At 44.8% G+C, this 249,658-nt stretch overlaps 3 protein-coding genes, 1 long non-coding RNA gene and 1 pseudogene across 5 annotated transcripts; 2 read left to right on the forward strand and 3 right to left on the reverse strand.

Moving 5' to 3' along the window:
- Positions 1-41,516: 41,516 nt before the first annotated feature.
- On the reverse strand, positions 41,517-125,541 carry WDR59 (WD repeat domain 59). Its single transcript, XM_028092901.2, has 26 exons — positions 125,406-125,541; positions 110,753-110,802; positions 105,761-105,896; positions 101,115-101,200; positions 99,950-100,030; positions 97,105-97,142; positions 93,543-93,631; positions 90,541-90,657; positions 86,104-86,181; positions 84,157-84,313; positions 80,440-80,519; positions 78,989-79,121; positions 78,728-78,852; positions 76,609-76,773; positions 74,133-74,228; positions 73,844-74,000; positions 73,297-73,366; positions 68,281-68,434; positions 58,957-59,090; positions 57,526-57,607; positions 54,745-54,857; positions 51,192-51,342; positions 51,038-51,110; positions 49,008-49,134; positions 48,487-48,629; positions 41,517-42,264 (listed from the first exon to the last, which is right to left on the reverse strand). The coding sequence occupies exons 1-26, from the start codon at positions 125,457-125,459 to the stop codon at positions 42,029-42,031; spliced, it is 2,925 nt and encodes a 974-aa protein (XP_027948702.1). The 5' UTR covers positions 125,460-125,541; the 3' UTR covers positions 41,517-42,028.
- On the forward strand, positions 51,610-52,723 carry LOC114200796 (L-lactate dehydrogenase A chain pseudogene; annotated as a pseudogene).
- Positions 125,542-133,405: 7,864 nt separating the features above from the next.
- Positions 133,406-228,520, forward strand: ZNRF1 (zinc and ring finger 1). Of its 2 annotated transcripts, XM_028093084.2 has the most exons (5): positions 133,416-134,433; positions 215,036-215,131; positions 224,895-225,000; positions 226,226-226,317; positions 227,539-228,520. In XM_028093084.2, exons 1-4 carry the CDS (start codon positions 134,010-134,012, stop codon positions 226,281-226,283), a joined length of 684 nt encoding a protein of 227 aa, XP_027948885.1. In that variant the 5' UTR covers positions 133,416-134,009; the 3' UTR covers positions 226,284-226,317; positions 227,539-228,520. The 2 variants fall into 2 exon arrangements, with proteins under 2 accessions (XP_027948892.1, XP_027948885.1); XM_028093091.2 differs by lacking the exons at positions 224,895-225,000; positions 226,226-226,317; positions 227,539-228,520 and adding an exon at positions 220,977-224,695 and having other exon boundaries at positions 133,406-134,433.
- On the reverse strand, positions 183,054-189,219 carry LOC114200835 (uncharacterized). Its single transcript, XR_003607533.2, has 3 exons — positions 188,935-189,219; positions 187,037-187,351; positions 183,054-185,059 (listed from the first exon to the last, which is right to left on the reverse strand). It is a non-coding gene; the product is annotated as an uncharacterized LOC114200835 (long non-coding RNA).
- Positions 228,521-230,674: 2,154 nt separating the features above from the next.
- LOC114199080 (D-lactate dehydrogenase, mitochondrial) lies at positions 230,675-235,889 on the reverse strand. The gene is made up of 11 exons (XM_028090850.2): positions 235,814-235,889; positions 234,958-235,070; positions 234,587-234,728; positions 234,237-234,378; positions 233,952-234,111; positions 233,488-233,687; positions 233,265-233,393; positions 233,036-233,163; positions 232,398-232,488; positions 232,177-232,288; positions 230,675-232,102 (listed from the first exon to the last, which is right to left on the reverse strand). Exons 1-11 carry the CDS (start codon positions 235,886-235,888, stop codon positions 231,937-231,939), a joined length of 1,458 nt encoding a protein of 485 aa, XP_027946651.1. The 5' UTR covers position 235,889; the 3' UTR covers positions 230,675-231,936.
- Positions 235,890-249,658: the final 13,769 nt, after the last annotated feature.

The raw sequence follows: 249,658 nt of genomic DNA on the forward strand, positions 1-249,658 counted from the left end.
GAAAGAAAGAAAGAAAGAAAGAAAGAAAGAAAGAAAGAAAGAAAGAAAGACCCTAGCACATAAACAAAGCCCCTTGGCAAAGACTTGTTGGTTCCAGGCATTTAAGGAAATTTCTGTCCCATCATTAGTTGACACTAAGCAAACCACAGTTCAGTGGCCAAGATAATCAAGGAATACAGACTTTAGAGAATTCCTTCAATAAGGTCCCTAAACAAAAAGCAATAACAACAAATAGCAACAACAAAAAACCCTGGTGGGAGAGTGTAGAGGGAACTGATTTCCAGATTTACCAGATTATATTACTTAAAATGTCCAGTTTTTTTATTAAAAGTTGTGGGACATTCAAAGAAACAAGGAAGTACAGACAGTCCCCAGCTTGCAATGGTTCGACTTATCATTTTTTTACTTTATGATGATGCCAAAGTGATATGCATTCAGTAGAAACTATACTTTGAATTCTGAATTTTGATTTTTTCCTGGGCTAGCAATATGTGGTACAATACCCTCTGGTAATGCTGGATAGTGGCAGCTCTCAGTCAGCCGTGTGATAATGATACACTTACAACCATTCTGTACCCATATAATCATTTTATTTTTCACTTTCAGTACAGTATTCAATGAATTACATGAGCTATTCAATACTTTGTTATAAAGTAGGTTTTGTGTTAGAAGACTTTGCCCAACTGTAGGCAAATATAAGTGTTCTAAGCACATTTAAAGTCGGCTAGGCTAAGCTATGAGGTTAGGTGTATTAAATCCATTTTTAACTTATGATATTTTCAACATACAATGGGTTTGTCAGGGCACAACCCCGTTGTAAGTCAAGAAAGGTCTATATAACCATGCACAGGAAAAAAGCAATCAATAGAAACTGCTCTTAAAGAAGCCCAGACATTAGACAGACTTTAAATCAGCTACTTTCAGACGCCTGGGTGGCTCAGCTGTTGGGCGTCTGCCTTCGGCTCAGGTCATGATCCCAAGGTCCTGGGATCGAGTCCCACATCAGGCTCCTTGCTCAGTGAGGAGCCTGCTTCTCCCTCTCCCTCTGCTGCTCCCCTTGCTTGTGCTCTCTCTCTCTCTCTCTCTCTCTCTGACAAATAAATAAATAAAAATCTTTTTAAAAAAATAAATAAATCAGCTACTTTCAATATGTTCAAGGAGCTGACTGAAACATTTATAAAGAACTAAAGAAAAGTTTGAGAATAATGTTTCACCAAACAGAAAATATTAAGACATGAAATTTATTTCAAAAAGAACCAAATACAAATTTTAGAGTTGAAAAGCACAATAACTGAAATAAAAAATTTACTAGAGGAGGTCAACAATATATTTGATCAGGCATAACAAAGACTCTGAGAACTTGAAGAGAGGTCAACTGAGATTATCCAGTCTGAGGAAGAGAAAGAAAAATGAATGGGCAAAAGTAAACAGAGCCTTAGAGACCTCTGGAATATCATTAAGTGTGCCAACATATGTACAATAGGACTCCCAGAAGGAGAGGAGAGAAAGGAGCAAAAACAATATTTGAAGAATAATGGCTGAAAACTCCCCAAATTCAATTTAACAAATTAATCTGCATATCCAGGAAGCTCAACAAACTCCACAGAGAATAAATAGAAAAAGGGCCACACCAAGACACACCATAATCAAACTTTGAAAGACAAAGAGAGAATCTCAAAAGCAGCAAAAGAGAATTGACCCATCACATTCAAGGGAGCCTCAATAAGATGAATAGCTAATATCTCATTAAAACCATGGAGGCCAGAAGCAATACAACACATTCAGAGTGCTAAAAGAGAAAAAAAGTGTCAATCTTCTATATTGGCAAAACTATCCTGCAAAAATGAAGGAGAAATTAAGATATCCTCAGATAAATCAAAAACTGAGAGAATTCATTAGTAGCAAACTTGCCCTGCAAGACATACCAGACAGAGTCCTTGAGGCTGAAATAAAATGATACTAGATAGTAACCTGATCCCACGTGAAGAAATAAAGTAAAGGCAAGTTTATAAGTAAACAGAAAAGACAGTATTCATGTATTTTTGTTTGTAAGTCTTTTTATTCTCCTGTCTGGTCTGAAAGACAACTGCATCAAGCAATAATTATAAATCTGTATCAATGTCACTTAATTAATAAAGATGTAATCTGTATGACAATAAGAGCACAAAGGAGGGAGGGAAGAGAATGAAGCTATATAGGAGTAAAGATTTTGTTTATTACTGAGATCAAGTTGTATTAGTCAGAACTAGATTCTGACATGGTAAGAGGTTCATTGGGCAACCAGCAAAACAAAAACTCAAAAAGAAATGACAAAGGAATGAAAATGACACAGTAGGAAATATATCTTTACTACAAAGACAGTAAGAGAGGTGTTGGAAGAAAAGCAAGCAGAAGTGCAGCATGAGAAGATAAAATTGGATGTAGGAGGGACCCTAATAGTTTTGCAAAGACTGGTAAGCCACGACTGGGAGTTTGGAGTCTATTCAAAGGGCAGAGGTACAGGATTCCGATGTCTCTGTCTCTCCCTTTCTCTCTCTCTCTCTCTCTCTCTCTTTCTGTCTCTCTCTGGTAAATAAAATGAACAGCAGGCAAAGTCTTGAGTGTACTTCCTATTTCATGGGGACCCATGACTGATACAAGGGTAAATAATGTATAGAACCAAACTAAGAAACTAAGATGGTTTAGACCATCAGATAATTAATCATTCAAGGAAAGAACAACTTTGAAAGCACAAAAATAATGCATAATTAACTGTTTTGATGCATTGCTACCGAGGTGAACATTTTTCTATTTTGTGTGAAGTCAAATGTCAACTTGGACACCCTCTGGAGTATTGTAGTGCTGATTAATGAGGCTTAATTTTATTAACTACTTCTTGGTGGCAGCCCGAACAAAATCCTTTCAAAGCCTTTCCTAATGTCTTGGTATGACTCACAAAAGGTGAAGCCATAATATTCCTTGCTCTTCATCAAAGTTGGCAGGAAACGAAACAGGGCAAATTCTTGCAAGTATGTCACCATGTGAGCTGAGTAACAGGAAACCTGGAGGGGTCAAGGTTACTGTGTTTGAAAACCAGTTGTTGAAGAGACTCATAGTGGATCTTATAGGAAGTTTCAGAGAAAATTGAAGGCTTGCACCCCAGATTTAAGCAGAGGGATTTTTCCTTTCTTCTTCTTCTCCTTCTCCTCCTCCTTTTTTTTAAGGAGGCTCCACCCCAGAATGGAGCCCAACGTGGGGCCTTGAACTCACAATCCTGAGGTCAAGACCTGATCTGAGATCAAGAGTTGGACACTTAACTAACTAAGCCACCCAGGCACCCAGATTTTTCCTTTCTAACTGCACTTTTAAGAATGGATACTTCATGTCCCATGCCTTGTCTTTGTCAGAGCTCCTACATTACAATAACATCAGGCAAATTAAAATAAGGCTTTAAATGGGAAACTATTCCCCCCACCCCTACCTTCCACAATTCTTAAAACATACTCATTCTTATCCTATTTCCTCCTTTTGTCCATCCATCTATAAGGTACATTGATGGCTTACAAGATTTCATTCATTCATTCAATGAACATTTACTGATGCACCAACCCTGCCCTTTGGGTATGCAAAGATGACTGTGTTAGTTATGACTCTTGGTTGTAGGTAGCAGAAACAAACAAGAATATTCTGGAAGAAACAGATGGGAAGCAGGGGAAATGGGCTTGGAAAATGGACAGGAGAAGGAGCAGCTATGGAGAACCAATAAGCAGGAGGACAACCACCATTTTTTAGCAGAAACCACTTGGTTGGAATGCTACCCACTGCCACTACAGGTCACTGCTGGATGCCACCATCACCATGAGCAAGGCCTGCTCATCTCACTGTCATCTGTGTCATTAGCTCAATATTCTAGATGGGAGAAGCGATTGGCCAAGCCAGGTGCCATGTCCACGCCTTGGTGGCTGGAGACAAAGAGCGTTTCTTGTCCTTTTATGCTTCCATAGTGGGAGGTAAACTATACACTGGCAGGGGAAGGAGGGAGCTCAAAAATTGGGAAGGGCCTTGGTAGCTAAAAACAACTACACATTTCAAAAAAGGAAGGCACTGACTTTGCTCATAAGACATTCCAAGTCTGGTAGGAAAGACAGACAGCAAATAGAGCAAACCCAACATAGAACACGAAACCAGAGACATGATCAGAAAAGAGCACAGTGCCAAAGTTCTGCGCACAAACTTGCAGTCAGTTGAGTTGGGGTTAGATCTTGGTTCCACTAGATGTAAGCTGTGTGACCTTGAACAGTCATCTAGCCTCTAGTTGCCTCCTGACTTGTAAGGAGAGATGAATAATAGTAATCCCTTCAGAAGATGGTTACAGGATAAAGTATACAAAGTGGTCGGCATAGTGCGTGGTCACAGTAACACCCCAGTAAATGTTAGCAATGAGTGTTATTACAGAGGGCCATGGGAGCCCCAGCAGAATTGGCCAGAAAGTTCATTGTTCACATGCACAAAACTGAGACCTACAAGCTCTATCCACTCAACATCTTTCCAGAAAAGAGAATCATTCTAACTTTGCCTTTGGAAGCAGGTGACTCTGCCTAAAGCAGGGACATAAACTACCAGCTTATCTTCCTATCTTTTCCCCAGTTCCTCATTTAATTCATAGAAAAATGGGCGGAGATAGGTCAAAAGACTTGCTTCATATTCACAGAAGGTTGAGCAACTTCAAGAACAAAGTTGGGAGCCCCCACCCTAGCAGGAAGCTGTGCAGAAAGAGGTTTTGAGAATCGTGATGTTGGGAGAGGAACTGGAATTATATGCCCATACCCAAGCAGGGATGTCCAGAGAGGCCAGGTGAAGTTTTTTAAAAACATTATCCACCTTTCCTGCCTCTCTGTCGTCCTACCATTATTGAATATTCTGGGATTATTTAAGAGAAGAGTGTTTCTCTTTGTGGTTCCACTGCCTTATCTTATGATCTCTGCCAAACCAGACAATCATTTCATTTCTTTCATCCTCCGAAGCTGCCCTGTCCACTAGAATTTTCCACAATGATGGAGACGTTCTCTATCTGCACTGTCCAACATGGTAGCCACTGGTTATTAAGTCTATTAAGAGTCTTTGAAATATGGCTAGCTTGACTAAGAAACTGAATTTTTATTTTAATTAGTTTAAATTTAAATAACTATGTGTAGCTAATGGTTACTATGTGGGACGGTTAATTTTATGTCAACTTGTCTGAGTTAAAGGATGCTCAGATGGCTGGCCAAACATTATTTCTGGCTGTCTGTGAGTAGGTTTCTGGAAGTAATTAGCACTTGGATCGTACACTGAGTCAAGAAGATCACCCTTACCAACGTGGGTGAGCATCATCTAAACTGTTGAGGGCCCAAATATAACAAGAAGGTGGAGGAACAGTGAATCAGAGCACAGTCTTTTAAGATTTTGGAGCAAGACCCTTCCATTTTCTACACATAACCACTCTGCTTTTGAGAAACAGCTTTTGGCCTCCTACGGGGCCCTAGTAGAAGCTGAATACTTGACAATGGGCCATTAAGTTACCATGCAACCTGAGCTGCCTGTGAACTGGAAGTGTTCTATGCCACACCAAGCCATAAAGGTAGGTGTGCCTGGCAACACTCCAACATCAAATGGAAGTGGTATATTTGTGATCAGGCTGGAGCAGGTTCTGAAGGCCCAGGAAAGCTACATGATTGAGTGGTCCAAATACCCACGGTCCCTACTCCTGCTACGCTGCCTTCTCTCCCCCAGGCTGCACCTATGGCTTTATAGGGAGTTCCCTATAATTAGTTGACAGAGAAAAGACTCAGGCCTGGTTTCCAGACCGTTCTGTAAGATACACAGGCACTGCCCCAAAATGGACAGCTGCAACCAACCCTACAGCCTCTCTCTGGGACACCCCTGAAAGGTAATGTTAGGGGAAATCCTCTCAATGGGTAGGACGTCGGGCAGAGTACCTGGTTATGCACTTCGCTTGGAAGGAGAAATGGCCATACATGCAGTCATGTACCAGTTCATGGTCTGTAGCCATGCATGGTCAGGGACTTGGAAGGAACATGATTGGAAAGTTAGAGACAAAGAAATTAATGTAGAGAGAGGTATGTGGATAGACCTCCCTGAACGGGCAAAAAATGTGAAGATATTTGTGTCTCATGTGAATGCTCACCAAAGAGTGACCTCAGCAGAGGAGGATTTTAATAATCAAGTGGACAGAATGACTTGTTCTTTGGAGACCACTCAGCTTCCTTCCCAACGCACTCTTGTCATCGCCCCATGGGCTCACGAACAAAGTGTCTGTGGTGGCAGGGATGGAGGTTATGCATGTGTTCAGCAACATGGGCTTCTACTCAACAAGGCTGACCTGGTTACAGCCACCACTGAGTGCCCAATCAGCCAGCAGCAGCAGAGACCAACACTGGCCCTTGATATGGAACCCTTCTCGGGGGTGTTCCACCAGCTGCCTGGTGGCAGGTCCCTTCCACTGAACCTCCACCATCATGGAAGGGGCAATGTTTTGTCTTTCCTGCAATAGACACTTACTCTGGATACAGACTTGCCTTCCCTGCATGCAATGCTTCTGCCAAAACTACCATCCGTGGACTTACAGAAGGTCCTATGCCCTTCCATGGTATTCCACATGGCATCACTTCTGATCAAGAAACTCACTTCACAGCAAAGAAGTACAGCCAGGGCCCATGCTTATTGGTCTTAGAATGTTCCCCACCGTCCTGAAGCAGCTGGCTTGCCAGAACAGCAAGGTGGTACTATGCTGTTGAGCTATAGCAAGGTTCTCCAGAGTCTATAGATGCTCCGAGTCTGTGTCCAATAGATGGTTCTTCTATCTGGTAGCCTGGACCCACTGGTCCAGGAATCAAGAGGTGGAGATAGGAGTGGCACCAGTCACTATTACCCCTAGTGACCCACTAGCAACATTTTTGCTTCCTGTCCCCACACCTTTATACTCTGCTAGCCTAGAGGTCTGTTCCAGAGGGAGGAATGCTTCTACCAGGAGACGTAACAATGACTCCACTGAACCGGAAGTCAAGCCTGCCACCCAGCCACTTTGGGCTCCTCATGAATCGACAGGCAAAGAAGGAAGTTGCAGCAAACTGGGTAGCTATTCAATAATGAAGATAAGAAGGAGAATGTCTGGAATACAAGAAATTCATGGGGGTGTCGTTTAGTATTACCATGCCTTGTGATTAAGGTCAAAGGAAAATGACCACCATCCAGTCCAGGAAGGACTCCTAGTGGCCCAGACCCCTCAGAAATGAAGGTTTGAATATCTCCAAGTAAAGAACCATGATCAGTTGAAGCACTTGCTGAAGACAAAAGGAATATAGAATGAGTAGTAGAAGAAGGTAAGTAATTATAAGTACCAGCCATGACCATGTGACCAGCTACAGAAACAAAGACTGCAATTAGCATGAGTATTTCCTCGTTTTGTGATGAAAATGTCTGTGTGTATATGCGCACATATTAGGCAAATATTTTAAAATATATTTCATGCATATTATATAATACATATTCTATACATATACCTTATATAGAGAAATATAGGTGTAGGTACAGACATTTGATATAGATCTCTCCATCCTATTGGTTCTGTTTCTCTGGAGAACCCTGACTAATACAAGAACCAAGATTCACAAGCTAGGGCTCCCCCCCCAAAAAAAACTTAAAAAGGACAATGTATGGCTTCAGTAATGGGAGAACAGGTTCTAATCTAACACATTCTGATGATAATACCAATAACAGCTAACATTTATGATGTGGAGACACTGTTCTAAGCATTTTATGTAACTCTTTTATTTTTATTTTTATTTTTTTATTTTTTTAAAGATTTATTTATTTGAGAGAGAGAGAATGAGAGACAGAGAGCACGAGAGGGAAGAGGGTCAGAGGGAGAAGCAGACTCCCTGCTGAGCAGGGAGCCCGATGCGGGACTCGATCCCGGGACTCCAGGATCATGACCTGAGCCGAAGGCAGTCGCTTAACCAACTGAGCCACCCAGGCGCCCTATGTGACTCTTTTTTAATAATAGCTTCATTCACATACCATACAACTGACCCGTTTAAAGTATACATACAATTCAGTGGTTTTTAGTATGTTCACAGAGTTGTGCAACTATCACCACAACCAATTGTAGAACATCTTAATCACCCCAAAAGGAAACCCTGTGCCCATCAGTAGTCCCTTCTCATTTTCCCCCAAGTCCTCCAGCCCCTGGAAACCCTTAATCTACTGTTGTCTCTATATTTGCCTATTCTGGACATTATATAACTCATTCTAATCTTCACAACCACCTTATGAAGTGGGTACTGTGACTGTTCCCCTTTTCTGCATCAGGAAAGAGAGCCATGGCTCACACAGGCAGACAGTGGTAGAGCTGGGGTTTGAACCCAGTTTCTCTCCGTGGTCCATAGGACATCACCCAGGTCTCATCAGCAGGATCTGCCCTTTTGAGCTATGTTTGAGCAAACCACTCCCTGCATCCCAGGGAGCTTGAAGGTAACGCCCCATGTAAATCCCATAAACCACAGAAAGATAACAGCTAACACACTTGAAGTGGACACTACCAGCTAAGCACTATAGTCCAAAATAACCCCGTGAAGGAGAAGACCTCAGTTCCCCAAGAGGGTTGCTTCTGTCTTCCTTCCTAACAGATGTCGCTGTATCAAGAGCAGCCTACAGAAAAATCAAAATGCATCCCCGATTTCACCGTCAAACTTACAGTGCGAATTGGGGAGGGACAGATGTCCAGCTTGAGTCTAAATTTTGTTCACCACTGAGATTCACCATGTCAGGCCCATCTTGGAAGCATCTGGGGAAGAGAAGGGCTAGCAGCCAGAACACCAGGTAGCTGTGTGCAGGCTGGGCTGAGAAATTTATGGGGAAGGCTACCTCTCAGGTTGAAGGGGAAGAACCACAGGCTTACCTAAAAACAAAGCCTTAGTCACACAAGTCAATCATTCCTAGGACTGCAAACTACCTTGTCTTCAAACGTGCCCCTGGCCCGATCTCAAGACCCACGCCTGTATCCTAGGGCAGGGAATTATTCATCTGGTTGATTTATTTTTTAAGATTTTATTTATTTAGGGCGCCTGGGTGGCTCAGTTTGTTGGGCGACTGCCTTCGGCTCAGGTCATGATCCTGGAGTCCTGGGATCGAGTCCCGCATCGGGCTCCCCGCTCAGCGGGGAGTCTGCTTCTCCCTCTGACCCTCTTCCCTCTCGTGCTCTCTGTCTCTCATTCTCTCTTTCTCAAATAAAATCTTGAAAAAAAAAGATTTTATTTATTTATTCGAGAAAGAGAAAGCCAGAGACAGAACAAAAGCAGAGGGGGAAGGGCAGAGGGGGATGGAGAAGCAGACTCCCCACTGAGCAGGGGTCCTGGGATCATGACCTGACCTGAAGGCAGACACTTAACCGACTGAGCCACCCAGGCGCCCCATCTGGTTGATTTAAGCAGGACTATGTGCAACAGTGTGCTACCAGCCTTGCTTGAGGCTCTCTCGGAAAGCAGGAAGAGAGAAAGTGAGCACTCACACCTCTACGTTGCCTCAGGCCAGGAGTATCTCTAGGATTCAGGTGCATCACTAGGACTCTGCAGGGAGCTGGTGAGAACAGTATTAGGACCGCTCCTTTTCCCAACGACAGCTGTTAAGTGGAGGACCGGGGGACTGATGAATGGAAATGTGGTTGCCTGCGCCCAACTCCAGAGTCCATCAAGTAGATACCTTGCCGGGGGCAACGGGACAGCCTACAATGTGTGTGCGCCTGTGCACGGAGATGAGCTGCCCCTGGAAGCCCTTAGCAATGCTTAGCGCCAAGAACCAGTGGATTTGGGTTTATTACTGCTAATATGACCCCTTGAAACGCAGTGTCCAGCCTCTGATTAGGTTTTAAGAAGCACAAAACTGATCCTAAACAGCCTTCCTACTTTCATTTCCTCTTCCTCTGGAAAAATGTTTAGACTTCCCTTTACATTTTATTTGTTCAGCCAACATCTGTTAAAGCGCTTACCACATGCCTGGGGTTATGCCAGGCCTGAAGACGTGCAGGTGAATAAAAGTGGCCCTTGTCCTGGAGGATCTTACGGTCTAGGGAGAAAAGCAGAAGCAAAATGGGCGGGACCAAGCTGGGAGGCGGGAGAGCACAGGGAGCATTGAGTGGGACGCACCTCGTCTGGGGGGAGGTGGGAAAGCCCACATCCCCCAGGGTGTCTCCTCTTTTGACTTCGGAATGACAGTTTTCCCCCTAGAAACTCTTCACTTAAGAGCTCAAAAAACCCCCTCCATGGCCCAAGTCTATTGCTACATTTTTACGGTCACCATCTGTAACCTTCTGCATTCTATTTGAATAAAAATGGAAAGACTATACATTATCCTCCTTAGGGTTACTCATAAATACCACATTTGACCACCTTTGCCCATTTCACCCACCTCCCAAAAGTTTGTACAGTTTGAAGGTGATTAAAAGGTACAAACGTCCAGTTACAAGTCTTGGGGATGTAATGTACGGCCTGGTGACTATAGTTAACAACACTGTGTTGTATATTTGAAAGTTGCTAAAAGACTAGATCTTAAAAGTTTTCATCCTAAGAAAAAAAATGTAAGTGTGTGGGTGATGCGTGTTCACTGAACTGATTGTGGTGATCATTTCACAATATATACATATGTCAAATCATTTTGTGTGCACCTGAAACAAACAGTGTCATTTGTCAGTTCTATCTCAATTCTAAAAACTGAAAAAAGGGGAAAATACATTATTAGTATTTACTTTTCCATTAAACAAGAGTGAGCGTTGCTTACAAAACTTGGTAGTAGAGTCATGCGATGGATATAAAGCAAACAAATATTTACCCCTTAGAATAAATCAGAGAGAAGGAGAGACATAGTTAAGGACCAGTTTCCTAATAACAATGTTTATTCTATTAATAATGCCATATTAATAATTAACTTGTTAATTACCTACCATTAGTCATTACACTACTATCAATAACTATGTTGTTAGTTATCAACAATAAATAATAGATGGACCCTCCTAGAACCTAGATATTCATTAGCGGCTCAAACATTCAACCAACCTTCATTTCATAGGATCTTTAGGACTTGAGCAGTTCAAGAGAAGAAGGCATTATTCTACACTCTTTTTCTAATTACTCTTTTTGAAAAGCATTTCTAGCTAGAACTAGTAGTCTAACAAATCGGTGACCCATGTTACCTCTTACAGGTGCTGTGTGGAGAAGTAATAGTCCAGGATTTGTCCTTAATTGCCTTTGGTTATTAAGATACCATTTGTTTTATGGCTTCTCATAGTAGGTTTATTATTATTAATTTCTTGTTTTTCATAGATTTATTTAAACCTTCTTGTGTTTAGGTCAAGTATTGACTTAAAAAGCTCTAGAGGGCACCATCAAGGGTGAGAGAGAATCACTGAGAAATTACTCTACTCTCAGGAAAGTAATTCTTGAGTAATAGTGTAGTCATTTTCCAAGGTGGCAAGAATCACTTTCACCTCATCAACACCAAGTGCATGTCTGCATGGTGAGTGACCCTGGCACAGTTGTAGCTTTTGAAAGTTTTTCTAGGGGCGCCTGGTGGCTCAGTTGGCTAAGCATCTGCCTTTGGCTCAGGTCATGGTCCTAGGATCAAGCCCTGCTTTGGGCTCTGCTTAGCAGGCAGTCTGCTTCTCCCTCTGCCTCTGCCTCCCCTCCCGCTCATGCTCTCTCTCTCTCTCTCAAAATAAATAAATAAATAAAATCTTAGGCGGGGGGAAAGAAATTTTTCTATGTCTCACACATCCTTGGTCATTAATTTCTTTAAGAGTTGGCCAGGCTGCCGTCAAACAAAACATTCACCTTGTGGGGTTCAGGACTCTTGCTCTCTTCTCTCTGGTTTAATGACCTCGTCCTGTATTTTCTGGGCCAAGGGAAGAACCTCCAACAGTGCTTTTTATTTATTTGTTTGTTTGTTTATTTTTGTTTGTTTTGCTTAACACTATATAAATGTATTATCTTATAGTTCTGGAGGTCAAAAGTCCCACAGAGGTCTTTGGGGCTAAAAATCAATGTTTTGGCAGTGCTGTATTTATTCTGGAGACTCTAGGGGAGAATCTGTGTCCTTGCCTTTTCTGGAGGCCACCCACATTTCTTGGCTGTGGCCCCTCCTTCCATCTTCAAAGCACACCACTCCAACATCTGACTGCAACCTCATGTCTTTTCTCTGCCTCTGACCCTCCTGCCCCCCTCCTATGAGGACTCTTGTGATAACATTAGGCCCACCTGGTAAATCCAGGATACTCTCCCCATTTCAAGATGCTTCAGATTAATTTCATAACACCTGCAAAGTCTCTTTTACCATGAGCTAGAGGCTGAACATTTGTGTCCCCCAAAACTCATATGTTGAAATCTAATTCCCAGTGTGATGGTATTAGGAGGTGGGGGCCTTTGGGAGGTGATTAAGTTACGAGGGTAGAGCCACCACGAATGGGTTTCGTGCCTTTATAGAAGTCCCCGAGAGCCCCCTCAGTCCTTCCACCATAGGAGGACACAGCCAGAAGACAGTCGTCTGTGAACCAGGAAGCAAACTCTCACCAGACCCTGAATCTGCCAGCACCTTGATCTTGGACTTCCCAGCCTCCAGAACTGTGAGAAATACATATCTGTTGTTTATAGGCCCCCCAGTCTATGGAATGTTACAGCAGCCCAAACAGACTAAGGTGCCGTGGAAGAGGCACATTCACAGGTTTGGGAATTAGGATGGGCACGTGTTTGGGGACCATTATTCAGGCTGCCACAGTGAGGTTTTTAAGCTGTGAGCTGCCTATAATCCTGCTTTTACAAATGAATCAAAAATGGAATTTGGGGCGCCTGGGTGGCTCAGTCGTTAATTGTCTGCCTTCGGCTCAGGTCGTGATCCCAGGGTCCTGGTCCTGGGATCGAGCCCCACATCGGGCTCCCTGCTCAGCAGGAAGCCTGCTTCTCCCTCTGCCCCTCCCCCTGCTTGTGCTCTCTCTCTCTCTCTCTCTCTTTCTCTCTCTGACAAACAAATAAAATCTTAAAAAAAAAAAAAGATTGGAAATGTGTTGCTTAACAGTAAAGGGAATAATACAGGTTACTTTAAATAATATCTTTCCCTGAAAGCCCCAAGGTCCATCTCAACAAATCAGCGGATGCCGGTATTTTATACAACTGAGCGAACAATGACATTAAAGATATTTCTGTGTTCAAGGAAAACAGATGGCACAATTTGTTGCGCCATTTTATTTTTTGCCTGTGAGCTCATTCTTTTTCAATGATCTCTCACCCAGAGGTATGAGGAAATGGAAGAGCAGAAGGTAAAAAGCTCAAGGGTACAGGGCATCCACCTGAAGTAACAAGAAGAACACCCGAGAACAGAATCCAGGTCCCGTCCCGCCTACTCCTGACCTACTAATCATTGGTAAGTCGTCCTAAGCAATAGCCCTGGCTTTTCAACTGAAAACTTGTCATGAGAGACACTTGCTTCATTTCTCCACGGCTGTGTCTTTACCTGAAAAATATCAGTAAGAATGAGAAACTTGAGCAGGGGACACTCTTCACGTTTTATTTGGAGTTCTAAGTTCAACTGGTCTACGAACCGCTGCGGAATGGGGTTGACGAGGGAGATGCAGAAACAGAGCACAACGTACAGAATCCAGCGAGTTCCTAACAGGCAGAACATTAGCTGCAGCCCAGGCTGGGGCTGGGGAAGGGTCGCCAGATTCCATCTATTTAGAAAGCAAAGACTGATACCAATGAAATGTCAAAGATGAACAGAATGTCTGATGCCCTGGGTGGAGACATTGTATAATTAACTCCAGTTCAAAGATGTGGGCTTGAGAGCCAGGTGGAAAAAAGCCTGAACGGGTGCTTGTGTGGCCTGGTGGACCCAGTTCCCCAGTTCTGGCTGCCCTTCTTGGCCAGTTGCCCTGAACCAGTCTCGGGGGGCCCTAGCAAGCTTGAGAAGCTTCCAAAGCTCTCCATAAGGGGACGAGTTTGCAATCCTAGAAAGGCATAAATAATAAACCTACACATGACGAGGAAATGAAGTTTTGATTTAAATTGTCCATCCTGGGGCGCCTGGGTGGCTCAGTTGTTAAGCGTCTGCCTCCGGCTCAGGTCACGGTCCCGGGGTCCTGGGATCGAGCCCCGCATCGGGCTCCCTGCTCCGCGGGAAGCCTGCTTCTCCCTCTCCCGCTCCCCCTGCTTGTGTTCCTGCTCTCGCTGTGTCTCTCTCTGTCAAATAAATAAATAAAATCTTTAAAATAAATAAATAGTCCATCCTTGTGTGAAAAGTTGTATACATTGTACTTCTTTTTATAGGCTTTATTCAGTTTTCAATGGTTTGAAACATTTCAAACAGTCTGATATACTAGAGAATTTAACATGTAACTTTAATTATAATCCTAAGGAAGATTTAACTAAGTGTGCAGTCAACATTTAAAATGCTGAAGAGTTTTCTAAATGTATAAGTTTGATTTTTAAAATACAGAAGTGTTTTAGGATTTTTGTCTTGGGGCACCTGGGTGGCTCAGTCGGTTAAGCATCCAAGTCTCAAATTTGGCTCAGGTCATGATCTCAGGGTTCTGGGATCAAGCTCCACGTCAGGCCTCCTGCTCAGTGGGGAGTCTGCTTGTCTCTCTTTCCCTCGGCCCCTCCCCCCTCAAATAAATAAATAAATCTTTAAAAAATATTTTTATATTACTAAATGTATTTTTTAATTTATTGGATAAAAGTTATCCAAATCCCTTTCAAAACTGTATTATTAGATTTGTAAGGCTTTTTTCTTAGGTGCCTACAAAATTCAGACTTAAGGAAAGGAAAGACCTTAACCTTCCTACATAAACCATACAGGAGAATAAGTTTTTTATGAAGAATACCAGCCAATGAATTCAGAAGGAATGATAGGCTTGGAAAGGTATCTTTCTGCATACTTTAATAAAGCAATGATTCTGGGCAATGACCATCACCTGCCAAAATCAGCAGTGTAAAGCTGAGGAGTTATGTTAACAACAGATACATCTGGCAAAACCTGAATCCATGGATCCTTCTTCACATCACAAAAAGAGAAACAACCAGTTATTATTTATCTCCTGATGGAAGAACACAACACGGTATTGAATGTATTCTTGCCAAAAAACCAAACCTGAATGTGATCAAATCTCTAGATTATGGTTGCCAAATTTAGCAAATAAAAATACAAGATGACCAAATATTGCAAGGAGCATTCTTAAACTAAAAAAAATTCACTGTTAAGTTGAAATTCAAATTTCACTCAGAGTCCTGTATTTTCTCCAGAAACCCTGCTCTAAGTCTACCTACCAGTTCACAGGAAATACATAGGCATGCAATCAGCAAAATGTAGAATGTAGAAAATTCTACTAGACAAACGTCCTTCAACAAATAAATTGCAAAGAAACAACAGGGTTTTTTTTTCTAATTGGAAGAGAAAAATGATTTGTTCCTTGACAGGTAAATTGCAAGAATGGAAAAGAGTGGAGACCTATAGATCCTTTAGATTCAAAGAGACTAAAAGGCATAGCAATGAATTTAATACATGGATTCTGGATACTGACTTGAATAAACATTTGTGGCACAACTTAGGGAACTTGAATGCTAACTGAATACTTGGGAATTATTACTACAAGTTTTAAGTGTCAGGGTGCCTGGCTGGTTCAGTCAGTAGAGCATGTGACTCTTGATCTCGGTAGGGGAGAGGGGGTGGTCGTGAGTTTGAGCCCCATGTTGGGCATTTACTTAAAAAAAAAAGTTTTAAGTGTCATGGCTGTGCTTCACAGAATATTGGCCTCCTGATGATACACACTGAAGTGTCATGCATGAAATGATATGCTGTCCCAGATTTGCTTCAAAACAATCCTGGGACAACATGGGATGGGAAAGGGGCTGGGCTAGAGATGAAATGAGATGAGCAGGTGCTGACAGGTGTTGAAGCTGGGTGGGAAATGTGTGAGGGTTCTTTATACCGTATGCTCTTTGTATACATTTGGAATTTTTAAAAAAGTTTTTTAAAGGGGTGTTTAAGGAAAACTAAAGCTTAAACGTATAACTTAAACAGAATATTAAGATGCAATCAAGTATAAATGAGCATGCCTTCATAATAACTGAAAGGAATGATGCAGGGGCGCCTGGGTGGCTCAGTAGCTAAGCGTCTGCCTTCAGGTCAGGTCATGATCCCGGGGTCCTGGGATCGAGCCCCGCATCGGGCTCCCTGCTCCGCGGGAAGCCTGCTTCTCCCTCTCCCACTCCCCCTGCTTGTGTTCCCTCTCTCGCTGTGTCTCTCCTTGTCAAAGAAATAAAATCTTTAAAAAAAAAAAGAAAAAGAAAGGCATGACACATTTAAAGTATAGCTTTAGTGAAAATAAATATGCTACCGTTTCCCCATCTGTTTACAGACTCCTTGAACCCACCCAGAGACTCCTCTGGATCCCTGAGGGTCCATCCATCTCAGATTAGGAACTCTGAAGTTAGCATAACAACAACAACAACAAAACGGTTTTGGAGGTTCCCAGGAGTGGAACTGAAATGTAGGCGGGGAAGGTCGGCATAAAGATGGGGGACCACATGGAAGAAACATTTTGGAAACAAAAATGTATGCCTCACACTCTTTAATTCCACAATGGCTTGAAAATACACCTGAAGGGAGAAACCTCAATATGCAATTAGCACTTAGAAAACCTGAAAGTAGTTAGAGAACTGTTGGTGCACTATCACACCTGGTTAGAACAATTTAGCAACTATTTACCAACCATTTCCCACAGTATTTAAGTTATGATACCGTAACTTCTGTATGATACCATAATGATGGATACATGTCATTATACATTTGTCCAAACACATAGAGTGCAGGACGCAAGAGTGGCCCTAAGGTAAAGCACGGGCTTTGGGTGATGAGTCTCAGTGTAGGTCCATCAATTGTAACCAATGAGCCACTGTGGTGGGGAAGGTTGATAATGGGGAGGCTGTGCATATGTAGGCGCCGGAGGTATGTGGGAACCGTCGGTACTTTCCATTCAACTCTGCTGTGAACCTAAAAACTAAAAATAAAGCCTTTTTTTTTTTTTTTTTAAGTCTGGTATCGGGATGCCTGGGTGGCTCAGTCGGTGGAGCATCCAACCGTTGGTTTTGGCTCAGGTCATGACGTCAGGGTCATGGGATCGAGCCCTGTGTCGCGCTCTTCACTCTGCGTGGCATCTGCGTGGGATTCTCCCTCTCCCTCTGCCCCTCCCCCTGCTCTCACTCAAGCGTTCTCTCTCTCTCTCTCTCTCTCTCAAAAGAAAAAAAAAGTGAGGTATCACTGCCTATCTTGGTCTGCCTGCCACTTCGGGTACCCACACTGATCTGTTTAACATGTGTATTTCCAGAATGTTCTAGGTTTTGTTTTGTTTTTTTAAGATTTTATTCATTTGAGATAGCACAAGCAGGGGGAGGGGCAGAGGGAGAAGGAGAAGCAGACTCCCTGCTGAGCAGGAGCCCGACGTGGGGCTCCATCCCAGGACCTGGGATCATGACCTGAGCCGAAGGCAGATGCTGAACCCACTGAGCCACGCAGGCGCCCCCAGAATGTTTTCTACATGGACACATACATGCCCCACAGAAAATGCAGAGCATATCATATTGTGTGTTGTTGTTCACTTGTCCTGAGCAACTTTCTTGCCATCATCTGACAGTTATATGACCCCTGATTAAGGTGAGGAAATCAAGATACCGACGGATAAACATTGTGAAAACACTCTTGTATAATTTGTTAAAAACAAACATAAAACGACTCCTTCAGGCTAACAAAAAAAACACCAAGAAGCTAAGGATTTGGGTTAGTAGATAAGAACTTGCTGTGTTGGGGCACCTGGGTGGCTCAGTGGTTAAGCATCTGCCTTCGGCTCAGGTCATGATCCCAGGGCTCTGGGATCGAGCCCCGCGTCGGGCTCCCTGCTCAGCGGGAAGCCTGCTTCTCCCTCTCCCTCTCCCCCTGCTTGTGTTCCCTCTCTCGCTGTGTCTCTCTCTGTCAAATAAATAAATAAAATTAAAAAACAAAAAGGACTTGCTGTGTTACTGACAGTGGCGTGAGCCTGAGGCAGGAAAGCAGCCCCCCGCCCCCCACACTGTCCCCCCGCTGGCCACCCTCTCAGCTAGGTTCTGCTGTCCTCCTGCTGAGCATCCACAGCGGACAGGGCCACTCTGGGACCAGGACGGAGCCAGACAGAACCCGGACCGCCGGGGCCTCATGCCCGATCACAGGTACAACCTGAATACCATTAAGCCACGAAGTACCAACCACCCCCTCCCCCAGCCAAGGTGAGCGGCCCCTGCTGCGGCTTTGCCAGTACCAGGGGCGGCCTCTCTCTGCTCTCCCCTTCCTGTAACCTTTATTTAATGTACCCAATCATAGAACGAGCCTTGCTTCCCACGGGAACGTAACATCCAACTCAGAGCAAACCTTCGCTCCCATGGCCCCACATGGAATCACCTCCCACAAGTGCAGATCCTGTAATAAGGCCCCACCCTCTCACGGAGCGAACCAGGGGGCCCTGGGGAGTGCTGGGCCTCTCTCCGTGGAGGAAGCCAGCCAGCTTGGTTACCGACGGGTGTTCCTGGTGATCCTAGCCTCGCAAGCTTTTTTTTTTTCCTTGAAAACTTTAAAAACTGCCCTCAAAAACTCATAGATCCCCTCTCATTAACCATTGTTTCCCACAGTGGCTTTAGTGATCTGATCTCCTTCCCAATATCCATCTCCCGTGTCTCTGGGTAACCACCACTACTCTCCTTCTTTTGGGAAACCGCCCCCACTCAGCCTACCTGTTCAACTCCTTGGCTTCCAAGGGCCCCAGAGACTCAGGTCCTCAAAGAGGCTGGTGTAGACCTCCTCTCCTGCGGGTCCCACGGAGCCACCGGGACCACCCTGCAGGGTCCTCCCAGCTGACTGCCAAGCACCTTCCCCGGGGCTGGGCGGGCCCAGGGCCTCACTTTACCCAGCCCCAAGGACCCACAGCTGCTCTGTGGCGGAGGGGCAGATGACCTGGAGTTGGAAATGATTCTTATTCCATGTTTATTTTTTTCCCTTAATCCACATTTAAATGTGTGTGCAGGTTTTTGTTTGTTTGATAAAGTTGGAATTCTAACATTATAAATAAAAGTTCTTCACTGTATCTTTTTTTCCTAATATAGCACCCTTGGCTCCAAATAGCTCCTAATTTCTTGAATTCAAATGTCTTGGAACAGACCTCAGCTCATCTATTTGAGGTAAAATCTCTCTTTTTTAACTCTTTCTATTCAACTTTTGAGACTATTTTAGAAGAGTCCCTGGGGTGCTTGGGTGGCTCAGGCGGTTAAGCACAGGACTCTTGATCTTGGCTCAGGCCTTCATCTCAGGGTTGTGAGTTCAAGCCCTGCATTGGGCTCCGTGCTGAGTGATGAGCCTACTTATATTTGTATTTATTTTTTTTGCAAGAGAGACAGCGAGCAGGAGCTGGGGGGGGGGGTGCAGAGCGAGAAGCACGCTTCCCACCGAGCAGAAGCCCGATGTGGGACTCGATCCCAGGACCCCGGGATCACGACCTGAGCCGAAGGAAGACGCTTAACTGACTGAGCCACCCAGGCGCCCCCGGAGCCTATTTATAAATAAATAGTGAGGAGTCACATTTTCTTGGCGCCATTGTTATTCCGAGGACTATGTAATATACACAATGACAGCACTTTTTAGGGAAGGACTTTTAAAATATGCTTTTGTCACTACCTATTAATAACTAAGCTATTAACCTTAAGGTAATGATGACAGTCTACTTCCTTGAGACCAGAGTGATACTGTGTTTGAAATGGGAAACACACCCATAAATTTTATTTAGTGAAAAATCTGTTCAATAGAACCTTTAAAGCACAAGCACATATTCTTTGGCTATGGGCTTTTTCGGCCCGTATAAACGTGTTGCCTCAGGTACAGCTGTCCCATTTAAAACAAAATTGAGGGACTCAAGTGCTTTGCACCTAGCTGTCTCCAGCACACAAAAATCTTCTCAGTCAGGCACTGAGCAGCCAGCAAAAACTTCTTTTTCTATTTAAAAAAAGTTGCTTGTTTGTTGGTTTTGGGCAAGGAAGACTAATAATATTTAACTAGTTTTTTTTTTATTTTTTACATGAAAGAGTCAAAGCAACATAGTAAAAAAAAAAAACAACAGTTCTAAAGGTTAAAAATAAAACATAAACATCTTTTTTCACCCCAAACCCTTCCAGACCTCTTCTCCAGAAAACATTCCTATGACTAGCATATGCTTCCATTTATAGATGTATACGTATATATTATTCTTTAAAAAAGCAGAAATAGGACCACAGCTTATGCACAGTTTGGGTGTCCTTTGACTTAACATATATGGCAGCACATGTAATCCGTGTCCATGTTTTTCCAATGGTGCATAATATTCCATCGTATGGACATAGCACAGTTTATTCAGGCCCCTCTTGGTGATCATTTAGGTTGTTTCATTTTTTTCTGCTAGACTAAACAATGTGAAGGTCAACATTTTCATACTAACATATTTTTTAAAGATTTTATTTGACAGCGAGAGAGGGAACACAAGCAGGGGGAGTGGGAGAGGGAGAAGCAGACTCCCCGCTGAGCAGGGTGCCCAACATGGGGCTCGGTCCCAGGACCCCGAGATCATGACCTGAGCCGAAGGCAGACGCTTCACCAACTGAGCCACCCAGGTGCCCCCTAATCCGTTTTATTTTAGAGGAGTTTTAGATTTATAGGAAAATTGCAAAGATGGTACACAGTCCCCATATGTCCCACACTCAGTTTCCCTCTTCGTCAACACTTGACATTAGTTGTCCCTTCCTGTCATTTTTCTCTTCCAGGCTCCTATTCAGGATCCCACATTACATTTAGCTGGTCATGCCTCCTTTAGTTCTGCTTGGCTGTGATCATTCTTCAGACTTTCCTTGTTTTTGATGACCTTGACAGTTTTGAGTACTGGCCAGGTGTTTCATAGAATGTCCCTCAGGTGGGATTTGTCTGATGTTTTTCTCATGATTAGGCTGGGCTTATGGATTAGAGGGGGGAAGACCCCAGAGGTAAAGTGCCCTGTTCATCACACCGTATCAACTATTATATCATACTGTCAACATGACTAATTACTATTGCTTTTGACCTTCACCACCTGGCTGAGTGAAATACATTTATAAACTTCCTGTGTTGACATAAGCAAGGTTATGGTGATGAGTTGAGTCTTGAGGGTTTCCAAAGTAAATTGTGGTGGCAAGGCTGAGTATTAGGGGACATGAGACCTCTAATTCTCTAGGAGACTGCCAAGGGAGTGGAGAGAACTGTATGCCAGAGTACAATGAACTTTGAGGCAATATTGGAAATGTATAAATACGTTGTTCAGAATAACCCCAGTGGGGTAAGTACAGTAGTCTTCCCTTAGTGGCAGGGGATATGTTCTAAGACCCCCAGCAGATGCCTGAAACCACAGATAGAAACAAACCCTATATACTGTATTATGTTTTACCCCATGCACACATACCTATGATAAAGTGTAATTTATAAATGAGACAAAGTTAAGAGATTAACAATAACTAATAAAGAACACTTATAACAATACACTGTAATAAAAGTTACATGAATATGGTCTCTCTCAAAATACCTTCACTGTACTGAACTACCCCCTGCGCCCCCCGTGAGGATGTGAGATGATAAAGTGCCTACGTGATGACTTGAAGTGAGGCGATTGGTGTGGGTGTTGACCTTCAGGCTACTGTTGACCTTCTGACCATACATCAGAAGGAGGATCATCTGCTCCTGGATCAGGGCTGACTGTGGGTAGTTTCACAGAAGTGAACTGCAGATAAGGGGGACTATTGTACTGTTACGTACAGTTTGCAGAGGAGGAAACTGAGGCACCATGCTAAGGACACCAGCGAGCTGAGATGCGGTCCACGAGGTCTGGGCACAGGGTCCAGGCTCCTACCACTGTGTACACCGCCTCACCAATGGTATCATTAGCCTTAACTTGCATTTCTCGGACTATTAGACCAGATAACTTGCCTTTGGTTTATTAGCTAAGGGAAGTCTTTTCAAGACCTCCTTTGTTGCTAGTGCCAGCCGCTGGGATCACCCCAGGGTATAATTTCGGCATGACCTTGGGCTAGGGTTGCCAGATTTAGCAAATAAAAATACAAGATACCCGCTTAAATTTGAACTTCAGATGAACCACAAATAAGCATGTTCCAACTGAAATTCAAATTTGCCTGGGCATCCTGTACCTTACCTGGCAGCCTACCCTCTGGCTACAAGGGCCCCCAGGCCTGATTTCTCTGAAGTTGAATGAGAAGTATCACTACTCTGCGAAACTTTTCAGCCATTCTCCCACGTCAGCAAATTTCTCACTCAGCGTGTCCCTCCCTGGGGCTAGACCTACTGCCAGGTGTCTCTCTCCCCCCCACAGCTCCCCAGGGAGCATGCAATTCCTCTCACCTTATTAGACGGGAAAATTAAGCTTTATTTTTTTGTATCTTTTCTTTAATGGCGCTAGAGGCAGCCCACCTCTCATACCCAAAGAGGCACATCAAGGTTATTTCGCTATACATGAGTAATCTGACTACTTTATGTTATACCCCTAATATGTGAAAGCCATTACAACCGATTGTCTTCATTTGGTCCTGCTATAGTTCCAGGGAGTTGAATTCTATTTCCGTGTAACCTGTTTCCATCAATCCTCCTTTTGACTTCTGGAACTACAAGAAAAATCTGTCAGCCATTGGACGTCAGTGTCTCATGCCTTCTCTTCATCTTCTCTTTACAGGTCAAAATTTTCCAACTTTTATAATAATTCCTCATTTTATATAGTTTCCAAACTCTTCCCCGCCTTGCTTATTCTTTGAACTCTGTTCCTCTAAAAATGCCCAGGAATTGAACAGAATGATCCACAAGCGGGCATAAAGAGAACTGTTACCTCTCTCTCTCCATCCAAACAATTAAGGCTGAGATTTTGTTGACTTCTGGCCATAAATGCACCTTGGTTGGCGCATACTGAACATGTAGTTAGGTAAAATCTCTAGGCCTTTTTTTTTTAGATTTTATTTTTTTATTTGAGAGAGAGATAACAAGTGGGGGGAGGGACAGAGGGAGAGAGAGAGAGAGAGAGGCAGAGAAGCAGAACCCTTAGATCTTGATTTGATGCAATTATCCCACATCCAAATTACACATCTCAACTCTGTGTCATGGGCCAGTCTTAAACAAATACATTTTCCCATAGGCCATACATCAGAGATTGCTGCTCATTCTTCCTGTTAAAGCAATGACACCCGACTTCAGCTTTACGTGATGATTTTATTTTCTCCTTACTTCAGGTTCTGCCTTTCTGACTCACTTCCAGAATTGATACTGGTAGAATCCTCCAAACCACCTCGCCCACCACCTGTATTTTAACTAGGTTTCTCATTTAAAAATGCGATTTAAAATCAGTCTTAAAAGATCAGATTTTAGGGACACCTGGGTGGCTCAGTGGGTTAAACGTCTGCCTTCAGCTCAGGTCATGATCCCAGGGTCCTGGGATTGAGCCCCACTTCGCTTCTCCCTCCGCCCGCCGCTCCCCCTGCTTGTGTTCTCTCTCTTTCTGACAAATAAATAAATAAAATCTTAAAAAAAAATCTCAGATTTTAGCAGCGTGTGAGAAACGTTCATACTCAAGAAGGTGTGGGACAGGATTTCAAATGGCTTTTCTTTTCTGATGGTATACGTTTGTTCAATCACTGGATCAATGAAACTAGGGTGAATCACAGGTGAGGCAGATCTTCCATTTCGCCAAGTAGAGAAACAGGTTCAGACAAGTCTGGATTAACCTTTATCCTCAACCTCATTTCAGACTGAGGAATTGATGAGGGATTCTCCAAACGAGGTCTCTGCTGCCCCCTGGTGGTAATAATTTCTCAGCCTCAAAGATGTAAATGTTCCGGAAGTTCTGGGCTCTAAAAATTACACCTTGAGCTCCTTTCCGCCATCTCTGCTTCAGATTTTCCAACTCTATCAGAGCCTTTTGTGGAGAAAACAAGAAACAGTATACCTTCTATTTCTACTGCACAAACGTTTACACTCTGTTGTATCATATGTGTCCAAAATCTTCACAGAAGGAAAAAAAAGTTTTGATTCCTTTAAGGTTACAGATTGACCCAAGCCTTTTAAAGCCAACAAAAACACTAGTTACTGGGATGCTTTCCAAATGGGAAAGAAAAATCACTTATGTTGGGTTTTCTTTTTCTTTCTTTCTTTTCTTTTTTCTTTTTCTTTCTTTTTCTTCTTTTTCTTTTTCTCTTTTTCTTTCTTTCTTTCTTTCTTTCTTTCTTTCTTTCTTTCTTTCTTTCTTTCTTTCTTTTTTTCTTTCTTTCTTCTTTCTTTCTTTTTCTTTTTAAATGTCTTTTTTTCCATTTCTGATTTCCAGTAGGAAAAGAACGAACATAGTATTGCCAGGTGCTCTAAATTAAGAAAGTAACAGGAGAAAGTAATGTCTGGCCTGGCCCTGGCCTTTAAGCCAGAGTCCCTCCCAGTCTGGGCCAGGGTGTCCATGCTAGCAAACTTTCAACCTTCTGAAAGCAGGGGTGGCAGGGGGGGGGGGGGTGAGAGACAGTGCCTTCCTGAATGGCAATCCAGAGCCCTGAAAGCCAAGAGCTCAATGACAAAACAAAGGTCATTTTTAACCTAATCATTTTCTCTTCCTTTTTATGACATCCAGACTTAATGTAGCAAAATAAAGGTAGGAAGGAAAGATTGTTTTCAGATCTAGGCTACCGTAAGAAGTATTTTTATGACAGAAGAAATGTACTTTTCTCACCGTTTTTCTGTTAGCCCAATCTGAAAGAGTTTATCCCTGGGCCTTACCCATACACGGACAGGTAGTCTCCCCAGGTGGTGGCAGCTGGGGATTTCTGAAGTCTGGTTTGGGAGGGCATAACCAGTCTCCCAGGATGAGTTGTATATTTTCAAAGTGATAGCAGATGCTACATGTGTCATCTACTTCTGGGAGGTTTTTTTTTTTTAAAGATGTTTTTATTTATTTGACAGAGAGAGAGAGCACAAGTAGGCAGAGTGGCAGGCAGAGGCAGAGGGAGAAGCAGGCTCTCCGCTGAGCAGGGAGCCCGATGCGGGGCTCAATCCCAGGACCCCAGGATCATGACCTGAGCTGATGGCAGCTGCTTAACCGACTGAGCCACCCAGATGCCCCTACTTCTAGGAGTTTTAACTACCTTTTGGACCACAGGTGTGGCTGGAAAATAATTACAACCACCATAAGGGAACAGAGTCAAAGGACTAAAACTGGAATGAGACACTAGAACCTAAGATGGGGGAAGGAATTGATTTTTTCCTCCCCTACGTCGGGGAGGACAGAACAAGCCCACAAGCCCCTGTGCGATTGGTTACAAGACCCACTGATCATGGAGCACCTGGGTGGCTCAGTCGTTAAGCATCTGCCTTGGGCTCAGGTCATGATTCCAGTGTCCTGGGATCGAGCCCCGCATCACGGCGGGAAGCCTGCTTCTCCCTCTCCCACTCCCTCTGCTTGTGTTCCTTCTCTCGCTGTGTCTTTCTCTGTCAAATAAATCAATAAAATCTTAAAAAAAAATCCACTGATCATTACTCAAGAAAGTCTTCAGTTAGGTCCAGAGCAGGTCTAGCATGTCCCAGATGATGCCCAAAGTTCATACTTGCTTCTCAGAAACCAACTGTGGTGAATCACAGTGTCTTGTTTTTTTTTTTTTTTAACAAACTTTGAGATAATTATAGATTCACATGCAGTTTTAAGAAATAATACAAAAAGGGGCGCCTGGGTGCCTCAGTTGGTTGGGCGACTGCCTTCGGCTCAGGTCATGATCCTGGAGTCCCGGGATCGAGTCCCACATCAGGCTCCCTGCTCAGCAGGGAGTCTGCTTCTCCCTCTGACCCTCTTCCTTCTCGTGCTCTCTATCTCTCATTCTCTCTCTCTCAAATAAATAAATAAAATCTTTAAAAAAAAAAAAGAAATAATACAAAGACACTCTGTACCTTTTGTCCAGTTTCCTCCAAAGGCAACATCCTGCAAGACTTCAGTAGACTATCATACCCAGGATGTTTCCCCCCCTTTTTTATAGCTTTATTGAGCTGTAATTAATATTTTAAAAATTGCACACTTTTAATGTATACATTTTGATGATTTTGGATATATGTATAAACTTGTGATACCATCACCACAATCAAGGTAATAAACACATCCACATCTCCAAAAGTCTTGTCACACCCAGGATATTGATTATTCACATTTCTCCAGTTTCACCTATTTGTGTGTAACTGTGCAATTTTATCACACGTGTAGGGGTGTATGTGCCACAATCAATATGCACAACCGTTCCATCATCACAAGGATTCTTGTGCTGCCCCTGGACAACCATACTTCCCACCTGCCCCTCCCCCATCACCTGACAACCAGTAATCTTTTCTCCAGCCTGATAATGTTGTCATTTCAAGAGAGGTATGTAATGAGAATCATACTACTTTGACCTTTTGGGATTGGCTTTTTTTTTACTCAGCATAATTCCCATAAGAGTCATCCAGGTGGTTATGTGTATCTCTGGCTCATTCCTTGTTATTGCTAAGTAGTGTTCATGGTACAGATGGGCTATCATTCACCATTCACTTGCTGCGGGACATCTGGGCCAACTCCATTTGGGGGCTGTCACAAATCTTAGCCATTTTAGTATGATTTTCTCTGTTTTTTTTTTTTTAAGATTTTATTTTTAGGTAATCTCTACCACCCAAATGGGGCTTGAACTCACAACCCCGAGATCAAGAGTCACATGCTCCACCGACTGAGCCATCCAGGCGCCCTGGTTTCCTGTTTCTCATGTCTCACCTTCCTGTGGTTACTTGAACATTTTTAGAAGCTCATCTCGATTTATGTATATATTTTTTTCTCCCTTCAAATTTTTCCATTGTGACCAAATATACAAAATATAAAATTTATTATTTTAGCCATTTTTAAGTGTTATAGTTCAGTGGCATTAAGTATATTTATACTGTTGTGCAGCCATCACCCCCGTCCATCTCTATAAATCTTTTCATCTTAGAAATTGGAAACTCTATATTCATTAAGTAATAACTCCTGCCCGTAGCTGCAGGCAACCACCATTCCACTCTCTGTTGATGATTTTGACCACTCTAAATACCTTATGTAAGTGGAATCATACAGTCTTATGACTGGCTCATTTCACTTAGCATAACGTCCTTCAGGTTCACGCATTTCGTAGCATATTGCAGAATTGCTTCCTTTTTTAAGGCTGAATAATATTCCCTCGTATAAACATACCACATTTCACTTACCCACCCAACGGATGATGAACACTCGGGTTCTTGCTTCTAGCTATTGTGACTAATGCCACTACAAACATGGGTGTGACTAGTGCCGCTACAAACATGGGTGTGACTAGTGCCGCTACAAACATGGGTGTGATTAATGCCGCTACAAACATGGGTGTACAAATACTTCTTTGGGACTCTGCTTTCAATTCTTTTAGGTTCATACCCAGAAGTAGAATTGCCATTAGTTCCACATAGAGCTGTGTGGTAGTCCTATTTTTAACTTTTTGAGGAACCACCATACTGTTTTCCACAGCAACTGTACCATTTTACATTTACAGTGTTTCTGAGTGTATCGCACTATATAGTTCTCTTAGTGGTGGTTCTGGGTATTACAACATGCATGGGACAGCACAGCCTACTTTACCCCTTTGGGTGAAGTGTGGAAACCTTCCTTCCATTTAGGTACCTTTACTTCCCCACTTTTAAATATCATTGTCTTGAGTACCAAATGATGTTATAATTTTTGTTGTGATCGTGAAACATGATTTATATAACTCCTGAGGGTAATTATTGCATGGCCCCGTATTTCTGCTCTTGCCACGGTTCCTTCCCCCTTTCTGATGCTCCAACATCCCTTCTTCTAACATTCATTTCTGGTTGAAAACTTCCTTTGGCTATTCTTTTAAAGTATGTCCATAATTGCAAATTCTTTTTATTTCCCCTTCATCCTGCAGGAGAGTTTTTTTTTTTCTTTTTAAAAATTTTTATTAACATATAATGTATTATTTGTTTCAGGGGTACAGGTCTGTGATTCCTCAGTCTTACACAATTCACAGCGCTCCCCATAGCACCGTACCCTCCCCAGTGTCCGTCACCCAGCCCCCCCATCCCTCCCACCCCCCACCATTCCAGCAACCCTGTTTGTTTCCTGAGATTAAGAGTCTCTTATGGTTTGTCTCCCTCTCTGGTTTCATCTTGTTTCTTTTTTCCTCTCTTCCCCTATGATCCTCTGCCTTGTGTCTTAAATTCCATGTATCAGTGAGATCATATGATAATTGGCTTTCTCTGACTTATTTTGCTTAGCATAACACCCTCTAGTTCCATCCACGTCGTTGCAAATGGCAAGATTTCATTTTTTGATGGCTGCATAATATTCCATTGTATATATATATGCCACATCTTCTTTATCCATTCATCTGTTGATGGACATCTAGGCTCTTTCCATAGTTTGGCTATTATGGACATTGCTGCTATGAACATTGGGGTGCACGTGCCCCTTTGGATCAGTTTATTGTATCTTTGAGGTAAATACCCAGTAGTGCAATTGCTGGGTCGTAGGGTAGCTCTATTTTCAACTTTTTGAGGAACCTCCATACTGTTTTCCAGAATGGCTGCAACAGCTTGCATTCCCACCAACAGTATAGGAGGGTTCCCCTTTCTCCGCATCCTTGTCAACATCTGTCGTTTCCTGACTTGTTAATTTTAGCCATTCCTGCAGGATAGTTTTGCCGGATATGTAATTCTGGGTCAACACTTCTTCTCTTTCAGCTCTTGGAAAATGTCCACTTCTTCCAAGCCTCCAGAGTATCAGATGAGAACTTTGTTGTCACTTGAATTGGTGTTCTCTTGGAGATAATGTGTGGTTTCTTTCTGGTGCTTTCAAGATTTTTTCTTTGTTCTTTGTTTTCAGAAGTTTAATTATGATGTGTCTTGACATGGATTTCTTTGGGCTTATCCTGTTTTGATAAATTAATAAATTAAAATTTTTTAGACAAATAAACCCCAAGTAGTTGAATAGTAGGTTTATGTTTTTCACTAAATTTGGAAACTTTCTGGCCATTATTTCTTTGAATGCTCTTTCTTGAAAACTTCCAGGCCCCTTCTGGGGTTCTGATGGTCCAAATGTATCTGTTATTGTCCCTAAGATTCTGATCTTTTTTTTTCCAGTCAACTTTTCTCTGTTCAGGTTGGGTAAATTCTATCCTCAAATTCATTAATCTCTGTCATCCCCATTCTACTCTTGACTTCATCCAGCAAGTTTTAAAAGTTTGCTATTGTATTTTCAGTTCTATAATTTCCATTTATTTTTTATAACTTCTATTTCTTTGCTGAGACTTTTCCATATTTTTGTTTCAAGAGAATTTGTAATTAGTTGTGGAAGCTTTTTTATGATGGCTGCTTTAAAATCCTTGTCAACAGGGCACGTGGGCGGCTCAGTAGGTTAAGTGTCTGCTCAGATCATGATCCCAGGGCTCTGGGGTCGAGTCCCGCATTGGGCTCCTTATCAGTGGGGAGCCTGCTTTTCCCTCTCTCCTTCTGCTGCTCCCCCTGCTTGTACTCTCTGACAAATAAGTAAAATCTTAAAAAAAAAAAAAATCCTTGACAAGAGATTCTAACATCTATTCATTGCAGTGTTGCATCAGTCAATTATCTTTCCTATTCAAGTTTGTCAGCCTGGTTCTTGGTGTGACAGGTGATTTTCTATTGTATCCTGAACATTTTGGCTATTATGTTAGGAGGTGCTGGGTCCTATTTAAATCTTATATTTTAGCAAGCAGTCACCTTGTTCAGGTTTAATGTTTATAAGTGGGCCTGGCCTACTTTGCTGGACTGCAGTTCCAATGACAATTTAATTTTCAGAGCCTTTGTGATGTTATTTTGGGATGCTTAATTTATCTGGAGCCACTGGGGCTCCTCTGGTCCCTGCTGGTGCTGTCTGAGGGGGCCAAAGGAGTTTTCCAGGCCGGCTGCCTGATCCCTCCGGGTGTGTGGGAATAAAGAGGCTTCCTGAGCCAGGCGCTATGATGAGATTCCCCTTGCCAGTGTCTCTAGCCACTTGGTGTCTCGGTGTAAGTTTGCTCACTGGTCACCAGATGTCTTTCAGTGGGGAAGAGGGTCTCAGACCCAGATGGGAGGGAGAGCATCTCCCCAGTTGCTAGACATAAACGGGACTGCCTCGCTGCTTGATGTCAGCAAGTTCCCAACCAATCTTTCGCTGGGGCTGCCTGGCTCACCTGGCCTTGGTGGAGCTCTTGTTTCACCTGGGCTGCCTTCTACTGCTAGGCTGGGTGTTGGAAAATGCTGGGTGCAGGTTGCTTTCTTCAGCTGCGGGGGGAGGGTTGTAAAATGTCCTCCTTCTATGTTGTTCCTCCAGCCCTGGCTTCCCTATCAAGTCACCTTTCTTTTTCCACCTTGCAGAGTTCTCTGTTTGTCACCTGTATTGTTTCCAGAGTTGACAGTTGAACTTTGCAGGAAGAGGCAAGTATACCCTGTCCTGTCCAGACCAGAAGTCCTGGTGTACTACTGTACCCATTTTGGTATTTCCTAGGTAGTACTGCTGCAAATGAAAAGTTCTTCTTTTACATCTATTACTGGAGGATGTCATAAAGTATTGTCAAGTGAGAAAGGCTAACTGCAGTGTAAAGCATATAATACAACCACATTATTCTACAAACAAAAAATACCTTCTAGTATTTGTTTGCACATTTGAATGTGAGAAAAGCGTGTAAGGATAAGCATAAGGCTGTTAACACTGGTTGCTGGGGAGGCAGGAGGAAGATTATTAACTTTGTTTCCATGTATTCTTTCACCGATTGCAGTGAAAACTTTGTTTTTGAAGAAATTAAAATAATTTTCAAAAATCAATTCTGAAGACTGGAAACAACACAAATATCCTTCAGTAGGTGAAGAGTTAAACACACTGTGATCCATCCATACCATGGAATATAAATTTAGCAATAAAAAGGGACAAGCAACTTGGCTGGATCTCAAGGGAATTACAATGAATGAAAAAAGCCAGTCTCAAAAGATTATACACTGTATGATTCCATTTATGGAACGTTCTTGAAACTACACAATCCCAGATATGGGAAACAAATTGGTGGTTGCCAGGAGCTTAGGAGGTGGTGTGTGTGGTGGTGGTGGTGGGGTGATGGTCACTATCGCGGGGCACCATGAGGGACCACTACTCTATATGTTGACTGTGGTGGTGGCAGATACATGAATCTACATGTGATAAAACCGCAGAGAACTAAACACACACACACACGAGTGCATCTAAAACTTGTGAATAAGGCTGATGGATAGCACCAAAGTCAACTTCCTGGTTGTGATATTTATTACAATTACACAAGATGTTGCCATAAGGAGAAACTGGGTGAAGAATATGCCAGCTCACTTTGTATTATTTCTTACAACTGTTTGTGAATCTACAATGACCTAAAAATAAAAAGATTAAAAGAATAAATTCTGAAAAACCTCATGGTTACCAGAGGGGAAGTGGGTGGGGAGATGGGTGAAACACAGGAAGGGGATTACGAGGTACAAACTTCCAGTTATAAAATAAATAAGTCACAAAGGTGAAAAGTAATAGCACAGGGAATACAGTCTATGATATAGTAATAACATTGTATGGTGACAGATGGTAACTACACTTAACCATGTAAGTACTGAATAATGTATAGAATTGTCAGATCACTATGTTGTACATCTGAAACTAATATAACATTGCATGTCAACTAACTTCAATAATAAATAAAAATAAATAAAATTTAAAAACAAAAAACTAAAAAAAACAAAGTCATGAAATGTAAAAAAAAAAAGAAGAAGAAGAAATTCTGGCACAATAATAGTGGTACAGAGGGGCGTCTGGGTGGCTCAGTCGTTAAGCGTCTGCCTTCGGCTCAGGTCATGGTCCCAGGGTCCTGGGATCGAGCCCCGCATCGGGCTCCCTGCTCCGCGGGAAGCCTGCTTCTCCCTCCCCCACTTCCCCTGCTTGTGTTCCCTCTCTCGCTCTCTCTCTCTGTCAAATAAATAATCTTAAAAAAAAAAAAAAGATAGTGGTACAGAGAAGTATCAGCCCCCTGTGCTTGTTCTTAGTGAAACCGCTCTCTCTGGGAAGCATTACTGAGGCTGACCATACCTATTTCCCAAAGAGAAGGTTTTTCATATCTTTTTGCCTTAGTGTCAGTATTCCCATTGTCGCCGTCCTAATTAAGGCACAGAAATAGACTTCTAACCAGTGTCCCTTTCCACCATCTCTTCACCTCTAATTTGCACAAGGTCAAATTAAAACCTGACCTGTCACTCTCACACTTAACTCTCCTTGATGGCTCCCCATTGTCTACAGCAGTTATTTCTCAAGTAAGATCCTCAAATCATGGGTGCTCCCAGTTGGTCTGCAGGTCAAGCCCTCGAAGGGAAAAAGATAATTTGGTGTGTATATATGTTTCCTCAAATTTGACATATAATGTTAACTACAATTTTAATAAACATCTCATTTCTTAATTAGTATGTTCTTGATATCCTCAAAGACTGCACATGTGCATATAAAGACTGTGTTGGCCATTTCATCTTGTCTATCAAATAAGTATGTTATCTATTAAATTTACATTTTCACTATTACTAGTATGTAGCATATCTCCAATTTGCAAAAATGGATCAACGGCTTAGAAAGATTAACTGAAAAATAAAAACAGTGATAAGAGTGGACTGATTAACTTTCTTACACCACACACAAAAAGTAAACTAAAAATGGATTACAGACCTAAAGGTAGGACAAGAAACTATAAAACTCCTAGAAGAAAACATTGGCAATAATTTGATATTGGCTGTCACAACATTTTTCTAGATATGTCTCCTAAGGCAAGGTAAACAAAGACAAAAATAAACTATTGGGACTACATCAAATAAAAAGCTTTTGCACAGCAAAGGAAATTCTCAACAAAATGAAAAGGTAACCTATGAAATGGGAGAAGATATCTGCAAATGATGTATCTGATAAGGGGTTAATATCCAAAATATATAAAGACATATAAAACTCAACACCAAAAAACCCCCAAATAATCCAAATTAAAAGGGGCAGAATACCTGAATAGACATTTTTCTAAAGGAGACATACAGATGGCCAGCAGACACATGAAAAGATGCTCAACATCACTAGTCATCAGAGAAATACAAATCAAAACTACAATGAGATATCCCCTTACACCTGTTAGAATGACTAGAATCAAAAAGACAAGAAATAACAAGCGTTGGTGAGGGTGTGGAGGAAAAGGAATCCTCATGCACTGTTGGTGGGAATGTAAATTGGTACAGCCACTGTGGAAAATAGTACAGAGGTTCCCCAAAAATATTAAAAATAGAAATACCATATGATTCAGTAATTCCACTACTCAGTATTTACCCAAAGAAAACAAAAATGCTAACTTGAAAAGATACATGTTTATGCAGCATTATTTACAATAGCCAAGACATGGAAGATTTATTATATACAATACCAAGGGTCCACCCATAGATGAATGGATAAAGAAGATGTGATAAATACCATATGATATAAGGAGTTTTGAAAACAAAACATAAGAATAAAAAAAAAAAGCAGAAACAGACCCATAAATACAGAGAACATGTTGATTGTTGTTAGAAGTGGAGGGGTGGAGACTTGGGCAAAATGGGTGAAGGGGAGTGGGAGGTACAGGGCTTTCAGTTACGGCATGAGTAAGCCATGGAGATAAAAGGCGCAGGCTTGGGAATATAGTCACTGGTACTGTGATAGCCTGTAGGATGACAGCAGCTACACTGGTGCTGAGCATAGATAGCATAACGTACAGAGCTGTCGAATCACTATGTTGTACACTTGAAACTAATGTAATGGGGGCGCCTGGGTGGCTCAGTCGTTAAGCCTCTGCCTTCGGCTCAGGTCATGGTCCCAGGGTCCTGGGATCGAGCCCCTCATCGGGCTCCCTGCTCCGCCGGAAGCCTGCTTCTCCCTCTCCCACTCCCCCTGCTTGTGTTTCCTCTCTAGCTGTCTCTCTCTGTCAAATAAATAAATAAAAATCTTAAAAAAAAAAAAGAAACTAATGTAATGTTTGTCAACTATACTTCAATTTTTATTTTTTTCTAAGAGTTCAAGTCTACTCCACTTTCTTTTTTATTCAACACTTCCATACATCACCTGGTGCTCATCATGACAAGTGCACTCCTTAATCCCCATCACCTATTTAACTCATCCCCAGTCCACCTCCCCTCTGGTAACCATCAGATTGTTCTCTATAGTTAAGGGTCTGTTTCTTGATGTGCCTCTCTCTTTCGTTTTTTTTCCCCTTTGCTTGTTGGTTTTGTTTCTTAAATTCCACATATGAATGAGATCATATGGCTTTTGTCTTTCTCTCCCTGATTTATTTTGCTTATCATAATACTCTCTAGCTCTATCCATGTCATTACAAATGGCAAGATTTCATTCTTTTCTTTCGCTAATATTCCATTAAATATATATACCAGATCTTTTTATCCATTCATCAATCAATGGATACTTGGGCTGTTTCCATAATTTGGCTATTGTAGATAATGCTGCTATAAACATTGGGATGCATGTATCCCTCTGAATAAGTACTTTTGTATTCTTTGGGTAAATACCTAGTAGTACAATTGCTGGATTGTAGGGTAGTTCTATATTTAATGTTTTGAGGAACCTCCATACTGTTTTCACGTGGCTGCGCCAGTTTGCATTCCCACCAACAGTGCAAGAGGGTTCCTCTTTCTCCACATTCTTGACACCTGTTGATTCTTCTGTTGTCAATTTCAGCCATTCTGACAGATGTAAGGTGATATCTCATTGTAGTTTTGATTTGCATTTCCCTGATGGTAAGAGGTGTTGAGCATCTTTTCATGTCTGTTGGCCAACTGTATGTCTTCTTTGGAAAAATGTCTATTCATGCCTTCTGTCCATTTTTAATTGGATTATTCACTTTTGGGGTGTTGAGTTTTTTGTTTTTTTTAGTAGACTCCATGTTGGGCACAGAGTCCAATGAGGGGCTTAAACTCACAACCGTGAAATTAGGACTGAGTGGAGATCAAGATTTGGACGCTTAACCGACTGAGCCACCCAGGTGCCCGTGGGGAGTGAGTTTTATAAGCTCTTTATATACTTTGGATACTAACTCTTTATCAGATAAGTCATTTGCAAATATCTTCTCCCATTCTATAGGCTGTCTTTTAGTTTTGTTGATGGTTTTGTTCACTGTACAGAAGCTTTTAATTTTGAGGTAATCTCAATAGTTTATTTTTGCTTTTGTTTCCCTGGCCTCAGGGGACATATCTAGAAAGAAGTTGCGATGGCCGATGTCAAAGAAGTTACTGCCTGTGTTTTCTTCTAGTTTCAGGTCTCACATTTAGGTCTTTAATCCATTTTGAATTTATATTTGTGTATGGTGTGAGAAAGTGGTCCAGGGGCGCCTGGGTGGCTCAGTCTGTTAAGCATCTGCCTTCGGCTCAGGTCATGATCTCACGGTCCTGCGATAGAGCCCTGCGTTGGGCTCCCTGCTCAGCGGTGAGTCTGTTTCTCCTTCTCCCTCTACTCCTCCCCCGCACTTGTGCTTCTCTCTCTCTGTCTCAAATAAACAAATAAATACAATCTTAAAAAAAAAAAAGAAAGAGGGCACCTGGGTGGCTCAGTCAGTTAAACATGTGCTTTCGGCTCAGGTCATGATCTCAGGGTACTGGGATCGAGCCTCACAGGGGGCTCCCTGCTCAGTGGAGAGTCTGCTTCTTCCCCTGCCTCCCACTCCCCCTGCTTGTGTTCTCTCTCCGTCTCTCTCTCTCTCCCAAATAAAAATCTTTAAAAAAGGAAAAAAGAAAGTGGTCCAATTTTCCCACACCCTTTGTTGAAGACTATCTTTCTCCCATTGGATATTCTTTCCTGCTTTGTAGAAGATTAATTGACCATATCACTGTGGGCTCGTTTCCAGATTTTCTATTCTGTTCCATTGATCTATGTGTCAGTTTTTGCGCCAGTACCATACTGTCTTGATTACTACAGATTTGTGATGTAACCTGAAGGAATTGTGATGCCTCCAGCTTTGCTTTTCTTTTTCAAGACTGCTTTGGCTATTCAGGGTCTTTTGTGGTTCCATACAAGTTTTAGGATTGTTTGTTCTAGCTCTGTGAAGAATGCTATTGGTATTTTGATAGGGATTGCATTAAATGTGTAGATGGCTTTGAGTAGTATAGACATTTTAACAATATTTGTTTTTCTAATCCATACCTGTCCATTTCTTTGCATCATCTTGAATTTCTTTTTTTCTTTTTTTTTCTTTTTTTGATGTCCCATCTATTTGTTACTCTTTAAAAATCTTATTTTTGACTGGACTCAGACTTAGAGGTAGAAGCTCTCAGAGAGGACAGCCTCTGTCTCTTGGCAATCTATTCCTAGAATTTTTCTTTGGCCTCCTTCATTCTCTTGGCCAAACGGTTAGCATATTCTGCAGCCTCTTCCTTATTTTTCTTAGTGCACTGTTCCTTCAAAGCAATATGCTGATGTTTGTGTGGGAGGACACGCAGAGTCACAGGATGCTGAATCTTGGGCTCTCTGATTCTAGGTTTCTCACCTTCTTTGTTCAGGGGCTTTCTCATAACATACTGGTGAACATCATCTTCTTTAGAAAGACTGAAAGTTTGAGGATTCTGCTGGCTCTCCTGGGCCCCAGGCAACAAGGCACAGTAGTTATCAGTGAGTCCAGGAGTACCCTTCTCCCCTTTTTTCTACAATGACCAAGTTGAGAACACTGAGATTGGCATCCACAATGCAACCCCAAACAGATTTGCCCTTTCTCCAGTCCTTGCTCTGTAGCAGGAAGGCTCCTTAATCAGCAGCAGGCAGACTCAGCCATGGGTCGCGACACCCCGTTTCATGGGGAATCCTTGTTTGTCACTGCCACCATTGATTTGGACCACGTAACCCTTCCATTCTTCACCCAGAGCATCAGCAGCAACTTCTGTGGCCATACACTACTCATAAAACGTATGAAGTTTGCGTTCATCATCCACTTCAATGAGTTTCTCACAGCCAGAAGCTGGGAAAGAGATGTTCAGCTTCACCCTGAAGCAGCCTACCACCTCTGAGGTGCCACGAGAAAGAGTATCTTGAATTTCTTTCATCAGTATTTTATTGTCTTCAGAGTACAGGTATTTCACCTCGTTGATTAGGTATATTCCCAAGTATCTTTTTGTTTTTGGTGTAATTGTAAATGGGATCGATTCCTTAATTTCTCTTTCTGCTGCTTCATTGCTGGTGTATAGAAATGCAACAGATTTCTATATGTTGGTTTTGTATCCTGAGACTACTGAATTCGTTTATCAGTTCTAGCAGTTTTTTTGGTGGAGTCTTTAGGGTTTCTACATACAGTATCATGTCATCTGCGAATAGTGAAAATTTTACTTCTTGATTTGGATGCCTTTTATTTTTGTTGTCTGATTGCTGTCGCTAGGACTTCTAGTACTATGTTGAATAAAAGTGGTGAGAGTGGACATCCCTGTCTTTTCCTGACCATAGAGGAGAAGCTCTTGGTTTCCCCCCATTTAGGATATTAATTGTGGGTTTTTCATATATGGCCTTTACCTGTTTATAATTTTGAGGTATGATCCCTCAAAATTAACTTTGAGGGTTTTTATCATGAATGGATGTTGTACTTTGTCAAATGCTTTTTCTGCATCCCCTGAAATGATCACATGGTTCTTATCCTTTATTAGTGTGGTATGTCACATTGATTTGCAAATACTAAACCACCCTTGCAAGCCATGAATAAATCTCACTTGATCGTGGTGAGTGATTTTTTAAATGTATTGTTGGATTTGGTTTGCTAGTATTTTATTGAGAATTTTTGCATCTATATTCATCAGGGATATTGGCCTGTAGTTCTCTTTTTTAGTGGTGTCTTTATCTAGTTTTGGGATCAGGATAATGCTGTCCTCATTGAATGAATTTGGAAATTTTTCTTCCTTTTCTATTTTTTGGAATACTTTAAAGAGTAGGTATTAACTCTTCTTTAAATGTTTGGTAGAATTTGCCTGTGAAGCTACTTGGTCCTGGACTTTTGTTTGCTGGAGTTTTTTGATTACCCGTTCAATTTCTTTGCTAGTTATCAGTCTTTTCTTTTTCTTCCTGTTTCAGTTTTGGTAATTTATATGTTTCTAGGAATTTACCCATTTCTTCTTGGTTGTCCAGTTTGTTGGCATACAGCTTTTCATATTTTCTTCTAATTGTACTTCTGTGGTATTTGTTGTTATTTCTCCCTTCTAGTTTTGATTTTATTTGGGTCCTTTCTCTTTTCTTTTTGGTAAATCTGGCTAGAGGTTTATCAATTTTATTAACTTTTTTCTTTTTTTTAAGATTTTATTTGACAGAGAGAGACAGCGAGAGAGGGAACACAAGCAGGGGGAGTGGGAAAGGGAGAAGCAGGCTTCCCGCTGAGCAGGGAGCCCGATGCAGGGCTCGATCCCAGGACCCTGAGATCATGACCTGAGCCACCCAGGCGCCCCTTTTTTATTAATTTTTTCAAAGAACCAGCTCCTGGTTTCATTGATCCGTTTTGTGTGTGTGTGTGTGTGTGTTTTAGTTTCTATATCATTTCTGCTCTAATCTATTTCCTTCCTTCTGCTGGCTTTAGGCCTTGTTTTAGGTTGTTTTCCAGCTTGTTTAGTTGTAAGGTTAGGTTGTTCATTTAAGATTTTTCTTGCTCCTTGAGATAGACCTGTATTGCTATATATTTCCCTCTTAGGACCACTTTTGCTGCATCCCAAAGGTTTTGGACAAGTGTGTTTTCGTTTTCATGTGTTTTCATGTATTTTTTAAATTTCTTCTTTTATTTCCTGGTGGACCTATCCATTGTTTAGTAGCATCTTATTTAACCTCCATGTATTTTTGGTCTTTGCAGATTTTTTTCTTGTGGTTGACTTCTAGTTTCATAGCTCTGTGGTCAAAAAAGATGCATGGTATGACTTCAATCTTCTTGTATTTCTTGAGGCCTGTTTTGTGGCCTCATATGTGATCTATTCTGGAGAATGTTCCATGTGCACTTGAAAAGAATGTGCATTCTGTTGTTTCAGGATGAAATGTTCTAAATATATCTGTTAAGTCCATCTGGTCCAGTGTGTTCTTCTAAGCCATTGTTTCCTTGTTATTTTCTGTTTAGGTCACCTGTCCTCATTGATATAACAGGGGTGTTAAAGTCCACTACTATTATTGTATTATCATCATAGATTAGTTCCTTTATGTTTGTTATTACTGTTTTATGTATGAGTGCTCCCATGTTGGGTGTATACATATCTATAATTATTATACCTTCTTGTTGATTGTCCCCTTTATTATTATATAGTGCCTTTTTTTTTTAAGATTTTATTTATTTATTTGACAGAGAGATAGAGAGCACAGATAGTCAGAGTGGCAGGCAGAGGAGAAGCAGGCTCCCTGCTGAGCAGAGAGCCCGATGCAGGGCTCGATCTTAGGGCACTCGGATCACGACCTGAGCTGAAGGCAGCCACTTAACCGACTGAGCCACCCAGGCACCCTATGCCTTTTTTTTTTTTTTTGAGATTTATTTATTTGAGAGAAGGGAGGAGGGGGAGGGGGAGAGGGAGATGGAAAGAGAGAATCCCAAGTGGACTCCATGCTCAGCATGGAGCCCGATGCAGGGCTCGACCCTGAGATCATGATCTGAGCCAAAATCAAGAGTCAGTCGCTCAGGGCGCCTGGGTGGCTCAGGTGGTTAAGCGACTGCCTTCGGCTCAGGTCATGATCCTGGAGTCCCGGGACCGAGTCCCGCATCGGGCTCCCCGCTCAGCAGGGAGTCTGCCTCTCCCTCTGACCTCCTTCCCTCTCATGCTACCATTCTCTCTCTCTCAATAAAAAAAAAAAAAAAGTCAGTCGCTCAACCAACTGAGCCACCCAGATGTTCCATATAGTGCCCTTCTTTGTCTCTTGTTACAATCTTTATTTTAAAGTCTAGTTTGTCCAATGTAAGTATTGCTACTTCTTTCTTTTGACATTCATTTGCATGACAAATGTTTCTCCATTCCCTTTCAGTCTGCAGGTGTCTTTAGGTCTAAAATGAGTCACTTGTAGGTAATGGATGGGTCTTGACCCCACAATCCTCAGTAAGAAATGAATTTATATTGTGATCCATTATACATGTATGCGAATGTGTGCATATACACTCATAAACAGGTTACACAAAATGATATTCACCACTCTATTTCATTTCTTTAATGCTGGTTTTTATATACTAAATTGATTTCACAATCCATTACTGGGTCCTGACCTGTAGTTTAAAACAGTGATATATAACACATTTTGAGACATGTACTTATATTTCCTAAGTTAATCAATTTGGAATTATGAAATTCTAAGTAACAAACACATATTCTAGTAGAAATATCAAAAAGATTTCTCGTTCTTGGCACATACAGTATGTGAAGAGTTGAAAATCATTCTGAAGAATAAAACAGGTGGACATCTGAGTCACAGCCACTTGGAATGCAGATAAACAAAAAATGGAAAGTCTGTGAGGGAGCCCAAATGAAGACTGGAAGGAACTTACCAGAACTCAACCAACCTGCGCAGTAGCAATGGGAGACTCGAATATCAACGCTGTGAAGCCATCTCATGTTCCTTTTGCTAAATGAAATGATTAAGAGACTCCTAGGGTTGGGGCGCCTGGGGGGTGCAGCCAGTTGAACATCCAACTCTTGGTTTTGGCTCAGGTCATGATCTCAGGGTCATGGGATCGAGCCCCATATAAGGCTCTGCACTCAGCGCAGAGTCTGCTTAAGATTCTCTCTCCCTCTTCCTCCTCCCCACCCACCCTGCCCCACGCTCTCTTAAGATAAATAAATCTAAAAAAAAAAAAAAAAAAAGACTCCTGGAGTTGGAAAGAAACTTAAAATATCAAATTCTATTTTCTCCCATCAGATGACAAGAGTAAATCAGCATTTCCTTTGAAAATCTGAGCAGTGGGCGCCTGGGTGGCTCAGTTGGTTAAGCGACTGCCTTCGGCTCAAGTCATGATCCCGGAGTCCTGGGATCGAGTCCCACATCGGGCTCCCGGCTCAGTGGGGAGCCTGCTTCTCCCTCCGACTCTCTCCCCTCTCCTGCTGTTTCTCTCTCGCTCGCTCTCTCATAAATAAATAAATAAAATCTTTAAAAAAAAAGAAAAAGAAAATCTAAGCAGTGACTCTGGTCCTATCCCAAAGAGTTAACTTCAAAGAGGATAAAAACAATTTCACTGTAACACTGTTCAACCTTCTCTTTTTTTTTTTCAAACAATTACCTGACTTTTATTAGCCAAGGGAGAGCAGCTTGAAGAGAAATAACAAACATAAGATACATCTTTAGAGTCCTTAAGTACATCATGTATTTATAATTTAAATATTATTTTTAAAAGGCCACTATCCATCAGTTCATTTAAATGTACCAACTTATATCACAGACCTACTTATCAACTAAGTTAATGTCCATTGTCCTTCGGCTCAGGAGACTGTCCTTTGTATCTGACCTTGGTCTGAAATGGCATCAGAAAGGATGCTAGTCAGTGGTTTAAGGTTAACACCTTGAAGGTAAACACGGCTCTAGAGGCAGGTGCCTTTCTTCAAGAAGATTTCCACCTGGCTACGTGGCTCTGCACATCTGCCCTCCTCCTTCCTGGTGACATCCACGCCATCAAGAGCCAAACAGAAGAGAAGCAAAAGCTCATGGACAGCTGGTGCAGTGGCAGTCTTTGAGAGGAACATGCTCCAGTCTATTCAAGAATGGCTTTCTGGAGCCTCCCTCCTGGTGGAGACCTTGTCATCCAACATTTATGGAATCCCGTGGGATTTGCGACAACTCCCATGGTCTGTGAGTTCAGAATGTGCTTTCAAGCAGGCAGTGACATCCACAACCGGTGGGACACACCTCCTGGGTCCGAAACCACTCCATCATGTGGCTGGTGTGCCCACCATGCCCGCAGGTCAGGCAGAAATTGGACGATCCACGTACGGCCACGTGGCAGATGGCACACTGGAACGTGAAGCCTTTGCAGATGGCACACTGCGCGCCACGGACCTCGTTCCGGCAGTGGCTACAGTACACACCAAACTCTGCAGGCGGTTGGAGGGGGCCAAACAAGACACAGGGAGCGTTAGTTCTGCAAAAGGAACCTGGGCATGGTGAGAATGAGGTCTTCATCTTAGGAGTCTGCAGGGATTCTATTACCACAATGATTCTCTCTCTCTCTCTTTTTTTTTTTTTAAGACAGCAGAAGCCCTTCTTCCACAATCTCACTACGTCTTACAAAGACACTGCTGTCACTGCAGGCTGGGTGCAGGGGGACAGGGCAGGAGGCGCCTGGCTGTTGGGAGGCCTGGGGTGAAAAGCCCAGGTGATGGCTACGCCTCACCCCCTCCTAGGCCAATGGCTGCAGGGGCCTGGCTCATAGAGGTGGCCACCAACTGTCTGTTGACAGAACTGAAGGACTCGGCGACACCCAGCAAAGCTGATCAGTGTCACAGTGTCTTCCCTACCTGTACACCAGTGACCAAGTGGCACAAGATGCACCAGGTCAGGACCCCGTGGTCAGGAGCTGGTCCCCAGCTCCCCGGAAGAGACGCCGAGGGCTAACCCTACACCCGCACGCACATGCTGGTGCACCTCAGGCACGACCCTGAGTCCGGGCAGCCTGTGTCGATCCCCCGTCTCCCTTGCCCAGCTTCCAGCATGCCGCTGCAGGAACAAACCCTGCCGTGGCTGCACGCTCTCCTCTGACGGTGCCGTCGGCACCTGGCCCTGCCTGCAGCCCACCGCCTCTGCTGGCCTCTGGGGCAAAGGCTGCTTCGGTCTGGAGCCCCGAGGAGCAGTGGGGCAGGAGGGGCTGACCCGTGCCCCATTACTGCCTGAAGACCGCCACCTCTCACCCTGAGGAAATGCCACCTGGCTTCGCCATCCCTGCGTCTTCTCTGCCTTCACCTGGGGCACTCTGGAAACACTCCCCCAACCCCTGTCCCCTCAGGACTTCTGTTCTTCGTTCTCACTCTTCTCTTGACCCCAGTTCTTGGCACCATCCGTGGTGCCTTCAAACCCCACCCCCCAACCCTCTGCACACCTGGCCTTGCCCATCATGTACTGCCTTCACCTTTCTGGCGACAGTCTCCCGAGGCCAGCCTGAGTGACATGGACCAACATTATCATTACTTTTTTGCGAGTCTCCCCAACTCTCCCTCCACGGAACTAACCCGCAGAACCTCCAGGCCGGATGAACGCTATCAGGTGCCTACTCCACATCTGCCCCCAGCACTCCTGGGGGAAGGCGCCCCGGCAAGATGCACTTCTCACTAAATACACGACAACCAGCCAACAGCTCCCAGGGCTGCAGAGCGGCTGCTCCGCCATTTTCCCGATGGCGCTTCTTGCTTCCACCACAGCCCACGCACTCCTGCACACCCCTGCTCCCCTCTCTCACCTGCTGGCCCCCCTCTTCCCTGAGAAAAGAGAAGCCTCCATCTCCAGCCACGAAACCTTCAGATTTCCCTACTTGCTCCTCTTCTCCTTCCACCTCTTAGAACAGAGGAAGGCTCCTTTCCTGTACCTGAGCCAGTTCCTCTGCCTGAGGACAAATGGCAGTCACAAATGTACCAATGAAGACTTTTAAAATACATGGTTAAGTAAGGAAAAATTTTATGACAGTCCTAGTTTAGGTAAATCCTGTGACAAATTAAATTGGTTTGATAATGTTGGTGAAAAATAGCCATGTCTTGTCCCTTTATGCACAACTTTTTATGTTAGGTAATGTTTATGGTTTATGTTCTCATGAAAAGCTTAATTAGTTTAAATTTCTTAAATTTCCTTTACTGGTTTTATTGGTTGGACAAGATTCAACCTTTAAAATTATGACAATGTAAAAACTGTACATTCAATAAATTGAATTATGTCTTCAAAAAGGTGTTGTTCTTTGACATTTGAGATAACTGTAAAATGTTAACCTAATTATTCTCCAGATCTGGGTAAAATTATTAAAACATCCTCTCCCTTAAAAACTCAATACGCCATTAGGAACTGTGTTTCTCCATACCATGTCAGCTTAAATGTAATCCCTAAAATCGTTATTAACTTTAAGATCTTGAACTAATATTTCATTTAGTTAATTAATGAATCATTTGAGGGGATGTGGCCAATTTCTAGGTGGATATAAATTCACAAAGATAGGGAATACAAAAACACTAAGTCACTAAGTGTAATTTTAATATTTCTCTCTTGCCTCTTATTGTTCTATATAATGGAATGGCCATTAGTTGAGAAGGACAGGCACACATCTGGGCCACGCTGGTGTACAGAATAACTTTCGCCACATGTGGCGATACAAAAGGATGTAGAGTTTGTGTGAAATCACAAGCTGTCAAGGTGTCTTTTATAGGAACACTGACAAACCTGGGGAATCTCAGGGAAGGAAGCATATGCCCACAGGTATAGGCTTTGCAGGTGAAACCTGGCAGAGGCGAAATGAATCATTCCTGGTTCCCAGTGGACAAACTAATAAGGACAATAAAAAATACGTCTAGCACATAAATGATCAAATTACGATTCCTAAGGCTTTATGAAACCCCCAGGCAGAAGCCAGCTCCAAAGGCTTAGCGCCATATGGTCCTACATAAAAAAGAGCTGTCTGTATTAATTACCATCAGTTACACAAATGTAAATAAAACCAGCCAAATAAATAAGACTTTAAATAAACGGAAGCAGAAAATTGCTTGACTACCTCCTCAAAATAAATGAAGCCTCGAGCCCTTTCTATAAATCTAACCCCTTAAATGAACACAATTTATCCCTAAAATTTGCTGCTGATATGGGATGACCCTTGCAGATGTGATGAGTCTGAGAGGAAACTGCTGATTTTCCAGCAATTTGGAGACTAACTGTAGCTGTGGTAACCCTGGAGTAGTTTTCTCTCAGTATCTGCTGTTTGCTAGATGTGAGAAGTCCACTTCTTCCAAAGTAATAAATAATGAAGATGAAAATACATAATGCTTTTGTCTGAGTCTATCTTTCATAATCCCTCCCCTTTGAAATCCTACAATACTGTTTGTGACGGTATTAGCTCTCACTATTCATTCTTCAGGACCATTTAAGTCTCCATGAGTTCCTGTTTTACTTCTCTGATTGGATTATAGACTTTTTGACACCACCCCCCAAACCACACCTTGTGTTTCCCTGTATGGCCAAGAGAACTTGGCAGGATGCTTATAATAATAGATGTCAGTAAGAGCGCAATGTATCAGTTACCTATCTCTGTGATTCGTATATTTTCCTGAAAACTAATTCTAAATCACAAGTTGCTCCAGGCCTTCATTACTCTCTCTGATACACTTTCATGCACTTAGATGCTCTGAAAAACACATTGCCCAAATAACATTTTGCACCTTTGCATTTCCTGAAGTACATACACCAAAATAATCCATATTAAAACAATCCTTGTTACTTGATATCTCAATCTCTGTATTACTCTGGTTTATTTAAGATTTTAAGTAATCTCTACACCTAACATGAGGCTCGAACTCACAACCCTAAGATCCAGAGTCACATGCCCCACCAACTGAGCCAGCCAGGCACCTTGTTTGGGTTTTTTAATTAAACCTACATACGTACAACTTAAAAGAGTCAAATAATGTTATATGTCTGATTAACAAAATCAGCATTCCCTTCCACTCCCTTCGCCCATCACTCCCAGGAGGAAATCCTTCCAACTCAAACTTAACTTTTTGTTTCTACCTTCTATCTCCAAACACCCCTGTACAAAGCTAATTCTTAATTTCCACATTTAAGCATTATCTCAACTTTCCCGTGGAAGCTTCTTTCACTCCCCAATTCGCCTTAGCCACACACATACCCCATCCCTCATCTTCCCCACACAGTTCCACTATTACTTGGTTAGATCAGCGTTCTGTTTTCCCATCATCTATCCAGGTGAACATTATTCAAGCCAAGCCATGTACCATGACCACTTTTCCTTTCTCGCATGCTTAGATTTTCTTAGTAACCGTCTTGTTTTTGTTTGCTTAGTTTATCATAATTCACTTGCAAACCCTCTCTCAAATATCTGAGTCTCTATAAATATACTGGACACTGAAATCCACTAGCTATTTTTCTAACTTTCTCTTCTTGGAGACAGTGCTCTTGAAGCTCCAACCTGGATGGGTCTGTCTCTCGGTCTGCCATGTGGATCTCCCTTTACCATCATCCCGACTCCCTGCCTTCCTGGATAGGCTGAAGGTTTACTTTTACACGTGACTAATCATTTGGGGGCAGGATTCTAAGTTAGAAATCATTTTCTGGAGACTTCCGAAGGCACTGCTACATTGTCCTCTCCTTTCTAGTATCTGGTTCACCGCTCCGGAGAAGTGTGGTGCTGCCCATATTCCTTATCCTCTGCATGAGACCTGTTCTCTCTCTCTGGAAGCTCCCAGGGTACTCTCTTTATCCCGGGTCTTTCTTCACTCACTACACTAGGTGCTTCGTGGGCCCTTTCAAGCTAGAAAGCTGTTTGCCTTCTCTGGAGAACGAAAATTCCAGATTTTCTGTTGTGATAGAGGCAGGCTCATAACCTGCTCTGCAAACTAGGATCAGGGACCTGGGGACCCTAAAAAAGCCATCAAACAATACTCCTGTGTTTAGTCTCACCTTCGTGCCACTTCCAGAGGTGCCATGCATCACTAAATCCTGAGCCATCAGGGGTGGTCGGGGGAGGGGAGGGGGCTGGAGAGGGGTGGGGGTTCTGTCATGTGTGGTACTGTGCGGTACTGTTTTTCTGCCTGTCAGTTTAGGCCCTGTAAAATCAGCTACTACTACGCTATCTGCCTCCCTGGTCCCAAATGCTACCAACAACATGATTCTCTTCGCACGATTATGCCTTTTCAGGAAAGCTCTGGATAGACGCTTTGGGGAGGGGGGGCTCTGGGAGAGAGAGGAAATCAATGTGTGTTCAGACTACCCTCTCTGGTGGTCTTCGACATCACCCTTTAAAACTCTTCTCTTAGCTCCTTTCAGATCACACTCTCGCTTTTCCCCAGAACTCACTGGTGTCCCCTTCTGAGTCTGCAGGTACTTGCTTCCCTCAAGGCCCGGAGTGGGTGGGCTCCTGCTCTCCCTGTACTCTTCCTTCCCACCCCAGGGCCCAGGTCAATGTACCCATTCTCACAGCTCCAGTACCACCTACATGCTAAAGATTCTCAAAATTGCTAGTTCTTGCCCCAGGCCACCCTTTGAGCTCCAGATTCACATCTGGCCGCCTACATGACTTCACGGTCTGGCAGCTCATACACATCTCCAGCTATCCGAAACAGACCTCTTAATTTTCTTCCAGCCTCTTCTATCTTAGAATATGGCACCACCACCTACCTAGCTACCCAAGCTGGAAACCCAGGAATCATCTAAGCTCTGTCCCTTCCCCTCAATCCCACATCCAATTTGTTATCATTATATGTGGAGTCAACCTCTAAGAAGTATTTTGAATCTACCCCCTCTCTCTACCTCCACTGACATCACCTGAGACTAGGCCGCTGATCTCCCTCTGACTACCCTAACAGTCTTCAAACTTCTACCGCACTGTCCTCCAAACCTTTCTTCATATAACAGCCAGTGATTCTCTTAAAATAGAAACCAGAGCATGTCACTTATCTCTTAATACCCTTTGAAGCTTACCACTGGACTCAGAATACAATCCCAATTCTGAACCATGACTTGCAAGTTCCTAATTATCCTACAGTCTAATTTGGTACCCCTTCTTTTTGCTCACTGTGTTCTAGCCACTGGCCTTCCTTCACTAGTTTAATGTGTGCTGCCCTCTGCACAGATGGCTTCTCCTCCCTCTACCTCAGCCCCTCAGAAAGGCCCTCCCCGTACACAGCCAGACATCACCTGCAATTCTCCCTTCCTGCTCTCCCTGCGCCAACATCGTTTTTGTTTGCTCATAAACACTGATCACAACCTATAGTTACTTAATTTTTCTCCCCCACTAGTCTGTGAGTTCCATGAGGGGAAGGAATGTGCTAGCACTGTGCCTCACAGGAGCTCGGTATGTCTCAGCTGAATATATGAATTTGAAATCCTTCAAATCAGTATCTGAGTACAGTATATAAAACTACTTCCACTTAGAAATGTACTCTCGTCATGAAATACAAGGGTTTTCGGAAGGGGAAAGCAGACTCAAAATGCTTCAGAAATTTCCGCCTCTAAGTGAGAAGCTAAAAGACTTCACTCCAAGTCTTACATTCAGGGACAAATTAAATTATAGGACCTTTCAGATAGTGACAGGAAAAGAAGTTCGTACTCACCAATCCCTTTATGAGGATCCGGAGGAGAGGAGGCAAACTTCAGCACCTCAGCTCGTTTCTCTCTCAGACCCCAGCGGTAGAGGATTTCTCCATAGCATTTCTTAAAGTCATCAAATTGCTGGGTATTGGCGGGGTCCAGAAGCCTGGATAAAACTCAAAAGATTGCCTGTCAGTTCCTTTAAGAAAAAACAAGCTCAGGGGGCGCCTGGGTGGCTCAGTCGTTAGGCGTCTGCCTTCGGCTCAGGTCAGGATCCCAGGGTCCTGGGATCGAGCCCCGCATCGGGCTCCCTGTTCCGTGGGAAGCCTGCTTCTCCCTCTCCCACTCCCCCTGCTCGTGTTCCCTCTCTCGCTGTGTCTCTCTCTGTCAAATAAATAAAATCTTAAAAAAAAAAAAAAAAAGAAAAAGAAAAAACAAGCTCAATACCAAATGAACATAACATAGCTTTCTTACAGCAAGAGTCTTGATTTTGGGAAATCTAAGCATTATGAAAATTGCAGCTCTCACCGGGGAAGGTTGTTACCTTTTATTTTTATCATGCTGATCACGTTCTCGCTCACGGGGATCACTGTAGGTAAGACTCCCAAAGCGGATTTCTTCTGGAGAAGACTCTCCCCAAGGTGAGGAGACATGTTCTGCCTCTCTTCCCGCTGAAGCAAATCAAATGGGAAGGGAAGAGGGAAATTAGACAAGGTTTGGAAAGTGTCTGAAAACTCTCATAATGCAGAGTGTGCTCAATTTAGTCACTGGAAGAAAAATAAGCTAAGCTGCAGATGCTGAGAAATATAACTAAGCAGAACTCTTTCCTAGCCTTACCTTTTTATTTAGATATTTACTGTTAAGGTAACCTGATAACTAAGTAGACACACAATGATTAAGCCGCAAATTATGGTACAGTGATATAAAATATTAAATAAAGCAGTCGTTATTGATAAAGACTTTTTTTTTTAAGATTTTCATTTATTTATTGAGAGAGAGAGAGAAAGGTAGAGAGAGAGCATGAGAGGGAAGAAGGTCAGAGGGAGAAGCAGACTCCCCGCTGAGCAGGGAGCCCGATGTGGGACTCGATCCCGGGACTCCAGGATGATGACCTGAGCCGAAGGCAGTCGCGCAACCAACTGAGCCACCCAGGCGCCCTGATAAAGACTTTTTAAATGACGTGAGAAAACGTTCATGATAAAATTAAAAACAGAACACAAAATCATATATATAGAATGACCTTTCACACACACACACACAGATTGGGAAAAATGTTTTGGAATATTAAGAGACATTATTTCTAGGTGGAGGTTCAGTGATTATTTTCTTCTATAATGCTTTTTGTAACACTGGGCATGTATTACTTTTTTTAAGATTTATTTATTTGAGAGAGAGAGAGAATATACATGTGCACACACACACACATGCAGGGCAGAGGGGCAGAGAGAGGGAGAGAATCTCAGACTCCCTGCTAAGTGTGGAACCCCATGCAGGGCTCAATCTCACAACCCTGACATCATGACCTGAGCTAAAACGAAGAGTTGGACACTTAACCAACTGGGGCCACCCAGGTGCCCCCATGTAATTACTTTTATAACCTCTCAATTAAAGGAACAAGATTTCTGTCTTTCCTACCCTATTTCCCTAAATGGGTTTTCCAGGAAAGAGAAACTTCATTTTGTTGAAACATTTTAAAATTTCAAAACATTGTAAAGTTTCATAGTTTTAAAACTATTTTGAATATAATAAAATGAATTTTCCTGACTTCTTGTGCAAACAGTACTGTTAAAATGTTTTTCTGCATGACACAGAATCATTGTTGGCAAGACAGTGATATTCCCTCAGAAAATTATTTGACACTGTACTTACTGGCCACAAACTTCTGTTTTTGGTTTGGGTCTTCTTTTTTTTCTTAATACTTTGTAACTCTTCCTGTCAAACTACCGTAACCACGACTTCTTTGCCTGCCCTGCCTCTAACAGGCGTCACCTCCTACTTCAAAGTCCCTATATGTGTAGCTTCTATTCTGTAGATTGGAAAACTAAATCACCAAGCTCACTCAAGTTCTATATAAGATAAAAATAAAAGGAAAAAAAAAAGAAAATTAAGATGATTTTTAAAAAGAAATTTCAAAAATCCGGACACAAATACACTTATTTGTTAAATAGACCTTTACGGCCAGCTGGAGAAATCTTTATTTCTCCACATTGAAAGGAAGTATGTGGGAAGCAACAGCTAACAAGAAGTGGCAGATGACTGGGGTGGGGCAGGGGGCATGTGAGGGAGAAAGAATGAGGGTTGGGTTTACCGGGTAAACACTAAAGTCCCACTGTCAGTCTCTCAAGGTTACGAGTTGAAAAGCCACCCAGCCAGGCACAAAGACATACCAGAAACTGGCCTGTTCAAGTCCAGGCCTTGCTAACTACAGCATCCCCACCATATTAAATTTGGAGAGAAATGAGAAGCAAGGAAAATATAGAGTGCATCTATTAACTGAAGCTGACACAGTAACAATTCACAGACAGTTTTTAAAGTACCAGAAATCCAGCGTGGCCAAGTCAGCACCATACCAACCTATGTTCCAGCCACCAGTGTTGAGCCCTGGGTCTGACATGCTTGAGCAGGAGCCCGAGGAAGTAAAGCTGGGCTGCAGGACAAACAGGAGCAGAGTCAGAACACGCTTCCCTTTAGGAGGAGTCAAACACAACACACAAGGCCGCAGGCTTACATATCGGCTGTGGGACACCACAAGGTTAGAGGACCGGCCAGGAAAGGGTCCGAAGGGGTTTGGTACTCCCTGAGGCCGTGACTGGGCTTCAAACACGCTGCAGAGCATGGCCAATGTCTGGACATCCCGGAGTCGGCAGTAGTGAGCCAACCTGGAGGAAAAGATGAGAGAAAAAAAGTCAAGAGAAGAGATAGAAGAAGGCTAACTGTCACAGTTGTGGTGGGTTGCTGACAAAGGGATAGAAGGGAGGTTTCTTAATTCTGCTTCACAAAATCGTCAGGAACCAGGGCTTTCTATAGACCTAGCAGACTGTACTTTGAGTATGGCTAAATTTGTTTTGGAGGAGTGTCGGAGCCGCTGCCGCCAAGTCCAGATTCAACCTCGCGTGCCGCTGACACCCGCCCGCCCGACATGCACTCCCAATTCCTTTTGGTTCTAAGTCCAAAATGGCAACTCTCAAAGATCAGCTGATTCAGAATCTTCTTAAGGAAGAACATACCCCCCAGAATAAGATCACAGTTGTTGGGGTTGGTGCTGTTGGCATGGCTTGTGCCATCAGTATCTTAATGAAGGACTTGGCAGATGAACTTGCTCTTGTTGATGTCATGGAAGACAAACTGAAGGGAGAGATGATGGATCTCCAGCACGGCAGCCTTTTCCTTAGAACACCAAAAATTGTCTCTGGCAAAGACTATAACGTGACTGCCAACTCCAAGCTGGTTATTATCACAGCTGGGGCACGTCAGCATGAGGGAGAAAGCCGTCTTAATTTGGTCCAGAGTAACGTGAACATCTTTAAGTTCATCATTCCTAATATCGTAAAATATAGCCCAAACTGCAAGTTGCTTGTCGTTTCCAATCCAGTGGATATCTTGACCTATGTGGCTTGGAAGATAAGTGGCTTTCCCGAAAACCGTGTTATTGGAAGTGGTTGCAATCTGGATTCAGCCTGGTTCCGTTACCTAATGGGGGAAAGACTGGGAGTTCACCCATTAAGCTGTCACGGGTGGGTCCTTGGGGAGCATGGAGACTCCAGTGTGCCTGTATGGAGTGCAGTGAATGTTGCTGGTGTCTCTCAGAAGAATCTGCACCCTGACTTAGGCACTGATGCAGATAAGGAATAGTGGAAAGAGGTTCACAAACAGGTGGTTGACAGTGTCTATGAGGTGATCAAACTGAAAGGCTACACCTCCTGGGCCATTGGACTGTCTGTGGCAGATCTGGCCGAAAGTATAATGAAGAATCTTAGGCGGGTGCGTCCAATTTCCACCATGATTAAGGGTCTCTATGGAATTAAAGATGATGTCTTCCTTAGTGTCCCTCGCATCTTGGGACAGAATGGAATTTCAGATGTTGTGAAGGTGACTCTGACTTCTGAGGAGGAGGCCCGTTTGAAGAAGAGTGCAGATACACTTTGGGGGATCCAAAAGGAGCTGCAGTTTTAAAGTTTTCTAATGTACCACTTCACTGTCTAGACTATAGCAGGATTTTAGTTGGAGGTTGTGTATATTGTCCTTATCTGATCTGTTACTCAAGTAATATTAAAATGGCCTAAGAAAAAACATCAGTTTCCTAAAGTTCCAAATAGGAATGGTTCACCAAACCCTGCAGCTGTATCCTGGTACTGGATGATACCTGTCTTTGTAGCCCTAAATTGGTTAACATAAGTTAGCCCCACCGTCTCAGAGGCTCCACTGCCAGAGCTGCGGTTGCTCTGCATACCAGATGTGTGTTTACTGTGTGTTCTGTCACTTCGGGTTCCTTCCCCCAAAACCCGACATGCCTAGTCCATCTTTTCCAGTCAGTCACGTTCTGGGATGCAATGTATAAATTCAATATTGCGTGTATTGTGCATAACTGTCCTAAAGGATCTTACTTTGTGTACCATGTATGTCAGAATATAGTGTACATGGCCATATAACGTAAAAAGACAATGCATGGGCGCCTGGGTGGCTCAGATGGTTAAGCGTCTGCCTTCGGCTCAGGTCATGATCCCGGGGTCCTGGGATCGAGTCCCGCATCGGGCTCCCTGCTCCTTGGGAGCCTGCTTCTCCCTCTGCCTCTCTCTCTCTCTCTCTCTCTGTCTCTCATGAATAAATAAATAAAATCTTTAAAAAAAAAAAAAAGACAATGCAGCCAACTAAGTGTCATACCAACTAAAATACCAAATAAATTTTGAACGGTGACTCTTAAAAAAAAAAAATTTGTTTTGGAAAAGAATGTATCCAAGTATTACAAATGAGCTGGATAACCCATCTGAAAGCTTCTAGTTGGCATCCAGGCATGGCTCAGACTTGAGTGTGGCTTCTCCAAGAACTAAGTGGACTAAACTAACATCTGAATGAGGCCATGCATGTGCTCTTGGTCTCCCCAACTCCAAGAAGGATCACTCTTCTCTCGTAACCTAATGCTACATGAAGGTGCTCAGAACACTGTACCACCACCATGGTATGGAGAGCTGGCAAAAGACACGAAGGTGGAATTATGAATATGAACTATTAAATAAGAATAACAAGGAATATTTTTAGCTCTTAGGTACTCACATCCTCTTTGCTCCTTTTAGGACCACTATGCTAGGATGTGAGGTAGGGATCAGAACGATTTGGTCTTTGTGATGGAATGATACTGATACTTTCCTACCGAGCAATGTATGGTATTTCTTTTTTTTTATTTTATTTTATTTATTTATTTGAGAGAGAGAATGAAAGAGAGAGAGAGAGCATGAGAGGGGGGAGGGTCAGAGGGAGAAGCAGACTCCCTGCTCAGCAGGGAGCCCGATGCAGGACTCAATCCCGGGACTCCAGGATCACCTGAGCCAAAGGCAGTGGCTTAACCAACTGAGCCACCCAGGCGCCCCAATGTATGGTATTTCTTAAAGTGTTTTCATACCATCATACTTGAGCCTTATGTGATGTGGCTAGAACCACCATTATCATCCCTGCGTCACCACGAGGCGACTGAAGCTTCAGCACAGGTCCCACGTCCAGCCTCAACAAGTAAGTCAAGCAATCCTCCACCTGAAGGAATTAGAGCTTTTCTGTCTCTCTGTCAGGCTCTGAGCCTCACGGTTATGAAGGTTCAAGTGGTAAACCATTTTCACATTGTATTTCCAGCTTGCCACATTAAAGTGCAATAAATCCAACACAAATTCAATATTTCCATAAACTGCCAAACGGTAAAAACATTATCGCCCTTGGAAAACATGTAAGTCAACACGGAATTAGAGAGTCTGCTCTTGGGGGCAAAATTCTATAGCACCCAAGAAATTTAGCATTTCAAGAGTTCAAACTCCTGTGTTCAGACTGGTGTGACATGGGCTAAAGCATAAGTCTCTAAAGGACACATGAGTCTCAAATCCTTGTTGTAAATGACTAATATTGTCTACTTCCTTCTGCTATAAGAAGTTAGTTCTGCACAGAAATTATCATAGCACTAATGGGAAAGATCTCACTTTTTCCCATTCCTCATATCCCTTCAATGAACATACTGCAAGTGTTTACAGACCTAAAATTTACATCACTCATTTTCCTCACTTTTAGCTCTCAAAACCTACAGGGACTCCAGCAGCTGTCGCCCAAATGGATGTCGAGCCCAGGGTGTTTCCAAATCTGGGTCAGACTTGGGACCAAGGCAAAGATCTGTAGCGACTGTAGCCAGCGACCAAACCTGGAACAGATCGAAGAGAAACACTTGAAGTCAGACTGGTGCGGAAAGGACCAGGAAGCATGAAAGAACCCCACCTTCCTCCACATATAGCCTACAGCCTTGCTGCTCTGAGGACAACAAAAACTGGGAACATCAGGTCTCCTTCCAGACATACCGAATCAAAATTTGCATTTTAACAAGATTCTCTGGGGACTGTAATGCTCAAGAAACACTAGTCTTAAAAACTTTTATTAAGCAAATTTCAAAGAAATGACACCACGCATTAACCCCAAAGGGTTGTCTCAAGTGACTTCTTCTGTTGCTTCATTAGTGAACAGGCAGGGAGAGGGGGGAAAAAAGCATCTCCTATCACATTTCAGATCTGTCCTTTGCCCAAATAAAGGGAAACTTTGTTGCTTTCACTACAAAAGTTGCAGTATACTCTCAAAGCTAAAGAAAAATAGGCCAGGTCAAAACAGACTTTTTGTTGACATCAAGTCTGAGGAATATCTCCAAACTTGAAATCCTGCAGGGCTTGGGGTCATCAAGCAGAAACCAATATCCATTAGGTGTCTATTAACTCCAAGATTCAGCACATGCTAATATTAAGTACATCATGCCGTCAACAGAACCTCCTTCCCTCCACACTTTTAAAAATGGAATACTATTGGGAAATCTTTCTTAGTAGCAATATATCACTGTATGCCCACTAACTGGAAAATACTATCCTAGACTCTGTGAGAAACTTGAAAAGAAGAAAATACGGACTTTAATCGAGGAGTCTATAATCTAAAAAAAAAGAATAAGCAAAAATACTGAAAAATGGGTAGGGAAACACGTCAGATATGTAAAAAATCAATTAAATTAGGTGGCACCAATATACTCAGGCACCCAAGTACTGATTAAGACAAAATACATGAGGTTTACTTTTATCTCTATAACCAATGACCCACCTGAACAGTTGATGAGAGAAGTTAATGTCTCTCTGGGATAGGACAGGATGTTTACTATTCGGGCTGAAAATTTAGGCATGTTCCTTCCTCACTTTTTTAAAAAAGATTTATTTTAGAGAGAAAGAGGGAGAGAACATGGGAGGGGCAAAGGGAGAAGGGGAGAGAATCTCAAGCAGACCCCCCTGCTGAGTGTGGAGCTTGGTGTGGGGCTCAATCTCACGACCTTCAGATCATGACCTGAGCCAAAACCAAGAGTCTTCGTAGGCTTAAAGGACTGAGCCACCCAGGCACCCTGTTACTTCCTCACTCTTAATATACATTTCCTAAAGGGCTTTGACAGGAATAGTTGACACTTGGGTTTATTTCTGCAACTCTCTACAAAACAATAGACATAGCATCATCAACATGTGCATAAAAAAGAACAAAAAAAAAAACATTCTTCAAGCATTTGCACCAATGCCATTTCCGTCTCTTTACAAGTACCATGCCACAAATGATGACAATAATTACAGGAACAGAGTGGCGAGTGTCCCATACATTGGATATTTGCCATCTAGCAGATATGGGTATGGGAGTTTTACATATATGACCTTATTCTTTCTCATTGGTACTAGAATCAGGACTATTTCATAGTTGAGGAAATTGAGGTTCAGAAAGATTAAGTGCTGGCCAGGATCACACAATATATATATTTTTTAAGTAGCATGGAGCCCAACATAGGGCTTAAAAATCATGACCCTGAGATCAAGACCTGAGCTGAGATCAAAAGTTGGATGCTTAACCAACTGAGCCAGCCAGGCGCCCCTTAAAGATTTTATTTTTAAATAATCTTTACACCCAGCATGAGGCTTGTACTTACAACCCCAAGATCAAGAGTTGCATGTTCTACTGACTAAGTCAGCCAGGCAACTCCCCCGCAATTTTTTTTTTCTTTAATTTTAAGTAAACTCTACACCACACATGGGACCTGAAGTCACAACCCTGAGATCAAGAGTCACATGCCCTACTGACTAAGCCAACCCCTTGAAACAAAGAATTTTTTTTTTAAGATTTATTTATTTGAGAAGTAGAGAGAGAGCACCAGCAGGAGAGGCAGAGGAGGGGGAGAAGAGAATCCAAAGCAGACTCCGTGTTGAACTTGGAGCCTAACACAGGGCTTGATCTCATGACCCTGAGATCACAACCTGAGCTGAAACCAAGAGTCAGACACCCAACTGACTGTGCCACCCAGGCCCCCGAAACAAAGCATTTTTAAACAAAGCATTTTTAAAAGTATAAAAACCCCAGCAAAACAGAATTGAGAGTGCAAATGGCAAAGGCACAGATATCCACATTTATGTGTGTAACAATCACCATGATACCAGAGTAGAAATGTAATAAAAAATTCTCAGTACATGCTTTAGCATCTTCTCAACTAAGCTCTAATAAGAAGACCCAAAGCAGGAGGGTGCCTGGCTGGCTCAGTTGGAAGAACATACAACTCTTTGTATCGGGGTCATGAGTTCAAGCCCCACATTGGGGGTAGAGATTACTTAAATAAATAAATATTCTTTAAAAAAGAGAGAACCCAAAGGATTTAGAAAGCTGCTCTAGCCCTGCAGTTTGGCAAAGAAAATGGGATAGGAATTGCAAAATAGGAAGCACGCCCTGAAAGGTCACTAAACCAAAATTATGAAGTGAAAACAATCGGCTCAAAAAGAAAACTTCAGATGGCCATCAGGAGGGATGCACAATACCTGGACAAGGTCCTTCCTTCCAACAAGCAAGGCAGAAGTGGCATTCTTCTGGCATGTTTCTTGAATATCATTCATATTCAATCTGAAATGTAAAAAGAATTAATAAGAAGTTTCTTTCTAGTCTAACCTCCTAAATCAGTGACCCCTGGTTTAACAGACAAACTAAAAACTGCCTCTTTAGTTGTCATCCAAAATGCTTTATCCATGTTGGCCTTAGGCTTTATTCTTGCTACGTAATATGGAGAAAAAGCTTCCCCGCAGCTCAGGCTGTGGGTTCGCGCCTGGGGAAGGTGAAATTGTTCACCTCTCTGAAGTCAGGACAGGAAGGCAACCCCAAATGTCAATTTGGCAACTGGTTTTTCTGTGGATTTCCCCAGGCTTAACGGTTGAATAAAAAGGAATTCAAATATGTGCAACACTGTGGTTTCTAACACAAAGAGTGGTGTGCTGTGTATGTATTACAAAATAAACACTTTTTGTTATGTGTTCCAGTTCAAGAAGAAGGCCAGCCTCTGTATGCCTGTCACTCTTCTCCCAACTCCCTACAACCAAAGTGGCTCTGCTTTTAACTATTTTACAAATAGGTATGGAAAGCAGAATTCTGAGGCCCCCTCCCACCACACATCTAATATAATCCCCTCCCTTCAATTATGGGTGATACCAGTGAATACTGATGGGCTATCACACCCAAGATTAGGTTATTAATCAGTCTGCTGTGAATGTGTCAAAAGGGAGATTATTTTAGGTGGGCCTGACCTAATCAGGTGAGAACTTAGAAAGAAAGTGAAGCATCAGAGAGAAACTCCTGCTGGTCTTGAAGATGAAAATCAACGAGTTCTATGTCTTCAAGGAATTAAATTCTGCTAACAACCTGAATGAGCTTGGAAGAGGACTCTGAGCACTGGATAAGACCACTACCTGGCTACCTCTACAATTTCAGCCTGGTGAGACCTGAGCAAGGACCCAGCTAAGCCATGCCTGGCCCTTGACCCATGGAAACCGAGATAGATAATAAATGTATGTTATTTTAAGCTGCTAAGTTTGTGGTACCTTGTTATGCAGCAATAGAAAGCTCATATGCTGGTCTCCTCCTAAAACTTCTTCTGAAGAAAGGGTTCCAATACTTATTTTTTTTTAGGGAGAGAGAGAAAGAGACACACAGAGAGTGAGTGTGCACAGGGTGGGGGTGCAGGGAGAGGGAGACAAAATCTCAAGGAGGCTCCACACCCAGCACGGAGCCCGACACAGGGCTTGAACTCACGACCCTGAGATCATGACCTGAGCCAAAATCAAGAGCCAATCGCTTAACCGACAGAGCCACCCAGGCTCCCCAAAAGGGTTCCAATACTTTAATATTTTTAAAGTACTTTTAAAAAAAGAAACAAAACCACATGCATTATGATGACTGTGTGATAAGTATGGCAGACTTACATGTACAGTTCTCCCAGTGATTTGTGAACAGGAAGAAGGCATGCAGTGTCCTGGATGATAACTTTCCCAGCAGCCTTGATTGGTCGATTCCCAGAGTCCGATCCTTCACGCTTGCTTTTCCATCTCCTGGATTTCTGGGGGAGATGACGAGATATAACTAATGGGGACTTTGATGAGTGGAAACCTACAGTCGCAGAGCACATCAGAGTTGGGTCATTGGTTATTTGCAGAGACTTTGCATTACATCATGCCCACAATTAAATGAATCAGCATCTGTAGAAAATAAAAGGATGGCAAAGGGCATTGAGCTCTTGGTTCCAAAATCCTAACAGGAAAATATGCACCTACTGCAGTGCTACAGACATTGTACAGGTGCCCAAAAATAGATACCTTGAATCTAGAATTAAAAAAAAAAAAAAAAAAAGAAAAGAAAGAAGAGCAGGTAAATAAGTTAGTAAAGACCACAAAAATGTGGGAGAAGAGCAACTTTTAAGGTTGGGATCAGCCTTAGGTTCAAAGTTCTTGCCTGAAACTAATCAAAGGTTTTTTTTCTTCTCAGACAGCTTTAATAGGATTTGTTGAAAATTTAATTCAGACACAGCAGTGTGGGCTCTGCAAACCTTAATCTGTGGCAGGCAGACCAAGAAACTTAGCAGCTCAAGGAGAATTACCCGGTTTTTCCTAGCAGACTTGAATTACTTCTCAAAGTGATCATTTTAGAATGTCAGAAATACTTGAGCAGAGGGACCTGGGTAACGGACACGGAAGATCATGAGCAACTGTCCTATTTCCCCAGAGCCTCCCCTACAAAGGAGCCTGTGTGTGGGAAATGAGAGATGTCCCGGAAAGGGAGAATTATCAGCATAGCCCCATCTGGTATCTTCAAAATGACAACCAGCTGAGGGAACAATATTCTATTTTATTTTATTGCTGGAAGTTAAAAAGGGGGCCACCAAAGTGATTCAACTCAGGGGGGAGGTGACATACTTATTAACATAGTTGCTAGGGAAGGGACCTGCAATCTGGAGTCAGAAAACCAAGGTATGCTGGTCTTATTACCACCTGTGCTGGTTCAGTGTGACCCTGGGTGAGCTCCTTATTTGCTATGAACTTAGTCTCATGTCATCCTCTTTGCTCACCGATAACTATGCCTCAGGATGAGCTCCTTTCCAATCTTGCAAGTCTAATAAGGCCACAATGAAAAGGTGAGAGTGCAGACTGAAAATGTACAATTAAAACAAATCTGTAGTGATTATAAATGCATTATAAGCCCTCAGGAGTTCAGATTAGATCATTACTTATATTACTCACAAATAATTCATTTTCCGCTAGTGATTTTTCTACACCCTTCCATTCATTAGTCATGGTCTATAGTTAGTCGCTTCTGACCAGTGATGTCCCATCTAATCCCCAAAGGTGTCCACGGCATGGAACTTCCTATGGGCTCAGTAAGGGTTATGGAACCTACTAGATCCAGGACACCTGGACTCGGTTCGTGGCAGATGAAGTTTAGCTGAGGTCTCTGAACTGTTTATCATAATTTGTAAATACATGTGCTACATTATCAATTTGGAACTTTGACCCAGTGGATCTTAGGCAGCAATTGAGTTACTTTGTGCTCTTTATTCATACACATCATTACTATCAATACAAGAGAAGCCCTGTCTACTACTGTCTGGCAGCCCTTCGATTCTTGATTTGTGCTGGCTAGTTTCTAAAGAATTATGTACACACTCACAAAAATACTAGCCTTTTAGCCACAAATATCCTGATGAGGATGCAAGTAAGGGGAAAATGGGCTAAAGAGCAAACAGCCTGTCAGAATGGACTGGAGCCAGGCGGTGTTAACCAGCACAGGACAGATGTTGTCCATGTGCGTGAAATAATTTGACGTGACTGGTTGTGGCTAGGGTAATTTTGTGGGCATCTACCAGGCAGTGACTGGAACAGCACAGTGTGGTGAATTGGAACAGGGAGGGTGTTAAGTACACAAACTTTTTCATCCAGGTTTCCAGGAGTTTAAAAATTCCAGGAAACAACACCCGTAGGTCCTACATAATTGAATATCTCAAATGAGATTTGGGGTACTGGATTTAAAAAGTAAGAAAGAAACAAAAGGAAAAGATCCGACACTAAAAAAATTCCACCTGGAATGGAATATGATCCATCTCATTGGTTTTCTGTGTCGGGTGGAAGGCTTCTAAAACACTGTTCCAGGCAGACACTCTGGCTTGTTGTTACAAGAGAAAATGAGCAGTGTTTGAACAACTGGGCACTTCACTACAGCTCCATGTAACTAAAAGGTGGAAATAAATGGAGGCCTCATGAGGGATGGGGTCTACTAGCTTTCAGACCACACTGAAAACCACCACAATGTCCATCTTTTTAAGCAAACTTAATGAAAGCAAAATATTAAGGCCCGTGTGCCAAAAGTGGTCCCTTTGCATACAGACTAGCTCATTTAAAAATGTTTTTCCTAGCAGACATGAATTATTTCTGAAAGTGATCATTTTAGAATGTCAAAAATACTTGAGCAGAAGGATCTGGGTAATGGACATGGAAGATCATGAGCAACTGTCCTATTTCCCCACAGCCTCACCTTCAAATGGCCACAGATGGTCTTATATGTGGGAATTGAAAGATGTCTCGGACACAAGTCCAAGCGTATAAATGTATGACTTAGGATTTACAGATTTGCCTGTTATTATGAACAACAGGAGCTCCCGCTCGGGGCCGTTTCCTCTCTGCGAGCGTGGGCACTACCTCGGCTCTGAAAGAGGGGCTGCTGCTTCCATTTCACAAATGAGAATGTGAGTCTTACTTGAGGCCACACTCCTAAGAGCTGAGATTTGAACACAGGCTGTCAGGCTGCTAAGCCCGTCCTTATTAACCTGCTTTCGAGTGCATGATTTTGGATTAAAAAGAAAAAAAAAAGCCCTAAGACTAAGCTATCTGTTACTATGTAAACAGTTTGGCCCATTTTTAAATGGATCCATTTCTGCATATGAGGAGATCAACATCTGATGGTATCAGGCCTGTCTGACACCCGTCTCTACAACTGCTCTCATTTCACTTCTCTGCCAAGTATCCCGAGCACATCCGGAGCAGCGTGCGGAATACCAGCAGAGACAAGAGGCAGCCATGGCTACTGGCTTCATGTGGGGCTCACCGGGCTCACACCCAGACACTGTATTTCAGGCCAGGCTCAAGAGCCTGACCCTCACACTGTGTTTCATCCCCTTTCTGGGTGTGGGAGGGGTAGGCACATTCAGAGGGAAGAGAATGGAGTCCAAAGAGATGCCTTAGGACTCTTTCCTCTGCCCGTCTGTGGTCCTTGGTTACAGAGATGGGGAGAAACAAACCCGTGGGAGTCATCAATAGGTACTTAATGAAAATGTCCAAGACAGTGGACTTGGACAATTTTCTGTAATCATCCTTCACTGAATTATGGAAATCACAGCCTGGATTTCCTGGGACTTGCTTGGCAACTTCTTGAGACAGCAGGCTTCTAGGTGGTTTCGCCGATCCGTTCTGATGTATAGGCAATGTGTGGTAGAAACTCACTAAGCTGCCTCTGAGCTTGTAACAGGAGGTTTGCCACCACTGGATCACCCTAACCACAGCTGCCACCAAGCCTCAAACTATAAAAGCAATTATGGGACAGCACTGTGCATTCATTTAATCCAGCAAGGAATAACTGCAAAACATTATCAAAAATCTATAAGGGGTCATAGAAGAGTTTTGTTTTTTCTATTTAGTGGTTGGTGGTTTTTAAATACGAAGTACCTCCCCTTCAGGCTAGAGGGGTCTCCCAGTACTCCAGTCTCGTGACTAATTATTCTGGGGATGCAAATATAACAAGGCTGCCTAAATAAACACATGCTCAATCCCCAATCAGATGTCAGGGCCTTAGGTCCTTGCTGCTCCCGAATGAGCAAAGATAACTTTTCTACAGCAAAAAGGGTTCATGTGCCATCCACACTTCCCCACGACTTCTTTTTCCCTTACATCTTGCTGGTGATCTGAGGACTCTCTCATCTGTGCAACTGTCAGGTGACAGAACAGCGACACACCAGGCTGAGGCGTGGCTGAACGTTCCCGGTGAGGGGAGGGCACTCTGGCCTAAAAGCCCCCGAAACCTCCTGCATTGCTCCAGTCCCACTCTGACGGGCTTCAATGTGGGTGCTTTTCTGTGCAGTAGGATCAGTCCCTCTGGGAGGCAAAGGGCTCTGTGTTTCTCTTAGGTCTTCTCAATGCCCCATCATAGGAAATGCCCCTTCCCCACAGATTTCGTAAGCAGGGATTGAGGGAAGAGAGACAAAACGAGACAGACAATTATCACATGATGAGCACCGGGATGCTCCTCTGAACATACCAAGAAGGCGTTCATGGAATCATAGGAAGGAGGACAGGGAGGAAAGGGCTGGGGGGGAGGGGGAGGCATTGGTGCGAATAGCACTGAAAGACAACCAATATAGCCAGCTTGCGACTGTACCACCAGTGTTACTGCTACAATCGGAGGCAACATCAATGCCAATAAATGGGTTAAATGTAAAAACAGCCCAAGAATAAGCCACCAACTGCTTCGCAGCAACCCCACCAACAATGCAAAATCAGCAGAGTGGGCAGTGAGTCAACATGAGTTCCTATTTCAATAGCAGCAGGAGCAGAGACTTCTGGAAATCAGTGGAAATCCAGCAGTCGGGTTGGCTGGGACAGGCTTTTTGAGGAAAGGCAGCCACGTTGGCTCTGCCCGCAAGTTGTCAGCAGCAGTGGTACGTGCTAATCAGGGCTCCTGATTTCAACTGGGTTCGATATGAAAAGGCTATAAGACTATTCCCCGAAAAATTTTTTACACTGAATAAAATTTACAAAAAAGCCACAAGGCTGCCTTGCACAGCCCAAGGCCACCTTGGCACTACTGAAACATGAAGGGGGTGGGAGAGGAAGACAGAAGAGGGGGGGTGGCCAACAGGAATGAGGAAGAGAGAAAGAAAAGCAAGAGAGGATGTCCACAGCAGAGGTTTCATTGCAATGCAAAATACTGATGGCAAGGAAAAAATTGTTCCAGAAAGTTCCTGAACGATTAAAAACTAGCTTATGCATCATGCCAACGAAGCAGGTGAGCACTTCCCTCTTTGAACTAGACCAAGACGATAAAAACAGAGAGACAAAATGGTGGAAGCCTCTTATATCTTCCTCTGCTTCACCCCATGCCAAAGGTAGGCTTTTGAAAGCTCCAGGAAATTATACAAATACTCCAAATGAAATCAGGTGAGCTAAAGGCTTACAGTTGGGGTTCTTTCCAAGAAACCCAGTGTTTGGCTTCATTTTCAAAGAAGCCCATTCACAATCCTTAACGGTCTCAGTATTCACCCATTTGAAACTGGATGAAACAAGGAGGAAGTCCTTGCCTGACTCCCAAGAGTGAAAAATTTATTGTGCTGGTCCTGAAAACCAGCCAGCCTGTCACTCAGGTTCCTCAAAGCCAGGCAGGTGGCATTTTATTCTTGGGCCTTTGGGCAGACAGGATTAGTCAAGGAGAGCATTTGCACAGCGCACAGTACCGGGAAGTCGTTAATTGCTTGTATGGACCAACGTCGCCGGGCAGAGCGAGGAGACATCTGTGCGTGAAAACGTTACACCCAGGAGGAGGGAAGAAAAACACCAAGAAAATTAAAAGGGAAAAATATAGAATAAAATGAAAGCTTCCCACACATCTGATGGATTAAAAGGTACCACAATTTACTGCAAAATCGGGTTTGAACGACTAAAAATCTAAACCTCAGCACAGCAATATTTGGATTCCCTCACCTCCCTCCCGACCCATTGCTCTCCCAACCCAGCTTCAGTGTCATCGTTCTTCAGTTTGAAACACATCTCAAGATATAAGGAGGCCGAGGTCAATGTCGGTGTACTCTACGGAGGATCGCAGGGCAAGTTGAGAAATGGGTGGAGGGTCTCCCCTCCCCATCAAGAGCACATCTATGTGCGAGAAGATTCTCATTCCTAAAAAGGAAAAAGTTCTTTGGTAGACTTGACACCCAACTGTTTCTGGTCTGTGGTTTGGTGGGCACTGGGGAAAGTGGAAGCCTTGACCTCAGGGCTGCAGGGCTATTTTCAGAGTGATGGGTAAGCAAGCGTGCATGAGAAATGGAGGGAACGAGGGAGCAAGGCTGAAGAGCTGCCCTCCTGAGGGCACTGGCTAACAACATGAGCATCAGTGTGAAACTGGGGCCGAAAAGCATTGTTTATGGAAATCAGAAATTATTCTATTAACTTCAAGACCGCCTCAGTTATTTACATTAGAGCTATTTTAGTGACATAAACTGAAGCACGGGAACAAAATTTTAGAAATGTTTATAGGCCAAGGCCTAATGTTTATCACAAGTTCTGGGTCTTCTGATTTGCCCTAGGAATAAACAGTATTTTGTCAACTATTATGAGTTGGTCCAGTTACCAAATGAACGCTAGCATCTCTCCTGCTTTCTAACTTCCTATGAAATTTGATAGTTGGTTTTTATTGTTGTTGTTTTTTTAGGTCTCTCACATTTTTAAGTATTTAGCAACGAACCTTGGAATTCCATCTGGAGAACATTTGGGTGAATATAATAATATGACCTAAGTAGGGCAAGTTAAAAATACATAAAAACAAGAGAAACAAACGGTAAAATCCCCACTGGTTCCATAAAGCGTCTTATAATCTCCAAAACACTCTATAATTCCTTCACTGCTATACTTTAACGCAGTTATATTCTTTTCCTTGACTCTTACTCATTTAACGATCTCAAGGGTAGAGATCTGAAAGAGAATAAAAATATGTAGGGGAAAAACTGGGGCTGAAAATAAAGACTTAAGCACAGAGAAATGTGGCAATCTGGAATCATTTTAAGAACAAAAGTAATAAAAGTGGTATTATTTGATATGTCAAACTAGATACCTAAGGATAAGAAAATACTCCTTGAGGGATAAAACTGTATCGACCTCTAGGAGGAAGGAAGATGGCCTCTATACGATACCATGGCCCCATTTCATTTCCCTGACTCCCCCACCCCCGCCCTGTGCCTCAAGTAATGGGATGGACATGAACAAGGTTCAAGGAGAGATGAATTTATTTCAGATTCATCACAAAATGACTCACTTGTTTAACTTCTTATGAGGCTGAACCACATGAAACTTTCTGAGATTAAAAATGGTCAAGTATGAGGGCGCCTGGGTAGCTCAGATAGTTAGGCAACTGCCTTTGGGTCAGGTCATGATCCCAGGGTCCTGGGATCGAGCCCCGCATCGGGCTCCCTGCTCGGTGGGAAGCCTGCTTCTCCCTCTCCCACTCCCCCTGCTTGTGTTCCTGCTCTCGCTGTCTCTGTCTCTGTCAAATAAATAAATAAAATCTTTAATAAATAAATAAATAAATAAATAAATAAATAAAGTATCAGTAATTTCATAGGATTTCACCTAATAACTACGACATGTCACCCACTGAGATGTGCTTTCCTCCCGAGAGCTTCCACGGTTCTTAGAATGTTCTATTTCTTGGCCTGTGTGACTGTGAATTGACTGAATTATATACTTATGATTTGTGAACTTTTCTGTACGTATATTACACAGAAATACAAACGTTTCATATAAAATTACAAGTGTCTGCCCCCATTTTATATGGCCAGTCTCTGAAATAAAACTTAAAGATCACTTAATATATGAGGTCATCTTAAGGGACTATAATAGCCTGTTTTCTGTGGAGAAGCTGTATATTGGGAGTCATCCCAAAGTGAGGTATCACATCCTTCCCCTCCTCCCCAGCGGATCCTGTCTGATAAAAGGTCATTATCTATGTGCCTTTGGTCCCTCTTTATGATTATGGTGTTTATGGTAAAAGAAGCCAGACCATGAAAAACATGTACGTAAGTAAGGCTTTACAAATGCTTTTGCATTAGGAGAGGTCCCATCGTGGAACTGGGGTTATTTTGCCTAGGCATGGCCTTTCTGCACTGTCAGAGTCAAAATGCTAGTCCACCTATTTTCCCAATCCAAACCCAAGCAGGAGTAACACATGACATGACTCAGAGGGGGATTCAGAACTGTCTCTGACTAAAAGATCTCCTCAGCCTGGCCCTGATGCTAAAGAAAATTCCCCCATTTACCCAACCATGAATTTGTTTGACTATTATGCCAATAAAATGCCTACTAGCTTGCTTAGAGGGGAAGAACACCTAAAAATTTGGAATGTAAAGGACTTGGGAAGATAACAGGGCCCCGAGGGGCACAATTCTGTCAGAGAGGTGAAGAAGAGGACCGCAGAACGGCAACAGTCACTGTCCCCATTCAACGGAGTGGTTCTGTCCAAGGCTGATCCTGTCTCAAGCATCAGTTCCTGCTGCTCGTTTCAGTCACATACCAACTCTAAAACTACACAAAGTCAGAGGTGTCCAACTACCAGTGTGAACCAAGGCTAGAGACTACATTGCAATCGGAGTGCAGACACCTCTAACACTTGCTGGAAATTGGGTTTTTATTTAAAATAACTCAATTTTTTAAAAAACACATTTCAGTGATAGTCAATCCACCATTTCTCAATTAGTTGGGGACAGCAACAAAGAATTCCTAAGGACTGAGGTGGTTAATAGCTTGGTGGTAGCTGTGTTTAAGACATCACGTCAGTCCAAAGGCAGTTTAAACCAGCCTCTCAATCGGACAACACAGAAAGAGTTCTTAGAAGCACTCCTACGCTCTGCCAACATTCTCCATGGTGTCGTCACCAAAGGCTTCTGACAGCTTGATATAGTAGGTCAGGGATGAGGCGCTGCCGGAGAGCCCAGGAGCCCAGGACAGGCTCTGGTGACTTTCCCGTAAGCTCTTCCGTTCAGCTGGGCACTTCGGTGCGGATTTAGTAAGAGCGTAAGACCCCTCCGAGATCAACTAAAACTTCTCACCGCTATGACGTTCTAAACACATTGAGACCCCAAGTCTTCAGAAGCACCCCTTAACTTGGTGACAAACATCAGAACACCAAGGAAGATCTGCAGCTAAATTATCCTACCTGAAACAGTGGGAATCTCCTTAACAAGTCAGGGGAACAAGGATAGGGTTAAGTGGGGAGTGACAAGTACGGACCGTAAGAACCAACCCATCCCTCCACACACACCATTCACAGTAGTTAAAACCAACTGGAAGGAACAAAGCAAAGGTCCTTCTTGAACAAACTAATTTTGAAAGTTAAAGACTACAGGGGGATTACTAACCCAGCTGCTTTGCATAGCGGGCAGGGAGACAAAGAACAAAAATCCAGAAGGAATAAGAATCGAAGGCCATGGCTCTGCTGCTTACCCGCTCCTTATAGTAGAAGGAGCTGATGGAGACTTGCTCCTTCTCACTGCGAGTGGGGCTCCCGCTGTATAAACGAAGGTTCCCAGGGGCCTCCGTGCGGATCTTCATGGGCGCAATCAAGCCAGTATGATAAGCAGACAAGGCTGACAGAGACCTGTGGTTGAAAACGCAGAATTATCCATACTGGCTATAGTCTTTTCATATTTCTTTTTTTTTTTTTAAGATTTTATTTATTTATCAGAGAGAGAGACAGAGGCAGGCAGAGGGAGAAGCAGGCTCCTTGCTTAGCAAGGAGCCTGATGTGGGACTCGATCCCAGGACCCTGGGATCATGACCTGAGCCAAAGGCAGACGCTTAACCGACTGAGCCACCCAGGCGTCCCAGTCTTTCCATATTTCCAAGTAGTGTCACTCTTAAGCACGTGATGAAACCAAGAGAAAAGATGGGGAAAATGGGGGGAAAAAAGGAAACAAAAAACAAAATGAACTTATAAAACAGAATGCTTTGCTTTGCTTTGTCTGCAAAAGCAGAGAATACTTCTGACTGTATACATAGAAAATTCAAAGGAATCTGCAAACTAGTAGAGCTAATAAGTGAATTTAAATAGGAGACCAATCTATAAAAATCTACTTATTTCTATATATTAGAAACAAACGTTTGGAAATAAACATTTAAAAAATTTCATTTATAATAGCATCAAATACCTAGAAACAAATTTAAAATGTGCATTGAAAATACAAAATACAAAATATTGCTGAGAAATTAAAGAAGACTCAAAACAATAGATATATACCATGTTAGGGGATTGGAAGATTCCATATTATTGTCAAAGTGTCCGTTTTCTCCAAACTGATCTACAGAGTCAACACATTTCCAACCAAAATATGAATAGGCTTTTTTTTCTTTGTAGAAACCAATAAGCCATTTCATATTTTTACAGGAATGCAAAAGACCTAGAGCAGCCAACATAATCCTGAAGAATAATAAAGTTGGAGGACACACCCTAGCAGATTTGAAGACCTACTATATAAAAGCTACATTAAGAGGATAGTGTTGGCATACAGAGAAACCAATAGATGAAAGGGGAAAAAAAAAACCAGACTCCAGAAACAGACCCACAAACATAGGGTCAACTGATTTTCAACAATGTATCAATGCAATTTTTTTAAAAGATTTTATTTATTTACTTATTTGAGAGAAAGAGAGCATAAGTGAGGGGAGGGACAGAGGGAGAGGGAGAAGCAGACTCCCCACTAAACAGGGAACCCAACCCAGGGCTTGATCCGAGTACCCCGGGATCATGACCTGAGCCAAAGGCAGACGCTTAACAGACTGAACCATCAGCGTCCCAATGCAATTTTTTTTAAATCAATGCAAATTCAATGAGAAAAGTCAAATTTTTTCCATAAATGGTGCTGGAACAATTATGTATCTCTACTGAAAAAAGTGAGCTTAGGCCCCTATTTCACATCATACACAAAAATTAATTTGAGATTGACTACAGGCCTTAAATAAGGAGTCTAAAACCATAAATTTTTAAAAGAAAATGGAAGAATATTTTTGTGACCTTAGGTAGGCTAAGATTGTTTTTCTACAACACAAAGACACTAACCATTAAATTTTTAAAGTGACAGGTTGGACTTCATCAAAATTAAAAACTTCTGTTTATCAAAAATCATTAGGGAAGGAGAAAGACAAGCAACAGATTAAGAGAAAATCGATACATACTTCAAGCAAAGGATTTACAACCAGAATAAAAAACAACCACAAATAAATAATAAGGAACACAGTCCTAAAGAAATGGGCAAAATACTTGAACAGGCATATCACAAAAGAAGATACCCAAATGGTCAACGAGCACACAAAAGCTGCCCAACATCACTAGTCATCACCAGGATGAGATACCACATACCCACCACAATGGCTGAAGTTGAAAAGACTGAAAACACCAAATTTTGGAGAGAATGTGGAGCAACCAGAACTCTGAAACATTGCTGGTAAGATGGCACAACCACTGGGGACAGATTTTTTGGCAATGCTAAAAACAAAAATCATACATACACCTAACCTAGGACCCAAGGATTCTAGTCCTTGGGTAGAGAAATTAATATACATGGAAAAAAAAAAAAGACCTGAATGTATAGATCTACTAATAATAGCCCGAAACTGGAAATAATCCAAATATTCCTGAAGAGGAGAATGATAAAACAAACTGTATTATTTCATACAGTGGAACCACTGACATATACAACTATATGGATCCATTTCAAAAACATTAAGTTGGGGGCGCCTGGGTGGCCCAGTCGGTTAAGCATCTGCATTTGGCTCAGATCATGATCTCAGGGTCCTGGGATCCAGCCCCATGCCAGGATCCTTGTTCAGCGGGAAGCCTGCTTCTCCCTCTCCCTCTCCATCTGCCCCACCCCCCACTCATTCTCTCTTTCTCAAATAAAATCCCAAAACCAAAACATTAAGTTGAACAAAATACGTAAGACATAAAATAGCACACACTGCATGATGTTCTATTTAGATGAAGCTCAAGCACAGGCAAAACTAAAACTACAATGATGGAAGTCACAAGACTGGTTTACTCTGGGTGAAAGGACAGGGAACCCTTGCTCTGTATCTTGGTCTGGGTGCTGGTCATCAAGGTATACATTTCAAATTCGTGTACTGTAAATTATACCTCAATAAAATGCTGTTCTGATCCAAAGCCCAGATACACATATTCTTGTTTCCCTTTGAGAGTAGGCGATTGTTTTTTAGTACAATCTTTCAAATAAAGAACCCAAAGTAGCATATGGGGTCTCTGACACTTAACTCCCTAGTCCTGTTGGCCAAGGTCTCATCTGCCTAGGTTACTGCAGAGATTGACAGACTCTCAGGACAGCAGTTCAATCTCCTTTCTTTCCTGTAAATATGCTGATTATATTACATCCAGCACACCCAGGTGTTTGCAGTGGGAAGGCTTCCGTGTTATCCTGGCTGCCCCACCGCAGAACCAGAAGTCTATCATATATAACTGATAACATTTAAGCTTAAAAAACCAGTGGTATAGGGGAGGTTGTGCATGTGTGGGTTCAGAGATGTATACTAGAACTCTCTGGACTTTCCACTCAATTTTGCTATATGCTTAAAACTGTTCTAAAACATAAAATTGATTAATGAAGAAAAAAACCCTTTACTATATGACCCAGCAATTCCACTCCTACATATATACCTGAGAGAAATGAAAATCTAGGCCCTCACAAAAACTTACAAATGCTCATAGCAGCATCATTCATAATAGCCAAAAAGAGGAAATAACCCAAACATCTACTGACTGATGAATAAATAAAGAAAATGTGGCATATACATATGATAGAATATTATCTGGCAATTAAAAGAAAGGAAGTTCTGACACATGCTACATGTATGAGCATTGAAAACATTACACTAAGCGAAGAAGCCAGTCACAAAGGACCACATAACTATATGATTCTATTTATACAAAATGCCCAGAATAGGCGAATTTATGCGCAGCCATCACTATAGTCAGTTCTAGAACATTTTTAATGACCCCCCAAAGAAACTGCATCCCCCAGCTGTCAACACTCCCAAGTCCCCCATTCCTCCAGGGCTGGGTAAACACTATCTACCTTCTGTCTGTATCTGTGAATATACAACAAGCCACTGAATTATTTTAAATGGGTCAACTATATACTATGTGACTTATATCTCAATAAAACAGTAAAAACATAAAAAAAACAAAAACAAGAACAAAAAATACAACCAGTAGTAGTAATAGGAAACACAGAGCAATGTGCCAGGCATGGTTCTAAATGCTTCTCAGGGATTAACACATTTAATCTTCCCAGCAGCTGAAGGAGGTAGGTGCCACTATCATCCCCAAGTTATTGTTGAGGAAACTCAAGCACAGTTTAGTAACTTGCCTACAGTCACAGAACAGCAGGACCAAGATGGGGACCCCGTGGCTTGGCTCCAAAGTCCATATTCCCATTTGTTACTTTAGATTGCCTCTTAAAAACAGAACAAAACAAATAAACCAAAAACCCACACACAGAAAAATAATGGAGACCAGACAGAAAGCATATTAAATTGCTAACAGTGACTCGCCAAGGAAAAGGAAAGCTTTCAAATTTTATTTTTTTAAAGACCTTTTTTCTTTTTTTTTAAGATTTTATTTATTTATTTGACAGAGAGAGACACAGAGAGAGAGGGAACACAAGCAGGGGGAGCGGGAGAGGGAGAAGCAGGCTTCCCGCAGAGCAGGGAGCCCAACGCAGGGCTCGATCCCAGGACCCTGGGATCATCACCTGAGCCGAAGGCAGACGCTTAACAACTGAGCCACCCAGGTGCCCCAGCTTTCAAATTTTAATTTAAAACTTCCATATTGTGAGTTTTTCCAACCACTTAACGTCATTTTTAAAAATTTAACATGTTTTGGTAATGTTAGAAGTGGTGTATCAGAGTTGTGGACCTGTAGATGATCTTTTTTGTTACTTTTTTATTTTTATTTAATGTTCAAATAATACTTTAGCAATAGGGGAAAAGCACATTAAAAAAGAATTTGCCTTGTTTTGACAACAGCTTTTATCAAAGTACTTCTGGTGGTTTGGTAGTAACCAGATCTCCCAAATCTCAGCTTAGTGGCAATTTCGTGAACCTAATCTTTCATGAATAAATCTTAGAGTGGGGGGTGCCTGTGTGGCTCAGTCGTTCAGCGTCTGCCTTCAGCTCAGGTCATGATCCCGGGGTTCTGGGATCGAGCCCCACGTCGGGCTCCCTGCTCAGAGGGAAGCCTGCTTCTCCCTCTCCCAACTCCCCCTGCTTGTGTTCCCTCTCTCGCTGTCTCTCTCTGTGTCAAATAAATAAAATCTTAAAAAAAAAAAATCTTAGTGTATTTACTGAAGAACTAAAACCACTTGTCCAAAGACAAACTCAGTGCTCATTCCCAGATGTCTGCCCACTTATGGCCCCATGAATGCAGCTGCCATCTGCATCTCCCAAGCTCACCTCGGAGTAGGTTCTGTCGGAGACACTGCTCGATGCATCGTCATCGGCCTTGTGAAATACACCAGAAACCCTGACAAAGGAGACACACATGTGCACATCAGGGTCAATGAGCTGCACGTGGGAAATCCTAAGGAGGCCCTGGTCATTCTTGACTGTGGCCATATGTAACAAGGACAAAGGTCAGAATCTCTAGGATCCAGGAGGGATGGGATGTGTGTGGTGTGGAAAAAATCTTCTCGGGTACTTTATATTTCTTTGCTAGGCGACCCGTCCTGTGTTGAGAATCAGGGATCTGAATTAGACTCAAATTCATGCTCACCAGAATGAAAAAAATTAAAACTGTAATTTTGTTGAACATTCCTAGGATATGTACACAGAAGCCGATTCAGCATCAGACCACTTAACACTACAGCAGTCTTTTGAGTTCCCAGGAAACAAAAACAAATGAAAATTTCCTGATTTTTCTGAGATTTCTTTACAGACTACAGGACATTCTGGGCTTCTTGCTCTCAAAATCTAGAATCAGAGAACCAAAAAAGAGACCAACCTGCTCCACAGAACCTGGCCCCCGAGGTCCTAGGGAAGGGAATATTGGCATCCTGGTATGACCCATAGGCAGTGGTCACTCGGGCAAACGTTGGTAAGGGCGGAGTAACAGAGTTTGGGAGTGCAAAGGGGTTGCTGGAAGTGCTGTCTTCTTGGTTCTGAAATTTAAAAGTTAACAGACTAAAAACCAGAAGCTGTCTTAAAGCTGACTTACAAAATAAGGATACATTAGTTTGGGGAGGAAGAAACGAAAGAAAACATCAAAGCATAGGTTGGTACAAGAATCCCACCACGAAAGACTCAAGGCAGGAGACGAGCTGGCGCAGGCAGGGCTCCAAACAACTCTGGTTTCGTTTCACTTTTTGCAGGGAAGTGTCTTTCAGGATCTAGAAAAGGCACAAAACACAGTCAAGAATAGCAACATTCCTTCTCCTGATTCACTTTTCTTCTTCAAAGCCGTGGGAAGTCGTGAAGATGCAGGGAGACTGGAGCTGTGTCAGGCTTCGGCATCCTACTTTCCACCTGGCTCTAGAGGCTCACAAGAGCACATTCGAGAAGCCCTCTCCTTAGCCAGGGCAGGCACACAAAGCCTAAGAGAACACATTTCTTTCTGGTGAATTCTACTCCTTTCCTCTCCTAGCTGAACCCCTACCCTCTCATGAAAATTTCAGTATCCTAGAAGTAATACCCAATACAAGCCAGGGGGAACAGATTTCACTTCGGTGGAAATTACAATGTATCTTTTTTTCTTTTTGCTTCTTTAAAAATATAAATCCTAACATTTTAAGGCACATGCTATAGACATAAACTGACATACACATACTGAAGACAGGTGTGTAAACTGGGCCTGCGTGGTCCAATATGGAAGTCATTACCCACATGCAGCTACACAGCAGGTGAAGTGAGGTAGTCTGAATTCAGATGTGTTGGGGCACCTGGGTGGCTCAGTCGGGTAAGCGTCTGCCTTCAGCTGGAGTCACGATCTCGAGGGTGCTGGGACTAAGCCCAGCTTCAGGCTACCTGCTCAGCAGGGAGTCTGCCTCTTCCTCTCCCTCTGCCCCACTCCCCTATTTGCTCTCTCTCAAATAAATAAAATCTTTAAAAAAAAAAAAAGAAAGAAAAGGAAAGGGCCAGCCTCAGTTGTTAGGTGTGTGCTGAATTGAAATGTGCTGTAAGTGTAAAATTCATACCGAGTGTTGAAGGCTTAGTACGAAAAAGAGAATGCAAGCTCTCGCAATAATTTTTATATGGACTACATGCTGAGATGAGAATACTTTGCATATACTTAAGTAAAAATATTACTGAAATTAATTTACCTGCTACTTTCAATTTTTTTTTTTTTTAGTGTGGCTACTAGAAAATTTTAAATTACGTGTAGCCTGCGTTATATTTTTATCAGGCAGCACTGAATTGACCTTTAAAGATACTTCCTAATCCTATCATTTTTTTAATCCTATCATTTTAATAACAATAGGAACATCTTTTTTGTATGTGCAAATAAGACAATGAAATATTCAAATTCCAAGTACAGAAAAACAAAAAAACACTCCCAAATATAGAGAACAGTTGGTCACCAGAGGGCAGGCGGGTGGGGGATGGGTGAAACAGGTGATGGGGATTAAGGAGTCCGCTTGTCATGATGAGCACCAGGTGATGTACAGAATTGCTGAATCACTATTATTGTACACCTGAAACTAATTTAATATAACACTACATATTATACTTGGATGAAAAATAAAAATTTCCAAGCACAAAATGCACCTATACTACAAAATCAGAGCAGCATTTGAGAGATCCTTACACCACTTGAAAATTTTCTTGGTTACGTATCTTCCCCCAGAAAGATGGGTCAAGTGTGTATGATACAAACTAGGCAAAGGGTGTGTAGCATTTGGGTCATCTTGGTTTGTCAGGACATTTCAGTTACTTCACTCATGACGCTGCTCAAACTGAAAAAGGTGTATCATGCCCAGCTTGTGGGGCTTTTTTAATGGGAGATTCTGCCTGATTAGCTCTGATTAGAACTGCCAAAGCAAGTTTCTGAGGCTGCAGGAGCAAGGACCAGATGCCAGGCTAGTCCACCTCCATTCAGGCACCGCCATCCCTTCAGATACCTCACCTGGGCAGCCAGCCAGCCTCACCTGAGGATGACACCACCTCCTTTCTTGGAATGGATTTTTTTTTTTATTGCCTTACATTTTGTTTCTGTTTGTAAGTAGGCTCCATGCCCAGCATGGGGCCCAAAGCAGGACTTGAACTCACGACCCTGAAATCAAGACCTGAACTGAGATCAAGAATTGGATGCGCAACTGAGCCACTCAGGTGCCCCTTGTTTTCCGATGATAAAATATCTTTTAGCTTCAGAATACATCTTGCGTACTGTTTCCAGATAAATGAAAATGTACTGCAGGGTTCTTAACCAGGGATTAATGCATAACTTTAAGGACATCTATGAGCAGGTTATATATAAGTATAGAACTACAACTATATTTCTAAATTATGTACATTTGTGCAAATTTCTCTGGGGAAGGGTCCACTGTTTTCACTGGATGTTCAAAGGGGGTCCATGATCCAAAAAGGTTAAGAACCACTGCTCTGATGTTTTCCATACACAATGAAGTTAACGCCGAAGCACAGACACACAATGACTTTCAAATCTTATCTACTGGAGTTTTCATTCAACTTTACCACTCAACTTAGATGCTGATGCCTGTGAACAGACGTTTCCTCTTACACTAAGGAGAATGTGTGAACACAGACCCCCACCTTCAGCAGCTTCGCTTTCATCGTGGATGTGATGGTTGTGGGGTTGATAAACTGGAAGGAAGGGGCAGCGTTGTTGGGGTACTGCGCGGGGAACTTCACCAGCATCTTGACACGGTGGCCACTGCAGTGCACGGACACCGTGCAGCTCCTATCCGCCGCGTCCATCTGCAGATGACAAAGGGACAACTGCTTGGGAGATGAACCATCGGGCATTTCCGGATGCAAATGAATTTAAACAAGTTAACTGCAAGCTCTAGGTTCCCGGGACCTGGGCAAAGGGAGACTCTCCAGAGACAAATGAATCTGGAAGATTTAGACAACCCGTGTTTAAGACAGATTTTTAATTTTAGCACTGATTTAATAAGTTCAAAGTATTGTGACTTAAAAAAGCTTCAGCCTGAAGCTGTGAGGTAGAACCGAAACTTGTTACATTTATTTTGAGATGAGAAAATAAAGCAGGAAGAAACTGAAATACCGGACTCGAGTTAAAAAGCACTCCTGGGAAAATCCGTGGAGACAGAAGGTGGATTAGTGGGTGCCAGGGGCGGGGGCTTGGGAAATGGGATGTGACTGCTAATAGGATTTTTAAAGAATGATGAAATGATGAAAATGCTCTGGAATTAGGGGTGATGGTGGCACAGCTCTGTGACTATACTATGAACCACCAAATTGTACACTTTAGAAGGGTAAATTTTATGGTACATGAATTTTATCTCAATACTTTTAAAAAAGCACTCCTGGAAAAGGAATCAAGATCTCCTTCTTAAACTAGAATCACTTGGCTATCCACACTGTTCTCAACTGTTCTCAACAAAGGGTTATGATCTGAATTGATACAGGTAACCAATTAATCAAAGAATCCTTTCTCTCTCTATTTCTTGGGCTGCCAACCAGAGAAGGCAGCTGGAGTAGAGCGAAAAAAGGCACACACGTGGGAAATCTGGAGACAGATTCAAATAGTACCTCTTCTACCAAACAGCCGCTGACTTCAGACAAGTCATTACGTCTCTTAGTGTCTGTTTCCTCTTTTGTAAAGTAGGGAGAAAAGCATGTATTGCAGAGTTGTTTTAAACGCCAAAGGAAGGGCGCCTGGGTGGCTCAGTCGTTAAGCGTCTGCCTTTGGCTCGGGTCGTGGTCCCAGGGTCCTGGGATCTAGCCCCTCATCGGGCTCCCTGCTCCGCGGGAGGCCTGCTTCTCCCTCTCCTGCTCCCCCTGCTTGTGTTCCCTATCTTGCTGTCTCTCTGTCAAACAAATAAATAAAATCTTAAATAAAAAATTAAAAAAATAAATAAACGCCAATCCTCACCCACTCAGATGGCTCAATTGGTTTAAGCATCTGATTCTTGATTTCAGCTCAGGTCATGAGCTCAGGGTTGTGAGATGGGAGCCCTGCGTTGGGTTACGTGTTGGGCGTGGAGGCTGCTTGGGATTCTCTCTGTCCCTCTGCCCCCCTCCTCCCAAAAAGGCCAAAGGAGATAATTATGCACATGCACATATCCATACCTACTGTTAGTTGAATGTGGGCAAAAAAGAAATCAAACTTCAAAACTCCTTCACAGACTCAATTTTCTGAAGCAAAACATTTCAATACCTCCCCAAAAGGAAGAGAGTAAACCTTTCCATGTGTTAAATGAACAAAGAGGTTTGGTGACCTTCTTACTATGAATCTAAGTCATTAAGGAAATGATCAGCTTTAAAGGCAGACAGTACAGCAGAGTCCAAAGAACCTGGTGGGGGTGGTGGTCAGGAGGTTTGGCTTCCAAATTCAGCTCTACCACTAACTATACCAGTAACCTGCCAAATCACTAAGTCTTCCTGGCTCTAAGTAACTTCACACATGGTAAAATGAGGCGTTGGAGCAGCTAAGAGGATTTCAAGACACATGAGCATCGGTTTATTCCTTGGTTCATCTTACGAGAAAACACTATGGTAAGACTATAATTTGCATTTGTAAAACATCTATTTCTCTAGAAAACCTAGAAAATAAAACAGCAAGCAGAGAGATTCACTTGTTGGTGCAGCAAAGCTCTTTGCTAGCTGAGACCAGAGCTGAAAGAGTCCCCTCGCCCCCCGACTGCCATCCGCAAGCAGGGGAACGAGGCCGTAAACGAGTGAGCACCTCCACATTGACGTTCCGGATCTGCACGTTGATCAGCGAGAACTCTTGCTGCAGAGTCTGAGGCAGCCCTGGCTGCTCCGATTTATTCTCTTCCAGGACACTGCTCGGGGGGTCTTCCTTTAAGACTAGCAGGAGAGAGAGGTTCTTCAGTTGTTGGAAAACGCTTTTGAAAATGGGTCCGAGAGCCGTTCTACGGTATCTGCTGTAACTCTGAGATGCACAGAGGGGCACTTCCCCTGAAACACCTGTTTGACCGATTACCTTCTTCCTCCCCGTGGCTCAAGCTGTGCTGGTGATCTATATCTTGCGTGTGAAGGGTCTTCTCTGGTTCCGGCAGAAGAGAAATGCTCTCAATGAACTCATCGACACCATCTAATATGTCGTTTGCACAAAGCTGCAACAAAGGGTAGAAGATCTAGGTCTACAGATGTCAGTGGAAATGATCATCATGTCTGGTTAGGGTTCTGACTTAAAAATGGGAATCACAAAGGCTAAAGATGTCGGCCAAAAACCGATACAATCAGAATAGGTTTTACCCTCCACCAAATCTCCCTGATGAAATACACAGGAGAACAGACTTTTAGCTACCCTGGAAATTTTTCATCCTGTTCATAGTTTGTGCAAGCCTCAGAAAACATTACTTTAAATTCCAAACCTTTATGGAGTTGCTCAGCTAACCCAAGACCAAAAATGAACAAATGGTACTTTCTGGAAAAAATATATTTGAAAGGCAGTAAGGTGATGATACTTAAACAAAATGCTCAAGCGTGACTTTGTACTGAGCAGTGTTGCAAAATTTTTTTTAAGACAGATTGATTGATTGATTGATTGATTTTTAAGTTATTTCTACACCCAACGTGGGGCTCGTGAATCTCAGGATCATGGGACTGAGGCCCACATTGGGCTCTCTACTCAGCCATGAGTTTGCTTGTCCCTCTCCTTCCCCCTCTGCTCTTCCCCAGCCCCCACCCCTGATCTCTCTAATTAATTAATTAATTGAAAAAGTATTAAAAAGAGAGAGAGTTGCATGCTCTTGTTCCCAGGTTTTGGCACCAAAAAAAAAAAAGAAGGAGCTGCATGCTCTACCAACTGAGCCAGCCAGGCACCCTGCAGGGTTGAAAATTTTACGCAGCATTTTCTATCTATCCTCTACAGAGCACTGTGGGGGAGGCAGCACAAGGAGGCACAGTTCCGGCCGTTACGGAATGTCGCCATGGAATGGAAGAACCATGTTGAGGCAGAGCACAGCAAGGGCCACGGCAGTTCATACCAGGTACCAACCACTGCGGTTCGTATAAGAAACAGGTATCATTTATGGGGCAAAAACTGAAAAGGGCTTCATAGGACAGGTGCCGCTGATGGATGTAAAGGGCTCTGGACACTGCAGGCCCTAAGGTTAGACATCCTAGTTCATTTAGAAGAAGAGAAAGAAATGAAGCCCACGGGCCATTTGCTCAGTCGGCTACCCACACTCTCACACCGGGACATGAGAAAAGGCAGTCAGAGGCTTTTCACACTTAAGAAGTACCCAACACGGGCTCCTGAAGATCGCAAAGCCTCCGTGTGGCCTACACAAGCCACTCAGCCAACCAGCAAGTATTAGTAAAGGTCTCTCACGTATCCTCTAACTCCCACAAGTACTAAACCTTGTCTTTTTTTTAAGTTTCTAGCGTACCCAGTTACATTCCTCCACAACAGCACTGAATACATACCCTCTGCATCTGGGAATCCACTCGCCACATTCTCAAGGTCTGATCCCGTGACCACGTAACCAGCTGGTAGTCCTTGGACCCTAGAAATCACCAAATAATAATCCTGGAATTTTTTAAGATTTTATTTATTTGACAGAGAGAGACACAGCGAGAGAGGGAATATAGCAGGGGGAGTGGGAGAGGGAGAAGCAGGCTTCCTGTGGAGCAGGGAGCCCGATGCGGGCTTCGATCCCAGGACTCTGGGATCATGACCTGAGCTGAAGGCAGACGCTTAACGACTGAGCCACCCAGGCGCCCCTGGAATTTTTTTTTTTTTAATTCACCATTAGTATTGCTACAGGTTGCAGTGGGGTGAGATTCCTTTATCCATCCATTCAACAAATACTTGTTGACCATCTCCTAGACATCAGGCACTGCTCTAGGTACTAGGACAAGCATGAATACTACAGTCTCTGTCCTTATACATCTCACAATCCAGTGGTGGCAACAGACAAATAGATAAATACATAATAAAATGTCTGGTAGTGACAGTGTTATTAAACAAAAAAAAAAAAAAGAAAAGTAAGAAAACATAACACCCAGGATTAGAGAACTGATGGCGGAGCTATTTTTAGAGAGGCCTCCCTGAGGAAGTCACATTTGAACAGAAACTTAAATGAAGTGAAGTAATATCTGGCAGCTCAGCAGGTGAAGAGGGATGCTGGGATTTAACATCACATTGAACTTTCGCCTCCACAAATGTTCCTCCTTTTATATGCTCCAGAGGAGCTGAGCATGAATATGACTTCTGTGAAACGAATTGCTTTAAATGCATAACGGCACCGTGCTGTTTAAAAGAATTTTTTGGTAAAGAGATGCATCTCTTTATAAAATGGATAATCAATCGGGGCACCTGGGTGGCTCAGTCGTTAAGCGTCTGCCTTCGGCTCAGGTCATGATCCCAGGGTCCTGGGATCCAGCCCCGCATCGGGCTCCCTGCTCGGTGGGGGGCCTGCTTCTCCCTCTCCCACTCCCCCTGCTTGTGTTCCTGCTCTTGCTGTGTCTCTGTCGAATAAATAAATAAATAAAATCTTTAAAAAAAAAAAGGATAATCAATCTTGAGTGTTCTTAATTGACTGAGTTATATTTCCATATATCAGGTCTGGTCAGAGGGAAAGTATTCTAAAATCGTTGAGGGAGCTTTATGAAAGGATCAGGGCATTTCTGAGTAATTAGGTCATATCGAGAATCTCCTTTATGGCCATCCTTAGAGAGCAAAGAATTTAAAAGAGTTTAGAATTGAATTTCATCCAATTCCTTCATTTTACAGATGGGAAAATGGAGGCAGCAGAGAACATGTGTCCAAGCTAAAAGGGTGGGTGGGTGAGGGGCAGAAGTTCTTTCCCTGTGTCACTGCCCTCAGCTGGGCCTTCGCTCCTCAGCGTGCTGCTGTATTCTTGCGTGTGCCGGAGAGGACGCAAGTCTTCTGAACGGCTGCCTGCCAGGAGTCCCCTGGACCCTGTACAGACTCATGTTCACATCAGCAATCGTCTGCATTCACATCTGGCTTCTTTTCATGTCCCTGACTGTGGAGAAGAGTTATCCCTAATTCCATTCTAATCCCAACCCCTCCACCAGTGCCTTCACCCCCATTCCAAGGGCCCTTGCTTTCCCACATACCGCCTCTCTTGCACCCTCTCCTTGCCCTCAGACAGAGAGGGCAGCAGCTCTAAGATCAACTTAGTCTGCTCCTTGCCTGTGAAGCCGACTTCATTCACAAAACCAGTTCCTGCTGCCTCTGTTCATGTTGCCTTACAATCCGGCTTCTATCCTCAATCTGCTTCTGGAACTCGTCTCTTAATGATCACATTGGTTCCTATTTGTACCACCAAGTGCCTTCTTCTTACTCTGCACCTTGCTCCTTCAGCAACATCTGAAACCAGTGACTGGAGCTTCCTTCACGAAGCATCCCCTTCCCTTGGCCACGACATCCCAATTCTCTTGCTAGCACTCTAAGAGCTCCTGCACCGCAGTGAAAACCCAAGTCGAAGCTTGAGGTAATCCAGTAAAAACTGACTAAGCAGCCATGGAAGTAAAATAAAATGGAGCAGCAGTGGTTGAAAAAGAAGTAAAATACAAGAATATGTGCAGGAGGATTACATTTACAAAAAGTCCAACAAGCGAGCTGAAACTATTTCGAGGAATGCATAAACGGTGGCAAAACTATAAAAATAACAACAGAAATCACTCTCATAAATATTAGGACAGGTTTCCTTCTGGGGAAGGGAAAGGACTGTGATCTGGGGCTCAAGTAATTTTCCCTTTCTAGTCTGTGGTGGTAGTTACATAGATTTTTCACTTCAAAATTTGTAAGATTGTACAGGTTTTATGCAATTTTCTGGACAGATGATACACTTTACAATAAAAAGAATTTGAAGAAACACCTGTAACTTGCACTCAAAATCTCACTACTGACTAGATGGCCCCCATGTACACAATTCAGCCTGCCAGCTCACAGATGACACAGATAACTGAAAATGGGTTGCTAAAAACTTTGTTTCAAGCCAAAACTACAGGCCAACCTCTCCCTGCCAGACTATGAGGAAACGACTTCATCTGTTTACGATGGCAAAATGCAAGAAAGGAAGTTGAAAGTCAAAGTCATGCATGCAAATTGATGGGATAAAGACCAAGCAGCCTCATGTTCCTAGAAGCAGGGATACTCGGGAAATAAAGATGAGAAAATTAAGAGGATGATCCAAAGAGTCCCTTCAAAAACTATCCTGGAAGAGAGGCTTGCGAAGGTCACAAATAAACCGGAATAAGATGAGTGCTATAATCCCAGGTCTACCCGAAACCTTTCCTGGGACCCTAGACGGGTCACACCACTCCACTGCCTGGCTTGCCTTCCATAATATGGAAAGACCAAGAAATATACTTCCTTTAGAGATCGTGACAATAAGATCTCAGGAAAAGAGAGGCTGCAACTAAGTTTGCACAGTGAGCTGGTGGAGCAGCCAAGGCTGAGGGCTTCTGACTCCATTACACTTGACCCTGCATTAGTGAGGGCTGGCTAGCTGAAGCTGCAACAACAAACAATCCCCAAATCTCAGAGGCTTAAAGCAAGGACATCTTGCTCATGGGCACAGCTCCAGCTGGAGTTTTGCCAGTTGTGGTGGCAGAAGCAAAGAGAGCGTGTAATTGTACAACGGCTGCTGATGCTTCAACCCAGAAGAGATCGTATCACTCTGTTCATGTCTCATGACCAAAGCAAGACATGCGGTCAAACCCATCTTCAAGGAGGTGGGAGGTAAAAGACCACTATGCATTGGGAAGGGAACTAGGCATACGTGGTGGTGGGTGGTGCTAATGATGACCTCAGGTCTCCTTCCTCCCCAGAGTGGCAAGGAGCAAACGCCAGGCTTCTGAGGATTGTGACCCCAGAGTTTTTCAGCCCTAGGGATGATCCAACAGCAAGTCTATCCATCTCTTACAGATCTCTTCCACGCAGGTGAGAGATGATACTGAACCTAAGAGAAGAAGCGGGAGCTTGGGAGAGAAGCCACAGCCACACACCCCTTTACCCATCTACAGTGGGTAGGTGGCGGTCCCCCTGACTCCCATTCCTTAAGCCCAGACCTGAGGGGTCTGCGTCCTCCACGCTGGACCACATGGCCAACCCTACTGGAGCTTCTGTGGAACAGGGCTCAGAAGGAAATCAGGCTCCCACTCACTCACCCTCCTTCTGTTTCCTCCACTGGAACTCCAGCACCACATCATCGTGCCCCACAAACGTGTGGACTGGGGTGTTCAAGTCAAAGACGTTCCACAAGAGGAGACTATTTTCCCTCCGCAGCTGGGGGACCATCACAGTCACCAGTCCATTGCTGAAAGGCTATGGCAGGAAAGGGAAAAGCAGGTGGTTATTCCAGGGAGAGTCAGCTGAATCTTGAATTACCAAAGTTGGAATGCTTTCCTAACTAACATAAATGAGATGATGGAAGGCCCCAACCCATCTGGGGAAATGTATTCCAAATACCATAAGTTAACCATCACGTCTACTTTTCTTTTGCATTTATTCCCTTTTTCTGTGCATGGAAGGGACCAAAGCGAGTAAAAAATAAAGCTAAGCCAAATACTTGGAGAACTTTAAATTCTAAAATAAGCAAATGGCTTTGAACAGAACACACTGTTTCACATCCAGAACGAGTATGCAAGACACACTGGGGAAAACCCCAGAGCAGCGAGCAGAGTTCTTGCCATGTGGAAATGCACCAGAAGCACAGCATCCACACAAAGCATCGCCTTCCCACGGCCCCCAAAACTACAGCTATTCAGAGGGAAACCCTCCAGTTTCAGGATTGACACGTTTTACTTATCGACACCTAATCTGCTACGTAGCTAAGGGGGCCCATTTGGTAGATAAGCAGACTCTGTTCTGGAAGGAATAAACCACAGTCACCTAAAAGCACATTTATCTTCACTTTCCCTCCTGGAAGCACTCCTGGACATCGCTGTTTATTTTTTAAAGTGAACATATTAATCCAGGGAAGTATTCTAATTCATAAGAACAATGGCTGATTTCTTGACAAGCACTCCCAGATGCAAAAGCCATTTAATACCTAAATTATCTTCTATGTTCCACAGCGCCTCAGGGTGACAGCCTAATGCATAAAGGCAGCTTTATTCATCCCTGTACTCCCTTTCAAGCTGACACTGAAGAAAATATATTATCTCTGATCAAAAGCTATCAATGTGACAATGGGAAAATTGCTGAAAGACTAATAGCCTATCCCCTATATCTGTAGCATTTTATGGTTTCTAAAGCACTTTCACATACCACTTTTCAAAAGGAAAGACATAATTGTGCGTGTGCTAAATGCCACCGAATTGCGTACTTTAAAATGGTAAATTTTATCACAATAATAAAAAGGAAGTCCTGGTAAAAATTATATTCATATGCTACAGAGGAGGAAAGTATTGTTCAAGAGCATCCAGCAGCTTGCCCAAGGCCACACAAATATTAAATGGCTCACTGCAAATATGGAAACAATCTAAGTGCCCATCAATGGATGAACAGATAAAGAAGATGTATCTTACACCACACACACCACACACACACACACACACACACACACACACAATGGAATATTATTCAGCCACAAGAAAGAAGGAAATCCCGTCATGTGCCACAACATGGGTGAGGTTGAAGGCATTATGCTAAGTGAAATAAGCGTACATCTTGAACTTACACAATGTTACACGTCAATTACATCTCAGTAAATCTTGAGAAAAAATTCAAAGGCACGGATGGACCCAAAACCCAGGTCTTCTGAATCTAAAGCCAGATTTCTTTCCACCACCATCTACTGACCGCAAGCCCCACAACCCTCTGGCACCACCTCTACCCCTTCCCTGCCATTTGCGACCACCTGCATGCGCCTGGGCCTCCCAGTCTATGGTGAGCAACTCTCCCACAGATTCTTCCCCAACATTCCAAGGGCCAAGTTTTTAAATACATACCAGGTTTATGCCGTCATGTCATGACCGCCTTTGCCCCACCCCTCAGCCAAGACAAAAAGAGAAAACTGCCTCACAAAGAAAATAAGAGAAAAGGGCCCTTGGCCCCCATGTCTGGAACACTAAGGTGAAGCTCCCCAGCAGGAGGTGGTGTGTCCCACTCACAGTGTATCTGGCCTTCCAGACAGGCACCTGGCAAGGGAGAATACTGAGGTATTTCCGAGGCTGGCGGTAATCCCAGAACTGGAAGAAAGAAAACAGGATAATTTGTGAAATAAATACCATGAAAAAACTGCAATTGAAATAAGCGCAGCCTGCGGTCCCTTCACTCTCTGTCCTCAGTGTGTTCCCGGTAGCCCTCCTAGCTAGGGGAGAGGGGCAGACACACAAAACCTTTCCCATATATCAACATTACAGGAGAATTTCCCAACATCACCAGGACCAGCCCTCGGGGCAGATCAGCGTCAGCTCATTAAATGGGCCTGCAGGTGAAAGGTCAGACTGACAAGCTTTCACCCTGTGTCACTTTTACATCATGCAGGGCAAAGTAACGACTAAAGACAGCCTACGTGCTGACTACTTATTGCATTCCAGACAGAGTTGAGAGCTTTAGGTTTTTTTATCCCATTTAATCTTTGCGACAACCAAATAATGGGTGTCATTCAGTTCTTTCTCAAATGTAGAAGCTAAATTACTAAACAATCTAACTTGCCCAAGGTCACACAGGAAAGAGGTGGCCGTTTGGACACCAACGCACTCATGTACACACTCACCCGCTCCGCCACTGACCATGCGGAACGTGAGGCTCCAGAATGCCCAGAGTGAGCCCAACACACTCTGCCTTAGAGACGCCTGTGCTTTCAAGGAAGAGACACAACTATACTTAGAGCCTGAGCATTTGTCATGAAGCAGAAAATGGTAGAACACCAAAGGCAGGAGGCCCAAAACTGAAACTCTGAACTATTCCAGTATTAAGAAATTATTTTCAAAAAATAGATGACAGTTTGGCAGTTTCTTAAGAAGTTAAACATGCATACATCATTGACTCAGTGATTCCCAACTCCTATTTGTCCCGGAAAACTGGAAAGTTCCATTCACAGGAAAATCTATATGTGAATGTTTATAGCAGTTCTATTCACAATCATCAAAAAGTGCTAACAGCCCAATCAATGTTCTTCAACGGGTCAACACATAATAAACTGTAGCATATTCATACAGTGGATTACTATTCGCCAACTAAAAGTACATCATCTATCGATTCTTAAAACACCTTGGATGAATCTTGAAGGTGCTATCCTGAGTGAAAGAAGCCAACTCAGAAAGTTACATCCTGCATCGTTCCATTTAAATGACCTTCTCGGGGCACCTGGGTGGCTCAGACGGTTAAGCGTCTGCCTTCAGCTCAGGTCATGATTCCAGGATCGAGGCCCACATTGGGCTCCTTGCTCAGCGGGGAGCCTGCTTCTCCCTCTCCCTCTGCCTGCCGCTCCCCCTGCTTGTACTAATAAAAAAAATTTTTTTAATCTCAAGAAAAAAAATAAATGACCTGCTCAAAACTACAGTGATGGAGAACACATTAGTGGCTGCTAAAAGTTGGGGGTTGGAGGAGGGTGTGACTATAAAGGGATCACATGAGGTAATTCTTGTTTCTTCTGACAACTCTCTTTTTGCCAAATTCAGACTCCATATTCAAAATAATAAAATTGTTAAGATGTGTTTTCTTTTTTTTTTTTAAGGTTTTATTTATTTGACAGAGAGAGAGACAGTGAGAGAGGGAACACAAGCAGGGGGAGTGGGAGAGGGAGAAGCAGGCTTCCCGCTGAGCAGGGAGCCCGACGTGGGGCTCGATCCCAGGACCCTGGGGTCATGACCTGAGCCGAAGGCAGACGTCTAACGACTGAGCCACCCAGGCGCCCCTAAGATGTGTTTTCCATCTAAACTGCTTCTGGGTTTCCCCTGATGGCTACAGGGAAAACTATAACTTGCTCCCTCAACTTACAAAAGAAGGGAAACTAGAAATCATGAGGTCGGCTTGGCACTCTCCAGACTTTTAATTAGATCAACACTTTGTGAATGTCTTCCTGTTATCAAGTCTACCAATGTGAAAAACAAGCAAATAAAAAAGTTCAACCTCCCTAAGTTAATCACATACAAGCAAACTATTAGTACTATGAATATATTTCAGCAATTGGGTCCTTTTCATGCTTATTTACAGACTGTCACGATAACTGTTAACAAAATCGATCCTTTAAAAAAAAAAAGATTTGTTTCCAGATTTAAATGCGCTCGATTGGTGAGCATTATACCATATAATTATAACATATAATTATGGGACAAGTTAGAGGACCCTGGGGATTTGAGCAAGTCCTCACTCACTTCATAACATGATCTTATTCTCAAGGCAACAACTGCCAGTCTTATGAAATGATTATATGCTGCATGTGAATGACTTCAGTCTGCTTCAACCTGACAGACTGGTCACCGTAAGAACGAGAACAGCCATGCCGTCCTCTCGTCCATAGGTGATTTCTGCTTTTCTCTTCCCTGCCAAAAGGCCCTTGCTACAAGCTACAGATCAGAAAGGAAGGCTTCTGAAGAAATACCAGAGGAGCAAGGCAAGAAAGAACCAGGTTCTTGAACAGCCTCGTGGGTACAGGACTCTCGGGAAGGCTGACCTTGACCCACAGGCAGACACACATGTCAGGATGGACCAAGGAACTGTGTCTGAATCTCCAGGACTCTTCATCTAGAAGAAGGCAGTGTTGTAAAATTGACTGCTTAACCCAAGATCAGGGGGGAAAAAATCATTAAACTGATATGAATTCATCTCATTGTGGTTAATGGTCTACTTTTAATAGCCATATAAGAAAAATCCTTTTCTTTCTTCTCGATCTAGCTCTAACCCTCAATTCAACAGTTTCACAGTTTAATAATTTATAAACTCAGGTGAAACATTCATTCAATGGTATCTTGTTCCAGCGTACCCCTTCAATTCAGAAAATAAAAATATAACAAAAATGTATTACTACAAATTATAAGCTAACCTATCATCAGGTAAACTTAAGAAAATGATTATGTAGGAAAAAATGACATATTGATCCTGATCTACAAATAACTAAAAATGATGGGTGAATATTATGCAAAGCGCCTCTAAAACTGCTTCACTTTTTACAATTATGCTATTTATATACATTCAATAAAAACTGTCTTCCTTCCACCAGGATATAGTGAAATAAATTAAATAACCATGTCAGAAGTCTCGGGGCGCCTGGGTGGCTCAGTCATTAAGTGTCTGCCTTCGGCTCAGGTCATGATCCCAGGGTCCTGGGATCGAGCCCCTCATTGGGCTCCCTGCTCAGCAGGAAGCCTGCTTCTCCCTCTCCCACTCCTCCTGCTTGTGTTCCCTCTCTCGCTGTTTCTATCAAATAAATCAAAAAAATCTTACAAAAAAAATTTTTTTAAAGTCTCATTTAATTCATAAGCTCAGCCTACAAGTAAGGAACAAGGACTGAGTCTCACATGTGGAAACTGGTCTGTTGCTTCAATACCCATGGAATCCAGCCTCACAGGTGGTAGAGATGTCACTGAAGAGCGACAAACTTGAGGAAAGAGGAGGAGGGGAACTGGATGGTTTCTGGGTTCTGAACTTGGATGACAAGGTGACAAAAACCCAAACCCAAAACAGACCAAAAAACCCCACTCTGGCACATAAAAGTAAATGACAACCCTAAGGGATTTACAAACCTCAAGACAGAAGTTAACTTTTTAGGCCTTAGTGTTATGATTCTAATTTTGCTCACCATACCAAAAAATGACATCGTCCATGTGCCCATGTAAACAAAGCATTACGTTAATGATGCTGAATCACACAATTGCTAAGCAAACTTCTGTGGTCAAATTTCTGTCCTTTCAGACAGGGACCTGACCACAAGGAGGGCCTGTGGAACGAGGCTGGCCCTGTGCCCTGCATCCTTCTACAGGCACCACATCCCAGAGTCAGGACAGGAAAAACAAACAACAAGAAATGCTGTGCTCTGAGATAAACCAAAAATAATAGGGTCACGGAAACAACATAAACCCTGGAGCATTTCCTGTAAGTTAGAGAGAATCTCTAGTAAAACAACTCTATCCCTGACTGTAGCAATGCTGACTGACGATGTCCTAACTTTTGCAGATATGATAATGATCTGAGAAAATTGCTGGGTTTCCAGCCCAGGGAGACTAATCATAAACTTGGTAACCTTTACAATTTTGTGGGCTTTTTTCCTTTACTGATATATCTGGTTTGGGTTGGTGGTGTTTTTTTTCGTGAAATCTCACTTCCTGGCAACTTCTTGGCAAATAAACTTCTCCTTTCTAAATGGTTTAGTCTCTGACTTCCCTTCACGAAGGGAAAGAAATCGCTCTGAGCAAATCCCAGGAGCCCCATCAGAGACATGCGACTCCATCGTCCCTACTGGCCCACGCAGCCCCGCCTGCTTGCCCAGCCCCCTACAGCACACACACTGTGCTTAGTGCGGCTTTCCTTCCCAACAAAGTGCTGCTACACAATCTGATGCCTCCCACACGCAGCTCCCCCAACTGTCCCTGGGGGTCACTCACCTTGACAGAGTTGTCCTGACTGGAGGTAGCAAGAACGTGCTCAATGTCTGGGTGCCAGTCCAGGCCGTGGATTTTGGAGAGGTGGGCTGCGAGATACTCCACTGCCGTGCTGGGTTTCTACAACAGGATGGGCACTGAGCGTTGTCAAGTTAGAAAGAATTCCCTGAGTGTCTACCACAGAACAGTCTGCTGGGGGCTGGATGGGGACACAAACACACTACCAGATCCTGTCTCTATCCTTAAGAAACTCCACTTTGTTTTGTTTAAAAAAACAAAAGGGAGAAAGACTTCGCCAACCCTCCTTCACGCATGCTCTGTATTCGGGCCCGTGAGCCTGATTTCGTCCCGCTCCAGCCCCAGGCATGGCTTTAATGAAGGATACAGGATAGTGGGTGCTCCTTCCCTGAGCAGTGCATCTGCAATCCCTGCTCCCCTTCCTCACTATCACCCAAGAAGAGGGGCTGTGACATTTGAACAGCCCTCACCTCGAGACTGGACGTAAAACCACCAATCTTAAAGTAATCGAGTCCCAAGACCCCCAAGAGAATGAACACACATCACAGATCACAGAAGATAACTATACACGACTAATAAGCTTATATAAAACAAGCAAACTTGGGAGGAAACCGCAGAAATATACATTAAAGTCAGATTTTATTAAGCTATCAAATTAGAAGATACTTGTAAACAATACTCAATGCTGGCAAGGCTACATTTGTCACTGCTGGTGTTTATACAAAATAGTACATTTTGGCAAAAAACTTTGACAATTTTTATCAAGCAACTTAAATTTTCCCTTAAGAGAATGTTCCAATTTTACAAAAAGCTAGAAAACTAGAAATAACACAAACAGTAAATGGGGAATAATTAAATTTTAGAGTCAATTATAGTACAGCTATCTGACATAATATGATATAGCCACTAAATGTTAGACTTAGGGATTATAGCACAGGGAAAATGCTATTGAATGGAAAAAGTATGCATGACCATATACGTGATAGGATAAACCACGTTTTTTAAAAAGTACAAGAAAAGAAAACACCAAAATGTTAGCATTTGTCTCTGGGTAATGGGCCTATAAACATTTTTTATTTTCTCTTCTACATTCTCTACAAAGAGCATCTAACTACTTCTATAATCAGCGTTGCTCTACAGGGTTAAGATCAGTCTTCAGAACCAGCCTTCCTGAGTTCAAATCCCAACAACAAAGCAAGCCTCAGTTTACTCATCTGTAGAATGGGGATAAATATAGTACTTACTTTAAAGACTAGTTATAAAGAGAGTTCTTAGAACAATACCTGTGCATAATAAACGTGTAGTAAATGTTACTACTATTCATCACTGGGGTGTTTGAATGAAATCCAACATTGCCACCAATACCATATTTTTTTAAGCCTCTGATGCTTGGGGTCATCAGTGCTACTTTGACTCTGGAAAGTGCCAGAGGAGTAAAAATATGACCTACAAGTTTTACAATCCATCTAAGCAAAAGCTGTGAGTATTAAGAGCGCAAAAAAAAAAAAAAAAAGTTAAAACCCTTTAAGCAAAACAGATAAAACTGCTGAGGGAAGTCAGGATTCTCAGTGGACCAACTGGAAGACTAGGGAGGAATAGTTTGGCCGTCTCTTTCCGCAAGATAAGGAACACCACTGGTTTTCCAATACTAGTTTGGAAGACAAGTACTGACAGGATTTATGGCTAAGTACCAAATGGTTTATTTTTGCCTATGGCCTGAAAACAGTCTAAAGCAAGTCTGTATGCACGACGAACTGACCAAATATTTTATTTAAACCATTTACTATATTTAAATGCTATGCTAGTGATGAAAGGAACAAACCCCATCGCCACTTTAAGAAATCAAGAGAGGGGAGAATGGCTGTTACGAGACAGGACTAAGGGACAGAGACAAATACTAAGACATAGAAGACGTACCTGTCTAACCCCCGCTCACAAAATCACCTTCTCACCCAAGAGCCACGTAAGGCAGAGGGCTTCAGCCAGCACATGCCTCCCCAGCAAAATGTGGCACCCAATCCAGCGGACTCCCCATCCCTGCTTCATTTCCTTCTCCTCTGCCTCAATGTCTGACCAACTCCCTGCCACAGGGAAGGGATGGGGCTGCCAGAAGCTGTGCTGAGAGGTGACAGCACCCAGGCTGATAGTTTCAGGAAAACTAAAAGTGGGTACTTCCCACAGAAGCTGAGGAGCTCTAGCCTCCAGTTTCAAAAGCAGGAAGCAGTATGACACCCCAGATCTTACAAAGTCGACTGCCAGTCGGGTATGGGGCATGGGGGTATGGGGGAGCCTTTGCCTGTATCAATGTTCTCACTGATGCCAACAAACCAAACTCTCAAAAGACTCTCCGTGGCGGTGGCAGCCCAGGACGCTGCACCTCTTCCATGCCCATCAGTTACACGGATTGTGAAGGAAGAATATATGCTCTGCAGGCTCTTGTGAGGCTGATGGGACAGCTGGCTGTCGAAGGGAGGATTTGAGCACCCTAAGTACTTTGCCTCGGTGATTTATACCAGAAATACCCAGGATGGAATATGTCCTAGAAAAACCAGTTGGTGCTCTGCAATCTGGGGCAGGGATAAGAAGCCTGCTGACCGTTCTAGAATAGTATCTGGTCCCCGGGCTTGACCTCCTCAATGACATACTCACTATCATTATCTTCGTTTTGAAGATAAGGTAACTGAGGCTTGGAGAAGTGTAGTGGCTCAGCTGATATCATAATTAGGAGGCAGTAAAGTGGGGCTCTAACTTAGGTCAGGCCCAGTTCATTTTCTTAACCACTGATCATAATATTCTCTATCTTCCTTCAACATCAATTTGATCAGGAAGCAAATGTCTTCTGGTACTGTGATCTTAAAAGGGCAATTTGCCGCAGCACACGGGGCACCCTGGCCTCTCAAGATGAGTGCTGCTACTCACAGCATCCTCCTCACACCCCCTGGGAGGGACTAAAGACCAACTGGGGTGGGAGAGAAGAGACTACTCACCCGTTTGTCCCATATTCGCACATCCCCGTCATGACTGGTGGCAAGGCAATTAGCATTTTTTTTATTCCATTTGACCTGTGAGGCACCGGCTGCAAAGAAAAATGAGGGGAAGAAAGTGGCTGCCCTCAACCCCCCTGGGACCAGAGTAGAGCACATCCAGGGCGGCTGGGTAATGAGTTCCAGCTGAAAGTGAACAGAACCCTTCAAGTTTCTATGACTGCACCAGCTCCACCGTTAAAGAGAAAATGAGGCCAAAAAATAAAATGAATTAGCACATCAGAACAGGATCGGAGTCAGCTAATTGAGGAAATAGTCTCACTTAGGAAAAAACTCTACAGGTTACCTCCACACAGAATCAGCAGGGAAACATGGTTTCTCACGAGCAGCAGCTCAACATGGCTCTGTAGTTGGTAACTAACTACCCATCACATAGCCTGGCTCTTCATCATCCCCAGCGACCAGCCTGGCGCTCCCACTCAGAAGAGCCTCAGCTCAATGCCTGCTCCTTCCCACTTACTTTCTTACCTATTTAGGAGGGCAACCTTGGAGAAAGAAAGGTTCCTGAACCTCCGCTGAAGAATAAGCCCCCGCGTTGCCCAATTCTGCCCTCAGAAGGATCTGTGCACCATTTCCCTCCTGCACTCTCTCCTCCCAACAGTGGCTGCACATGGCCACTGGCCCTGTATTAAGTCAGGAAACGGGAACATGCCCCGCACTGTGAACTGAGTCCTTTCCCCACTCTGCCAACACAAAGAGATAACAACAGTAATGAGGGAGCTATGTGAGAGGAGGCATAGCATGAGATGCCAGAGGGGCTGAGACCTGTGGAAATCTAGGACATATCAGCACTTCTAGCTGACTCTTAAAAATAACCAAGTTATGGCTCTCCTTCCCATCTCTTCTCATCCTTGCTCAGACCACACATATTTCTCCCTTTGGGTGGGTGTTTGTCACTGGGGACATCGTCGTGGATCCAGGGCTATGGAAGGCAACATGATCCAAGAAGTCTAGAGTGGGCTTGACACAGCAAGGGCTCAGAATCTAACAGGAAATGGAGTTAAGACCCAGAAGTTACCCTTGCTTGGTTTTGGTGAGGGTATTTGTTTGTTTGTTGTGTTTTTTTGCTTAAGACACAGGGCATCTTAAGTCACCTAGGAACGAACGGTGGAGATCCCTAAAGGAGGAAGCCAGTGTAGGAGAGCCAGTTTGTTTGCAAGAAAGGGTATCAGCTAGAGGAGAAAATGAGTAGGAAGAGCCTGCCCCATTTCCTCAAGACAGATTACTCAAAGACTTCCAAAAGAAATACACTGTCCCCAGTGTGGGGACTCATCAGACCATGAAGCCTTCCAAAGGGAAGGGAACCCCCTAATTCAATCTACTAGGATCGTGACAACGGAGTCAAACAGAGTTCCCAGACCTTTGGTATTCTCAGACAGAGAATACTCTGGAGTACACACAGGTTCTTACTTCTTCCTACCCCAAAGGCATAAACAACACCATAAACTACTGGCCAAGGTTGCACCTTCAGGGAATGGTAGATCGAGCAGCTTACCAAATCCACAGCCTCTCATTTGCCTCTTTTCTCCCAGGGCAGCTGTGCTACCACTGAGAAATCTCACTGAGGTGCAAAAAAGAAGTCTCCCACCTCTCTTCTTTAGAGGACTTACAACAGAAGAGAAAGTAATCAGAGCAAGTGGGCTGAAAAAAAGAACTGTCTTTCTTTTTATAGCTCCTCTACAACCAGCCTAACTTAGAAACCTCTAAGTAGAAGCAACAGAATCCCAGGGAGGTAACTGAGGCATTTACAGACCATTTGTATTTCATTCAGTTGGATGTCCTCTGCAACCATGTCTGTGGGCCATCATGTGTCTCAAGTCCTAAGTGCCTAAAAGCTGAGGTGGCGGGAGTAAGGCAGGCGGCGGGGGGCAGAGCAACAGATTTATTTAAGCATTTAGCACACAGGCACAGGTGCCTGATCCCCACTGCCATTTAACAAACATTTACAGAGCATCTCCTCGGGTCAGACAGGTGGTCTGACGTTGATCTACAGCACTGAACAAAACAGACATGGTCCCTAACTGCCCAGAACAGATAATCCACCTGCTTAATACAGTCATGATGCTCCATGTCTTTAAATGATGAGGCATGGAGATGTGAGAGAGAAAAGAAGAATCATGTAATCATTTTGGAGCAAACACCAAATGTGAATTCAAATGTACCAAAAAGATGCAAAGCAGCAGGATTTAAGAGACAGATAATGTACATTTTTAACAAGGATGCCAAAATACAACATAGACGGGCACCTGTGTGGCTCAGTCGGTTAAGCCACCAACTCTGGGTTTCGGCTCAGTTCATGATCTTGGAATCGTGAGATCGAGCCCAGAGTTGGATGTGCTCAGTGCAGTCTGCTTGGATTCTCCGCCTCTCCCCCTGCTTCCCCCGACTCTTTCGCTCTCTTTGCAAAAATAAATAAATAAATCTTCAAAACACAATACTGATGACTGGGCTTCATCACTGTAAGATATACCAGTTCTATGCCCAAATTCTACTCTCCATAAATATCCCATAACAGCCCCAAAGCAGAATTCCAAAAACAGTCAATTCCAACTGAGCAATGAAAACAGAGGGGCCAGAAAGTAATTTCAAAGTTTCAGTACATCCACATTAAATGACAATATGGGGACACAACTGGCATAATCTAGATTATGGGGAAACCACAGGACAAACAACCTGGTTTCTTCAATAAATAAACCTCAGGAAAAGAAAAATAAACCAAAAAAGGAGAGGGAGAAGAAACCTACCAACTGTAAAAGATGAGAAATATATCAACCACTTATAAGCATGTTTTTTATTTGGATTTTGACTTAAATAATTTGTAAAACAGCAACAACTGAGATTGGGGAAATTTGAATACCGCTTAAATATTGATATTAAAGAGCCACTGTTAACATTTTTAGGTCCGTTTATGGTATCATGATCATGTTTTCTTACAGGATTCTTCTCTTCTATAAGTATCACTTACTGAAATATTTGTTAAGGAAATGATATTGACACTCAGGACACACTTCAAAATAATTCCTTTTTGTTTTTTTAAGTAGGCTTCATGCCCAACGTGAGGCTTGAACTCACGACCCTGAGTTCAAGACCTGAGCTGAGATTAAGAGTCAGACGCTTAATCAACTGAGCCACCCAGGCGCCCCTTCAAAATCATTCCAAAAGAGATGGGAGTTGGGGGTGGGAAAGTGGGTAGAGGTAAAGATGAAATAAATAAGACTGGCTGGATGGTGACAGTTGTTGAAGCTGGATCGTGAACATAAAGCAATTTCATCTTCTTCTACTTTCATACACGTTTGAAATTTTCCACAATAAAAAGTTTAAAAACAAACCATTTTGGCTCCTGTCCTTGAATCCTAAAATCAGTTCCTGACCATGCTTAGCACTCCTGACTCTTAACTTCTGAGACCTAAAATCCCACCCAGCCGAGCCAGGGACTGGGGCAGGGGCAGTCCCTGTGAGGGAAGGGATGGAAGGAAGGAACTGAGCCAAGGGGGGGAACACTCACCTACAGCGGACAGTGCAACTGTGGGCTTCCTTGTGTCTCTGGAATAGAAAAGTCAGAGATCAAATGCCCAATCCGTATGCCACCACCCACGTGGGACTTTCTACCCTCTGCACACAGTTCTCCACTCCCCTTTCAGTGGGTGCTTAGAGTTCAGAGGGAACGTGAGGGCCTTAAAAACAAGGGTAAAGAGAGGCCTATCTCCCTTCAGGGACAAACCTTCTCAGCTCCTTCAAATGAGGCTGAGGCTGAATTTCAAATCACACAGTTGGAGCCACAGAAAGCAAACTACATGATTCGGCATGGCCTCCATGACCCCGATGCAGGGGTGGAGGAAGCCAAAAGAATCCCTTCCTGGTGCCATTTCTCCTGGTGGCAACGAAGTGACTGTCATGGAGGCTTAACTCTGCAAGGACCTTCCCAGCAGCACTTCAGAGCTGAAGTAAAAAGCTAGTCGCTAAGAGGGGGAAGCAGCCTAAGGGTCCATCGACAGATGAATGGATAAACAAAATGTGGTCTATACATACAAGGGAATATTATTCAGCCTGGAGATGGAAGGAAATCCTGTCGCATATGGTACAACATGGATGGACCTTGAGGACATTACATTAAGTGAGATAAGTCGGTCACAAAAAGAAATACTGCATTATTTCCCTTCCACTTGTATGAAGTTATCTCAAGTAGTCAAATCCACAGAAACAGAAAGTGGGAAGGTGTGCAATGAGTAGTTTTAGCTTTGTAAGATGAGAAAGTTCTGGGGATCTGTTGGGCAACAATGTGAATATATTTTACTGAACTGTACACTTAAAAATGGTGAAGATAGGGGCTCCTGAGGGGCTCCATCGGTTGAGCGACCGACTCTTGATTTCGGCTCAGGTCACAATCTCAGGGTCATGATACAGAACCCTTCGTCGGGCTCTGAGCTGCGTGTGGAGCCTGCTTGAGATTTTCTCTCTCTCTCCCTTTTCCCCTCCCCCGATCTCTAAATAAGTAAATAAGTAAATATATAAAATCTTTTAAAAAAAACGGTGAAGATGGTAAATTTTATGTTTTGGGGTTTTTTTGTTAAAAACAAAACCCTACTCCTGGATAGAACGGGAGACTCTCAGAGAGACTCCTGGGTTCACTACAAGGCTGGAGGGCAACTTCTCCACGAAATGGTAACGTGACAGAACTGGGCATCCACCCAGAGCTAGGAGGACCGGATGGCCAATCTGTGGCTCAGGCTTACTATGCAGAAAATCTGAAAAGGAATCATCTGTTCAGTGTCCCTTAATCCTTAAATTATGAAAACAATTATTTCACATCAATGAGGAATACTCTAACCTTGCCTCGTAGCTCCCTGGAGTTTTGTGGGGGGTTTTTTGTTGTTGTTTGTTTGTTTGTTTTAAAGATTTTATTTATTTATTTGTCAGAGAGAGAGAGAACACAAGTAGGGGGAGCGGCAGGCAGAGGGAGAAGCAGGCTCCTTGCTGAGCAAGGAGCCCAGTATGGGACTATATCCCAGGACCCTGGGATCATTACCAGAGCCAAAGGCAGACTCTTAACCAACTGAGCCACCCAGTCGTCCCCCTGGGGTTTTGCTTATTTAAGAGCAGCCCCCTTCCATTTCCCCCAGATTTTGGGCCCCTTCCCCGCTTGGCGCTGCCATCAGATGACTCACCACTGAAGCACTAACGTGAGCGGGATGCAGGTGAAGTCAGCTGCGCACACCCTGACTCGCGGTCTCCCTTTCCCTGGTCTGCCCACCTCTCTGAGTAAATCATCCCAGAGCCACTGCCATTTGGGAGCAGAGCAGTCTGCTGAGGGGAGGAGGGGTCCCATCTGGGGGACTCTATGGACTATACCCCCTGGTTAGTCCTCTCGAATTGTTACAGCAAAGGGAATTTGCTCTACGAAGGGACAAGGGAACAGATGTTCATTAAGAACTTATGACAGGCCGGGCCGTGGGCTGGGTGCTCCTTCACTCGTCACTTCCACGAAGAGTAACCCTGAGAGGTGGCTCTCAGTGGCACTTATAGGCAGGGCATGGAAGCCTCACCAAGAGCAAAGCAGATGGGCCTTAGAGCACTCAGTGTCTGCTGTAGCAGATGTGTGTCTGTACCCATCAACCCCCCCACTGTCACCTGTCACTTCAGTCAAACTTCCGCCTGACTGGGGCTCCAGGGTGGCTCAGTCGGTTGGGTGTCTGCCTTCGGCTCAGGTCATGATCCCGGGGTCCTGGGATCGAGTCCCGCATCAGGCTCCCTGCTAGGTGGGGAGCCTGCTTCTCCCTCTGCCTCTGCCTCTCTCTCTCTCTCTCTCTCTCCCTCTCTGACTCTCATGAATAAATAAATAAAACATTTAAAAAAAAAAAAACAAAAAAACTTCTGCCTGACTTCCAAACGCCAGCACCTCTGTTCCTCTGCCAGAGGGATTGCCCTGCTTGCTGAGGCCTGCTTTGCACACCTCTGTGACGGGCCTAAGGTGCCAGGGAAGGGAGGCCCCAGGGGGCAGGCTTCAACCAATGACTGACAGAGGATGGCACCCCCACGCCCTTAGCCCTTGAGGGTGGGACACCTCTGAGGAGGGAGTTCTGCACTAGCACCTAGCAGTCCCCAGTAGGTGTAAGCACCCCCTGTTCACAGTGGCACCTACGGCGGATAACACGCCCCCGCCTGTAGCCTTCCCAGGCCTGTCTCTCTTTGCCACATCCCCACCAGCACTTCTGTCACCTCCTAAACAATGTGCTTGTCATGGTCACGTATCCTCATCTCAGGGTCTACATCCAGGGGAAACCAAACTAAGACCCCTGATCTCTAAAACAAAGGTCCAGGTTGTGGTGGTTTGGCCTTTTCATTGTTCTTACTTGATATCCCAAATGTAGATGTAGGTGTCCACGGAGCTGGTAACCAGGAGATCTGGCTCAAATACGGCCCAGTCCAAGTCACTGGAAACATGAGAAATAAACAGAAAAACAACGAAGAGAAAAAATTCAGAGTTCAGAGTCCAGGTCCAAAGCACCAGCAGATTTAGTTTCCAGTGGCTTCAGAGAAGTCACCATTCATGGGCCTCCTTAACATGACTTAGGGCGGCAATCTCCAAACTTCTTTGGGAATGAACATGACTTAACTAAGCTTTAAAGGAAACTTTCAGGTCCTTCCCCCTGTCATCACCAGCTATACTGTCACCTGCTCCCAAAAAAGAAATGGAAGATTTCAACTTCAAACACACACACACAGCAAAAACACGAAGTAATTTTTGACTTATCATTCTCTAAATCAGATTCAACCACAGGTACCTTGAGTAAAACCAACATCTCTTAAAGCAGTGGCAACCTGCCACATTGCCATGTAGCTTTCAAGAAGGGCAAGTCCTCCCTACCCAGGTCCTCCCTCCTAGAAAGGCAGTTCCTGCACAATTAACACAGGCAGGGGGTCTAGCCTTTCCCAGCACTTCCTGGGTCAGCTTCCCCACTCCTGCATTCCCTGCTTGCTACTTCCCAGGAGGAGTATTCCCCAGCCAGAAATAGTCACCTAAGGACAGGATGGATCAAGGGACACTCCAGAGGCCAAGGCCACAGGCAGGAGGTGACCGTGCAGCTGGATAATGGACTCTGCTGCAGGAGCTCTGTGTGGTGCCCCACAGCTGCCAGAGAAAGAGCAAAGGGCTGCATCCCACTGTCGGTACTCCTAGGCACTGGTGATTGTGAGCGAAGCGGTTCTACTGGCAGAACTGTGTCTCCCTCCCACAGCAAAGATCGGCTCTAATCCTTCAGTCCAGACTAGGCTGTACCTGCCTAAGTGTCTCCTGGGATCACGGTTAGTGGTTACACGAATGCTGGTTCCTAAATCCTGGTTGCTCTTCGCTGTGAGGGCCATCACTACCATGAACGCGAAGGACCCAGCAGCCACCCGCGGCCAACGCAACACAGAGGGTCAAGCCATGGAAGGAGGATGGTGTCTTCGCTTCAGTTCCCACGGGGACACTGACAAAGTGAGACGGGCCAGGAGCTGGGGAGGGCTAGTGCCTACCTGATGACACGAGTGTGGCCTTGTAAGGTTGTGCCAACTTCCCCGCTGCCATCTTTCCACTTATAAAGGTCGACCCGCTGGTTACTCTGAAAAGAAACAAGGGAAAGAAGGCAGCCAGGAGCACATGAGAACACGTGCTCTCACTGCAATCTGCCTAGGGCTGAGAAGAGGAAGCCATGGAGAAACCAACGTGCATGGCAGAGATCCTACACACTGACTTCCTTACCAAGCCATTAGACATGAGTACACTTAGCATGTGAGCCAATCCCAGTTCAGTACCCAGGACCTTAAAGGGCAGTGCTGTCTTCAAAGTGAACCCACCCTGGGGCGCCTGGGGGGCTCAGTCGTTAAGCATTTGCCTTCAGCTCAGGTCATGATCCCAGGGTCCGGGGATCGAGCCCCGCATCAGGCTCCCTCCTCCGCGGGAGGCCTGCTTCTCCCTCTCCTGCTCCCCCTGCTTGTGTTCCTGCTCTCACTGTGTCTCTCTCTGTCAAATAAATAAATAAAATCTTTAAAAAACAAAAAAACCAAAGTGAACCCACCCTGAACAGGTACAGACAGTTACACTGAAGCTACAGATGCACTACCGAGCACATGAGTGATGGGTTATGGAGATGTCCCCTGGCCGATAGAAGGACCACCTCCCAACGCAGAAGGTCACACACCCATCTCTCCAGCTGCTATCACACTAGATGTTTTTAGCTCACCTTTCCCACCTATCAAATGCCTGGAGTCCTTCTACCATGCTTTATTTATTTTTTTTTAAAGATTTTATTTATTTATTTGAGAGAGAGAATGAGAGATAGAGAGCACGAGAGGGAAGAGGGTCAGAGGGAGAAGCAGACTCCCTGCTGAGCAGGGAGCCCGATGTGGGACTTGTTCCCGGGACTCCAGGATCATGACCTGAGCCGAAGGCAGTCGCTTAACCAACTGAGCCACCCAGGCGCCCTCTACCACACTTTAAAAACACATATGCACAAGAAAGAAAACAGAACTAACACCAAAGGGGTGTCCTAGGAGGCAAAATTATACAAGATTCCTTGAAATATGCCTATACTAAATTTCTTAAAGGCTTAAGTAAAAAGACACAGGAAAAACCGGCCAGAAGAAACCACACTACAATAGGGAGAGGAGGAAAGAAAAAACTACATTTCACTAAAAGAAACAACAAGCCAGCAAAATATTTAAATATCATAAGCTTATGAAAAACACCAAAAGTGAATAAAAATTATAATCATCTAATTACTAAAAGGTATCGAATAATTTCTGAACTGATACATAAGATGCAAGTACATTAATATCTATATATTACCAGAAATGCCAGTTTCCAATTCTAAACAGGTAAGGTTCCTGGTCGAAAGGTTAGGATTGAAAACAGTTTCCAATGGGAACAGGAATGAAAAGTGAAGTCCCCTCATCTTACAATATGATCCCCTGCCATTTCCAGAGGCTCTGCTAGTGCTAGTTATGTACTAGGAATCTTAAGAGCCCTGCCCCCTGCTCTTTCACACCACACTGCACACTGGCTGTCATCACCCACATTACAGGGGAGGCAACTGAGACTTGGAGAGTTGGGAGAGCACTAGAAATAAAAGAGTGAGTGTCAAAACTAGGACTTGACCTCAGATGTGCCTAACTCCAAAACTCTTTCTCCTGAATAAGGTTGCCTTCCAACGAAGAGCAATAAAAAAAAAATAATAATAAATTGAACTTCACCAAAATCAAAACTTTTATGAATCAAAGGACATTATCAATAAAGTGAAAAGACAACCTATAGAAGGGGAGACATATTTGAAAAATCATATCTCTGGGGTGCCTGGGTGGCTCAGTGGGATAAGCGGTTTTGGCTCAGGTCATGATCTCGGGGTCATGAGATAGAGCCCCGCGTTGGGCTCTGTGCTCAGCAGGGAGTTTGCTTGTTCCTCTCCCTCTCTAAAGTAAATAAATAAAACCTTTAAAAAAATCATATCTTTGACAAAAGTCTAGTATCAAGAAATATAGAGAACTCTGACAACTCGGCAGCAAAAAGACATACAACCCAATTCCAAAATGAGCAATGGACTTGAAGAGACATTTCTCTAAAAAAGGTCCACAAGTGGCCAATGGGCACATGAAAAGATGCTCAACGTCATTAGTCATTAGCGACATGCAAATCAAAACCATAGTGAAATACCATTTTATACTCACTAGGATGGCTGTAATTTAAAAATTAAAGAAAAAAGGGGTGCCTGGGTGGCTCAGTCAGTTGAGCATCTGCCTTGGGTTCGGGTCATGATCTCGGAGTCCTGGGATCGGCCCCTGTGTCGGGCTCCCCGCTCAGCAGGGAGTCTGTTTCTCCCTCTCCCTCTGCTCCTTCCCCTTGCTTGTGTTCTCTTGCACGCCCTCTCTCTCTCAAATAAATAAGTAAAATATTTTTAAAAATAAAAATTAAAGAAAAAAAACCCCAGAAAACAACAATTCTGGTGAGGATGTAGCGAAATCGGAACCTTTGTCCATTGCTGGAAGGATTATAAAACCACTCAGCTACTGTAGAAAACAGTCTGATTGTTCCTCAAAAAGTGAAACACAGACTTAAGCATATGACCCTGCAATTTCACTCCTAAGTATATACCCAAAAGAAGTGAAAACAAGTACTCAAAGAAGTACACGTACACGTATGTTCATTTCTGCCTTATTCACAACAGGCAGCCCAAATGTTCACCAGTGAATGAACCGTTGAACAAAATGTGTTACAGCCATACAATGGAAGAGTATTCGGCCATAAAAAGGAGTAAGGCACTGATTCATGCTACAACAGAGATAAAGAAGGCAGAGACAAAAGGCATGTAGTGTATGGTTCCAATTATAGGAAATATCCAGAATAGATAAATCCACAGAGACAGAGCACAGACTGGTGGTTGCCAAGGGCTGTGGGGAGGGAGAATTCAGAGAAACTGCTGATTGATAAGGGGTTTCAATTTGGAGTGATGGAAACGTTTGGGAACTAGAGAGGGGCATGTTGTATAACATTGTGAATGTAGTAAGTGACATTAAATTGTCCACTTTAAAATGAATGTCAAAAAAGAAAAAGAAAAAATAAAATAAAACAATTGTCCAAAAAAAAAAGGGTTATCTCACCACTTATAAACAAATGTAGTGTTAATCCACTCGGGCCAAGTACTGACTGGTCAGCCTAAAGCAGTGGTTTCTAATCAGGGGCGATTTTGCTTCCCACGGACATTTAACAACATCTAGAGGCATCTTTGGTTGTCATGAATACGGGGAGGGCAAGGAGGAGACGGGGACTTGGAGACAGAGGCCAGGGATGCTGCTTGATCTCTCACAATGCACAGGACAGCCCCTGCCAGAAAGAATTATCTGGCCTGAGATGTCACTAATGCCGAGGCTGAGGACCCCGGGACCAAATGTCAAATGATCAGGGGCTGAGGGTGAGAGGGAGAGAAAGTCCTAGAGGTATAAGCCAACAAAAAGAGCATTGTTCCTAACACACAGGAAAAGGTTGGGAATGGGAAAGCTGGAGACTGGCCCTCCCTTCCCCTTCGGAACAGTCCCCTAAAGCAGCTCCACCTCAGACGTCTCTGGTGAGAGTCAGACAGTCGGATTCTATTTTGGAAATGATGGGGAAGAGCAGCTTTTTGTTCCTTCTGAAGCTGACAACGTTACTCTTCTTTCTTTTTCCTCAGATGCTTTCCTCTCTCAGACTGTCATTTCTGGTAAGAACAGACCCAGACAGCGCCGTGAATGGTTGCATCTCCTGGATGATAAGACGGGTTCCTTTAAATACCGTCCTCCCGGCCCAGTGCAAAAGGAGCCAAAGGCGTAGATTTCTAATTGTTCTAGGAGAATAGGATGTGAATAGAGAATCTGGAGAAAGATCCCAGAGATGATCTAGCCCAGATCCTTTTTCAGGCATGAATCCCTTGGAAAACCTAATAAAACGTATGCATCTTCTCCCTGGAAAAATTCACATATACACAGGAACATAAAATCTCAGGGGGTGGGCGCCTGGGTGGCTCAGTCGTTAGGCGTCTGCCTTCGGCTCAGGTCATGGTCTCAGGGTCCTGGGATCGAGTCCCACATCGGGCTCCCTGCTCCGTGGGAAGCCTGCTTCTCCCTCTCCCACTCCCCCTGCTTGTGTTCCTGCTCTCGCTGTCTCTGTCAAATAAATAAATAAAATCTTTAAAAAAAAAAAAAAAAATCTCAGGGGGTTAGCTGATCTAATGAATCCCAATCAAGACAGAATCCCTTCCTTTGAGTGGAAGGGTGTGTGCAGTCCTCTGATCCCTCTGAAAGCGATGAACGTCAGAGTCACTAGCCAGTTACCTTCCTGCCAGTGAAAACAGGTTCCTATCACACACAGAAATGGAGGCATCTACTCATTTCCCTTTCAAAATGTGGAGCCACAGAAGCACAACATCTGACACCACGGGTGCCAGCAAATCTGCTCAAACCTAGAAACACACACATGCACGCATGTGTATATATATATGTCAGTAATTTGCCTCCATCTTCCTTCTAGAACCATTCATACTTCTTCTCTGCCTGAGAAGTGATGGTTACATTCTCTTCTCTACATAGAACATAGACCTACTGGCCCCAGCTCACACTTTTAAAAGCCTTTTCCTATACTGCTTAAATGAGCTCACCGAAGCTGCAAAATAGTGTGCGAAGCTGTCGTGAGGGTTCCACTGCACAGCTCCAATGTCCCATTTGCTCTGGCGAGAGATCTTTCGGTGACCTTCGAAAGGGGCATCTAGATTAACGATGTATAAGAATCGGCGGCTAGGAAAACAACATCAACATTATAACGATGTAACAGCATTAGCACTAAGACAGAAAAGTACATTTGGAATTACATATGGTTTGCAAACAGCGCTCAAAAAAACCCCGGATGTGTACAATGTTCATCTACTCGGAAAGGCATACAACCGAAAAGAGGGAGCCACATCCCTGTGCGAGCCTGTCTCTAGACATGGCCTTCCCCCCGGATCCTTGGAAGTCTGATATCTGCCCACCAGATTCAGCGCCAAGCCTCTCTGGTGCTTCCCAATCGCCCCACTAGGGTTGGTCCCTGGGTCCGCGCTACTCCCACCGCGCGGTTTGCTTGGTGAGGGTAGCATTTATCTCTGTAGTACAACTACTGATGGTAAGGCTTCGGTCCTGAGCCAACTGGGTGGAGTAGGGACCGTGTCTCCAATCTCTGCAGGTCTCTCCTCACCAGGCACAGTGCTCTGCATTCAGTAAACGTGCGCTACACACATCACTCATCTCTCAGTCAACTATCCTGGAGAAAATCTCAAATTCCCTTGCAAGTTGACGACCTGGTGAAAGCAACTAAATTAAGTCTGTTGGGAAGGAAATAGTAACCAGTAAAGTAATAGTGAAATTAACATATTAAGCGCTGAGAATGTTCAAGGTGCCAATCAATATAAAGGCTCTGAAAACAGGAGTGTCCTGTATTCACCTATCTTCCCTCTGCTTTAAGGGAAAAATCCTTGGTGTGTGAATCAACATCTCAGCAGCCATTAGCTGTTGTTAGAGAACACGCCAAGCCCCTGGGTATCACTGAGGATAGGTGGGCTCAATGATGAAGAAAAAGATTCATCGTCCCTGCTCAGAGGAGATAGGAAATGCAAGTTAAAATGGCACGTCACACTCTAGCAGAAACCCGACAAGAGAGGGTTAGGGGGGAAGCAGGAAAACACAGGCAAGACACAAATTCACAGAACTTCCGGAACTTCTGGTGCAGAACAAAGATCTAGAATCTCTGACACCCTCTGAAGGAATCACCTGATCCTGTAGCAGGGAGGCTGGCATCTTTCCATTAGCACCAACAACAGGAAAAAAGGTCAAGAGCTATCCATGTGGGACGCGAGTCAAGAGGGAAGGTCAGAGGCATGACAGAGCAAAGGGAGAGCCACAGAAAGCAAGTACTTCAGGATAAATACGTCTGATCGAACATACATGTGTATCTTCATTCCACCATGAAGACCCACGAAAGAAAGAGTAAAAACATAAAACCGAGAAACCCACAAAGACAAAGAGAGAGGAAGTGAAGAGCGCAAGGACAAATAGTAACTGATGGAAAGAAAGCAGACACCCACGTGCCTGCAAAGGGGACGTGAATGAGAGGGAAGCTGATGCACGCTGCAGAACCCAAGCCGGCCCAGGAGCTGGAGGCTTCGGCCTACAGAGAGGCTGGAGAAGCAAACGTAGAACAGAACAAGCACGGTTTGAAAGAGCACTAAGGAGAGTGGTTTATGCACACCCCAGAGAGCCGGGTGACCCCCTCTTCTTCACCCGGGGGGGACGTGCTTTAGAGAAACTACTTGAGGGGAGCCCCAGACCTGGGACGACAGGCACAGCAGCGTGTGAGGATGAGGGGATGTACTTAAAACAGGGCACTGAGGTGGGGTGTGAGGCCCCCCGGCCTCCTCCCTACTCAGTACTCACAACACCGAGCTTTCGTCTTGAGACAACGACAAGTGACAAGACGATTCTTCTCAGGGGAAAATGACCGGCCCAAGAAAAAAACAAAGGCAACAAGTTAACAACACAGAACCCAGGAGATGACGACATCTGGGTGCCCGCCAAAAAAAGGGGTCTGGTCCCCACCCGATCTCCCTCTGACAAACCCCACTGCCACACACGTAAACTGATCACTCTGACAGTAACAGAGAGCCAGTGAGTATCAGTCACCAGAGGCAACATGGGAGACAAGCACCAACACGGTCGAAGGAAAAGAGGAAGTAAGCAGTGCACAGGAAAGAGGAAGCCTGGAACGAACACTGCCAGAGACGGAGAAGAAGACACGGTCAAGAACAGAGAACAAGAGAGAGCTCGTGGAAATGAAAAGCATAACTGAAATAAAGAAATCTGATCGAAGAGTGGGAAGTTAAAGCTGAAGGAAACTCCCAGAATGCAAAACAAAAAGGACCAAAAGAAAATTCACATAGGATATCCAAGTCGGACTAGGAGCAGCTCCAGAAAGAATGAGAGCGGGAAGTAGAGGGGCGGAAATTACCAAAGACGCAGTGCAGGGAAACTTCTCCAAACTGGAAGACACGGACTTCCAGAATGAAAGGGCCTTCCAACAGTGCTAAAAACTACTCTGGATCTTAATCTGAATGGGGATCACATGGGCGTATATATTTGTAAATTTACTTGAGCAGTTCACTTAAGTACATACTTTATATATTTTCAAGTTCAATGTAAGAATACGAAATGGTGAACCTTTAAGATTATGTTGAAAAGTAAGATATATGTATCTAAGAGCACACCAAAACAGGAATGCTTGCCTCACTTCCAGCGAAGTGATCCCATTCCCTCCTAGGATGCTACAAGTAACAACAGCCACATCAGTGAATACAGAAAAGTCTAACATTTGAGACACAGTTATCCCTTAGCACCTCTGTATTTTATGGTTGTTAATATAGCCACATGATGCCAAATATATGTTATGTTTCTATCTGTTTAGATAAAACAAGGAACGATGTATAAAAAAGAGGGGCTCTCCAAGTGCCCAGCACAATGAATGAAAAACAGACATACACCAAGGCAATCACAGGAAAAATTTCACACACCTGGAGGTAAAAGTAACACTGGAGACAAAGATAAAATTTGAAAGCTTCCAAAGACAAAAAATAGGTCACATACAAAGTCCAGAATCAGAATGGTATAGGACCTTTCAAAATTACTCTGAGAAAAGAACCCCAAATACTGACTCAGCCCAAAACTGTTATATAACGATATTGGAAGGAGGGGGAGGTCATGTAAGGGACACACAGAGGAAAATAATAGTGCTAAATCCTCATCTATTTTAAGAAGTCAATTTGTTATGGGGCGCCTGGGTGGCTCAGTTGTTAAGCGTCTGCCTTCAGCTCAGGTCATGGTCCCAGGGTCCTGGGATCGAGCCCCGCATCGGGCTCCCTGCTCAGTGGGAAGCCTGCTTCTCCCTCTCCCACTCCTCCTGCTTGTGTTCCTGCTCTTGCTGTCTCTCTCTGTCAAATAAATAAATAAAATCTTAAAAAAAAAGAAGTCAATTTGTTATATCTATGATCTATGATATATATCTATGATGGATAAATCAAGATACCGAGTATATGTATACTATTTGGAAAAATGGACGCAACCCCAAAGAAAAAGCTAAAAGAGTCTCAGTTGTTTCTAGTGAGTGGGATCAGAGATAAGGAAAAGGTGAGGTAGGATTCTGCTGTCTGACAATATAATCCTTGTAATGCTATACTGACTTTTTCAATTATATATATGTACTTCCTTGATTTTAAAAAACCAGGTTTAAAAACTGAGTAGTTAATGGGGCGCCTGGGTGGCTCAGTTGGTTAAGCGACTGCCTTTGGCTCAGGTCATGATCCTGGAGTCCCGGGGTCGAGTCCCGCATCGGGCTCCCTGCTTGGCAGGGAGTCTGCATCTCCCTCTGACCCAACCCCCTCTCATGCTCTCTCTCTCTCTCTCTCTCTCTCTCATTCTCTCAAATAAATAAATAAAATTTAAAAAAAAAGATTTTAAAAAAAACTGAGTAGTTAATAAATAATATATCCCCAAAACCACTGACTTGCACACTTTAAATGGGTAAACTGCATGATCTGTGAATTTTATCTCAATAAAGCTGTTTTTTTTTTCCTGAGTGCAGAGGCGGCAGTAAAGAGACATACCAATTGTTCCTCAGCTATGCATCCAGTATGACAAAAGAAAATGGTAATGGTAACTGTCTCTGGGGAGGGGGTCAAAAGGAAGAAGGAAAACTTACTTCTCACTGCATAGCCTTTTGAATTATTTAAACGTTTGCTACATTTTTTAAGGTAAATTAAAATATGATTTCAAAATAAAACAATGAAATAGAAGATAATTCATTAATTCATAAGTGGGTTCAGGGGCACCTGGCTGGCTCAGTTAGTAGAGTGTGTGACTCTTGATCTCCGGGTTGAGTTCGAGCCCCACGTTGGGTGGAGAGACTAGTTAAAAAAAAACTGATAAATGGGTTCATAAACAACTAAGTTAATGAAAATACAGCAAACTTAGAGAGGTCGTGAATATGAAAGGGGAGGGGAGATTCTGGCCATTATGTGGCAGCACACTGGTACCATGGCGCAGTGATGAGCAAATGTTGGGATGGTGCTTAGTTGCCAGAATCTTAAAAATGCTGGGCCAGACGACACCACAGAAATTATGTAGCTCGATTTCTCCATAACGAAATCAAATTCCTTCACAAGAAAACTGAAGTCCAGGGAGGCCGAGTGGATAAGTGTCCCAGGACTCACAGTAAATGGCAATGCCAAACTAGGACCCAGATGCCGTCGATCGTGGTAACTACCTGTGAGACCACAGCAGACAGCATCCTTCTACAGAGTCCGGGTGATACACAGAAAACTGCAATTCCAAGACCAAAGTACCAGTCACTAAAATTTCAAAGGAATTTTACTGCTTACATATTAGGGCAGAGACAAAAATAAATGGCAAACAATCCCTCTAAGTACCCCCCGAGGTCACTAGGAGAGCAGAACAAAGCCCTATGACCACAATCCTTAAAGAGAAAGAGTATTTTCCAACTTCCCAGAAACCTCCTGATTTGTAGTTTCTTCCCAGAAATCGCAGCAGGGTAATGCTGCAAGCTCACTTACCCGGAAAGCACAGCATGCTGCCCGAGACGGTCCACAGACATTGCAGTTGCCTGAGAGAGAGAACACATGTTCAGTTTTGCCCGCAAAGCCAGGTTAGGTTGGAGAAGACACGCACGTAGTCACCTCGGGGTCTTCCTCTTCCTATGGCCCAGGTAAGTCCCCAGCTGGCAGGTAGGATCCACTGCTTACAGGGGACGCTTTTATCCCCTTCTAATCCTCGCCCACATCTCACACTCACCTGCCACAATAGGGTGGTTGCTATCTGTTCCCCGATACCAGGATTACCCACAAGCAAGCTGGCATATTCTAAATTGAGAAGACATAATCTAAGACCCTTAGAGAATCTAACTTACCTCAGAGCTAACAGAGCTACTAAGAGCCCCTTCAAAGCAAAACTTAACCTAGGACATCACACATGCACACACACACACACACACACACGTATGCACACACACCATCCCACACCACCCCACCCCCATGCCTTTCCAAAGGCCATGGCTCCTCCTCCAAGCCAAATGGCAAGTGGTAATATTCAAACACCACCCGTGTTGAATCTATGGTCATAGTCTTGTTACTGAGATGCTCAGCTCCCATTTAATCTGAGATTTCTAGCACATTCTAATGATTTCCATTTCCCAGGTCCCCCAGTTCCTAGGGAGCACCATCTTTTCAGGATCCAATGTCCAAATCCCAAAAGACCAGAATGAATCAAAAGAATCTGCATTCAGCTGAAACATGAGGCTGACTTTAATCATGGCAGTTATAGCCCTAAATTCTCTTATTTGGACAAGTCCAAATCCTGCTGCATTCTCAGGACATTACTGCACACTCTCATACATCCTCAGAAATATGTCACAGGTAATATCGGGGACGAGAAGCCAGAGCACTCTCACTGGTGGCTAAAAAGTGATTGTTATGCATCCTTCATTGCTCTAGAGTTGTGAGCAGAGAAAAACCCAGCTGGAAAGGCAGGCAGTGACATGAGATGCAATTTCCACACTCTTCTGAACCATTTAGAGACAAAGGTATGAAAGAAGGCAAGATGGTACCTCCAACGAGAGGTAGTACGATCTTTCTAGAGGGTATGCGGTAGACAGAATCCAGAGACGGCTCCAGTATTCTGGGATTTAGCAGACGTGATTAAGGACACAGATCAGCTGACCTTAAGATAAAGAGACCTGAAACAACCCAAATGATCATGAACAGGTGAATGGCTAAACAAAACGTGGTATACACATACAATGGCCCACATACTATGGGATGGATGAACCTGGAAAATATTATGCTAAATGAAACAAGCCAGGCACAAAAGAACAAATATTGCATGATTCCATTTACATGAGGTTGCTCAGATAGATAAATTCATAAAACCAGAAAGAATAGAGGAGGCAGGGGGCAGGGAGTGGAGAATGGGGAGTTACCGTTTAATGAGTACAGAGTTTCTGTTTGAATTTTTTTTTTTAAAGATTTTATTTATTTGACAGAAAGACAGAGAGCACAAGCAGGGAGGGCAGCAGGGGGGAGAGGGAGAAGCAGCAGGGAGCCAGATGCAGGACTCAGTCCCAGGACCCCGGGATCATTACCTGAGCCAAAGGCAGACGCTTAATGACTGAGCCACCTAGGCGCCCCCAGAGTTTGTTTGAGATGATGAAAAGTTCTTGAGGGTTGTGGGGAGAGAGAGAAACCCAATCCCATCAGCCCTTTAAATCTAGGTCTAGAGGTCACAGACAGAGGCAGTCAGAGATTCTAAGGGTGAGGCATTTAATGTGAGGAAGATTTGCTAGCTGTGGAGAAGGTGGGACCACACAGCAAGGCCCTGAAAGTGACACCTAAATAAACACCAGCAAGAAAACAGGGACCTAGGGGCACCTGCGTGGCTCAGTCAGTCGGGTGTCTGACTCTTGATTTCAGCTCAAGTCAAGATCTCACAGTTGTGGGATCCATGCTGAGTGTGCCTCTGCCCTCCCCACCCACCCCCCCACCCCCACTCTTGGGTGCTCTCTTTCCCTCCCTCAAATAAATAAAATAAATCTTAAAAAAAAAAAAAAAGAGGGGCACCTGGGTGGCTCAGTCAAGTATCTGCCTTCAGCTCAGGTCATGGTCCCAGGGTCCTGGGATCGAGTCCCACATCGGGCTCCCTGCTCAGCGGGAAGCCTGCTTCTCCCTCTCCCACTCCCCTGCTTGTGTTCCTTCCCTTACTATCTCTGTCAAGAAAAAAGAAAAGAAAAGAAAAAAGAAAAGAAAAGAAAAGAAAGAAAAGAAGAGAAAGAGAAAGAAAGAGAGAAAGAAAGAAGAAGAAAAAGAGAAAAAGAAAAAGAAAAAGAAAGAAAAGAGAAGGAAGGAAAAGAAAGAAAGAAAGAAAGAGAAAGAAAGAAAGAAAAAGAAAGAAAGAAAGAAAGAAAGAAAGAAAGAAAGAAAGAAAGAAAGAAAGAAAGAAAGAAAGAAAAGGGATGGGGCACTCATCTGGCTCAGTGGAAAGAGCATGCAACTCTCGATCTTGGGGTCATGAGTTTGAGCCCGATGTTGAGTGTAGAGATTACAAAAAAACCAAATAAATAAATTTAAAAATAATAAAAGACATCAATCCTATTTTAAATAAACAATTTTTTTAAAAGGGGCGCCTGGCTCTGACTCAGTTAGTTGGTAAAGCATGTGACTCTTGATCTTGGGGGTCATGAGATAAAGCCCCATGCTGGGAGTACAGCTTACTTAAAAAAATGAAAGAGGGGCGCCTGGGTGGCTCAGTCGTTAAGCATCTGCTTTTGGCTCAGGTCATGGTCCCAAGGTCCTGGGATCGAGCCCCGCATCGGGCTCCCTGCTCTGTGGGAAGCCTCCTTCTCCCTCTCCCTCTCCCCCTGCTTGCGTTCCCTCTCTCGCTGTGTCTCCCTCTGTCAAATAAATAAATAAAATCTTAAAAAAGAAAGAAAGGAGGGGGAAAGGAAGGAAGAAAGAGAAAGAAAACAGGGACGGGCCTCAGTCCTATAACCCCCAGGAACTAAATTCTGCCAACAACCTGAATGAGCCTCTTAGTAGATTCTTCCTTAGGCAACTGAGCCTCCAGATGACAACCCAGACAACTGACACCTGGATTTCAGCTTAGGAGACTCTCAACAGAGAAAGGAGCTGAGCAATGCCTGGACTTCTGACCCACAGAACTGTGAGCTAATAAATGGGTATTGTTTAAAGCCGCTAAGTTTGTGGTACAGTGATAACAGAGAGTGGCCTGGTAATAACAATGATGATAATAAAAGTCAAGGCTATGACTCAAAAATTCCACCTCCAGAATCCATCAAAATGCAGAAAAACTTTTATACAGAGAGTTGCTTATTTCATTTTATCTACAAGTAAATGATGCGTATTTATATAACAATATTCTCAGTGTTTAAAAACCACACAGAAAAATCCCAGGAGCCAAAACTGCAAATAGAGTATCATAACTCACCATATCACCTTATCAGAGGAAGTTATTTTTAAAAAGTAAGACACAAAAGCCCACCTAACAGGGCCCCTGGGTGGTTCAGTCGTTAAGCGACTGCCTTCGGCTCAGGTCATGATCCCGGGATCCTGGGATCGAGCCCCGCCTCAGGCTCCCTGCTCGGCAGGAAGCCTGCTTCTCCCTCTCCCACTCCCCCTGCTTGTGTTCCTGCTCTCACTATCTCTCTCTGTCAGATAAATAAATAAAATCTTTAAAAAAAAAAAAAAAGGCCACCTAACAGATGTGTTCCTACTCCTATCCCAGAAAAAAGGGGTCAACATCATGTTCGTAGCACATTTAAGGAGGGTCATGTTCGGCTGTCCCAAAAGGAAAATGGAGAGGAAGAGAAGGGCACCTAACCAGAGTAAAGCTGGTGCTCCAGGGCGGAGGGACAGGAGTACCCCCTGGAGGCTTCCCCACCTTAGGGCACCAGGCAGGGAGCAGCTGAGAGATGCTAAGTCTGGGAGTCAGGGGGTTAAGAACCGTGGGAGCCACATGATCCCACTGCAGGAGAGGGAGCAGAGCCCCAGTGATGGCTGAGAGAGAGGATTCCCCTGCTTGCTGGCTCATGCTACTTCAGTGGCTCCCACAGCCCACAGGGTGAAGGACAACACCCTTAGCATGAGCGTAAAGATCACTTAGACGTCTCTTCGGCTCACTGCCAAAGCCCGACTCGCGTCTCTCACCTTCCAACCCCATCCCAACACCCCCGCCATGATGAATTCTTTATTATGAATTCCCTCTAGCCCTCCAAATTCAAGCAAGCACCACCCTCTCACCTCTGGACCCCCACACCCGCTGCTTCCTCTGCCTGGATAACACTTCTCTTCCTTCTTCACCTAACCAATTAATTCCCTCTTGTCCTTCAGGATTCAGTGCAGGCTCATCCCAGAAAGTTATTCTGACCCATCCCTCTTGTACACACCCAGTGCATCACCTGTGCTTCCCTTGTGCTTCCATAGTACTCAAGGCTTATCTTTACATAGTACTTGGGATACTTTATAATAATCCTCTATTTACTGACACATCTCCTCCATTTGACTGCAATTGCTCACAAGTAAAAATCAACTCACTAGTACAATGCCTGGCACAGTGCACGGTATGTACCGGATAAATGCGAGCTACCAGACACAATATAGGTCTTAAAAGTTTAAGCTGCACAAAAACTTGTACAGAAACGTTCATGGCAGCATGAGTCCTAACAGCCAAAAAGCAGAAACCACCCAAATGTCCAACAACTGATGAATGGATAAACAAAATGTGATATATCCCTACAATGAAATATTAGTCGACCACAACAAAGACTGAACTTCTGCTACATACTACAATATGGACAAACCCTAAGAAGAACCAAGTGAGGGGCTCCTAGGTGGCTCAGTCGGTTGAGTGCCAGACTCTTGATTTTGGCTCAGGGCATGATCTCAGGGTCATGAGATGGAGCCCTTCTCAGGCTCCACGCTCAGCAGGGAGTCTGCTTGAGATTCTCTCTCCCTCTCCCTTTGGCCCTCCCCCTACTCCCTTGCGCACGTGCTCTCTCTCAAAAAAAAAAAAACTAAAAGAAGTTAATCACAAAGACCACATACTATGTGATTCCATTTCTATGAAACATCTTAATAGGCAAATCAATAGAGAAGAAAGCAGAACAGTGATTGCTTAAGGCTGGGGTAGTTGGAGGACTGGGGGCTGATGGTTAAAGGGTACAAGATTTCTTCTTGGGGTGAGGAAAATGCTCTAAAAATGATGGTGGTACTGGTTTCACTCTGTGAGTACAGTGAAACCCACTGAATCGTGTACACTTCAAGCAATTATACAATGTGTCAACTATATCTCAATAAAACTGCTACCAATAAAAGGCTTATGCTATAACATTTTCATCTTTTAGACAATGACAGGTATGATACTTTACAATGGTCAGGTGACAATGAATTTGGAGATGGATTGCATTACCAATCCATTTCGGATTTACAGTTAAATTTTGGTACAAACACAATGATTCTCTCAGAAGATTTATCTCTCTGGGAAAAATCTGTAACATATAGCTTCATTAAGACTATCTTTCTACCCTGATTCAATGCAGAAGAAAGCCCCTCTATAGAGACCAATGCTATCTGCAGAACAAAATCTCGATTTGAAGGGACTAGGAAAGAAATCAACTCTTCTCTTTCAACCCCAGCTGAATTAGAAAGAGCTGTTCAAAAATATGAAAACACTTTGCCCGTTCATCCTTCCACATGATGCAAAATGGGAAACATCCAAACAACACAAGTGAGAGCTAGGTCAGGTCCCCCAAATCAGTTTGTCACATGCCTGAGCAACAACTGTAATGGAACTATCAGATTTCATAGAATAAAATCACAAACTAAAACCGATGGACATAAAAAGGATCACAGCATTTCAAATGACAAGATCCAGTCTCTTTAAATCAGAGACAGACACTGCTGCTGAGGCTGCTTTTAAACCATCCCCATATAATACCTTCTAGAGGTTTGTATCCGAGGTTGTGTTCACAGACTCAGCACAATGGGTGCTTTCTGGGAAGTCTCATTCTATTTTTTTTTTTAAAGATTTTATTTACTTATTTGACAGAGAGAGAAAGCACAAGCAGGGACAGGGGCAGAGGGAGAAGGAAAAGCAGGCTCCCTGCTGAGGACCCTGGGATCATGACCTGAGCCAAAGGCAGATGCCTAACCAACTGAGCCATCCAGGCACCCCGGGAAGTCTCCCTCTTTAAAATGAGAACATCCTTGCGTTCTTGCAAGCTGAAATGGCACACACTGGGTATGACTAGGAAAATCACCTAACCTTTCTGAGTCCCAGGTTCCTCATCTGTAAAATAAGAAAGTGGATGAGCTATCTTCCAAAGGTCCTTTCGGCTCCATAAGACTATTTTGTCAGACTATGTGTTGCTTCCTACACAAGTTTTCTAATATAATCATAATCATTAACATGTATCAAGTACTTAACATATGCTGGTCACTGTGCTGAGTGCTCGGTGTTGACTACCTCATATAATCGTCACAGTTAACTGTCAGGTAGTGTGCAGAAGAGTACAGCAGGCATGAGACTGCTCACCTCAGAAAGGCCTGCTTGCAAGGCGGGTTCTTGGCTGGTGTCTGGGAACTTGGGATTTGGAAGGTTCCCACCATTCCCTAACTGGTAAGAATGGCTCACTGTACCTACACTGTGTGTACAACGTGGTTTATGCTGAGCTCCTGCTGCCCTTCTGGGGTGTGGAGTTGTGGTTCATGCTAGCCACAGGGCGCTTACGTGACCAACCCCAAATAAAAACCTTGAGCACTGAGACTAATGAGCTTCCCTGGTCACATTTCCTATGTATTGCTATAATTCGATGCTGGAGGAATTAAGCATGTCCTGAGTGACTCCACAGTAAAAGGTCTCTTGTACCTAGTTTCCTCCAGACTTTACTCCATGTGCTTTTGCACTCTGAATTTGCTTTGTGTCCTTTCACTGCAATAAATCATAACTGCAAATACAACTGTGAATCCTCCTAGTGAAACTAGACATAGTGTGGGGAATCCTGGACACAGGTAGATACTATTATTCTTGTTTCATGGATAAAGAAACTGAGGCTTAAAAGGAACTAACTTGCCCAAGATCACATGGCAGAGAGATGACGTAACCTGGCATCCTGTTTGTCTGGTTTGGATTCATTTCCTAGACTACCCAGGTGTAACCTCATGCGGCAGAGGGGGAAGGGAGAAGAGCCCAGGAAAGGGCACTAATCCCACTCAGGAATGCTCCACACTTATGGCCCAATCATTTCCTAAAGGCCCTACCTCCTACTACCATAACCTGGGGTTAGACTTCAACATATGAATTGTGGGTGAGGCCACAAATATTCAGACCATCATCCTGCCATCTCCAGTGCCTGGCATACAGTAGACTCTCAAGAAGTAATTGCTGAAAGGATGGGAAATTTGAATGTCTGATAACCCCAAGTGTTGATGAGGATATGACTCAAAAGGAATTTTTTAAGCTCGCTGCTAGGAATATAAAATCTGAACCACTTTGGAAAACAATCTGATATTTGCTGATGAGGCTGAAGAATATGCACAATCCATGGCCCAGCAATTCTACGCCAAATAAATACCGTATTTATATATGATGGTCTACAGTAAAAATTGGAAACAACCCAAATGTTTAATGACAGAGGGATAAATCGACTGTGGCACATTCATACAATGGAACACTACTTCACAGAAAAATTAGTAAACCACAGGCATGGTAGTCAACATGGATGAGCTTCAAAAATATAGTAGGACCAAAAAAAAAAAAAACCAAGATTCACAAAATTCATACCATATGATTTCATCTATAGAATCATCACAAACAATCAAAACAGAACAAAATATTGTTTACAATTACATATATGTGTGCTAAAACTACAGAGAAAAACAAATAAATAATTAATCCAGAAATGATTAATCACTGCCTCTAAAGGGTCTGAAGAGAGGGATATGTTCTGGAAAAGGTATCCAGAGGGTAAATTTGACTACAATGGTCTACTACGTAAGCTATGTGGAGGGTACATTTTATTAATGTTCTTCACATGGTACCCATAGCACTCACATGTGTGATAAATTCCTAATAAAATAATTTTTAAGCCAAAAAATTTTAAAATGTCATTAGAAAAATGCCTCATAGGTGCGGCTGGGTGGCTCAGTTAAGCATTGACTCTTGATCTCAGCTCAGGTCTTGATCTCAGGGTCATGAGTTCAAGCCCCGAGTTGGGCTCCACGCTGGGCATGGAGCCTACTTAAAAAAAAAAAAAAAAAAAAGTGCCTGGCTCTTGGTTTCAGCTCAGGTCATGATCTCAGGGTCCTAAAATCGATCCCCACTTTGGGCTCCCCGCTCAGTACAGAGTCTGCTTAAGACTCTCTCTCCCTTCCCCTCTGCCCCTCCCCCCCGACTCTCTCTCTAAAATAAATAAATAGGGGCGCCTGGGTGGCTTAGTCGGTTAAGCGTCTGCCTTCGGCTCAGGTCATGATCTCAGGGTCCTGGGATCGAGTCCCACATCGGGCTCCCTGCTCAGGGGGAGCCTGCTTCTCCCTCTCCCACTGCCTGCCGCTCCCCCTGCTTGTGTTCTCTGACAAATAAATAAATAAAATCTTAAAAAAATAAACAAAATAAATAAACCTTAAAAAAAAAAAAGAATGCCTGATAAAGACCATGCCACAGGGGCACCTGGCTGGCTCAGTTGGTGGAGCATGGGACTCTTGATCTCGGGGTTGTGAGTTCAAGCCCCACATTCAGTGTAGAGATTACTTAAAAATAAAATCTTAAGGGGCACCTGAGTGGCTCAGTCAGTTGAGCTTCCAACTCTCGATTTCAGCTTAGGTCACAATGTTGGGGTTGTGAGATCAAAACCAGTGTCAGGCTCTGTGCTCAGTGCAAAGTCTGCTTAAGATTCTCTCTCTGCCTCTCCCCGCTCCCTGCTTGAGCACACACACGTGCACCCTCTCTAAATAAAATCTTTAAAAAATATAAATAAATAAATAGATAAATAGATAAATAAATAAATAAATAAATATCTTAGGAGGAAAAAAAAACAGAAGGGGTGCCTGGATGGCTCAGTTGGTGGAGCGTCTGCCTTCAGCTCTGGTCATAACCTGGGATGGAGCCCCGCATCGGGCCCCCTGCTCAGCGGGAAGCCTGCTTCTCCCTCTCCCTCTGCCGCTCCCCCTGCTTGTGCTCTCTCCCTCTCTCAAATAAATAAATAAAATCTTTTATAAAAAAAACCCTAACTTATCCCTCCTTTGATGAAAATGCTTCAGTGACTTCCTGTTGCCTGTAGAATATAAATTCCTTATTTTGGACTGTTTTATGTGCTGGTCTCGGCCTACTTCTCACATCACATCTTACACCTACTGTCCCCTCCATGACTGTTTATTTTCATCTTTCTCCAGCTGCTCCACTTTGAGCTCCCTGAGGGTAGACATTTTGCCTTGTTGACTCCTGCTGTCTCCCTGGTGCCTAGAATAGTGCTTCGTATGTGGTAGCACTCAACAAATATTTGAATGAAAAAATATTTAAAAAATCAATCATGTTGATTAACAGTATTAAAAGGAATTAGGAAAAAATTTTTAGGTTTTCAAAAAAATTTTAGAATAATTTTAGACTTACAGAAACACTGGGACGACAGTACAGAGGGTTACCATATACCCTACACCCAGTTGCCCCTATTAAAAACATCTTACACTAGTATGGTACATTTTCTACAATTAACGAAACAAAATTGATATTATTAACCCAAATCCATACTTTACTCAGATTCCCTTTGTTTTTACCTCATGTCCTTGTTCTGTTCTGGGATTCTATTCAAGATACCACATTACATGTAGTCATCACGTCTCCTCAGGCTCCTTGGCTGTGACAGTTTCTCAGACTGTCTTTGATGACTTTGACAACCTTGAGGAGTACTAGTCAGGTATTTTGTAGAATGTCCCTCAGTTGGGATTTGTCTGATGTCTTTCTCATGAATATACTGGGATTATGGGTTTTGGGGAGGAAGACCCCAGAGCTAAGGTGTCATTCTCATCCCATCGCATCAAGGCTGCTTACTGTGAACATGACATATCACTGTTGATGTTGACCTGGCTGAGGTAGTGCTCGTCAGGTTTCTCCACTGTAAACTTCACTCTTTTTGCCTTCTGTCTAAACTGCAGTCTTTGGAAAATAGTCAGTATATGCAGCCCAGACTTAAAAGAGTAGGGACTGCTTCCTTCCTCCCTTCCTTCACTTCTTTCTTTTTCTTCAATTAGTTGCTTCTATCAGTATGAATTCTTATTTATTTTATACTTCGGATTATAATCCAGTAGTACTTTATTATTTTTACTTTGTTTCTCAAATTGTCCCAGCCTTCACCATTGGGAGCTCTTCAGGGGGTTCATGTGTTCTTGTGACATACTCCCAACACTGTTTTCATTTGTTTGTTTATCTTTTATTTTTTAATTATTTTGTATTATTTTAAAAAAGATTTTATTTATTTGAGAGAGAGAGCGAGATAACAAGAGAGAGCACAAGCAGGGAGGAGAAGGAGAAGCAGACTCTCTGTTGAGCAGAGAGTCCTATGTGGGGCTCCATCCCAGGACCCTGAGATCATGACCTGAGCAGCAGGCAGCCGCTTAACCGACTGAGCCACCCAGACGCCCTATATATCTTTTAAATATACAGTACTCCCTTATTTTCTGGCACTACAAGATGCTTAACTCTTATCATGTATATTTCCTGCTGTAGTCCCCAAATTAGCCATTTCTCTAAGGATCCCTGGTTTCTTTTATCGGAGAATGACATGAGAAACCAAGATCTGGTGTTAGATGTGCTCACTGCTCTTGGGGTGTTATTGCCTCTAGGTACTCTCATCTGACAAAACAGGCAATGTATGTGTGTACTAATCCATGTGTATACATATATCTGTAAATATTTCCATATGTAATCATCTCTATCTATATTAAGCTGAATATGAGTTCATACTTAACATCTTCTACTCTAATCCATTATCACAAGTGACACTGGCTCCACCCTTTGCTTATTGGTAACCTCCCATTCTTACTGTGAGAAACGGGGTCCCCCTGCCATCCTCCATCCATTTACTTACTTGTTCATTCCAAAAGACACGTACAGTGGTTTCAGAATTGTTAACCTGAGCACAGTGCTTATGTATAGTTCTTATCCCCGTCAGTGTTACAGACTCCACTAAGGTTTTCATCATTTTTTTAAAAAAGATTTTAAGATCCCAGGACCCTGGGATCATGACCCGAACTGAAGTCAGATGCTTAACTGACTGAGCCACCCAGACACCCCTAGGTCTTAAAGTTAGGTTTTAAAAAAATCAACTTGATATTTTATCACAGCTTTAATCATAATCGCCAAAAAGTGGTAGCAACCTGAATATCCACAAACAGGTGATTGGATACAGGCTGTGGTCTCTCCATACACTGGAATACTATTGGTGGGCAATAAAAAAGACCATACTAACTGATGCTCATCAACATGGGTGAATCTCAAAGGCACTGGGTTAAGCGTGACAGGCCAGGCCCAAAGGGTTCTATACCGTACATTCCTTGTCTTACAGAAATCACCGCAGCAGCTGCCAAAGGAAGTGCTATACGTTAACTGTGGTGCTGGTTACAGGACTATATACATTGGCAAAACTCAAAAAATTGTCCACGTAAAAGGGGGAATTTTATTGTACATTAATTATACTTCAATAAACCTGGTTAAAAAAAAAAAACTGCTCTGGCTCTGGGGAGGATGAATTGGAAGGCAGCATAAAGCTAGGGTGCAGGGAGAGTGGTCCCCAAGTAGGGCCAGCTACTTTGGAATACTGAGTTTGAGACATCCCACAGATGCCAAAGCAGAGACATTAAGCAAACTGCTGCTATGAGTTCAAATTCCTGTCTTCATCACAATCACCTTCTGAACTGTTTCTGCTCTTCCCGTTGGTTTAGAGACTTGTGAACTGCACATTCTGCCATCTTACCTCTTTGCCAGGGGAAACGATTTCAACTCCAATGCACTTTCTAATAGCACAGCCACTTGATAAAGTGGCTATTTAAATGGCAATTAATTCAATTTTAATTAAGTTAAAAATGCAATTTCTCAGTTGCACTAGCCCCATTTCAAGTGTCCAATGGCCACAGTTCCATCATCACAGGAAATTCTATTGGAGAGTATTGCTCTAGAAAGTTATCTCTAGGGGCGCCTGGGTGGCTCAGTCGTTAAGCGTCTGCCTTTGGCTCCGGTCGTGGTCCTGGGGTCCTGGAATCAAGCCCAGCATCAGGCTCCCTGCTCCACGGGGAGCCTGCTTCTCCCTCTTCCACTCCCCCTGCTTGTGTTCCCTCTCTAGCTGTGTGTCTGTCAAATAAATGGATAAAATCTTTAAAAAAAAAAGAAAAGAAAAGAAAAGAAAGTTATCTCTAAGTTTTCTTAACACTCATCAATTTCAGGGATCACTTCAGAGTAGTTGCCAAGCACCACAGGTTCTTTGCTATTAATCAGTGACAATAACATCTCAAGGCATGGTTTTATAAAAGTGAATGACGCTTGTAGAAACTGTAGAAAAAAATTTCACCTTTCAGGCTGGGCTTTTTCTCTGAAAACCAAAATGCTTTGATTTTTTAAAAAATGATTTTTAGAAGAGGCAGGGGGTTTTGAAAAGTTTACTGTTCTGTCCTCCCTTTTCAGAAAGACAATATGAAGAGTTTTGATTTTTTCTTTCTACTTGAATAAAGTTAATAAAGGGGGTCTAGATCCCTTCCAGTTACCACCAGAAACCACCACAAAACCATGCTAATTCAAACTAAGTCTTACCCTTCCAACTGAATAGAAAAATCAGAAAGAAAAATAGAAACCCCCACAAGGCAGTTAAATTACCCAATTTACTTTGTTCTCTTCCTATGACCACTGCTGTTCAGGTTTAATTATTTGATATTGCTTCATACATCCTAATATATGTGTCAGCACCCTCTCTGCAGGTGTCTTCAATTACAGCTCTATACAGAGACTACCTGGGTTTCTCTGAGAATTAAAGCATTTGCAGATTAGTAGCTTCCAAATTAATAGGCTCAGAGGTAACTATACATGACTCTGTTCCCAGTCCCCAGTGAAAGCAATTAACACGAAGGGTAACAGGAATGTGGCGCTTTTTCCCTAGGAGTCTGGCGCCTCCCATGGGACAGCAGGCCTCCCAGAGACACCGTGCTGACAGTGCAAAGTGCCTTAGAATTCTTTAATCCGAATGTTGCTGCTCAAATTCTCCATGGGGGCTATGTATCAGAGGGAACCACAGAGCAAATCGGTGGGTGGCTCCTCCACTCATTAATCTTTATGGCAAAAAAAGGGATGGAGTTTTAGAAAGAAGAAACCACATCACCCCTTGTTGTAATCCAGATTTGCCTTCAGTACAAATCACCTGAGTACTGATACAGTGTGCAGTGTTCTTCCAGCAAGGGCTCAGTAAATTCCTGTTGCATAAATCCATGGATGGAAGCCTGGCACACAGAAGGTAGTCAATAAATATTTGTTGGAATGAATGGAGAGAATCACCCAAGACACTGTCCTAGGTGATGGGGAAGGGCAAATGGGGTATTTATTATGGAATTACTGTATGACAGATTGCTACAATATGAAGCAAAGTACTGCAAAGAACCCAACAAGAGCCCTGGGGCCAGATGCCTGCATTCAAATCCCAATTCGGCCACATAATGGGAGACCTTGGCCAAGTCACTTGAGATCAGCCAAACAGGGATCATCTCCCCTGTTTGGAAAAAAGGGATAACACCGACTTATCTTGGTTCTTTCATGAATTAGAAAAGGTAAATATAGATAAATCACTTAGCATAAGGGCTAGCATTAGGAAGGCACGAAATACAAAAATGGTTAAAAAAAAAATCCCTAGTAAACGCTAAAGTAACTTGAGGCTAACCACGTGTCTGTCACTGTACCACATATCCTCAATATATCATAAAATTCTCACGCCAGCCCTATGAGGCAGGCACGACTCTCACCTTCACACAGGTGAGAAAGCTGATGCGCTCAGAGGAGATGGCAGGCTAGGGCTGAACCCGGATTTCGAACCAGGGATTCGAACCTGGGCAATACGTGCAGCGCACACTCCTATTCCCTATATGGTATTTTCCACTATTCTAGCATCAGCAACCACCTAAAAGCTTAGCTGCCGAAACAGGTACTTTATAGTTAGTTCTGTGTTTCTTTTAATCGAAGTCCTGTGAGGGAAGGTTACCTCCACGCAGCTGAGGCTCAGAGAAGTTCTGCGACTTATCCAAAGTCACTAAGCCTCGAGCACCCAGCCTCGCAGAGCAAACCCTCTCGCTCACCACCCAGGTGTCGGGAAGCCTCTCCTCAACACTAACTCGCGCGCAGTCTCTGCGCTTCGGTGTCCGAAGGCAGACCCTACTCCCCGGACCCCTGCGGGGAACCCCCAAATCCCGTCCGTGCCCGCCCCAACCGCCTCCAACGGTCATCAAGGCTCCCCTCGCCCTCTCGGGTCTGACAGCTCCGGGTCACCCCCTTACCCCTCTTCCCCAGCCCGGGCTGGAGGGTCGCTCCGCCACCCCCGAGACAGACCCGGCAGCGTGGGGGAGGGGAACGGATGAGGGCGCATGCCCAGAGGACTCCATTTGGCCCCCGGCTCACCTGGGAGTCGCGGAACTCCACCACCACGTTCTCGCTGCTCCATCGCGCCGCCATCTCCTGCACCCGACCGCCCCCGCCCCAGGACTGCGCGTTTCCACCCCCCTAAACCCACATTCCCGGGCTCAGTGAGCCCCACGCAGCCCGCGAGTAAGCCCTGCCACGCCCCGTCCCCCTCTTCCGCCAGACCTCAAGCCATTGGCTGACCCAAACACAGGCTCCGCCCTCTCTCCCGGCTCCTCCAATTGCCGCACCGCACCTACCCAAAAACAGGCACGCCCCCTCCACTTCCGTCACTCAGCCTGAGTGACCCACACTCCCCGCTGCTTTGCAGGCACACGCCCCGTGCCGCAAGCTCTAGCGGGAGTCGTAGTCCGAGGGTGAGCAGCCGGTGGGTAACTCGCAGAGAGCTCGCGAGTGCGGGTTTGGCGAAGGGAGGCTATGTAGTAACATGTATGTAGTATATAGTAACAAGTATGTAGTAGTATGTAGTATGTAGTAACAAGCTGAACGTCGGAAGCGGATGTGAGAATCCAGCGGTTTTCTATGAAGCCAGACATTGAAGAGATTTGCCACTCTTCCCACTACAGTTTTTTCATTTTAGGAAACATAGGTATTTTTTACTTACAAAATGTATTATTAATATTAATGTGCATTAATATTCAAGTGAAATCATGAAAAAATATTTTTTAAATTTTCAGTTTTAATTTCTACTAGTTATGTGGTGCATGGGTGGCTCAGTGGGTTAAACATGGAACTCTTGATCTCAGCTCAGGTCTTGATCTCAGGGTCCTTAGTTCAAGCCTCGAGTTGGACTCCATACTGGGCATGGAGCCTACTTAAAAAAAAAAATAGGGGCGCCTAGGTGGCTCACTCAGTTAAGTGTCTGCCTTAGGCTCAGGTCATGATCCCAGGCTCCTGGGATGGAGCCCCGAATGGGACTGCCTGCTCAGTGGGGAGCCTGCTTCTCCCTCTCCTGCTCCCCCTGTTTGTGCTCTCTCTCTCTCTGTCAAATAAATAAAATATTTAAAAGATAATAAATAAAAAATAATAATAAATAATAATCCCTAATAGTTACTTACTATCAGGAGATACAGCCCACATAAAAGTTTGGTGGGGAGGGTCCTTAACAATATTTAAGAGCATAAAGAGATCCTGAGATCAAGTAGTTTGAGAACCACTGTGCTAACAATGTGGTGAGTGGTGAGTTCTCTTCTGTCCCACCCTTTCAAATCTTAGCTTACCTAGCTTAGCTTCAATTTCTTTATGAAAAGGAGAAATGACCTACTTTGTTAATTTGTTTCTTGTAAGGAGTTAAGCACAGGGCCATGAATGTAGTCAATACTCTTGTTCTTGTTAATATTTCCACTATTTCTATGTACAGGTCCTTGAGTAAATAGAGATGAGAAAGATTACCTTCCCTCCCGGAGTCTTGCATGGAATGGGGAAAAAAGGCATATCAACAAATTAGGGTGACCAACTTGCTCAGGAAACCCTTCCGTCCAGACAAAGTGGGACAATTGGTCACAGTACAAGTTTACACTTGGGAGAATGAATTGGGTTTTATAAAAGACTGGCAAGCAATGTGCGGGGAAAGGACAGCCTAAATAAGAAACCCGATGTGGCATCCTGAACAAGGTGACATTTAAGATTTTCAGTATAACATTAGCATTTTCATAGAATACGCTATCAGAAAAAGCATTTCAGCACTGAAAGTGAACAAAGACCCTTAAGGGTGAAGAGGGGGGATGAGTTCCAAAGATAAAGCAGTTCTCCAAAAAACAGTCACAGACCTGTGCTGCTTCCTTTTCCTTCGGAATACACATCACAATTTGTAATTCAATATCTGTTTGTTTAAATAGTTTCAAGCTTTGGGAGGAGAAGGACCAGATCTGTTTTTTTCAGCCTTGCATGGTGACTACACATCAAGGCACTCCCCATTTGTCCAATTAATGAATGCGAAAAGCATATAGAGTCAGGTCCTCAGAGTACTGTCCAGGGAAAAAGGATGCCTTCTGTGAAACCAAAAGTAATTTCTAAAACCATTCAAGGTCTTCACTTGTAACTCTTTAAACTCACAAGGGGATACAGAACCACAACACGTTATCCTCAAAACCCTTCACCTATTAGTTATTCTCACACACTGCAGCCCTTTAAAAACTCCTCCAGCCCTGGCCTTCACCCTCCTGTAGTGGCCTTTCTTCTTACCTCCCAGTTTCCTCCCAGTTCTCTATCACAAAAGGCCAAAGGCTGCTCTGGAAAGAAGGGCCTCAAGCTCACTGGGCCAGGAAGGGGAAAAACTGCAAGCCAGGTTCAAGACCAGAAAGAAGGAAAGATAAAGAATACTTTCTACGCACATTCACACTGTCACATGGGAATAAATGAATCCATTCGTCTAACATGCCATATTCTTATTTGTTTATTTGCCTACAGCCTTGGATGTAGTAGGTGCTCAATAAATATCTGCTAAGTGACCAGCAAATAATCAGGTATGACTATAACTTAGGGTATATGACAGGATGTAGCAAGAAGTACGCTAAAAAAGCTGGAAAGGGCTAGTGAGGAAGGCCCCTGCTTAGGCATTTGAGTTTTATTTTGGAGATAGAGATAGAGAAACAGGTATTTCAAAGCTCTCCGTCTATATATAGCTTGGTAATCTGTTTCCCACTGGAACTGGTAGGATTGCCCTCGCCTGAGCATTTCTGCAACCCTCCCCCCACTCCCACCTCTTTACTTCGTATTTGTCTAGTTCTCAAAATCTGCTTGTCATGGTTCGTAGGCACAGAAAGTACTTTGGGTTTCAAGTCCTTGGTGCTCTCTGTTCTTTCAATGTTTTCCCTCTTAGATGTGAAAAAGGCCCCAGTAGAATTTTTGAGAGAAGGAGCATGAGCACCTTTCATACTGCCCCCGGGGTCCCTTCCTTTTCTATCTCCCACCCACACTGTCATCACAAAAGAGTGGGGACTCTGGAGCTAAATCTAGAGCTCTCTGGCTCCTTCTCAATTGCTGTGTGCCTCCGAGACCCACAGATGCATGTCCTGTCTCAATCAGAGACTGGGGACTGTTGGGGGTCCCCTGTCAAGTAGATCTCAACTTGCTGACCAGACTACAGGGCTCTGATCACCAAAGCAAGCTCTTTCCAGAAGGTCACTTGCCAGCCACACCACAGGAAAGCAGGGGACGTGCATGGTCAACCCAGAAATCCAGGGCTTTGGCTGGCTGTTATCAGCAGCTACTCTTGCAAGTTTAAACTCAGATCCTTTATCTTTCTAGGCCTTCGCTTCCTCTTCTGCAGAATGTGGAGTTAGCCGACCCCTCAGTCTCTTTACATCTGGGAATCTTGGAATCCTGCCCTGAGCCCCACTAGTAATTTTCCTCTCCATCAATCAACAAATATTTGTGGACGTGCACACATGCTCGTGCTCCTCGCTTTGTGCATTCGGTTGCTCATTGCCCTGGTTTCTCTAAGTTTTCTCTTTTCAAGCAAAATAACACAAATGTAAAGTGCTCTGAGAAATCTGGGGGGAATTTTCTTACTGGGAGACACTTATCCACACCCAGAGGCAGTGCTGGGGCTCCCTCCAAAGCCGTGGCTTGGGGAGACAGAGAGGAAGGAGGCCACAGGTTTCCCAAGGCTTCTCAGAAGCAGGCCCCAGCTAGCTGTTTCCCTCATTTTCCGAACCTTTCAGGAACCTCCCAGACTCTACATTCTCCCAGAGATGTTGGAAACTGGGGCTGTGCAGCATTGTTATGCACTGGCATTTGTATGCTTTGGCAACACCAAATTTATCAGTCCTTTCTCCTGTCAGTTCTGGTAGGTGGGTCAGTGGTTTATTAACCCTGTTTCACAGCTGAAGAACAGCCAGGAAGCAACTCTACCCAGGGTCAGTGAGAGCAGAAAGATAAAAAATAGTAAAACAGAGTCCTAAATCTATCGGGGGCCCTTTCTGCCTCTGATCGTCTTGCATCGAGAGCATCCAAAACACCTCCCCTGACCCATTAACTTTGAACCAGGAATCCACAGGAGAAACTTGCAGCAAAGCCCACACTGGACTCTCAATGCAACAAATGACAAAATGAAACTAATCGGAGGCTGCAGGTCTCTGTGGATGCCTGTTGCTATGCCATGAGTCACTCTCCCTAAGATGTAAAGGGTAGAGTCAAGCTACTGAATGAAGAACTTTCCCTGCTCTGTATTTTAATATTGTAATTTCAAAGGAAATTTGTTCTTTAATAAGCGTACAAGGAGATAACAATGGCACTGCCTGAGAAAGGCTGCCCCTCAGAGTCCCACAGGGCACCTAAACCTACCGTCATCACACTGCGGAGAGTCAAGGCTTCACCCACAGTTCAGGTTCTCAGGTGTTCCGTGGTGCCAGGTGGGAAAGAGGCTGGCCTCTCAATATCAGTAGATGGAAATATAAACCTTAAAGGCAAATTCTTAAGGTACGAAAAGAAATAGAGCTGTTAAGTGGATCTACTCTTTTTCACCCCATTGACGAGCATTCAGAGAAAATGAACTTGTCATCCAAAGATTCCTTGATGAGCATGTTCACTGGAAAGCTTAGAAGTCCGGCTCTGCCCCTACTGGCCAGGTGACTTTAATGCCCGTGTGTAGACTATCTCTCTGTCTTTCTCAATTTACATGGCTTCAACACTAAAATACAAAAAAGTACATGATGAAACAAAATCTTTGTCTGCATCCTGTCTCTCCACCGCTCAGTTCCCACTGCCCACCCCTTAGGGGAACTACATCATATTGTTTCATGTTTCTATCCAGTATCCTTATGAATCTAGAAGCTGAGAAAAATATAGGTCTTTATTTGAGGAGGGAGCAAGTTTCTTAATTTTTCAAGTCTTGACATCTTCAGTGCTCCTTAGTCACTGGACATTCTTATTTGTACTGATAATGATGTTGATAAATCTTCCCAGAGCTCTGTATCCCATCGGGATATGGTCCGTGCTCCCTACTGTGGCTCCTAGGACCCTCACGTTTGCCCCTGAGGACTGGCTTCATCTTCAGTTCCCACATCCTATCAGCTTCACTGCAGCTTTCAGTTCCCTGAAGATGCCGTGTTCTCTAGGCCTTCAAACGTGCTAGGAACATGCTTGGAACATGCTTGTCTTCCTGAAGCACATTTCTCCCCCTGCAACCCCATTCCCAGCCTCGTCACCAGCTCATCTTTTAGGCCTTGGCTTTGGATCACTGTTGGTGCCTGTCTCCTTCCATCAGCACCATAATCTTTCCCTCTCATGGCACTTCATCATTCACTCATTTATTCATATGGAGGGCTAACTACACGCCAGGCACTGTTCTAGGCCTATCTGTCGCAGGGTATTGTCACTGTTTACTTCAGTACTCTGTATGGCACTGCACTGTCATTCACATACCATCAAATTCACCCTTTTAAGTGTGTAATCCAGCAGTATTTAGTGTAGTCGCAAGGTTGTGCAAACATCACCATTCTTCTTTTTTTAAAAAAAGATTTTATTTATTTGAGAGAGAGAGAGGGAGAGAGCACGAGTGTGAGGAGGGACAGAGGGAGAGGCAGACTCCCCACTGAGCATGGAGCCAGGCAATGTGGGGCTCAATCCCAAGACCCTGGGACCAAGACCCCAGCCAAAGGCAGACACTCAGATGCTCAACTGCTCAACCGGCTGAGCCACCCAGGCGCCCCTCCTTTTTTTTTTTTTTAAGTAGGCTCCACCCCCAGCATGGAGCCCAACTTGGGGCTTGAACTCACAACCCTGAGATCAAGACCTGAGCTGAGATCAAGAGTCAGACGTTTAACTCACTGAACCACCCAGGTGCCCCAAACATCACCATTATTTAATACAGAACATTTTCATCATTCTAAAAGGAAACTAACCCGTTAGCAGGCATTTTCCATTCTCGCCTCTCCGTTGGCTCCAACAAACATTACCCTTTCTGTCTTGGTGGATTTGACTATTCTGGAAATTTCATATAAGTGGAATCAGACAGTATATGGTCTTTTGTGATTAGTTTCTTCTACTTAGTGTGATGTTTTCAAGGTTCATCCATGCTGTAACACATATCAGCACTTTATTTATTTTTGTGGCTGAATAATAGTCCACTGTATAGATACACCACATTTGCTTTATCCATTCATCAGACAATAGACAGTTGGGTTGCTTCCACTTTTTAGCTATTACGAATAATGCCACTATGAACATTCACATATACGTTTTTCTGTGCATATATGTTTTCATGTCTTTTGGAAATAGACCTAGGAGTGGAATTGCTGGGTCATACAATAACTCTGTTTAATCTTTCTGAGGAATCACCAGACTGTTTTCCAAAGCAGCTGTGCCATTTTCCATTCCCACCAGCAAGGTATGAGGGTTCCAATGTCTGCACATATCACCAACACTCGCATTTGTCCCCTCTGATTATAGCCATCCTAGTGGGTATGAAGTGGTTCTTCTGAAGCTTTGTGAGAACCCAGACTCCATCTGTCTTGCTCACCACTGAATCCCAGAACCCAGTACAGTGCCTGGCACTTACTAGACATTCATATTTTGTTCGATGTGCTAAAAAAGTGTTGAATGGATAGGTAAATCAAAAGCTACTTAGATGGTTACAATAATCCTTACTGATTGTGTATTGTCTCCCCAGTACAGATCTGTCAAGGGATCTAGTATCCTTTTTCCTGCGCAGCACCATACCACCCCTCTTCTATTACCATACTCTTTCTTCAGGGAGAAAAGTGGGTTAAATTTAAGCTTTCTTATTTTCCTTCAGACCACTTATTTGGATCTTAGGTGTGCACACATTCCTTATTTAGGCACTTACAGATAATTTCTTGGGTATTGGAACATTTTGTTTTTCCCTATGTTCATTTCTCAAGGAGAATTCTCTACTTCCTTCTGCAGGGCTTTCTGCCCTCCCCTCAGCACTCCATGCTTGCAAATAAATAGCCTTCCTCCTGTTTCTTTCCAAGCTGCCCACACTTCGACAGTCAATACCTGTAACAGATCAGCTCTTCTTTTTGGGGGGTGGTTCTTTTAATATCTCTCTACACCCTGTTTTGACTCCTTGATGTGGAAGTATATGGGGACATTTAGAGCAAGGAAGTCAGAGCAGGGACTGGGTGATGCTCATAGCCAGCACCCAGCACTTGAAAAATCGTTGTTGAATGAATGAATGGATGGATGGATGGATGTGAATATGTGAGAGAGACATATTGCAAAATGCAGACTCGGCGGACAAATACTGAGTACCCACTGTGTCCCACTATGGTGCATGTTGGAATAAAAGGTAAACAAAACCAGGGACTCACCTTGGACTAGGGAGTTTCTAAAATCACCAGTTCTGGCTGTGTCTTTGTCTTCTCACTTTCTATCCTACACCTAATGATTTTCAGGATCGCATTTTAGCTAAGGAACCCACCCACGGCTTAAGCCTCAAATAGGAAGTTCCGATCTACTCTTGGCAAAATCCCGAGTCACAAGTGCCCCAGTGCCCTGTGTACCCCCAAAGAGTTAAAAATCCCCGCAATGCTAGGCTTCCTGATCTTAGGGGCTCCTGGTCGGGAAACCTCCGCAAGAATGGACGACAGCACGTCCACCAGAGGGTGCTGTGGGGGCAAATTTGCGCAGGGAGGGAGGCTTGACCAGTGACCCTTAGAGCCAGGTAGGCGTCTCGAGTAATTTTCATTCTTCTTTGCGTTTCCTTCCCAGCCCCTTGAACCGTCGCCGCCCCTTCTCCCATAGGGGGTTCCCCCTCAATAATTAGCCATTTTCGGGGCCTTTAAAAATAGTGCTTGCTTTGAAAAGACGCCTGGCTTCTGTTCCTGACGCCCCGTGGCTCGGGCCACTCAGGTCACAGGCCGGTCGCGCTGGGTGGGTGGGTGGGGACCTCCCGGGCGTCAGCGGCCCGGCGCCGCAGGGGCCGCGAAGGGGTTAACCCGGCGGGGGGGAGGGGAGGGGGCGCGGGCCGCGCCTGCGCTCTGCCGCCCTCCATTGTCTCCACGGCGGCGAGGAGCGCCGGCGAGCGCAGCCCGGGACCGAGCGGGGCGGAGCGGCTGGCGGGGCCGGCGGCTGCTGGAGCGAGAGCGCGACGCGACCGCGGCTTCCCGAGCTCCGCCTGGCCGCCCAGCGCCGCAGCCCGCCCGAGGCCTGGAGGGGTCCGGGCCGGCGTCCATGGTTGCGGCGTCCTGAGGCGGGGGACGCGCCCGGTGCCCCCAGCCCTCCTCCGCCTCCTGTCCGGCGGGCGGCCTCCTCCGGCGCCTCCCTGCGCCCGCCCGCCGCCTCCCTCCCTCCTTCCCTGCGGCTCCCCCGGCTTTCGGGAGCCCGGGGGCGGCCTGTGGCGCGCCGAGCCCGCGCCGGACTGCGCCTCTTTGGACCTTGAGGGGAAACATGCGTTTGGCTTGGATCGTTTTAAATTCTTAGTTTGGGATCCCCGCCCGCCTGGCTCTTCCGCCCCGCGGGTTTTCTTTTCTTTTTTCTTTTTTTTCCCTTTTTTTTCCTCCGGGTCTCCTTTTTGACTCCCTCCCCATTTATGCTCGCCCAACCCTCCCCCCGCTGCTGAGAAGTGGGGGAGGGTCTCGGCCTCCAGGTTCCCGCCCCACCGGGGCCCGGGCGAGCATGGGGGGCAAGCAGAGCACGGCGGCCCGCTCCCGGGGCCCCTTTCCGGGGGTCTCCACCGATGACAGCGCCGTGCCCCCGCCGGGAGGGGCCCCCCACTTTGGGCACTACCGGGCGGGCGGCGGGGCCATGGGGCTTCGTAGCCGCTCGGTCAGCTCGGTGGCGGGCATGGGCATGGACCCCAGCACGGCCGGGGGGGTGCCCTTTGGCCTCTACACCCCCGCCTCCCGGGGGACCGGCGACTCGGAGAGGGCGCCAGGCGGCGGAGGGTCTGCGTCCGACTCCACCTATGCCCATGGCAATGGTTACCAGGAGACCGGCGGCGGTCACCATAGAGACGGGATGCTGTACCTGGGCTCCCGAGCCTCGCTGGCGGATGCTCTACCTCTGCACATCGCACCCAGGTGGTTCAGCTCGCACAGTGGTGAGTCCGCGGGCGGTGGAGGCCTCGGAGGGTGGAGTGCAAGGGAGGGCGCGCCGGGGCGCCCCAAACCTTCGCGCGCTTGCGAAGATTTGGATGTGGAGTGCGCGACCTGGATCTGTCTGCCTTCCCTTTGGTTCCTGGGGATGAATGGGCTATCTCCCCTTTAGAAAAGAGGCTTCCTGCGAGGCTGCGGAGCCGGGCGTTTTAGGACTTCAGGCGTCGGTTCACTTGTGGATGAGCAGAGTGAAACCTGCCCATTGAAGTCCCATTTATCGGCATCACCGTCCTCAGAGAGGAGGTCTTGTCTGGCTTATAGCAAGTCGGCCTCGATGCTTCCTTTCTGCCACTGCAGCATTGTGCCTACCTCACCGTTAACAGAGAGAGAGGGATCCACTTTGACCAAGCGGTGTCTCCCAAACAAAGAGTGTGAAAAGAAAGAAAATTGGGGGCAAGTGTTGTTTGGATTAGGGCTCTCACTCTTGCTGGGAGAAAGGGATGCCCAATTTTGCCACCCTGCTGGAGCTGTGTTTGAATTGTTTAAAATGGAGCAGCCGGAAGCCTGCTGCTGCCATAGACAGGTATGGCCTGCCCAATGGAGGGCCTAGCAGGGAGCCTCCCTGTCTGAGGCTTTGCAGGACCAGGGCTCTGGTGGCGGGTGCTGCATTCAGTAGGCTTGGCTGCATGACTGTCACCATCCCTCCATCTTTTTTCTTCCCCTCCATGCTAAGTGCTAGGTCTGCCTGGTAATCTCTATCTTTTTGTAATGGGAGGTGGGACTTTACTGCCTGGCTGTTGTTGGTGCATTACCTGGGAAGAGGAAGATTCAAAAAATCTGGATGAATTCATTTTGTGAACTTCTGGTGACAGGCCAGCAAAAAGGATTTCCCAGGCCCTGACTGGCAGGGCAGAAAAGGCACACTGGCAGGAGCTTCTGGAGGAAAACAGGTCTGTCTGCTCAGCTAATTTGAGAAGCCAGGTTAGGCTTCTAGAAAATTGGTCAGAAGGGGTGTGGGGCCGCTATTTGCTAATTGGCAGGTCGGAGTGAAGAAGTTAATGTATTCAGACTGCTTTGGGAGAGTTAAGAAAATCTAGATATTGTGTAGAAAGAAAGATTGCCTTATGGAGGGTGTATCTATTGGATCACGGTTCTAGCTATTGTGAAATAGGGTAGACTTTTTGAATCTTTTTTTTTTTTAATTTCTGGAAATAGTCTGGCTTTTGTTTCAATTCTATAAATTTAATTTGTGAAATATTTTTTGAGAGGGAAATAGTGACTAATTTAGGGTAACACTTGAAAGTGGCTTTTGAATTGCTGAAATGGTATTTTAATTCCTGGACAGACCTCTAGATATCATCGGAGCTTCCTTGAACTGCATGTCTCTGCCCTGAATAAGATGCAAGGTGTGACTGCTTTGGGCACTTTTAGACATTTGATCATTTTTAGACATCCTGAAATTAATAATTTTGCTTATAAAATTTGGTCCAGAAAGAGTAAGCTGTATTTGTGAGATGACTGTGATTAACTTTTTAAAAGAACTGTCATTAGTATCTGATTTTAAACTGAAAAGCAGTATAAGAAGCTTCTTCTAAAATCACAGAATTTTGTGTGTTGCAAAACACATATAATCTTATGGACACTTGTCCGGGGAAGGAGTTCCTGTTTTGCTAAAATTTATGTCTCTTACTAGAAACTTCTTTTTCCTTATTCTACCTGGTACCAGGTTCCATGTTGGAGTTATGAACTTACAGTTGGATTCCAAAATTTTAGACTCCTCAGCTGTGAAACTTCAGTTTAATTTTTTTTCATCCAGCTGTGGTGAGGGTAGGAAGAGCCATGGAACCATGAGAATACATGAAAAGTGGGGGCATAGTAATCCCTCTGGGATTAATATGAAAGTGTGTGTGAAGCTGCTCCTAATATTTTGGGTAATACATTCTTTTTCCAAATTATATATATGTATATATTTTTTTAAAGTAATCTTTATACCCAACATGGGCTTCGACTCACGATCCCAAGATCAAGAGTCTCATGCTGTACTGGACCGAGCCAGCCAGGCCCCCTGGGTAATACATTCTTTATAGGACCATCCTGCCCTTTTCTAAGACTTCTAAGCGTACCTGGCCCTGCCCACTACATGCCTCCACAGAATTTCCAAATGCTCTTGGTGCAGGAGTGGGACACCATCCCAACTGACAGCCACTGCTCTAGGGATTCATTCTTTTATTCAAATAAAGTAATTAGTTTTTCCTTTGCAGTTCATTTAAGATGAACCTTCGTATTTCCACTCTTCTGCACTGGTGGTTCTGTCTCACTTTCCGGAACAGGCCACAGGATCTTCCTTCCAGGACATCCCTTTCCTCTCTTGTTTACTGCTGTAAGAAGAGAAACTTGTTTCTATTTTGGAGCCTTTGAGTAAGGTCCAAGCAGTTTTTGCTCCTGTGTCGTAAGAGTAAAGGATAAGGGCTTCGGTGCACAATTGACTAGATGCCTAGAAGTTGATGTGATGCTGCTGCTTGTGTTTTTAAGGTGCTTTTGGAACTCTTCATGGGCACCGATGACAGTTGTCAGTGAAGGAAGCCGGGGAGTTCAGTGTGCAGGAAGCTTCCTCAGAGGGAGGCAGCTGATGTTGTGTCTGGAGGTAGAATACTGGGGTCTCAGACCCTTCTCAGAGTAGCTGTGACCTTGGGGAAGACACATCACCTCTCTTGAGCCTCGTCTTTGTTATTTTTAAAATAGATGTGGTAGTCTTTGGCAGCCGGCCTGGAAAGGTTGTTCCCCAAATCCCATGAGGATACATAGCCGTCACATTTGTCTTCTCGCAGTTCCTACACTTCCCCGGGTTGTGACCCTTGCACGCCCTGGTCCCTATAATTGGAATGTTTTCCCTTCCATTCTGCATATGGATAGCTCTTTCTGATCCCTCATGACTCAAACTTAAATTTCTCTGTAGAGACCACTCTTAAAATTTGCCTCTCTCCTGTTAATCTTTCCAGCCGCTCACCTGTTACCCTAACAGCACTTCACACACTTGATCAGTATCTTATTTATCCGTTCGCCTTCACTATTTAGTTTGACTCAATTTTAAGGTCCACGAGGGTAGGACTGTGCCTCTTGCTTACTATTGTATCCCTTGCACTGTGTGTGCCTGGCACAGATATTTGTCGAGGGAATGAATCTGAGTGCCCCATGTCCATCCTCTCATTTAACTGTCACTATACCTCTGTGAAGTAGATGGTTTCATCCCCATTTTAGAGATGAGGAAGCGGAGATGTAGGGCGAGGTAAGGAGCCGACACAAGGTCAGATAGCAAAGAGGTAGCAGAGCTGGGATTGGAATGTAGGTCTGCAGGGGTCAAAACCCGGCCCCTAAGCATTACACTGCACTGCCTCTCATCCCGAAACACAAGGAAGCTGGCTGGTGTCCTGGAAATCATGCTGGCTGGTGAGCCAGAGGGCTAGGCTCATCTGCTGCTTGGGCTACCAAATCACTGCCTGACTTGTGACCTTGGGCACGTGAATCATGTAGCCTCCCAGGCACTGTTTCTCTCACCTGTGAGATGGAGATAATGCCTGTCCTGCTTACCTTTCAGAGTAATCATGAGACCGAGACCGAGCTAGCTAGTGTTTACAAAAGCCGAATGGCATACATAAGGAAAGGGGTGTTTCTGTAGGGGCACTTCTACAGTTCTCTGCTCTCTTTCCTCTCTGCAGAATTTGCTAGGCAGGGAGATTGAGAACTGTGTGAACTGTTTCCCCAAAATGGAAGCTAGTGCTCTCTACAGAAACCTGACCTACATTGACAGGCCATTGATAATAATGAATGTCACCGAGAAGATCTCCTTTATAGGATGAGAGTTAGTGCCCCTTCCTTTCCACATTAAAATGTCAATTTTGCTATAAGGTGTTTAACCTCCAAATGGTCTTCTGGGTGGTGTTCTGGAGGTCTGGTCATTCTTTTGTAGTAGCCCTGTTTATCTCAGAACATGGATTTCTAGGCCACCTGGGTGGCTCAGATGGTTAAACATCTGCCTTTGGCTCAGGTCATGATCCCAGGGTCCTGGGATCGAGTCCTGCATTGGGCTCCCAGCTCCGCGGGGAGTCAGCTTCTTCTCCCTCTGCCCCTCCCCCTCCTCTTGCGCATGCGTGTGCGCGCTCTTATGCTCTGTCAAATAAATAAAATCTTAAAAAAAAACACATGGATTTCTAGATGTGGGAGTGAAAACAGAGCATTCACCATGTTGGAAGGAAGAGTTTGTCTGTTTTCTGGGTCCTGCTATAAAATGTCTGGTCATTGAGGGTTTCACTCCAGCTTCTTAGTCACGTGTACGTATATACATGTGCATATTCAGAAAAATCTAAACTGTTTTTTGTTGTCACCAAGTCATCAACTGGGACTGATAAAAGGTAACTTTTGATAAGTCTTTGAACAAACTAGCAGGATATCTCCTGGATTCTATTTGCTGCCATTCTAGGGTTCTGAAGTGATTTAATTGTCTCTTCTTAAATAATTAAACAGAGCTGCCGACTCCATTGGAGTGGATCAGAAAGCCTCTTTGTGCCTCACCATAGGTGTGCTAGAGGTAATGATCCCTTACCTGGTTTCTGGGGAAGGAAAAGAATTCTGTGGTCTTCAGAGAGCATGATGGGTCTCCTGCCCTGCAAAAGTTCTATTCTTAATGAAAATTTTTCTGTAAAGCAGAGTTTATAGTTCTCTATTACCATGAGGACTTATTTTCACAAAATAAAATTTTGAAAAGGTCCCTTGAGAAGCTGATAATTCCTTGAAGGTCACAGTTCACTCTTCCTCACTGGGGTTTGAAAGGTGTTGGAAGAAACAGTCGTTTGGCTCTTAAAGTGTTTGTTTTATGGGATGTGTGCATTTTGCTATTAAGTAAAGACACACCCCAAACATGTCACAAGGAATACTCTTGAGCCAGGCCACTCTGCACCGAAGAAATGCAACTCTGGTTCCTTTTGGGATAAGGAACATGCTTTGTATTTTACAAATGTATTGATATTCAACACAAGCTTCTTGGACACTAATATTTTAGTAAATCCAATTATAAAACTAAACATCAATTTTGACAGTTTCAAAATTGAGAAAACTTCAGAAAAGTCGTCGTAACATAAACGGACTAGTCTTGCTCCTGCTAACCCTTAAATAGGGGTACTTCTAGTGACAGTGGCTACTAAGGCTGTTAGTACCAGAATCTTGGAGTTAGCTCAAAACCTAAACCCTAATCCCAGTCTTCTAGCATGGTGGATGAGTATAAAATACCATCTGTTTCTTTTCTAAACTTTGTCATGGCCTAGTCTGTATCAGATAGTCCTTATTGATTATTGTGGGTATAAGCTTGAGTATGAGAAGGCACTTCATACAGACCCAGCAGTTTTCACTTCTGAATCTTATTTTCTCATAAGGACAGAGGTCTATCCTGGAATGCAACACTTGGGTTCCTGGTTTTGATATTTGAGGGGTGAGTTGTGGGTGTGAACGAATAACCGGAAAACCAACAACCTCAAGTGTGGAGCAAATGAAGAGCCAAGTTTAATCTTAAAGCAGCAGCTAGGGATAGCTTCTAGACCAGTGAGACTGTTTACCCCGAAATCTCCCTGGAGTTGTTAGAATTGTGAGTACAACCTTCCTCTGCTGGAAGTAAAGAGGAAGGGGGAATTCACTGGGTCCCTATAAACACCAAGTTAAAGGAGGCATGGTAAGAATTTATAGTGCACTCTTTGGATCTGTAACAAGAAGGAGGCAGAAACAAACAGAGCTCTCTTGATTCCTGTGAATGGTTCAAGGGGTTTTCAAACTTGACTGCCCAGTATTCTCTGGGGGGCTTGTTAACAATGCAGATGACTGGACCTCACTCCCAGAATTCAGTAGAGCTAAGGAGACACCTAAGAATCTGAACTTGTAACAAATGATTCTGAAAATTCTCATCCAGGGGCGCCTGGGTGGCTCAGTCGTTAAGTGTCTGCCTTCGGCTCAGGTCGTGATCCCAGGGTCCTGGGATCGAGCCCCACATCGGGCTCCCTGCTCAGCGGGAAGCCTGCTTCTCCCTCTCCCACTGCCCCTGCTTGTGTTCCCTCTCTCGCTGTCTCTCTCTCTCTGTCAAATAAATAAATAAAATCTTTAAAAAAAATAAATAAATAAATAAATAAAAAAAGAAAATTCTCATCCAAAACAAAGAAAGAACTCTGAATGCTTTTTTGGTACACTCATTAGCATTATTTTCAATATTACTAAATGAATCAAGTATCCCGTAAGCAGGATCCATACAGATCTTCCTTTCAGCTGCTCCAGAGGGTAGATTCACCCAGCAAGAGCATTGGTCATGGTTTGATGTTTTTCTTTTACATGGAACTAAGCATTTTTCTCCCAGAGGTAGGCCTGAGCCCATCTGCCTTGGTCCTGAGAATTGAAGTTGCTCAGAACAGAAGGTAATTGTGGTGGTGTCCCCTTCCCTTCTGTGCTTGCCTTCCCCCTGATTTTTCTTCTAAGGCACGGCTGCCTTTGGCTGCTTGTGCTACAGAAGGGTTTGCTGAGCTAGATCCTCTTTCATGTGTCCTCAGCCAGCAGCTAGACAAGATCCTACAATGAATCCAGACTTTAAATGAACAAAATACCTATCTTTTCTTTTCTCCTACAGACCCAAAAGTGGGAGACTTTTTAATTGTGTGTATGGAGCTTTGTTGAGCTAAGACATTCATTTATTCAACTGGTATTTATTGAGTGCTTCCAGTATACTAGGACCTGTGTTAGGTGCTGGGAATGTATATTTATTATAAGGGTGGTTAACATTACTTTGTTCTTTCTAAGAGTCTTTGCTTCCTTACTCCTTAAGAGAGAGTCTGAATGTTGCAGCTTAAGGGGAGATTTTTACCTTCTTCATCAGTTGTTCTGTTGAATAAACAAATTCAGGGTTTGGTCCATGAGGCTGTTACACGGATGGTGTTTGCTCCCTACTCTTCACTGTCACTCTTCGTTCTTTCCTAAACCCTGTGTCTCTGGGCTGGAGCAGGTGATCTTTTCTTTGTGGCTCCAGCCAAGTGCCTTTTAGGAAATTCCTCGTATATCCTAATACAAGTGGTCCTCTATCTTCTCAGTGAGACTATCAAAAGGAAAAACTGTTTTGCAAACTCTTTGTGTGTATCTTTGGCTTTGGTATCTTTGTCATCCCTAGAGCCACTTTTCTTTCTGGTCATTGAACACTGTTTTCTAGAAGCATGATCCACCACTTTAGTTATCTTGTCTCTGTAAAATTTATCCCAAGCCACAAATATCCATAAGGAAATATGAGGAACAGTTTTTCCCCTTAGCCTTGTATGTCTCTGAGCTCCACAATGTTGACACTTAGTGCTATTTTAAGTGATTTTTAAAGCTTTGTTTATGATAGCCAACATTGGTGACTGAAATGTCTTCCTCACCTTCCCCGAAAAATTATTAAATGTGTATTATATTCGAGTATTTTTTTTTGCTAAAAGTAATGGGTTTAAAAGAATGCTCCAAGCTCAGAGACTTAATGTGGGCCTTGGCTATAAGATGATACCTTAATTTTTGGAGAAACCTCACCTTTTATTTAGGAGTATGTAGTCATCTTGATCTTAGTGAATTAGATTTGTCATAGCTTGGCTCTAGCTTTCTCATTGGTAGTACCCTTTAGCCCTCTAAAAAGTATAATTAAATAAGCCATGCTTCACAAGGAGTTGTTCTGAAATTGGTCAGCTTTCATACAGTATCTCTTAAGGTCAAAACTGATTTGTTAGCATGTGGGAGAAACTTAAATCTGGAGTCACCCAGATGATCTGGGACAGAGCGGGGAGAACCCAAGACCCTAGACCCCAGACCCCAGCCATTTTGGTCATTTTGCCCATATTTCTCAACTCTTTGGAGATGTTTTCATTTGATTCCTCTCCAGTAACTTTTTTTTTTTTCCTGCTAAGAGGGTGCTTTTCCTTAGGGAGAGCCATGAGAATTCTTTTATCCTGATGCCTGCCTGAGTACTCTGGGAATCCTACAAGGCCTTGAGGGGGTCCTTGGGATTACAGCCCAAACCAATGAAGTACTTGCCGACGATAAATACAAATCAGCTTTCGGTGATATTGTTCTGTTCTACTTAGACCATTTACACTTTTAATGCCCTGTAAATTATAATGCTATCTAAGTCAGCTTTTCAGAGAAACTTACAACACTGCTCATTACTGTAACAGGCATCACCAGATACCCCATGTACACCATATATTATTAGATTTCCTCAGTCCTGGTCAGATGTGGCTGAAATAGTCATACCATTGCAGCCAGTTGCCCTGGAGAACTATGGCGAGTCTAATACCTCTGCGGAGGGCTGGCAGAGACACACTTGACGAGCCCAGTCTTGTTAGCTGTATTTAATTCATCTATTCCCTCAGCCTAGAGGCCAAGTGCAACATAAAAGGATAGTGAATCTAAGCATCTCCAGTATTTTGAGGCATAGGAATCGCCTATGAAGTGGCAGACCTTTGAGAAATAGTATTATGAGCTGTTCTGTTTTTGCTGTGGCTTTGGAAAACCTTTGGATTCTTCTACTGAAAATTTGTTTGAAAAAAAAAAATCTTTTTAATGAAACAGTGAGTCACAAAGCAGCCACTCCTTCTCATAATAGCATTTCTCACCAGGGGAATTTTTGGTAGCTGTTGGGGGAGGGATTTGAGTAGGTTGTGGATGATAAATCCCTGGGTGGAACATAACCAGAGGCTGCCATATCAGAGCTCTGGTGTTTTCCATGCTGACAGTGAGCCCTGAATTCAAAGTGCAGGACAGCAGAATAGAATGGGGGAGGCCTGTGCTCAGTGAATTGCCACAGTAGCATGACCAATGAGATTGGAGTTGAACATCCAAACTCGGTTCATTAAAACACCATTGTAGTGTAAAAGGTTCGTGAAACTGAGGCCTTGGGTCAGAGGGCCTGAGGCCTTTTACGTGAAGAGTGTCCCATTTCTGGATTAAGGGATGGCTGTAGACCTAACGATGACAATGTAAGAGTCAGGAGTGTGCCTCCTTTTTCCATATTGTGAAATGGTGGCCTGGTGCTTGGCACTGACTGTAGGACTACTTTATAAGGAGACAATTCATACAAGGTCATCTGTGCTCTGAAGACTTTGGGTCTTGATAAAGCCTTTATAGGGGCGCCTGGATGGCTCAGTCTTTAATTGTCTGCCTTCAGCTCAGGTCATGATCCCAGGGTCCTGGGATCGAGCCCCGCATCGGGCTCTCTGCTCAGCGGGAGGCCTGCTTCTCCCCCTCTCACTCCCCCTGCTTGTGTTCCCTCTCTCGCTGTGTCTCTCTCTGTCAAATAAATAAAATCTTAATAAATAAATAAATAAAAATAAAGCCTTTACAGTGACACCCAAAGAGAACACATTACCCAGTCAGCCTCTGTAGGATGGTGAAAAGGAAATGCTAGAGATAGTAAGAGTTTAGAACAGAACAGGATTATGCTATCAGCATCCAAAATGCTGTCCTCAACCTCTCTGCCCACCTAAACCTGAGTTTTAACTGTTCCCAACTTCAGTGACCTACAGCTCTTCAGTTCTTGTGTCTGAACCACTGTCTTATGTAAGCTACAGACAGAGGAAAGTCTGAAAGGTTATTACAACCATGTTAAGATCTGCTTTCCTTTGGAAGGTGGTAGCTGTCTCCACTCTGTTTTCCTGGCTTTGTACTTTTCTTCAAAGTCTCTTACCAGTTCCAAGGCCCCAGAGCTCAATAAAGAGGAACAGGAAGTCAGCAGTTAATGCCTAAGAGCCAGCAATAACTAATAGAGAAAAAGGCACAAACAAGGGACTCAGAGGGGGATTTCTGGGCCTGAAAGCTCTCAGGCCTGTGGGATTATAGATCCATCCTTTAGGGGTGACTTTGACCAGGCCTTCAAACAAGGAGAGAGCAAGAGGAACCTCTACTCTAGAGGACTTTTTCTTGGGTTATATGGTGGAAGCTCAACATTTTTAATTGATGGCATAATTACAAAGTATCTTTTGCCTAAGGAAATCAAGACACTGAAGGAAAAAGTGATGGTCACTTTTTTTATTAAGATTTTTTTATTTGGGGGCGCCTGGGTGGCTCAGTTGGTTAAGCAACTGCCTTCAGCTCAGGTCATGATCCCGGGGTCCTGGGATCAAGCCCCGCATCGGGCTCCCTGCTCAGCTGGAAGCCTGCTTCTCCCTCTCCCACTCCACCTGCTTGTGTTCCCTCTCGTGCTCTCTCTCCCTCTGTCAATTAAATAAATAAAATCTTTAAAAAAAAAAAAAGATTTTTTTATTTGTCAGAGGGAGAGAGAGAGAGAGCACAGGCAGGGGGAGTGGCAGCCAGAGGGAGATGCAGGCTGTCCAGCTGAGAAAAGAGCCTGACACAGGACTCGATCCCAGAACTCTGGGATCATGACCTGAGCCGAAGGCAGATGCTTAACCCACTGAGCCATCCAGGTGTCCCTTTTTATTAAGTTTTTAATTTTAATTCTAGTATAGTTAATATACAGTGTTACATTAGTTTCAGATGTACAACATAGTGATTGAACAATTCTTTATATCATCCAGTGCTCATCAGGATAAGTGTACATTGAATTCCCAGCACCTATTTCCCCATCCCCCCAACCACCTCCCCTCTGGCAACCATCAGTTTGTTCTCTATAGTTAAGTCTGTTCCTTGGTTTGTTTCTCCCTTATTTTTTTCCTTTGCTCATTTGTTTTGTGTCTTAAATTGCACATATGAATGGAATCGTGTGGTATTTGTCTCTCTCTGACTTATTTTGCTTAGCATTATACTCTCTAGTGCCATCCATGATGTTGCAAATGGCAAGATTTCATTCTTTTTGTATGGCTGAGTAATATTCCATTGTATGTATATACCACATCTTCTTTATCCATTCATCTGTTGATGGACACTTGGGCTGCTTCCATTGTTTGGCTATTGTAGGTAATGCTGCAGTAAAAATAGGGGTGCATGTATCCCTTTACAAATTAGTGTTTTTGTACTTTTTGGGTAAATACCCACTAGTGCAATTACTGGCTTGTAGGATAGTTCTATTTTTAACTTTTCTTTTTAAGTTCTGCTTATTTAAGTGATCTGTACACCCCAAGTGGGGCTCCAACTCAGGACCCTGAGAATCAAGTGTTGCATGCTCTTCCGACTGAGCCAGCCAGGTGCCCCTCTGTGTGCTTATTTTTATGCCAGTACCACACTGTTTTGATTACTACAGCTTTGTACCATAACTTGAAGTCTGAAATTATGATGCCTCCGGTTTTTTCTTTTTCAAGATTGCTTTAGCTATTGGGGTCTTTTGATGGTTCCATACAAATTTTAGGGTTGTTTGTACTAGCTCTGTGAAAAATGCTGTTGGTATTTTGATGGGCACTGCATTAAATGTGTAGATTGCTTTTGGTACTATAGACATTTTAACAATATTTGTTCTTCCAACCCATGAGCATGGAATGTCTTTCCATTTCTTATCGTCATCTTGAATTTCTTTCATCATTGTTTTATAGTTTTCAGAGACAAGTCTTTCACCTCTTTGGTTAAGTTTATTCCTAGATATTTTATTGTTTTTGGTGCAATTTAAATGGAATTGTTTTCTTAATTTCACTTTCTGCTGCTTCATTATTAATGTATAGGAATGCAACAGATTTCTGTACACTGATTTTTGTATCCTGCGACTTTACTAAATTCAGTTACCAGTTCTGGTAGTTTGTCGGTGGAGTCTTTTGGGTTTTCTATATATAGTATCATGTCATCTGCAAATAGTTGAAGTTTTATTTCTTCCTTACCAATTTGAATGCCTTTTATTTCCTTTGATTGTCTAATTGCTGTGGCTAGGACTTCCAGTATTATGTTGGATAAAAGAGGTGAGAGTGGACATCCTTGTCTTGTTCCTGAGCTTAGGGGACAGCTCTCAGGTTTTTTCCCCATTCAGTATGATATTAACTGTGGGTTTTTTCATATATAAGGCCTTTATTATGTTGAGGTATGTGAGACCTACTTTGTTGATGGTTTTTATTACAAATGGATGTTGTACTTTGTCAAATCGTTTTTCTGCAAGGCAATGATCACTTTCATAAAATAGCAAGAATTATTCCCATACCCCTCTTTTCCTTGAGGGTCCTCAGGGTACATCTTGTCATAAGATCCAGGCTGGAGCCTGACCCTTCCTTCTCCTGTCTGTTTACTTATATTAGATGAACTCTAAAGTTTCAGTCCTGTGATTGCAAAATGGAAAAGTCACAGGAGTTTATACTATCTCAATTTTGGTTTCGCTTGCACATTTTAGGAGATCAGATACTGGTGTGACTGAATAGGAGCTCTGGTCTCTTGGAATCTTTTCTAAAATTTTAGGCATTCAAAAGAGATAATGTATTTACCTACCAAACAGATTAATAAATAAACCATTACAGATGTAATTGCATAAATCTCACCCAGTTCCCATATTTTTTCTTTCCTCCCCAAAGGTAACCACTGCCTGACTCTCCTGTTGATCATCCTCTATATAGTCATACTTTTATTGCATGTTTCTATCTAAAATATTAATTTGATTCATATAAACTTTATCATAATAACTATCCTTTTATATGTGTGTGTGTGTGTCCCCAAATGGATTTGAGATCTGTAAATCCATCGTAGTACTTGTTGCTTCTGTTGACACATTCATTTTCACTGTTGTACTCACTTGCATGACTGACTGTACCACAAATATCACCATTTCTTGATCCATTCTCTTACAGTGGGTATTAAAGTTATTTTCCGTTGCTTTGAGAATTTTTTCTATGTTTCTTTACATACTTGAGTGAGAGTTTTTTAGGGTACATCCTTAGTCGTGAAATAGCTGGGTCATAGATATATGTATCTTCAGCTTTTAATGAGATATTGCCCAGTGACTCTTCATTATGCTTGTGCCATTACATTCCCAAAATAGCATATTTTCACTTCCTCCATGCCCCTGCCAAAACTTGATATCATCATACTTTAATTTTTGGCAAGCTCTGGTGGGTATGAAATGGTATACCACTGTAATTTTGTTATTTATGTATTTGATAGTATGTGTTTACATATAATTAATATTTTAATATCATATATTTAAACTAAATGTTTCTATGAAATGTTTGTTCATGTCTTTTACCCATGTTTATGTTGGATAGTTTATCCTTTCCTGACTAGTTTGTATGAATTTGTATTTTTGTTTTGTTTCCCGACAATAATTATTTGTTGTCATATGTAATGCAGATGTATTTCTCCCAGTGTGTGGCTTATCTCTTTATTCTTTTTGTGATTTGTTACAGTTAATTCAGTTGTGTAATTGAATATTCCAGTGTTTTTCCTATACCATATGCATTTTGTATCTTAAGAAAGATTTTCTTTCCCTGAGGTCATAAAGATCTTATATTTTCTTCTAAAAGTTTTTTAACTTTTGCTTTTCATATTTAAGTCCTTAATCCCTGGAGAATTAAATTGTTTCAATGGGGTAGGATAAGGATATATTTTTCTTTTCTGTATGAATACTAGCTCTCCCAGCAGCAAGTGAAGAATGGTGAAGTCCTTTCCTGCTGATTTGCAAAGCCACCTCTGTCATACATCAAGTTTCCTTCCAGGCCTGTATTTGTTCCTGGGCTTTTTGTTCTGTTCCATTGGTCAATTTGTCTATCCTTGTGCTAACACTTTCTTAATTACTGTAGTTTTGTCTTGCTGTGTGGAAGGGCAAATCCTTTCATCTTGTTTTTCTTTTTCAAAGCTGTGTTGTCTAAGTGAAGCTTTCTAGGGGACAAATAAGGGAATCAGGATAGAATAATCAAAATGAAGTACAAAGTACTAGGAACCGCTCTGTTTATAGCTGGTATTCTTAATGACAGGACATCTGGCAAACTGACCCTAATGGGCAGTTTCAAATTTTTTCCCTTATTATGTTGTACAAACAATAACGTTTCCCTATGTCTTTGTATTGCAAACAGCAGAATAAACAGTTCTTTCTGTATGTTACAGACAACAACAATAAAAACAAAAACCGGTTAGCTATTTTTGGCACTTTCTGCTCCCAGAATCAGCTTTGTCATCTTCTATGGGGGAGAAACTGTTAACGATATTTATTGGAATTACATTGAGTTTATCAATTGCCATCTTTATAAATTTGAGTCTACCTATGAACCTGATGGGAATGGTTTTACAGATATAATAGAATTTTTAAATATTTTTTAAAGCCTTGAAATAATTGCAGATTTACAGAAAAGTTGCAAAATTTGCACAAATACTGCATTTGCATCACCCAGAATCCTCAGTTGTTACTAGGAAGACATAAATAATTGAATGTCCATATAGTTCTTGATTCTGTAAAGTTGCTTAAGATGTTAATAAATGAAACTTCTCAAGTCTGAGGAATCTACATTGACCTGCTTCTGGGAATGGGAAAACCACATGATCTTAAAAGTGACAGGGTGTCTGAAGAGGTGGCTAGATCTAATGCTGAGATCCATTTTCATCAGAGGTGGTCTATATCCTTACCATGAACCTTTGCTCCCAAGTTGTGTCCTCTGATCCCATCTGTTGAAATAGGGGCTTGTTGCCCAGAGTTCAGGTCAAGTCTGCCTCAGTATGACCTGAGACTATTTCCTGGAGGCTTGACTCAGCTCAGCCAGAGGTGCCTTCATGGGAGAAGTGGGACATCCCCTCTTGGGAGAGGCAGTGTAGGGTACCGGTTAAGGTTGCAGGCTTGGAGCCAGACTGCCGTAGGTTTGAATTCCATTGTAGCTGATTTTTAGTTTTGGAATCTTGGGCAAGTGATTTACCCTTGCACCGTAATTTCTTTAATTCTAAAGTAAGGCTAATAATAATTGTATCTATCATGTGAGACTATTTTATAAATTAAACTAATTTATAGGCATAACCACACCATTCAAAACAGTGCCCAGCAGATAATAAGTGATCTGTAAATGTAACCTCATGTTATTACTTAATGGTTTTGGATAAAGCTTTATAATTTTTTAAAGATCTTGAATCCCTTTTGTTAGACTCATCGCTAGGTACCTTGTTTTTGGGTTATTGCTGTAAATAGTTTTAAATTTTTCTTATAATCATTTCACATTTCTTGTATATTCAGCAAATTTGCAGAACTTAGCGAGAAGGAGAGAGAATGAGAATGAGTATAATAGTTATAATGGGAAATGTCTACAGAGAAAATCCAAGAGAATCACATCTGCAAATAATGACTCTTTAGTTCCTTCTTTTCTAATCTTCTTCTGTGTCACTTCTCTTTCTTTTAAGATTGCAGGCTAGTTCCTCCAGTAAAAAGTTTATTTGAATCGGTAATCATGGGCATCTTTGTTTTCCTCCTATTAAAGCTAGTGCTTCTTGCATCGGAACCATTGTCGGTTTTTGGTCAATTTCCTTTATTCCCTTCTATTCTTAATTTGTTAAGTATCAAAAGTGGCTATTTTATCAGATTTTTCCCTTGCATTTATTCAGATGGTCTTTCTCCCTTGATTTGTTAATGATTACATTAATAGATTTTATAATGTTTAACTATCCTTATATTCTTGAAGTAAACCCTACTTGGTTGTGATACATATATTTTTATACATTGCTAGATTTAATATATGAATATTCTACTTGGGATTTCTGCATATGTTACGAGATTTCACTCATTATTTTATTTTCTTGCTGTTATGGTTAATGTAGACTTTTTTTTTTTTTAAGATTTTATTTATTTGTCAGAGAGAGAGAGCGAGAGAGAGAGTGAGCGCACAGGCAGGGGGAGCAGCAAGCAGAGGGAGAAGCAAACTCCCCACTGAGCAGGGAACCTGACCTGGGACTCAATCCCAGAATGCAGGGATTGTGACCTGAGCCGGTGGCAGAAGCTTAACCAGCTGAGCCACCCAGGTGTCCCAAAGGTTAATGTAGACTTTTAAAAGGAGTTTAGGAATATGTATATGTTAATTCTTTTCTAGAAGAATTTGTATAAAGGCCTATTAGAGTTCTGGCTGCAAACAGATGGCACACTCAGGTAATGGAATCAAATTTAATTGAAGAGACAGTTTACAAAGGTATGGGCAGGATTAAAGGCACTAACAGTGGATGAGTGAAGCATCTGGAGATTGGCCACAGTGGCAATCTTAGCACTCCTGGATCTGAAGCACGAGGGGTCGGGAATTGTTATCAAACCTGGTGAGAACTCTGGCCCTGGGAAAGTTGTTGCATGTAAAATTCTCCTATAAAACTGTCTGGACCTAGCGCTTTTTTTTTTTTCCATGAGTAAGTTTTTATTTAATATGATTCAAGTTTTTCAATATTATTGGTATATCCAGGTTTTCTATTCTTGTGTCAGTTTTGATAAGGCTTATATGTCTTACAATCTCTGTCTATCCCTGTATTATGACACTCTTTCCATTCCTTATTATTATATGTGTATGTTTTTTCTTTATTCTTTTTTTTAATATTTACATCATTTTTTTTTTACGGTTTTATTTATTTATTTGACAGACAAAGAGAGAGTGTACAAGTAGGCAGAGAGGCAGGCAGGGAGGCAGGCAGAGGGAGAGGGAGAAGCAGGCTCTCCACCAAGCAGGGAACCCGACGTGGGGCTCGATCCCAGGACTCTGGGATCATGACCTGAGCCGAAGGCAGCCGTTTAACTGACCGAGCCACCGAGGCGCCCCTGTTTTTTCTTTATTCTTGATTAGTTTTGCCAGAGCTCTGTTTTATTAATTTATTTTCAAGAGACCAGCTTTTGATTTTATTGATTACCCTTTACCCCCCACTATTTTGTTGCTTTCTGCTCTTTATTAGAGAAAAACAGAGAGAGAGAGCATGTACAAGCAGAGGGAAGGGCAGAAGGAGAGGAAGAGAGAATCTCAAGTAGACTCCCCATTGAGTGTGGAGCCTGATGCTGGATCTCATGATGCCGAGATCACGACCTGAGCCAAAAGAGTGGGAGGCTTAACTGACTGAGCCACGCAGGCACCCTGCTTTCTGCTTTTAACTGTATTTTATCTTTTCTTCTACTTCCCTTGGGTTTACACTGTGTTTCTCTAACCTCTTGAATTATCATCATACTCCATCTGAGTTAAATTTCTGTCTTCCAAAGGTAGGCTTTAAAATTTTTTTCAGTGAATCTCTTAATGGTAAACTCTTTTTTTGCTTGCCTTTAAGTGTTTTTATTTTGTCATAACCATTGAATGATAATATGGCTTGATATAAAAATCTGTGTTGGCAGTTATTATTTTTTAGCAATTGAATGATATTCTGTTTTATTATCTTCCATCTTCTAATATTGTAACTGAGAAGTCGGCTTCTCCACTCTTAATCCGTTTTTTCCCCTCTTAGCTCCTTTTTTATCCTCTCTTTGTTCATGGTGTTATGCAAATTTACTGTCATGTTGGTTTATTTATCCTGCTTGCTATTAGTCTTTGAATCTGAGATTTCATGCACCTGAGAAATTTTCAGCCATTTATCCCTTCAAATTTGGCTTTTCTTTTATTTTCTTCCATCTTTCCTTTTGGAAATCCTAGATGTTATATATTGGACTTTCTTATTCTATCCTTCATGTTTCTGAAACTGTTTCATATTTCCCACCTCTTTAGCACTCTGGGTAATTTCTTACCTACATCTTTCAGTGCACTAGTTATTTCTTCACCTGCTTTTTAACCCATCCACTGATTTTTCTATTTCATTGAACTGCATTTTAAATTCCTTGGAATAAGTTGGTGGATTGGTTACTTATTGCCTTCCACTGCATAAAAACAAGCAAAAAAATGAATAAATCACTTTATTTCCATGGTTCTGGTTTTCCTCCTTTGGAAAGTAGGTGGGGCTGGCTAGTTGCTTTTTGTTCCTGTCCTCAAAAATTCCATGAAGCCATATCACTGGCTTTATACCCTTGAGCAAACAAGCACTAGGAGCAGGGAGGCAGGAAGCAGGAAGCCCTTCTTCATTTTGGTTCCTACTCCTAAAGGAAGAGCAACTCCGGAGTCCTATAGGGAAAACTTTTAGCACTGTACCTCTTTGGGGTGGAGGGGGCTGGCTCACAGCTGTGACAAGGATCCATGTCTATGGCAATAGGAAGCTTAACTCTTCCTCTGTACTCAGGATAAACTTTTAGAGCTTTCCATTTTCTCAGGAGGCTGAATTTATTCTCTTTCTTCTTCTAGACAGCACTATCCAATTACAGTAGCCACTAACCACATGTGGCTATTTAAATTATAATTAATTAAAATTTAAAATTTAGTTTCTGACTCACACTAGCCACATTTCAAGTTCTCACTAGCCACAAGTTGCTAGTGACTTCTATAATTGGACAGCACAGATATAGAACATTTCCGTCATTGCAGAAAGCTCTATCGGGCAGGATTCTTCCGAACTCTTCCATAGTATTCTTAACAGTAGATAGAGAATTGGTAAACATGAAGTTTCAGAAAAGAGATCAAGTGAACTTGTTGATACCCAGAATCTAGAAGGCTCTCTTTAGAGTTACCACTATTCTGCACCATCTACATGGAGGAAGAATCCAGAGAGGGTATTACATTCTAAGAATGATTTATGGAATGAAATGGTATACTGAAGCCTACTTGTCTTTTTTTTTTCATTTAGTACCTTTATTTTATTTTTTTAATTAACACGTAAAGTATTATTTGTTTCAGGGGTACAGGTCTGTGATTCATCACTCTTACACAATTCACAGTGCTCACCATAGCACATACCCTCCGCAGTGTCCATCACCGAGCCACCCCATCCCTCCCACCCCCCTCCACTCCAGCAACCTTCAGTTTGTTTCCTGAAATTAAGAGTCTCTTATGGTTTGTCTCCCTCTCTGGTTTCATCTTGTTTCATTTTTTCCTCTCTTCCCCTATGATCCTCTGCCTTGTTTCTTAAATTCCACGTATCAGTGAGATCATATGATAATTGTCTTTCTCTGATTGACTTATTTCGCTCAGCATAATACCCTCTAGTTCCATCCACGTCGTTGCAAATGGCAAGATTTCTTTTTTTTGATCCAAAGCCTACTTGTCTTACCTGTAACTTGATGCCATGGGAGGAGGGGAAGCCAGGAAAGTAGGAAGGTGAACGAACCCCTGATGTTTAATCAACTTTGGGAACATGGAGAAAAATTACTGCATGGGTATACTGATGTTATGCAATTGTGATTAAGCTGAGAATAGGGAAGATGACCTTGTGAGGTAACTAGAGAAAACCAGCCCAAGTTCTTATTATTTGAAAATTGACTCAGGCTGGAAATTCCTTGTAATGAAGTCATCTTTTTCCACCCCCTTAAACTGGCATCTCATTCTCCTTTGAGTTGCTATAGAACAGTTAAAGATTCTCAAGAAAAGAAAAGAGATACTTTTGTTCTCCCCTCAACCACATACACACAAACACCCACACTTTCTTCAAATATAGCCATGTTTCACAGTGATTGGACTCCAGATAGACCAAGAATAAGAGCAGTGTAAGTCACACCAGCCCTGGCCTCAGCAGGCTATACAGTGAAGAACCACCGACCCCAACTTTGCTCATCGCCCATGGCAGACAGTGCTAAAACTTAACCTCACTCTTTATTATGGAACTCTGTGTGGACTCAGAATCCTTCTCAACACAGTGCTCTAGGTTCCCAAACCATATTAACTAGTTGGAGTTGACAGGTGAGACTAAACCTGTTTACTGCCCTTTACTAGGGACTGAGGCTTGGAATTTGCTGTTCAGAGATCAGCAAATTGTTCTTGTTGATTTCAGAGTATAGTACCAATTATAAGCCAAATGAAGTAGTTGGGCTGCCTGGCTGGCTTAGTGGGTAGAGCATGCAAAATAAGGTCGAGAGTTCAAGCCCCGTGTTGGGCCTGGAGCCTACTTAAAAAAAAAAAAAAAAAAGTCTGTCTTGAGTATTTATGGCCCAATCTAAGAATGGATACCAAAATAAAAGTTGTTAGTGAAAATGGATGGTAATTTTAGGGGTGAAGGTAAAGGGAATTCATAATGGAAAGGGGTTCAATACTTGGTTCACTCTGTGATTTTTGTAGGGTTGACAAAAGTAAGTTGGAGTTGACTTTCTGGAAGAAACTTATCTGAAAGAAAAAGATGGTTTGTAAGATGACGGCGAGGGATTTTAGGAGGAATTCAGAGACAGCATTTGTAAAAGGAGAAGGAAGTTCTAAAAGAAAAAAATGTACTACAGCAGGTGAAAGAGTAGGAACGGATTAACGTATAGGTAATAGGCACTCTGCAGAAACAACAAAGGTTAGCAGACGTTTGTGATTTCTAAACCAGTGGAGGGTTTTTTGTTTTTGTTTTTTAAGCAAATCTGGAAGCATAGGTTCTTCCTGTTTTTTCTTTTTCCCCCTGATCACAAAAATAATCAGAATATTCATTGTAAAGATTTCAAGCATTAATGTAGAAAGTAAAAGTTTCACTTGATTCCTCTGGTTGTATCCCAGACTTCTGCTCTTGTGGATGAAAGGCTCTGTATAAGACAGTAGAAACCGTGTTACCATTTCACAACTTGTCTTTTCTGTTTAATGTCTTCTTCACTGTTCCAGGCCATCCCACGTGCATGTGTGGATTTTCTTTTGTTTTGTTTTTGTTTCTGTTGTATGTTCCGGAAACTTGTACAGGGCAGTGGAACCTATTCACAGCAAACCCCTCCCCTTGTTCTGTCGTCATTGTGCCTGTTTGGGTGAAATCACAGTGTAACCGGTTGTTGTCCGAGAAGTTTGCCAAGAAATGGCTTTTGCCCCTTTACTTCATTGCTAGACAGACCATATCTTCTGTTTGGTCAAAATGTCTCTGTAAGTTGTTATAAGAATACCACAAGGAGAGATCACAAAGCCCCTCCTATAAATTTAATTCGTTCTCATAGAGCAATTAAATTATAAACTAGAAAGAGCTTGGAGCACGGCCCCAACTGCAGAGGATGTTTGGTAAATAAATCACACCAGGCCATAGGATTCAGAGGAGCCCTCGTTCTCCTCCAGTCTTCAATTCTGAAGCGATCTGAATATGTCTCACTTGTTGCCAGAGGTCGCTGCTTCTTTCCATTTTTCTTTCTGATGAGATGATTGCTCCTGCCAGTAGCTAGACTTAGAGCATGAGAAATTTGTCTCTTGGACCTACAGTATCAGCTACTCTAAAAGAAAACACTGGGCGGGGGATGGGAGTGGAGACATTTCAAGCCAGGCCTGTAAGAGGCAGCTAGTCAGGGCTCTGCACTTAGCCGGTGTTTTTGCTTCCTTGTGGTGTTGCAAACAGAAACTGTCCAACAGGCAGAGTGCTGGTGGGGTCTGCAACCATCTACCGGGACCTAGCAGCTGTCTGGGATTATATCCCACAGAGGAGTCTCACATGGGCCCAATTCCCACAGCCCCACGGTCTGAGTAGGTGTCAGGTGACAGTCAGGCAAGGGTCTGTTTCTCCTCCCTCCTCCAGTGACCTGTGGAGCAAAAAAAAGTACCCTTTCCCAAGGTGTCTTATTAAAGATGTTGCTATTCCATGTGACCGTCCAGTTGTGTGGGCAGGAAGTAAAGGTGCTGGCACAGAACCTGGAAATTGAGTTTAGGATGAAGTGAAACTGCTCAACAGCAAGGTTTGATGTTTATAGAGTTCCTATCCTATGAGCTTACAGCCCTTTTGGATGGCACGTGCCATTTCTCCCATGCCCCCCGGAAAGTGGGGAAACTGGAGCAGAGTGGGAAAAGTACTTGGAAAAATTCTGGAATGACTTGTGCCTCAGCCAGCCTTGATACTTGAGTCTCTGAACTCTTCCCTGCAGAGACTGTTGCTTTTATAACAGTCTGTTTTTGTTGGTTATTGCATCTTTTAAAAAATAAGAAACATGCACAATCGCAGCAAATAGTAATGCTGTTACTAATAGACGTTTATTTATTGCTTACAAAGTGCCACGCACAGTTGTAAGTGCTTCTCATATATGCTTTCAATCCTCATCCCGTGAGTGGTTACTATTAACCCCATTTTACAGATAACTGAGCCCCAGTGATTAGGGAGTTTGCCCAGGGTCACACAACTAGGGAGTGATGTGGCTGTAATTAATAGCACCTCCTATTGTTACTAGATGCCATCAATTTGGCTCTCACAAATTAAATGGTGGGAGTCTTCCTCAGCCCTGTGTCCTTCCTACCACTTAGGAGCCTACAGGTTCTTTGTAGTTTCGTAAAATGGTGGGGAAATCAATAAAACGCATTGCCTTATCCCATCAACTCTAAGAGTTGCCACTCATGAGTGCGTTTTTTCTGCTCCTTATCATAACATCAACCCTCTCAACAGTCTGACTCCAGCAGGACCTGTGGTCCTCCTTTCTGCCTGTCCCTCATGCCCTCACGCTCTTTCTTTCTTAAATAACTTGCATTCCAAGGTCAGTCATTATCGACACTGCCTCATGTAACCCGCTGTCAGTCCCCTTCCCCTGTTTTGCTTTGCCACACTTAACTTGGCTAAACCACAACTCTCGTTAGATCCAAGTCTCTGCCTACTCTGTGGGTGTACTTCCCGAGGAGACACCGAGCATGTTCGCTGACCTCACTCTTAATTCACGATCACTCACCTCCAGCAGGCCTTTAATGCTGCCAGGGGATCCTGCTGTATTTCCAGGCCACTCATTCTCCCACCGTCCTAGAGGACTAGTCTGTACCTTCCCCTCTCTTCTCAAAATCCGTTTCTCAGCCTTTGCTGATGCCTTACTTCTTACTTCATCAAGGAAACATGTTACTGGCACTTACCACCACATCTGTCCACCTATTTGTATCTCTGCTGTTTTCCCCTTTCCTCTAACTTGTACGTCTGAGCTGTGCGGGCCCCTGGGAAGGGCCAGGGCGTCCACTTGTGCGCTAGATTTCATTCCTACTTGCTGAGTCAGGAGCATAGTTCTAGGCTTCCTCCTCTCTGTCTCCTAAATGTTGCTTCTCTGGAGTGGCACGTCCGTCAGCCCACAAACTGCTCATGTTTCTTCCATCTTGAGAACAGTAACACATTCTCTTAGTTCTCTACTTCTCCAGATACTACCCCGTTTCTTTACTTCCTTTTATAGAAAATTCCTTAAGAATTCTCTTTTCTTGATTTTCTGACTCTTCTCCTTCCAGTCTCTTCGAACCCACTCCAATCAGGTATTTGCCCACACTACCGAAGCGGAACTCCTCTTATCAAGGTCACTAAGGACCTTCGTGTTGCTAAATCCGGTAATTGCTTCTCACTTCTCAATTTGGGAAAGCCAGCTGCATTTGGTCTCCTTGAAACACTATATTCACTTGCTTCCAGGATACCACCTTGCCCTAGTTTTCTTCCCACCTCTCATTGCTCTTAACTCCTTTGCTCTCATCCCTTTGCCTCTAATGTTGGAAGGCAATGGAAGCTTAGTCCTTGGACTACTTCTCATTCTTTTCTGTATCACAACCTTGGTGAAGTCTTCGAGGCTGGTGGTTTTAAGTACCACGTGTATGCCGATGTCTCCAAAATTTACTCTCCTGCTCAAACAGCTTCCTAGGCCTTTTTTAATTTAACTGCTTTATTGAAATATATTTCACATGCCATCCCATTTAAAATGTACAGTTCAGTGATTTGTTAGTGTATTAAGAGGATTGTGCAACGATCACCACAATCAATTTTAGAACATTTTCATTACCCCAAAAAGAAACCCCGTAACCATTATAGATAACTCTGTTTCCCTCAATCTGCCCCAGCCCAGGCAACTGCTAATCTACTTTCTATCTGTTTGTGTGTTCTAGACATCTCGTAGAAGTGGAATCATACAAAATGTGGCTTTTTCCATCTGATTTCTTTCACTTGGCATAATATTTTCAAGATTCATCCATATTAGAGCATGTATCAGTACCCCATTCCTTTTTATGGCTGAATAGCATACCATTGTATGGGTGTACCCCATTTTGGCTATGTGGTCATCAGTTGATGGACATTTGGGTCATTTCCACTTTTTGCCGATTAAGAACAACACTGCTATGGACATTCATGTACAAATTTTCGTGTGAACTTATGTTTTCACTTCACCTGAACACATACCTGGAACTGCTGGGTCATATGGTTAACTATGTTTGATATTTTTTTAGAAACTCCAGGCTCTTTTTCAAAGAAACTGCAGCATTTTGCATTTCCACTCACAGTGTATGAGGGTTTGGATTTCTCCACATCCTCACCAATATTTGCTATTGTCTTTGATAATAGCCATCCTAGTGGTTGTGAAGCAGTATCTCATTATGGTTCTAATTTGCATTTCCCTAAGGATGTTGGGCATCTTTTCATGTGTTTGTTGGCCGTTCATATATCTTTGGAGAAATAACTATTCAAATCCTTTGCCAATGTTCTAACTGGATTGTCTTTTTGCTGTTGAATTGTAAAATTTCTTTATATATTTTGGATACTAATCCTTTATCAGATACATGATTTGCAACATTCTGTTTTCTTCTCGTTTTCTTGAAATTGCTTTGAGGGACAGAAGTTTTTAATTTTGATGAAGGCCCATTTGTTTATTTCTTTTGTTACTTGTGCTCCTGGTGGCATAGTTAAGAAATTATTGCCAATTCAAGGTCACAAAGATTTACCCGTGTTTACTTACATGAATTTTATAGTTTTAGTTCTTATGCTTGGGTCTTTGATCCATTTTGCTTTAATTTTAGTATTATAATGCGAGGTAAGTGTCCAACTTTATTCTTTTGCAAGGGGATATCTACCCTTGTCTCAGCACCATTTATTGCAAACACTATTCTTTCTCAATTGAATGGTCTTTTTTTTTTTTTTAAGATTTATTTATTTATTTGACAGAGAGAAACACAGCGAGAGAGGGAACACAAGCAGGGGGAGTGGGAGAAGGAGAAGCAGGCTTCCTGCTGAGCAGGGAGCCCGATGTGGGGCTTGATCCCAGGACCCCAGGATCATGACTTGAGCCGAAGGCAGACGCTTAACGACTGAGCCACCCAGGCGCCCCACTCAATTGAATGGTCTTGTCACCCTTGTTGACAATCAGTTGACCCACAGATATTTGGGGTTCTGTACTATATTCTGTTCCCTTGGTCTTTGTGTTTATCCTTATGCCAGTATTACTTCTGGATTATTGTGGCTTTGCAGTAAATTTTAAAATCAGGAAATATGAGCCCTCCAACTTTGTTCTTTTTTAAGATTGTTTTGGCTGTTTGATGTTGCTTACAATTTCATTTGAATTTTAGGATCATCTTACTCATTTTTGCGAAAAAGGCAATTGGGATTTTGAAGGGGATTGCACTGAATCTCTAGATCAATTTGAGGAGTATTGCCATCTTACCAATATTAGGTCCTCCGGTGCATGAATATGGGATGTCTTTCCATTCATTTAGATATTCCTTAATTTCTTTCAGGCATGTTTTGTAGTTTTCAGGGTACAAGTCTTGCACTTCCTTTCAAAGTTCATTTGCCCTCTGTAGTTGTTCTAGCACCAAATGTTGAAGAGATTATCCTTTCCCCTACTGTATTACCATGGAACCTTTATAGAAACTCTATTGACCATGTATGTGTGGGTCTATATTTGGACTCTATTCTGTCCTGCTCTGTATGTCTGTCCTTAAGCCAGAATCATATTCTTGCTTATTGTGGTATTAAAGTAAGTCTTAAAATCAAGTATTCTAAATCCTCTACCTTATTCTTTTTAATTTTTTAGGGTATTCTCAATCCTTTGAATTTCCATACACATTTTATTTTTTTTTTAAGACTTTATTTATTTATTTGACAGAGAGAGAGAGAGTGAGCGCAAGTAGGGGGAACGCCAGACAGAGGGAGAGGGAGAAGCCGGCTGATGCGGGGCTCGATCCCAGGACCCCGGGATCATGACCTGAGCCGAAGGCAGACGCTTAACGACTGGGCCACCCAGGTGCCCCATCCGTATACATTTTAGAATGAGCTTATAAATTTCTAGGAAAAAAAAGCCTTGCAGGAATTTTGATTTGGATTGAATGAAATTTATGAATAAATTTGAGGAGAATTAACATTTTAATATTACAAATTCCAATCCATAAAAGCAGTATATCTCTACATTTATTTAAGGGATCTCAGCAATGTTTTGTAGTGTTAGAATAAAGGTCTTGCATACGTTTCTTAAACATTTATCTTTAAGTATTTCATGTTTGTTTAAAAATGTTTTTAATTGTGATAAACTACACATAACATAAAATTTACCACCTTAACCACTTTTAAGTGTACCATTCAGTGGTAGTAAGTACCGAATATTCATATTGTTGTGTGACCTCTAGAATCTCCAGAACTTTTCAATCTGGCAAAATTGAAACTCTTTACCCATTCATTAAACAACTCCCCTCTTCTCCCTCACCCAGCCCTTGGCAACCACTATTCTACTTCCTGTTTCTATGAGTTTGACTACTCTTACCTTACTTACCTCATATAAGTAAAATCATACAGTATTTGTCGTTTTGCAACTGGCTTACTTCACTTAGCATAATATCCTCAAGGCTCATCCATTTTGTAGCAGGTGCCAGTTGTTTTTCCTTTTTAAGGCTGATTAATATCCCATTGCATGTATATATCACATTTTGTTTACCCACTCATCCATGGATGGACATTTGGGGAGCTTCCATCTTTTGGCTACTGTGAGTAATGCTGCTGTGAACATGAGTGTGCAAACATCTCTTCAAGGCCTTTCTTTCAGTTCTTTTGTTTATATACCCAGAAGTGGTATTGCTGGATCATATGGTCATTCTGTTTTTAATTTTTTTGAGGAACTGCCATCCTGTTGTCCACAGTGGCTGCTCCAGTTTACATTCCTGCCCGCAGGGCACTCGGGTTCCCTTCTCCCCACATCCCCACCAGCTTTGGTTATCTCTTGTCTTTTGGACAGTAGACATCCTAACAGGTGTGAGGGGATATCTCATTATGGTTTTGATTTGTATTTCCCTAATGATTAGTGATGTTGAGCATCTTTTCATGTGCTTGTTGGCTGTTTGTACATTTTCTTTGGAGAAATGTCTATTCAAGTCCTTTGTCTATTTTTAAGTTGGGTTACTTGTTTTTTTGTTGTTGAGTTATAGAAGTTCTTTATATGTTCTGGTTATTAACCCCTTATCAGGAGGTGCCTGGGTGGTTCAGTCAGTTAAGCGTCTGCCTTCAGCTCAGGTCATGATCTCGGGGTCCTGGGATTGAGTCCCTCATCAGGCTCACTGCTCAGCGGGGAGTCTGCTTCTCCCTCTGCCTCTGCAGCTCCCCCTGCTTGTGCTATCTCTCTTGCTCGCTCGCTCGCTCATTCACTCTCTCTCTCAAATAAATAAATAAAATCTAAAAAAAAATACCTTATCAGATATATGCCTTGCAAATATTTATTCCCATTCTCTAGGTTGCTTTTTCACTCTGTTGTAGCCTTTATGCACAGAAGTTTTTAATCTGCATGTGGTCCAACTTATCTCTTTTTACTTTTGTTGCCTATGCTTTTGGTATATCTTGATGGTATTTTTTAAAACTTTATTTTCCTATAGCTTGTTGCTAGTCTATATAAATACAATTGATTTTTGTATATTGATCTTGTATCCTGTGACCTTGCTAAATTAACTTACTGGTTTTAGCAGCTTTTGTAGTCCATAGAACTTTCTATACACATAATTACATTATCTGTGAATCAAGACAGCTTTACTTCTTTTCAAATCTGTATGCTTTACTTAATTGTACTGGCTAGGATCTCCAATACAGTGTTGATTACAAGTAATGACACAGATATCCTTGGCTTGTGCCCAGTCTTAGGGGGGAGTGTTCAGTTTTCTGTTACTAAGTACATGTTTCATAGTTTCCTTCTATTTCTAGTTTGCTGAGAGTCATTATTATTATTATTATTTTTTAAAGATTTTATTTATTTATTTGACAGAAAGAGAGAGAGCGAGAGCAGGAACACAAGCAGGGGAAGCGGGAGAGGGAGAAGTGGGCTTCCTGCCGAGCAGGGACCCCTATGTGGGACTCAATCTCAGGGCCCTGGGACCATGACCTGAGCCGAAGGCAGACGCTTAACCACTGAGCCACCCAGGCGCCCAGAGAGTCATTATAATCAATGGTGTTGAATTTTGTCAAATGCTTGTTACATATCTATTGAGATGATGATAGAATTTGCTTTCTTTATCTATTAATATTGATGAAAAACAATTTATTTCTGTTCAAATTTATTTCAATTTGTTAAAATTTTAAGGATTTTGGCTTTTAAGTTTATGCGTATTTTTTTCCATGCACTGTTTTTGTCTTGTTTTTGTATCAGTAATGTTGGCCTCATGCAACAAGTTGGGAAGTGCTTCTTTTATATTTTCTAGAACATGTTGTAGAGTATTTCTCTTTCTTAAATGTTTAATAGAGTTCACCAGTAAAGCCTTCTGAGCCTGGAGTTTTCTTAGTAGGTATAGAGGTATTCGGGTTATTTATTTCTTATCAAGTAAGCTTTAGTAATTTGTCTTTTTAATGTAATTTGTCCGTTTCATCTAAGTTGTTGAATTTAGCAATAATTTATTATCTTTATGCTTATTATTATTAGCAAAAAGTTGTTTGCTCTGTTGTTGTTTTCATTTTAACAACCATAGGGATGTTTAGGGGATGACTCATCTTCCTCTCCCAACATTGGTAATTTGTGTCTTCTCTTTTTTCTCATTAGTCTGGCTAGAGATTTATCAATTTTATTAATTGTTTCAGTGAACCAGGTTTTGGTTTCATTGATTCAATTAACCTGTTTTTTTTCTGTCTTCCATTTTGTTGACCTCTGCTTTTGATTTCATCTTTCTTTCAGTATAATTTGCTCTTCTTTTTTTAGCTCTTAAAGATTGAAGTTTAGATAATTGATTTTAGACCTTTCTTTTCTCACATAAGCATGTAAATCTGTAGATTTCCCTGTAAACACTGTTTTATTTACCTTTTTTTATATTATGTATTCCGTAAATGTTGCTACATTGTAGTTGTATTTTCATTCATTTCAATGTATTTTCTAATTTTTTTTCTATGACTCATAGGTTATTAGAAGTGTCTCATTTAGGGGCGCCTGGGTGGCTCAGTCATTAATCGTCTGCCTTGGGCTCAGGTCATGATCCCAGGGTCCTGGAATCGGGCCCTGCATCGGGCTCCCTGCTCGGTGGGAAGCCTGCTTCTCCCTCTCCCACTCCCCCTGCTTGTGTTCCGTCTCTCGCTGTGTCTCTCTGTGAAATAAATAAATAAAATCTTTTTTAAAAAATGTCTTATTTAATTGCAAATATTTGAGGGTTTTCCAGGTATCTTTCTGTTGTGATTAGAAAACATGCTTTGTATGACTTGAATCCTCTTAAGTTTTTAATAAGTTTTTATTTTAATTCCAGTATTGTTAACATACAGTGGTACATTAGTTTCAGGTGTACAATACAGTGATTTAACAATTCTATACATTACTCAGTACTCGTCACAGTAAGTGTACTCTTAGTCTCCATCACCTGTTGCCCCCATCTCCCCACCACCTCCTCTTTGGTAACCATGAGTCTGTTTTCTATAGTTAAGAGTATGTTTCTTAGTTTGTCTCTCTTTTTTTCCCTTTGCTTGTTTGTTTTGTTTCTTAAATTCCACATATGAATAAAATCATGTGGTATTTGTCTTTCTCTGACTTATTTTGCTTAGCATTATATTCTCTAACTCCATCCATGTCATTGCAAATGAATCCTCTTAAATTTTTCAAGATTTGTTTTTTGGCTCAGAATGTGTTCCAGTTTGTTGATGTTCCACATGAATTTGAGAAGAAAGTATTTTCTGCTGCTTTTGGGTGGATTTTCTATCAGTGTCAGGTCAATTTGGTTAATAGTGCTTTTCAAGTTGTCTGGGATTATGCTGATTTTCTTTCTTTTTTAAAAAAGATTTATTTTGGGCGCCTGGGTGGCTCAGTTGGTTAAGCGAGTGCCTTCAGCTCAGCTCGTGATCCTGGAGTCCCGGGATCGAGTCCTGCATCGGGCTCCCTGCTCAGCGGGGAGTCTGTTTCTCCCTCTGACCCTCTTCCCTCTTGTGCTCTCTATCTCTCATTCTCTCTCTCAAATAAATAAATAAAATCTTTAAAAAAAATAAAAAAGATTTATTTTTATTTGAGAGTGTGTGCTTGCATGTGAGCTGGAGGAGGAACAGAGGGAGAGGGAGAGAGAGAATCTCAAGCCGACTTCCCTCTGAGTGGAGAGTCCTGTTGTGTGGCTCGTTGTAGGGCTCAGCCCAGATCCCTGGGATCACGACCTGAGCTGAAACCAAAAGTCTACCACCTAACCCACTGAGCCACCCAGGCGCCCCATACTGCTTTTCTGTCTACTTGTTTTATCAGTCACAGAGAAAAGTGTTAAAATCTTCAGCAATAATCATAGCCAGTCCAGCTTTCTTTTGATTAGTGTTTGCATGATTATCTTTTTCAATCTTTTTACTTTTAACCTATTTGTATCTTCCTTTTTGAAGTGGATTTCTTAGAAAAAGCATATAATTTTGTGTTGCTTTTGTTTATCCAGACTATCTTTGCCTTTTAACTGAAATGTTTGCATTTAATGCAGTCATCAGTATGATTGGGTTTAAGTTGACCAACTTGCTTATTTGTTTTCTGTCTTTCTCTTTGCTCTTTGTTTCTTTTTTTTTTCCTCCTTTCCTGACTTCATTTGGACTAAGAGAATTTTTTATTATTCCATTTTATCTCCACTATGGGCTTATTAGCTTTTTACCTCTTTGGCTTGTTTTATTAGTGGTTGCTCTGGGTTTTATAATATACATCTTTAACTTACCACCGCATACCTTTGATTAGTGTTTTATCACTTCATGTACAGGGTGAGAACTTTGCAGCAGTGTTCTGTTTTTTGCCTGCCCCAGAAAATCTCTAAGTCCTTTACCAGTGCCGCATGTTCAGCCCCTGTACCTGAGAGGAGAGTGAATGAGTAGGTCCTAAATGATAATTTCAGATTTCACAGTTCATTTAGCATACATAAGATATTGAGCAAATCATGTAAAGTTGAGACCTGAAAAGCAAATGTAGTCTCTCTTTTTTTTTTTTTTTTTGGTTCTGTGATTGGATAGCTGCCCTTACCAGTTCAATGCCAGTTAAAGATGGAGATTCTGCCTACTATCTTATGTAAGAATCAAGAAGGGTTCCATTGAGAACCATCAGTCTCCTAAATCCTAGCAGAGCTAAGCTCCTCTACCTGCCAACATCCTTCTGAATGCTAAGACTGTTTGCCCTGTTTCAACCAAGGCCTTCCTCTCTCTCTCAAGCAATAGACTCAAGGACTTGTTAATTCCCAATGCTGTAGTTCGCTAGCCAGCTCTCAGTTGTGAGTTGAGATCATTAAGACTTGCATAGCTGCTTTGGGCTAGAGCTCATCTCTGCAGTTCTCCTTTTAAGGATCCATCTCTAGACAAGCACGGCTTGTTCTCTGGCAGCTAAGTTATCTGCTCTCTCATCCAAAGAACTTTGGACAACCTGTCCAGAAATGTAGAAGCAGCTTCATTCATTTTCTTTCTCAGATGTTGAGGTTTTAAACACTTAAAAGCAATAGTAATACCTGTATGGTACTTGGGAGGTGTAAGGTTTGTCCGGTGTACCTGGATGGTATATGTTCATGTGTACAGACATATGTTTAATTCCCTTGGGCACTATTTAACTGAGCCAATGTGATTTAGTTTCTTTATTGCATTTACTTAGAGTACATTCAAGAAAATCCTAGGGCTATGCAACACTTTATAGGTTCAGTTGCATTGATTTGGGAGACAAGAGAAAAGGGAGACATGAACTTGACATTTCTTGAGTGTTTGTTCAGGACCAGGCCTCCCATCTTACAGATGGAAAATGACAGAGCCAGAATTTGAATCTGCCTGACTCCAGCATCATCTTTTGCAGCCTTTGTCATGGGTGGTATTTTAAATGTGGTTATGTTTAAACTTCTTTCCTATTATAAAATTGACACAAGGTTCTGGGCTGTAGAGAGAAGGGCAGAATGGATGATCCTGTTGAAATCCACATCTTCAGGATCTCTCCTTCCTCCTGTTTCAGCAAACTCTTAAGAGTGGAACCACATTGATAGGTTGGTGTGTAATGGTGGAGCCATATTTCATTTGGCCTTTAGAAAGGATATAAAATATTCATGTAACTTGCTTTTTTAATATAAAATTTGGAAAGCAATGAAACCTTTTGCTGGCAGACATGGAAAACTTCTGTGATAAGGAAGCAGATCAGGTCTGGCTTGTGAATATTTATATTCTTCCCCACCCCCACCCCCAGCTAGATTCAGGCTCCTCCTACCCCTGAGGTATAGAGATGAAGTCCATACCTGTAAACTACAATCTACATATCATTTACCTAGAAGAATGTGAATGTTCTAGAGCAGGCTTGAAACCTCTTTTTGTTGTCTGTTGTTAAGTAACAAAACCAACTCCCAAACTTAAGGCTTAAGACCACAGCCATTTTATATTTGCTCACAATTCTGTGACTCGGGAATTCAGGCAGGGCTCAGCCGGGCGGTTCTTCTCTGCGTGGCACAGCAGGGGCCTCTTGTGAGGTTGTAGAGTCGAGAGAACGACAGGAGGTAGAACATCTAAGATGGTTTCATTCACACATGTCTGGCACCTTGGTGGGCATGTCTAGGAGGCAAGGACCTCTCCTCCCCTTGGCTAACTTGGATTTTCTTACATGGTAGCTGGGTTCCAAGAGGGAGCACTCCAAGCGGTGAAGGCAGAGATGCAGTTCAGTCAGGGCCGGGCCTCAGACATCGCCTCCTCCCCATCCTGTGGGCCCAAACAAGAATCTGGGCTAGTCCTGTGATAATGAGAGGGGTGGAGAGGGGTGATTGAGGAGGAGCCTGCGAGTTGGCTGGACAGTATCATCGTGACTATCTTTAGGAACACAATCTAGGAGAGAATCCCGTCCCTGGAGTGCTGGGGCCCTATCCCAGGCCAATTCAGTTAGAATCTGATGAAACAGTGAGGTGCTATTAGAGAAGTCCTGCGTGTGTACTCCTCCAAGCACGTTTCACATTGAGGTCCTCCGTCTGGCTCTTTCTGGCTCATGCAACATGGCATTGCAGTGAGTGAGACTACTCCTACTCCTTTGAGCCATACTGATAAGAGAAATTGAAAATAATTTAAGTGCTGTTACATTTTTTTTCTAGGACACAGTCCTACTTCTATAAAAATTTCCCTCGTCTGTTCCCGCATACACTGATGTCGAGTACTATTGTTTTTATAATAGTTGGAAAGTATGGTGAATTCCTGGTAAGAGCGAGGTCTTCTGTGTCTGTGACTTCTGTGATAGCACAGCATTAGACTCCAGGAGGTTTGTAGGAAACTGTAGGATTGAACCATTGGCACCGCTGCTACTGAGTGTTATTAGTGCCTGTCGGAATTGTGCTCTTATAGATCAAACAACTACACATCCCTGTTAAGAATTCAGAAAAACATGTGATCTTGCACTTGCACAGATTTAAAATTAGATTCAACTTGAAAAATGACCTAAACATTTTTAAAGGAGAAAACATTTTTTTAAATGTGGAAGCATATTTAGAATACCTTGAATAAATACAATTTACTTCTGTGCAAATGACTTCATTTTAGAAAGGCCTAAGGCAGAACCCTTCTGACTTTGAACCATTTAAAATATAGGACGTCTTTGGGGTGCCTGGGTGGCTCAGTCGGTTGGGCCTCTGACTCTTGAATTCGGCTCAGGTCATGATCTCAGGGTTGTGAGATCAAGCCCCACCCATCAAGCCCCGTGGTGTTAAGCTCTGTGCTCGGCGTGAAGCCTGCTTGGGATTCTCTCTCCACCTCAGCCTTACCCCGCCCCACCTTGCCCACATGCCCCCCTCAATTAATAAACAAACACACAAATATATAAACTACAGGACATTTTCTTTGTCACTTTCAACACAGAAACACACAGATTTTACACAAGAGTGTTGTAGCTCGGGGCGCCTGGGTGGCTCAGTTGTTAAGCATCTCCCTTTGGCTCAGGTCATAATCCCAGGGTCCTGGGCCCAAGCCCCGCATCCAGCTCCCTCCTCGGTGGGGAGCCTGCTTCTCCCTCTCCACCCACCCCCCCGCACCCCCCTTATGTTCCCTCTCTTTCAAATAAATAAAATCTTAAAAAAATATTGTTGTAGCTCATGGAGTACTAAACCATGAGATTAATCAGTCGTAAGATTCTGTCCTGTAAGAGGTATAGATTCCCAGGTCTGATGTAATCTCTGGGGGGACTTTGGAAGCTGTATTTTTTCTGTGTGTTTTGGAGCTTTTTAGAAATGCAGATTAATGAGCCCCACCCTAGACCTATCTGGGGTGGAGGGATATCTGAGGGGTCTGTGTTTCCAAGTGATTTTTACACATGCTAAAGTTGGAGAACCACTCTTGCAGAGAAATCCATTTCTCCACCCCTTGCCTGAAAGTTCTATTTCTACTAGAAGGTATCCCAAAAGATTTTCCCAGTGTAGGAACCTGCAGTTAGGGACCCTCAAGATAATACAGGTGGTTGGTTGGTGGTGGTTTTTTAAATTGACTTGTAGTTTACATACCATAAAATTCATCTCTTGTAAGTGTACAATTCAGTGATTTTTTAGTAAACATACAGAGTTGTATAACTATCACTGAAATCCAATTTTGTAACACTTCCATCTCCCCCAGAAGTTCCATTATATCTGTTTGTGGTCAGTCCCTGCTCCCACCTCCAGTCCCAAATAGCCACTTATTCTGCCATCTCTAGATTTATGTTTTCTGGAGATTTCTTATAAATGAAATAATATGTAGTCGTTTGCATTTGCCTTCCTTCACTAGTTTCATCCACATTGAACATGTTCCTTTTATTGCTAACTAGTATTCTGTTGTACGAATTTACCACGTTTTGTCTATCCATTCACCAGGCACTAAGACATTTGGATTGTTTTTAGTTTGAGGCGGTTATGAATGATGCTGCTGTGAACATTCACGTACAGGTTTTTGTGTGGTCGTTTATTTCCATCTGGTAGGCCTATGTTTAACCTTTTAAGAAACTGAAAAATGTTTTCATAGTGGCTGTACATTTCAGCAGTTAGTGAGGGTTCCAGTTTTGTCACATCCTCCCAACACCTGGTACTGTCAGTCTTATGAATTATAGGCAATCTAGCAGGTATGTAGTGATATCCATTTGTGGTTTTAGTTTGTATTTCCCTAATAAGTGATGATGTTGAGCTTCTTTTCATGTGTTCGTTAGCAATTCATTTATCTTCTTTGGTGAAATGTCTTCAAATCTTTGCTTGATTATTTTTTATTGGGTTGTTTGTTGTCTTATTATTGAGTTATAAGAGTTCCTTATGTATTCTGGATTCAAGTCTTTTTTTTTTTAAGATTTTATTTATTTATTTGACAGAGAGAGACATGCGAGAGAGGGAACACAAGCACGGGGAGGGGGAGAGGGAGAAGCAAGCTCCCTGCTGAGCAGGGACCCCAATGCGGGGCTCGATCTCAGGACGCTGGGATCATGACCTGAGCCGAAGGCAGACGCTCAACGACTGAGCCACCCAGGCGCCCCTGGATTCAAGTCTTTTCTCAGATATGTGACTTGCAAATATTCTCTCCCAATGTGTGGTTTGTCTTTTCATTTTCTTAAATGGTTGTCTTTTGAAGAGAAAGCATTTTTAATTTTGATTAAGTTTGTTTTTTCTTAATCATGCTTTTAGTATCATATATTTAAAAACCTATGCCTTGTCCAAGGTCACAAAAATTTTCTCCTATATATATATTTTTAATATTTTATTTATTTATTTGTTTATTTATTTGACAGAGAGAGAGAGACAGCAAGAGAGGGAACACAAGCGAGGGGAGTGGGAGAGGGAGAAGCAGGCTTCCCACTGATCAGGGAGCCAGACATGCTCGATTCCAGGACCCTGGGATCTTGACCTGAGCTGAAGGCAGATGCTTAACGACTGAGCCACCCAGGCGCCCCTCTCCTATATTTTTATCTACAAGTTTCATAATTTTAGGCTTTATATATGTCTGTGTTCCATTTTGAGTTAATTTTTGGGTATGGTGTGAGGTAGGGGTGTAAGTTCTTTTTTTTTTCTTTTCTTTTCTTTTTTATTTTAACATCAGTACAAGAAATTGTCTTGACACCATTTGTTGAAAAGACCATCCTTTCCCCACTGAATTCCCTTGGCAAAACCAAGTGGCCATAAACGTAAAGGATTATTTCTGGACTTGGTTCTGTTCCATTGACTTATATGTCTATCACTATCTTGGTTACTTAGAGTTTTACAGTAAGTTTTGAAATCTGGTAGTATGTTTTCCAGCTTTGTTATTTTTCAAAATTGTTTCGGCCATAGCAGACCATTTGTATTTCCATCTAAATTTTAGGATCAACTTGTCAATCTCTACAAAATGGTTATCCCTTTTTAAACCTTGATAGTTTTCATTCAGGAGTCTGAGACTTCTCAGAGAGTAGCTGAAGCTGACTCACTGCTCTTTGAGAGGTTATAATAAACGGTTCCTGAGAGACACTTGCTGTCATGGCATTTCTCCAGGTTAGGCAGGTTACGTTTAACAGCTAGTGGAACACAGGCCAAGGCCAACTCCAGAGCAGCAGTGATAGGGTTACCGGGGGTGGGCGTGGGGTGACGGGGGGCGCCCTTCCCCTCGGAGTCTCACCAATAGTTGGCACTCCATAAATACATAATAGGAGCGAGAGAGCATCTGCAGTAAAAAAACAAGTTGAGGATGAAGCATTTATCTTCTCTCTTCTGCTTGAGCCTTCCTTATTTGAAAGCCATCTTGATACCAGTAAGTTTTGAAGCAGCCTGGCCAAGCATGGCTCCCTTTCCATTGAGTTACAGGCAGAGTCTTGGCTGATTGCTTTTATCAGATTTTTTTCACGTGTTCTTGCCTAAGCCTGTAACACATTATCACTCAAACCAGACATGCTTTTATCTTTTCAGAAGCTTGCAAGAGGAAGCTCTGGTGCTTTCCTTCCTCAGTTATACTTAGAGGAACATTTTGTCTCTTTCTTGCAAAGGTTGGCTGTTCATCTTTTAACATTTTAAATGGGCATTTCTTTTGAACAGCCTGCCTTCCAAAAACTGTATAGTTCTTCCTTCTACTTCACCAGGCCTTTTGTGCCAGAATCACTGAAACCCACCTAATATTTATTGTTTGATATATTCAGGCTGTCATTTTAGGTCCTAATAGATATGGAGAATGGATAAACCCTGGTTCTTGCCCTCATGGAGCTTATAGTCTGGTCAAAGAGTGTGTAGTGTAAGGAGGCAGCAATATCAGAGATTGGGAAGATCTCAGGGTTTTCCAAGGAACCTGCTGTGAACTAGGAGCTAGGTACCTTTGCTTCATATTTTAGGACCTACTCATTCACTCTCCTCTCAGGTACAGGGGCTGAACATGCGGCACTGGTAAAGGACTTAGAGATTTTCTGTTGCTTCATATTTTAAAACCATGATCTTGTCTTTCAGAATTTAATTCTTGGAAATCTCTTGTGGGGGCGCCTGGGTGGCTCAGTTGGTTAAGCGTCTGCCTTCTGCTCAGATAATGATCCTGGAGTCCTTGGATTGAGCCCCACCTCGGTCTCCCTGCTCATCAGGAAGCCTGCTTCTCCCTCTTCCCCTCCCCCTGCTTGTGTTCCTGCTCTCTCTGTCCAATAAATAAATAAAATCTTTAAAAAAAAAAAAGGAACTTTCTTGTGGTGGTTTAGTCTGGTTGACTATAGAACAGATAGCATGCTTGACTTCCAGACCTCCTTGTCCTGCTGACTCACTTTGCTATCTCTGATTTTACAAGGCTCTAGGATAGATTTTTAATTATTGTTGTTTGATGGGCATTCTGTTTTCCCTTGGAAAAAGGGCTGTGTATTTAACAAATGAACCATGAGTGACATGCTTATAAAAGGAGTAACAATATTTTTAGCACCTCATCTGTTATTTAATATATTATTAAAAGTGGGATTCTTTTCTCTAACATTGCTTAATACTTCTACCAGGAAAAGGAGGTGGCAGAGGATTTGAAATAGTGACACCGTTAGCTGCCTCCCCTGTCCCTTTCTGTACTGTGGGAAGCCCTGTTTAGCAGAATCTCCAGGCAGGTGTCCTGGTTGGATCTATGGGCGGTGCTTATCTGGTGGTCTCATGGGTCCGGTTTAGGGACCTGTTTTTTGAGCCCTTGGTGTGAGAGTTTGTTTTTAATCTAACCCACACCCATGCAGACCACGTTCCCCATGCCAGTACCAAAATAACCCTGGCCAGGACTCAAGAAAAACCTGGTAAGTGACCTAAAATTAAATGGATGAACTCTTCCTGCCCTTTGCATTACATTTTTTGTTGTTGCTGTTGTTAGGTATTCTTGACTTTTTTGCCCCTCGGAAAAGTCTGGGGAGTAGAAGTTTGAGTCATTATCCTAAGCGTAGAGATTAGGGAAGGAAGGTTACTGCTAATAAGCAAAGGTGGGGTCAGTGCAAATTTTACTGGATCTAAGGTTTTCTTTTGAACCTAGCAATAAAGATTCCATGACATTATCAGTCACTGGTTTTGTCTGAGAGAGCCCTATTATGGCCTTGACTTTGAACGTGAACCATATTGCACCTGGTGTCTGTAAGCCTGCTTTGCTCTTTTACCCTCAGCCGAGTCTTCTTGATGAGCCCAGGTGTAGAGTGTGGTATATTGACCCCTGGCACCTTTCAGATTATAGGAGATCATACAAGCCTTGAAAAGGGCTTGATTTTTACCCTGACTTAAAAATAAGCATCTTGGATATTCAGACACTTTCTTTGCTAGTTTTACCTTCCTGCCAGGATACTGGTAGTTATAGGAGTGAGTTTACTGCCTTCTGAAAAGGCATGCAGTGTTGTGGGACTTTTTAAAACATCATGAGCCCTTTAGAATTTAATGTTTGCATTTATCTAGATCTCAGAGTTTTTTATTTTTACCACAAAAATTAAACATTTCAAGTATACAGGAGAGTATAAAAATAATGTGGCAGGGGCACCTGGGTGGCTCAGTTGGTTAAGCAACTGCCTTCGGCTCAGGTCATGATCCTGGAGTCCCGAGATCAAGTCCCACATCGGGCTTCCTGCTCAGCGGGGAGTCTGCTTCTCCCTCTGACCCTCTTCCCTCTCGTGCTTTCTATCTCTCATTCTCTCTCTCTTTCAAATAAATAAATAAAATCTTTTAAAAAAATTTAAAAAATAATGTGGCAAACATCTGTGTGCCTATCACCAAGATGAAATGTTTATATTTTTTTTAATCATTTCTGTGTATCTGTACTTGTACCACTTACATGAATCCCCATGATTTTGTGTGTTTTAAAAATGAATAGACTAATGTATCTTTGTAACTTGCTTTTTTGTCCTTTTTAATTCAGAGTTAGGTTTTGTGATGTATCCATATAGATCCAGCCCATTTATCTTTTTTTTTAAGATTTTATTTATTTATTTGACAGAGATAGACACAGCGAGAGAGGGAACACAAGCAGGGGGAGTGGGAGAGGGAGAAGCAGTCTCCCCGCCAACAGGGAGCCCGATGTGGGGCTCGATCCAAGGACCCCGGGATCATGACCTGAGCCAAAGGCAGAAGACGCCTAACGACTGAGCCACCCAGGCGCCCCAAGCCCATTTGTCTTAACTGCTGTTTAGTGTTCCCTTGATATGTGGATAAATATATTTCAACTTATTTGTATATATGCACAGTGAGGGACAGTTAATTAATGCACCTAATTTTCTAATTGTTTTCTAATTGTTGTTGGTATGTAGGGAGGGGTGCCATTGGTTTTTTGTTTGTGCAGGTCTCTGTCTAGCAACTTTACTGAACTTATATTCGTTCTGGCCATTTTTCCTGGCAGATCCTCCTGCCTCTCCTAATACATACCACACTTGTGTTTCTTCCTTTCTAGTCCTTATATCTCTCCTCTCTTTTTCTTATTGTGCTAGTTTGCTAGAGCTGCCCTAACAAGGTACCATAGACTGAGTGACTTAAACAACAGAAATTTATTTACTCACAGTTCTACAGGCTGGAAGTCCAAGATCATAATCTCAGCAGGGTTGATTTCTTCTGAACCTCCCTCTGGGGCTTGTAGATGGCCATCTCCCGTGTTCTCACGTGGTCATCCTCTGTGTGTGTCCTAATCTCCAGTTCTTCATTAGGATATGGTCATAGTGGATTAGGGCCTGCTGTAGTGACCTCATTTAACCCTAATGATTTAACAGCCCTGTCTCCAAATACAGTCACATTCTGGGTTACTGGGGATAAAGACTTCAAGGTAGGAATTTTGAGGGGACAGTTCAGCCCATAACACTATGCTGGCTCAGCCGCCTGATACACCCCTGAATTCAAGTAGTGATGGTGGGCATCCTTGATTTGTTTCTGACTACAGAGGGAATTTAAAGAGAATGTTCTTAAAGTTTCATTGCTGAAAGGGACTGTCGCTGTGGGTTTGTGGATACCTTTCACGGGGTTAAAGAAATTCCTTTCTGTATCTTGTTTGCTCTCAGGAATGGATGTTGGAGACTTTCCAACCCCATGAGGGCTCCCTTTGCAAGTTAGAGTCAGAAAACATAAATACCTGGCCTTCCTTACAGCACGGTTTGGAGACATGACCTGGGATCCATCCAAAGGCTAATATGGATAGAGAAGCTTGAGGCGGTGGAAGCAGCACACTGACAGAGTCCAGTTCTAGCAGATAAATGGCGTGGCGGGGGGTGGACGTGAAGGTGGTGGTTTCCTCAAGTGGCCCCCTCTTAGGAGGAAGGCTCCTTATCAGTCCAGTTCTGTGGTGTGGTGTTTGGCTTTGTCACTAGAAGCTTAGCTTCCAGTTCTGGTACTCTGCTACCATCCTTTTAATTAACTTTTGTTCCTCCTGATCACCATGGTCATTTTTTGCTGGTTGCTATGAGGAACGTTTTATGGCCCAGTTGTCCTGCCTTCCACTCCCTGTGAGTATGCTCTCTGGTCCTTTCCTAGGTTTTTGAGTTGGACACTCTAACTTATGATTTCCCGTTGTGTTTATTTTCTAGTATATGCCTTTTTCACATCTTTATTGAGATATATTTACATACAATTCACCCTTTCAAGGTGCACTGTTCAGTGGTTGTTAGTATATTCAGAGTTGCGTAACCATCACCAGCATCAATTTTAGAACATTCTCATTACCCCAAAAAGAAACTCCACGCTCTCTAGACATCTCCCATTTTTCCCCAAGTCTCCTGGTGCTGGGCAGTGTACTTCCTATTTGTATAGATTTGCCTCTCAAGTGTGTGCATTTTAAATCGCCCTTAGGTTCTGCTTTGTTGTGTCCCACAAACTATTTTTAATCATAAAGGAATTATTTTTTATCCCCTTTTATTGTTTCTTTCTAAAGATCACTTTGATACTAACTTAAGAGGCTTTATGCTTGTTAAGTTTAATACTCAGGATTCATGGCTACTGAATATAGAATGAAAATATTACTCTTAGATCTTTTGGTGAAGCAGTTACATTTCCTTAGATGATCCAATACAAATGCATACTATTATCCGCTCTGTTTTAAGTAGTATGAAATCTAGATTCTCTGAAAGAGATGAACTAATTCTGCTTCGAATGAGCTCCCGGGGGCTTTCTCTAAGTCACTTGGATTGGAATCCGAGTATATCATTAAGTGCTTCCAGTGTTTTCATCCTTCTTTTTTTAACCCCCACCCTCATTACCATATTTAATTGCCTTGACACAAACACAGGTTTTTCTCTTTATAGTGTACAAGATATTTTCTTTCTTTTCTTCATTTTCTTTGAAAAATTTCAACCCTACAGAAAACTTGAAGGCATAGGACAATGAACACCTGTATCCCCCTCACCTAGATTTGACCACTTAACATTTTGCCATATTTGAATTTCTCTTCCCTCTGTGTCTCTCGTATTTATATTTTTTATGTACCATTTAAAGGTAAGTCATAGACAACATGACATTTACTCCTAAATAGGAGCTAATTAATATATCTAATGTTAACGTCCTTACTCAAGTTTCCGTTTGTCCCCAAAAGGTCCTTTTTCTTGTCTGCCTTTTCTTCCCTCCTTCCCTCCCTCGCTTCCTTCCTTCCATAGTATCTTACTCTTTGGAATTTTGAATCCGTCTTTATGTCTTTAATTTTCCAATATACTTAATTTTACAGGGCCAGTCAGACTGGACTATTTTCAGATTCCTGCCCACTCCTGTGTTTTGTAATTTTTAACATCAGCTCATCGTAAGCAGGGTGCAGGAGGTGCAGGACCGTGGTCACAGGTCTCAGGGGAGACTTTCCTGTGTTCTCTGTGTGGATAGACCAGCCTTTCTCCAGTCGCACTTTCTCTTCGGTTCTCTCTCAGTTTCTGGGCCTTGGGGATTTCCAGTCCTTCTTTTGTTCTCTAGTTGTCTAAGGTACTTGCAGCAGTAGGGTTTTCTGGTTATGTAGGCCGTCCTATTACTGTAACTGGAAGTTCCCCTGACTTTCATTTTCAGAATTGAGACTTGGCACTTCAAAGAATTTTTAAGGCTCAGGTTTACTCTTCTGCAGACTTTCAGCAAGTGTCCAAAGTGGTCGTCTTTCTCCCGGTCTAACAAGTCCAGGAATCTTAGCTCCCAGGTTATTAACCCGGATTACAAAGATCTTGCAAATTCTTCTTATTTTTTAAATGACAAGGGGGGGTTGGAGAAGGGATGGGGCACGGGAACGTGGTAGGGAGGGTGGTGAAGTTGTGGAGCTGATGGGTTGTGAAAACCACAAGGGCCTTGTTTCTGCTTAATCTTTCAGTCCTTAAGGGTGTCAGTAAATCAGCATTTGAATGTTCTGACGACGGTTTGCTTTTCAGCGTGATCAAGCCTCAGCAAAGTTACTATGTTTTATAAGATGAAAAGAATCGTGGTTCTCTCCCCTGCTGAGGTTGTAGTTTGAAGGATTTAAGACTTTTTAACATTTTCTTTTTTTAGACAGGATCTTATTTTCAACAACAGATGGAAACAGCTGTGTCTAAAGCATGTTCCCTCCTGTGTCTCGTGAAATTTACCAGCAAATGATGGTTTAGGAGCTCTCAAAGCTGAGAGAACCCCATTTTGACAAACCCAGCCTTGGGTAAGGTGGGTGTGAAGCACTCAGTTTAAAAAAAAATAAAAATAAAAAAAACTTCTCTATAATTTTCAGTTTGCAAATTTGCAGCTACCCCATGTAACTATAGAAAACATCTGGGTTTTTTTTCCTCCTTGCGGCCCACTTGACCTAAATTATCTATTGATCTCCTAATATTTCATGTGATGCCAAGATTCCTATCCCAAGGAGGAAGGGAGGAGGTCTTAGGTCACAAATGGCTCAGAAATATTAATTAACCTTTTTAGTAATTGATTAACTGTCCTCTGGTTTTGGAATTAGAAGATAAAGTTTTCTGTGATTGAGAAACCTCTTTGGACGTTGGTTTTCCTTCTCACAGTAAGTGGTTAGAGGATATTAGGTAGCTCTTAACTAGGGAAATGTTGCAGAATTGTCTGAACTTTTGTTTAACTTTCTACTTTGAAATAATTACAGATTCTCAGGAAGTTGTTAAAATAATACCGAGTGGTCCCTTGTACCTTTATGCACTTTTCCCCAGTGGTACATCTTCCATAATTGATGGTATAATATCAAAATGAGGAAATCGACGTTGGTACCCATGGTACAGTCCACAGACCTCACTCATGTCACCAGTGGGACAGGCACCCATTTGTGTGTTGTGTAGTTTGTGCAGCTTTATCACGTGTGTGGGTCGGAGTGTCCACCACCACGGTGAAGAGACAGAGTGCCCCATCGCAGCAGAGAGCCCTAGTGCTTTCCTTCTTAGTCACACGCCTCCCCTTCCCCCCATTCCTATCCCCTGGCAACCCGGATCTGTCCTCCGTCTCCATAATTTCATTGTTTTGTTTATGCTGTATAAATGGAATCATATGTATGTAACCTTCAGGATTAGCTTTTTTCACTTAGTGTAATTCCCTTTCTGTGTCGTTGTGCATATCAATAGCTTGTTGGTTTTTGTTTGGGGGTTAAGTGTATTCCATGGTATGGACAGACCATAGTTTATTTAAGCCACCTGAGGAACTTTACTTTAGCCCTACTACCACTGGCCCCTTCAGATATATTCTTTTGCTCTGCTTGTTTTGTCATCGCATGCCTACTCACCTATCTACTCTTCTGTCCATCTGTAAGTCTGATGGTTCTGACACATTCCAGAGTTAATTGCAGACATCCATATACTTCCTTCTAAATGTTTCGACATGCATACCATTAACTGGTATTCAATACTTGTTTATAGTTTATCTTGATATAAAATTTACATCTAATGAAAGGCACACGTTTTAAGTATATGTTCACTGAGTTTTGACAAGGGCATATACAAGCACAGCTCAGACACCTGTCAAGGTAGAAAAATTACATCATCCTACCAACCTCAGACTGTGGGTCAGCAGACTTACATCCTAAACATGAGTTATTTGTAAAAGGTCTCTAATTGTGATAAGACTGATTCTAACACATCCCATCTAAAGAGCCCCTGGTGATTTGATAGACCTCCTTCAGGCCAGAAGACTGGCTTAAAGTAAGGGTAGGTCTTCTGATCTCAGAGGTGAGTGACATTCTTACTCAGGCAAAGCTGCCTCCCTCCTCAAGCAAACAGGTGTGCCAGAGACAGGAAAATGAGAGAATTGTGCAACAGACCCCCATGTGACCACCACCTAAACTCTACAATCAACATTTCCCTATGTTTGCTTTATCAGAAATTGTTCATCAGTTCCGTCTGTCACCAACCCATCTTACTGTTTTGATGTGTTTCACCGAATCTCTGCATGATCTCTGTGATTCCGCTCCCTTGCAGCATGAGCTTAGAGAATTAAAACAGAGCTGGTAACCCATGTGAAAATAAGGAGAATCTGAGCCTGCAGATGTGAGAAGCATTTTCGCTTGCTGCCATTGGGGATATGACGTGTGTATTCCCGAGGCTAGCTAGACATCCCGTGACTTGGCTCCATGAGGCGTCGGTAACTGGAAGAAAAGGAGGAACCTCCCGAGGAAATGGACTCTTTCTTAAAGTCGTGGCTAGGTAGGCCGCCTGCCTTCCTGAAGCCCTATTTATAGATCCCAGAGGAAATCTAGGGGATTTTATCTCACTTCCCACCCTACCTTATAAAATTAGTTCAGGTGGGTGGTTAGAATACTAATGTTAAACACCAATTATCTAAATATACACGTAAGGTGGGAACAGAGGGTCAGAAAAGGCTTATATTCTCCAACTTGCGGACTCCAGCCGACAAGATCAAAACTACAGTGCCCAGTGTCTGCAGCGATCAAAGGCTACTTGTGAGCCCAGAGATTTTCTTCTCTTTGCATCTGTAATTCCCGTCATGGGTGTGTCTCCTGCTGCAAAACACGATTTGCGTATTAAATAGCCAAATTTGACTCATCTAAATAGTTCTCCTCATAAGCTCAGATTATGTCTTTGCAGTTTGTGGTTTGGTATGGCATGTCACATTGTCGAGAAAATCTAGACTTTAGGAAAGAACCTATAGGGTATTTCTGGTCGGTCTGGGGCTCCTGGGCTCCCTATTTAGGCTCCCTTTGCTGTAGGGGCCATTGGCTTGTTTGGCTCATGCTGGTGGCTCAGATTCTTCTGTTATATTCCCTTTGGTGGTCAGCATTTTCCCAAGCTCAGGTCAAAACTTGGCTTCTCGTTGAATTAACTGTGTGTCTCTTCCTTAGGTTTATAGGCTTGCTTCCATTTTAAATTATTTCTTCCCTCCTTGTTGACAGTTCACTTTGTATTCCCCCTGGCTCCCCAGCAAGGCCCCCTTAGTTTCTTCTGGTTTTGTGGTTCCCGTGGAAATGGCAGAAGCCCACGTGGAAAATAATCCACCTGCTGTGTGTGTTTTTGAACAGCATGACATCTTTACGCTTTTTGTGTTCTAGAGCCCCTAGCTGTTCTGCCTACCTTGCTGACCTCTTACAGTCCAAGGACAAGCTAGGCACAGACTCATGGTCTCAGATCCTGGGCAGAATTCCCCATCAGGCCCAGGTGAAAGGGAAGAGTGGCGGGGATGGGGGGATGGGGGGAGACCAGGGATGGGAACAGCCATGAAGGAGATCACTGTGGGCTTCTTGGGCCACATGTTGGGTTTTCAGTCTTGACTTTGGTCTCTGAGTCAGGCATGTCTAATTAAGGGCCTAGAATCATTGCTTTTTACTTTAAGAAGTGATTTAATAACTTGGGCGCCTGGGTGGCTCAGTTGGTTAAGTGACTGCCTTCGGCTCAGGTCATGATCCTGGAGTCCCGGGATCGAGTCCCACATCGGGCTCCCTGCCCAGCAAAGGAGCCTTCTTCTCCCTCTGACCCTCCCCCCCCTCATGTGCTCTCTCTCTCTCTCATTCTCTCTCTCAAATAAATAAAATAAATCTTTAAAAAAAAAGAAGTGATTTAATAACTTAACAATCAGTGATACTAGTGCTCTGTGTGTCCCTGACCACCTCATCCTTCTAAGTGCTTTGATGGCATTACCGTATCACTTTGTGATTTCTCTCCTGAGACCAGTTCCACCGGGGCATTGGCCTTACCTATTCATGTGGAGCATCACCTCTCCTAGAGCGTGAGACCTGCTCCCTGGTGATGGTGCCTTGGCTTTCACTGGCCCCATCAGTTGGACGATCTCAACCTCTCCTTGTCTCTCACACCTGGCCTTTCATCCTGGTCAGGTCCAAACAAGAGGATCTGACTCTCTTCCTGGTCTGTTCTCCTGTGTAGCTCTCTTGTTTTAAAGCAGTAATTAAAGGAGCAGGGTGTCCGGATGAACCTGTTCCTGTGATCTTATCAGTTTCCCAGAGCAAATGCAGAAAGAAGGCCTTTGTCACAGGCAGAGTGGGTGGGCCAACGTTCTCTTTCCTTTATAGAGAGGGATGGCTTTCCTCTCTCAATAAGCAGGGCCAGGCATCGTCCTGTGCTGCATTGATGTAGGAGAGAACTGAGAAGTGTGGGAACATCGTTTGGACTTTTCCCCTTGCTCCCATGTTACTGTTTTCTAAAGAAACTATTTCTCTGATTTAAATAAAGTGGCAGCAGCTAGCTAACTAGAATTGAGAAGCACTCCTCCTTTGTTCATGCTCCTTCTGCTTTTCCAGTCCCCCGCTTACGATTTAGCATTTCACCCTTCTTGTGCAGATCCAGGGTCCCGATTTCAGGTCCTGGACTTGGTCCCCAGCAGTTTCTGTGCTGCTGGCCCAGGAATAGGTCATGTTCTATCCTCAGACACTGGGGTCTTCTTGGAAAGGCTGCGGGCTTGGTGATGGGCACCACTTGTCCCTCTGGGAGAGAGGTCTTTTCCTCTGCCCACAAAGCCAGAGATTCTGTGGACACGCCAGCTGCCCTCTAGAGCAAGAAACCCCTTCTTGCCAGCATGTGGAACGTCACTTCTGCTGGAAACACACACGAATGCAGAATGCCAATTGACCTCGTCAAGTGAGCTTGGAGACCAAAGACTGATTTTACAGAAGGAAAAGCAGCATAAACATGCAGTCTTATGGGGGGTAATTACTGCCTTTCCAATTGAAATGAGCTTTCCCGGGAAGGTCAGCCTCGTCTCTAATTGGACGTGACCTTGAAGGACCAAGAGGGTGTCTCTTGCACCACAAGCTCTGAAGAAAACAACTAATGCTCCTGCTCCGGTGTTTTCTCAATACAGACATTGGCTAGTCCATGACCCAGAGCTGTCCCTGAGCTGCTCAGAATTTAGATCCATTCCTTTGCTGAGCCGGCAGGTTATATTTATATGTAATCGGGACTCTTTGCTAGTAGGGAAAATTCTGAGGACTGCAATCATTTTAGCTCTTAAAGCTGATGATTATTTCTATAGGTTCCCTTCCCTATTATCACTTTAGAAGCCTCTATTTTATGTCTGTTTGAAATATAAGGATCCATAAGATGAATTGGAATCCTCCTCTTCAGAGGTCAGAGCTTAAGGAAGTTGGCTGAAAGGATCATCTCTTTCCACAGATCCCAGTGGCCATTTTGGTTCATATTCCCATCGGGCAGCTCTGGCCAGAGGCCCTATAAAATAAGGTATTGGACTGAGAAGCCCATCTTTTTTCAAAGATAGTCATGCTCCTCTAAGTTCTAGTGGTCATGGCCAGAACAGAGAGTCAGGTGTATATCGTTCTGTCTCATATTGGAGTTTACCTTTCTTGGTTAAATGGTAAATCTGACACTGGTGCTATAACAAGAATGGGAACTGTGTACTTGTATCAAGACTTGAAGATCTTGAAGTTCACGTGTCGTGTGCAGGAGAACAAACCACCATGGACTTAACTCATGGAAGGGACTTTTAATACCAGCAGGTTCAGCCACTCACTGTGGGAATCCCCTTGAGAAGCAACTAGAAAACTCAGCAGTTCTGTGCCTCTGGCCATTTTATTGCCAGAAAGGTAAGACCCAAGGGCACCTGGGTGGCTCATTTGGTTAAGCAGCTGCCTTCAGCTCAGGTCATGATCTCAGGGTCCTGAGATTGAGCCCCCCCCCCCAACCGGGGTAAGGCTCCCTGCTCAGCGGGGAGTCTGCTTCTCCCTCTGCACCTCCCACTTGTGCACTCTCTCTCTCTCTCTCTCAAATAAATAAGTAAAATCTTAAAAAAGAAAAAGGCCAACAGGATTGCAATGTATGGACATCCTTCATTTCTTATAGATAACCAAAGTGAAAATGAGTTAGAGTGTTACCTGGCTTACTGTTTTGAGAATCATTTGATGTCCTTCCATTTGTTCAGAGGTGAAATTTCCCAGCAGGCATGTTTTTAGAATGACACTCCAGTGAGTGTGTGAAGTGTTTAATCTTTGAAGGGCAGGTAAGCATCCGTGGACTGAGCTTGCTCAAGCAAGGTGGTGAAGGTGACACTTGGCTGCGAGACCCTGACTCTGTGTCAATTTGTCCGTTTTCTCAGAATTTTCCTCAAACCCCGATGCCTTCGGTCCTGTGGCATCTTCCCGTTCAATTTCTTGGATTGGTGGAATTTAAGATTTAGGATTTTTTATTCTGATGGCATTTCTCCTTACAGAGTCATGCTGTTGTATTTTCTTTCAGATTTGTTCAAACTCTCCTGGGGTTTTCCCTTATTCAGAATCTGATGGCTACAGGGCTTCTTTGAAAGCCTCCATCCTGCCAGCATCCTCCTCCATTTCCCTGTTCCTTTGACTCCTGTGTAACTCAAATGCCTGTGTTGTGCTTATTCATGCCAAGCAGATTTCTGATCGAAACGGATTTACTGGGGTTATTCCAGTACAAATATAGACGGCAACAGAGTTTTGCTTTCTTGTTTGCTCAGCAGGAATCACCAGGTTCAATCAACACCTGGATAATTTTTAAAATGAATTAATTCGGTCCTGGACTGAAAGATGAGCTCCTTCAGCCCCGAGACTAAAGAGCCTTCCCTTAGCCATGAGGTGGGCCAGGTCAGGGCAGCAGGCTGACCAGATTCCTGCTGTTCTTTCTTGGGCTTTCTCTGTGTCTCTGTCACTTTTGAACCTTCTAGTTCTAGTTCCGAAGTCAGAGGTCTTAGGACGTAGGAGTGGAAACAGCTTTTATGGGAGAGAATGCAGACTTCATAAAACAACAGAGGATTCATCGTCCCTGGCCTCAGGATGGTCATCAGCATCTGCTTTGCCAGGAAGTCGGTGTTGGGGGTTCTGGAGGTCTGCCTCGGGAACTGCTGTTTTCCCAGGGAGGTGTGCGTGGGAAGGGTAGGGACCAGTACGCTGTAAATACCCTGAACAAATTTGAGGTCTGAGAGAAAAGAACCTCTACTCTGCTCCTCTGGTCCTGTCAGTACTCTGATATCTGGCCTTCCTCCTTTGCTTTTCCCTCTCCGCAGGAGTGGGCAGATATGATGAGAGCCGGGGGCTGTCCCATCAGGTGGGCTGTGTTCATCAGGGGTGTGCAGCTTTTTCCTTTTTGGCTCTCAGTCCAAGGGCAATTTCCCCATACCTGCTGGCTCAGCACCACTGCAGGCAGCAGGAACTAAAGGGAAGAAAAGTGCCCAAGGCCTCACAAAAGAGTGGGAGAAGTAGTTACAGATGGGGGCAGCTTGGCGGGGAATTGGAGCCCTCCTGGACGGTAGGGATCCCAACCCTTCATAGCGTACTTGGGCAGAAAGTATGCGGCAAATCTCATCGCGCTGCTTTGAAAAGACGGGTTTGGATTGAGTTTGCTAACTTGATAAGAGCTTAAAAGAAGCTAGTACTTATCCAGGACTCTGCTGCAGCTTTGGGTGGCTGGGTGCAGTAGAATTATTCCACGTGGTCCCTTTCCTCTTCTCCTTTAAGTAAACTGAATCTCACCAGCCAGAAGATGCACTAGGCTTTCAGCACACCTTAGTTAAGAGTTTTTGACCACATTGTTTTTTTCTTGTTCTGGTTCTCAGCTGCTGCTGTCCCAGACACTGCTGCTTGCGAGGCTTTTCATATTTGAATATAAATGACTAGATAGTGGCCTTGATGTCCAGCTGCATGAGCATTTGGGAGCTGTGAAGGAAGCCCTCAAAATGTCGCAGACCTGCCTGCTATAGGAAGAGCCTGCTATCAGAACTGTTTCCAGATTAGATTACAGGACTCATCATAGACACCTTGCAGCTGCCCTTCCCGTTTCAGGCTTGGCAGCAAATATCCCTGGAATTTAAAAAAAAAAGAACAGCATAATAAGATCAAACATGATAAATCTCTGATACTGTGAGGGTATCAGAGAAAACTATGGTCTTTTTATTTTTGTTTGTGGTGAAACGATTTAGCTGGCCTAGGAACCGGTCTCTGCCATCAAAAGACTCCAGTCTCTTAAAGTTTGTTCTTAGGTCTTATCTGATCCTTCTGCTTTTAGATGTGAGCAGAGAAGGATTTGGAGCCAGCAGTTTGAGTGTTTTACTCTACCTGTAAGGATTGGAAGTTGTATAAATCAATTTAAAAGTGGACCAGGGGCCTGGGTGTCTCAGTCCGTTGAGTGTCCAGCTTTTGATTTCAGCTCAGGTCATGATCTCGGGGTCCTGAAATAGAGCCCGCTTCTGCTCCGTGCTGGGCGTGGAGACTGCTTAAGATTTTTTCCCTCTCCCTCTGCCCCTTCCCCACTCACACCTGTGCACTCACAATGTCTCTGTCTCTGTCTCTCAAAAAAAAAAAGTGGACTAAAGGTGTTAGGCAAATAGATTTGACTGCTCTCCTCTCTCTTTCAGGCCAGATTTTGTTTTATTTGACCCTTGGAAGTTGTATTATGTTCCTGTATCTTTTCTGCTCCCCCATTTCTCCCTCTACTACTTTATACTTTCCAAGTCTAGAGGAGCAAGCAGATAGAGAGTTGGGGAAGAGTTATATAACCAGACATCCTGGTGTGATTATTTGGTACAGTCTAGGATATGAGGATCCCCTTTCAATCGTGGAAAACCCAGAAGCACTTGGGCTTGCCATTGCTAAACCAAGGCAATGGGCAGTTTTCTAACTTGGGTGGTCCTACCAGGCCTGTGGCAGGACTGGGGAGATAAATCCCAGAGCCACAAAGCCCACCCTAGCACACCAGCCTCAAAGGAGAGTTTAGGAGTCCAGAAACCTGGATTTTAACCTTGGCTGCACCCTTGCTTTGGGGGAAGACTCCTGAGGTCATCTCTTCATTTCTCCTCTGTGCTGTGAGGATACTGACATCTCTTCACTGCAGGAAGAGGAAGCTAAGAAAATGAGGCAAGAGGATCTCAGTAATGCCTAGCGGTGACTTCCCTTCAGGGGACACGATAAATCCAGACCCTGTAATGGAGCTCTGATATTCTGACTGACAGGTTTAATGATGGCTTAGTCAGAAGTGACCAAGGGAAGAAGACATGAGAAGTATGGCACTTCTCAGCTGGTCCCTGTGCCCCAGTATAACTTTGGCTCTGCCAGTTTTCCTAGCAGAATTCATCGTTTTGCCACCAGCTTGGTTTAAAGCGTTAATTAGAGGAACCAGCCTTGTTACAGCTTCTGACCTGGCTGAGGCCTTTTAATGAAAATTGGCCTAAACCCACTAGTTCTATGAGAGGTTCCTGTGCCCAAGAGCCTGGCTACTGAGACAGTGGAGGACACTGGTTTATACTGTATTTCCCTCCAGTTAATCTGTGAAAGAAACTTAAAATCAGGTTATACTTTTGACTTGACAAAGTATCAGTGTTCTCGCGGTTACGCTGCTTAGAAGGATCTAAGCAAATGGCTGTTCAATGACTTCAAAAGAATGGAGACAGTTGAAAGAACTTGCTTTGACAGACCTGCTATTTCTCATTTCTAATAACATGCTTAGAACCGTACTTGTTCCGGAGCGCCTCAGAGGAAGGTAGTGCCATGTGGTTGTTCCCTCGGAAGCCCCAGTAAGCACCACCCTGGGAGGTTAGGGTATCAGAGGCAGACACCGCACGTCTCTCCAGAAATCGTATTTCTTAGTCACGCGGGAAATACTACTCCCTCCATAAAACGTCTCAAGGCCTCTCTGAAGAGCTGGAGAGGTTTCTACCTGCAGTAGCTCAAGGTCAATGCTTGGACCTTCTGCTAAGGCTCAGAGCTGCTGAGGTCAGATGGATGGTTTGCCAGAATGAATTGCTGAAGAGAGAGAGTGCAGGCAGGTATGGACTGCTTTACCTTTTCACGGCAGCTGTGGCCACGTGCTGCTGAGTTCACTTGGCCAGCCACGTGCCCGGCACTGGGTGTGGAGCAGGGCCACCCGTTGCGGCCGCCTCGTGGCACCTGTGGCAAGGTGAGGGGCACTGTTGCTCCTCTCTGTCTTTAATCACCTTGTGAGAGTGTCTCTCCTTCAGGTCACTGTACGTGAGGGAGGCATAGTGGGGGTGGGCTGGGGTGCCACCCAGGGGTGTCCAGGAGAGGCATCGGCTGGGGTCTCGAGCTTCACAGTCAGTGTGGGAATGATAGGTATCCCCTTGCCTTCTCTCGTAGAGGCTTTAAGAAAAAAAAAAAACAAAACAGCTATTAATTCTGAAAATACATAGGGGGCGCCTCGGTGGCTCAGCTCAGGTCATGATCCCAGGGCCCTGGGATGGAGCCCTATATCAGGTTCCCTGCTCCGCGGGGAGTCTGTGCCTCCCTCTCTCTGCCCTTCCCCCCCACTTGTGTGCTCGCTCTCTCAAATAAATACAATCTTTAAAAAGAAGAAAAAGAAAGAAAATATTTTAAAGTATTTATCATGTGTGAGGCTTCCCAAGTCCTTTTGTTCACTCTGAACTGAAGGGGACCCCTGGTAGGGGAGAAAAAAACCACAGTGATCCCTAACTTTAAATCCGTAAGCCTTCAAATTAGCAGGAATCTCAGAGACCTAAGCCAGGCTCCTCTTTTTACAGGTGAAAAAATGGAGACTCAGAAATGCTAAGATCTGTCCAGGTTAGAGACAGACCCTTGATAAGAGCACTCATACTTTTAGCTCCCGCTTAGTCCTTTTTCTACCACCCCACCCCATACCCCCACCATTCTGCCCCACACCTTCCCACCCCGCACCACCGCACCAGTAGCAAGCTGGACACTTAGAGCGCCTTCGGGAAGGTAGGGAAGGATGCCTTCAGCCTGTGCATTCCTGGAGGCCAGGGCTAGATTGCAGCCTAGATTGGGGTGGGTGTGGATAGCCAGGCTCCACCTGGTTTGATTTTACCTTATCCCCTTCATCTCTGACCCTCCGCCTGTCCCCCACTGGCTTCAGCATTTGCCTTGGATTGGTGTTCATGTTACGTAGCTTTGAAAAAATACATGGTGGCATTCATTTGTATGTTTCAAATTTTAGCCCAAAGATTTTTCTTTCTTTTTGAAAGCGTGTGAATTAATAAACGAATGAAGATAATGCAGTGCTGGTTTTGGGAATGGATGATGAAGTTTGTGAAGTGACTTTGTGACCTCTGCCGTCCTGCAGCTGTCAGGGAGGGGAGTGCCCTCGAGCACGTGGTCCCCCTGCCACTCAGCTCATGTGTAAGGGAAAGACTCTTCTTACCAGAATCAACATGAGAAGGGAGAAAACTCCAGGCTCAAAGCCATCACCACTTTTGTCCTCAGGAATAAATATGGGGGATAAGTGGCCTTTTGAGTTGGCTGTGACCTCCCTGCATGTGTCTGCCTCCCTTGTGCGCCAGGTGGGACTAGAGAAGGAGTGGGGGTTGTCTCCCAGCTCACGATTTTTGTTACAACACAGGGGGCCATGCCCCATTATTCTTACCGCTCTTCCTTATATTTCTGGATCACCCAGAGGAGGATAGAGGTATTACTCCTGAAAACATCTCCCCTACCTTGAGTCTTGCATTAGCTAATCTTTGAGATAAGGGCCAGATTTTAACCCAAAAATCTGTTGCTCTGTCCTTGATTGAAAAGGCATAACAAGTCAGTTTGGGTTGGTTGGTTCTCTCCCCCGCTCCTTCCCTCCCCGGCACATTTCCCCAGCTGGTTCTTCATATCGTCCTGAGGTCTGTCTGCCTGGGCTGTGTTCGCCCCTCTGATCACTCACCGCCCTCTGACCTTCAGTCCCTGTGCCACCTCCTCCTCACCTGTAAAGTAGGAATGGTAACAGTGCCGAGCGCGGAGGTTCAAGAGATTATGTGCAGCGATGCAAACGAGCCGCCCAGAGCCTGGGCCGGGCCCATCCAAGTGCCTCTGAAAACACGGGCTGCTGGTCTCATTTTGCCTCCTCTTCCTCCTCTTGCCACTGTCCTGGGTGGGTGGAGAAGCTAAATGAGCAGCGGATTCAGAGTTGCTGTGGCAAGAGAATGGAGTTTTTTTTTTTTTCTGGCTACTCTTGGCTCCCCTTGCAATATGTGGCACTGGCGTGTCTTGCGTTGATGAGAGCCGAAGGGGCTTTTCAGAAGAACTTCCTGCCCAACCCTGCCCTTGGCTCACTGTGTGTCCTCCCTGACCTCACATGTGCCATCCTGTGAACACCAGCAGCTGGTATGCTCGCGATTCAGACCCGGTGGTGTGGGAATGCAGTGTTCAGTTAAATCAGACTGATGAAGCTGTTTTTCCCCCCCGGGGGCTTCGAGGGTGGTTCTCCCCTTACCTTATGTGAGAGATGGGCCACGTTCCTGCGTTCCTTCCTCAGGAGCTCTTGTGCCTTCAAATAAGGAAAAGGGGAATGTGCTTTCACGGAGTGAGAAACTATACCAATCCCACTGCTTTGGTAATTATAGTATTACACGAGATAAATGCAGGCAATCAAAGCTGGAAAGGGAGAAGCGGGAAGCAGAAATGAGAAGAAAGCCAGGGGGAGGCTCTTCACCGCTCTTTCCAGCACGGTCATCCAGCTAAGAGGTGCTGGATGCTCCAGCAGCTGGGGCTTCTGGGGCAGCCCTGCCCATTGCAGGGCCGGTCGTGTTAAGCAGCTCCCTTATGGGGAGCACGAGCTGGGCGAGGGGCAAAGGGACAAGCATTCTCCCCGCCGAGTGGGGAGTCCAACACGGGGCTCGATCCCAGGACCCTGAGATCATAACCTGAGCCGAAGTCAGACACTTAACCGACTCAGCCACCCAGGCTCCCCTCACTGCAGTTTTTAAAGAAACTTATAAAAACTTCCAAACACTCAGAAAAGTTAAAATGGTACCCCAGTGGGCACCCACATATCCACTACCTGAACTCAGCACTTACCCTTTTTGCTGTATTTCCTTTATCTATATAACATATGTATATGTTTTTTTCTAAACCATTTTAAATAAGTTGCAAACATTGTGACACTTTATCTGTATATACTGCTACATATAGGTATTTCCCAAGAGAAAAGACATTTTCCTGCAGAATCACAGTATAATTGTCACACTTTAAAAAATTAACAACAGTTGGGGCGCCTGGGTGGCTCAGTCGGTTAAGCGTCCGCCTTTGGCTCAGGTCATGCTGGGATCGAGCCCCACATCAGGCTCCTTGCTCAGTGGAGAGCCTGCTTCTCCCTCTCCCTCTGCCTACTGCTCCCCCTGCTTGTGCACACGTGTGCGCGCACTCTCTCTGTCAAATAAATAAATAAAATCTTTAAAAAATTAACAGCAATTCCATTATATCAGTACCCAACCCATATACAGACTTTCCCCATTTATCCCCAAAATGTTTTCCCCACTCAATAAGTGTTTATTGAGCATTGGAACACTATTTGTTTTTTTGTTCATTGAACAATGTGTAGTGAACATTAGAAGTCACTATGGAAAATAGAAATAGAAAAATAAATTTTAAAAAATAAATTAGGGGGCGCCTGGGTGGCTCAGTTGGTTAAGCGACTGCCTTCGGCTCAGGTCATGATCCTGGAGTCCCGGGATCGAGTCCCACATCGGGCTCCCTGCTCAGCGGGGAGTCTGCTTCTCCCTCTGACCCTCTTCCCTCTCGTGCTCTCTCTCATTCTCTCTCTCTCAAATAAATAAATAAAATCTTTAAAAATAAATAAATAAATTAGGGGCGCCTGGCTGGCTCAGTTGGTTAAGTGTCCAGCTCTTGATTTTGGCTCAGTCATGATCTCAGGGTCATGAGATTGAGCTCTGCATCAGGCTACACACTGGGCATGGAGCCTGCTTCAGATTCTCTCTCTCCCTCTTCCTCTCCCCCAGCCCCTTCAATCAATCAGTCAATCAATAAGACCTGCTCCCTGTCCTTATGAATAATCTAGTGTGAGAGATGCAAACATACACAAGAAGTATGATGCGAGATAGACTGCAGAAACAGACTCTGAGACATGGGGCCATTGATTCCTTCTGGAGGGGGGCTTCCTCCTGCTACAGCATGTGGGGGAACTGCCACACCCCTGGTCCTAACCGAGCTCCCTCTCTGCTCAGTCCTTGGATTCTAATTGAGGGATATTTGGTCTCAGACCAAAAATGTGTTTTTTAGATATCTTTATTGAACTAGGATTTAGTCAAGGGTCGTACGTTGCATTTGGTGATTGGTCTGTTTCTTGAATTTCTCTTGATCCAGCACTCCGTGTGTGCATGTGCGGGTGTGTGATACTGACATCTTGTAAAGACCAGAACCAACAGACTCACAGAACGTTCCTCATTCTGGGTTTGTCTGATTGTTAACTTACAGTGTCAATTTAACCCATTTCTCTATACTGTCCCTGGAATGTCTATAACTGGAAGCTGGGTTTAAAGGCTTGATTAGTTTCAGTTTAGACATTTTGGGGAAGAGTGTATGTGTTTCAGCTACATACTTCATATTGTATCATGTAAGGAGATACGTAGCGAATGTCAGGTTTTTCCACCATTATAGTTCTGTTAAGTTTGATCATTTGGTAAGATGGTAACTGTCAGCTCCTCCCCTTGTAAAGGTGCGGTTTTTCCCTTGGCAGTGAGCAAGCTACTAACAGGGCGATTTGTTGTGACTTGCACGTACCCTGTTCTCTGGCAACCAAATGACTTTATCATTCTCATGATAAAATTTAATGGTTTTAATACCTATTGATGATCCTTGCCTGGACCAATTACTTCTAGAGTGGGTCACTTCAAAACCGTTCATGTGTATGATTATGTGGTGCTTTCCTAGATGTTAACCTCTGTTAACATCTTGTTATTGTCATCTTTCTTAAGTCTGGAACAGCCTGAATTCCAAAACTCCCAAGCCCCAAGGTTTGCAGATAGGGGATTATTAAAAAAAAAAAAAAAAAAAGTAGGAAAAAATGCAGAATGTCTTTGTGTCACCAGAGTAAGGAAGAACTTTTTCAAGCACAAATAAGGCAAAAACACAGATGGTATTTAAGCCTCAATGCTCAGAAGGGAGAGGATGTAGAAAGAGAATAGTAGAGGGTCAGGAGTGAGGCTTGGGACATCGTTATTAAGTGGTTGGGAGAAAGAGGAGAAAGAAAACAAAAAAGGAGACAGAAGGAGCAAGTGGAGGGGTGTGGAAAACCGAAGAGTGCCACGTGGAAGCCAGGTGAAGAAAGTGGGTCAAAGAGGAGGACTGGTGACCTGATCTGTGCTCCTAGGAGAGCCCGAGTAGGCAAGGACCGAGGGTGGACTCGGGTTTGGCAGCATGGGGCCAGCGGAGCCTTTGATGCGCCGTTTTGGTAGAGTGGTGAAGGCAAAAGTCTCATGGAAGTGGGCTTAGGGTGAAAGGGAAGAGAGGTGTTAACTGGTATGGACAACGTTTGGGGGAGTTTTGATGCAAAGTGACACAGAGAAATGGGGAGACAGCTGTTGGGGGAAGCTGAGTCAAGAGAAGGCATTTTTCCAAAAGTGGAGAAATACCAGCATATTTATTTGCCGATGGGAATGATTCAGTAAAGAGCAAAAAAGTAAAACAGCCACGTTCCCAAAATGACAAGCCGCATTTTGCAAGCACACCTGTAAACCAGAGGATGCACATGAAGTACGCTTACATGGTTGCTTCTGGAACAGAAGGTTGTGCAGGGAGGAGAATGGAATGACTCCTGTAGATGAAAGGACGCACAAGATTACCAATCATTACCTCGGGGGGGCGCCTGGGTGGCTCAGCGGTTAAGCGGCTGCCTTCGGCTCGGGTCGTGGCCCCAGGGTCCTGGGATCGAGCCCCGCATCGGGCGCCCTGCTCCGCGGGGAGCCTGCTTCTCCCTCTCCCACTCCCCCTGCTTGGTGTTCCCGCTCTCGCTGTGTCTCTCTCTGTCAAATAAATAAATAAAATCTTTTAAAAAAATAATAGTAATTACCTCTGGGGAGTTGAACTGGGGACTTTCTGCTCTTACTTTTAACCTTGTACCCTTTCGTAGTTGGTAGAAGTTGTTGTAAAGCATCTGCATCTTTTTTTTAAAACGATTTTATTTATTTATTTGAGAGAGAGAGAATGAGAGAGAGAGAGCACGAGAGGGAAGAGGGTCAGAGGGAGCAGCAGACTCCCCGCCAAGCAGGGAGCCCGATGTGGGACTTGATCCCGGGACTCCAGGACCATGACCTGAGCCGAAGGCAGTCGCTCAACCGACTGAGCCACCCAGGCGCCTAGGCATCTGCATCTTAACTAAGCAGTTTGACTTTGTGAAATTTACCCAAAGGATCAAACTGGACAAGTGCCCAAGATACTCAGGTGCTGTCAAGATGCAGTGTTGTTTCTGATACTGAAGAACTGGAGACAACCTAATGTCTGTCTGTAGGAAATCAGCTAAAGAAATTGTATCTCTGTACAATAGGGTACAATATAATCATTTCTTTTTAGAGATTTTATTTATCAGAGAGAGAGCAAGGAGCCTGACACGGGGCTTGATTCCAGGATCCCGGATCATGACCTGAGCTGAAGGCAGATGCCCAACCAACTGAGCCACCCAGGCATCCCAAAAAATGTATTTTAAAATGAAAAAAAAAAAAAACACAAAAAACAGATTTCAAAATACTATAGATGGCATGATATAAAAAGAAAAAAAATCAACATATAAATATTTTAGTCCAGAAATATATTTTACAAATAAAAATCTATTGATCTACACTGGGGAAGGAAGGGTGTCACATCAGACAGGCCTCAAAGTTCATAGCCAGGTGTTGGTGTTCCTTAAGAGTGCAGTGCCCTGGGAAAGCCTTGAACTGGAATAAGATAGCAGTTACAATTAGTGAACACTTTAGAATATGCTTAAGTGATTGGGGGGAATCCCCAACCGTCACGCCATCTCCTGGGAAGGTCCCTTGCCAGGCCGGAAGTCTCCGTCTGCATGGGGAGCAGGCCGTGGGACAGCTGTGCGGGTGTGGCAAACCCCTTTCTCGGGAGGCAGAGCTGAGCTCTCATCTGTACCCGCCGTTCCTTTTTCACGGATTGTCTAGTTGATTGGTTGTGCCTTTTAAAGCCAAGCTCAAACATCAGGCAGTCCAAAAAGTTAAAGACCCAATGATGTGGTTTTGGAGTGTGGCCTCTGAAGCCAGAGTGCCCCTGGCATGTGCCAGGGCCTCCGACCCCAGCTGGTACTGTGAGCAAGGCCAAGGCTGCTTCTGGGGTCTGGAGTCTGTACAGCAAGCTTCCGCATCTCCAGCCAGCCTCCCTGCCTCCCTCTGGGGCATGGAATATCATCTCCCTAATCCAAGTGTAAAATCTGGCCCTGGTGGCCAGGGCTGGAGAACACACTTCCCTTGTACCCGCCCCCCCGCCACAAGCCCCCTCTCCGTTTCCACTTCCTTACTTGTATGAGCCCTTTTCCTCTTCTGCAAAACGGGCCTGAAGCCACCTCACCAGGTCATTGGGGATGTACTCAAAAATGAGAGGGTCTACTCCCGCCTCCCCAGTTTCATTCAGCAAACGGATGGAATCAAGCCAAACGAGTGGGACTGAAGAAAGTGAGAGAAAGGGTACTTTCTGCTGCTTGCTAGCCAGAGAGGGGCACGGATCATTTTCAGGATCTGAGTCAGCCAAAGTCGGGCGGTAGTCTTGTAGTAACACTACTTTCCAGCTAACAAACACAAGAACAAAAGGAAAGCAAGAAGAGTTGCTTTGCAGATAGATATCTACAATTTGGGAACTTCATCTGGTTTTTTGTTTTGTTTCGTTTTGTTTGCTCTGGATCTCAGGGTATGCACTGTAAATATTATTCCTAGCTGTGTCCTTCTGCGTCCAGTATCCACGATATTTGCACTCATGTTTCAGTGTGGTCCTTTAAATACTGTTTTCCCTCAGGGCCCAGGCTGGGATCCTTATGTGTTCTCCTGGAGAGGGCTTATCTGTTCCCATGGCCTTTCTTTTTTTCCCTCCCCTATTTTAAACTGTTTCTACCCTCATGCACATTCCCCGTCCAGATCTTCCCTCTGGGCCTCAGCTCCTCACCCCGCGTTCGCCAGCTATCTCCGCTCGAACGTCTCTCAGATCCCTCAAACCCCTGTTCAGAACTGCCCATCGTCTTCATCCCCACCTCCTTCCCATCACCCATGCTCCTCCTAGGATTCATATGTCCATAAAAACCACTGATTACCCACTTTCTGAAGCCAGAAACCTAAAACCTGTTAACTACTTCTGCACCCACTCCTCTGACTTCGCCGATTAAAAAAACCCAGAATATGCACCCCTTCAGGATCTTTTTAATCCAAATAGTTCTCTGCCAGTGTTGGGCACAATGTATAAGAAGATGCCAAAAATATTTTAGTAATCAAGATAAATAATTGTTCAGGGTTGCATCAACCAGATGTCCTTCCTGGATTCTGAGTCTGCCAGATGGCTCATTGGGCAACCAATCCAGAGGCCCTAGTGGCGTAGGGGACCTTAGTGTTTACCAGGGGTTGGCAGGGCAGTGGAGTAGCCTGGCCCATGCCTGTTTTTCTCCATTCACCCCACTTTTGGCCTGAATGACTGCATCAACCCCCTAATTGTTCTGCAGGCTTTCAGACCAACCCAATCTGTTTACTGCACTGTGACCAGAGTGGTGTTTCTAGTAGTCCATGTCAGAGTTGCTGGATGGCTTGTAATATTTCTGGAATGATGCGCCTAAGTCCTCAGTGTGCCTTACAAGGCCCTATCAGATCTGATCTGTTCTTCCCTCTTTAGCTTCTTCTTCTTCTTTTTTTTTTTTGCCATTCTACCTGTCAACATTTTAAAAAAGGAAACTTTTTTAAAATTACGGTTTCATGTACATACAGAAAAGTGTTTCTGTTAAGTGTGCATCTTGATGAATCTTCACAAACTGAACAACTCTGTAAGCAGCATCCCAGGAGACCCCTCTCATGGCCCTTTCTAGTCACTGCCCCATAGCAGGTAATGGCTCTCCTGACTGGTAACAGCATGCATTTGTCTTATGATTGTACTTGAAGTGATAGAATCATAAACTTTGAACTCCTGTGTCTTTGCACATGCTGTTCCATCTACTCAGAAGGAGAACCCTCTTCTCCCTTTCCTTCCTCGCTCCCTTCTGCTCCCCCACCCTCACTGCCTGGCTGCCATCCGCTTATCCTTCAGTCTCAGCTTAGCCATTCCTAATTACCGGAAGCTTTTCTCATATCACTGCCATCAGCCCCCAGCCCCCGATCTCTGTGAGCGCTCCACTCCCAGCTCCACTTGGCACCTTGTCCTGTCTCTGTCATCACAGTGATCATGAGGTGGTCCACTTGGTCTGTGCCGCTCTGTGCCTGCATGTATGCTCTTCGGCCTTGTCTGCCAATCAGTGCCTGGCACTTAGCAACCCTCAGTAAAATGGAGAAAATGGATTCAGCTTTCAGTGTCCACCCACTGTGTATACACAAAATGGAGCATTAACACTTTAATACATTGGATTAATTATGTTGTGGGACACACACATGTTCTCACAAGCACTAAGTATTAGAGCAAGGTGCAATTGTGGTTTTAAGATCGTCCCATCAAACCCCTCCTTTTGCTGGTAAGAAATGTAACCAGAGCTGGGACATGGGTCACCCAGCCGGAAACAGGTGCCTCTGGGACCATCAGTTAAATCCAGGTCCGCACTGTGAGGGGAGGCATTGCAGTGGATGGGACTCTGTTTGAACACCCCCCCCACCTACCTTCACCTCTGAAATGCAGGGGCTACAGGGATGAAGCCCAGGTGCTGCCATTTGTCATACCCTTTCCACATGCAAGCAGCAAGAATGAGTGAGGCATCCTCTGTCAGTCAGTCCCCCTGCTCTCCCGTCCCCCCATCCTGGGCCATTTGTCAACCAGTTAGCTACTCGGGTGAAAGAAAGTGTTAGAAAAACGGAGGCCAGGCAGGTTTTCACAAGTATTGACTGTTTGCTGGCTTCTGTTAATAGCATGCTTCCCCCCCCCCCCCGCCCCCCGGCTGCCTCTGGTGCAGAGGGTTGAGTTAATACTGTTTCTCGGTTTGTGGCATTTTATCTTGGGTCTCGGCAAGGCCGTTCACTTGGTTTTACTCATTTGTACATTGATTTACTCCCTTTTATTCCTATTCTCCATTCCACTGCACAGCCACCCATTCAGATGTGCTTCATGTGTATTCTCTTACCGTTATGTATTATGAATTGTTGCTCTGTGTGCATATGTATATGTTTATTTATGTTTTTGCTTTTGGGGTTTAATTAATCGTGTGCATATGTTTTTTCACTTAAGTAAATGGCTTGGTACCATAGATCCTTTGTTTCTTTCTTTCTTTTTTTTTTTCCCTCAGCCCTGTGTTCATATCTATCCTGTGTGAAAGTTCAGTCCATCACTGACGCCTGTTGCATAATGCTTCATAGTGTACATGTTTGACACGGTACTCATGCATATATCATCTGGGCTGCCTGGAGCTTACCGCTGCTCGTCTCGGTACTGGAGTGAACATCCTGTGCTGTCTTCTCTTTGGCCTCTGGGAAACCTTCCCAGACGTGGGGTAGACCTGTGAACTAGGTTCCAAGGATCATGTCTTCTGAGGACTCAAAAGAGATGATCGATTGTGTTTGATTTCTCTCCCTAGTCTCTCCTAGGTACTAGGAAGGTAGGCTGCTTAGACTGCCCAGCATTTAGCCTGGCTCTGGAATCTTGCAGTGATACCATCCAGAGACAAAGGTGGGGGTTTTATTCTCTTGTGGGTCAGTTTGAAGTTTGAGTTTCTTCACTTTGAGTTGTTCAGAATCGCACTACTCCTTTTGTGTCCACGTGTAAAATAGGCCACAACTGCCGAGGTCTGTTCTGTTATCCTGTTGTCCATGCCTGTTTCTAGACCTCCTGTATGGAGGCAGCTTGGCGTAGTGCAAGCGTAGAGAGAGAGAGGGGGGGTCAGGCAGGCAGAAGACGTAGCTGGCTTCTCCATGTGCTTGGTAACCCCATCCATGAGCTGGGGTCACGCCATCAGCCCACAGGGGAGTGTGGGGCCCCACATGCAAGCACCTAGCACAGAGCCTGCCCAGGGGCAATTCCGACTCTCCCTTGGCTCTCCTGTTATGAGACATGAAAGCCCCCAACAAGAGTGTTGGAAGAGAACAGTGTCTAACAGGTGTTGATTTGTATTAAAATATTTGTTACCACATTGTGAATTATTTATAGATGGACTTATAGCTGGAATTTGTTTCAAACAACCTGGGCACGGGGGGAGTGGGTTGGGGTAGAGGTGAGGTGACCATATAATTCCTTGTCCAGTTCCAGGCATGTTTGAGACTGAAAGAGGGGGCTCTTAATTACACCAGGACAGGGACACCTGGGTGGCTCAGTTAGTTAAGCATTCAACCCTCTTGGTTTCTGCTCCGATCATGATCTCATGGGTCATTCTCCCTCTGCCCCTCCCCACCACTCATGTGCACACACGTGCTCACTCTCTCTCTCAAATAAATAAATCTTTTTTAAAAATTACACCAGAACAACCTTAAACCAAGATTGTCCAGGCAAACCAAGACATGGACATCCCAAGAGAAAATGAGACAGAATTGACCTGGAGTTGATCATTGTTGAAGCTGGATGATGAGTACCTGGGAGCTCATTCTATTCTCTTTTTTTTGTTTGTCTGAAAATTTCCATAATAGGAAGTTTTTGTTGTTTTTGTTGTTTTTTAAGGAAATATATCTATTAGACTGCTGAAGCATTCAGAAGTCCCCACCATTCAGGAATTGGCCATTGGGTCCCTAGGCAGCCCCTGCCTGGGGCAAAAAGGTCCCCAGTACTGTTCTTCCACCACCTCTAGGCACTTCCATGGGGGTAAAGTGGCAGAGAGGTCCTGCCCATTCTTGCTGCTAGGAGGAATGAGATACCTGAGAGGATTCTAGCTCAGCATGACTGGGTTTAGCATGGGGGCAGGGCTGACCTCTTTCCTGCCCCCAGGACCTTCAAGGCCTACCCAGGTGGCAACCCACACAGAGCCCTTCACGTCCGCTCCGCACCATAGTGCTGCCGTGGCAGGGGTGCCTGCAACTCCGTGTACTCGCACACGTGATTACGATCTACACCCTAAGTCAGAACCATGAGCTGGGCAGGAAGCAGCATGACCGCAGTGGGTTTTTAACTAACATTCTGTCTCATACACACTGCACCATCCTACTTAACTCTCACTGTGGTCTGGCAGTTGGTGGAGCCTTGAGCGGTAGAAGGTAGCCCCTGCTGGGAATGGACGCAAACACAGTCTGACGTACCCTTAATTTGTTATCGCTTTCCAGTTGTACAGCTGGGCCTTTTTCACACAGCTCCATGAAGTGTGATTCTCATTCATCCAACAGATAGTTTCCAGAGCCTATCATACGCCATGATCTGGGAACACAGCAGTAAAAGAAAAAGACTCTGCCTTCAAGGAGCTTATATAGAAATGGGGGTGGCAGCAGGTGCAGCAGTGGTGAATGCTAAGAAGAATATAAAGCACATTGGCCTAGGGAGGGTGGATTGAGATTGGTGGCTGTTAGAGGGGTTGCCCAAGGAAGTGAGAGGGAACTAGCAGATGTCAGAGGAAAGGGCACGATAGGGGACCAAAAAGCAAGTATAACAACGTGGTAGGGGCCGGTGGAGGAGGGCAAGCCTTCTCAAATGCTCCTGATGGTTGGAGAGTTGACTTTAGGATACCATCATGTGGAGGTACTTGGTAATGGCAATTTTGGGGATTGGAGTAGTTCAAGAGTGAACGGAAGGAGAGGCAGTGTGAAGAAAGCCATTGTAGATCACTCTTTGCAGGTGCTCCTCATTGTAAATGGGGCAGTTGCTGGAGGTGTGGGTGGCATTGAGAGAGTGTCATATAGGCTGGGGATGAGCGCATGTACACGGACTCAGTAGAGAGGGAAATTGTGTTTGTTGGAACTTGTAAATGGCCCTCTGGTATGTTTTAGTCAATGTTAAAGGACCCTGATCATGAAGTACGGAGCCCTGGAGGGCCTGGTTCAGTTTTCTTTTTTCTCTTGGTGGTCCCTATTCTCTATACTAAAGGTAAGTCACAAGTGTTTGGACTGATTTCAAAATACCCCAAAATACCAGATAACCTTCTCTCTTCAATCTTTTATTATCCAAATGGTTATTAACTTCTGGGTTATAAACCCAAACCCTTTTGACAATCTAAGTGTGTGGATCCATTCCCCAGAAAAAAACATCCCTGCCCCAGAACCTGCCATATTATTTCAGGTGGTTGATGGATCCTGTGATGTCCATCCGAGAAGTGTTCTGGTCAAGAAGCCACATGTCAGGTATGCTCAGTAGACGGTCACTGAAGGCTAGAAAAATCATGAAAAGAATAAGAGCTCTGTGGCCTTGTCACCTCTCTTCTTCCCTAACAGATCATCAGTTCCTTGAGGGTAGAAATTATATTCAATGCTTTGACATGTTTCCTTACCACTTAATAACTAGAATAAAAATGAATGGACAGACAGGCTCTCACTTGGTTGCTCATCCTACTTGAGTGTGGCAGATAGTTGTGCAATTGTCAGTGGTGCCCCAAGAGGATATCATGCTCCATTAATTTTTAGTAGAGTCAGGGAACCCCACCTACCCCCCCCTTTAAGATTTGATCCTTTAGAAGAATAACCATGTCTCCTATAACAATCTGCATTCGTTTCCTATTACTACTATAACAACTTACCGCAAATTTGACAACATAAATTTACTCTCACATTTTTGGAGGTTAAAGTCTGAAATGGTCTGACTGGGCTAAAATCAAGGCATTGGCAGGATTGCATTTCTTCGGGAGGTTCTAGAGCAGAACCCATTCCCTCGCTTTTTCCAGCTTCTAGAGGCTCCTGCTTTTCTTGACTCATGGCCTCTTCCATTCCTCAAAGCCCACAGTGTAGCATCTTCAAATCTCTCTCTGACCTCTGCTCTCTTGACTCTCCTGTCTCTCTTGTTCCCTAGTAAGGAGCCTTGTGATTATATTGGGCCCCCCTGGATAGTCTGGGATGATCTCCCATTCTAAAATCCTTAATTTATCCCATCTGCAAAGCCCTTTTTGTCATGTAAGGTGACAGTCACCGTGTCTGGGATTAGGATGTGGACATCTTTGAGGAACCTTTATTCTGCCTGTCGCACATTTGTATAGCTTTTTACACATATGTTTTCATTGAATGGCTAGGCTGGCAAAATTATTCCTGTTTTACAAACCAAAAAAAAAAAAAAAAAAAGGAGTTCAAGGAGGCTAGGTGCCTTGGCCTTGGCCACATAACTGGTGACAAGAATGCCGGAATTCTGAGTCCAGACCCACGTTGTTCTATTTTGTTTTGTTGCTTGTGTTTTTGATTCTCTTATCTTCCACAGATTTCATTAAGTGATATTTACCAATATTTAGCTACCTGATGCCAATATTTTGGGAAGTTGATGTGCTGACTCGAAATGAGATGTCAAAATCTATGCAAAAATAGTCATCAAGGCAAAATGTCAACATGGAGAAGGAAATCCCATTTTATGTGGTCTTCCTATTTCATAAACGTGTATGGGGTGCAATACAGGGTCAGCTTACTGGTTTAGTATTTTATCCACTGACATACTGTTGATTTTACATGTTACATCATATCACAGGTTTTTTGCTTGCCAGCCAGCCAGGTTACTTATCATTAGGAGACCCCTGACTTTCTTCACCTTGGAACTAGTACTGTGAATAAGGATTTGTGAGTTATTGCCTTGTTCCTGCTGCCACGTTGGAATGTCTTTCCTCTTGCTAGCCTCTCTCCGTCTCCCATTTTTGTCTACCAGCCTCAAAGCAATCTGAACCAGAGATGAAGAAAACCAGTACATTAGCACGCTTTATGTGTCTTGATAGGGGTCATACACTATTTTAGGGAGCTTAGAATTGACGATCCTTCTAGCTCATGCTTTGTGTCTGGAGGGTCTCTGGAGAATCCTTTTTTAACTCATCGGTTGGTCAGTACCTCCTAGCTCTCTAGGGTCTTTCCATCTCCTCTCATGGGTGACAAAAAAAGAAAGGACGGAGGCATGAAGGCCTTCTATTACCCTTAGAGCTCCCTTTGGTAAGATTGATCTACTGCTGTTAGGCTTTCAGAAACAACCCCATTCTATTCTTCTGGCTTCTTCCTCTTTAGATTCCATTTCAAAGCACAGTTGTGGCCTACAGGACTGTGTCCTCTGAGTTCCTGCTTCCATCTACTTCTGTGTTGGAGGTACAGCTGAGCAGAGGATGCCCTGCTGGGAAGGGGCCAGGTCTAGACCCAGGCAAGAAGCCAGCCAGCATTCATTCTGCCAAATAGCCAAGCTCAGCCTGCAGTATTGCTGCGTGCCAGGGCCCAAGCTGGAGCTGATAGTTGTTAGGAAGTGAATACAACAGCACGTGTGCTGCATCCCGAGATTACATTGAGAGCCGCGAGGAGCTTTCCAGCAGACCTCCATTGACATGAAGGCCGGGGTTGTCAACATCAATAGTGCCAGGCAAATGGTGTTTCTTAGTATGAGCAGTCACTTAGATGTGAGTGTCATGTCCATTTGCCTGGTGAGCCAGATTCTGGTTGAACATGATATAGTAATATGTTCAAGTATTTTTCTTCTTGTCAGTGAAATTCCTATCAGCCATATGGACACTGGGGTAGATGATGCCTTCAGGAACTCAGAAATAAACTATTGATCCTATATAGATTTTGTGTGAAACTTTCTTTCTTTGTCCTTTCCTTTCTGTAACTCTCCTTTTTGCCTCCAATTCCACCTCCAAAAACTTCATTAAAAAAAGCAAAGTTCGTTAAAGGTTGATTTTGGGGTGGGGGGCGACTGGGTGGCTCAGTCGTTAAGCGTCTGCCTTCAGCTCAGGTCATGATCCCAGGGTCCTGGGATCGAGCCCCAGATCCGGCTCCCTGCTCGGCAGGAAGCCTGCTTCTCCCTCTCCCTCTCCCCCTGCTTGTGTTCCTTCTCTCGCTGTGTCTCTCTGTCAAATAAATAAATAAAATCTTTAAAAAAAAAAAAGTTGATTTTTTTTTTTTAATAAATCAATCAAGACCCCAGAATTTGAAAAAGAGTATATGCAGTGGAGAAACAGGCCAGCAACAGGGTGGTTCCAAGCACAGTCCTGGCTGTTGGCACCTGCCGTGAATAAAGCTAGACCTGCATGGCTGGTATCCTACTCAGACAGTGTCCCCCTCTGGAATTGGAAGAAGTGAGGCTCCCTTCTAGTGCTAATCAGTCCACAAATCCTCTGCAGGTGATAACTGCCCTTTTTTGCCTAGAGACCAGATTTTATTGTTCCCTTTGTCTTTTTTGAGGTCACATGGTCCGGGTCCCCCTCTTTGCTGTTGAATCTATGAAGAAAAGGCTGAGGATTTCTGCCCACTCCTAAGAGTGTTCTCTGGCATTGCCCAAACACCGGAAAGCCCATTCAGCAGTGGCTATGGGTATTGGGTCCAAGGGTGATAGATAGGCATGTGGTGTGTTAGGGATTGGAATGAAGGTGGGGCAGCCATTGAGAGGAAAGCATGGTATTCAGCTAAGTAACTGGCATTTCCGGGCCAGACCAGTCTATCCCGTTGCCTAGCTTTCGGTGATCACTAATATCTAAGAATTTAAAGAAATTCTAGCTTGACTCCTTAGATACCATTACTCTTATAATAGATGGTCTGTCCTTCAAATAAGACATCTCTAAAATAAAAGCCAAATTGTTCATCTGGAGTCCATATATACACTTTTTGAATCATGATTGGATGGCCCTAAACTTGCCTAAGCATGCTAGCCAGGTGACAGGGGATTATATTTGACATTCATCTTCCCTGGCCGCTAGTTGGGGACTTGATCATACTCACTCTGAGGCTTTTATCTTTTCCATATTCATACTTGCTCAGTCTTCGGTAATCAGACTGTCATGTCCCCACCTCCCTCTCTCCCTGTCACCCCCTCCTCAACAGTCCTAGGGCCTCTCTCTGGAAGAAATGAGTTATAATGTCAAAGGAAACAGAACCAATTAGTAGTCATAGCTCCTGTTCTGGCAAATGCCTTTCCTCTTCTTCACTTGGCTGGAATGCTGCCGTAGGGCTCCGCCTGCCTAGAGTTGCTGTAGCAGCAGGGTGGGTTTGATGTCATCAGGCACCTATCCATGTGCACACCCTGCAGATCTTTGTTCCCTCTGTAGATATCTTCATTGAGCCTGTTCTCATTTGCAGTAAATGAACAGGAATAAATAAATGTATTGGGTATATGGTGGGATTTGGTCTATATATTTCTTGAAATATCCATGTATGTATTTCTCATATATTCACTGATTCTAAGGCACATACATTTCACAATTCAACCACTCAAAAATCAGGATGTATCATAGAATCACATCTTAAAGTTATAATTGGCAGGGTTTTTTTTTTTTCCACTCTTGAAGGTTTTTAATGGTGGCTCTTTAAATTGATGGCGTCTTAGGTTCCACAAAATATGTAGGGTCAGCTCATTTTTTTGTGCTTTGCCTGAAGAACAGACGAAGAAATGAAATAGGGAGATCTAGCAGTTTGCCTCAGTATATTTGAGCTATACTGAGTGCAGCCTGGTAAAATGGCCACCCCACATTCCACATGTCTCTTTCTCTGCACAGAACACTTGCGCATCTATCTTTGGTTGGGCTTTAGAACAATACTGGGCACTATACAAGTATTGCTAAACATTGGGACTGTAATATACTGTGCTTGGAGTAGAGAATGGAGATCACTGCTGAGAGAATCTTTATAGTCCCAACACCCACAGAAGAAAAAAGCTAAGCACAATATATTATCACTATAGAATACATAGACATTGAACATGATAAGTATGTGGATTGTTGCTGATGCAAGGAAGTATGTATATTGAAAAAGCAGAATATGAATATCCAGACAGAAAGGATTCTGGGAAAATAGTGGCAGGAATGCATATCTCATCTTTTTGACTTACAGTGCCAGCTATTTACCTCTTTGAGCCAAGCAGTGGGGCAGGCAGCCATGGCCCAGGAGTTAGAAAGGCTGAGCTCCTGAGAAAATGCTAAGACATAGAAGTTATGAAGGTGGAGATTGAAGATAAGAGACCTGGAAGATGTAGAAGACATTTGACATACAAGTAGTAGGAATAATAGGAGGAGAAGAAGGCAGAGGAAGAGTGTATTGGTCAGGACAGGCTAGAACTAGATTGATAATGAAATAACAAATACTCCCACAAGCTCAGTCGTTTAAACTCAACAAATTCATTTTTCCCCCACATTGCAGTATCCAGTACAGGTCATGGTTGGGCAGTGTGGAGTGGTGGTCTGCTCATTGTTACTTAGGAACCTGAGGTGGTAGGCAGCAGTGCAGGTCTCTGGTGAATCATGAGCTAATGCTTCAAGTCTGCTTGGCAGTGCATACATTACTTCTACTCACATTTCACTAACCATAGCAAATCACAACCTCACCTTTAACTTCAAAGGGAGTAAGCAAGTGCAATCCTACTATAATGTATAGCTAGAAGGAGGGACACTAGAAATGGTGAAGGGCACTCATGACTTACCACTAGGTAACTAAGAAACATCTAAGCATATCCTGGTAAAATATCTGAACTCTAAGGATGAAAGGAAAAATCTTTCAAGTTTTCAGCCTGAAGGAATATATTATTTACAAAGGAAAAAGAATCACACTAGAATCAAATTTTCCATTTGCAACACCAAAAAGCTAGAATATGGTAGAATTTTATCTGTAGACCATTGAGGGAGAAAAGGAAAACAACGATCCTATGCTCAGTCAGACTTTTATTCAACATGGTATTAGAAGTCTTAGCCAGAGCAATTAGGCAAGAAAAAGAAATAAAAGTCATCCAAATTGGGAATGAAAAAGCAAAGTATCACATGACATAATATTGTATAGAAAACCCTAAAGCCTCCACCAAAAAAATGTTTTATCTAATAAATAAAGTCAGTAGTCAATGACGTATCTGAAAAAGAAATTAAGAAAACTATTCCAGGGGCGCCTGGGTGGCTCAGTCGTTAAGCGTCTGCCTTCAGCTCAGGTTGTGATCCCAGGGTCCTGGGATCGAGCCATAAATCAGGCTCCCTGCTCAGTGGGAAGCCTGCTTCTCCCTTTCACACTCCCCCTGCTTGTGTTCCCTCTCTTGCTGTCTCTCTCCTTCTGTCAAATAAATAAATAAACTCTTTAAAAAAAAAGAAAAAAGGAAACCATTTACAGTAGCAACAAAAACAAATACTTAGGAATAAATTTAACCAAGGAGGTGAAAGATTTGTACACTGAAAGCTATAAGACATTGATGAAAGAAATTGAAGAAGACACAAATAAATAAAAAGACATTCCACGTTCATGGATTGGAAGAATTCATATTGTTAAAATGTGATCTACACATTCAGTGCAATCCATATCAAAATTCTAGTAGAATTTTTCACAAAAATAGGAAAAACAGTCCTAAAATGTGTATGGAACCACAAAAGATTCTGAATAGCCAAAGTAATCTTGAGAAAGAAGGATAAAGCTGGAGGTATCACACTTCCTGATTTCAAGCTATGTTAGTAAGCTATTGTAATCAAAACGGTATGGTATTGGCATAAAAACAGATGCATAGACCAATGGAACAGAATAGAGGCCAAAAATAAAGCCATGCATATATGGTCAATTAATTTTTTACAAAGGCACTGAGACTACACAATGGGGAAAGGATAGTCTGTTCAGTAGTGTTAGGAAAATTGGTTATCCACATGCAAAAGAATGAAACTGCGTCCCTATCTTACACCATACACAAAAATCAACTCAAAGTGGATTAAAGACTTTAGTACAAGACCTGAAACTGTTAAATCCTGCAATTTATAATTGAAATTTGTAAGAGAGCATGTCCCCACTGTCACCTGCCACCCCTGGTACTTATTGTGCTTGTGACCTTGACCTTCACTGTCCCTAACACACCAAGTTCTCTGGCACCTGTATCCCCATCAGAGGGGCCTTCCCTGACCACTGTAGCTAAATTAGTGTGTGCATGCACACACACACACACACACACACACACACACACACACACACACACCCCTCACTGCTTGATACTTTTATTGGTGATTTATGATGAAAATTTCAAACGTACAGGAAAGTGGAAAGAAATTTGACTTATGCATCATTTTTTGATGCATCTCATTTCAATGCACACATCAGTACACGTTGCTCCAAATGCTTCAGCATGTATATCATTAACTACAGTTCAATATTTGCTTAGTTTTTTTTTTTCTGGTTAAGATAAAATTTACAAACAATGAAATCTCAAATCTTAAGTGTACATTCACTGAATTTTGACATGTACATGCATATGTGTAACCCAAACCGTCTTCATGATATAGAACATTTCATCACACCCAAAAGGTCTCGCATCCCCTTTTCAGTTCATTTCTGCCCCAATTCTTAACTCCTAGAGACGGGCACTGTTCTGATTTTTTCCACTACAGTTTTCCCTGTTGTAAAGCTTCATACATTTGGAATCATAATGTGTGCTCTTTTCTGTCCTTCCTCAGCATGTTTTTAATATCCATCCATGTGGTTGCATGTATCAGTAGTCATTGCTTTTTATTGCTGAGTAGTGTTCCATTGTATTCCATCATGCCACAGTTAGTGTACCCGTTCCTTTGATGGACAATTGAGTTATTTCCAGTTTTTGCTTGTTATGACTAAAGCTGTGATGAAAATTCTTACAAACATCTATTTGTAGACATAGGTCTTCATTTCTTTTGGGTAATTATGTAAATGAGGAGTTGCTTAGGTCAGGCCAGTTATGTTTTGTTTTATAAAGAACTACCAGACCATTTCCCAAAATGGCTCCTGCCAACAATGCCTGAGAGTTCCAGTTGCTCTACATCCTCGCCAACATTTGATGTTGCCAGTCTTTTAAACTTTATTGTTTGGCAGTTTAATAAATAGATGTATTGGGGTTCTCCAGAGAAACAGAGCCAGTTGGGGGGGGGGGAAGGAGAGAGGGAAAGAGAAAGTGATTTATTGTAAGGAATTGGCTCATGCAGTTATGGAAACTAAGAAATTCCATGATCTGTCATCTGCAAGCTCAAGATCCAGGAACACCTTCTGGAGTTAGTTCCAGTTTGAGTGTGAAGGCCTGAGAACCAGGAGAACCAATACTGTACGTCCCAGTCTGACGACAGAAGACCAGTGCCCCAGATCAGTGCGGCAGACAGCTCAAAACCTCTTTTTCTCCATCTTTTATTCTGTTCAGCATTTCCAGTGGATTGGACACTGCCCACCAGCGTTGGGGAAGGCAATCTGCTTTATTTAGTCTACCAGTTCAAATGTTAAATTTCATCCAGGAACACCCTCACAAACACACCTAGAAATAATGTTTAACGAAATATTTGGGTACCCCATGAACCAGCCAAGTTGACACATAGAGTTAACCATCACAGCAGACATGTTAAAATAAACACATACACACGTTAAACTGATTTTAGGTGTCAGTGTGGCTGTCTCCTAATATCCACTTATGAGAATTTTCTTGGCTCCTGAGGCAACAGGTGAGCCTCAGTCCCTGGAATGGAACTGCAGAGACTGAGTCCAGAAGAGAGGTGTTGAAAGAAGCAAGTCAGAACTGCTGGGCCTTCTCCTAGTCCAGAATGTTCTCCAGGCAAGAGTGCCTTACCAACTCATAAATTGTGCATTGGTTTCCAGTTACTTCTCAGGGGTTGGGCGGGAAAGTATGTGTGAGGAATGGGATATCCACAGCCTCTGCTCTTGGGACTCCTCTCTGGCAGTATAAAAATGTCAAAGAAAGTCATCCCTTGTTACCCCTTGATCTTTCTTTTGTAATAAATCCCATTTTACAGGGGTGCTCGGGTGGCTCAGTTGGTTAAGCCTCTGTCTTCGGCTCAGGTCACGATCCCAGGGTCCTGGGATGGAGCCCTGCATTATCAAGTCTGCTTCTCCCTCACCTTCTGCTGCTCCCCTTACTTATGCGTGTTGTTCTCTCTCTCTCAAATAAATACAATCTTTATAAAAAATCCCATTTTACCAAATTCGTTTAGTCAAATCTCATTTCACAGACACGCACCACAGGATGTGAGAGGGAAAGATCCAGGCTGGAAACTAGGAACTGAACAGTAGGGACATGGTGTTGAGGGTGGTGCTCTCTGAGCCCCCCTGGGTGAGGGGAATCTACATCAGCCCCTCTTCCCTGGGACAGGAGGTCCTGCCTGGATGGCCTGGCTTCCTTTTCCTTGGTTGCTTCTTTAGATTCTTCTCCCTTTAGGTGATCCCAGAGACAGGCAGAACTGGGGCAGCGCTAAAATAGCGCATCAGCATAGGAGGGAGGGTCAGGGAGGGAACTGGGGCAACATGCGGAACACACGTCCCGCCCCGAGAAATCAGGTCTTAAAGGAGAAGGTTTCAGTTTTGGCAAATGAGAAAAACTGATTTACATCACAAGATAAATGTTGTGGATGCCTGGGAGGATAGTTACTTGAGCCAGTTGCCCTGTCCTGGAAGGACCCGGGTGCAGGAAGATGGTTACCATACATGACTGTGTGTGCATTCCCCTGGGTCTCTGTTGGTTCACCTACTGGTGGGCTTACCCTGACCTTGCGGTTACTGGGGTCAAGGCCCCGCACCGGGTGGCGAGTGCGGGTTTGTCTTCTCCCAGGAGCTCTGGTTTGTAGCCCAGCTGAGGATTCCCCCATTTATGCAATCTGCTGTTGAAAGACAGGAAGCAGCTGGGCTCTGGCTGATCACACTCCCGTGGGCTGTTCTGGCTGTATAATTTTGAGCTGCTTTGATGACAAGAAAGAGCAGAAGTAAGGTCCCCATTAGAAGGGCGCCTCTAGATTGGGGTAGAGGAAGCCTGTAGCAGCGTTTGCTTGGTAGAGCCCATCCAGGGCAGAATCAGAGCATTACAGACAGATTCCCCTTGGTGCCCTGTCATTCATCTGTTCCTCATTTTGAGAGGTTGGCAGCGAAGGACCAGGAACCCTGTAACTTCCTTGCTTCTGCCACATCCCAGTGGGAGAGGAACTGCTGTCAGACTTGGCCAGCAATAAGGAGCTAGCCGGCCCTTCACTGTGTCAGTGGCCCATATTAAAGCCCCAACACGTGCAGGGCCCTGCCTCTGATAAGATAGGGAGAGGGAAAGCGTGCGCGTGCTGTCCGCCTCCCAGCTCCCAGGGTGCCGTGGGCAGTCAGGTCTCAGGTGCAGGCAGGGAGAGTCTGTCCCAAAGGCTCCGCCTGTAGCTCTCGTGAAGGAAGACAAAGCGTGTCCTGCACATACTTCCTGAGTGCTGTTGAAGGGCTCTTCTGAAATTTGACTCAGTCTCGTCCACATGGTGACTTTATGAACCTTTGTCTTTGTCCACAGGGCTGATTTTAATTTGTCCTAAATTTTTTTCCCAAATGGTATCAAAATTTCCTATTGAAATTTCCTATCAAAATTAGCTATTTTCACCTTCGGATAGCTCATGAAGATCACAGTATTTATCATTCTGTAGGGCTGTTGATGCTGAATCGTGTGACTGGACATTTGCAAGAAAAGATTGGGGTAGTAGAGTGGTAGCATCCATCTTGATCGTCGGATGCCCTTTGAGGAAAGAACGTGGGGACATTAGTTTCTTCCCCTTTGCTCTCCTTGTCTTTCCAGCCCTCTTACTTCATGTCCTTTATTTTCCATTTAAGAGGTAATTTGCAAACTCGGCACCTTAACAACCAGTGCTACAGGCTCCGTGCCAAGCTCCATGTTAACACAGTGCCCAGGAACAAGAAAAAAAATTCTCGATTGTTTCCGTTTATGAGATTATCCAGGCCCACAGTGCTTCAGAAGAAATTGCTGGGACAGGGTGGAGGATTTGAAGTTATTATTTACTAATACCCAGCGTCTATGTAGTGTTTATGTTCCTTTTGCCTAGATCGCCTCCTCCTTAGACCAGCCCACCCGTCACCCAGCTCGGCAAGCGGGGCACACGCAGGTAACAGTAGTGCCCACTCCATAATCTCGTAAATGCAGACACATACGGCCCATTGGCTGCTCACTTAGAGTAACAGCTCAGTGCACGCAAGCTGTTGTCTGCCATCACATGCAAGAGGCTGAACAGGGAGCCTCGTTCCACACGGGCAGTGTGGAAAGTGCCATGCATGGCGCTGCAGAAGTTCAGAGGAAACAGATGGGACAAGCAGAGATGGCCACCCCTACGCCCGGGCACACTTTGCGTTACCTGTGGCCTCTGTGCCCTGCTGCTCCACCACCCCCCACCTCCCGGCCCCCCAAATCCTTCCCCAGTCCTCTTCTTCCTTCCTCCTCATTCAGGGCTGCCGGGCTTGATGGTACATTTGATTAGCTGCTTCATCGGGCGCTTTCAGTTTTCTTTCCTCATCTGATCCTTGCAAGAGAGAGGCAAAGTCTTCTTTTTTTCCAATGAGAACACGGAGGTCCAGGGAGTGTAGATTACTTACCACATCTCAAAGCTGGAAAACCCAGGTCCTCTTGTCATTTCCCACTCACGTAATAGACCCTGAATTATTTTTTGATCCTTAACCCCGCCCCCCCATTCCAGAGGAAGGTCATGCAAGTGGCACTAACCCTGCTTTCGCTAAACTGTAGGTCTCTTCCTACCACAATGGTGCTTCCTCTCCCGGTGTAATGTTTTCCAGCCCACCTCTTCTTAAAACCCTGTTCTGGAGTGTTTTCCCAGCACCACCAAGCAGTTAACCCAATTTCAACACTGTCTACTCGGAGATAGCATCGGACCGCACAGGTTAAGGGCTCCGTCCCCCAAGAATGCCCCCCACTTCAGACCCCAATCACAAGTACAGGTTGTCACCTTTGCTTCTGCCTGACTGGCTCTTAATCAGACGTTCCCATGACCCCCTTCTCGGTTCGTGTAATTTGCTAGAGCACCTCACAGGACTCGGAAACACTTTACTTACTTGATTACCGATTTATTATATAAGGATATAACTCAGGAACAGCCAGATGGAAGAGATGCAGAGGGCAAGGTATGGGGACAGGGCATGGAGCCCCCGTGCCCTGTTGTGGGGCACCACCCTCCCTGAATCTTCATGTGTTCACCACCCTGGAAGCTCTCGGAGCCCCATCCTCTGGGGTTTTTATGGAGGCTTTATTACATAGGCATTACTGATGAAGTCAGTGGCCATTGGTGATTGAACTCCATCTCTAGCCCCCACCCCTCCCCAGAAGTTGAGGGGTAGGACCCTCTAATCAGCTGGTTGGTTCCCCTTGCAACTAGCCCTCATCCTTAGTTTACCAAGGAACTTTCCCAAAGTGACCTCATTAACATAAATTTTGGTGTGGTTGAAAGGGACTCGTTATGAGTAACAAGACATTCCTTTCACCCTATGGCTCTGGAGCTATTTCAGGAGCCAGTGACAAAAGACCAAATACTGCTGGTCTTATTATGTTAGGAAATTCCCAGGGTGTTAGGAACTCTGTGCCAGGAACAGGACGAAGACCAAATACATAGTTCTTATTGTAAATCACAACATCACAAGTGTAGTCGGCTCCTTCTTCCTGGATAGAAAGGACTTGAGATGGCCAGCTAAGAAATCTGACCAGTTTCAGCCCCACCCCCACAAGTGTTTGAGCCTGAGTCTTCTTCAGGGCCTCTTTCTCTTTACAATGAGGGCACTGGCCTAAACCTGGGAGTCTCACCTTGGTTTGTTTTTTCTAGGACATAAATGTCCGATGACATTTCCTTGTAGACCTTCTCATTGGGTGGCCTACGTCCCAGTACCTTAGCTATAACTTGACTCCCTGTCCTGCGTTCAAGAAGTCATGTTGGGATGCAGGCGTGATTGATGCTATTATAGTGATAACCACGAATCTGTTCTAGGTTATCAGGAAAGTGAGTAATGTGAAGTGTAAGGCCTTTTATCAGTAGTAACAGTTCACTTTAGCACCTCCCAGCGACAGTATTGGGGCCCGGTGTTGGAGGAGCTAGTCCAGAGCGTGTCCACCCTGGCATGCCCTCAGCTCTGAGCCCTCAGCCTGCAGACGAGGTGCTAACGTAACAAGTTTTTAAACTAGAAATGTCCTGTAGTCATTTAAGGTAACATAAAACCTTGGTCTTTTGAGTCAGAAAAAAACGGTGAAGGAATCTCTAAGGAAAATATTTGCAGGTTTATTTGCAGGGCCTGGGCATGAGGACAGAACCAAGGCTTCAGAGGGACCTAGGGTAGATGTGGAGATACCCTCGTTGTACAAGACTCAAGTTCATTACTCACCTGTCCACCACGTGTGTCACACTGTGTCTGTAGATTTCTAAACTGGGTTAGAAAAGAATCAGCCTGGCGCATCTGAGATCGGGTTTTGCCAGAAAACTGGCGATGGACCCTCCCCCTACCGTGTTTCTTTTGTCTTCTGGTTTTGTTATTAATGGATTCATAACCACCCAGAGATCAGAAAGTACAGCCCTTGCTCCAAGCTTGGCCAGAATCTTTGGATTGATAGCACTCGCAAGACTTTTTAGCTGAGACACAGGATGCTCACGATTTTTGAGGAGAGGGGTCGGGAAAATGGGGACTATGCCACGGAGTCTGAACTGCACTTTGTCCATAGTTAACCAGACCCTGGATTTTCTGTCTGGTCCTATAGTTCATTGTCACTGAAAAGAGGAGGGTTTGGAGAAGACTTTAAACAAAGTGCTTGTGCCCTACATGGGAACACAGGAGCTGGCTTGCTTCCTGTCTCTGCACCCACAGCTGTCAAAGTCCAGGGCTTTCCATACAGAATGAGCAAGGCCCTGGGAAGAAAGGTGTGACCTCCTCCTCCGTCTGGGAGCAGTGAACAGTCAATACGAGCCCTCCGGCTTTTGTCTGTGTCATAGGAAGTGTTGCCGACAGATATTACCAGCATCCAGTGAAACTGTGCATGGAACACTTAGACTGAAAAGTTACCAGGAGAGTCAAATTTTCACAACAAGATTTAGATGTGCTGTATTGGACCTAAGAAATCCAGGCTGGGTGGGTAAGAATTACAGTCACAAAAGGGAGAAGCTGCAACGTGTGAAATTAGATGTGGACAAATAAGTAATAACCTTCCAGTGGTATTAGATCCTTTTGGTAGAATGGAACAGAGTCGATCATTTGAAAATAATTTCAATAAAAATAAAATGGGGGAAATTGGAAATCAGTTATCTTTAAAAAGTTGTTTATAAATAAGTCAAGGGACTGGGTTTGCTTAATGGAGTTCAGCTCAGAAGCTTCTCAATGGAAATCTCCAATAGGGGTACAGTTCTGATGAAACTGCTCAGATGTACAAGCAGTCCAGACTCCCCTGGTAGTGGGACAGCAGGGTCACACCACCCTGTGTTCCCCGGGCGTTGTGCAACAGCTGTTACTCTTAGTGGCATGCGGCCAAGGCGCGCGTGGCATCTGGGAGTGCTCCGGAGGGCTACCCTGCTGCTCCATACTCTCAGAGGACAGCTGCCTGAGCCACAGGGAGGCCCCAGGTGCCTTGGGCGAGGGATGGAGGTGCTGCCTGGTTCCGGGAGGTCGGGAGAGGGATGGAGGTGCTGACCTGACTGCTGTCAGGCTCGCTGCCACAGGTGGCGCAGCCAGGTGCTTTGAGGGCTGTGAGGAGGAAGAGTATTAAATGCTTTGTTACTCAAAGACTGATGATTTGTTTGCCTTGATTGCATTCCTGCCTATCCCTGCTGCCCACTCGACCCCCTTGGGAAAGGGTCTAAAGGAAAATAAAACTCAAACCAGCTGCCATGCCTTCTGATAAGTTTCGCCGAGGGGGCAGTGGGAGTTGGGAGGCTGTGATAAAATAACAGAATTAATGAAGAAAAGATCAGGGCTAGGGTGTATCTAGATTGGAATTCTCCACGTTGACTCTGACCCCACATGGCCATAGCAATCTAAGGGCCTCTGTGTTGGTTGTGGGTGTGCTTGGTTTGGAAGAAGCATTTCATACTGTTTTCCTCTCTTTCAGGTTTCAAGTGCCCCATTTGTTCCAAGTCTGTGGCTTCTGATGAGATGGAAATGCACTTTATAATGTGTCTGAGCAAACCTCGCCTCTCCTACAACGGTAAGGGTTTGGCTGGGGGAACCTCCGAATGAGGGTCTTCCCAAGTTCGTGTGGCTCTGGACAGCATTGGTGCCCCGCTTTCCGGCAGGAATGCCTGCACAGTGTCGAGGAATCAACTGTTCCAGGGATCTTGGTGCAGCAGCTGGGGAGGAAGCAGAGCAGAACAGGAAGGAAGGCCCGGCTGGGGGTCAGGCCCATGGCACTGGCCAGTTTCTCGGGTTGCTCAGTTAGGCCTTTGCCCGTTTACACACCTGCCAGTGGAGGGCCTGGGGGGAACACCACCTCCTCGGGGGAGGGGGCATCTGTGCCGCTGGTGTGCATAGCAGAATAAGTTCAGTAAGTGGACACCCTTCAGGGACTAAAAATGCTGACCTGCCACCTAGTCAGTCCACCAAGGCCACACTGCTTCCTACCTTGGAGGCTGCCTCAGAGCTGAGCAGGGAGTGCACCAGGGGTAGAATTACCAGGCCAGGCCATCCCGTGAAACACGGCACCTCTGTGGATGAAGGAAGTGTCGCCATCTGCCTGGTATGCTGTGGGTAAAGATCTGAATTCAAAGTCTGCCTCCATCACTTACTGACCGTACAATCTTAGACAAGCTGCTCAGCTTAGCAGAGCCTTGGTGTTCTGGTCCGTGAAATGGAACTGTCAGTAACCTGGCTCTTAGGATTTCTGTCAGAATAATGTAAGACATTTACACCTCAAACCCTTCAGTACAGAGCCGGGCACGCGGTCAGTGCTCAGGAAGTTAGAGCTGGCGTTGATCGAGACAGTCACCCTCAAAGATGTGAGCCCATCCGTGGGTCTCCTGTCGTCATTTTCCAGAGTGGACTGAGCTCTCTTCAGCGCTGGGCGCTGTGGGCTGCCCACAGCTCTCTGGTCTTCCACTGTTAACGTGCTTAATCTGGTCTTCCGACCATGTTCACTGGAGGAATGCATCTGCAAGAACAGGCACTGGGTCTGAGGGGGCGTGTCCCAACCCCATCACTAGGCTGCCTTCTGGGGTTGAAGTCATAGCAGTGCTCGGGCCGAATTCTGTGGTTTCTCAGTCTGTGGACGGGCTAGGAGGTGAGCCTGGGATCACTTGAGCCCCATCCTGACGAAAGTTTCCCCGGGTTGACTCTCCTTCCAGAGCTGTCCTTGGCCTCCTGCCTCCTCAGACCCAGAGGCACTCCTGCCTCCATATAGCATTAGCCTAGGGAGGCCTGATGATTCCATATTGTTCCTGCAAAGTGCATCTGACAAATCTGATCTACTCCTCCTAAAAACACACCCTGCTAGCTATTCCCTTATCTCTTACTTGCTCGGCCGATTCTGCATGCGTGTGGGCAGGGCTACACTCAGTCTGGTCCTGTTTGCTTGGGTTGGAGCACCGGCTACAGGGCAAGTTGTGGCCCCGCCCCCGCCCCTAGTGCTCCTTCCCCTTTATTTCCCACCTGGTGCCCCGGAAGCCCCTCTTCTACCCTGTGGACAGCCGCTCCCTGTCCCTGGACACCGCTGCTGCTGCTGCTTTTCTGAAACATCATAATGTGAGCTCTGGGCTTCCTGTCAGACTCGTCAGTGTACGTTCCTTAAAGGATGCGCTAGCTCCACTTTGTTCTTGCTGCTCCTCGTCTCTGCCTGGGACCATGGAGGGACACGAGTCTTCTCCCGTGGCCCACAGCCCTCCCCAACCGTGGCCTCAGAAACTGTGTTCACTTATTCTCCACATGTGCACAGCCCTCATGAAGACCGCTTTTTGTCCTGTGGGTGGCTGGGGAGAGCTCTGTGTAGACACTGCCTTGCTGTCATAAGAACACAAAGCAGCCTCAGAGTGGGCTCCACCCGAGAGGACTGTGGGCTCTTGACGTCATCAGGGAGAACTCTGCAAGGGCAGCTGCGGAGGACGGAGTGCTCTTGGGCCACCTGAGTGAGAGGTACCCGCACACCCCATTCATAGAACAGGGAAGGTGAGGGCCTTGCACGTGCCGGGTGCTGCTTGGAGCTCTCCTCTGTCCCCACAGCCACAGGGCAGGGCCTCCTCTGCCTGTCCCCTTCACTTCCACGGGAGAGCCGGCATGGCCGCCCACAGAAGTCAAAACTCAGAGTCCCCTTAGAGGAAGAGGAAGTTGGCCAACCAGTCTGAGACAGAACTGCAGCTTTTCCCATTCTGGCCCCATTTTCCCCTCTTCCTCTCATTGAAAGCCACCTCTTCAGGGTGGGTGGGTGTGTGTGTGTGTGTGTCTGTGTGTGTCTGTGTGTGTCTGTGTGTGTCTGTGTGTGTCTGTGTGTTTGTAAACTAGAGGCTTTAAACTCAAGGTCCTTTTGCAAAAGCCAGTCCTTCCCGGTGGGTGGGTGGGTGGGGGTGTGTGTGTGTGTGTGTGTGTGTGTGTGTGTCTGTGTCTGTGTCTGTGTCTGTGTCTGTGTCTGTGTCTGTCTGTGTGTTTGTAAACTAGAGGCTTTAAACTCAAGGTCCTTTTGCAAAAGCCAGTCCTTCCCGGCAGAGGCAAGGAGAGGCATGTTGCATCCGGTCCTATTGGTGGGATTTGACTTAAGGCCATGAAGATGCTTCAGAAATGATGGCTGGCCTCTCTCTCTGGACACTTACGCCTTCATGGCTGGGCTCCCGGGAGCCAGTCTCTGTGTTCGTTGAAGACTTCTGAACCTTCCAGATTAGAGAAGGCGTTTGCCACCTGGGGAGTGTATGTGGAGTGGAAGTCTCCAGAGCTGGTCTAGGGCCTGTTGTAATTCACGTAAAGGACAGGGCTTTCAGGGGCCATAGGCCACCCAAGTCAGGATGTCTGGGTGTTTATTTTGGTTTTGCCGATAACATACTTTACCCATGATTCCTCATCATCCCATCCTCTCCACCTTCACTTTATCTTTTCTGTGTAAAAGAAATGTGAGGAGACTTAAAGAATCTGTAAAGTGTGGCGCTCCCAGAATCTTCTGGAAAGTGGGCAAGATAGGTCTTTCTTAGTGGATAGAGAGCGAAATGCTGTTTTCTTATGAAGATTCACCAGAACTCATGGTCACTCCCCTGGAGATTTCTCATCTACACACACACATACACACATTTTCTGTAATTGCTGGCACTAATTGGGGAAATTTCTAGAAAATTTACAGTGGTTATATAAGATGAAATTTAGTTAACCGCCAAAGGAAAAAGAGTAGAAACCTCCTAAATGAGGCAAATAGAAAGTAGTATTTTTCTTATTATGAGGGTTGGCCTGAGCTGTGGGTTGGAAAGCCTCCAGTAGCGGCCTGCCAGATTTAAAAAAAACCAACTTAGGAAAGGCAAGACTAGTTTAACTGGTCCACCCAGTGCTCGAGAGAAATGCGAAGAGCAGGAACTGGAACTCCCAAGGCAAGCACCTGGCTCGCAAGGCTGGTGAATAGCCACCCCGTGCTGAGGGTGCAGGGAGAGTGCCTGACCCCAGAGCACTGAATGTTCCATCCTTCCTTCTCCTCCACAGCGGCTCTGAACTCAGGACCCCTAGGAGATGAGGGAGGAGTTGGTGGGTCCCACTTTTGTGGGTAAATGCAGTGAGCTTGAATGGGCCTTTAGTTTCTCTCCCTTTCCAACATGTTTGTAGTTCTTAGACTAGAGAGCTCGCCCTCAAGAATATGCACTCCAGTTTTGACCTTCACATTGCTCAGCCAGCAGAATGAGCCTGGAGATGGGCTGGAGGTCCTGATTTTGTTGTGAACAGAAGAGAGTCCTAATACCGTGGCGGGGGGGGTGCATGATAGATGGCCAGCTGTCCATGGAATGTTTAGGGGGCCTTGATTCCAAGACCAGCCGGGGGTCCATGGTCCCAGTAGATTCTGGGGTGTTTCGGGTTCCTTTGCCAGCAGTATTGAGGAGAGCTTGGTGGATATCAAAACGGCTTCAGGAGATGCTCAGCTCTCTTCTGGAGTGCTGACCCATGCCCTGCCTCTTAGGTCCTAACTACCTTCTGTCCTGCTCTCTGCCTAAAGTCATTGCCCCCAACTTCAGGGCTCTGAAAATGCTGCATGTCACACAAAGTTTCTTTAAAGGAAAGGAAATCTGACGCCCCCCCCTCCCAAAAGCAGGAATACCTCCGCTAGTTTACCCCGAGCCAGCAGACTTGTGTAAATGGTGCTTATTTGGCCTGCATTCCTGCTGAGACCCTGTGCTTGGGATGGAAGCTGCCTTTTCTTAGGCCTGGAGGAACCACGTCCTGGCCGAGGAGTGTGCCCAACCCAGTGGGGCCCTGCCAGGGGTTATTGTTAGATGCTCTAGCAGTGCCAGACTCAGAGGTGTCTGCCCTGGGACCCCTCCTCCAGGAGGGACGGCTGGAGGGAGCTCCGGCGGTTGCTGACCAGAGGGCTGCTGGGCGAGTGAGGAGTCAGCGGGCAGGAGACCCACAGAGGCTCGCCACAGCGGGGACACCAGAATCGGGGGGCTACAAGAGAAGGGACTGAGTGGGGTCGCCGTGGGGAGCCTCGGTAAAGATGAAGCCGTCCAGGGCTGAACTTTATTGGCTGACCCCTCTGGGCTTCCGTCGTTGCAGCCAACCCGCCAAAACAGTTGGAGCACGCCCCACAATCTGGGATGTTGGGTTGCGGATGCCACCGCTGGTAGGGGAAGTCTCTGCTCTCAGTTACCCCTTCTCCTGGAGATTTCCCAAGAAGGGAGTTGGTGAGACCTGGCATTGATGGCACTGCCCCTCCTGAACCGCCAGGAGACGGGGCCGGCAGCTCTGCATCTGCTGAGGAGGCTGCAGGACCAGGTTCTACTGCTCCGGGGCTGGCAATGAGGCCAGGAGGTGGAGCCGGGGTCTGTGTCATTTGCTTGGGGTTCTCCCTCCTGCTCCTACCTTCCTTCCCACCAGGGCCTTGACTGCCGTTCAGCACCAGGGGCGATGCATTATGTCTGGTGCTGCTCTCAGCTGCCGGCTCCGAGCTGCACCAACTTCAGCCTTCCCCCCGGGGTGCAGGTGCCGGCAGAAATGGATCTGTAGCTGTTTGGGCCTTCCTGCCCGCTCCATGACACCAGCAGCTCTGGGGGTCCCCTGGGGAATGTGGGAGCCGGGGCTCCGCACGGGGCAGCTCGGCCTCACAGAGGCACTAGGGGGGCAGAGTGCAGCTCCCTCCATCTAGGCTCCTGCACCCTTCTTGGGCCGCGCGTGCATAGTAGTTCCACGAGAAGAGAAAGATCTGAGACTGGGATGGGTGGTGGTTTCCAGCTTTCCTCTTCCAGGGAAGAGACCCTGTCGCCTGGTCCTTTAAGGAAAGGAGGTAAGGTGGCCAAGTGGAAGGACCTCGTCTTGGGAGCCATGGCCACTTACCAGCTAAATGAGTGATCCAGAGAACTCCCCTGAAAGGTCTTTCACATTCACTGAGATGTTTCTGTGACGTCCTCGTATACAGCTCGCCCCAAAGCAGTGAAGCCTCCTTTCTCTCCTCCTCCTAGGTATTTCTTTGACAAAAGCAGCTGTTAGAGCGCTCACCCCTATATCTCAGGGAGGGGGCAGAAGTATGCAGTCACCTCCCACCCCTGCCTCACCCCAGCGTCACCCCTCCCGCTGTAGCGCCAGAGAGTTTTGCCTCTGGTTTGGCTCCCTGGTCTAGTTGGAGGGATAGGCATTGGCATCATTTAGCACCACCCCCAGCCAGACCAAACACTTCTGAACTCCCCCTTGGGCAGTGACCTTGGCTTTGCACAGGGCATCAGGAAGCTTGGGCGGGGCCGGGCCGGGTGGTGGTGGTGGTGGTTAGGAGCCAGTAAGAAAAAGGCAGAAAGCACAGCTTCGTTTGTGTTCTCCTCAACCGGCATCGGTTAAGGCCCCCTCCCATGGGTACCTGGGGATACCAAAGGACATTTGTGTCCGTCTACCAGGTGGCCTCAATTTGTGCCAGGCCCAGGGTCGCCGACAGCGGGCAGCAGCCTCCTGCAGGACGAGTATGGAAATCCCATGGAAATCCCACAGGAACCTGTTGATAGCCTGGCATCAGTTTCGGCCATTTCCACCCGCCTGCTGAGCTCCCAGGGACATCTGGGGGCTGCTGATTGCAGAGCTCCAGGGATTGGGACAGGAAGTTTTACTCAGCCCACTCAGGCCTGGGGCCGGATCTGTGTAGCTCCCGCTTTCCGCTCTGGGAAGAATGCCGCTCCCTGGGCACCGTGCTGGGTGTGGACACCGCTGGCCTCCCCACACTGTCAGCTTCCCAGCCCCTTGCTCTTCCCCGTCCTCACCATTCCAGGCCCCGGGGAAGTGTGCTCTCCAGCCGGCTGGGGCAGCCCACAGTTTCTTGCCGCCCAGGCTGCAGCCCCAGGCTGGCTGGTGAGGCACATGCTTCGCAAAGTGTTGTGTGCTGGTAATTGATCGTTCAGAAGAAAATGTATCTGACCTTCTTGTGCTCAAGCCTGAGTCCTTGGTTAGAAAAAGGAACGAGAAGCTGTTTGGGACCCAGAGAATTCTAACCTGCCCCTCGGCCTCACTGCTGGGGTGCCAGTCAGTGGCGGTGGGGGGGTGGGGAATGCAGGGGACATTGACTTGGATCTGTAACCTTACTGCACCGCAAGGATAGGAACTCATCCATAAGTGTGGGGAGGGGCACATGAACGGGAGCCAGGGCCCAAACTCGCTTTACCAATGAGACGCCTGAGGCAGAGAGGGCAGAAGTCGGCGCCCAGGAGTGTCTACAGGACGGCTCTGCCTTCTCAAAGCCAGACCGGATTTCTACTCCCATCTTTATTGGGGATTTTTCCTCCAGTGTTTTATTATAAAAGTGTCAGACATACAGCAAAGTTTGAGGGTTTTACCGTGAGCACCCAAATCCCCACCATCCAGAGTCTACGTTTTCCTGCACCTGCTCAGTCACATAGCTCTGTCCACCAAATCCACCTGTCGATGCATTTCAGAGCCACATGAAAACACCAGTACACTTCCTTCTTGGGGTTTTTAATTCTAAAGGTAATGCGCAGGCAAATAAATTTAAAAATACATGAAAACATTTTGCTTCTAGTCCTCCTCTCCTCCACCACTGAAGTGTAGATCCTCCCAGATGTTTTCTGTGCTTACACGAACGTACAGATGCACACATGTATTTCAATACGGAGGGCATCCGGTGCTTTAGGAAATGGGATCGCACCCTTTTACTGATCCACCACATGCCACATTTGGAGTCTGAGGTGACATTTCAGTGGCAGACTGATGGTGTGCCATCTGCTTTTTCTGTGCTTGTCACCCTTTCGGTGGGCCTGTGGGTTAGCCTGATGTTGGCAGGAAATGACCGCAGGTGGTTGTGGTCAGGCAGCTGAGAGTGACTTCTGTGCACAGGGACGTCAGTCCTGAACTGGTCCTATCTTAGGCTTTTTCCTCAGGGTTCCTGGTGGGGAACTTTGAGGCACTTTAGCCCTCTAGGCCATGAAGAATCCTCGTTTTCTGGGCCCCAGATGTTTCCCTTCCCACCAGAGTAATCAGAGAGCACCCAGAAACAGCAAGGGAGGGGGCACCATGTGAAGGGTTCCAGGCCCTGCACTACCACTCGCAAACCCCCAACTTAGGCAAGATGCTTGACTTCTCTGGCCTCAGTATCCTCGGCAAAATGGGACTAGCACGTATGCCCTGTTGCTCATGAAATTGTGAGGCTCAGTTGAACACACACACACAATCACACACAATCTCAGTGTGTATCACTGGCAGTTCTCGAGGAACAAGTGAAATCTATCAGTAGTGAGGAACTGATCCTGCTTCCAGCTCGTCTTTCTTCACATCCATAACCCCACCCTCTTGGTATTTCTCCTGTGGTTTTGGGAACTTCTGAGTAACCTTGGCTTCCTTCACCCCTTGCACTTGCCTTTCAGATGTTAGAGTTAACCTTGCGTTCTGTCTTCTGCCTTCTTGGATTTCAGTGAATCTCTATCCCACACGTACACCCATCACCCACATCTCTCTTCTAAACCCCAGGTCCAGACTCCAGTGGACTCCCGGAGGTTTCCTTTAGCGTGTCCCAGTGGAGACACCTGGTCATCCCCTGCCACTTGCCCAGCTGCCCTGGTCAGCGCATGCCATCCCTCCCTCCTTGCCCTCATGGCTAGTGCAGGCCCTGAGTCCTTCCCTCCAGCGCTGCTGCATCCTCCTCCAGAGCGGGCTCCCCGTCTCTGAGCTTTGCCAGCCCATTCTCCGGTACTCAGCAGAGACCAGCTGCAATCGGGATGCACTTCCAGAGCCTCGAAGTGAACCAGATGAAGCCCGGGCACCACAGCAGAACACGAGTTCATCCTGGGGGCGTCAGTCTCACCCCCCTGCCCCACTGTGGCCCCACGGCTCTCTGCACACACCATAGCAACCTTCCTGCTGTTCCCAGTGCACAGATACTATTCCCTTTGCCTGAAGTCCTTCCCTGAACAGTCCCCACCCTGATAGGGCATCAGCCATACCCTCATACCTGGACTTGTATGCATCGTAAGGCTTCCTAGAAATTGGTGTGCTGTTCATTTCCGTTTTCTTGTCCGCCTCCCCTGTGAGACTATGACTTCAATCCTGAGATTGTGGCTTCTTTACGGAGTTGCCGGCACCAGAATGTCATAGAAATTTAATAAGGGGCTGCTCCCCCAGCCACGGTGCTCCCCCTATTTTTCTCAGGCTTTTCCAGCTGTGGCTGTGCAAGGGGCCTGTGGTGTGCAGTAGCTTCCTTCCATTTTTTTTTGTGAGGGACCTTTTTTTCTTCTTTTTTAAACTGAGTCATAGTAGCATTTAGGACCTTCCCAATGCTGTGCTACCACCATCTCCGTCTAGTTACTAATTTTCAAAAGAAACCCCCCCCCCCGTGATTGTACTTTTATCTAAAATAGAGTCCATCTCAAAGAGCCAGAGGGTAGAATGGTATGCACCAGGGGCGAAGGGGACGGGGAAATGGGGAGTTGCTATTCGAGGGGTGTAGAGTTTCAGTCACGCCAGAAGAATAAGTTCTGGAGACCTGGCACCCAGCTTTGTGCCTGCAGTTGGCAATACTGTCCTGCACACTTAAAAATCTGTCAAGAGGGTAGATCTCCTCTTAAGTGTTCTTACCACCAGAAAAGGGGAAGAAGAAAACCCCTTACCCATAAAACAGTCCCCCCGCCCCCAATCCCTCCTGCCCCCAAGCCCCGGGCCTACTTCTTGTCCGGATTGGCCTGTGCTGCACATTTCATAGAAAGGAGTTATTGAATAGATGACTTTTTGCATCTGCTTCCTTCACTTCGCCTGATGTTCTCCAGGTCCCTCCACACTGCAGCCCCGAATCGGCGCTCCGCCCCTTTCCCATGGCTGACTGACACTCCGTTGCAGGGAGAGATCCCATTTGTTAATCCAGTTCTCGGCTGGGGGCACTGGGGTTGTTCCCACCTGTGGGCTGTTGCGCACATGCTCGCCCGAGCAGCCGCTGCAGTTCCGGCCGCGCGCCCCATCACCGTGCTTTGCCAAACCGGAACTCCGTGCACCTGGGCCGCATGTACGTTTTGGGGACGGTCTGCTCAGGGAGGCAGCTGGCCTCTGCTACAGGCCTATCCCCTCCTGAGCCCATGTTGCCCTCCATCCCCCGGCCGCTTCTTTGGTGATTCATTCCACTCTGTCTTCAGATAATTGATGTGCCGTGTGCATGTCTTGTCTTAGGTCAAGGTACCCCTTGGTCTCCTGTGTCGCCTACACAGCCTTGCCCACTTCAGGCGACCCAAGCAGTCCCAACCAAGTTCCTAGACCTGTGCCTGCTTTGTGCCACCTGTCTGCTGGTGACTGACCCTCTCCCGCTCTCCTCCGTGCCCCCTTTGCAGATGACGTGCTGACGAAAGACGCGGGTGAGTGTGTGATCTGCCTGGAGGAGTTGCTTCAGGGGGACACGATAGCCAGGCTGCCCTGCCTGTGCATTTATCACAAAAGGTATGGAAGGGCCTCTAGGGCCAGCGCAGCCCCTTCTGAGATCCCGGAGGGTTCCTTCCCTGCGGCTGGGGGACGGAAGGGGGGACCCCCATCACTAGCCCTTCGGTCCCCACTGGTTATGGGATGACCTGTGCTCCCGCGAGGGCTCTAAGTGGGGCGGAGGCAGAGCAGCTCTCTGGTTTGGCAGCCTGGATGGCGAGGGCTGACAGGGAGACCTGTGGAGCTCCACAGGTTGGAGGCACTTAGGATCCCACCTGGAAGGTCGGTTCTGCATCCGTCTCCCTGAGCCTTTTCTTTCTCCATGGGCCCCTCTGTGCGGCCGCGGCACTAAAAGCTGCTAGAATTAGCAGGGCTGAGAATCGTCCTCAGGCGCCAGTACAAGCCTCGCTCTTGTTTCCAGCTAGAAAGAAGACACCTCCTTACCCAAGTTGGGAGGACACTCTGTGCCATCTGCTCTTGGCCCCTTGGGTCCCAGAGCTGCTTCTGACACACAGGCTTTTTCACAGCCCGCCGCACATGGCTACTGGCCATGAGGTGGTTATGGTGCCTGGCACACAGATGTGACTGGTGCCTGAGAGGCTTGAGGTCGGCCCCAGGGGAGGGGCCTTGGCCTGGGCCCAGCACACAGTCCTCCAGTGTCCCAGGGAGGCACCACTCAGAACCAGAAGATGAAAATGTTTGGCTCTGGGGGGGAATTATGCAAATTATCTGCCTGGTTTACCCCGTGTTTGAAAATACCCAGATGTTGGCTTCCAAATCAGAAAGCTGTCTTGGGGCAATCTCTGTTCCCTGTCTGGTTCAGGTGGTCCTTTCTACAAACACTGGAGACCGGGTTTTGACTGTCAGCCTCCTGTCTGGCCCTCCCCAGCAACATCGCTAAGCCAGAGGGCTGGCCCTCCCATTCCACCTTCTCCAGGAGAGGCTCCATGCCGACCACAACCCACCAAGCCACATAGAGGGCCATACTCCCCACTTCCTGCAGCGCCCAGATCCACCCAATCCTGTACCCACCATGCTGGGCTGATGCCTCAGGCTGAGCTGAGATCAGTCTTGGTGTTCTCCCTTCTTCCTGCTTCAAAAAGTGGGTGTCTGGTGTTTTCCCCTGAGGTCCTCATGAGCGAGATTTAGCAAACCTCCGCTCAGAAGCCTGACCCTTGGAGAATGCCCCCTAAGGAACAGCCTGGTCAGCGGTAACCTGTCTCCCCTTGCCACCTCCCTGCCTCAGTTGCATAGATTCGTGGTTTGAAGTGAACAGATCTTGTCCAGAACATCCCGCGGACTGACCCTGCTGGGCTCGCTTGCTGACTCCTCTCAAAGGTGAGCCCGTGGTTGGGGATGCTCCGGGCTCAAGGCACTGGGGCCAAGTCACTCTGGGGCCTGGAGGGTAGGGAGCTCAGTTGCCCTTGCACACCCCACCAAGAGGGGAGCATCTTCTTAGTTAGTGATTCTATGGGGGGCAGGGGGGCGGGGGCTGGTATGATTCTCCGGAAAGGATAGGAAATACGAACTCAGAAGGTAACAAAGGAGAACCTGCTCAGTAGAATTAGGGTCGTTGGGAAAAGACCAGTGTATTCCAGCCATCTAAAGTGAGTCTCCCTGACGAAGGTTCAGAAAGATCCCTTGGAATGTGCCGGCTGGGAGAAGCAGCAGCGTGAGCTCTAGGACCAGACCCTGGGTTGGCGCCCTGCTCCGCCTCGTGCTTGAGGGGTGGCAAGGGCGAGTCCTGTCTCTCAGGGTCTCTGCTTCTTTGGGGCCAGGGGGATAACCTCACTCCCTGTCCCCATGTGGACATCCCCCTTATGAAACAAGACATCCTGGGGGACGGTGCGCTGTCCTCTGCGGTGCTCACCGTGATCATGTCACTGCTGGTTCTTCCCACCTGCAGGCCACTTGCCTCTCCCATGCTCGCTCTCTCACACACACACACACTCACACACACTCACACTCACACGCACACAGCCCGCTTCCAGATGCATCTCTGCGGCAGGCCGGCGCAGCCTTCCCTACCAGATGTGCACACGTGGTCCCTCTCTAACCACGCAGCCCGACTCCCCGGCTCTCCCCCAGGGCACCCTGCCCCCCGTCCTCCCTGCCCCTGCGAGCTCCGGGCCGGCACTCTCTTTTTTCTGGCAAATGAACAAAACCCGCCAGAGAAACCAAAACCCTGACTCCGCCTCATCTCACATCCAAAGGTTTTGGGGCCTCTTTTCTTTTCTCTCTCTCTCGCTCTCGTTTTTCTTTGTTTTGTTTTCCTTTGTTCTTCATTAGGTTTATTTTATTTATTCCAAGTAAACTCCCAGAACAGCTGATGATGTCAGACAAATCAGGGACATTTGCTCTTTTTACCTTCCCCTCAAAAACTGAGGACACGGGGAGAAGAAAAAGCAAGGGTGAGAGTGAGGCAGAGGGACCGGGCCGGCGCCGGAGCGGGAGGCCCGGCCCCAGCGGGACGTCGGGCCTCGGGCGCCAGAGCGGAGCCACGGACGCCCGGCCGGCCTCGGCCGCCAGAGCGCGACTTACGTGTTCCGGCCCACACAGGGACAGCCAGCCCCCGTTCCTGGGAGGAGGCATCGGACGCGGGCAGAGCTGAGCTGGGGACACCAGTGGGAACAGGGCACCCCTTCTGCACTGACTTCCAGAGAACGGCTCTCCCTTGCTCCCCGAGGACACCAAACTGGATGAGAGCGAGTTTGAGAGAAGCATCAACTGCTATCCTTCCCCTCACCCCTCATCCCAGGAGGGAAAGGGCATTTTCTTTTACACCTTTCAAAGGCGTTGTGGGTCTGTCTAAAGTGTTTACAAAAAAAAAAATTATAAAAAAAAAAGTCTAGTGTCGACTGGTGTTTTCCCTCGTGATGTTTACAGACTGCCGTCTGCTAGAACCCACTCAGTGGCAGAGACGAACCGGGCTGCGCGCGTGGTCTCCTCCTGTGCCCAGCGCCCCCCTGTCGGCCCTCTCTATCACCAACCACTCTGCCTCGGGTGGTTTTTTGTTTTGTTTTGTTTTGTTTTTGGGTTGTGGTTGTTTGTTGGTTTCCTCCATTTTTCTGGCTTGGTTTTGCACTTTTCTCCCCTTGGGACCCTGATATGTAACTTCATTGCCAAAAAAACAACCCATCAAGGATCTTCTCCTCTCCATTCCCTTTTCCTCTCCCTCCTTCGCTCCTGGTTCTGGTCAGTTCAGAGGATTTCACAATCACAAGTGTCCTGCAAAAATGCCTGAACATTTTTCTTAGACCCTTGTGGATTTTTTTTTCCCGGAAAACTTAAACAGACAAAAGACTTATTAAAGGAATATGTACAGTTATCCCTGTTTTCAGGCACTCTGTTTGAGAACATTTTAGCCATTGATGTTCACACGTGGCATCAGCCCATGCAAGATAGGTTTCTGTATTTATATATTAAAATACAAAAAAAAAAAACCTTATAAAATGTTTAAAAAAATGTTCAAAGCTTGGGGGAAAAGCTTTCTTCATTAGTCAAGGTGTTTTGATATGGTATTAAAATGTCTAATAAAAGATGCACTGTGTGGCTTTATTTTAATGAGGTATTGTTAAACAATGAAGAAATGGGGGTTGAAGGCCTCTCCCCCACTCCCTCACCTACCTCCTTAGCCTTCCTCCAGGCTGCTACTTGGCACCACAGGAGTGTGAAGTGGTCTTCAGAGCAGTCATGCCTGGGCAGAGGGAACCTGGCAGGTCAGACCCGAGTCCTTCAGGGTTACTGGCCCTCCCAAGCATCATGGAGTCCATCTGCCATCACCCGTGGAGTGGTTGTGACAGAACTCTTCAGGAAAGATCTGCGGGGGCAAAAGATCTTGCGGCCAGTGGAGGCTGCAAGGATGCGGATTCTTCCAGGTATCGGCCCAGTCCCCGCCTTCATGCTCAGCTCCCCATCCCACGTCCCGTCCTGCCCTGCCTGTTGCTCAGTCTGCATCTCAGTGCTGACTCATGGGCATGCTTCAATGAGGCCCAGAAAGAGGCCCTGATTTGGGGCTGAGCCAGCTCAGAGCCCTTGAACTAGAAGCAGCCACTCCGGGCTCACAAGAGTTGGCACACCTCAAGCTGGGCGGGAAGCTCAGAGCAGGGGGTAGGGATGCATGCCCGGCCTCTGTCACCGTGCCAGAGGGGCTCCTGGAACGGCATTCCAGAGCCTCCTGCAGAACCTGCCGAGGAAGGCTCTGGAGGGAGATGCCTCCAAGCTTCTGTGCCCACACCCCCCCCAGGCCTTTTGAGTGCCCTTGCCTCTGTGGGCTCTGCCTCCCCAGGCCCTGTCTCTGCAGTGCTCTAATGTCACATGCCTCCCGAAGCACCTACTCTGTGCAAGGGCACTGCAGGCCAGTGGGCAAGTGTGAACCAAGGCACAGGCACGCTCGGCATGTTCAGAGAAATGCTAAAGAATTTGTGGGTCTGAGCGTCAGAAACCCCCCCCCCCCCCCGCCGGGGACCAATCATCCCCAGGGTGGCAAGAGCATGAGCTCTGAACTGTCTGCATGTGAGCTCCTCTGTCGGGCAGAATGATCCTGGGGAGACGACTTTGCTCTTCTGAACTTCAGATTCGATCGCATGTGATCACAATGTTGCACAGCTCAGAGGTCACTGTGAGGGTCAGAGAATCTGCCCGGAAGCCCCTGCCACATGCATAGCAGGCTCCCTGGTAGTCTGTCACTGCACAGAGCACTGTTCTATTCACAGCACCTCCTGCTTCTGCCTGGCAACTGTGTCTCCCTGTTCTAAATTTAATTCCTCTAGCAAAGCTGGCCCTGGAGATCTCCTTGCCTGACCCCTGGGCCTGCAGGCGAAGGCTTCTGTGACCACCTTGGTGGCTTAGGCCCTGTGGCCTTGGCAGCACCCTGGGTGAGCCAAGTGGTCATGACCCAGTGGGGCAGGCTGGAGCCCACGGCCGGGGGCTATTCCAGGCTCCTGGGGCTGGTCCCTGTCCCCACCCCCAGCGACTTGCACTCCCACCCAGCGCACCGCACGGCAGCCCTCTGCTGGCTGTGGTGTTCTCCGATTCCGCCCCGGTTGCCGCCAGCTCCTCTGGCAGGGGTGGAACGGGCTGGTGCAGGCTTCCCGGGTGGGACTGGTCTGTCATTCATGCTCCATCCGGGCAGTTCTCCCAAGCTCTATCTTTCCGGGAGGGGAGGGAACCGGCAGGAACTGCGAGGGGGCTTCTGCCCCCTCCCTCCGCTAAGGGCCCAGCACACTTTGCAGGGCTCCCTGGCCAGAAGCACCTCCCTAAGACCGTTCATCTAGCAGCCATTTAACAGTGTTGAGGTTTTTAGAAGGTCCTTATGCTTAGGAGATAGATGCTGAATTCTGTAGGTAAATGATGTCAAGAGATGTGTAACTCAATTCCAGATGGTTCCCCAGAAAGTACACACACAAAGCAAATAAGGCAAAAATAGTCACTTGAGTCCTCAGGGGCTGGTATTTCAGTGAACGGTGTGCTTGTTCTTTCAGCTCATCAAAGAAGAGCCATCCCCAGTAAGGGGAGAAACCTCCACTGCGGACTTCTCCCCTGGGCTCAGGAGCGAGGCAGTCGGGTGGAGGTGGGGGGTGCGGCCAGGGAGCTGTATGTCCAGACACGCTCGGCTGACGCTTAGATTGTTCATGGAGCGGGGTCGCTTGGGGAGAGACGGTGCGGCTTGCCCCCACACCACCCCCTTGGCCCAGCGATTGCTCGTGGCTCCAGGCTAGAAATGTCACAGAGGAGCAAACTGGGCTCAGTCCAGCGTTAAGAGTGGCTTCCAAGAACCAAGTTGGGCTGAGGAGTCCCAGAAGGGCAGCCTCTGCCCAGGGCCTGGACAGCTGATGGGGAGAGGCAGGAAGGGGTCCAAGGGGTAGAGGCAGCGAAGGAGCTCAACGGTGGCTTGTGGGGGTAAGGGGAGATGGGAGGGTACCAGTCTCCCTGCTTTGCTCACTCAGCACTTTTGCTCAGGGGCCAAGGGAGATGGGCCCGCATGATGGGCTCCTGGGGCGGAGTTTAGAGACTGGCTTCCAGGACACCAAGCCTCCCCCACCCCAACCTCGGGGAAGTAGTGAGGGGGACCCAGGGCAGGGAGCTCTAGGCCCTGGACAGAGGTGAGTCCTGGGTGCCGCTGCCCAGTGCGGATGCTCTGGTGTTGGGCGCCCTCTCGTGGGCTTGGGAACAACTGACAAGTTCGCGGACCAAGCGGTCTGGCCAGGGATCCTAAGGTCCGGGGGAGGCCCAGGGGAGGGCAGATCCTGGCCTGGAGGGGAAAAGCTAGTAACCTGATACATCACAGCATGGAGCAGTATAACACAAGGAGAAAAATTTCACTTCCATTTCCACTGATTGGCAACAGCCACTTGGAGAACATGTTCAGAATGTTCTTAGGCCCCGTCCAGGCTCAGGTGGGTGGCCTGTCGTGAGGGATGTCGGCCACGGGCCATGATGTCATCCTCAGGCACTGGTCTTCTCACCAGCAGCAGATGGGTCAGGGACCTGGGTCCCTGGAAGCGACTTTCAGTAGCCTAAGCAGCATCCCCTCCCAGGCTGCGGTAAGTCAGAGGACAGGTAGGGGACGAGGGACGAGGGACGAGGGACAAGAACAAAGGTCAGAGAACCTGAAGGAGGGGTAGGGAGGGCAGGCACAGGAGGGCGTTCACAGGCACTGTCTGCTCATGTCCAGACTGCTGCAAATGGGGTTCTAGTTTATTTCAGGGGTCCGAGGACACCTACACCAGGAAAGCATGTGCCTGTCACCAGGCAGGCGGAGTAGGGCTAAGAGAGCTCAGTCCCTGAGGCCTTGCCCCTGGCCCCCGGCAGCGGGGAGGCTCTGACCAAGGGGAAGGCAGGCAAGGACCCCTGCAGGTCTGGGCCAAGACAGAACTGTTCCGTGACGAGAAGGAAGGTTCCAGAACAGGAGGTTTCCACTGTCTGGGGGCTGCTGGGCCAAGGGCTTGGAGCCCCTCACAGCACCTTGCCTGGGTTCATGAGGCCTCGGGGATCCAGCGTGGCCTTCAGCTGCCGCATGGTCTCCATGCCCACGGCGCCCACCTCCTCCTGTAGCAGCTGCCGCTTGCCCAGCCCAATACCGTGTTCCCCAGTACATGTCCCGTGCAGTGCCAGTGCCCGCCTGGGAGGCCGTGAGGAGATCCTCAGCAGGGTGCTCCTCCGCCCCGCCCCGCCAGCCAATGGTTTTGCTCTTACCTGCCCAGATGTTCTCCAAAGGCCTTGACCCGACGCAACTCCTCGGCATCCTCTGGGTCCACCAGCAGGATGCAGTGGAAATTGCCGTCGCCCACGTGTCCAACAATGGCTCCTGGGGGCCCAGAGGACAGAGCTGCTGCCCCCCAGAGGACAGAGCTGCTGCCCCAGCCCAGCCCAGCTCCTTCCCTCCCGCATGGCGCTCCAGCGGTGGGCATGCGGACCTGTGAGTCCCGAGGCCTTCAGGTCCTCCTTGGTCTGCACCAGGATCTCTGGCAGCCGGGAGATGGGCACACACACGTCAGTGGAATAGCCCTAGGTGAGGGCAGGTTTGTGAGCTTCTCCCCCCTCACCCCCTGCCGGCCCGGACGTAAGAGGTCCTTGTGGTCAAGGTTAAGAGCAGGCCTCACCCACAAAAACTAGCTGCTTTTCTCTAGGCCTGTTTCCCCTGGACAACTGGACAAATGGCCAGAGTGAGTGCCCTGCCCTGCCCTGCCCGCGGAGGCTTCCCCAGCTCTCACCTTGCTCCCCGCCCCGCTCTGTGCAGGGCCCCAAGCAGCCCACGAGGCCGAGCCTTTGCACGTGCTGCCTGGAGCCCAGTGTCCCCTTCCTGTTGGCTGACCCCTTCCGCTTCATCATCTCTCTCCAGCCAGCCTCACAAACCCTAAGAGCACCTGGCGCTGTCCCTGTGCCCAGGCGGGGGCTCCCTCCTGAGGGTTTGGCAGACAACTACTTTCCCCACTAGACAGTATCTGAGAAACAGCTGGGTAGGGGCAATGCTGCCCACGGTGGGCCTCAGCCTACTGCTCAGGACAACAGGGTGGCGTGCTGGGGGTGCCGCCACCACCCCAGCCCAACTCACCTTGCAGCCCGGCCGCAGGGCCAGAGCGGCGTACCAGGCGTTGTGCCGTGCCGCCCAGAGCCGGCTGCGCTCCTCGGCCTCCTTGGCCCAGAAGAAGTGGGAGCCTCCGTTGTGCTGGCTGATCTCCTCTGCAAGGGGGTTGGGGGGGGCGCGGCGGGAGGGGGGTGGTCCCACGGGGCCTTACTCAGGACCAGCCTGTGCCCCCCCACCCCACAACACCCCAGCACACCTGCCTGCTCTATCTGCTCGGCCAGTGCCCGCTCAGATCCGTGGAACTCGAGGAAGAGTGTGGGCGCCACGGAGCAGGTCAGCTGGCTGTGCCTGTTGCAGGCATCCATCATGACTTCATCCAGAAACTCTGGGGCCGAGGAGAGGGCAGGTGAGGGGAGGCCCAGACTTCAAAGGGGGCCTCTTCCGGGGAGCCCACCTGGACTGCCCAGTCCCCAGCTCACCGATGCGGGCCAGAGGCAGTGCAGCCTGGAGGATGTGAACAGTGGTGTCCACAGCCGCCTGGACGCTGGGAAATGCACAGGTGGCGGCCACCGCAGCCTCGGGGGCAGGGTGCAGGCGCAGGGTGGCAGCTGTGATGAGTCCTAGTGTCCCTTCAGAGCCCACAAAGAGCCCCGTGAGGTTGTAGCCAGCTGCACTCTTCCTAGGCCCCGGGGACACACAAGGTGGGTGAGCGCCCAGCCATGAGATGACGGGTTTCTGGCCACAAGCCCGAGCCGGACGCCCAGCTCCGTCCCCCAGCCCCCTGCCAGGTGGGGGCGTCGGCCCAGCCTGCCATCACCACCGCTGTTCCTTGCGCAGCCCCAGCTGGGCCTGGCGCGGGAAGAACTGCGGCTCAGACCCGGGCGGACTCATTGGCCTGGCCCACCAATCCAGGAGGCCGTTGCCGTGGGGAGAGGGTGCTCACCGGAAGTGCCGGCCGGCGCCGGCGGTGTGAAGCAGCCGGCCGCCAGGCAGCACCACCTCCAGGTTGAGCACGTTGTCCCGCATCGTGCCATAGCGCACAGCATTGGTGCCGGAGGCTGCCGTGGCCACCATGCCACAGAGCGAGGCGTCTGCACCTGGGTCTGCAGGGCAGAGTGAGGCCTGGGGCAAGTGCCCGGGGATGGAGGGGTCCCCTCGTGCCCCGGGACCAGCCCTGCCACCTGGTAACCCTCGGGGCCCCAGGGAAGGGCCTCCAGTTCCAGCCTACCCACAGGAAACCAGAGGCCACTGTCCCGCAGGTAGGTGTTGAGAGTTTTGCGGGTGACGCCCGGCTCCACCACCACACAGAAGTCCTCCGGATCCAGCTTCAGGATGCGGTCCATGTGGGTCAGGTTGATGCAGACACCGCCCTGGCAGGAAGCGGTGCCAAAGAGCTGATGGACCCGCATCTTCCCAGAGCCAGGCCACCTTCCACAGGAGCTCATCTCCAGGGTGCCCTGGCATCCGGTCGGGAGCCCGCCCCCCGCCGCCCACGGCAGGTAAGGCAGGGTGGAGGCAGCCACAAGTGTGACAAGTGGGAGGGGGCCAGAGCCCGGGGGGGGGGCGGGGGGGGCCTACCTGCACGGCACAGACTCCACCCTCAAGCCCGGTGCCAGTGCCAAACGGGATAATGGGCACTCCTTGGCTGTAGCACAGGGCTGCCAGCCGGCTGACCTGTTCCACATTCTGCGGCCACACCACAGCACCTGGAGGCTGGCACCTAGAACCAGACCCTTAGCAGTTTCCGGGAGCATGGTACCCACTGGTCCTGCTCATGTCCAAGGAGCCCCGAGGTATCACAGGGCCTGAGGCTACATGGTGGGAGAGGGATGGGTGTGGAGGAGGGGCAGACAACGCCAGAGCCCCCCTAAGTCGGATGGGTGGGGGAGAAGACAGCCCGGGCCCCTTACTCCCAGCCCAGGGCTCTGGTGGGGGAGGGGCCCCCAAACCTGTGCATGGACTCATCGTGCCCATGCTGCTCACGGTCGGCGGCAGCGGTGGACACGTGCGGGCTCCCCACAACTGCCTTCAGAGCCTCCACAAAGCCTTTGCTGAGCTCGCCCTGCAGAGAAGAAACACGCCGCCAGAGTCGCTCAGAGGCCCCTGGGGCCCCGGGGGCTGGTCCAGGAGTGGGGGAGGGGCTGCCGGCACTTCTGCCCCCACCCCAGCCCCACTGACACCACCCCGAGGGCCAGCACCGCTAGGCCTTGCCAGTGCGCCCACTGGAAGCAAACCCACTCTACAAAAATGCCCCTTTCCGAACAGAACCATCGAGATCAATGTTTCACGTGGGGAAAAAACACCACCTGGGTAAAAATAGGAGCCAGATTCACTCTACAAAAAGGAACGTCACAGGGTTCCATAACGTAGCCAGCCCTGCCTTAGTAGCTGGGAAGGGTTACTTATCTCTGCCCGTCCTCCAACACTGCCCCAGGCGCACCGAGAAATGCTGAGTTTGATAAAGAAAGAATGGGAATGGAAAGCCTCCTGGCCAGTCCAGAGGGGCACCGCCTCCCACATTCTTACCTCCCAGGCATTGTTTCAAAATGTGTCTGCACATTTCGGAGCCCCAGAGAGGGCGCCCTGGAGCCCGTATGCTTTTGATTTTACACCCCATTTACAGTCCCATTTGTGGCAGCCGGGGGGGCCTCGGCCCATCTCACTCAACACCCACGCTTGGCAGAGTGAGCCCAGCGATCCTCTGCTCAAGGTCGCAGGGTGCTGATGCAGCGCAGAGCCTGGCGGAAACTTGGCATCTGTGGCCGCCCACCCTCCAGCGGGCTTCCCCCCACCACCACCACCTACCTGCGTTCCCCTGGAGCAGTAGCCCCTCCAGGGGAACAGCCCCCAGGTCGCAGCAGCGCGGAGCAGACTGGCCATAGCTGGGTGCGCACTGAGGTGGGTGGCCAGGTGGCCGCACCAGCCCATTGGCTGTGCAGCGGGTGGGGCTGCTTAAGGCGGCGCGGCCTTAAGGGGGCCCTGCCAGACCCTGCTGAGTCAGGCACAGCAGCAGGCGCGTGTCAGTACTCCTAAAGGAGAGGTGAGGCTTACCTAACACAAAGGGAAACAGGAGAGCAGCTTCTCGGGCTTAACGCTCTGCGGTGGCTTCCCTTGGTCTCCCGAACAAAGACAGGCTCCTTGCCATGGACTTAATCGTCCCGCCGGTCCCTGCTCTCCTCTCCACCAACCCCACTTCCTTCCAGTCTCCTCTTTGGCGTCTGAGTTCCAGTTCCCCATTGGGTTCCTGTATCCCCTGAGCTCCAGCTCATCTCAGGGCCTTGGCGCACACGCTTTGTCTCTCTCACCCTGCAAGTCTCAGCTTGTGTCACAGTTAGAGGAGACCGAGAGCAGGACTGTGAGGAGGGAAGTGCATGGAGCCAACTTCAGGGATGGGATGGGGTAGGGCGGTGAGGTAAGCCCGGAAGGCTCCCCGGAAGAGGAAAGCTAAGTGTGCGTTATAGTTCACCAGCTCAGTAAAAGGAAAAGCCAGCTGTCCTTTCATCTCCACCCTCCCGCTGGGTGGATTTCAGAACCATCCTGCAGTGATGAGGCTGCCGCTCTTGAAGCTCTTCCAAGCTCCGTTTTCCTTCCACAGCAAATTTGGAGAAGCATGCTGCTAACATTACTAAGATAAAGCTATTCCCAGCTTTGTTTTTCTTCTCAATTGAATCACGAATACAAACTCCTACTTGGGTCCTTCTCCCCAGCCACGTTTGAATGAATTCACATTTCCACTCTCTGCGTGTTGCTTAACTGGCTTGTCTCAAAAAAACGTCTCTTTTACAGTTGGTTAGCTCAAATCAAGATCCCGTGAAAGTCCACACAATGCGTTTGGTTAACATGTCTCATAAATCTCTTTTCATCTCTAGCGGTTTCCCTCTCCCCTCACTTTTTTCCCATGCCATTTATTTGTTAGAGAAACTGGGTCGCATGGGACTCGTGGGTGGCTCAGTCGGTTAAACGTCTGCCTTCAGCTCAGGTCATGATCCCAGGGTCCTGGGATGGAGCCCCGCATCGGGCTCCTTGCTCGGCAGGGAGCCTGCTTCTCCCTCTGCCTGCATGTCCTCCTGCTTGTGCTCTCTCTGTGTCAGATAAATAAATAAAATCTTTAAAAATAAATAAATAAAAGAAACTGGGTAGCTTGTTCTGCAGAATTTTCCACATTCTGTATGTGGATGACTGCATCCATGTGGTATTGCTTAATATCTTCCTTTAGTCTCTGTATTTCACGTAAATTGTTAGATCAAGTTGTGGGACTGTCCAGTACAACTTTCTGTTACTTACGGAAGTGTTCTGTAACTATGCTTCCATTAGCCACACGTAGCTAATGGTCCTGGAGGTACCTATGATTGGAGGAGAGATGCCAGGGAGAGTTTGTGGCAAACCCTACAAGAAGAACCCCACTATAGATCCCTAAGGTTTGGGAGCAGGGTCATGACATTTGCAACAGAGACTATACACCATTCAGAAAAGTACCCCTGGCCCACTACTAGGTCCTGGTTATGATGGTGAATGTGACCACAAGATATCAAGTGCCCACATGGTCGGAGGTGGCCATCATGAGCTGTGAACGTTCTATCAGACTCACCGAGTCATAAAGGCAGGTGGGTCCAAAACAAGCCAGCACTAGACAAGAGAGAAATAGACAAAATTGGGCACAAGCAGGGCCAGAGGGCAAATTAAGCTGCACAGGTAGATGGCTCGGATCCCCAGGTCACCCACCATCGCCTGGCCAGCACCTTTCCCTCAGCTCACACCTCCATGGCCGTAACAGGGAGCTCTTACTACCAGCTCATAGAAGAAGAGTTCAAGCTCGATTCATGAATGCGTTGGCTCAGTATGAGGCTGTCAGCTAACAATGGACTGTCACTGCGCTATAGCTCCACTTAGGGGTAACTGAAGTCCCTCCAGTTGGCAGAGCTCCAGGTCACACACCTGATCATCCCCTTTCGTAAAAAGAAAAATGGCCCGATAGAAGAATAAGTATAGGCTCCTGGGTAACGGTGAATGGCTTGAAGGAGAAAGATTGGAAAATCAGGGTCCAAAAGGTTTGGAGAAGAGGCATGTAGATGGAATCTCTAGGAGTAAGCACAAAGTGGCATCTCTGGAGCATGGGCATCACACGTTAACGCCCATCAGCGAGCATCCGCCACGGAAGAGACCAAACGAAGCAGATAGCATGCTTCTGCCAGTCATCATTGGCCAATGATATCAGTGGTCAGTGCCCACTCCAGTGTTGGCACATGGTAGTAGGGATAGAGGCAAAAAATGAATCCACTAGCATGGAACCCACTCACTACAGCTGATCTGGCTACTGCCACTGCTGGGTGTTCACCCTGCTGCAACATTGAATCTGCCACATGGTACCATTCCTCAAAGAGACCAGCCAGCCTCTTGGTCACAAGTCAGTTGTACTGGATTTCCTCCACTCTGAAAGGGGAGCAATTTGTGTGGGCTGAAATCAACACAACACATATTGTGCGTCTGGGTTTGCCTCTCCTGCCTCCATAGCCTCAGCCAGCCCTACTGTCTGCAGTTTCCCAGAGTATTTGATCCACCAACAGAGTATACCACATAACATCACCTAAGGCCGAACAACCCACTCTTTTTTTTTTTTTTTCGTCAGGTCGGAGGCCACTGACCTTACAGAGCAATGGTGGAATGACCTTTGGGAGGTACAACTGAGGCACCAGCTTAGAGATGCATCTACTCAACTGTAGTGCAAGAAGAGAAAGATATTTTCATATAACTAACAGATAAAAGGTGAGTTCAAAATGACTTCCAACTTTTTATTTTGAAATAATTTTAGACTTCCAAAAAGACTGCAAAAATAGGACAGGGATTTCTTATATACCCTTAACTTGGTTTTCACTAGTGTTTACATTATATATAACCACAGTACAGTTGTCAAACCTAAGAACTAGTAAAATATTCATGGATATAGTTAGAGAATTGGTGCAAATTTGATTTCACCAGCTCCCCCACTAATGTCCTCTTGTTTCTGGGGGGCGGTGGGGGAGCTGTTTGGTCCAGGATCTCATCCATCATCTCCTTCTGCATTTAGTTGTCTTGGCTCCTTTGTCTCCTACAGTGTGTGACAATTCCTTCGTCTTTCCTTGTCTTTCTGACCTTGGCATTTTGAGGAGTACTCGTCAGTTACTTTACTGAATGTTCTTCAGTTTGGGTTGTCTGATGTTTCCTCATGAGTAGATTGAGGTCATCCGTTTTTGGCAAGAATACCACAGAAGCGATGTAGCCTTCTCAACATATCATAACTGTGGTTTAAGATGTCAATATGTCTTATTAGCAGTGACGTTGACTTGGATCACTTGGTTGAGGTCATGTCTGTGGGGTTTCTGCACTGTGAAGTGACGATTTTTCTCTTTTTAATTAACAAATATATTGGGGTAGATACTTGAAGACTGTGCCAATATCCTGTTTCCTCTCACTTTCATCTGCTATTCTTAGCATCTACTGGTGGATCTTGCCTACAATAGTTGTTTTTGTGGTATTGTTCTTATGGTGATTTTCTACTTCTCTTATTCCTTCTATATTATTTTTTTTCTTTCTATATTATTTAATTAGAATTATTCTCTGGGGCGCCTGGGTGGCTCAGTCACTGAGTGTCTGCCTTCGGCTCAGGTCATGTTTCCAGGGTCCTGGGATCGAGCCCCCGTATCGGGCTCCCTGCTCAGCGGGAAGCCTGCTTCCCCCTCTCCCACTCCCCCTGCTTGTGTTCCCTCTCTCGCTGTGTCTCTCTCTGTCAAATAAATAAAACCTTAAAAAAAAAAGAATTATTGTCTAAGGAAGAGCCATTCCTTCTGCCTTATTTATTTCCTTATTCAATTATTTATATATTACCAATATGAATTCATGGATATTTATTTTATTCCATAGGTTATAATCTAATACTGTTACTATTTTGTGGCTCAGTCAGTTCTGGCTTTGGCCACTGGAGGCCTCTGTCATATGGGTTTCTCTACCCTTTAGACAAGCTCAGGGCTTTTTTTGAGCGCTGTCTTACTTTCTAGTACTATAAGATGCTCCAGGCTCATCTTGTCTTTCCCCTGCTCAGACCCAGTAACCAACCACTTTTCCAAGGATTTCTGGTTCCTTTTAGTGGAGAATAGTATTTAGAAATCGAGTTTTGCATGTTAGATGTGCTCCTAAACTCAACAATAAGAAAACAAAAAGCGTGATTAAAAAATGGGCAATGAGGGGCACCTGGGTGGCTCAGTCATTAAGTGTCTGCCTTCGGCTCAGGTCATGAACCCAGGGTCCTGGGATCGAGCCCCGCGTCGGGCTCCCTTCTCCACGGGAGGCCTGCTTCTCCCTCTCCCACTCCCCCGCTTGTGTTCCCTCTCTCGCTGTGTCTTTCTCTGTCAAATAAATAAATAAAATCTTAAAAAAAAAAAAGGGCAAAATACCTGAACAGACACTTCACCAAAGAAAACATACAGATGGAAAATAAGCATATGAAAAGATGCTCAATATCACCTGTCATCACAAAATTACAAGTTAAAACAAGATGCCACTATGCACCTATTAGAATGATGAATTTTAAAAAACTGACATCAAGAGCTGACAAGGACACAGAGCAACAAGAATTCTCAATCACTTTTAGAAGGAATGCAGAATGGTACAGTCACTTTGGAAGACAGTTTGACAGTTTCTTACAAAGCTAAACATAGTCTTACCATATGATCTAGCAGTCATGTTCCTAAGTACTTACCCAATTGAGCTGAAAACGTATGTCCCTACAGAAGTCTGCACATGAATGTTTACAGCAGCTTTATTCATAATCTCCAAAAACCAGAAACAACCAAGATGTCCATCCAAAGGTGAATGGGTAAGCCAACCATAGTCCATTAAAACAAAAGAATACTTGTCAGCTCCAAAAAATCACAAAAAGGCATGGAATCTTAAATGCATAGTGCCAAGAGAAAAAAATCAGTCTGAAAAAGCCACATGCTATATGATTCCGACCATGTGACATTCTGGAAAAGATAAAACTAGGGAGGCAGTAAAAAGACCAGTGGTTGCCAGGGATTTGAGCTGCAGGGGATGAATCCATGAACTACAGGGGATTTTTAGGGTGGTGAAACTATTCTGTAAGATACGGTAATGGTGGATATATGACCTTATGCACTGTTCAAAACCTATAGGACTTTACAACAGCAAGAGTGAACCGTACCACAAAAAAAATTTTTAAAAAATCATTTAGGGGATTGGAAGATCCCAGGAAAGAATGCAGGCTGTGACAAGAGACTCTAACTGTAGCTTTCTAAATGTATGAAGCAACCTCACTGAAGAGGGTGGGGGAAGGAAGAGCTGACCTAAGTAACTTTAGGAATGGAGTGTGTAAGACTAAAGGCAAAAGAAAATGCCCATAAGTATTATGCTCTAGGCAGTACCACAGGGCCATGAATTAACAGTTCAGATACAACCGTACATATGTACCGGATCGATTGAATAAATTAAAAATGGGGAGAAGAGACAAGTTCCCCATGCAGGAGAATTCCAAATAAGTTATGTAGATACTCAACCCTAAAGATAGGGAGCATAATTTCCCACTCCAAAAATGTGGGCTGCTCATAGTGACTTCCTTCCAAAGGGTACAGTATGGAAAGGGGAAAGGAAAAGAGTCACTTTGCAGTGGAAAGACCTGACAAACGCTAGTTCGCCAAGGTCAACACCAACAGTCATGAATCGTGTGCATAGCATGTACTGGTACTGGGTTCGAAAGTATCCTCCCAAAATTCATGTCCTTCCCAAGACCTCAGAATTTGACTCTATTTGGAAATTGGGTCATTGCAGATGTAATTAGTTAAGATGGGGTGATTCCGGAGTAGGATTGACCCTTAATCCAATATGACTGGTGTCCTTGTAAGAAGAGAAGAGACATAGGGACGAGCTGAGAATGTCACGTGACAAGGGAGGCAGGGACTGACGTGCTGCTGCGGGAGCCAAGGAAGCTAGCGAAAGCACTGGAAGCTCGAGAGAAGCAAAGGAGGATTTTCCTGTAGGATTCAGATGTGGCATGGCCTTGTCAACGTCTTGATTTCAGACTTCCAGGCTGCAGAACCGGGAAAGAACAAATTTATGTTGCTTTAAGCCAGTCTGTGGTACTTTGTTAGGACAGCCCTAGGAAACTGATACAGTACCCTTGACATGATATGATGAAAATGGTCCCTTAGCTTTCCTCCCCAGCACCTATAACTCCTGTCTAATCAGGAGAAAAACACCAAACAAGTGCCAGTAGAGGAGCATCCTACAAAATACGGACTAGAACTCCTCAGAACTGTCAACGTCATCAAAAACAAGGAAAGTCAGAGAACCGGTCACAGCCAAGAAGGGCCTATCCCTCAATCCACTAGAGCTGCGGAGACCATTAACAACAACATGTGTTTCTCATAGTTCTGGAGGCCAGGAAGTCCGAGCTTTAGTCTTTCCATTTGTAAACAGAGGTTTTTGGACCAATAGACACCCTGACCCATTCTGTTTCTGAACCTACTCATGAAAAATGGGAATCTTTGATTCAACTGCTTAATTTTGTGATACTTGGCCCAATAGTACTCATACCATGTCTTTTTTTTTTCTTTTCTTTTCTTAAGATTTATTTGAGAGAGCAGAGCCTGGGTGGCTCAGTCGTTAGGCGTCTGCCTTCGCCTCAGGTCATGGTCCCAGGGTCCTGGGATCGAGCCCCGCATCGGGCTCCCTGCTCCGCGGGAGGCCTGCTTCTCCCTCTCCCACTCCCCTTGCTTGTGTTCCCTCTCTCGCTGTGTCTCTCTGTCAAATAAATAAATAAAAATCTTAAAAAAAAGAAATTATCTCTAAGTCCTCTATAAAAATAATGCATCCAGTACTAAAACTTATTCAGAATGACTATGACTTTGTTTTTTCACTTTACAAACTATTCATTGTAATTTTTATTTTCATTTTTTTCATTTAAATTCAATTAGCCAACGTATAGTACATCATTAGTTTCCCATGTAGAGTTCAATAATTCATTAGTTGCGCCTAACACAGAATGACTATGACTTTTTTGCTGAGCCAGGATCTGGCCAGCAGGAGAAACAGACTGAAGGGGCAGCTCCCTCCTCTGGCATGGGTACCACTCATTCCCCTCAGGTGGTTGCCTCTGAAAAGCTGGGTGGTGCTGGTAGCAAGATGCAGGCTGCATAGGCAGGACCTGGTACCCTCAGGTGGCCAGGACTACAGAATTGGATGATCCTGGTCATGGCTGCATTTCAAGCATCGTAAGATCCCGCTCCTGTCATTCGTTCATTCCTCATCTACCCCAAGCACAGTCCTGGCAAGGCAGAGAGAAATGAAACAGTCCCCTGTATACCCAGGGGATCCTTAGATATAACCTGTCTAAGCCATTGGCCATGTGGGAATCTTTCACTCATCAGGGAGAAAGATAGACTTGTCAGATGCTTAGGAAGATAACTGGATTTTGCAAGTTTCAAGCTGTTCCGTTTACGTTTAATTGATGTTTAAAACCAAGGAACCGGGCGCCTGGGTGGCTCAGTCGGTTAAGCGACTGCCTTCGGCTCAGGTCTCGATCCTGGAGTCCCGGGATCGAGTCCCGCATCGGGCTCCCTGCTCGGCAGGGAGTCTGCTTCTCCCTCTGACCCTCTTCCCTCTCGTGCTCTCTCTCATTCTCTCTCTCTCAAATAAATAAATAAAATCTTAAACAAAAAAAAACAAGGAACAAAAGCATGAGGTATTCACTTTCCTTGGATTTGGGAGAATTTTTTTGCGAGCTTCCTACTTTGTAATTTTGCCGGGAGAAAAAGAGATGGAAGGCCACTTCTCATAGCCCCCAGACAAGGAAGGAAAAGCTGTGATCAGGTCTCAGTCCCTCCCATCATCTCAAGTATGAAAGAGGGAGGGAGGTCGACTTGCTGGGAGGAAGGGAAACCAGATGGAGTGGTGTTGTCAGACGCTGGGAATAACCAAGGGCATCTGCCAGTAGGGGTCTGACGGTAGAGTCTTGGAATTATGATTGTGGAGCCTCACACCTGATTGCAGAGTCTTGGCTCAAACCGCACCTGCTCAGTAAAGCCTTCTCTAGCCACTCTGTTCCCAAATGCACCCCACCACAGCACTCCTGACAGGTCCTCCTCCGTGGTGACCGCCACCTGACACGCTGCATATTTTACTTTCTCTCTATCGCCTGTCCCCCACCAGGAATGTAAGCTCACAAGGGGAGGGAGCTTTGTGTGTGACACACAGCTGTGTCTTCACAGGCGCTTGATAAACCTTGATGGCGGGAATGCTGAATCAAGGGTAGAAAACAAAGACACCTGTCACCGAGCCTGTTGCTCAGTACCTTAGAGAAAGAATCATTTGTAGACCTGGCAAGGAGTAGGGAATCGTTATTAATATATAGTCAAAAATTCTTCCTAAACATTGACCTTCTCAGGTTCGGAGTCCAGATGAGGCAACAGAAAGTTGATAATTAAAATTTAACATGGTCAGGAAAATCCAAATGTGGAAATTCTTCAGGAGAAACAACACTGTGTTTTCAACATGTAAATGGCAAAGAAAGAAAAGATATGGATGGAGAACCTACGTATTAAAAAGACATCGATCACAGGTTGTGGACTCATTTGGATCTTGAGTTATAAAAACTTGAAGAAATATATGATGTTTCTGAAACGAAATTGGAAACACGAGGGCGCCTGGGTGGCTCAGTTGGTTAAGCGTCTGGCTTTGGCTCAGAACATGATCCTGGGGTCCTGGGATCGAGTCCTCAGCGGGGAGCCTCCTTCTCCCTCTGACTCTCACCCCCTACTTATGTGCTCGCTCGCTCTCTTTCTCACTCTCTCTCAAATAAATAAACAAAATCTTGAAGAAAAAAAGAATTTGGAAATATGAACACCAACTGGATATTTGAATACCACTGAGGAAACGACGGTAATTTTTTTTTAGGTGTGATAATGGCACACAAAGGTTGTGCTGCAAATGTAGTCTGCAGACTCCTGGGGTCCCCAGGATACTCGCAGGAAATCCAGGAGGTCAAAACTATTTTGATAATAATACTTAGACATCACTTTCCTGCAAAAGCAGTTGGAGGGGAGGGGGGGCCTTCCCAGTGCCACAGCAGGATTCCAGAGAGTGGCACCGCACTGAACTAGCGGTCATTGCATTCTGTGCTCTCACGCAATTCTAGAGAAGGAATGCTAGGTTCACTTAAGAATGACCTTAATGGAGCAGTAAAAATTATCAGTTGTATTAAGTTTCAACCTTTGAGCGTGTCTTTTGTTTATGTTTTTAAGATCTTATTCATTTTTTTGAGAGAGACCAAGCAGGGGGAGTGGGAGGCAGAGGGAGAGGGAGAAGCAGGCTCCCCGCTGAGTAGGGAGCCCCACGTGGGGCTTGATCCCCGGACCCCGGGGACCACGACCCGAGCCGAAGGCAGACACTTAACGACTGAGCCCCCCCAGGAACCTAGAGTGTGTCTTTTTTTTTTTTTTTTAAAGATTTTTTTTATTTGTTTGAGAGAGAGAATGAGATAGAGCATGAGAGAGGGGAGGGTCAGAGGGAGAAGCAGACTCACTGCTGAGCAGGGAGCCCGATGCGGGACTCGATCCCGGGACTCCAGGATCATGACCTGAGCCGAAGGCAGTCGCTTAACCAACTGAGCCACCCAGGCGCCCTAGAGTGTGTCTTTTTAATACTCTGATGAAACAGGAAGAATGCACAAGTACTTCTGCCCCACGCAGGAGCATGACGGTTGTCTCCAGGAAAATCACTCATGCAGTCATTTGAGTCATGAGCTGAACTAGCTGCTTTTCTCTTGCAACACCATTTTTACTGGCTTGGCCGACAGTCAAACGAAGGCTGGGTGTTTGGTAGACATTTTCTCAAAAATGAATGAAGTGAGCTGTCACTTCAAGGAAAACAACTGACTATATTTGTTGCCCAATGATGAAATGAGCTTTCAAGTGAAGATCAGAATTTTAGCAAAAACTTGTATCTGCTTCCCAATATTTAAAGCTTTTCTGGTGAGACCAGTGGTGATACTACTGTGGTCCTTTGATACTTTGTAATGAAATGTATTAACACTTAAAAGCTCTTCATGACTCAGTGAGCCAGTTATTTTTCAAATGACCAAGGCATGATGTTACAAAATCATGCCTGGATAAATGATCCATTCAAAGTGCAAGAAAGACCAATGGATTTTTTTTTTAAGAATTTATTTATTTATTTGAGAGAGAGAAAGCACAAGCGGGAGGGGGAGGGGCAGAGAGAGAGAGGGAGAAGCTGACTCCCCCCTGAGCAGGGAGCCCAAGCCAGGGCTTGATCCCAGGACTCCGGGATCACTACCTGAGCTGAAGGCGGACGCTTAACCAACTGAGCCACCCTGGTGCCCCCCAGGGGATTTTAACATAACAGAGTACAAAAGTTCATTGATAAAGTCACGTGTTGTGATATACGATCTCTGCCCCATGGTAATGTCATTTGAGCAAGTTAACAAAATTAAAACTCTTTTTGTTTAATGCCTATGAACAAACCACACTGTTATTTATGTGCTCCACTTTAGTCACTATTATTACAGTTAAAATCCCTTTACATCCTATAGCAGTGCCATCCAAGCATGTCCTTAATGTTGGTGCCAGGGCCCGTTGGAACAGAAGTAGATATTACAACACACCTAGAAGGTGATCGAACAACCTGTAGGATATACTGGGTAGTTGACTGAGAAGAGAGCACTCTGTGAACCTTTAGTGGAAAGTCAAAAAAATTAAAAGCTACATTTAAGATTTTTAAAAAAATGTTTAAGTAATCTCTACACCCAATGTGGGACTCGAACACACAACCCCAAGATCACGAGTCCCATGCTCCACCAGCTGAGCCAGCCAGGTGCCCCTAAAAGCAACAGTTAAATAACAAAGGCAATTGTGGGGACGCCTGGGTGCCTTGGCTGGTGGAGCGTCTGCCTTCGGCTCAGGTCATGGTCCCAGGGTCCTGGGATCGAGCCCCGTGTCGGGCTCCCTGCTCCACGGGGAGCCTGCTTCTCCCTCTGCCTGCCACTACCCCTGCTTGTGCTCTCTCTCTCTGACAAATAAATAAAATCTTTTAAAAACCCCCAAAACCAAAAGAAAAAGCAATGTGTTTTCCAAAAAACATTCTCTACACTTGTCCTTTATTCCTAAGAGGAAATTAATAGAAAATAATGTGGTTTTGAATTTTTCAAGCTCTTCAGAAACAGTTCACACACACAGTATTCTGTGTTGTCAAGCATAAGGCGGTAGGAGAAATTATTTTGTGTGTGCATATGGAGGATGAGGGCTCTTCCCTCTTTTTGTGTATTCCAGTAGTCTTCAAAATACACATAAAAGGTATTATTTTGTATAATACATTTTTACATCTAATAGTTATTAGTCTTTTGTAAAAAAAATGTCTTGAGTAGTCTGTTTTTCTTTCTGAAGTATGGAATTATTCCATCAAATGAAAATATAATCAGAACAGTATAATTAGTAAATAACAAAAATACCTTTCAGAGAATTTGATTTTTAGTGATTTAGAGTTATGCATCCGTCACTTCAATACAGGATATTATTTTTTTATTCTTTTTTCCCCCACTTTTAAAAATTTAGATTCAATTAATTAATATATAATGTATTATTTGTTTCAGGTCTGTGATTCATCAGTCTTATATAATACCCAGTGCTCATTACAACACATACCCTCCCCAATGTCCATCTCCCAGTTTATTGAGAGAGAGTGTGTGAGCAGGGCTGGAGGGGCAGAAGGAGAGAGAGAAGCTCAAGCAGGCTCCACGCCACCAAGCACGACCCTGAGATCGTGACCTCAGTGGAAATCATGAGTCAGGCCCTCAACCGACAGCCACCCAAGCACCCCTAGCACTATCTCTTTTCAGAAACTTTTCATCGTTCCACACATCATCCCCATGCCTCCCTCCCTCTAGTCCTTGGTCATCTCTATTCTACTTTCTCTATGAATTTGCCTATTCTGGATACTTCCTGTATGTGGAAGTACACAATACTGGCTTAGTTCACTTAGCATGTCTTCAGTGTTCAGCCACGTTGCAGCATGGGTCAGAACTTCATTTTTTTTTGACTGAATAATATTCCATCATACATATATACCACATTTATTTATCCATTCTTTTGTTGATGGGCACTTGAGTCCTTTTTCCGTTTGACTATCGTGAATAATGCCACTATGAACATTGATGTACAAGTACCTTTTTGAAACCATGTATTGTTTTAATTAAAAGCTAATTGCTACCACTACACACCTATCAGAATGGCCAAAATCCACAACAGTGACGATACCAAATGCTGGCAGGGATGTGGAGCAATGTGAACTCTCATTCACTGCTGGTGGGAGTGCAAAATGGCACAGCCACTTTGAAACACAGTTTGGCAGTTTCTTATAAAACGAAACAAACTCCTACCATATGAGCTAGCAATTATACTCCTTAGTACTTACCCAAATGAGTTATTTTATTTCCACACAAAACCCTGCACACGAATGTTTATAGCAGCTTTATTCATAATCGTCAAAACTTGGAAGCAACCATTCAGTAGGTGAATGAATAAATAAATGGCAGTACATCCATGTAACAGGATATTATTCAGTGGTAAAAAGAAATGAGCTATTGGGGCACCTGGCTGGCTCAATCAATGGAATGTGTGACTCTTGATCTCAGGGTTGTGGGTTCAAGCCCCACGTTAGGTGTAGAGAGTACTTAAAATTAAAAAAAAAAAAACTTTAAAAAATGAGCTATCAAGCCATGAAAAGATATACAGGAACCTCTAATGCATGTTTCTAAGTGAAAGAAGCTAAGCTGAAAAGGCTACATTCTATATGATCCCAACTAAACTATGCACATGTAAATATCAGTGTTTTCCAGGGGTTCAGGGAGAAGGAGGAAGGGATGAATAGAAGGAGCACAGGGGATGAAAAATTATTCTATATATTATAGTGGTGGATACATGTCATTATATATTATACATCATATATATACGTATCAAAATCCATAGACTGTACAGCAAGAATGAATCCTAAGGTAAACTATAGACTTCGGGTGATGTGTCAATGTACATTTCATTATAACAAATGTACCACTGTGGTAGGGGACGTTGATAGTGGAGAAGACTATGCATGTGCAGAAGCCAGTGGTTTATGGAAATTCTCTGTACTTTCTCCTCAAATTTTTCTGTGAACATAAAACTGCCCTAAAAAGTAAAGCCAAAAGAAGCTAGTTGCAGCCCGTGACATCTTTATAGCCAATTTTATTATTTTTTTAAGACTTTATTTATTTATTTGACAGAGACACAGCGGAAGAGGGAACACAAGCAGGGGGAGTGGGAGAGGGAGAAGCAGGCTTCCCTTGGAGCAGGGAGCCCCAAGCAGGGCTCGATCCCAGGACCCTGGGATCACGACCTGAGCCGAAGGCAGACGCTTAACTAAGGACCGAGCCACCCAGGTGCCCCTACTTTACTTTTTTTTTAAGATTTTATTTTTAAGTAATCTCTACACCCAACATGGGGCTTGAACCCATAAGCCTGAGATTCTCCATGGAACTGAGCCAGGTAGGCACCCTTGGCCAATTGTATTTTTAAAGAAATGAGAAAGGTATGAATTTAATGTTACACACGCCTATCT

The sequence above is a fragment of the Eumetopias jubatus genome, unplaced genomic scaffold, assembly GCF_037043125.1.
Source record: "Eumetopias jubatus isolate StellerSeaLion01/CBP00866 unplaced genomic scaffold, mEumJub1_p1.0 scaffold_10, whole genome shotgun sequence".
NCBI lineage: Eukaryota > Metazoa > Chordata > Mammalia > Carnivora > Otariidae > Eumetopias > Eumetopias jubatus.

Excerpts from the sequence above, each read along its gene's own strand:
- LOC114199080 (XM_028090850.2), bottom strand. The coding sequence starts at position 235,888 with ATGGCCAGTCTGCTCCGCGCTGCTGCGACCTGGGGGCTGTTCCCCTGG. Across the intron at positions 233,688-233,951 it reads GGCGCCGGCCGGCACTTCCG|GAAGAGTGCAGCTGGCTACA; the intron begins GTGAGCACCCTC and ends CCCGGGGCCTAG. Across the intron at positions 232,489-233,035 it reads CCCTGCGGCCGGGCTGCAAG|GGCTATTCCACTGACGTGTG; the intron begins GTGAGTTGGGCT and ends GCCCTCACCTAG.
- WDR59 (XM_028092901.2), bottom strand. The coding sequence starts at position 125,459 with ATGGCGGCGCGATGGAGCAGCGAGAACGTGGTGGTGGAGTTCCGCGAC. Across the intron at positions 105,897-110,752 it reads CAGCATGCTGTGCTTTCCGG|CCGCCGATTCTTATACATCG; the intron begins GTAAGTGAGCTT and ends TTGTTTTCCTAG. Across the intron at positions 51,343-54,744 it reads CGACAGCTGCTGGAGTCCCT|GTTGGCTCACTACTGCCGAC; the intron begins GTAGGTTTTGAG and ends CTTTTCCTCCAG.
- ZNRF1 (XM_028093084.2), top strand. The coding sequence starts at position 134,010 with ATGGGGGGCAAGCAGAGCACGGCGGCCCGCTCCCGGGGCCCCTTTCCG. Across the intron at positions 134,434-215,035 it reads GTGGTTCAGCTCGCACAGTG|GTTTCAAGTGCCCCATTTGT; the intron begins GTGAGTCCGCGG and ends CCTCTCTTTCAG. Across the intron at positions 225,001-226,225 it reads CTGTGCATTTATCACAAAAG|TTGCATAGATTCGTGGTTTG; the intron begins GTATGGAAGGGC and ends TCCCTGCCTCAG.